Source organism: Phodopus roborovskii, unplaced genomic scaffold (assembly GCF_943737965.1).
Source record: "Phodopus roborovskii unplaced genomic scaffold, PHOROB, whole genome shotgun sequence".
NCBI lineage: Eukaryota > Metazoa > Chordata > Mammalia > Rodentia > Cricetidae > Phodopus > Phodopus roborovskii.
In genome coordinates this window covers 7,356,250-7,593,911 of record NW_026125295.1, presented here as the reverse complement: position 1 = coordinate 7,593,911, position 237,662 = coordinate 7,356,250, and the positions used below count along the sequence as shown (strand labels likewise).

General features: G+C 48.5%; 6 protein-coding genes across 6 annotated transcripts; 2 read left to right on the top strand and 4 right to left on the bottom strand.

Annotated features, from left to right (window-relative positions):
- Window positions 1-20,403: 20,403 nt before the first annotated feature.
- On the bottom strand, window positions 20,404-42,643 carry Exog (exo/endonuclease G). The gene is made up of 6 exons (XM_051202332.1): window positions 42,481-42,643; window positions 40,745-40,894; window positions 36,698-36,837; window positions 35,542-35,618; window positions 33,021-33,135; window positions 20,404-20,964 (listed from the first exon to the last, which is right to left on the bottom strand). Exons 1-6 carry the CDS (start codon window positions 42,641-42,643, stop codon window positions 20,500-20,502), a joined length of 1,110 nt encoding a protein of 369 aa, XP_051058289.1. The 3' UTR covers window positions 20,404-20,499.
- An 11,748-nt stretch (window positions 42,644-54,391) lies between these two features.
- Window positions 54,392-79,744, bottom strand: Acvr2b (activin A receptor type 2B). Its single transcript, XM_051202318.1, has 11 exons — window positions 79,437-79,744; window positions 61,157-61,364; window positions 60,702-60,811; window positions 60,426-60,577; window positions 60,205-60,348; window positions 58,837-58,980; window positions 58,412-58,560; window positions 56,702-56,816; window positions 55,470-55,608; window positions 55,249-55,379; window positions 54,392-54,744 (listed from the first exon to the last, which is right to left on the bottom strand). The coding sequence occupies exons 1-11, from the start codon at window positions 79,486-79,488 to the stop codon at window positions 54,550-54,552; spliced, it is 1,539 nt and encodes a 512-aa protein (XP_051058275.1). The 5' UTR covers window positions 79,489-79,744; the 3' UTR covers window positions 54,392-54,549.
- Window positions 79,745-94,315: 14,571 nt separating this feature from the next.
- Xylb (xylulokinase) lies at window positions 94,316-123,443 on the bottom strand. The gene is made up of 19 exons (XM_051202306.1): window positions 123,275-123,443; window positions 122,112-122,194; window positions 120,325-120,394; window positions 117,447-117,527; window positions 114,353-114,439; window positions 113,621-113,749; window positions 112,326-112,391; window positions 111,103-111,175; window positions 109,259-109,377; window positions 105,255-105,336; window positions 103,829-103,869; window positions 103,185-103,300; window positions 102,294-102,409; window positions 101,672-101,745; window positions 99,574-99,670; window positions 97,818-97,876; window positions 97,006-97,093; window positions 95,420-95,514; window positions 94,316-94,408 (listed from the first exon to the last, which is right to left on the bottom strand). Exons 1-19 carry the CDS (start codon window positions 123,329-123,331, stop codon window positions 94,331-94,333), a joined length of 1,611 nt encoding a protein of 536 aa, XP_051058263.1. The 5' UTR covers window positions 123,332-123,443; the 3' UTR covers window positions 94,316-94,330.
- Window positions 123,444-131,416: 7,973 nt separating this feature from the next.
- LOC127235114 (3-ketoacyl-CoA thiolase B, peroxisomal) lies at window positions 131,417-140,541 on the bottom strand. The gene is made up of 12 exons (XM_051202293.1): window positions 140,229-140,541; window positions 139,993-140,086; window positions 138,811-138,868; window positions 137,097-137,176; window positions 136,666-136,708; window positions 134,846-134,944; window positions 133,888-133,968; window positions 132,991-133,181; window positions 132,680-132,859; window positions 132,366-132,421; window positions 132,136-132,281; window positions 131,417-131,765 (listed from the first exon to the last, which is right to left on the bottom strand). Exons 1-12 carry the CDS (start codon window positions 140,397-140,399, stop codon window positions 131,690-131,692), a joined length of 1,275 nt encoding a protein of 424 aa, XP_051058250.1. The 5' UTR covers window positions 140,400-140,541; the 3' UTR covers window positions 131,417-131,689.
- A 1,161-nt stretch (window positions 140,542-141,702) lies between these two features.
- Window positions 141,703-145,807, top strand: Myd88 (MYD88 innate immune signal transduction adaptor). The gene is made up of 5 exons (XM_051202282.1): window positions 141,703-142,078; window positions 142,795-142,929; window positions 143,284-143,464; window positions 143,636-143,727; window positions 143,984-145,807. The coding sequence occupies exons 1-5, from the start codon at window positions 141,751-141,753 to the stop codon at window positions 144,136-144,138; spliced, it is 891 nt and encodes a 296-aa protein (XP_051058239.1). The 5' UTR covers window positions 141,703-141,750; the 3' UTR covers window positions 144,139-145,807.
- Window positions 145,808-158,101: 12,294 nt separating this feature from the next.
- Oxsr1 (oxidative stress responsive kinase 1) lies at window positions 158,102-235,839 on the top strand. The gene is made up of 18 exons (XM_051202271.1): window positions 158,102-158,217; window positions 181,460-181,572; window positions 189,306-189,414; window positions 200,249-200,390; window positions 207,443-207,498; window positions 210,260-210,369; window positions 211,098-211,199; window positions 212,725-212,858; window positions 217,272-217,320; window positions 218,099-218,164; window positions 219,509-219,631; window positions 225,812-225,847; window positions 226,688-226,834; window positions 228,144-228,208; window positions 230,414-230,466; window positions 231,738-231,806; window positions 232,751-232,815; window positions 233,187-235,839. Exons 1-18 carry the CDS (start codon window positions 158,148-158,150, stop codon window positions 233,259-233,261), a joined length of 1,584 nt encoding a protein of 527 aa, XP_051058228.1. The 5' UTR covers window positions 158,102-158,147; the 3' UTR covers window positions 233,262-235,839.
- The last annotated feature ends 1,823 nt before the right edge of the window (window positions 235,840-237,662 follow it).

Sequence of the window (237,662 nt, the reverse complement as noted above, 5' to 3'; positions counted from 1 at the left end):
GGGGGACAGGTTTTCCTTCCTGGCCCCAAACCCTGAGGCCTCTCCAGTGAAGCTCACCCTGCACCCCCATTGGCCCCGGAATTCCATTTCCCTTTTTATTCAGGCTTCACTGAGGTCAGTGCTGGGAAAGTTAGAAGCTTCCGGACAAGCGGCCTAGGTCTTAGACGGTCTCTGCTCCTCCCTCTCCTGTAAGAGTATTAATGTTGGAGCCTAAGGGCACGAGGGGGCAGCCCCACTCACACACACACAGCCAGGCGCTGAGCTTGCTCCAGGGCGGTGGCAGGCCCTGTCTACAAGCCAGGGGAAGAGAAGGCCCAGCCCATCTGACAAGGAAGTGGTCCCTGTTTCCCCCGGCTCCCCTGGGGTCTCTCTGCCTCTGACTGTGTGTGAAGAGGATTCCCACTGGGACTCCAACTCCTCTTCAGACGCTGTGGAGATGTGAAACCAGGAGAGCAGCCTGGCCCTGCCTAGAGAAAGGCCCTGGAGGGCCCCACCTGGTTCTGTGCCCTGAGAAGGGACAAGCCATTTATTTATGCCATTGGGGAAGAAGGTGGTGTGTCACCAGGGCTCAGACGCAGGATCCCTGAGGACTGGGATGTGAGCATCCCAAGAGTCTTCCAAGAAGGCTTTTTCAGGGAGAATGCTTTTACTAGCCCAATTACCCCTCCAGCTGTGGACAATCCTATTTAGCATATGCAAATCTTTTACCGTAGAGAAACCGCTGAGGTGACTCGATTGGCTGGTGGAGCCTGAGCTGGCAGGGGCTCGGCTGCCCAGGTCCTAGCTCTCCAGCAGAGCCACCTTCTTGCTGGGGACACCCACCTCACAGGCCACCTCAGCCTCACCTGCCCGCTGCACTGCGGGCTGGCTGCTCCTACCTACCTCGCCGAGCTGTCGGAGGGCTGGACGCTCGCGGCAGTGCTAAGGGGGCACTGCGGGGGGCGAGTCAAGTATTACCTTTCTTTTTGTCACCTCAGTCCCCCTGGTGGCAACCAGCCCCAACCCCACCCGCCCCTGGAGACTTATTGAGTGACCCCATTGAGGCCAGTGTGGGGAGCTTGGTTTTAACTGTCCTGGTGACGCTTCTCTGAGTGGAAATCTTATTTTTGTAGCTCTGTGCTTTGCTCTCAAGGCTTGGAGAGATGCGCGTCCCTCCCTGGCGCTCACATCGGGCCGCACAGGCAGGAATGTGGCCTGGGGCTGGCAGGGCTGCCGTCCCAGCTGGCCGGAAGGACGCTGTGGTTTCGAGTGTGCGCATAGCTTGGGAGCCTTAAGACAGGTGCCCGGGGTTGGCTGCAGACAGGACGACCAAGGGCAGGAACAAGCTAGCCCCAACTCCTTGGCTCAGCATGGTCTCTTTTTCTAGGACTGCACAGCGATGTGCAGAAGGAGAGAAGGAAGTAGACACAGCGGAGGGAGGGAGGGAGGGCGGGGGAGGGACGCGCAGGTGTGTCAGGAGTTGTCGGAAATGAATGACCACTTCTCACCAAGCTTCGTGTATAAATGAAATACGTTATTTTTCAAACAAACTAAATAAATGGCTTACAGGACCTGGTCTGTGCTCTCCGTTCTGGTGCTGAGGTGTAACATGGGCACCCATGGGCGGGCGGCAGAGGCTGGAGGAAGCTGTGAGGAGGCCTTGGCCTGAGCAGGTCTGGAGAATGTCGGTGGTGGGAGAGCGCTCTGGGTACAGGAGTAACTTCGGGGCGCCCACACTGGAGCCTGGCAGGGGCAGGGGTCCAACCAGCACAAGAAAGATGGGCCTGAGTGAAAAGGGCCTGAGCCGGGACCTCTCCACTGAGCCCCAGGCAGTGTGTCCAGACGCCCTACTCTGGCTGCTTCTAGACCTTCCAGCCAGATCTCCTATGCTGAACTCCACTCCTTTGTTTCTCCCCAGGCTTATTAATGCTGCCTTTAATTAATTAATGCCCACCCTGACACCAAGCCTTGGGGGTTGCACCTCCTCGGTGACCCTGAAATCCCACTGCTCAGTCCTAACTTGCCCCCTTGTTAGATTGGAGGGGCCCATCTTGCCTCTTGGAGAGCAGCAAGCACCTTCCTTTGCAAACTTCGTCCACTCTACCTACATCCTTCCCTCGGTGGTCAGGGGGACATTTCAGTCCAAGATAACTAATCCTGCATAACGTTGCTCAGTGGCTCCTGTCGCCTTTGGATCAAGGCCCCTGGCCCCGCTGACCTCTGTAACCACATCTCTCCAGCCCTGGGCTCTTCCCCTCCTGCCTCTCCCCCTACCCAGAACACCTCTTGCTCTCCTTCCCTGACATGCCCCAGCTCCCTACCATCACTGGCCCTGGTCCTGAAACTTCCTCTCATAGCTCTCCTCTCTACAAATGCCTACAGAGTGGTGAGCAAACAGGACCCCACCACACGCACACACACACACACACACACACACACACACGTGCTCGCGCGCACACGTGCACACACATGTACACACACACGCGTGCGCACACACGTGTAATAGAAACCAATCCCATTGCCCCTTAGTGCAGCTTGCTGTCTCACTCATGGGGAAGCCCCTCCCTGGGCCTGGGTGAGGACAAACAGCCTGTGGCATTTCTGCTTGGGGACCGGAACAGTAGCCTACCAACCTTGTGGCCTCAGCCTGGCATAAGCTTGTCCAGTGCTAGGGGCAGAGTGGCTGGGTGGCTTCTGCAGGCCAGGTGTACAGTTAGAGACAATTTCGTGGGCTGTTGTCTTCTTCCTGCTGTTTCCCAAGAGATGTCCTTTCTCAGGGTCCCTGCCGGTCTTCCGGTCTTCCGCCTTTCCTTAGGTACCCATGGGTCCACCCAGCCCCCTGCCACCCAAGAAGCCTCCTCCTCCCTTCCCCCAGGAAGCCTGAGCGTAGGAGGTGGCACACACCTGTCTCCCAGGCCCTTCCTCCACGGTCCTGGAAAGAGTATCAATACCATTCTCCAAAGGAACCTGCTCAGAAGCCCACAGCTCCCTTCCTCAGACTCTTCCCACCACCACAGACTAAGGGGTCTCAGTGGCATTCCCGTATCAGTGATCCCCACAATAATCTGACTCCTGACCCGTCGGTCACGGCCACCTCCCCAGCTAGGGCCTTTCAGAAGGCAGTCCACAGACAAGGACATCAGGCCCCCAAGCTTTTTAGTAAACATCAGCTCCCGGCACCATCTCGTGTGTGTGTGTGTGTGTGTGTGTGTGTGTGTGTGTGTGTGTGTGTGTGTGTGTACAGCTCAGTGGAGTGCCTGTGTGGTCCCTGCCAGGATATGGCAAATAAACGTCTCGTGAAAAAATTCCACAGGGTAGAATGTTTTAAAAATGCCAGAGGGGCTGAAGAGATGGCTGTGTGGTTAGGAGCACTGACTGCTCTCCCAAGGGCCTGGGTTTGATGATCAGAACCCACGTGGCAGCTCACAACTATCTGTAAGTGTAGTGTGGTTCCAGGGGGATCTTACACACTCTTCTGAACTCTGTGGGCACCAGGCATGCACGTACACATGCGTGCAGGCGAAGCACCCACATGCGTGGAAAAGAATGGAAACACCAGGAGCGGATCCACACTCTTCCTCTCCTCTGTCCTGGAGACTCAGAGGCTGGTGTGGAAGGGCTGCATCTACCATAAAGGGCAGGAGAAGACAAAGGGGCCTGAGGCTGCCGCACCCCCCCCACAGGGCACAGGGCTGTGCAGGACTTGGGTGCTCTCTCCCCCACACCCCAGGGGCACTAACTACCGCCTCAGGCTGGATCAGCATCTCTCCATCCTTGATGTCAGGGTTTCGAGTCTGGGGTTCTTGGTCTCCTCTATGCGATGCCCTCCCCAGCTGCCTGGGGTAAGCCTCCAAGTGTCTTACAGGGTGCTGTGACTGGGGCCAGGCTTGAGGCTATGAGAGGAGACCTGTGCCTACTAAAATGTCACAGCTGTCACCAGGCCAAATGGGGGTGAGGCTGGGGTCTGGGTAGTGGATGATTCTGAGCAGCAGGTGCCAGCTCCTGTGTCAAGGGGAAAGGCATGCCCGGGAATCTCAGCCCTTGGCAGGGAGAGAGATGCTCCTGGACAGACGTCAGCTCTCGCCCCAGGACCACAGCGTTGGCAGCCGCCCTGCCCCGTGCCGTCAGCCCTCCACTGTCAGCCCTGACAGCCACGAGACTCAGTGTCCAGGAGGTCGGGAGGGACAGGGAGGAATATTGCCTGGGCCCTCCTAGAGGCAGAGGCCATGAATGAGGGAGGAGACCAAGGGCAAGGGTGTGAGAAAGATCTTCAGTGGACTCAGGGGAGCCCCCCCCCCCCGTGCCTCTCAACCTTGGTTCTCAGGATCTGCGCTACTGGCCGCCACCGGGGTGCCCTCCCCGCCCTGCCCCCGGTGCTCTGAGCACACACCCTGTCTTTACCAGATTAAAGTCTGCAGCAGGCCCTGGCCAAGCTGTTTGCTCACAGCCTTGACTCCAGCTCTAGCCCTGGCGCCCATCGCAAATGAGGTGCAAGGATATCTGTAGAATCAGGAGACTGATCAGTCAACCAATCCACTGTGTGGCCTCTCCTGGACCACTCTATTTGAGCCCCCGCCCCGCCCCGCCCCCGGCGGTGCCACCCTCTACTCTGTGCTTTTCTGGAAGAAAGCCAGGTACAGGCTTATTTGGGATCTTCACCCGGATGGAATCAACTACATCCAAAATGCCAGCAGTGAATTTCAGGCTTCCTGTCTCAAACCCACTTAGGCCACGAGCCTCAGTATTTTCCCAGGGATGGAGGAAGGCAGAAAAGAAAGGCCAGGGAGACTTTGAGTAGATTGGGTGCTGAGGACTTTGCCCAGAAAGGGCAAAGGGTGACAGCTGTCGAGTTCTCTGAGGTGCAGGGTGTCTCATGGGGACCTTAAGGCCAAGCAGCAGCTGGCATTGCTCTTGGTGGGTATCCCGAGCCGCCTTGAGCAACGGCCTTGAGAGCTGAGCCAGCCTGAGCCCAGCATGAGTAATGGCCACTTTAACAAGCACCCCCTCCCATGACAGCTCACAGGGCTGGCATCCCGGGCAGCTGCCAGGCACCTGCTGCTGACAAGAAAAGACCCGCCATTGAAGCCTTTGCGGACAGACAGGCCGGCTCGGATTCCTGAGACGCATGTGAGGTCCCGGCAGAAGCCCGGATGTGGGATGACTGACCAGCGGCATGTCCTGTCCTCCTGTTTGGGCCAACCTATGCCCAGCTGTATGTGGGCCACAGCATAATGTAGCTGTGGGTGGAGCAGGGCTGAGTTTGCCTCCAGGATCTGTCTCGAAGGCCATCTCTCCTTGGAAAACATCTGTCCGCTACTCAGCCTGCCAGGGGAAGACCCCTCTTTGTGGACAGCCAGAGCCGGTCCTCCTTCTACGCGCAAGGCTGTGGAGACCGTGCAAGGCAGTAGAAGGAAGAAGGACTCAGCCGAGAGAAGAGGCGGGGTTAGCAGGGATAACTGGGCCTCCTACATCCTGAACCTCCATCACATTTACAGCCTCACTCCAGACAGGAGACAAGGAAACGACTAACCAATAAGGCCAAAATAAAGTGTGTTGGGATAACCGGGGTGCACAGCCCCCCCCCCAGCCCGGAGCAGGGCTGACCTGAGCCCCCCTCTGCCTTGACTTCACCCACAGGCCCCGGGAGACAATTAAAACCACTAAGCAGTGCCCCCAGCCGATTCCCAGTTTTCCAGGCCAAAAACCTTGGTGATATTCTTACCTCCTCTCCTTCGCTCACACCCCACCCATATCCAATCCGGCAGGAAATCCTGTTGGCTCTGCCTTCAGAACACATCCCGAGTCCAGTCGGCTCTCAACGCCTCTGCTGCTACAACAGTGCTCTGAGCACCTCCTCTCCTCCCGCGCAATGGCCTCCTAACTGGTCCTTGTTCCTGACTGTTAGCATAGCCATCAGTAGGGGACCCCGTCGGGGTCATCCATGACAGGCATGGTTCCCTACCACCTACCCCCTCAGCCCTTACTGCACTCAGCCACATACACGCCCCTTGTGGCTCCCGGATGCTCCGAGAGCACCGCTGGCTTAGGCCTCTGCACCGGCTGGTCCTCCGCAGAATGCTCTCCAAGGCAGTCAGGCTCACCTACAGCTACCTCCAAGTTATTTTATGGATTCCACCCTTGTAACGACACAGACAGCATCCTGTCTTCTACCCTTCTACAGCTTTTAAAGTGTACACTTATTTAATGAGATGCCATTTACACACAGTGAAGTTCGCCCTTTTAAACATTCCTGCCGTGTGTGTGTGTGTGTGTGTGTGTGTGTGTGTGTGTGTGTGTGTGTGTGTGTGTGTGTGTACCTGGAGGCAGACCCTTGTAGGGGTCAGCTGAACTCACATCATTAGGCTTGGTTACAGGCACCTCTTCCCCCAAGCCATCCCATGAGTCCTCATATCCCAGTTGTGTGGATCTTTGTATTCTGTTAGCATCCCCTGTTCGGGTGGATCCATCTCAGTAATTGTTTGCTTGCTTGTTTTGAAGATAGGGTCTTACTTTAGGGACCAGGCTGGTCTCAAATCTACCTGCCCCTGTCCCCCATCACACTAAGATGGTAAATGGTTTCGTTGTTTTTGTTTGTTTGCTCTGTTTTGTTTTGTTTTTTGGGGGGGGGGTGTTTTATATCTTGGAGATTTTAATTTGAATTTCCTTAATGCTAATGACTGCCTTTTTTTTTTTTTTCTTGTTTTTTCTGTAGTGACTGGCTGTTCTTTGGTGAAATTCTACCACTGTTTCTGAAACTTTCTATAGAGACATGGGTACTCTGAGCATCATTTGGAGACTCCCCAGCGTTCTGTGGCTGTGCTGGGGCTTGCTGTGTGGTCTGACTCTACCCCCTCATCTGTGAAATGGGACGTGTGTGACTCTGTGTGCTCAGACACAGAAGGAACCACTAACTCCTGGCTGGCTCTTCCTTCCTAAAATGGATGTGTCTCATGGACAAGGGTGGAGAAGTAGACAAGCACTTTCTCCCAACCACAGTGATACCAGCGAGTTCCGGAATTGTTTGGTGACAACTCCAACCCAGGCCCAGGGCCACCCCCAGCAGTCATGGAAGACTAGAGCCATGCACAAAAAGCAACAGGAAGTAATGGGCAGGGCTCAGTTCCTCAGTGAGTAATGGGAGAGGAGAAGGCATTGTGAGAAGTAGTCGAACGGCCTTTCAAGTTCTCATGTGCAACCTTGTAGGCTCCATGAGCTCGCCAGGCCACCACACACCACACATGCCCTCCACGCTCACTCTCGCCTCCTTGACTGTGGACAGCCCTGTTCAGCCTACTCCGCCACGGCTCCCTGGGACCCCACACCCCGACCTCCCCCAGCTGCCTCCTGAGCGCCACCCTCAGTACACACTGCCTCCAGGTTCTAAAAAAAACCATGTCCTAGCTGGGCAGTGGTGGCCCACTCCTTTAATCCCAGCCCTCAGGAGGCAGAGACGGGCAGATCTCTGTGAGTTCGAGGTCAGCCTGGTCTACAGAGGGAGTTCCAGGACAGGCTCCAAAGCAATACAGAGAAACCCTGTCTCAAAAAACACAACAAAACAAACAAACAAACAAACAAAAAATGCCTTCCCAGCTGGAGATCAAGCAGGTCAGGGCCACCCAACCACGTGTCTGCACTGCCTGCCTTGCCAGGCCAACAAAGCATCTTCTCCTCTACAGAGACCATGGCACATCAAGAGTGGGAATGTGCTGGGCCGCGGAGCTGAAGCCCAGCCATCCCGGCTGACGATAACCACCACCCCAGGGGTGGCAAGGGGCTCCAGAGCCGGAGAGGTCCCCTCCCTCCCTTCTGCATCATCACCAAATAAAGTCAGAGCCATGGGGCTGGCTGGGGAAACAGAGGCGCCTGTCCATTCTTCGTCTGGCAAACCGTCTGGAGCATCTCACAGTAATGAGCAAAGTTGGGCTTGTCTCTGCCCTTGCGTAGTTCAGGCAGTCAGGGAGATGAATTACTGTCCAGTAGCTAGCAGCTGCTGTCACCGAGGGGGTACAAGGGACAGGCGGTTAATGAAGACTCTGGGCGATGCTGAGGCACGCTTCGGCTGTGGCTGCGGGAGCTTCTAGAGCAGACTGAGGTATGAACACCTGACTGTAGCGGCATCATCCTATAGGCTGGGGTCCCTGCCCGAATAAAAGAAAAAGGGAAAAGCTCTGTGATGCGGGGTGTCCTTCTGTGTACTGTGAATATGTGTTGCTTTTATCGGCTGATGAACAAAGCTGTTTTGGCCTATGACAGTGTGGAATATAGCGAGGCGGGAAATCCAAACAGAGACCGAGAAAGAAAGAAGGCAGAGTCAAGCAGACGCCAGAGGGGAAACGATGTGAGGTGACAAGCCACGAGCCTCACGGTGAAATGTAGAATAATAGAGATGCGTTAGCTTAAATGTCAGTAATAAGCCTGAGCCATCGTCAGCCTAACAACGATAACAAACGTTAAGCCTCTGAGTGGTTATTCGGGAACTGGTGGGAGGAACAGCAAACATCCAACTGTAGCACTGAGCAAAACCTTCCCTTCTCGGCTCCCTGATCTGCCCGAGACTATTCTTACACACTTTCTTCTCCGGCAGAATGGACCGCACCTTCAAAAGAGAGCTCTGCCCTGCTCCTCACCCTGTTTCTTGCCGGGTACTTGGTATGCCGGGTACATACAATATTCAGGGATAGAGTCAGGGCTATGTGGCTTTGGAACTGACCTCACGAGGGCATTTTCAGGCAGAGGGGAGGGAAGGGGGAGATCCTGCGGTGGAGGAAACATGACCCATTCCAGCGTGGCCCATGTGGGTGGAGCCAGCAGATAAGAGGTGGCGCAGTCCCGGGAGAGGTCCAGGAGAGGAGCCTGGACATGACCCAAGGCATACGGAGCTGCTGAAGAGGTTCACTCCTGCGCATACTTTCGTTTACAGGGGTGAGGGGGGTGACTGCCCATGCGGCCCGTGCTTCGGCAAGGCCCTACCCTCCGTTCTGCGGAAGGAACTGTACAAGGCAAGAATGGTGGCTGGAGAATGGGCCGGTGGCCTCTACCGGGAGAGAGAATGGTGGCTGGGCCTAGGATAGATGGAAGGGTGCTACAGTGACCCCCTCACCACCTCCTACCCAGCCGCCCCCCTGAGACCGCAAGAGGGACTGACTGGTCAGCCACTCAGGACACACACTCCATCTAAGAACTGGTGTAAGGTCCCATCTGCCTGATCCTGCCTGTCACAGCAGCAGCTCCAGAGAGGGCAAGCTCCCCTTTGGAGGCAGCACCCCATCTTAAAATTCAGAAAACATGGGCCGGCAAGATGGCTGCTGGTAAAGCTGCCTGCTCTTAAGTCCAATCTCTAAAACCCACTTGGTGGAAAGGAGAGGCTCCTGCAAGGTGCCCTTTGACTTCAAGTGTTCCGTGGCGCAAATGTGCGTGTGTGCATGTGTGTGCATGTGTGTGCGCGCACGCGCACATTAGGGGGTGAGTGTAACCAGGGCTGTCATCTCCCTCGGGGTCCAGCACAGGCCAGAAGACGGTCAGGAAGAGCCCAGGGCCACTTCACTTCCGGGTTCCTGCGGATTGCTGAAGCACAACTTGAACACTGGGGAGATTTTATTGTGGGTGCCCGCCTTCACCTCAACAGCCCCAGGAGATGGCATTTCCCCCACGGGCTCTCGGATCCTTGTGGACTTGTTCCAGGGACCACAGCTTAGCATGCCAGGGACTTCAAGGAGAGGAAGCTTTGAGTCCAGTCTCAAGAGAGTTAACCAGGGTCGGAATCACAGCTCCCCGCCCACCCCACTGCTATATAATGGGAAAGGTCCCCGTGGGCTTCGTTGGGTTATCATTCCTGTTCTCCCCTGTCCCTGCTACCTGTGGGTTGGACGGTGACGCCACCGTGGGAACCCTCCTGGCTGCTTCTCGGAACCCTCAGGCGTCTGTGAACAGCGGACCTCCACAGGGGCGGAGAGGTCGGAGTGCTTCCATGCAGAAGAGAGGATCGCTTCCAGGTGGAACCCTTCCAAATGTGTCTTCCCAGTCACCTTGCCACCAGATTGTTGTAAGCACAAACTTTCTCAGGGATTATCTTTGCCTCTGGCTCTTCACACGGAAAGGGCACATAGTTGTCTGCTTCTGATAGCATACACGCAGCAGGAGAGATGGCTTCTTCGGGGGTTCCCACAACTGGAATACCCACAGGAAAGCTTGCTGGGGAAAGGAGAGATGAGGTCTCGATGAAGACAGGCGGGAAGGGAAGGGAAGCAGGGGAGGACGGAAGATCTCATTCCTTTGTCTTCCTCTCCTCCGCTACAGTTTCTTCAGGCGTCCCCCACCATCGCGTAGGAACATCAGCTCGAAGCAGGGACACGCACGCCAGTGTCAGCCAGCGTATCGACACCTAAATCTTGGTTTCTAGTATCACTGGCCGTTAGGAAGAAGCAGAACTCCTGGGTAAAATGGTTAATTCAGGGTTAGAACAGAGAAAACACCAAATGTGCCTGGAACATCATGTTGTGCTAGAGCACGAAGTACCTGAAGATGGATGCAGAGATGTCAGGAAGACGCAGGAGCCAGCAGATGGGCCAAGAAAGGGGGTGGGGGGGATGGTGGGTAAAGAACAGAGCATCAACACAGTTCCCCATAATTATGTGTTAAGAACAAAGGGAAAGGAGCTGTGTGAGGGACTATACAGTGAGGCCTGGCAGATTCCACTGAAACTAAGCAAACAATGGTAGAATTTCCAGTGGGTGGGAAAGGACACCGCGTGCTGCCTGACGTCACAAAGACCCAACGCCACCTCTACAATAACCCTGCCCAAAACACACAGCCTGAAACCACCAGTCAGTATCAGAGTCTGAGCAGCAGAATTCTACAAAATCGTTGTCCTCTACTGTTCACATTCAAGACACACAAAAAAACAGGTGATGGTCTCTTTACACACTGAAGGAGGCCAAAAGTCTGTGACAGTTAAATGTAATGGGTGACTCAGGGACAGAAAATAACAAACACTGAGGAGAAGAGACCTGATGAGGTGGGACACGGACCACGCACTAGATGACAGCGTTGGATCGACGCTAGAATTCCTGATTTTGGCAACTGCACTGTGGCGCTATAAGAGTAACCTTTAGGGCTGGGGAGATGGCTCAGCCATTAAAGGCTAGACTCACAACCAAAATGATAAGAGTACACCTTCCCCAACAGATAATGAATAATTTAGAGGGTGACAGAAACCACAATTATCCTCAACTTACTCTTAAATAATTCAGAAAAAAATGTGAACGCAGTAACATTATATGTTGTTTTATAGATGTGTAATGTAGAGCTTATGTACATACATGAGCACAGAATGATAACCTCAGTGAGTAAAACAGAGACAATGATGGCTGGCACATGGAAATTTGCTGCAATGTTTCTCCACGTTTGCCATGACATTGAAATAAAATTGACTAAGGTATTAGTAGCCAACAGTCACACGGTGCTTACTATGAGGGTGGGCTGAGTCCACATGGTGGTCACATGATGCCCTGGGTTATAAAGCACTATCTTTCATCAAAAATCAGGTGCTTCAGCCTACAGGGGACAGAGGCATGCAGTGACTAAGATGCCTGCCTGAGCTTCCCTATCTGCTAAAATGACAGAGCTAGGATGTGACACCAAGTCAGCCTGTCTGGCTTGAGTCTGTGCTCTTAGCCAGGACACTCCTCTGTCTCCTGAGTCATGCAGAAAGCTGAGCATGGAGCCACAGAGAGCACACAAGGAAAGTCTCACGCCCATATTCTCCCCGTTTCCTTCCCCCCACATCTCACATACACACACACGCACACTCACACACACTCAAACATACACACACACTGAGACACACACACACCATACTCGGAAACACACACACACAGACACACATACTCAGACACACACACACTCAGACACACAGACACACATACTCAGACACACACACACTCAGACACACACACTCAGACACACTCACACTCAGACACATACTCGGACACACACACACTCATGCACGAGTGCACACACATACACACACACAGCTGTCTGGTACACACTCACACACACACTCAGACACACTCACATCAGACACACACACATACAGACACACATACTCAGACACACACACACTCAGACACATACTCAGACACACATACTCAGACACACACTCATGCATGAGTGCACACACATACATGCACACAGCTGTCTGGTACACACTCACATACACACACACACACACACTCAGACACACATGGACACCATGCTCAAGTGCACACACAATGCACACAGCAGCACACAGCTGTCCGGCACAGAATGTCTGCAGTCTGAAAGATCAAGATCATCCCCAGACCTGAGGCTTTCAGAAGGTGAACACGCAGCTTGGAGCCCTGAGCCTTGAAGGCTGGGAGTGAGGGTTCAGGGACCTGGAGAGGCCTCGGGTCCTGAGGATCCCTGTGGCTGTGACTGCACACCATTTGTCTTCTCTAGAGCTCCACACCTGTTTCTTTCTCCAAGACTTCTCTGCCCATCCCATGCTCATGAACATACCAACAAAGGACTTTGACCTTTTCTGTATCATGTGTGCGCTCACGTGTGCACACATGTATGCACTCATGTCATCGCACAAGGGGGGGTCAGAGGACAACTTATCAGAGTTGGTTCTCTCCTCCCACCATACGGATCCTGGGGACTGAACTCAGGTCGTCCAGCTCCCTGGCCTGGGTAATGGCTTTCTGAGCAATAGCGAGGGCCTTAGAGGGAAATGTGGGCCCAGACAGAGTGGCTGGAAGTTGGCTGGCAGCTGAGGAGACAAGAGGACCGGTCATTGAGGTGATAAGAAACGCTGGATGTGCCAAGCCCAGCAACAGGGGTCACTGCAGGAACTGTCCCTGGGGGTGGGGGATGGGATGGTGTGCGCGCACACCACACACACACACACACACACACACACACACACACACACCCTTGGTACTCTGCCAAGGAGCACGGTGTACTCCTTGGCAAACCTCAGGCAGCCTTAGAGTCAAGGCTGAGGGATCAGGAATGATGCCATTTTGGGGGGGGGCTGTCTAGTCCTGCAGGGAAATGGTGGGGGGGGGGGAGATGCTGATGTCTGAGTTCCCAGTGGAATGGACCCCCCCCCCCCCCCCCCCCGCCATCACCCTCCCTGCCGAAGGGCCTGTCACAAGGCAGCCACGGCTCACACCTGCTTATCAGGGCTAGGGTGTGGAGAGGGTGTCTCGGACAGGAGATAAGGCAGGGACAGGGCTGTCCACACCAGCTCTAACCTGCCTCCCTCATTCACACCTCCTCAGAGGCCCTCAGCCACTCTGGCCCGGCAGCCTCCTCTGCAAACCACCCCCACAGATGCCCCCCCCCCCGCAGGATCTGCCCTGGGGACAAAGGACACAAAGCTGGGAGGAAACTGAGGAATAAGGTGCTGCCAACCTGAAATCAGATCACAGACATACCCAAAAGCCAGGGTCAGAAGCCAGGCCCTCACCCCAGAGCACACGTGCAAGGGTCCAGGCCACAGCCTACAGACCAAAGAAAGGCTTGGGGAAGGGAGAGAAGGGCACATTTGCTTATGTCAGTCTGGGGTTTAGACTCCCACAGGCAAAGAGGGCACAATGACATCGTGTGACCATGGCTCCGTTCACCTAGGACAAGATGACCAACGTTCCACCTGTCCGCGGACTGGATGGCAGTGGTTGGCTAGGGATCTAAGGTTCTCTCCAAGGTGTCGAGAGGAGACCCAGGGCAATGGGGAGCAGGGGTCTTCGATGGGTAGTGGGAGGGAACTAGAACATTGTCCTGCCCGGTGCCGTGTCTGAAATTCAGGCTACTGCCCCCACCCTAAAGTCCTAGAGGACACTTGGACAGAAGGGATCAGACAAGGGCTGGAGCAGGCCATTCCTTCTGGGGAAGGGAGCCTGTAGGGGGCTCAAGAACAGATACATGCTGAGACTCAGGCTGTGGGGAGAAGAGAGGGTGGGGCTTCACACCTGCATACAGCTGGAATATCTAACTGTGGCTCTGCTTCCTGCAGAAGCCACCCAGAAGGCCCTCTGCTCAGCACACTCTCCAACTTGCTCCTGTCTTCCCACCACAAAGGATCCTCAGAGATGGGACTCAGCAGAGCCTACAGCATGGGGACAAAGCCACAGGGTCAGCAATGCTCAAGTCTGGTCTCATAGCCCATTATTCCACTGTCCCCAGACTGTCTCCAGCCTTCCTGCTCCCCCGCCCCCCAGTGGACAACAGGGACACCAGTACTCATCAAGCTTCACTCAGTTTGTGTGACTTCGTGGGTAACTTGCAGAACTCAGTGGGGACCCCAGAAAGGAGTCGACTCCATTATGTGTTTGCCTCGAGCACATCAGCAGGGCTGAGTAGATGTGCGAGTGACTGAACTCGGCAACCTTGAGAGACGCAGGGTAGGCATCAGACCACTGGCTGGAAAATTCGAGTCCCTAGATTTGAGTTTCCTCACAGCACCTCCCAGTGGAGCCCTGATAAGATGTGCAGCAACAAACTATAGATCCAGGGGCTACAAGACGCAATGGCTTCTGCCCGGTCTGCAGGCTGGCATGGCAGGCTGCTCTGCATCTCCCCCACTGACCTTCACCAATCACCTGTAAGCCGATAATCAAGTAACGGGCTACCACTTCAGAATTCATCAACCTGCATACTGCCCATTCGGTCCTCTACCAGTCCTCCGAACCTGTCGGCATACGGGGCGTCACATTAGGAAAGACGTCAGCTGGCCGAGGCTGCCCTTCCGAAGCACAGGAAGATGTTACGGGTACCCCACCTGCTCCTACCTCCAACGCCTTGGCTCAGCCACACCCCGTGGATCTACAGATAGATGTGACAGGCCCTCTCGATGCCCTCCAGTGAATCACAGGCAAACTGTCAAGGACACTCGTTTCTGTACTGTGCGTCAATTATTGGTTTTGTTGTTGTTCTGAGACCGGGTCTTACTACGTAGCTGGCACTGGCTGGCTTGGAACTCACTACGTAAAACAGTCTGGCCCTGAACTCAAATAGAGATCCACCTATGAACTGGGATTACACCAGGCCCAGCCATTGTTTTCCTTTTAAAAAGGAACAAATACGAACTTAACAGAAATTACCATGTGTCACATGAAATGGGTGACAGTATGATATGGGATGCCATGGAAAATGGATTCTGTAGCAACAGGGTCTTCCCCTCTTCGTACCCATCAATGCATCAATGTTCTGTTTTTGTTTTTTGTTTTCCTTTTCTTTTAACAAACACACTGAAAGCCTGTTTATTCAATCTGCAGTGTCAAAGCTGAGAGGCACAGCTAACATGTCAGCTGGCTAAATAAGTCAGAACCGTCATGAACGTGAACCTGCCTGAGGTGGGGAGGAACTGTAACAAGGAAATCTGAACAGCTGGCTTACATAAGCTTCCCCTTTGTAGCTGGGCAGTGGCGATGCATGCTTCTAATCCCAGCACTCGGGAGCTGACAGTGGATCAGTTGTTAGAGCTGAGAGAGGGGTTTCACATGAACGAGAGAAACTGGGGTGTGCGTGCGTGCGTAGGGGTCAGTCACTCCCTGGACCCGGAGCGGCACATCCTGAGAGTTTTCCTGTCAAGTGCCCTGTACAGAGCATGTCCTACGGTCTGCTCTATTGACTGCCTACCTTGAAAGGACCCTCAGGCAAAAGCCAGCATCAGCGGGAAGGCTGGGCATAGGGGGAACAGCCTGGAGCCGGCCCTGGCTCGTCATCAGTCACCATTCTTTAAACAAACGACAAACAACCCAATTTTATTAAGCTTCACGGTTTCTCTGATACAAAGAGAAATATCAAAAGCAATCCTAGGAGACATGCAATGTTCCCTCCCTGCCCCCAAATCCGCAATAATAACCTCAGAGGGGGAAAAAAGACAAAAGTTCTCTTCAACAGAGATGATCATCTTCGCTTTTGGAAGATGTTTCCAGGAACCTTTCTACGACGTTTTAAATTACATATTCTAGGGCTGGGGAGACGTTCGTTGGCTAAGTCGTCAATTCCACAAGCGTGGAGACCCACATGCCAATTCCCCGACACACGTAGGGACACAGACGGCATCAAGTGTCTGTCATGACAACATTCCTAAGGAGAAACGGGGGGTGCAGAGACAGAACCCTCAGAAGCTTACAAGCCACCTGACCCAGTGCACACAGCAGTGAGCGCAAGAGTCTGCCTCGTACTGACAGCAGGCTATCTATCCTCTGCTCTCACACACACCATGAAACACGCATACCCTCACACCCATGTGCACGTGTGTGTTAGTGTGCGTATGTGCGCACGCACACACACACACCTTTTTAAAATTAAAACAATGAAAATTGGGGCTGGAGAGCTGACTCAGTGGCTAAGAGCACCTGCTCTTCCAAAGAACCTGAGCTGGATTTCCAGAGCTGTGAGATCTGCACTATCCTGGCCTCCCTGGGCACTAGGGATGCAAAGGATACACAGACATACGTGTAAGCAAAGCATTTGTACACATGAAATAATTTCTTAAAATGCAGATCCCAGCCTCACAACAGATCTCCTGAGTCACAATCTGAAGGGGGCAGTTGAGAAATCCATACATATATTTTTTAAATCAGACAACTGCTCTACATTTCAACCTTCCTAATGCTGCAACCCTTTAATACAGTTCCTCATGTGGGGTGACCTCCTCAACCACAAAATTATCTTCATTGCTACACCAGAACGGTAATTTTGCTGTTAGCCTGGTGGTGCACGCCTTTAATCCCAGCACTCAGCAGGCAGAGGTAGGCGGATCTCTGTGAGTTTGAGGCCAGCCTGGTCTACAGCCAATGGCTACACAGAGAAACCCTGTGTCAAAGAACCAAAAAAAAAATTTTTGCTACTGTTATGAATTGTAAACATCTGTGTTTTCTGATGGTCTTAGCAGACCCCTGTGAAAAGGTGGTTCGACCCCCAAAGGGTCATGACCCACATATTAAAATTAATTAATCTAGATTAACAAAATACAATAATATGAAGCTTAATTGAAGCCTATATATTTAAAAGTAGAAAAGGTATTTTTGGATGACTTGGCATAGGGACTATTAAAATGGATTCTGGGTAAATTTTCATTTTCACACAGGATCTTCTGTAGCCAGGCTCACATGGCCGGCTCTCTTGCCTCTGCTTCCTGATTGCTGGAGGCCAAACCTGGCAGAGATTTGGGCAATTTTCTTAGACTTAATAACATTTCAGAAATATAGGCTTAATCATAGGCTACGTTAAGTTCAAGTATTAAAACGTGACTTGTCGTGCCCCAACTTACTTTAGGGGGTGGGGGGACAAGTTAACTTTAAATGGCTCCAGGTGGAGAGGACTCACTGAGAAAAACCCTGGAGAAGGGACAGTATTGCTCTCTTCTACATTTCTGTAGGCTTAAAGTTTCTGCACTTCCTGCTGAGGGAAGGAAAGCCACACACAGCCTGCCAGCTGAGGTAACCCGGCTCTCCTGACAGGCGGCCTGGGGGCTGCAGCACTAAGGCAAGGCTTTCTGTGGGGCTTTAGGAGGCGGCTGCATGCTGTCCCTGGTGGAGAGGAGAGGAGGCACACTGTCCCCTAGAGGTACTCTCGCCAGTCCCACCGTCCTGGTGACACGCGGTTCAGGTCGAAGGGCAAAGCCCCCTGCCTGGCCTTTTCTGGAACTTGACAGAGGCTGAATGCAGGAGAGCCACCTGTGTGACGCCAGCCCCATCAGCTCCGCCCGGACAAACTAGAGCGAGGGAGGCTCTGGGGACTTTTAAGTCTGCAGACAGAGGCGTGTTGGAAGAGCTCACAAAAAAGAAGCAAGGAGGGCCGAGCAATCGGCAGTGTTCAGGGTTAGGGTAGGCCGTGTATTACTCCTCTCACTGCGACAAATCGCTGACAGAAGCCACTTCAGGAAGGGTCTCTTTTGAGTTTTACGACTTCCGGTATCTCAGTCCATATGGCCGGGAAGGCACGCAGCTGGAATGGCCCATCTGCTGAGGCAGGGTCAGAAGGCAGAGGGTGTGCACATGGTGGCAGATAGGAAGCCAAGTACCCAGGCCAGGGCCAAGGGGGCTATGCCCTTCACAGCCTGACTCTGCTGATCTACTCCAGCTAGGCCTCACCCCTGCAGGTCCGCAGCCTTCAAAGCTGCTGCACAGGTTGGGATGTGTTGATGGGTTACATGCGGGATACATCCCTGCCACAACAGGCTGTTAACAGAAGTCTGCGATAGAGGAGTGAGCTCAATGATACCCTCAGAGACCAGGCAGGGGACACGGGTGACACTCCAGCCTCAGGCGGCAAGCTGAGCACAGCTCTGCAGGGGACCACTCCCCCCCCCCACCCGGCTCAGACTGCCTCTCCTGCTGGCTCAATCAAAGGCCTAGGAGGGGGCCAGGTTACTGCACCAGCACAGGAGTAGCTGGGGGGGGGGGGCGGGGGCTGCAATCCCCTTCCCTAACCTTTGTGACTGTTTTAGTAAGGCCTTTGCTGTGTTCAACTCTGGCCAAACAGCCTCAATCCAGAGACCCGAGTTTGGCGCTGTCACTGGAAATTGGGAAAGATTAAGGGTTAAATCCCCTACCCACAGACAGGGGCTTCCCACAACAGAGCCCTCCCAGCCTGGTCATCCCTTCAGACCAGGGACTGGAAAGGTAAAGGCCACAGAGGGCGGTGGCCCAGGCTCAGCCCAAGAACCCCAGGGGACCCACTAAGGTAACAAGTGGACAGTGACCCATTGGGTTTGACCGGTCACCACGTTTATGCCTCAGACTCAAGTGAGGCCCAGGAATCTACTGCACTGGAGTCCAGAAAAATCGACAGCTCCAGTGAGGGGACCACAGTGACCTGGACCAGAGGGAAATTCTAAACCTTTGCTTTGGGCACTCTCGATGACAATGTTCCTACAACAATTGAAGCACCACTGATGCTCACCAATATAAGACGAGGTAGGTGCTTAAGAGCCCTGGCTGCTCCTCGCAGAGGACCCCGATTCAATCCGTGGTTCCATTTTCAGGGGATCCAGTGACCTCTTCTAACCACTGTGAGCAACAGACACTCATGCTGTGGGCACAGATGCATCCAGGCAAAACACTCATATGAAAATGCAAAAGGAAAAAAAAAAAAATGAGGTCTGGCATTCTGTGCTGTTATGTTCTTATCTCTATTTTTCATGATCACCAAGGAAATACTTCCTGGGAAATAAAATTCCAAGATATATTAACTGACTGAAATAGTCCAGAGCCCTCACCATGTATGAGCAGAGTCTGGAGTGCAGGAATGACCCCAAGACCACCAGCGAGTCAGGCCAGTGTAGCAGAATGGAGAGGGGCTCGACCGCAGGAACACGGGGAGGGACCCAGGCCACGCACCCCCAAGCCTCCTGGAGAAACACCCAGGCCCCACATCACCCCTTTTCTTAGGAGAGAAAGTAACAGATTTTTTGGTCACAGTGACATTCTGGCTTTCTATCCTTAGGACTGGCACAAGCCAACGAGGGACAGTAAGATAAAACAGGATGGCACTAATCAGCTGTTGTGCTCTACCCAACTTCCTCTTTTCACTCAAACGAAGGGGCAGAAAAGGGTCAACCACTGCCTCATGTTTATTGGAGAGCCATGGCATTTCTATCGGGGCAAACACAACGCCTCAAACATCGCCCTCATCCTGCTGCTTGGGAGACAGCAGCGGAGTAACGGATTCAGACAAGTCGTGCCTGGAAGCAACTGCACTGTCTACACTAAGGAAAGCTCAAGACTCTGTAAACCCCGGCCAGAGATCAGCGCAGGGAGACAGAAGGCAGAAGACTGGCCCGCGCTCTGCCCACCGCAGAGGGCAGAACCACAGATACCTGGTGACTCAGCACACACCCTCCGTGGGCTCCTTTAGCACGCCCCAACGGGAGGAAGAAACACACTTATCTGGCCCCGTGTGATCCCTGGAGGGAACGGCAGGCTCTGCTTAAGCCCACAGGGCACCTCCGTCTTTGCTCCATTCTTCCGGAATCAGGCATTCAAGTGTCTCTGCCTGAGGAGACAGCAAAGAGGCGGAGCCTTCTCAGAAAGCGGAGCCCAGGGCCAGGAATACATACACAGGGACGGACGGATATGCTCGAGTCAAACCCCATCCATCCTTGTCTTAGCTTCGGTGTCCTGGTGACTTCTGCAGGGAAGCGTGTAGAGTGCTCGCTGGGAACATGGACCTTTGCACAGAGGCTCGCTTCACTGTCTGGCCCTGCACACAGAGTGCACGAGGAAAAGCTTCAGCCAGGCGGATGGGAGGACATCAGGGTCATGAGAAGAGAAGCAGGGAGTAAACCGCCCAGTGTGTGTGGACAGGGTAAGAGAGAAGACATTCTACAAGCCATCCCCACCAGCTCAGATCCTAGCGAAAGGAAGCAACACTGGGCTCGAGCCGGTGAGTGTCTGGGGAGATTTGTAGTCAGGATTCCGTCATTACGATGCAGCTGCCTGGAGAGGGCATGCCTGTCCATTGCAGGTGCTCCGCACTCCCAGACTAGGACAGCTGTTCCAGCTGGGGGTCCGCCGCCTGCTCCTTGGCTTTCAGTTCTTCTAGCTTCTTCTCATAGCGACTCAGGAAGTAATCGTCAGGTTCCACCCCCGAGCTCTTCAGAGTTTCCAGGACCTTCTCCAGTCTGGCCACGGACCGGGCTCCGTCAATCTTCCTCGTGCTCAGGTACAGGGTGAACTCCTGGAAACCCAGGAGCTTACAGGTATCCACAGAGCAAATATTCCGGATGTTGCTGGTTCTGTCCAAACCGGGGAAAAACACCAGGCCTGACATCTTTTCTAGGTCCTGGAGGCTCACCTGGAACTCAGTTAACTGGGGCTGGAACCCAATGGCCGCATTTGGCACCACAAAGGCTCCCAATGCCAGCGGTTCAGTAGATTCCGGGCTCCTGCGGGCCAGAATCACCTTGTAAAGATGTGAGGGGACTGCCACATTGTCCTCACCGATCACCTAAAAACAAAGCAGCCCGGTTAGTGGCACAGATTTGTGCCAACGGTTTCCAGGGTTTTGTCCCCACAACATCTCAGATGCATTCCCAGAAAAGCTCTCGTGAACAGTCTCAGTGCACCCCAATGCATCATGGTCCAACTGCTAAGCATAGTGTAAGAGACTCAACAGGACGCGTACGAAGCAGGCCGGTTCTAACCGGTCTTTAGAACAATGCTACCCAGCGGAAGAGGACCGAGGAGGTGCCCAGAGCAAACACTGACCTTCCAGTGGGGGGGAAAATTGCCATTTCCTCTTCATCTCTTGACCAGAGCTTCTGATTTGATGCTCTACACAGAAGAGGTCAAAACTGCTGACCTCAGCATCCCCAGCTCTCACGATAAAAATGGCCCTGGGTTAGCAAACTTACCAAGAAACAATAGACAAACTCTGAAGAAGCAGCCGGCTACCATTATCGACAGAACTTTCCAGATGTTTTCAAGTTGAGTGCATTCACCTGCTTTTGCTTAGTTTCAAATGCTGCTGGACTACCAAACCCTGAACTTCTAGATTACACTGTCCAGTCAGACCCTTGGGAAAGGTAGGTACATAGTGAGCAAGGCAGGGTCAGAGAAAGCAAGCTGCCTGTGGAGGTTGGCCGTACTGCTGAAATAACATTATGAAGCCTCTTCAAACGTCCTTCCAACATGCGTAAAACCCTCATCTATTGCCTAAAAAAACAAAAGCGTCCACTTACTTAATGGTCCCCCACAAAATGGCAGAAGCCGGGTGAGCATGACTGCAGTGCGCCTTCCTCTGTGCCCTGCCTTCAGTCGGTAGGCCTCGCCCCGATCACACAGTTCTGCCCGCAGGTGCCCCGTCAGAAGCCCAAATGAGGCAGCGATCGGAGCCAAAAAGGACTCTTTTCTGGTTTTTACAAATCCGATCCACAACGCACACCGCCCAGAACTCCATAGCCACCTACTGTCTATCACACATGGCCACAAGCAACGACAGGACTTCAGGGAAGTCTTTGATCATACTGAAAGCAGCTGGCTGGGCTCAGTACAGAGCGAGGTTTATAAAACCGCGCTGTCCATAGGTTCAAAACTCTTATTCCTAAGAGTGGACTTGTGCAACAAGGACAAGCGAGCTCCACCAAGCAAAAGGGATGAGAAGGGAAGCTACTGTACGTTCACACCTGCTTCACGGATTCCCCAGAGATGCTAACCAACCATGCTCAAGGGTCCAGAACCTGGCACTGACCCTCCAGCACATAAACTGGGTGTGGTGGAGCAGCCTGTAGTCCTAGCATTCAGGTGAAGGCAAGAGGATCAGAAGTCCAAGGTCACCCTTGGCCGCACATGTAGGGAGCTCGAGGCCAGCCTGGACTATGTGTCTCATTTTAAAAGGAAAAGGGAGGGGCTAAAGGGGGAGCCAATGCCACAGCTTACCCTACAAGCAGAACCAGACTAAGTCTGGAACCAGAACTAAGGGTATGGCGACCATGGAGCCAGAATCACAAGGGGGGATACAAGTTGGAAAAGGCTTCAAAGGCTTCACAGTGGCTGGGGACCCGGTGGGTAAGCAGATTCTTGGTGCCACCTGGTGGGATTTCCGTGCCACTGCACCACAGCATGAGACCCTCCAAGGCCATATTGGAGTCTTCCACATTCACTTCAGTATTTCTACCTCAAAGACTCCTCGTCCACAAACAAATGGCTACTTTCAGAGACAGATATTTAACCAGCCACGTTCAGTGGCTGCCAACCACAACTTCTAACTGAGTTCCTTCAATTCCAGCAAAAGGATTAACGTCTGACATCTTCCTACATTTCACGGCTTCGCTTCATGGCGATGTTTGGATCTTTTAAACTCACACTAGCTAAAGGACCTCACTCAGTGCTGCTGTCATGAGGGCCTCGGACAAGCCCAGCAGCCCTCTACCTTCAGCTGCGACGCGGCCCAGCTCAGGACTGTAACATGGGACTCTTCGATCACAGCCTTCCCTACAGTAAGTAGAAAATGAAATCAACTTGTTATCTTGCCCAGAGTCCCTCTACTTTGCACTCAGCACATCTCAAAGATGCCTGCTTGGAAATTCCAAAGCCCACTGTCACACACCTTTGATCCCATCACGCAGGACGCAGAGGCAGGTGGATCTCTGAGTTCAAGGCCAGCCTGGTCTACAGAGCGAGTTCCAGGACAGCCAGGGCTACACAGAGAAAACCTATCTCAAGACCAACAAAGAGAGACACAAATAATCTTAAATAACGCAGGGTTCTCTTCCTTATAGGTAACTCAGCAATACACGTAAGTTTTCTTAGTTGGAGAAAATATTCCTAGGATGCACAAGGTTCAGTTGACATAAGCTGCAACTCACAACCAGTCTCCTTTCTTCCTGCACAAACAGCACCAGCAATCCACAAATGCCCTCACAGAACCGACTGTTGACAACAGTTAAGGAAGAAAAACAAAACAAAAGCACACACCTTTAATCCCAGCACATGAGCGGCAGAGGCAGGGGGATTACTGAGTGTGAGTTTGGGGTCATCTAGGGCTATATAGTGTATCCCGAGAGAGAGAGGAGGAAGAGGAGGGTATGATGGTATACATGTACAACCCCAGAAGCCTGAGAGGTACAGACAGGAGGACAGGGGTTCAAGGACAGCCTGGACTAACTAAACGGGACCCTGCTCAAAACAGTAACAAAAAAAGATTTCAAAATCCCCAAGACTGATTTAAAAAAAACAAAACAAAAAAAAAAAAAAACAAATTATTTTTTTATAGAGGATGTCATTCAAAAGACAGGTTTTGCAGAGGGATAGTGGGAAAACACGGGCTCCAGCAAGATTAGACAAGTTAGAGGCCACAGCGGGTTTCAGAAGGAGAAATCAAGTTGAACACAAATGACTGCGGACAAAGGGTTTCTATATGGCTTAACACAGACCAAGCTTTAATATCAGTACATCAGCAACAAACCTTTTCACACAAGATTTGGCATTTAAAAAAAAAAAAAAAAAAACACTTCACAGAGGAGATCTCCACTGCTATTAAAATGCTCAGGAACCCTGAACTCTTCTCAAGGCTAACAAAACCTGAATATCAACCATCTGGGAGTGACCGGAAATACAACACACACAACAGCTGTAAGATGGACTCACATCTAAGTCTGTTATTTCCGACATACTGCCCGGAGCTTGCTTGCTTGCTTCCTTCCTTCCTTCCTTCCTTCCTTCCTTCCTTCCTTCCAAGAGACAGAAACAACAACTTATCCCCACCATAGCCACAAAGTGCCCCCAGTTCCAGAAAAAGCTGGCAAGAAACAATACAGGCTCGGCCTGCTATTTGTTATGCCACAGACTTACTGCGTCGCAAAGTCCCTAAGATAAATGCATTTAATGACACCATTCCCAATAAGATAAGGAAGTCAAACCAAAAATAAAACTGCTGGGACACACAAGAGACAAAGCCCTTAAGATGTCAATCACATGAAAGAAACACACGTTGGCAGTTTGGAAAACGGGAAGTGAGGTCAACAGGAACGCTGGTGAGCTGGTGAGACCTGTGTCACCGGCAAAGCCAGCAGACACCTGCTAAGGCAGCTCAAACCGGACGACTGTTCCAGGCAGCGGCAGATGTATAGATGAACCAACTCCCTAGACTCCCAGATTCCCGGGACAGATTTCCGATTTTCTCCCTCCCTATGAGTAACTGGCAGAAATCCAAATTGCGGCTCCTCAGTGATGGGCAGGCTATTAGACACTGCTCGAATACCACCTCTCATCAGGTCCTTTACAACGGTCCAAGTCCAAATCTTCAGGTGCGTGTGTTTCACTTGTCTGGACTGGGTCTCTCTGGAACGGACACTCAGGGAAAGCACACGGACACTCAGCCTCAGTACATTAAGGGTGACTCTGATCCGAGCTGTCAGATGACTCACTTGCGATAACATCACTGCTACTGACCCTCCCTGGGGCTTACATGGACTCCACTTCTAGGGTGCCGTGATCCACTCCCCCAGATTCTAGTGGACATTTCTGCCTGGCTGTAAGGAACCCTCTTGGCCCATTTTCTGTAATTTCTGCATGCTAGCAGATGCTCCTGGCCTCCGCCCACAGCATCCTCCATTACTGGCGGCCTCATACCCTGTACCAGGCATTCAGTCATCCCTTTACCACTGACCTTTGAGAGCCACGAAGGACGAAGCTGCCTGAACATCAAGTGTGCGGACAGACAGACCCACGTCTGGATCTCCCTCCCGCTGTCGACCAGTCACGAGCTGTATGACCTGGGTTTGCCCCCTACCATCCAGTTTCCTTGTGTGGAAGAGGACAGCTACAGCTGGGTTAGGGCTGCAGTGAGGCAGGGTGACAGCGTGTTGCAAGGCGCTTCAACGATGCCTAGTACAACCAGGGCTCCCGCTAAGGCCAGCTCATTTGCCTCAGTCCCCAAAGTCTAAGCGCACGAGACGCACCCGCTGCAGCGCCTGCACAGCAGACCCATGGGTCCCCATGTTGCCTGTGCATGTGTGTTCTCCTGAGGCTGGAAACAAGCAGCAGATCTTAAACGGCTGTGTGTGTGACTCAGAGTCATCATGCCTAACTGCCAAGCACCCCCTTGGAGAGGAACTTGATGTGCACGCTGTTCCTTCGGCACAACGGGCTGCTCAATGTGTCCCCTTCCAAACAGCATCAAAGGACACCACTGGACACACAGACGCTTGACCTGTGCTTCTAAAAGGTCCCACATGCTGGCTGGACATTCGGGTGTCTGCCACCAGGCCCCAGCCCTTCATCCCTTCTGCGCAGATGCACGGGATGCCTCTTCCCACCACCCCGTACCCCCTCGAAGCCCCGCCCCCTTCCTCAAATGTGCTTTCCTTTGTGACATTCCAAGCCTACATATGCATCTGTGCGTGCACACAAACACACTTTTTGCCCAGTTAAATTATTTTTTGTTGTTATTTTCTCTGTGTAGTTTTATAGAACAGGCTGGCCTCAAAGTCACAGAGATCCTCCTGCCTGCCTGAGGAGGATCTCTATGAGTTTGAGACCAGCCTGGTTCACAGACAGCCAAGGCTATGCAGAGAAACCCTGTCTCCAAAACAAAAAGATAAGGGGGGGGGGGTTTCCTCACCTAACATATTCTGATTAGGGTTTCCTCTCTCTCCAGCTCCTCCCACCTCCCCTTACATTCAGATCTACCTCTTCTGACTCTCATTAGAAAACCAACAGGCAGGCTGGAGAGATGGCTCAGTAGTTAAGCGTACTGGCTGCTCTTCCAGAGGTCCTAAGTTCAATTCCCAGCAACCACATGGAGCCCTCTGCTGGCCTGCAGGGATACATGCAGACAGAACACTGTATACATAATAAATACAGAAATCTTAAAAAAAAAAAAAAAAAATAGGCTTCTAAAATAAAACAAAGCTAGCATGCTAAAAAAGGGATGCTGGAATAGGGATGCTGGAATAGGGCTGCTGGATAGGGATGCTGGAATAGGGATGCTGGAATAGGGATGCTGGAATAGGGCTGCCTTAGGGCTTCTATTGCTACGAAGAGATGCCAGGACAACTCTTATAAAGGAAAACATTTAACACACCTGGTTCCACAGACAGTAGAAAAAGAATGTGCCACACCCACCGGCCTAGCTCCAGCATCTCAGACCACTCCCAATGACACACTCCCTCCAATAACAACACACCTACTCCAGCAAGGCCACAGCTCCTAACAGTGCTACTCTCTGAGCCCAGGAGGCATCTTCTTTCAAACTACCACAAGGACAAAACAGAAGGAAAAGAGCCCAAGAAACAGATAAACCTCAGAGACCCACTCACTTGCACATTCAGGAATCCCATAAAAACCCAAAACAAGAAGACATATGCGCAAAGGACTTGTGGGGCTAAAGAGAGAGAGAAATACATAAATAAAATAATTTTTTTTTTGAAAAAAGATAATTTCTTTAAAAGCCCACACAGGTTCCACACAGGGAACCTTCAAACATTTCAGTAGACTTTTGTTATTGGTTGACCGTCTACTGCTGGGCGTGCGGCCTACCCTTAAGATTAGTTTGTTTTCCCAGTGAGACTCCCTTGCAGAAAACTAAATTTTCATTTGCATGTGGTTATCAGTTGGAGATATCTTTGGGTTAGGGATGGGGGCCAATTAAATTCTTAAAATAGCACAGTTTTTTGATCACTAACAGACGGTATCTTGCCCTCATGCTAACAGATATACTAAGGAGTTCTGGGTTTAAATTTTTAGTTGGAATCAAGTTTGATCTGAAAAATAACACCCAAACTAGCCAAGCCTACATCATTATACTAGTGAAAATCAGTACATTAAATTAGAAGTCACGAGACAGGTCTCTGAGGAAGATAAAGCTAAATGACCAGACGATCGAGTCTTGTCAACACTCAACTTCCGTACACATAGATGCCACAGACTAGTGCTGAGGGCTCACACATTCCCAGGCCTTCCAAACAATGAGCACTAAAGGCGGAGAGATTTGCTCTACTCTTTGGGGCTTTCTCCACCCTAAAGGGCTAAAAATAAATGTGATGGACACACATGACAAGCCAAACAGTAGAGCGAACACGCGTGCGTCAACTTACCGTGCAGACCTCAGAAGCAGGGCTCCTGTGGGTTAAAATCCACCTGCACAAGTACTGTGCCACCAAAGCAAGGGCCCTGTTCTGCCTGCAGAACAAAGCTATCAGTCTCTAAAGGAACGCTTCTCAAACCTTATGGTCCACGTAAAACTCCATGGAGAACTTGTCAGGTATGTAAATTCTGGAGCCACATCCCTAGAGTTTTAGGGTAAGCAAAAACTAGGACGTTTACCTACACTGTTATAGTGGCATCTTGTTTTGCCAGCAGTGGACTTGAGGTGGCGGCTGCATCCTAGGGGCATGGCTTATAAGGAAAAGGAGGGGCTGGCTCACTCTCTTGGGTTGTGGTTGGAGCATCCTGAAGGGCAGAGACTGCATCTTCAGGAGCAGGAAGACCTGAGCGGTTATTTAGCATCATTGTGCGAGTGCTCCCCAAATAAATACCTGTCATTCACTTTTCTGGGTCTTGTAGACTCCTTTAAACTCCTTCCAGAAACTGAGGCTGAACCCAACATAACACAATAGAGGCTATACGGAAAGGCGTCTGGGGAATTTAAGGTTAAGTGGACCTAAGCCAAGAGTACTAACCACATAATAACTAAGACTGCTTATTTGTTTGCTAATGGCCTGTCACCAAACTGCCATTCCCTTCAAATATGCTGTCAGCTTCGGGCCACCCGTCTCTCCTCCTACTTTCTGACTCTTGACCATATCCCTCAGACCGCTGAGGCCTGACCGTACCAGGGTACGGACCTCCAACGGCCCTCCCTGTACTCATCCTGGCTTTGAATGTGTGTGTGCTAACAACTTCCAAGCCAGTCTAGACACCAACCCTGTCCGGGGGTCTAAACTCACTCTCCTACTCAGCACCTGAGCGGCCATCACATCTCAAAACGACAAAGCTCAAGCCCCACGAGTCTCTGTTGCTGCTCTTCTCTGGCAGGCTATCCTCTCAGACTGGACGTGACTAGACTCCTCCCTCCGTCCCTGAGGGAACCCCAGTCACCCTCCGCCTCACCACCCTGTGTGCTGGAGTGATTTTCCCTCGGAGCTCCACTAGCTCCTGACTGTCAGCTCCTGTTCCCAACTGTTCCTCTCACACGCAGCTAGCCAAACTAGGTTTTGCAAATGTAAACCGGATTACACCGTTCTCCGGATCAAAACCCTGCACGAGCATCCTGTCTCCAGTGTCCAGGGTTCTCCTCGCCTTTCCCAACCCACCGGCTGCTATCGGTCACGCTGTTCCCGAACATGGAGCCCGCCTTCCCTCACTCTAATTAGGTCTCCGCAGTTGTTACCCACCCGAGTGAGGAGTCCTTCTTCCTCCCCCTACTCCCTCTTCCTCCATCCTTTACCATTCACTTTCCTATAGGGCCCTCTGCTGGGGGATGCTCTTTCTGTGTGCTGTGAATACGTACGTATTCCTCTCACTGGTTAAAAATAACAACTGTTTGACCAATAGCCAGGCAGGATGAGGTCAGGCAGGACGATCAAACTGAGAACTCAGATGAGGAGGGGAGATGTTGGGGAGATCCCAGCCAGCAACTGGAGGAGCAAGATGTACAGGTAAAGCCACGAGACGCGTGGCCAAACATAGATCAGTGGAAATGGGTTAATTTAAAGGTAAGAGCTAGTGAGCAATAAGCCTGAGCTGTTGGGCCAAGCATTTTGTAATTCATACTAAGCCCCTGAGTGATTATTTAAAAGAAGTTTGGGGATGGGCCAGGACAGAGAAACCTTTGTTTACAGCTCTTGATTGCCTTTTTTACTCTGAAGGAGAAGCAGCCAAGATCTATTCCGGGTATACTCTAGAAGCTTAATAAAAAATGTGGATAGCGGAGCTGGAGAGATATCTCTGTGGTTAAGAACACTAACTGGTCTTCCAGAGGTACTGAGTTCAATTCCCAGCAACCACCTGGTGGCTCACAGACATCTGCGGTGAGTTCTGGTGCCTTCCTCTGTCATGAAGGCAGAACACTATATAAATAAATAAATCTTTAGAGAAATAAACAATAAATCAATCTTTTTTAAAAAAAAAATCCTTTAAAAGATTTAAATAAGTCTTTTAAATAAATCTTTAAAAAAAAAGACAAAGCTTTAAGATAAAAACAAAAACCAAGACCATCACTCAAAATACACCCTTCAGGATGCTGCCCCTGCCTGAGCTCACAACTCTGGTCTCTGTGAAGAGCTGCCGGGTGTCTAGAAACTCCTCAGGCTACTGACCACCTTAAACACCATCCACTGACAAACAGCCAAGTCACGCCGCTGACAGCAACACATACATGTTCCAGTGTAATGAAAACTGAGACGGGAGACATGGCATTTTTATTCTTTATGTTTTTCAGTTCTGAATCCCAAACAGACTTTGTAAATGCCCAAGAACTCCATTGTTCACCTATGCCCATCCCCACCGACTGTTAACATTTTCCTTCATTTCTTCATCGTCCTCTTTTGTTACCCGCACACTTGCGTAAGTCACAGACCTACTCCGTGATCCTCCAGGACACACTGTCCTCTTACGGAGACATTCACTTATAGTCACAGACCAAGTACCAAAATCAGGAAATCCAGTACAACCCACTAGTCTCCAAACCTCAGACGCAGCCAGCTGTCCCCAAACATCCCCCAGCAGCCTCTAAGACCATGTTATGGGGTTTGTCTCAGTTATTCAAGGTCTGCAGCTCGTAGACGAAGTCCTGGTCCCGCCTGGCCCCACAGCCATTTAGTCACAAATAAACACACAGAGGCTTATGTTAATTACAAACTGTCGGGCCTGTGGCTCAGGATTCTTATCCGCTAGCTCTCTCTTAATTACTAACCCGTTTCTATTAATCTGCGGATCTTCACCTGGTCTCGGCTTACCGGTGAAGCCCAGTCCTCTTTCTCCCTGGCAGCTACATGGTGTCTCTCTGGAGACTCTCTCTGTGTTCCTCTTCCCAGCATTCTCCTGGTCTGGTAGCCCCGCCTACCTTCCTGCCTAGCTACTGGCCAATCAGCATTTATTCGGCAACCAATAAGAGAAACATATATTCTCAGCATACAGAAGGGCATGCCCCATCAATGTCTGGTTCCCCGACCCGTGATGGCAACAGGGTCCCTCTCTGTAAGAAAGGTCCTCCCCTGGGCTCTGCCCGCTATTTCCACACAATGGGACTGAACATTAGACATTTTTGCAGAAATGGGCAGAACGGTAGGTATTCTCTCCTCCATACATCACACTGCTAGAGACATAAACTTCGGTCATTTGTCTAGGAAGGTAAAGTCATCATGTCTCACCTCTGTGGTCATTAAATGACTTATGGGAAGGTTCCCCAAAGAACTGCTGCCCATACTCTGGCACCCACTGAGGATTTCTGCTTCCATCCCTTGGTACTGTGAAGGCTGCAAAATGCTCCGTACGGCTTCCATTGCTGACAATTCCCTGGCTGACATCAGTCAGGAATGTCCCCTGCAAACCTGTGCATTTACTCGCCCAACCCCGTAGGGTTACATACACTTAGCCAGATGTGGTAAGTGGGAGCCCTTCCGGCTCACCCCTCTGTCCTTCGCAGAGGTCCATTTATCTGAGGGCTCCCTTGCCTCGGGAACAAGATGTTCCATTTTTGTACTTTCCCTACGAGACTCTGGAGGGAACCAGCCTCTTTTCTAAAGTGCTGGTGCTATTTAGCAAGAGGTGGTTTTTAGAAAATATGATTTCCAGAAAAGCCTGTATAACTGCTACTGAGCCATCTCAGCACAAAGTAGGACACACATTTTTTTTATAAGCTGTCGTTTAGAAAATCATATCCAGTAAGAAAAGCAATACCTAAAATGTACATTTTTCACTATTGCATCTGAACAACCCAGGTAACACAAACAGCATGCATACATATGGGTTTGGTTTGGTTTTTTATCTTTTTTGGGTGCTGTCTCGGTTTTGGGGGAGGAGGGTTGTTGTATTAGGTTTTTTCTTGCTTGAGAACAAACTTAAAAGTCAGGTGGGTAGGAAGTGGGAGAGGATCTGGAAGAACTTGGGGGAGGAGAAGAATATGATTAAAACATATTTAAATTTAAAAATTGTTTTAAATAGTAAAAGATACAATAAAGAAAAAACTACATAAGACACTAAATGAAGAGTCAATTTTTCCTTTTACACTGAGTAAAATTTTATTACACAGCAAGTTATTTGTATTACTTTCTCAATCTCATAAGTCAAAGCACAAGTCAAACTGTAGCTCAAATTATTTCAGGCTTGTAAGTCACCGCACTTTTTGGTGATGAGAGTAAAGGATCTAGGCAAAGCCAAGAACAGTTATAGTTATACCAGAAACAAAAACAACAGGCATTCTGTTCTAAGCACTTTGGTTCTAAGGTTGTTGCTTTGTTTTGTTTGTTTGTTTGTTTGTTTTTTAATTTTCAAGACAGGCTTTCTCTGTGTATCCCTGGATGTCCTGTAACTCACAGACCTGCCTGCCTGTGCTTCCCGAATGCTGGGGTTAAAGGTGTGCGCCACCACCATCCGGCAAGTTCTAAGATTATCTTTAAAAATACTAAAGTTAAATTAGCAATTTGGTCAGAAGAGAAAGCTGAAATGAATTAGTCTACAGGACAAATTCTTCTGCCTTCCTTCACCGCCATTAAGAACGACCGGCCATTGTGACCAAAAGAAGCCGCAGTGTCTTTAAAGGAGGGTGAGGTGGGCTGCCCCGGGAACCCGGGTGAAAGCAGGAGGTGCTGACACTGCGCATGCGCGGCACATCTGGCCTCGACAGCGAGCACAGCCACGTGCAGGGCGCCCCAAGTCTGCTCATTTGCTCTCCGGCTGCTTCCAAAGCCCGAAGTCAGACTCTGAAGGTTTAAGCTGGCCGGCATTTACTAGATACCTGTGTTACCCCCAAAGCTAAGTGACCCTCCAAATACGTCTCCAGCTCTCTCCCTGCACTGCATGGAGCACACAGTGCCATCGTCCTGGCACTGTCCTCGGGGTGCCTCCCCATGGAGAGACCCAGTGACAGAGTGCTGGAAAAACACTCAGCCCCGGGGGCTGGAGAGATGCTCAGAGGTTAAGAGCACTGGCTGCTCTTCCAGAGGGCCTGAGTTCAATTCCCAGCAACCACATGGTGGCTCACAGCCATCTGTAATGAGATCTGGTGCCCTCTTCTGGCCTGCAGGGATACATGCAGACAGAACACTTTATACACAGTAAATAAATCTTTAAAAAAAAAAAAAAAAAAAAACACTCAGCCCCGCTAATGCACCGCTGTAAAATGCTCAAGACTTCCACTTCCACAGCGGAAGTTAGTCTTTTGTGCCTTTGAATGTCTCCCTTTAACTCTAAGCATCTTGAAGAGAAAGACTGTTTGTTATCCATCACTGTATCCTCTACTCCTGTGATCCTAACAGGTGCTGGATAAACAATGCTGAATAAAGGAAACTAAGAAGCAGAGCACTGAAGAACAACAAAAGCATAAACGTTACAAGTTCTTACCTGGTAACTAACTGCTTTCTTTCCATCACTTCCTGTCTGCGGTAAGGTTAAAGGTCCCGATACTATCCAAACATCTTCAAATCTCTCCGTCAGCTCACGACAATACATTTCTATTCTGAAAAACAAATCAAAATATGTTGCATGTTCGCAGGCACACATGTAAGAAAGAAGCAAGCCACCCAGTCCCTAGGAAAGACACCAAGATATAGCATGTAAGAAATTAACTTAGGGATACTCATAGTGGCGCACCTTTAGTCCCAGCACCAAGGAGGCAGAAGCAATTGGATCTCTATGAGTTCAAGGTTAATCTGGTCTACAGAGTTCCAGAACAGTTAAGGCTACACAGTGAGACCCTGTCTAAAAAATTTAAAGCCAGGAGGTGGTGGTACACATCGTTAATCCCATCACTTGTGAAGCAGAGGCAGGTGAATCTCTGAGTTCAAAGCCAGCAGGGTCTACAAAGTGAGTTCTAGGACAGCCAGAGCTACACAGAGAAACCCTGTCTGGAAAAACAAAACAACAAAAACAAAAATTAAAGCAGTCTTTTGAACTTCAAACTATTGTTAAAAATATATCAAAGCAGGCATGATGGTGCACGCCTTTAGTCCCAGCACCCAGGAGGCAGAGGCAGGAGGATCTGAATACCCAGGAGGCAGAGGCAGGAGGATCTGTATCCAGTCTTGTGGAGTTCCAGGCCAGCCAAGGCTACACAGTATCGAGACTGTAGCTATGTAAGCTCATCCCATCTGAAGCTGAAGGTAAGAGTTACACTTGCCAGTAAAAGTCAAAAGCTAACTGCAATTCCCCAAGTCTCGGCTATTTCTAGAACATGTTATTATGAAAGACTGCTGGAACCAAACAATCATTCTATTGACGCTAGTCACCAGAATGTATCCTTCCTAAAAGGCTAAAGATACTAGGGACAGGGACTCATTCCCTAACTAGCTTAACACAAGGAGCTCTTGGGTTCTGGCCGCCCCATGCGGCAGCTATCTATCTCCAGGGACAGAGATGGAGGTCCACAACGCAACCATCAACATGGCAGTGATGTGCACTTTTTATACTGCACTTGGACGCGAGGTCTGAAGGAGATGGCAACCCTTGTCATCATTCCTCTCGGTTTCTTTCGAAGTGCAGCTCTCCTCCCTACAAGATCTCCCTCGGGAAAAGGTGAAAGGCTCCCATAGGTGTGCAATCAGAAACGCAACATGGGAAGGGGTAAGAGAAACACCCCAGAGCTCTAACGGGTTGTAAGGAAAAGTTCTACAGGGGAGTGAAAGGATCCATGAGTTGAATTTCAACCTTAACTGGATCCCAACAGCAACAAGGCACTGGGGGGGGGGGGTTGAACCCCGTAAAGCCGCTACTAAAGAGTTACTGTTAATTTTTTTAAGTGCAATAACAGCATTGTAGGTTACATTTTTAAACAATTCTTTTCTCCTAAAAATATAATTTACCATCTGAGCAGGTGGTAGGGTTAGAGCACAGATGTACCGTGACTGGTAACTACAGGTGTCTTTACAGATTCCTTTCGTGGTTTTCATGTGTCTGTGTTTGCACAGGAGCGCATGGGTGCAGGTGTCACAGGGGCCAGGAGAGGTGTGAGAGGCCCCTGGAGGGGGCTGGCATGGCACACGGCTGCGGGCTAGCCGGTACGGAGGCTGAGAACCAGAGCAACAGCAGCCCCTAACCACTGAGCCGCCCCTATGGCCCCTGGGCTTTTAAGTGCAGGGAATAGTCTTAAGGTTTACTTTTTTTAAAACTTACTTCTGGTTTTATGTGTGCGTTACCTGCACGGATGTAAATGGGGAAGCCATCACCCCAGCTCTACTCCCTGCCTTTCCTTTATTTGCTTTCGGTTTCCTGGTAGTAGGGATGGAAGCCATGGTCCCAGCCCACCTGAAACAAGTAGTCCATCAATGAACTACACCCCTGGCCTTATTTGGAACCATAAAGTATTACATAGGACAAGCACACCTGCCTGAAACAACCTCAGCCAGTGCTGGTCCCAGACGCCTGGTGAGACGGCCTGACAAAACTTAGCAATGTCAGAAGGCAGCAGAAGGCTCAGATGCTTTGGTTTCTACCACTAAAATGGTTAATGGCCGTGCTGAGCTGTAACACACCAAAACTTTTCTCTTACAAAGCTCAAAAACAGGCAGGTGCGGTGGTGCACCTGTCAGCCCAGAGCTTTCAAGGTTGCGGAAGAAGAATCCCAAACTGGAGGGCAACTAACAGTGCCTCCCAAAGGAAGCTTAGAACAAACGAAGCGTCTTCCCTCGACACGCTGCTCAGTTACTATGAGGAGCATTATCTGGGGTAGTTTCTCTCCAAACCCGACTGGCGCAGGAGCAAACCACCGAAGAGGCAGGCTACGTTTTGAAATCTGTTCTCCCGTAGAGGGTTGTACTCCCAAATACAGCCAAAACTGGCCTTCCAGCCAGGAGGGCATCTGAAGAGCAAGAGAGACAGCACATAAAACGTCAACAATCTCGTCATACCACCCACCATCCACACCTACCTATTCCAATAGCCAGAATTATTATCAAAATTCTGAGGCACAATATTGGAGAGGTAAAAGGTTTCAGCCATGGCTTTCTGTGAAAGAAATTAAAAAAAAAAAAAAAACAGCGTATTATTCTAGCATGCTTTCCCTTCTACAGCTCCACAAGCAGATGCAGGCAGCCCCGTATTAACACCCTGGCTCTCTCTAACATCGGTGACTGCAGGACTACTCATCAGTAGTCCTCACATCAGCAAACCCATCTACCTCCCCGACCCACTGATACTTCCTTAGATTAACAAAGACAGACAAACCCGTCACTGTGCAAAAGAACCACCCCAGGGCCAGTGAGACTGCTCAGCAGGTGGAAGTGAGGGGTAGCAACCTCACAACCCTGTTACCCCGACTTCGTGCCCAGGGGTGACATAAAGACCAAAGGAGAGAGCTCTACAAGGTTGTGCTCTGGTTTCCACATACAACACACGCACACACACAATATAAGCAAAATAATTTTTAAAAAGACTAACTCTGTATCAAAAAAAAAAAATTTAATGAATTGATTCTTACAAAGACTATCAGCTGAGTACAGTGGCATATCCCTATCATCCCAGAGCTTCAGAGGTGAAAGCTGTCATATCCCTATCATCCCAGAGCTTCAGAGGTGAAAGCAGGGGACCAGAACTTGAGGTCATCCTAAGCAACATAAAACGGGCTCTAGGACAGCCTGTACCACAGAAGGAGGAGGAGGAGGGCCACAACGTAAGTAGTTCAGTGTGTCTGGCTTTTCTAACCATTTATAACATCCAAAAACATGTTTATAAGCTCCAAGGAATAAAAGCCTCCAAAGAAAGTTTGAGAGTAAATTCTGGCTTTAAGCCTCTGGAAGAAAGGTCAACTTTCAGGAATTTCATTTAAGAGGTGTGAAAAGCAAAACTAAACAAGAAGCTGGACGTTGGTGGCGTACGCCTTTAGTCCCCGCACTTGGGAGGCAGAGGCAGGCAGATCTCTGTGAGAGAAAACCGGTAGCTTGATCTCCTAGGGGCTTTTCAGCCCCCTTTACATTTAGAATTTAGTTTTCACAAGAGACAGACAGACAGACAGACATTCTCAAGCTTTATGGTTTGGTTCCTAGATCACCAGCCACACGCCTTCATCCTCTCAAAAGTATGCCTACACTGGAAAACTTGTTATTTCCCGCTGGGGCCATGTGTCCTCGTGACCAGCCACTTCCAACATAGTCCTCATTGAGGGCACTGAAGGTTGAAGGGACACTGGGATCAGGCTTGAATTTACAATGTTTTCTGTTCGCGTCACCTAAAGAAAAACACAACATGGTTACCAAAGGATCCTAGGGCAGGCAAATTGGCTACTGTGTGAAGTTATCACTTTGAGCGGCTGTTATCAGGGACCACGTGCATGTCTCAAGTTCCTAAAACAGTTCAGATATTTCACCTGAGTAAGGCTTGGTGTAGGACAGGATGCTTCTTATATAGTGAAGAATTTCTCACACTGAGGTCTAGGACAGGATGCTTCTCCTAGAGTGAGGCTATCTCACACTCTGACACTGGACTTCCCAGTTAAAAGAAAACCATACTGGACAGAACTCCAGTGAAAATAAGGAGGCAGTAAGGAGACAGAAAACTTCCCCACTAAATAAATGTGTAAAAGTACCATCGTGTAACTCACAGCGGTTTGGACAGCACGTACAAGACTTGCACAAGATCAAACCAGACAAAATCCCAATGGGGGGGAGGGGAGTCACAGAGTCCCTCTTTTCACTGAGGAGCATTGGCTACTGGGAGAGGGACTCAGTTTTCTTCAAGAATGCTGCCCCTGAGGGCTTACCCACACTCCAATAGATGATCCCACACCCAGGCACATACTGACAGCACAAAGTGAGTCTGGGAAAGGGAGCCATTAAAAAAGAAAGAAAGGAAGAAAGAAAGAAAGAAAGAAAGAAAGAAAGAAAGAAAGAAAGAAAGAAAGAAAGAAAGACCAACACCTGAATAGTGGTAAAAGAGACAGGGAAGAAACTGAAGGAGAGGGAATCAGGGATAGCCTTGATCCAAACCCATAATATGCATATATGAAATTCTCCAACAATGAAAACAAAGTAGACCCTTGTGTACTATGTTATACAAAATTATATCATGACAAGTTCATTTGTACTGAGGTAATGGATAAAAGGTAACTATAGACACAAAACAGTCTGTTCTGGGCAGGCTCAGCAGGGGTAAGGAAGATGTCTTATATCCTGTCTATTGCCTCTGAAGCCATGACAAAGTAAACATCTCAGGTAGGAGCTCCACCCAGAACGCCTAAAACAGATTCCGGAGTGGGACGAGTATTTGCAAATAGTGGTATTTTGAATGAGAGTGGCCGCCATAGGCTTCTATGTCCTGAGGAGGGTTAGAAGGATTGGAGGTGTGGCCTCTCGGAGTGGGCGTGGCCTCGTTGGGAGTGGGCTAAGCTCAGGCAGGTCAAAAGGTAGCTCTCAGCTACTTGTCCAGCACCATGCCTGCATGCTTGCAGCCGCACTCCCCAGGAAGACAGCACCCTCACCCTCTGACACTGTAAGCAAGCCCCAACTAAGAGCTTTCTTTTAGTAAGAGTTGCCTTGGCCATGGCGTTTCTCCACAGCACAGAAAAATGATTGGGACAGTGTTTATAAATCAATAGAGTTAGCTGTACTTTACCACCTCAAAACTACCCCACTCATGAGGTTTATAACGGGGAAGGCACTGATTTCCTTACACCTCTCAAAATAATCACAACAGCAGGATAAAGTGAGTAAAATTAAAATTATTCCATTATTTCACCTTATTACGCTCGAGTATAAATCGAATGAGCTTGTGGGATATAAATTTAGAGTTAGAGGGTACGGAGACAGCAGAGTAAAGATTTGATGCCAAGTACGAGGACCCGAGTTCAGATCCTGAGGAGCCATGTAAAGCCAGATGTGGGAACACACATCTGCAATCCCAGCTCCGACAACAGGAGCATCTCCCGAAGCTGGAGGCAAACTAGGCTGGAAACAGGGACAAACAAGAAACGATGTCTCAAACAAGGTGAAAACCAGGGAAACTAACTCTGAGGTTGTCCTCTACCCTGCACACACAGTGGGCCAGTGCGGTCCACTCTCAAGATCATGCACACACATGCACACGCTCACAGAAATTAGGATCAACTGTCAACGGCTGCAATGGTTTCCTCTAACAAGTACGTTCTGAGGTCCCTGCTACGCTACTAGGTTTTGTATGTCCTGGGGAGGCATACGTGAATCCTGATATTAGCATTTTAATCCTCACAGACAGCATGTGTTCTTAATCATTGTGTGCATGTGCACGCACGCGCCTGTGTGTGTGTGTGTTCCCATGCCACACAAAGCAAGAATGCTCAAGACAAAGGACAACTTTGTGGAGTTAGTTGTCTTCTGCTTTCATGTTGGCTCTGAGACTCAGGTCAGCCTTGTGCAACAACGCCTTTATAGTCTGAGCTGCCCGCCAGCCTCAAGGCACACATTTTAAAGAGAAATAATACACAGACCTTACATCCAATGGTAAATCACAAATAGGAATGAAACTATCATGGTAAGTGGGATGTGGTGGGGCACCCTTGTGATCCCAGTACTTAGAAGGCAGGAGTCCAAGGTTATCCTCAGCTAGATATAGATAGATTGATAACCTGAGGCTAGCCTGGCCTACATCATGCCTTAAAAAAAAAAAAAACTATAGCAAAATGTGTGTGTGTTTGTGTGTATAGTAAAGATAGTAAAGAGTTACTGTACCATCAATTTATTTTTGTTACTTATATTTTGAGGCAGGGTCTCATAGTGTAGTCCTAGCTGGCTGAGAACTCCTCCTTATAGAGACTAACCTTGAATTCCCAAACACACCTGCCTCTCCTAAAATTAAAGGTGTTCACCACCACACCCAGCAACACAGTTTTAAAGACTACCCCAAGCCAAGTGTGGTAGCATGCATCTTTAACCCTAGCATTCAGGAGGTGGAATGTAAGGTCTCTAAGAGTTTAAGGCCAGGCATGGATACATGAGGCCCTATCATGGAAAAATAAAAAATAAAAAAACAAACCCCACCACCACCTCAAGTTACAGAGAAAGAATAGTTCACAAAATACCACCTCTCACTGACAATAAAGTCAGCTATTAGACTCGGAAAGCTTAACAACACTCATTACAGGCGAAGGCTGGAACCGGACACTCGATAACAGCAGCATAAACTGAGATAAACCTACCTGGAAACCAATTTGACATTCATTATCAAGAGCTGGTGATGTTGACTAAAGACTCTTCCAAGCCACGGAGGACACGTGAACAGACGTCACACCCGGCAGCCTCCAGCCTCACTGTGCATGCTGCACCACTCTGGGCCTTCCGTAGGACAACCCCCCCCCCCCCCCCCAATGCACAAGGTCTTCTCCACAACTGCTTCTTCCTGCCAGAAAGGCTCTTCTCCAATCCCGCGGCCCACCCTACCCAAGCCTGAGTAACTCCCATCCATCGGATCCTCAGTCCGCTTTGTCAGAGAAACAAAACCATCTCCTGCGTCACCTCTAGCACATTCCGCAGTGTCCCTTAGTGACACTATCCTGACCTGCAATCCATTCTTCCAGAAAGGTAGCTAGTAATCTTTATCACAGGCTCATCATTATCTGACAGGCCAACCGGATTCCCTGGAAGGTGGTGGCCCACACTCTCAGGCAGGTCTGAGTTCGAGGCCAGCCTGGCCTGGCCTACAGAGTGAGTTCCAGGACAGCCAGGGCTGTTACACAGAGAAACCCCATCTCGGGAAAAAGACAAAATGAATAAATACATAAAAGAATTAGATAAATAAAATGCCATGGGACTACAGACCGCAGAGTAGAGTCGCGGCTACACCCCACAGCTTTGCAGCACCGAGCAATCACACTTAGCGGGTGTTTAAAACACACCTGCTGAGGGAAAGATGGCGCTCACTGCATCTCTTTACGACGGAGCCTAGAAACTCAAGTGTTGAAATACAGATGTTCTCAACCCTGGAACAGCTTTGAAGGGTCTTGGGCTCCTTGGATACTAAGCTTGATCCATTTAATCAGGGAGCAAAACAAGCACTATTTTCAGGGTGTGCCGTGAGGTGCAGAGGGCGAAAATATCACCAACAGGCCCCTTTCTCTAAACTTGGGGCCCTTCCATGGGCATCCGCACTCTGTTCCAACCACCTACCTACGATCTTGTCCTTGGATATGTGTTCAAGGACCCATCTGGGCACCCGTTTTGCCTGATCGTAGGACAAGGCATGATTAGTGTAACGTCTGGTCTCTGTTCCAGTTAAAGGAAATCCAAATTGTTCCAAGACAACTTTTTCTGCAGATTCTAAGAAAGAAAAAAAAAGAAAAGAAAAAAAAGGAGGGGGAGTGAATAGAAAAAAAAAAAACAAGTAGTGAACAAAGGATTACAAAGACAACAAGGATATCTAAAAGCATATGGCTCAAAGGTCTCACCAGGGAGCCATTGATTACCAGGGCTGAAGAGCCGAAGAAGGGTCTAATCAAACAGACCTCATTTTTGCAATTATTAAGTCAAAGAAAGTAGTGTTTAGTAAAATCCTCACCTGCCTACATTGTGTATTCACAATAAGCTTCAACTCCGTGGTGTGTATTTGGTTTTGAAGCTGGGGAATGAACTCAAGGTGTTGATCACAATAGACAAGAATTCCAGTAGGGCCACAGTCCCAGTCCTTTACTTCTGACTTTGAAACAGTTTCACTACATTGCTCAAGCTAACTGGGAACTCACTCGGTGGCCAGGAAGGCCTACCTCCACCTACCACACTCAGTGATAACTTTTAAATAAGGGCCTGGCAGGAGGTATGCAGGGCAGAGGCAGAGCATAGCTCAGTGACAGACCTGTGCATTACTAGAGGCCCTAGCTTCAATTCCTGGTACCAAAAAGAAACAAGGACCCGATCCTAGCAGTTTTCCAAATCTGTCTGCACCTCAAACTATAAGAAGACCTCAAAGGAAAAACTAGCTATTAGTCACTGGTAAAAAAAAAAAGTGTTCATAATGAAGGAGACAAAAATGGCCATAATTTTAGTTTTTCATCATCATGATATCTCATCTGCCAAGCTTATTCATTTTAGTTTTCCTAAAGACCATAGCTCCCTGAGTGGGAGCACACACCTACCTGTTACTCCAACAAGTTTGATGCCTGGCTGGGTCATCGTGAGACCTTGACTCAAAAAAAGAAAGAACCCAAACCATCCCTCACTCACTGACGCTTCCCCCAATGTCTTAATACAAGGATAGACTACAGCTGGGCTGCGGGGAGGTTGGGAAACTGGTACTTTCTCCTAATGGAAAACAACCGGTTACTCGGCATGCCTTGCCAGGCACCAGCCCCTGATACAACAGCAAGTGTCAAAGAAGCAGGTTGCTGGGAGTGAACTAGGATGGGCTGGGCCCGCGGGCGCCCCGGGAACACAGGATTTACATACTGAAGACTGGGTGGCAGTCACTCCTCACACAAACTTGCAGTGATGGTTAACGCTGTCAATGTGATAGAATCTAGAATCACCTGAGACACGCCTCTGGGTATGCCTATGGGGTGGGGAGGGGGCTGACCAAGGCTGTATTCGTTGATGTGGGGACCCCCAGCTTAACTGCGGGCGGGGCCGTCCCTGGCTGGGAATCCCACACAGGGGCCGAGCAGCGGCTCGCGTCCCTCCCCGCGCCCTGATCGTGGAAGCCATGTGGCCAGCTGCCTCGAGCCCGCCCCGAACTGGAGCTCAAACCAACCCCTCCCTCACGCTGCCTTCGTCGGGCACTGTGTGGCTGTGTGGCTGTTTGTGCCACTGCAACAGGAAGAGAAACTGAGACACTTACTGAAGGCCAGCTCTGTAGCAAGCACCGTGCTGCGAGTCTCAGCTCGGGGCGGTGACGCGTGAACCCGGAGACTTACCGTGCGGCTCCCGCTCCGGATCCGGCTCCGTGGCGTCCCGATGCCCGAGGAACTGCAGCGCCGTCAGCCCCGCTCCCGCGGCGCCCACCACCGCCCCGGCCAAGAAGCCGTTCAGAAACCGCCGCGAGGCCCCGAGCCGGGACGAGAAACTCTTTGCAGCCATCGCTCCGGGCACGCCAGCGCTTTGGCTCCGCCGCGCATGCGCACACGTTCCGGGTCCGAAGCCCGGGAGCGAGGCGCGCACGCGCGATCTGGAGCCGCCGTCCGCAGGCCTTCGCGGCTCGGGGCCTCGAGCGCCCCCTGCTGACCAGCTGGAGCAGGCGCGCCTGCCTCCATCCCTGGTCCGGGCCAGGTTGAAGGTGTCATGACTTGGAGTGAAACGCTCTACCACTGAGCTATACTCCCATGGATGGAACTTGAAGAAACCATCCTGAGTGAGGTAACCCAGTCACAAAAAGAGGAACATGGTACGTACTTGCTCATATATGGATTTTAGACACGGAGCCTATAATTCTCTCTGCCGCAGAAACTAGGATACAAGGAGGATTCTAAGAGATTCATATAAGGTACTTCACAGACGAGGAAAGGGACAAGATCTCCTGAGCATATTGGGGGGGGTTGGGGGCAGTGAGTGGAGAGGGAGTTAGGAGAAAGAGAATGGGAAGAGAGGAGAACACGTGGGACCAGGAAGATTGAGAGGGGGGAGTATTGACTAGAGCAAAAAAAAAAAAAAAAAAAAAAGAGAGAGAGAGAGAGATACCATAATAGAGGGAGCCATTGTAGGTTTGAAGAGAAAACTGACTCTAGAGAAATGTCCAGAGACCTACAAGGATGACTCCAACTAACAATCTGAGCAACAGTGGAGAGGCTACCTTAAATGCCCTTCCCTGATAACAAGATTGATACCTAACTTATATGCCATCCTAGAGCCCTCATCCAGTAGCTCATGGAAACAAGCAGAAATCCACAGCTAAACACTGAAATGAACTCCTGGAATCCAGTTGCAGAGGAGGAGGAATGATGAGCAAAGGGGTCAAGACCAGGCTACAGAAACCCACAGAAACAGCTGACCTGAACAAGGGGGAGGCCATGAACCCCCAGACTGATAGCTGGGAAACCAGCATTGGACCGACTCAAACCCCCTGAATGTGGGTGTCAGTTAGGAGAACTGGGCAGTCTAAGGGACCTCAGACAGTGAAACCAGGATGCATCCCTGGCGCAGGAAGGGACTTTAGGAGCACATTCCCCATGGAGGGAGACTCCCTTAGCCTAGAGGCAGGAGGGAGGGCCTAGTCCCTACTCCAAATGACTTGACAGATTTTGATGATCCCTCCAGGAAGGCCTCCCCCTCCCTGTGGAGTGGGAGAGGGGGGGTCAGGGGACATGGGAGGGAAGGAGGGTGGGAGGGAGAGGGAACTAGAATCCATATGTAAAATAATAAAAAATTAAAAAAAAAAGTGTCATGACTTGCGGGTTTAGCGGTGTGCGAGTACCTGTCCTCAGAAGAAAATGCCTTTAGTCCTCCTTTAGTAATGAGTAGATGCGCCCTCGTGATCCGGCTCGGTGTGATTCAAAACCTGCACCACATTGCAACACCTGACTTCGAGTCAAAATGCACACATAACTCCCTACAACTACACCTTTGCGCTTCCTTCTCTCGTGGTAACCAGAGACTCGGCTGAGCTCAGGAACTTAAATCCCTGCCAAAGTACCCAGGCGCCATTCCGTCATGTCTCCTCTTTTAGTCTGCGCCTGAGCAAGCAAAACTGCTTATCGGATAAAGGTGCTTGCCACCAAACTGACAGCTTGAGTTCACTCCCTGGAACCCACTGGGTGGAAGGTGAGAACTCCTGAAAGCTGTTCTCTGACCTGCACAGGTGTGCACTTCCCCGCACGCACGTCCACAGGTGTGGTGCGCACAGCCAGACGTAAACAAATAAACCTGGTAAGATTGCAGTCCAAGCACTGGCGAGGCTGAGGAAGGAAAGTCTGAGTTCAAGACCAGCCCAGGCTATACAGTGAGTTCCAAATGGACCTCAGCTGCGTAGCAAGACCTGTCTCAAAAGAGAAGTTAAAATCATGGTGTTCATCATCATCTTAGACAGCAGGCGTCCATCTCGGGACTGAGAAGGTTACCCGTAAGATGTGAACCGGCAAGTACACTGTTACGGTACACTCTACTTGCTCTTAGAATATGAAACTGATTGATGGAGCCTGGAGGGGTGGCTTGGCGATTAAGAGCACTGGCTCCTGAATGCTGGGATTAAAGGTGTGCACCACCCCTGCCCAACTAAAAGTGAGTCTTTTTTGTTTAGTTTTGTTTTTCCAGATAGGGTTTCTTTGTGTAACAGCCCTAGCTGTCCTGGAACTCACTCTGTAGACCAGGCTGGCTTCAAACTCAGAGATCCACTGGTGTCTGCTTCAGAGTTCTGGGATTAAAGGCATGAGCCACCCAGTTAAAAGTGAGTCTTAAGTCTTTACTTTTCTACACTCACTAATGAAACATTAACTTTCTATATCTAAGTATAGCCAAAGGTTATACTTAAAAAAAAAAACAAAACATTTAAGAGCCTTCCAGCAGTAGGGCTCAAAAACAATGTTTCTCCGCTTAAACAAATTAGTCATAGGCCCTAAAACCTCTTCTGCAGAGAGCAACAGGCTGATTTCTGAAGCTGTTCTCTATGAGGATTCCTGTTCTCTTGATATTGTGTTACTTTTCTCCGTTTCTCAGCCTCCCACCTTTATGCAGGTTCTAGGGATCAAACTCAGGTCCTCCAGCTCATGTAGTATCTTTAATCTGGCAGACATGGAGAAGCATGCTTAGCTCCAGCCCCACGACAGCCATCAGCAACTGCGTGTGTCAAGCAGGAACAAACAGACTGTAGAACCAGCCTGAAAGCAGGGAATGCTATCTTATTAACTTCTAATTCCCACAAAAAGAAATGTCAAACTCCTGCCACGTAATTAAGACAGACCGAGATGGGGCTGGTGACCCAAGAACCATTCCCTGTGCCCATGTTGGGCAGCCATAACCACCTGTACCTCCAGTCCCAGGAGATCTGACATCTCCTCACTTCCTTGGGAACAGAACTCACATGCAAATGCCCCCCCCCCAAAGTAAAAAATGAAGCCAGGCAGTAGTGGAACACACATAAATAATCCCAGGGCTCATGAGACAAAGGTAGGTGGATCTCTGAATTTGAGGCTAGCCTAATCTACAGAGTAAGTAGGATAGCCAGAGCTATACAGAGAACCCTGTCTTGGAAAAAAGGGGGGGGAGTAGTGGGGGACACTAGAGAGATGACACAGTGCTTAAGAGCAACTTGCTTCCCTTCCAGAGAATCCCAGTCCCCAGCAACCACAAGTCAGCTCACAACTGCCTCCCAGTATAACTCCAGCTGCAGGGAGCTGACCACCAACTCTGTCCCCAGGCATCCACACACAGACAGCATACACACACACACACACACACACACACACACAGATTCACAAATTTAAAAAAAGGAAAAAAAGACAGACAAGGTTACTTCATTTATTATTATTTATTTTCATATACAAAAAGATAAAACTTGAAATAGTTCTAGATTTTTCCTCCTATTCTGTTGGGGGTGAGGGTGTGTGGCTGCTCCTTCACACAGGGGGGAGAAACTACATTCACATCGGTTTGTTTGAGGGCCCAGTGCAGAATTCAAGCAGCAAAACCCCAACTTAGCAGATCTAACTTCAAACTCGACACTCTTCTCTAAAATTACCACAGGAAAACGGAGCCAAGACCACTGCAAATGAATGAACTGGGTTACAGGGTTCGCCCCGAAATGTTTACACTTCGAAACTGCAGTTACATGGATGTCTGCTTCAGGCCATGACAGGGGTGTGTGTGTGTGTGTGTGTGTGTGTGTGTGTGTGTGTGTGTGTGATATATATATATATATATACATATATATACATATATATATATATATATACATATATATATATATATATATAAATCAGCACACTTTTCAAATCCAGACAGGGTAACAGCAACAAGCTTAACTCTGTATATATATATATATATATATAGTTTTTTCTTTTTTAAGACATGATACTTTAGTATAACTTTTGTTAATTCAGTAGTACAAGCTATTTTCTGTTCTACAAAATGTTTGTTTTATAGCTACAAGGGTGAAAAGTGTCCTACTTACATTTACACCTCACATATTCCGGCTTACAAACAGTACTTAGTCGAATTTGAGCCTAAACCTAGAAGTTTTTAGTTTTAGCACTTGAGAGAGCTTCCTCACGTCTGCAGCCTGAAATCATAGACTAGTCACACCTCCAGACTTTGCAATGACTCGGCATTTTATACTTCGAGAAACAGATGAGTCCAAACTTTTAATTACAATTCATATATACAAGTTAGATAACACAGCTCAGTGAAACTTAGCTACCCATCCTAAGGGCAACACACACATTCTCCACTGTCAAGTCAGACAAGTCTTAAGGTTTTTCTTCCAAATAATGTACAAATTTAGAAATAGCTGGTAAAACTGATATATAAGATGGTAAATAAAAAGTGACATTTTCTGTTGGTTCTCAAAATTGTCCCTGCAAAATTCCATACTCTGCTGTGTTTCTTAACTCGCTGTCTGTCACGTGCCAAAGCTGCTTCTTCCCAGGAATCAAACTCGAAATGCAAGGTAAGTTTACCGTACTGCATAACACTAATCAGATTCAAGGACAAGCGTGGGAAAATAGTAACTGGTGAAAAACTTGGCCTTTAACATCACCGCTGAAATCATGTCAGGTTCATAAGCAGATTGTCTTGTACAGTTGAAAAATGGCATTATGTGGAGTTGTGTCATGGTACTGAAACCTGAAAGTATGTTTCTAATCTGCGGTAACCCTCGCCTTCAATTCTCAAGTACCACTCACTTTTCTTTGCATCTTTTAGAGAATTCTCGGGGTAAAAAAATGAGGGAATGCAAGCAGCCGGCATTTTAACAATTGCAATCTTGCTGGCGACCTCCTGCACACGTGACAGCTGCTGCTTGCTCCCAGGCGGCCTCTGACAACTAGTGTTTCCCACTAGGGTCTGTCCTGCCTTTCCCTTATGGGGGAACTATTTGGCTAATCTCACACACTTAACTCTGGCAGTGCTCTGGGAAAACCCCACTAGGGCTAAAGCACTTCAAGGGCTGCGGTCAACAGTCCGCTAAGCAGGACAGACACCAGACATCCAGAGGGCTGAGCTGAAACCCATCGGGAACACACTGACCCTGGTGCCCCATGGTCAGCAGCACACCGGGCAGTCCAGGGCAGGCAACTCATGCCTGAGTTACCACTTTTAATCCCAGCCCGCTGTCTATGCCCCAGAGACAAACACTCAGATGTGGTGACAGCTGGTTAATGAAGCTTTTTGAACTGGTAAAAAAGGCTCTTTAAAAATATATATATATATTTATTTAAAATACATCAAAATGACAAGCAGCCATATCCCACAAGGCCTAATTCCACAGCAACATGTACTACAGACACCTTCCCAGAACGCATTGCCGGGGTGGATGGGGTGGGGCTTCTACCCTGCTGTTTTGAAGGAATGTTCTATGTCTGATTCTAGCGACTGGAAATGTGCTACAAAGAGTTCATCTTTGGAGCTGATTTGTGTGCCAGCCAGTGAGGTTGCTTTGCCTATTCAGACATATGGGAATACTGAACACGGCAGGGCGCACAGGACAAGGGAAGCACCATCAGTATGACGCTCCCAACCAGCCCCACCATAGCGCCAGGACAGGCTTGCCAGAAGCCCCTGGGTCCACCAGGAAGAGTTTTGCTTTAAAACAGGTCAGTGCCCACCCTCGGCGCGCGTGGTTAAGAGTCGGCAGTATCAGGAGGGCCCAGGCGGTGACGCTCTGTTCAAGGTGAGGTCTGAGGTAACTGGTTCTTAGGACCCGGATCACACAAGTGCATCCAGAAATGAGGGCTGGAAAGGGGGAGACGGGGGGGGGGGGAGGGGGACAGGGCCTCAAAAAGACAAGCAGAGAAAGCTTACAGCAGTTGCTTTTTTTTTTGGGGGGGTGACAAATGACAAAAACAAAGGCACAGCAGAGTCACATTCCAAGACAGGCGGCTGGAGGGCACAGGGCGTCCTTTGTGGGGGACGGAAGGGGTGGGGGGGGGCTGGCTCCCAGAATGCAGCTGCATCTGGAACTGTGTGTCCCAGGACGCCAGGGCTAACATGTGGAAGGACCTTCTAACCCAGGATAAGCATGGAGCACGGGTGGTGTGGAGCAGCACACGGGGCGCCTTTCAGCAGGGTTGACTATGCCCTGCAGCCCTCTAAGCAGCAGGAGGCACCCAGCGGGCAGGATAGAGAGGAGGCCCTCCTTTGGCGGCAACGGCAACCTCAGAGCTGGCAGAGCTGGCCGGCAGGGCAAGAGGGTCTAACTGAATTATCCACCTCCCCCACCGCCATGCCAAGTCCCGCCCAAGCACCCACCCACTCTGTCCCCAAGATCAGAAGGTGAGATGAAGGCGGCCTAGGCCTTTGACAGAAACCCTCTGCGGGCATTGGAAAGATGCTGCACTCTGAGACTGGGGTACTGAACTTCCTCTGATGGCTCCAGGTTGAATCAACAGAGCAGAGAGCAGCCCTGATCTTAAGAAGGGCAAACCGTGCCCAGGAACTCTCCAGTTAGTTCCATTATTATATCCATGAGCCCCACAACTACCAAAGAATTCCTCAGTTTGGTCCCACATTTGGTGACTCAGGTCACCAAATCCCCATCTCAATATTTCCTGTAGCCCAAATCTTCCTCTAGACGTGTCCCACACGGCTCTGTCCTATCGCTCCCAAACCCACTCACACGACTACCTCCCATGGAAGCAAACAAACTTTCAACCTCAGAACCCTTTGCTCAGTAGAAATCAAACCCACCACAAGCTCCTCCCTTCGCCCAGTCACTGTCCTCTCCACAGGCAGGAAGCAGACAGATATCACTGCCCTGCGAGCAGAGCTTGGGCCAAGGACCCCGTTGAAAACAACTCCAGACTGCCAGTGCATGCAGGAACCCGCGCAAGCGCTAAGCTCCCACACTCGCGCTCCGATGTGTGCACGATCCTGAAAGTAATGCTCATTGGCTTGGGTTACAGAAGCATCCTCACTCCAGCTCACTAGTTTATAAAAATAATCTGTGGTACAAAACAGTCTCCATGCTGTGTGGAGGTCACTGTCCAGTGACAGAGCTAAGTATCTGTGTGTAGCTACAGACCGCAAAGTAAAATTCCCAGGGGCGTCTGCTGTACAATACTCTTATTTACAACACTATTCAACAATACTGATGCAAAACGGTCAAGGGTTAGGGAATGGACCGCCTGTGCAGCAACAGTGGGTGCTCTAGGACTTGGGGCAGGGTTTGTTCATTCACCAAAAAAAAAAAAAAAAAAAAAAAAAAAAAAAAACCACCTTTGCTTACCCAAGAAAGCCAACGTGGTCACACTTCTGTAAACTCAAATACAAAGTCTACAGATGAATGTAGAATCTCTCAGCCACAGGTGTCCTGACGACCCCACTTGGATGGTAGGCCACATGCTGCCTACACTATCTCAGCCTAGACAATCTGTGGACACTGGCCTGCAGGACACCAGGCTGTGCAGAGCCCATCACCCCACACTGGCATTTAGGAAACATGTGTTTTAATTCTCGAGGGAAACATCACCAGGTGCCTCGATGGATGGGGTTAGCGCCGCTGGCGTGGGCACCTCACCTGCAAAATCTTCCTTCCATCACACCTGGGAGACGCCAGCATGAAAAATGCTAACACCTGGCTTAGGTTAAAAAAAAAAAAAAAGTAGGTGTTCTCGATATCAATTCAAACTGTCAGCCCGACAGAAATTTATAGTAATCACAAATAGGTCCAAATAGCAATATCCCAATAGCCCACCAAAGTTTTATTAATAGTTTACGGGCCTTCTGAACTCATTTTTTAAAATGTGGTTGAATCAACTAATTAATTCCCATGGAAGTGTTTTAAACTTAATTTACTTTTCCTATTAAATCATCCCAAAATATTTCCCTAAACCTCCTGAAGGTCTGGGGTATATTCCCAGGAGGACTTTGGGCTACAGAGCTACCCAGATCCACACGTAAAAAACTGCACACCGAATTTTGAATGCATGGAAAGCTGAGCATCTGGACTGTGAAGAGCTCATCTGCTGAATTGCTTCTCTAAAACAATGCTAGCTGAGATTTAAACTTCTCATCGGGCCTCACAAGCCAGCCTCTGTGTTCTTCTCAAATTAGCCTTTACAAACAGCCAGTGATAAAGGGGAACTCGCGTCACCCGAGCTGGGAGGAAAGAGACACCTTGCCACCACACTTTCTGGCTGTGTCCCCAGTTAGCAGATGGACGGTTGGAGGGCACACTGCACTTTTGTGAAAGGTGTCATCCAGACTCCATCATCTCTCCAAACCTGTGCCACCCAAGAGCCGGGAAGGAGGAAACGGCCCGTGCTGAAGATGCAGCTGAATGAACCAGGAGATGCTCTCTGATTCCAGGATGCATCCAATGACCCAAGTTCGTGAGTAGAATGGCAGGGACTCAACTTATAGTGCAGCGAGCTTTTGCTGTATTATTTAACAAACGGGATAATCTCCTATCCTGGAGCATACCCCAGGAACTTCACACACTAAAAAGGTAAAATTCCGTGTGTGACTGAGAGAGCCATCCAGTCCTCTCTTTGCCTAAGTGCCTAAGCATAGGAACCACAGGACTGGCCTTCTGAGACAAAAGGTTTGTGGCGAACATTCAGTACATGTAAGCTGGCCACCAAGAAAACTCAGTCATAAAACCCAAGGCGCAGGTCAGAGTAGCAAGACAGGGCCAAGGGTGTGGTCACCTCCCCCAAGCAGGGAGGGGGGACAGAGCAGAGCAGTGTGGAAGGGCTAGAAGCTCAAGCCCTGTCAGGAAGGCTGGCCCGGCCCTCACCCGGCAAACCTGGTAGTTTGCTGTGGCTGTGTGAGCAGACGGCCAGCGCTTCCCCTTGTGTTTGGAGTCTGTGGTACCAGGCCAGCCCATGTTAGAGCAGGCGCTCTATGAGCAGACTGCTCATAGCCTCACTGGACACCCGTCAACGAGGGTCCTCTGCAGAGGCCCCGGCACAGCAGCGCCGTCTTTACTCGCTTTATCTTTCTCTGACATAGTCACAGAAACCTCTGGCAACAGATAAGTGCCTGTTACCACATTCCCTGCCAGAGCCATCGCCACAGGAGCCTGTTTGCACTACAACATGCAAAAGGGAGGAAGGCGTCTCTAGCTGTTTCTCTCCCCTGACTTTTGTCATCGCTTTCCACACATGGGAACTTCCTGTCTTCCAAAAAGCTTCAGGAAGTAGGGAATCGAAGGAGCGTGAGTTGAAATCTGTAAGGAAGTGCCAGGCAGAGAGGCCCCACGACCCAACTGGACACGGGAAGAAGAACAAGGCCCACCCAGGTTTCCAGGCCACGCCCTGGGAGATCCATTACCTAGCGTCCAGCCATGAGCAACTGCGTGTGTTACCTGAAGCCTGGGGGCAGTCTCCAGCCCCTAGTCACAGATGCCACCGCCCAGACTCAACCTTTTCCAGGACACACAGAGCAGGTGCCACCTCCTGACATTCCACTCTGACACAAAGGTCTGACACAGGGTGAGCAAAGGGGAAAGCCAGCCCCAGAAAAGGTGTTAGGCCTGCATGTATCACAAATGAGACGTCCCACCAAAGGTCAGCCAGGCCGGGATGCTTGTGACAACCAAGCCAGCACACAAGAGGAAAATCACCCAGGGTCACAGGGTCACAAGGAAGCTGGGTGCAGTGTTTGGCACAGCACGTGGCTGGTGACTTGGTCACTCCTGCAGCAGCAGCTGCATTTCTTAGTGGTTTGTTTGTTAAGGGTCAAAAGTAGAGGTTCCCACTGCCTGAGGAGAAAGCTAAAGAAAGCAGATATGGCACTTTTCAATAAATATTTAAAGCTTCTTAAAGAAATAAGCGGAAAAGAAAAGCAACTGCTGTAAGACCTGTTTGAGAAGGGGAAAAAAAAGTATTGGGAGAAGAGAAAATACCATAGTACAATAGGGAGGTCAGGGGGGACACACATAGCTTACAGAAACAAAGTTCATGTCCCCCTAACTACCCGGCCAGCCCGCAGTGATCCATGGAAACAAAGACCAAGGTCTGAGAGGGAAACCAGCTGGCCTGTGCACCAACACCCACAGAAAAGAACAAGCCCAGCCCCCCCCAGGGACCACACACTGAGGGGAGCGGCCTCCAGCTGTGAGCTGTGCCCTCCCAGACTTCCCCTGCAGTTACAGGTGATGCAGAGTCCACCTGCTACCAGGAGAATTAAATCAACCTTCCAGTGGCACCTGGATGGGGGCCAGGGCTTCGTGTCTGCCAAGGGACAGCACCCGGGCCTCTCCACAACCCGGAGGAAGCGGCCTGCCCTCAAGATAGAGATGTGCTGTTTGCATAATAGGGTCTAAACCAGAGTGATGAACGTCCGGACTCCGCCCACAGGGCCACCTACAGCTGATGACAATCATTTACAAACAGAAAGGTAGTACTGACTAGAAGACTCAGACGTTTTTCTTTTTCTCTATTTCTTTTAAACTTCCTTGTCATAAAAACCAACTTACATTAAAATATACTTCCTACAAGAAGACAACACGACTAACAAAATATATAATTAATAAAACGTACACAAGTAGAAAATTCTGAGGTATTTCTGGTTTGAGGTGGTCTGTGGTCTTGAAGTTACTTCTTTTACTTTTTAAAATTTAAACCTCGGAAGCCACACAGCAAAGGATGTGTGCACATGTGGATGTGTGTTCTGTCTGAAAAAAAAAATTAGCATGTTTCATAAATTAAAAAAAAATTCCAATGTCAAGACAGCAGCATTAGGAACATTCACGGCCTGGAGCAAGGTTATGGCGTAATAGAAAAACAGCTTTAGAATATGCACCACTTTGAAGGGTCTGGAGAAAGCCGTGTCCACGAGCCTCAGAAAGCAGCCAGGGATGCAGCTGTACAGGGCCAAGCCAGAGCTGCAGGCCGGCAGGGTCCCCACCCACGGATCCTCTGGGCTGCCCACACCGTGCAGGGGACGCCACCGGCATGTCCCCAAACTGCCAAGAGGAAACTGGAGTTCGGTATCTCCTCCATAAAAGAGATCTACAGCCTTATGTCTAAAGAAGGATGTCACTAAACTGCCACGCCCTCACCCAGTCCTAACACACAAGCAAGGTACCGCCCCCCCTCCGGCCACACCCACGTGAGTGGGAAGAACCTGGGTGGGTGGGGCAGCCTGGCCCTGCTCTTGGACTTTCTCCAGACCCTGTGCTTGCTATTATTACCGTTCGCCCCATAAGCTCCTCGCCCTCCGTCCCTTGTTACCTGAGAAAATAGCCTCCATAGCCAAGGGCGCTGCTCCAAATGTGCCCAAGTCCAGTGTAGCTCTGCTCCAAACCCGCCCCAGAACCATCTCCCTCCTAAACCATCCCCCCATTTCACGTTCCGGCTGTTGGGTCAGGGTGACGCCCATTAGCTCCATGAGGACGCATCTGCCCTTTCTTAAGCTCACTGCCTGAAAAGGGAGAAACACAAAATAAAGGGGCCCTCTTCCGAGGAAGGGTATGTTCATGTAACAGTCTTCAAAGGTTCCTCTAGTAGAGATTGCAGCATTGAGTTTCCTAAGACAGGAGATGGGTTTCTTTGTGTTACAGATTCTGAGACGGCAAAGAGATCGCTGGGGAAAGTCAATCCCGAAGGACAGCAGTGGCTGAGGCTCTTCAGCAAGGCGCTGGCTCTGCACCTCAGCGCCTGCTGACACGGCACGTCCGCTGTTTGCCATACAGTAGAACAATATGCTGGTAAAAACTGATCCAATCCAAAAATAATATTATTAATAATAATTATAATAATAATAAAAGTCAAGGTAAAATAGCAGCTGCATTTTATGTGTTTGTTGGTTTTATGGGATTTCCAAAACAAAACACAACTTTTTTCCTTTTTTTTCTTCAGATCCACTGAGTCTGGAGAGACACTCATATCCTAGGCTTAGATGCTGGACTCTTTAGGGGGCAGGTCCACATTGGTGACCGAGGTCACCAGAGAGACTAGACAGTCCGAGGTAGTGCCGTTGACCGACCTCCTGATCAGGGACACCCGCTCCTCCACGCAGCCTGCTGAGAGGCGAGCCTCTGCATCATGGTCCCAACACTCCTCAATGGTCACACAGAGCTGGGCCAGACCCTGCAGAGCAGTGGGAGGAAGAAGCCTTGTTAGGGCTAGCAGTGAAGACAGCAAGAGATGACGTCAGGGGACCAGGCAGAGCCTACGGCCCAATCACAGCCATTGCAGGTCAATTAGGAGACTGCAAACTGCAGGCTCTCAGACACCCCCCCACCCCCACCCTCCCCACCCCCCCACCCCTCCTGTCAGTCACCCCACTGAGTCTGGACCTCCCTTAGAGCCCCAGGGAAATGTTTGCTAAACTTTAACACAGGAAGAAGAGGAACACCCCACCCCTGCACCCCGACAGACACAACTGCTAGCCTTGGAGCACCGGAACTCACAAAGCAGAAACATAAAGTTGAGCACCAGAGAGGACAAGGAGGTCAGGGCCAACCTTACTCCCCACAACCTCAGAGATGCCGCCCTAGGGTCCAGGGAACCTTCCCATGCGCGTAGGCTCCTGCTGGACCAGGCAGGTCCCCCTCACACACCCACAGCGTGGTCTGAACCCAGCTCCCTCACCGGGTGCTTCAGCCAGTGATCCTTAATGGTGGGCCTCATCTTCTTGTGCACAACCACCTCCTGCAGCTCCTCCAGGGAAGGGTGTTGGCCAATCTCCTCCTCAAAGGGCAGCATGTACTCGTCCACAGGCCCTGAGAGGTGAGGAGAGAGGCTAGTGAGATCACTCGAGGCCTAGCTTGAGGTCCCCAACCCAGGATGCTCAGGGCTGCCAGCCCACTCACCATCTGCAGCCCTGCAACGAGAAACAAGCTCCCACAGCACCAGCCCCATGGCATACATGTCGATGCGCAGGAAGGCGTCTCTCTGGAAGTTGATGGCTCCCTCCAGCACCTCGGGGGCCATGTACCGTCTAGTGCCAACCTACACGAAGACAAGGGAGGACAGGGTCTCCAGAGACCAGCTACACGCAAATGCACACTCAGCTGTCGTGTGTAGAGAGCTGTAGCCTGTGCACAAGACTGGTTAAGACAGAGACGTTCAAAGCAGAGAGCCTGCCTGCGAGGCCAAGCCCGGCCCCACCAGAGTTAAGATTATATCTGATGACAACTGTAGACAGCACACAGGTCCTAGAATACACCAACCAGCTACTCCAAGGCTTTGGACTCTGCTGAGTTTAATACCCGAAGCAAAGCCACGCACTCAGAAGGCGAGGCAAGAGAGGCGAAGCTCCAGACCAGGCTGAACTATGCAGAGAGACCCTGTAGTAACCAAGGGAGATGAGACATGACACTTGTCACTCAAGCATGAAAATGGAAGTTTGGATATCTAGACCCCACATAAACGCAGCCTGCCTGCAACACCAGCATCCAGGAGACAGGCGGGGTCCTCACAGCAAGCTGGCTAGACTAACTGGCGAGATCTACGTTCAGGTGAAAGACCCAGACTTAATATACAAGGTGGCGGGCATCAAGGCGGGCATCAAGGAAGATGCCCAGTGTCTACCTCAGGGTTCCACATGGAAATGGGAATACACACACTACATAAACAACAAAGCAAAATTTTAAAAAGCCGAAACAAAATGGCAAGAACACATTTAGAAACACCAAGTGACTCTTCCAGAATGATGTGGCTGGCTTAACTTTCCATTGCTTTTTCTAGGCACAAGCGCACACACACACACACACACACACACACACACGCGCGCGCGCGTATACACACACAGGCACGCACGCACGCGCACACACAAAAACACAGGCATGCACACAATGTATTTTTGAAAAATAATAATTACAACATAAAGAGAGACTGAAATACAAGGAGGAGTGGCTGAAGCCCAAATGGGGAACACGGATTGGCCAGAGGAAGCTTCGCCAACCTCCAGGCCTTGGTTTCCCAGCTGGAGAGGCAAGAGCCCTGGTTCTCTGAGTTCCCAGGTAGCTCCGAAGGAGCACCAGCTGAGACTCAGAGCCTTAGCCCTGTGCTGGCCCTTACTCCTGCTACCCAGACTCCTTACCTGCCCATGGGTGTCCCCGGGAGGCTTCCCTGGCTCAAACCGAACGGCCAGGCCAAAGTCTGCCAGCACAGCAGTGAGGTCACTCTTCAGCAGAACATTCTTGCTTTTGAAGTCCCTGTGGAGGCCAAGTGCAGCCCAGCATCAAGACCCAGCCCGCCTTGAGACGATGAATCCGTGTGCCTCCCTGCACCGCCGCTCTCAAAGTACTAGAGCTTGGGCTTGTAGCTCCCAGCTTAAACCGTCCCCAACTCTCTGGGGCAGGAGGTAAAACTGCTTGGGAGTCCCTCACAGACAGCCTACTCCAGAAGGCAGAGCAGCTCCTCCCATGGTGGCTGGGCAGGCTCTGGACCACAGTTCTAAAAGCCAGCCCATAAATTCTCAGAGGCCATGGCACACGAGTCTCCCCAGAAGTTAACCAGCTTTGGAATGGAACAAGAACCTAAAGTCGGCTTGCCAAAGCCACACGGCAGGGCGCAGCAGGAGCGCGTGCAGGCTCCCAGCTCTGCCCCAAGTCCTTAGTGTCCCCAGCTTCCAGCTGAGCCTTGCTGTGAGGATAAACCGAGGTCTACACAGGTGTTTCAAGCACCCGACACTTACTGGGCACGGCTGTAAATCTCATCTACGTGCAGGAGTCAACCTCTGCCTCACATACAGCCTTCTGTGACACTACTGTCAACACCAGCGGGGGCCTTCGGCTTTGAAGCCAGCAGTCAATAGGAAGCTCCCCCGCACCCTCAAACCCCCTCCCCCACAGTCACAGAGCTGACTAAAGTCGCCCGTGGGGCTGCAGTCTCTGTACTATGCTCCACCCCCTGTAAGGTGGCGCTGACAGAGATAGCTTCACCTCACCAGACTGGAACAAGGCTCTTTGAGGAGGGAGGGGGCGAAAAGGATCTCACTGTGAGGCCTTGGCTAACCTGGCACTCGCTCTGTAGACCAGGCTGGCCTTGAACTCACAGAGATCTGCCTGCCTCTCTCCAGTGCTGGGATTAAAGGTGTGCGCCACCCCACCGTGCATGCCATTTAACAGTACACACCGGTGCGGTTCAAGGCTAGCCCGATGGCTCAGGTCTATCAGCCTAGAGTCTGGGAGGCTGTAGAAGTCCTGAACTCAAGGACAGCCTGAGCTACACAATAAAACTCAAAAAAGAAAAAAAAAAAAAAGAAGTATGTCCGGGCAGTGGTGGTGCATGCCCTTAATGTCGGCACTTGGGAGGCAGAGGCGGAGTTCAAGGTAAGCCTGGTGTACAGAGTGAGTTCTAGGACAGCCAGGGCTACACAGAGAAACCCTGTCATGAAAAAAAAGGGTGGGGTGGGGTGGGGAAAGGCTCAGAAGTCCTAAAAAATCCTAAGGCAATTGTAAGAGGCCTGTGAGGTCAAATCATTTTGTAATGATCTATCATTTGCCTTTTAATGCTCACCCCAGGAGTATGGTGTCATTGCCAGCAAACATAGCCTATAGGTCAGATACTAGAGTCCTTTTAAGGACTCAGAATGGCCTTGATGACCTGGAATAGTCACGTTGTCAGCACTTCCTCGTGTGCTCGGTAGGGGGCGCCAGAACCCTGGCCTGGAAAGCTAGCCATCGGCCAGGTTTGCAGTGAGTGACACACCACAGGCCGATCAGGAAGGGGAGGCACCTCTGGTTTCCAACACCACCCTGGCAGCAACTCCGGCACACATGCACGGAGGAATCCTTAACCCAGGTACCTGTGGGCAATAGAAGGCTTGTGGCCCTCGCCACGGCACCAGGGCACATCCTCGTGCAGGTACGAGAGGCCTCGTGACATCGTCTCTGCCACATGACACAGTTCGTTCCACGTGATGATGTTCCCCTTGAGGTAATCCGTGAGGGAGCCCTAAAAGAAGGCAGCACAGACTGTGGGCGAAGGCTCCAAATGCAGGAAAAGATGCAACCCCGCCCAGCCCCGGGAAGAACATCTCACTGCCAAAGTGCCGAGTGGGCGGAGTGGCAATTCTTGCCAAAGAAGGGACCCAGGGTGAGAGGCACACCGGATGTAGGCAGGGGTCATCCAGTCACAAAACCACCATTGAGACCTGTGTCTCAGCTGGGGCCTTCCTGGTGGGTGTGGCCTCAGCGGGGGGGGGGGGGCTTTCGGGTGGGTGTGGCTCACCTTGTCGTGGAAAGCTGTGATGAGCCACAGTTCCACCTCCAGGTTGGTGCCTCGCTTCTCGGCAGCAATGAATTGCAACAGGTTCTCATGCTTCATGCCCGGAGTGCTGAAGATTTCCCGCTCACTCTGCCACGACTGCTTGTCCTGAGTGAGGCAAGAAGACAGCTCAGTCCGGCCACTAGGAGCCTCACACACTAGGAGCCTCACAGCAGCACAGCCACCCGACACACCCATCTCCATGCCCACTCCCTGGATTCCCAGCCTCAGCGGCTACAAGATGCATCTGAAGAACCAGACAGACTGCAGACCTCTGCGGGGCTGATGCCAGCACCCGGATTGACAAATGGGACCGCAGACGCCGAGTGAACGCCCAGTATCAGCCAGCAAGTGCTTGATCTGCCAGGTGTCCTGGGCAGGAACTGCTTTGGGTTGCCTGGTGTCTGAAGCTTCTAAGGTCATAATGTCAAAAACCAAACTCGGGGACTGGGGAGATGACTCAGGAGTAAAGTGCCTGCTTGGCAAGCAAGAAGACCTGAGTTTGGATCCCCAGCAGCTAAGTAAAAAGTCTAGCGCAGTGTCCGCCTGTGACCCGGTGCTAGAAGCAGGAGGAACAGAGATGGAGGGTCCGGTGAGCTCCAGGCTCAGAGAGAGGCTGTCCCTAAGAAACTAAAAAGTCAGACACTGGAAGGGTGGTGCCGAGGTTAAGCACTGGCTGCTCTTCCTGAGGATCCAGGTTCAATTCCCAACACACACGACAGCTCACAGGCGTCTGTAACCCCAGTCTCAGGGACCCAGCCTCACAGGTGCCAGGCAAGCATGTGGTGCACATAGATACACACAGACAAAACACCTACTATACACACTTTAAAAATGTTTTTCTTAAAGATAAATAAAAATAAAATAAAAAAAAAAATAAAATAAAAATAAAAAAAAAATAAAAATTTGTAAAAAGCTAGGCATGCTGGTTTGCACCTTTAATCCCAGCACTTGGGAGGTAGAAACAGGTAGATCTCTGTGGGTTCCAGGCCAGCCAGGACTATACTCTGACACTCTGTCTCAAAAGAAAACAAAACAGGCGGAGTACAATAAAAGGAAAACCCTGAGTGTTAAACTCTGGCCTCCACACACACACCTGTGCGTACCCCACATACATATACAACACAGAAGTAACAGCAAAACCCAAAACCAACACGGGTTGAAGTTTAGCAGAGCCTGACACTGATGCCTGTCCTAATGGACCAAACACTCAAAGACTCAAAGACGGATGGCCTTGCTCTCCACACGGATCAGGGACTAGACGGCCCTGTCACAGAGACTCCAACTCAGACCACAGCCAGAGAAATGGCCTGGACAACCCCAAAAATTCACCTGGAGTGGGAAGATCTTGACGGCCACAAAGTCGTTCATGAGCTGAGCCTTCCAAACGCAGCCAAAGCGACCCCGAGCCTTGATCTCCAGCAGCTGCAGTGGCTTCAGGCCCACCAGAGGGGATGGGGGCGGGGGCCCGGGGTCCTGGGAAAGCAAGGGCTAAAAGGAGTCTGTCCAGCCATCCCTCCTCCCTGCCCCGCGCCACGCTGACAACGTCTCACCTCGTGGATGTCCACATGGCCATAGGGAGGCTTGCGATGTCGATACATCCAGAAGGCCAGCAGGACAATGAGGGAGAGGCCCCCAATGGGCAGCAGCGAGTAGGCCAGCACCGTGAGCAGGGTGGGGGCTGTCGGGGGTGGCTCGTACGTGACTGGGGGACACATGGAGCTCTGTGTCACACAGCCCGCCTGCTCCAACATTCCAAGAGGCCCTGCAACCACTCCCCACTGGCTCCAGAGTGTTCGCTTAGACCCCTCTTCCCACGGGCTCCTCACCTTCTGGGCCCCCGGGCTCCGGCAAGTGGGTGAAGCGCTCGTTGCAGAAGTTGCCTTCACAGCAGCAGAAGTACACCTGGGGATTCTCCTCAGTGGCCACACACTCCTGCCTGAAGAGGGCCCAGAGGCCGCGTTACAAACTCAGGGCAGAGAAGGCAAGGCTCTCCCAGACCCCTCCCCACAGACAGAGAGGGCGAGCCCACTTCCCCTGCAGTGACCCAAGCCTAGGAGGGCAGCCAGGCACGCACAGACCCGCACAGAAATGCTGCTGAGCTCAGGAGCGCAAAAAGCAGTAAAGGGGCCTGGGACCCCGGGCACTGCCTCAGAAGCCGTTTTCCAGCTCAGGCGCCCTGGGATCAGTGGGTGAGGACAGCGCAGGTGGGAGGGAGCTCGGGCGGCTTCTGCAGCGCCAACAGAACGGGAACGGGCACCCTGGCGCCCTGGCCAGGGCATACCTGTCGTAGCAGTTGAAGTCATCCAGCCAGCAACCCTTCTTCACTAGCTCGATCGTGCCCGAGCTGTTGCGCCAGGAGGCGTAGCAGTGCAGACGCTTGTCCTGCTCGCCCTCGCAGCGCTCCAGGCCGCTCTGGTTGGTGCGCTCTAGCTCCCAGTTGGCGTTGTAGTAGATGCACTCCCGAGTCTCGGCCTCCCCACGCCCAGAACCTGTGCCCCAGAGAGGAGAGAAGCTGAGCCAGTGACCTGTCACTGGGAAACGAGGCCGTGCTCAAGGCCCCTGGCGAAGACGCCAGCCCACCCCTCCACCCTGGACGCAGGGCCCCTTCCCATCCACACATCCAACACTATGAGGAAGACCAGGCCAGTATTTTCTCCTCATCCCCTGCCCACACCGGCCAGTAATTCTGCGCTCCTTCTTGCCTGGTACTGCAGAGCATCTAAGCTTATCTGAAAAGGGGTAAGCTCCCAGGGTCATCAAGGAGCATTTACTCAGACAAGAGGGCTAAGCTGCAGTCACAGATCAACTGTGCAGCTAGATTTGGTGAGCACAAACACAGGTACAACCTATCCACTCAGCATAAATTCCATCCAGATGGATGACCGCTCTGACTTATAATTCCCCAAACCCTCCATTCACCCAACCCATCTTTCTGATAAATCCCACCAACAAGCCACAGTCCCGCCATTAGCCCGCAATGGCCTCATGAACCTTTGGGTGTAGGATGTGAAAGTACACAAAAGCCAAAAAAGGAAGGCCCTGCCTTGATCCCTCACGGACCTCCCGACAAGAGTGTGATGTTTACTACCTTCCAGAACCCTACACAGAAACCCTAAAGGATGCAGAACAGGGCTCAAATGGATAAGCCAGAGAGCAACCAGGACCTCCCTCTCAGAGATGTGCAGGGGCACCACCCCCCCTCACCTCCTCACCCCTGCAACCTCCACCCCCACCCCACCCCCACCCGTCCCCTCCGCCCCCAGTCAGGACTTTATTTAAGCCTGTAGGCAAGACTCCGAGGGGAGAGTGCAGGCCTGAAAATGAAGGCCAGGCAAGTGCCAGGAGCCTGGGTGGCACGTTTATTGCTCACATGCCCCAGGCCACTTGTGGCACTAACTGGCAGTTGAGCTAGTGAAGTGCCCAGTTCATCGAGTACAGAGCTGCTCCTCTCCAACCTGGAGTCTCCATGAGCAGCAGCAGCCATGATAACAAGAGTCTCTGACAGGTCCACAGTGCATGCATAAAAAGCCCAAACAATCCCCAAGAGGAAGCGAAAGCCTTGGCACCATAAACACTTGTAGGACCCAAAGGCTCAGGACCTCACCTGAGCAACTGACCAGACTTTGTAACAGCGACCCCTCCAGAGCAGCTTTGAGGTGTCCAAGCCCTGCTGATACTCCCCAGCTGTGTGCCTGGGGTGAGTCACCTAGCCACGCCCTGGAGAGGTGACTGACATCACCTGCCTCCTAGGGCTGTGGTGACCCCTGCAATCCAGACTTCACATCAAGCCTGCCTGCAGGCTTTACATCCCTGTCACATTCCACACCCCTCCCACACCGCACCCAGGCTACTGGCAGCTGGAGACCCAGGGGCCTCCCGCTTGCTTCCTCTCTCCTCCTTGGCCCTGTTTCTTCACACTCTCACACTGGCTATTTATAGCCTATGGCAAAATTCCAAACACAAGGCCACCTAGACTTTTAATAGATGCCCACACCAACAGCCAGGTCAGGAGTCTCCCCAGGGGGCCCTGCCTGCTCACCCATCCCAACAAGAGAGAACCTACACACCTACACTTCCACCAGTCCCCAGGGCCACAGCCAAGGCAGCCAGAGATGGGGACCCTAAAGGTGAGCACGAGAAACACACACAGCACACGAACATGAACGTCGCAGCGGCAGAAGGAAAGCCAACAAGTACCTGGTTTATCTTCGAGTCCTCCACCCTGGGCTGGGGACATGGCTCTGTGGTGAAGAGCACTTGTTCTTGCAAAGGACTGGGTTTGGTTCCCAGCATCCATGTGGCTGCTCACAACCACCTGTAGCTCCAGTTCCGGGGAACCCAGTGCCCTCTTCTGGCCACCATGGGTACTACATACACATGGTACACATGCATGCAAAAAATAAATCTTAAAAAATCCGTCACTCACCTAGCGGTGGTGGCGCACACCTTTAAACACTGCGCTCGGGAGGCAGAGGCAGGAGGATCTCTGTGAGTTTGACCTGTACTTGTGTGCCATCCAGGCTGACACCCACTTGGCACTTAGCTAGTTCACGCCACACCCCAGGCACACAAAGCATGAGGACCCTGGGTGGGTCGCGTCACAGATGACAGAACGGAAGCCGACCACTCCCTGAAATTCCTGTGCTTCAGAGCCATAGCCAGTGTGCTCACAACAGCAGTGTATGCAAAGCAGCACTGGGAAGCCTCATGGCCTTCGAGGGCTCCTTTGTGTGTCTAAGCACCTTCGACTCAGTACACACTGCTAAGTTCTTCTCCAAAACAGCTGAACCAGTTTCCCAGCAGCCTCACCGAGCCACAACCCCACCCAAGCGCCCGACACAGGTGGCGCCTTCCCGATTACAAACATTCCTGGGGACTACTGCCATCACTCTTTCCATGTCCCTACATCGTGAAAAATCTATGTTCTTGGGAGCAACCTGCTTATAACAACCCCCTACCCCACCCCAACGCAGCCCACACCACTTGTCACTCATGCTGTCAAAAAAAGGATGTCTACCTGATGCTAACATGCCTAGGACATTTCTTGTAGTATTTTCCCAATTTATTTTCCTTCCAACTTTCATTTTAAAGCTCTCTGCCCACTTTTATTTTCTACAATTCTACAATCTCGTGCTTTCTTAAGACCAGACATTTGTCCTAACGAATTCATGGTTTACATTTGTTTTTTCTCCTGTTTTTCCCCTAACATGCTCTACCACTGGGCAACACGGATTACCTTTTAAAATATCCTGTGTTGCCACTTCTAGCCTAGAAGGTAAGGTTCACTTAAAAAATTGTTTATTTATTATGTATAGTGTTCTGTCTGCATATCCTGCAGGCCAGAAGAGGTCACCAGATCTCATTATAAATGGTTGTGAGCCACCATGTGGTTGCTAGGAAATGAACTCAGGACCTCTGGAAGAACAAACAGCCAGTGAGTGCTCTTAACCTCTGAGCCATCTCTACAGCCCAGTAAGGTTCACTCCTATGCTAGTATGAGCTAGGTAAGGTTCACTTACCTTAAGTGTGGCCTATCTTTGAAGTGTAGTACATAGGCTGTAAGCCTGAATTAATCAGCCTTCCAGCCGTCTCTCCCTGGGAGTGGTTTAACTCCAACAACTTTCAATTTTCATTAGTATTTGATCCTCATGGGAATAAAATTTTAATGTATTATATTCAGTATTTATTTAATATCTTGCTGCCTGTAACCATCTCTAAAACATTATTCGTAGGTTATACAGCCAAGATTGGGTTTTTGTTTTGTTTTGCAGCTAAAATGGGATTATGAAACTAAGTATATTAGCTACTTGTGTGATATTTTCGTGTTCTAACAAATAAAGCTTGCCTGGAGATCAGAGGGCAGAGCTAGCCACTAGTTAACCATAGAGGTCTGGAGGACCATACAGACAGGAAGTGATAAGGCTGGACGGAGACAGGAAAGGATAAGGTAGAAGGAGACGGAGAGGTAAGAGGTGACTGAGGCTGCTCCTTTGCTTCTCTGATTTTTCAACTCTTACCTCGATATCTGTCTCCGAGTTTTTATTGATAAGATTAATTAGGGTCACACTTCAGATACTTTTTTCAGGATTTATTCTGGTTCATCATTTGAGGGGAGGAAGTCTGCAGGCATGCTTTCATCCAGACAGGAGTGTGAGGGTGCCTGCATCCATCGGGGCAGGGGTGTGAGGATGCCTGCATCCATCAGGGCAGGGGGTGTGAGGATGAGTGCATCGGGGCAGGGGGTGTGAGGATGCCTGCATCCATCGGGGCAGGGGGTGTGAGGATGCCTGCATCCATCGGGGCAGGGGTGTGAGGATGCCTGCATCCATCAGGGCAGGGGGTGTGAGGATGCCTGCATCCATCGGGGCAGGGGTGTGAGGATGCCTGCATCCATCGGAGCAGGGGAGTGAGGCCCTTTGCTCACTGGGGTGGGTCAGGATGCAGTAACAAGGCTTGATCCACTTCTTCCAGCTAAGACTCCCAAAGGCTGCAGAACCTCTGTAAACAGAGCCACCGGTGGGAAACAGGGTTCCAACACATGCGCCTACAGGGGGCATCTCACACACCAAAATGTGGAGATGTCTTACTGTTTGGGGTTGAAGCTTGCTTCTGCTTCCTTTTCAGGGAAACCACCTCATTCTGTAACCCTGGCGAGCTCCACACCCGCGATCCTGTCTTAGCCTCCCTGGATTAGTAGTAACTCCACACACCTACACTTGTACTGGAAACTTAAAGGTGGGGGGGGGGGCTTTTAAGAGATGAATGGGTCACGAGGGCCCTTACTTCATGGATGGATTAACGTCATAGCACAGAGAAGGTCGTGGGGGGAAGCTGTAAGCAGCCCCACCCTCTCTCCCCACTAAGGCCCTCTAAATGCCAGTCACTATTGATTCCAGTCCCCTCCCACGGAAGACTTACAAACTGTCCAATGTGTGGCATTGTTACAGCAGTAGCAAGGGACTAAAGTACACATTTGCCACTTTTTCATTATTGTGACCAAATCCCTGACAAGTAACAGAAGGGAGGAAGGGATTATGTGGGCTCCGCCCATCACAGCAGCTTTCTCCTTGTCTCTTTTTAATTTAGTCCCAGGGTCCATCCTCTCTGGAAATACCCTCAGACACATCCAAGTATGTACCGCATTCACTAACGGCCTAGGTTGTTCCCTAACCCAGTGTAGACAGCGGAATTAGCCGTCACCTACCCCTTTTTCCTATTGTCCAAGATCCTGTCGGGTAATTTTTTAAGATCTCAACCCCAACTCACTGTTTCTTCCTTTCATTACATCTAATCTATCTCTTCTACTTAAATCATTTTATTTTTAATTATTTACTTTTATTTCATATCTGTGTGAGCTGCCATGTGGGTGCTGGGAATTGAATTCATGTCCTCTGGAAGATCAGCAATGCTCTTAACCACTGAGCCATCTCTCCAGTCCCCACCCCCCACCAGGCTGTCCTGGAACTTACTACGTTAGACCAGCCTGGCCTTGAACTCAGAAATTTGTCTGCCTATTCCTTCAAGAACAGAACCAGGCTTGCTAAGTATGCACAAAACCCAGGGTTTGATGCCCAGCACCTAGAAAAAGTAAAACAAGCCCCCCCCAAAAAAAAACCACACATGGGGGGAGGCTGTGCCAGGAACAGAACTCAGGTCCTCTGGGACAGCCAGAAATGCTGACCACCAGACCATCTCCACAGCCAAGATCATCCTGGGTCATTCTAACACTTCCAAATCCCCCTCCAATTTATTTTTTATTTACTCGTATTACTTGTAAACGTGTGTGTGAGAGCAGAGGAGTGTAGGTGACCCTTGAGGCCAGAGGCATTGGATCCCTTGGAGCTGGGTTATAGGTGGTGCTGGGAACTGACCTCAGAGCCTCTGGAAAGAGCAGCTTGTGCCCTTAGCCAGAGCTCTCTCCCGCACCCCCGTCTGATTTTAAAATGGACTGACTGACTGTTCATTTCTATGACTTTCACCTGTGGTAGATTTTTTTTTTTCTCAGATTTTGATATTGGATATTGAAACATTGCCTTCCAGAGGGAAATGCCAAACCCCTACCAATCTGAAACACCTTTAATTTCTTGTTTTAGAGTTTCCCAGAACAGGATGATATGAACTTCTAACTTCCAGTTCACGCTTAGAGTTATAAATTCTCAGAGGAAACTGCTCCTGCCTCCATGTGCTCCTCCTTCACCCTAGGCAGAGACAATACATTATCGAGTTGTTTGTCAGCCACAGGCTGGCTGCAAGCTTTCACTAAAGGGAGGACACCAAGGAAGCCTTAGGGCAGGAGGACCCCAACCTCGATTCCACATCTACCGAACCTGAATCTCTCAATTAAGGAAATGGGCAAGTCTGTAGGAATGAGCAATTTTAGCAAGGGGTGTGTGCGTGTGTCTGTCTGTCTGTCTATAAGAGTATATACCCTAAAGCCGGGTAGTGGTGGTGCACACCTTTAATCCCAGCACTGGGAGGCAGAGGCAGGTGGATCACTGCGAGTTCAAAGCCAGCCTGGTCTACAGAGACAGTTCCAGGACAGCCAGTGCTACACGGAGAAACCCTGTCTCAAAAATACAAAGTATATGCCCTGTGCATGCAAGCCCCGTGGAGGCCAGGCATGTAAAATCCCCGGGAGCTGGAGTTAAGTCTGAGAGACGCTGGACGTGAGTGTTAGGGACAGAACTCAGGTCCTCTGGAAGAGCCACAAGTGCTCCTAACCACTGGACATGTCTGCAACCCAGGGTAAGCACTGACTGGTGGAGGGGCATGACAGTGTCCGGTGTCTCCACTCTTTTGTCCCCCAACTGCCCATTCCTCACACACAAGCAGCTCAGTTCGCTTTCTTAGCGTGTCATGAGGCTTTGCAGTTCATGTGTCCACTATAAATGCCACAGAGAACCCAAGAGCATTTTCCAAAGTGACAGGACAAAGCCAGGGCGTCTCATGTCACCTCTAGACCAGACTTCATAAACAAGTCCCTGGCACCTCCGTTGCACAGAACAGGGTGTGGCCCAAGGCCTCCTGCCAGCCCTCTAATTCCCTGAAGATCGCTGGAGAGCGCCCGACCAGGTGGAAACCGTAAGCATGCGTCCTAACCCCACTGCGCAGAACTTTACCAAATGTCACTATAATAATGGAGGGAAAAGGAGTCCAAAGACAAGAGAGAGGGCCAGCCAGTGCAGGCAGGCCCTCGGACCCTCGGACCCCTGTGGCTGGGGCTGCCTGGCCCCAAACCCACAGAGACAAGTTGATTCCTGAGGCATGAGCACACTGGGCAGAAAGGGCAGGACACCTCGGGCCAGAGTCACACCAAAACAGAAGGAAAAGGGCATAGCACATTCAGGCACTCAGAACTATCTGAGGCTTCCAGAACCCAGCCCATCCCCCTCCATAGAGACCAGAAGACCCTCCTCAGCAGAATCTAACCAGCTCTCAACCGGAGTCCGAGCTCATCCTTAACCTAAAAGGCATATGCCAAGAGCCATGACGAAAAGTCAGCAGAGGAGACCAAGGGTAGACAACATTTTAACAACAGTTTACCCCTAGAGAAAAAGCAAAGGCCAATACACTTATGAAAAGTAGGATGGACAGCTCTGTGCTCGTACACACAGGTGTGAGTGTGCACGTGTGCATGCAAGTGTGTACAAACATCTAGTAAGAAAGGAATGCTGCCTACCGTGGATAAAGAAGCTGACTGGCTTTGACCTTCCAACAATCAGTATCTGCAAGCTACACTACAGTAGGACAATACTTCCCACTCACAAACCCATGCCCAGTTAACTGCAAATGATGCGCAAAGGCAGAAGAGGAAAAAAAAGCAAGATTACAAGAACCTACCTGCAGAGGCTGGAGAGATGGCCCGGTGGCTACAGCATGGGCTGCTCCTGCAGAGGACCCACATTCTATTCCTAGCATTCACATGGCTACTCACAACCATCAGTAACTCCAGCTCCAAGGGATAAAATGCCCTCTTCTGGTCTCTACTGGCACCAGGCATGTATATTTGCATGCAGGCAAAACACTCTTAAAAAACAAACAAAAAGAAAAAAAGAAAGAAAAAATCTGCCCTTTATCAGAATGTACTAGCACATAGCTTTGGTGGTGCATGCCTTTAACCCCAGCACTCGGGAGGCAGAGGCAGCCTGGTCTACAGAGCGAGTTCCAGGATGGCCAGCCAGGGCTCCCCTGTCTCTAAACAAACAATAACAGCACTGAAGAGCTGGAGAGAAGCCAAGATTGAGGGCATGCACGGCTCTTAGAAAGGACTTGAGCACAGTTCCATACATGCACACACACACATAATTAAAATTAAAATTCTTTTAGCTGGGCGGTGATGGCACATGCCTTCAATCCCAGCACTCGGGAGGAACAGACAGGTGGATCTCTGTGAAACCAGCCTGGTCTACAGAGCAAGTTCCAGGACAGGCTCCAAAGCTACAGAGAAACCCTGTCTCAAAAATCCAAAAACATAAGATGAGACAAAAAAAAAACCAATTAATGAAGGGTAAGTGCCACCGAAACCAGGGATAGAACAAGGAGGGAGACAGAAAACAAAACTTCAAGTTCTGAACACAGATGTAACTGATGGGTATGTCCTGGGTGGTGACCACAAAAAATTCAGGGTGACAAGCCGGATGAGAGCCAGCAAACTCCTGAGTCCTCTAACTGACCCCAGAACTACACAGGGATGGGTCAGGCTCCACACAAGCAAGCAAGCTCCAAGGAACGGGGTACGTATTTACTTCAGCAGCTGCCCACCCCAGAGGGACTCGGTCAGCAGTCACCTGTTGTGACAAACACAAACAGTGGCCGCAGCACCAGCAAAGCCAGCGTCTCTGAGAGGGGCATAGCAGAATCTAGATTCTCTGAGGCTGCCGTTCACAGCATGGATCCCGCCCCCATTTTCACAAGAAAACGCAATGACTGTAGGCCAGCGCTAAGACAACTGATGCTGGGGTTAGCCAAGAGGTTAGACTAACAAGAATTTCCGAGGCGTAGAGGGAAACGCATCTGGGACTGTGGTGTGACACAGCTCACGCAGGACAGCTGCCTGGGCCTGGCCTGGGAACCAGAACTCTAAGCTACGGGCCGATTCAACCAGGGACTGTGTCTTTTCCTTCTCTGGCCTTTTCCACGTCTTTCAGAAAGGGACTGGACTAGTTAGCAGAGGAGAAAGGCCTTGGTTTAATCTCCAGTACTTGGGCGGGGGGATGTGAAACTTAAACATCACATCTGAAATTTCAAATTCACCACAAGGAGCTAAAACTTTATCATAGTTTGTCTCTAAAGCTTCCCCTGCAAACGCTGGGAGGGGGCGGGGGGGGGTCCCCAGCTGGTGGCAATGCTTTGAGCTCAGCCCTGGGTACAGCTCAGTGGGCATGTCCCTTCCTGCCCCTCCCTCCTCCTTTCTCTTGTTCTTCTGCTGGCTCCAAGGTAAGCAGCTTCCTTCCACCATGTCACGCACTGCCCATCACTACAGACCTAAAGCATCAGAGCCCAACCACGCCAGAACCAGCAGCTTCACTGTTAAACAGTCTGGAGCACCCCCCAGGTCAGCTCCCGCTGGCTGTGCATTTAAGTCATCATCAGTCACTATAACTGGGCAACTGTAGACACAAACAGAAGCCTAGGATGAGGCGAGTCCTCCAGGAGGCACTCATAGGTGCTCCCGGCTGACGGTAAAGGCAGTCTTAACCTCAGAACATTGTAATTCAACGTTAGGATTTGTCTGGACCTTTGAGTGACAAACTAAGACGACCTGACTGCACCCACCCCTGGCTTAGTGCTGGACCTCTTGCCTTCCCAGTCTCACAAGGCTGTCACACACAACTCGGTCTCTCGACTGCCCCCACGGAATGACAGAAAACAGGCCCTGTGCTAAAGTTATCTACATCGCTGGTGCTCACCAAAATCCTGCCCTGCAAATCCTCACTTTTCTCAGCTTCATCCAGAGAAGCGGCCTTTATTTTCTGGTCATTGCCTTCAGCAAAGGGACTGCCCCCTGATTAGCAGGAGAGACTCTACCTAGCTTCTAGACATTTCTTCAGGACCATAGTGTGCCCCAATACACGGATTCCCAGCTTTTCCTTCTTCCTATCTCTCTGACACTGACTACACCTGGGTATGTGGGTACGCTTCCCCAACCCTGTAGGCCTTCTCGCTTGTTCCCTGAAGCTCTACCCCACCTCCCACCTTGCCTCTGCTCGCCACGCTGCACCGTGAACACGTGCTTTCTAGTTCCCCACATCTATCTCCTCAATAGTCCCAGCAACTGCTAAGACTCACTAGCATCCTCTCAAACCGTAGTTAAACTGCCTTGGGGCTTCAGAAAGTGAGGAGGGGAAGGTGCAGACAGGCTGACAGACAGACAGAACACTGAGTTCTCCAGCATATACAAAACCACCCACGCAAAGTGTTAAACAAGAACAACAGCCACAAGACCAAATCCAAAACCTTGTTAGCACTACAAGCATGGCCTTATAAAATACAACAAGCAAAACTAGTTTGCCCTGCTGCGGTCAAGAATGTGGCCACCCTTCGGAGATGGGTGTGACAATGGCAGTGTGACGAGAAGCTTCAGAGCACACTCCGTAGTCACCAGGCCCTGGCCACTACCCTGAGAACCGTGGAGAGGGCGGGAGTTGGGGGAGGCACAGACAACCTGTAAATGTCTAACTCTCACCTCAATGCCCGGTGCACTCGGGTTCCCGGAAACACACAAGTGCCGACTCATGACAATTACTCTTCTCTTCTTCAGAACGTGTTTAAATCGTTATTTTTATGTGTAGCTGTTTTGCTTGAATGTATGCCTGTGTACCAGGTGAAATGCCCGGTGCCCGTGGAGGTCAGGAGGGGGCGACAGTGGCAATTCCATTTGGGGTTTACAAAAGAAAGGCTGCTGATCCCACGAAGCGGAAGATGGAGACCAGCTCCTACAAGCTGCCCCCTGACCTCCACATGCATGCCAGGCACCTCCTACACATAGCACACATTTGAAAATGTAAATAAGTAATAAAACTCTACTTCTGTATTACCTCCAGTTGCACTATGGGGGAGGGAGGGGTACCTGAAAGGGTGTGTACCAACCACAAAACTTTCCCTGAGATAGGCGGTCACTCAGTTGGGAGGGCATTTGTCTAGCATTCTTGAAGGAAGCCCTAGGCTCCACTCCCCAGCACCCACACTGGGGGTGGTGAAGCACACCAGTAGCCAGGGCAGTCGGGAGCTGGAGGCTGGAGTTCAAGACTGCCGGCAGCAGCGGCACAGCCGGGTCCAGAGCAGACTGGACTACATGAGACCCTGTCTCTGAGAAGGAATGGGGGCGGGGAAGTGGCTCGGCAGGCAGAATGCTTGTGTTCTTGCAGAGGACCTGGGTTCCATTCCTAGCACCACATCATGGACCTCCCAACCACCTGTAACTGCAATTACAGGGGACCTGAAATCTTCTCTGGCCTCCATGGGCAATGCATGCACATGGTCGGTGCACAGATGCTTACATGGTATGTGCATGCACACACACATGCATAAAAGCAAGTAACTTTTTAAGGGGGAGAGCTTACTCAGGAGACACTAGGCTTTTGTTTTCTAATCTGTTTTTAAGACAGAGTCTCCATAGCCCAGGGACCCCAGAATGCCTCATCTTCCTGGCTCTCCCAAAGGCTGGAATTATAGGCAGGCACTACCACACCTAATTTGAGACCCTGGTTGTACCCACTAACAGCTAAATTTCTGCAACTGAACATACATGTGTTACTTGAACGGCTATACACTTAATACAAATTAAAGGGGGGGAATAAGGCTCATGGGACTTCTGCTCCCCACAGTGGTTAACCAAGAGACCCTGGGGTAAGGGAAGATCTGGGTACAAAGGTTTTCAGCGGAAAGGAAGCAAGCCCTGCCCCACCTTTGAGCAGGTGTCACTCCTTTGTCAACTAAGCCTATGTCCCTGAGCGGCTAAGCCACCTGGCAGATGAACCTTGACCCATGTGTTCTGTGCAGAGATGCTAGATCTCCGGGGGGTCTGAAGCACAGACAAGGGTCCCCTTGAACCCACCAAGTTTACATTCAAAGGGAGTCCCCCCCCCCAAATACATAGAAGAAATGTTTCCTAAGCCCTGGGCTGAGCTGGAGAACTCTGAAACCCTTTGCATCTATGGACAGGCAACAGTCAGGTTGCAGGTAGCAGGTGAGGAGAGTTGACAGTAACAGGGACACAGACGGCGCTGTCTCTATGCCCGGAAACTCTGTGCATCGCTGCACTGCACAAGACAAAAACATCCCGACACCAACACTCCAGCCAGCTCCTAAGTCAGCCTCCAGCTTTCCCTTATTGGCTCAGGTCTGGAGGGCAGTCAAGCATCCCTCCCTCTACTCAGACGGACAGACAACAGCTGGTCTGGTCACATCCTCCCAAACACCCAGCCACAACCATGGAGAAGCAGCCTCCTCCACCTTCCAGCCAAGAGCTTGGGTTTCCAACAGCCTTCCCTTTCCTGCCCGAAACTAAATTTAGCCTTCTTGATTCTCAGAGGTAGAACCCGAAATAGTCTGCTGGGGAACACAGCTACAAACAAGAGCATCGGCTTTGCCTCACAAACACCTCCGCTGTAGCCCAGAAAGTAGCCAGGGAGAAGCCCCATCGTCCAGCAGGCCAGGCGCCTCCAGGGAATGAGCACACCCCCCACCCCAAAACCTGCCCAGTGGGCGGGGCTTCCTCTCCAACACCAGCTCTTTGAGTAAATGAATGAAAACACCAGACTGGGCTATCCAGTCTCCAAGAGGATCAGAAAAAGGTATGTGTGTGCGTAGCAGGATGCCCAGAACAGGGCTGCCGGAGGCCAGCAGTCCCAGAAGCAGAGGGAAGATGCACCAGCAGGCCCGCAGGCAGCAGCCACCTCTGGGCCTAGGACTCATCTGTCAGTCGGGTCCACACTGAGACCAAAAACCAGAGCATAAGGAGCATCCGACCCGAGCAAGTCACTGGGGATGGCGTGACAGGAGGGGCCAGACCCAAGAATTCTAGGAAAGCAACCACACGGCCATGGGGAGATGGCCTAGTCTCACCTCAGCTCACACTTTCACAGGTGTGCAGCGCTCAAAATGCTTGCGCCCGTCCTGCTGCCTACCAGAAAGCTGCTCCTGCCTACCAGAAAGCTGCTCTGAGCACAGTAAGCTTACTGCATGGGGTCAGAAAGTTATGGCCCCGGCAACCCTCAGCAGAACTCTGCATGAAACATGGCCCAGCCCAGGCGCTGCACGCCCGCAGAGGCCACATACCGGCCTCGGGGCAGCCCCTGGGGGAGCCCACCGTGCCCTTCACAGCTTACAGCACTGCACGTTCTAGGCAAAGGCTCGCCCACCGCACGCACCTCCCAAGCCCGTGGGAAAAGACGAGACAAGCCGTACCTTTGGGGCGAGGCTGGCCTCCTGCGCTGGCGTCCTGGGTCTGGCCGGTCCAGGCCCACAGCCGCTGCGGCTCCGAGCGCCACAGGGCAGGCCCACTGGGGGGGAAGGGCATGCCAGGATCCTGCTATGACCCCTGGGCTCGGGGACAGGGGTAGCCTGGGTTCACCCAGCTCCCAGGTGAGCAGAGAGGGGGTATCGGGCAGGCGGAGCCCCAGCAACAGGCACTTCCTGACATTCTGCGCTTGCGGGAGGGAGAGGCCAGAGTGCCAGCCTCAAGGCAAAGGCCAGAGCAGGTGGGCGGGTGCGGGCGGGCAAGCTGCCCGGCCACCCACAACGGGCCGCCTCCCTGAAACCCGAACCACTTCTGGGAAAACTCAAGGACGCCAGGATTCTCCTTGGTGGCAGCCGGTCCGCTGGAACCATTGATTCTGAACCAAACGCATACTCAAAGATAGGCTCAGTAGAGCAGGAATCGTCTGGGAGAGAATCCAGCTCCCTACCTGACTCCAGAGGGAGAAAGACGAATGGGCACTGGTTAACCCTCACCCCATCTCCTACAACTCTCTACCCCAATAAAAAGCTCGACTACTAGACCACTGGTTCTCAACCTACCTACGGATGATTTTGCCCCTACCACTTATCCATGCCAGGAGGCAGTTTTCACTCACCATGGTTAGATATGAGATACTGGAATTGGGCAGCAGAGGCAACGTACAGGCCAGGCCCTTCACCACCACCATCACCACTCCTCCCCAGAAAAATGGAGAATCCCTGTTCTAGAGAGGCCGGTGCAGTCAGGACTGTCCACCCCACACTGTCTCCTAGGGGGCCTGCGAGTGTTTGCCATACAAGCTCAAGGCCCATCCACATATCCAGCACCCCGTTAAAAAAAAGGCAGGCAGTGTACAAGCATCTGCAGTCCTTGCTTTAAGGGTGAGTTCCGGGGACCAGTGAGGTGTCTCTGCAGTGAAGCCTGCCCACTGCCCAGCCCAGCGACTGGAGGGTGGCTCCTAGGAGCCACTGGAGAACCAGCTCCCACAAGTTGTCCTCTGACCTCCACATTCGCACTGACCTGTGGCACAGGCCCACAAACTAAAACAAAACGCTTTTAAAAGACATAAAAATCGGGGCTGGAGAGATGGCTCAGAGGTTAACAGCACTACAACACTGCCTGTTCTTCCAGAGGTCCTGAGTTCAATTCCCAGCAACCACATGGTGGCTCACAACCATCTTTAGTGAGATCTGGTGCCTTCTTCTGGTGCTCAGGCATATATGCGTGGCTGTATACACAATAAATTAATTAATCTTAAAAAAAAAATAAAAAATAAAAGACATAAAAATCGAGGTGGAGAGTAACTGTGGAAGACGGTTAATGGTGCCCTCCGGCCCTGCATGCACACGTGCACAGGTGTGCTCGCGGGCCCCAGTCCAGCATCAGCACCTGTGAGGGGCTCTGAACTCAGGCCCTGAAACCCTGTGGATCCATCCCACCCGCACTACTGACCTCCCAGGTAGAGAGGCTAAAAAACAGACACTCCGAGACAGATGACTTCCTGAATGGGGAGGAAACCATGGAAACTGAGTGTTAGGCAGAACCACTGAATAGCAGAAGTAAAGGCTAGGACATGTCCGCCGCAGACCAGGACGGGATAAGCAAGGGTACCAAGAGAAGTAACTGTACACAACTTTCTATGGACAGGCTGCCCTCGGGAGCGCTGTCTTCAGAGCAGTCAGGATTTTAGGGAGCCCAGAACAGCAGAACAGCGTGCACATACAATGTGTGCAAGACCCCAGGCGGGCAGGGATTCACGGTTTCTGATTCTCTGAGCAGCATGACAAAAGGCACGGGGGGGGGGGGGGGGTCATCCCCTGAGCTCCCAGCAAGACGGCCTTAGGTAACTGCCTGCCAGGGCCAGTTCAGGGGCTTGGAGGACTCTGGGTGCCAGGAAGAGTGGCAGAGGGCTACAAAGCCCACCTAAATAGGACACAGCCAAGGGTTCTAGATCTTCACGTGTCTGGGAGAGTGTCACAACTGCATGGAAAGTCTGACAGCTGGGGAGGGTACCTACTCCTTCCAAAGAGGCAGGCAGCCTGGAATGACCAGACAGGGCAGAGGGCAGGTGACAGGTGACATCCTCTCTGGGGTGGGACTTCCACGGCTCTGTAGTCCTTGTCCTCTCCCACTACAATGGACCAGAAGACTAAAGGTCACTCTCTCATAAGCACCTCCTCCCACGAGGGAATGGACAAGAAACATCTGAGTCAGTGGTCAGCCTGTGACCCTTCCAGGGCAGGGAGCAGAGAGGTGATAGGATCCTTCTTCCGATGCCCCAGCTCGCCTGCTCCGCCCCACCCTGAAGTCCTCTACTCTGAGTCCCAAGTACAGAAACAGACATCAGAGAATAGAATGTACAGATGTCCTCTGCAATGCACGAGTCAAATGTCGGCCTCCTGAGGACGAAAGGGGCCAGGCTGAGCTAGAAAGACTTCCAGACACGTCACTTCTGCCTTCCTTCTCAACCTGCGTGGTCCAATCTGGCATCGAGAAGCCAGAGAACTTGAACTACAGAGAGAGTCCAGAGCTAGAGAGACTACAGAGGACTTGAAGCTGGAACTGCATGTTTTAACAGTGACTATATGTTGAAATGACCAATCTTTACCTTAATTCCACTAACTATGAAAAAAGAGCAAGTCTCTACCCCCAAATTCATACGGCAAGGCCACAACCACCAATGATGTAATGGTCTTTGGAAGCGGCACCCCAGGAAGCGGTGAAGGTTGGATTAGACCAGGAGGGTGGAACCCCTCACGGCAGGGTTCTAGCTCTTAGGGCAGACATGACCATCCCAGCACCGTGGTCCGGCTTCCAGAACCAAGTGAAAATAAGCACCACTAATCTGTAATCTGTAAACAAACACACACACACACACACACACGGCTATTTTAACTTTATGAGTTATGGCTGCAGTTATGTCTATGGGCCATGAGTATGACTGGTGCTCTTAGAGGCCAGAGGGCATGGGACCCTCCTGGAAGTGGAGTTCCAGGTGATCCTGAGTCACCATCTAGGTGTCAGAACTAGAACCTAGGTCCTCTGCAAGAGCAGCAAGCACTCTTATCCACCCAGCTACCTCCCCGGCCCAAGTACCGCTCGCTACTTGAATCCCTCAGTCCTGTGGTATCGGGGCAGCCAGAACTCACTAAGACACAACTACTTCTTCTGTTTACTAACATGACTACCGGGAATTTTAAAGTTAAATACATCTGTCCACGTTTCTATGTTCCTGTTGGCAGCACCAGTATAGAACTCTTCTTTTTATCACAGGGTTGAGTAATTCTGACGACAGAGCCAGGAACATGAAGAAAAGACCATTTTGAAGCCAGAGGCACAGGAGGACCAGCTCTGCCCAAACCAGGACCTGGGGAATTCTCTAGTTCCACAAAAGACAGAGCAGTGGCCACTCCAATCGGGACAATTTACAAGAGGTGACTCCACTTCCCCGAGGAGAAGTACAGGCTCTGAGTCAGAGCAGATGAGTGTCAAGGCACTCTGCTATGCACTCCCCAAACAGAGCCCAGGGAACCACACTCGCCCCGTCCCAAGGGGGGAGGTAACTGGTGAAGTCAAACCGGGTCAAACCGGGGCCCTGATGCCCAAACTCCGAGTCTGAGGCACACTGCGCCAAGGGCGTACTTTCAACAGGTCTGGACTTGAAGGGGACAAGAAATCCAAGCGGTGAAGAGGCAGCAAGAGGAGCTGCTACGTACCCTTGGATCAGCCCACTGCTGCCCTCTCCACAGCAGGCCAATGCTTCCCATCACTTCCTATCCCTCATTCTTTGGGGAAACATCTCGAGCAATACTTGGGCGAACGGCAGAAAGAAACACAATGATCAACCCGAGCACAGCCTCGCTTCGCGACCATTCCAGGACAGCATCGGAAACCTATCCCCAACAGTGTGTGCTCGGGTAACAAGAATGCGGTCTCTGCCTTCTGGCTCCGCCGCACCCAGATTTGTGCAAAAACTCTCAGGGTCGGAATTGATTGCTAAGCCTCGCTACCTTGCAATAGAAGACAGCAGATTGATCCCAGTGAAGGGTGCAAGGGCCATCTGGGATACCCACCCCCGCAGCAGCAAGGGGGATCCCAGCCCCTCCCCTGCACTGCGGGCCCCGCCCCTCGCGGGTTTCCCAGACTCCGCGCTGCTGCCACCTCGGGCGGCAGGGGACCCGAGCTGCATGTGTAATGGGGGTTGGGAACAAAGACGCGCAGGACCCAGAGCCCCAGCCACCGGGCACCAGCCGTCCCAATCGCCACGATCTTTTCTCTGGAGTCTCAATGCCTGACTGTTCACGTTCTCCAGGACTGCCCCAAGCCCGTCGCGCAGCTCCTAGCAGAGTTGGACAAGCTTCAGCACCACTGGGACGGAGAAATCCGAGCCTGAGCTTTAGGGGAGAAAGCGCTTCCCCAGCACAACTTCGCGCGCACACACCCACACGTCCCAGTCCCCAAGCAGACGCGCACCAGTCACACAAATCTCGCAGCCGCCTGCGGGCTGAGCGCGGGTCACTCACGCCCGCCACGTGCAGGCCGGAGCGATCTGAGACCTGTTGGTTCGCCTCCTCAAGCTCCGGTCCACTCGCAGTATCCCAAAACAAAAGCGGTCCCAGGAGGGCGCATCTGTAGCCCGCTGCGAGGAAAGCCGGAGCAGAGGATCGCGACGCAGAGTGGCGGGACGGAGCGCAGAGGGCTCCGAACGGGCGGTGGGAAGCCGTCCGCTTTGCTCTGCGACACCTATGGCTCTCAGGGGCGCGCAGCCCCATCCCAGCCACCCGCGATTAGATGCCCGCCCAGCCCGACCGCCTTCCCCACGCTCAGGTTTTCCTCGCCCGGTTCCCGGGGTCCCCGAGCCCGAGGAACCTGAACCCCGGCCCTGACGCTCCCAGGTGCCCCCATCACCGAGCGCCTCTGCGAGCCAGAATCGCGCGGCGGATCCGCACCGGCGAGCTTGTCTTTACGATCGCGAGCAAAGCGCCGCGCGCAAGCCCGGTCCCAGGCAGGTGGCGCGGCGCCGAGGCCGCGGGGCCGCCCTTTGTTGGTAAACACCGCGCGCCCGGGGTCCCCGCACCCCCACGCCGCGCCGGGTCCTTACCGGCGCACAGCGATCCCCAGAGAAGGGCGAGGGCCGCCCAGGGCGCCGTCATGATCCGCGGCGCCGCCCCGCGGACACCCGGAGCCGGCGGGCAGGGCCGCGCTGCGCTCCCGGGGCGCGCAGGGCCCGGCGGCGGCTGCGCTCTGCTTCCCGCTCCTTCTCTGGGTCTCGCTTCCAGGCGCGCTCGCTTCTGCGCTTCGGGTCCCAGGCAGCGTGCGGGGACCGGGGCTCAGGGCCGCTGCGGGCGGCGCGCGGTGCGGCCCGGGCTATGGGGCGACGCGGGGGCCGGGGGGCGGCGGCGGGGCGCGGGCCGGGGCGCGCCCGAGGCGGGCATGGCGCAACGGGGCTGGGCCCGGGCCCCGAGCGCGGGGGCCGAGTCCGGAGGGGCCATGAACGGGGGGAGGGGGAGGGGAGCTGAACCGAGTCCAAAATGGCTCCTGAGCGGTGGCCGCGGAGCCGAGCCAGCGGGGAAACCCGGATGTTGGATACAAAGAGGCGGGCGGCTGGGGCGGGGAGGGGGAGGGGAGGCGGGCCCTCCGGCCGCGTGGTCCGCGCCCCCCTCGGGGGCGGGGCCGGACAGGAACAACAACACCGAGGCTCCGCCCCCAGCCCGCGCCCTCGGGAGGGGAGGCGGCGCGCGTGCTGCCCCGGCTCCGGGGCCAGGCTGGGCGAGCGCTCCGAGCTGGTGGCGTTGGACTGGGGCCCACTTGGCTGCGGACCCGGGGCGACCCGCAGCCATCCTACTCGATGCCTGCTCCCAGCTATGGAGCCCACGCTGGGGGATGCGTGCCCTTCTGAGACCCCGGAGTGAGTGGGCAGCCCCTCCGAACCCGGATTCCCATAGCCCGGACACCTCCATCCTCCAGCTCCTGCGCATCTGTTTTGGTGGACGAGTTAACTGGCAGAAAAAAAAATAAGCTGAAGTCTGAACTAACAGCAGTCCCCCCCCCCCCAGGACACACTGACAGCTTTTTCCAAGCAGAGGAGGACCCACGGAGCAGCTGCAGGTGGGGGAAGCTGGGCGACCCGCTTCCAGAAGGGCCCTCAGCAGCCCCACCTCCTTCATCTCCCCCTGGAGGGTTACCTGCTACGGTCCTCCCACACATTTAAAGATCTGTCCAGAACGAGCGTGTCTCTGCTCTTCACGCGCGCGCGCGCGCACACACACACACACATACACACACACACACACACACACACACACACACCACAGCAGGTTCCTCCGTTTCAGATCCCACATTCCTTATTACACAACCAGAGCTACTGAGAAGAACGCGGCTCCCAGGACTGGGAAGGCTAGGCACAGCTCAGGGCTGCCAGAGCAGGAGGACGAAGGTGGCACCCAAGAGCCGGGGTCATTTCAATTGTCTGAGCCTCAGATTCCCCATAGGCAGCGTTAGACTCCTCCGGGGTTTGTTTGTGAATCAGGAATTCCCAGCCTCCAAAGTGGTTGAGACCTCAGGCCTGCTCTGCCCACACCTGCCCACACACATCTGCCCTTTTGTCTTATCCTCTCCTTATGAAACCCCCAGATGACCTCAAGCTCTCCGTCCCTCTCTGATTTTCCTTCCTTATTTATTTTGTTTTGTGTGTTGGCCTGCATGTATGTATGTGTTCATGAATGTGTATGCCCAGTGCTCTAGTAGGTTAGAAGGGGTCAGTTTCCCTGGAACCCGAGTTAGGAGTGGTTGTGAGGTACCTTGTGGGTGGTAGGAACCGAACTTGAGTTCTCTAATAGAAACAGGTGCTCTCAACTGCTGAGTCATCTCTCCAGTCCCATGATTTATTATTATTATTACTATTACTAGTATTAGTGATGGTGCAATTTTGGGACAAGAGTCTCCTGGCTGTCCTGGAACTCGCTACACCAGCCTAACCTCGGACTCACAAAAGTCTGCCTGCCTCTGCCTCCCTAGTGCTGGGATTAAAAGTGTGTATTTATTTTATTTTTAATCATATGTATACATTCATGTGCCCGTGTGTGGGTTTGTCCCAGCAGGCCAGAAGACGGCATAGGATCCCCTGGAGCTGGGGCTAAATGTGCTTCTGAGCTGCCTCCCTCCCATGAGTGCTGGGAACTGAACTCAGGTCTTCTGAAAGAGCCATTAAACTCTGTTAGCAACTGAACAGTTTCTCCAGCCCCAACTTTGTATTTTTCTAAAGAATGGTAGAAACTTACTCAAACGAGCCCAAAATGATAGACTCACCATAGTAGGAAAAGCATTCCCTTTTCCATATTGGAAAAAACAATCATCCGTGTGCCAGAAATTAGACTTGTTAGCTCTATTCTTCTGGTGTGTGTGTGAGAGAGAGACAGAGTTGTTGTTGGGGAGGGGTACTGAACACAGAGTGTCTCATATTAGCCCAGGCTGGCCACCTGTTTAAAACACAGCCAAGACCTGGAACTTGTGACCGTCCTGCCTCTTCTCCACTCCACACGCTGGGGCCAGAGGTTAGCACCACCATGTGATGTGAGGCTCAAACCCAGGGTTTCCTACACTGTCAACTCAGCTGTATGCCAGCTTCTGTTCCACACCGGGTTATATGTCACACAATTCCAAGGGGTCCCAAATGCTGCCCTGGTACTGCCGGAGGATCCAAATCCCTATACTGAGCCAGTAGCCTTACAATTGCCAGTAGCTTCACAATTGCATTGTGACCTAGCCAAAAGAGAACTTTCCTCTATAAACCTGGCCTTCCCCATCCATCCCTGTCTGAACCAATGGTACAATCAGTTGCTCATATCAGAGCATCATTCTGAGTCACCCTTGAATGTCCCATGTCCAATCCGCCAGCCAGCCTTAAAGGTACATCCAACATCCAGCCTTTTTTTTTTTTCTTTCTTTTTCTTTTCTTTTTATTTAATGTTCCCTGCATCACACCGGCCTACATCTCACATTTGGATTTCTTCAACAGCGGTGGATGGAGAGGTGCCATAACTGGTCAGCTGCACCCTTCAAGATGCTACATGTATCTTCTACTTATTTTTAAAACTGTATTTCATTTTACTCCTTTATTTCTTTAGTGTGTGAATGAGAGAGGGAGGGAGGGAGCGAGGGGAGACAGAGAGAGAGAGACAGAGAGAGAGAGAGAGAGCAAGCATGCATTGAGGTCAGATGACAAACGCCGGTGATTCCCCCCTTCCACTGTGGGGGTCCTGGGATTCAAACTCAAATCCTCAGGACTGGCAGCAGGTCTCTGCACCCACTGAGCCGTGTCTCTGGCCTGAGTACACGTTCAAATAGTAACCGAAGTGACCCTTGAAGAGAGGGGACTCTGGGTCTGGAGAGGTGGCTCAGGTTAAAGTCCTTGCTGCTACTGCACAAGACCTGGATTTGGTTCCTGGGTCCCCGACTGGACAACTTATGAATGTCTATAACCCCAACTCCAAGGAATTTGACATCCTCTGCTGACCTTCACAGACACCTGTGTTCATGTGTGCACAAGCATGCACACACACACACACACACACCAGATGCATGCCCAATTAAAATTAATATAAATAAAAAGGTGCTTATAGCACATAGCAATTCCCCTTCATCCGTGATTTCTCTGCTCATTATATCAGCTACCAACAGCCATCCAAAGCCCAAAGTAATAAATATGAATTTTTATAAGTCAGAACTTTCAAACTGTGAACCAGCCTGGGTAGCATACTGACTTCTTGCCACCCTACTCTGACCTGCCCAGGACAGGATTCCTGTGTTTGTCCAGAGTTTCCCGTGTTGTATTTTCTACCCTCCCACTGGTCTCTCCTTTGTAAGATTTATTCTTGTTTATGTGTGCACATGTGTGTGCACACGCCTGCAGAGGCAGGGGAGGAAGGCCTAGAGATAGAGTTACAGGTAGTTGTGAGTCATCCACTGGGAGCACTGGGGAGTGAACTCTGATCTACTGCAAGAGCACCAACCACACAGGCTTTCTCTGTGTAGCCCTGGCTGGCAGTCCTGACACTCGATCTGTAGACCAGGCTGGCCTCAAACTCACAAAGATCCACCTGCCTCTGCCTCCTGAGTGCTGGGATGAAAGGCGAGAGCCACCAACGCCCGGTGCACTAAGCACTCTTAACCACCGTAATGGTGAACCTCCGGTCACCCATTGCTGTATTTATGGCCATCCTGGTTATCAGATCAGCTGTCATGGAATCATGGTGTTTGTTTTCAAAGAACCGGAGTTTCAGTAAGTAATGGTCCCTATTCAGAGAATAATGCTGGCGGGAATGCAAATATGCCAGAGAGAAGGCATGAAACATGCTTCCTTTTCCACACAGTGAACAGTCTCTCCCTTTGTGTTGTTGTTTTTCGATTTGTTTGTTTGTTTGTTTTCTGAGACAGGGTTTCTCTGTGTAGCTGTCCTGGCTGTCCTAGAACCAGGCTGGCCTCGAACTCAGAGATCTACCTGTTTCTGCTTTCAGAGTGCTGGGACTTTAAAAAAAAAAAAAAGTGCCACCTCTTTTAGTTAGGGTTTCTATTGCTGTGAAGAGACACCATGACCACGGCAACCCTCATAAGGAAAACATTTCATTGGGACGGCTCATTTACAATTTTAGAGGTTCAGTCCATTACCATCATGGTGGGATATGGCGTCTTGCAGGCAGACGGTGCTGGAGAAGTAGCTGAGTGTCCTACATCGTGCAGGCAACAGGAAGTGAACTGAGACACTGGGCGGTATCCTGAGCATATGAGACCGCAAAGCCCGCCCCCATAGTGACGCACTTCCTCCTTCCTCCCACAAGGCCACACCTCCTAACAGTACCAGTCCCTGCAAGGTTGTGAGGGCCAGTTACATTCAAAGCACCACATACCTGACCCATTTAATTTTACTCTTTCATTTTTAATCAGTGTTCCATACTACAAGCTATATTTTCACATATTGCTTTATGCCATAGATTTCACTGTTAACCACATTTGGAGGGTTATGGATTTTTTTATTTAAAGATTTATTTATTTGTGGCTGGAGAGATGGCTCAGAGATTAAGAGCACTGTCTGCTCTCCCAGAGGTGCTGTGTTCAGTTCCCAGCAACCACATGGTGGCTCACAACCATGTGTAATGAGGTCTGGTGCCCTCATCTGGCTTACAGGCATACATGCATGGTCAAACACTGTATAATAAATAAATAAATCTTAAAACAAACAAACAAACAAAAACCTCTAGTAATATATATATATATATATGTATGTATATATACATACACTACATACATACATATAATTTGTAGTGCAGTACATGCAGAAGCCAGGAGAGGGCACCAAATCTTCTGACTAGCCTTAGAGCCCATGCTTAGCTGCCCTTCGGTTGCTAGAAATCAAACCTGGGTCCTCTGGAAGAGTAACAAAGTGTTCTTAACTTCCAAGTGTTGTTTTTCTGTCTGCTCAGCAGCCACACCTGAATCTGTGATATTTTCACTACCATCTGCACCCTATGGCCCTACAGTCCATACCCAGATGCTCAGACCTCTGCCTGGCAGGATTTCCAGTCCCAAATCAGCCTCAGTCACAAAATGTAGGTTTTAAGTTAGTTTCTATCGTTCTATTTACTAATAAAGACTCTAGAGTCAGTTTTTGGAATGAAAGCCTTCTAGATTAGAGATGTCAAGAGGTAACCAACTGACCTTTCTTTTTGGCCAGAAACCAAACAAGAGAAGCATCTCTCCACTTGTCCCAAACCAAAAAAGACAGATCATCTCTAAATCCCTCCTTATCCCTTCCTGTGTGTCTCTCTATACATGTTACTGGCTCCTCCATCCTCCCGGTGGCTAAATCCTGTTTGATCCGAGATTGATTTTTATTAAGTCTCAAGGTTTAATAGTACTTTATTCATTAACCAATAAGAGAAACATATTTACAGAATGACATCTCCCATCATCTCCTCTTTTCTGTCTAAATAAAAAAGAAGGGTTTTAACCTTAACAAAGCAAAATATATGACACAACACTTATCAAATGAGACTCACAGTTAACAATATTTAGTCCGTTAACTTTTAGCAAGATTTGAAGAAAATATTCCATCATCTATCCTATATTTGTGAGTCTAAAGTCTAAGTAACTTATCTTTAATCCTAAATAAGGAAAACTATAACCATAACTATTTGTCTTCAACTCCCTCAAAGACCACAGAAGGATAATATATACTCTAGAAATGACAGAGACAACTCACTGCCTGGTTAGTTACCCTAAGTTCTTCTGTAATCTTCCATCTTTAGCCCATAGGCCATAGTGTGTCTTTCAGCAAAGCAGGAAACTTTAAGCTGTCCATCTGATTGGCAGTTTGTTAGTCACTTTTCTCTGTGTCCTGCAGAATATCAGGGATGAAGCAGGAACCCTACAGCAATGTCCATCTCACTTTCCTATGGGTCCTGCATGTCCAGTTTATACAGCATAAAGTCAAACAGTCCAGACAAGAGCAGTATCTTGCCCAAATGGCTAGTCTTGCCACATTGGAAGCAAACTCCATAGAATTTCTTTGATGTTCATCTTCCTTTCTGATGCAGGTGGTGTTGCCAAGAGCAGTTGTGCCTCATTGTCAAGAAAAATCCTAAACAATTTTAAATAACATATTCTGTAGGTCTTTGAAAGGTTTGAAGAATGCCTATCATCTCAAATACATCTTAAATACATCTTGAAAACCTAACTAACTTAACTCTAAGTTTTGACTATCATAGGTAATTATCTATAATCTGTACTAAATTATACATTTTTAATGAGCTATATAAACACAGTAAGACATATACATATCACAAAATTGACCTTAAATTGTATCAATAAATGAAAATCCATTCTAAAACAAAGTATTCATATTAATTCCATTTTTTACCTTTAAAAAGATTGGTTGTAGTCATTAACCATTTATAACCAACCCCATTTAAATGAAAACAAACATTTATAAACAATATTTGGGAATTTGGGCGTTTTTCTTTCCAAACTGCTTCCTGCTGGTAGGGGGCGCTGTCATGGGGAATCCTAAGAAGATGCAGAAATCCTGGCTGTAGTGGTCTGCAAGGATGCCTTGTCCCAACTGTTTTGAATGCTGGATCACCTGGGCCGCTGTTTCAGGGGGTCTTGCTTGATCAAACCACATTAGTCTGGAAGGAATCCACAGCTTTTCATTTTCTGTGGAAACAAAAACAGAAATCCTTTTCCCCAGTAACCTGTCCTTAGACTTAAATTTTGGAGTAAAAGCATTTTTAAAATATATAAATTGAATTAATCCAGCAGCATTTCTTTTAACAGTTATTTCCTCAGCAGTCAAATAATTTAAATATAACAGTGCAGCATACAGTATCCAAAGGTTCTCTGTGCTTTCCATCTTTACATGGCTTTTTTATTACTCCATTTCTTCTATTTTTTTCATTTTTTGAGACAGGGTTTCTCTCTGTGTAACTCTTATCTGTCCTGGAATTCACTCTGCATACCAGGTTTACTTTGCAATCACAGAGATCTGCTTGCCTCAGTCTCCGAGTGCCACCACACCCAGCTACTCCCTGTCTTTTAAAAACCATTTTATTCCTTTTCTCTCCCAAGCCTACGTATATTTTAGAACACACTGTAAACCTTTAGCTCTTTTTCTTAATGTGAATCTGTCTTTACTGTAAATCTTTATTTTTTTTTCTGGCCACCAGTCTTTTATCTGGTAAACAAAAACATTGCTAAAATGAAAGTCATAGCTGTATTAGCCGTGGTTTATCAAAGATGGCTGTGGGTACTTTTACCACCAGCACTGAGAGCTGTGCTCACTGCCTTGGTCTACGCTGCCATCCAGCAGCATGCTGCCGGCTTGGAGATATGGTCACTGCCACTGCCAGCTCTCGTAGACACCAATGAATTGTTTGACAAGCTTCTTAAAAGCCATGTGGTTTTTGGTTTTTTTGTTTTGTTTTGTTTTGTTTTGTTTTGTTGCCCCTTATGCTGAGTCAGGAAACCTCCCTTAAAGGAGCCGCGCAAGTCTCTGCTTGTCTCTAGCAAAACAGTCCAACTGAGAAAATGCTGCTACCAAGAAGCCTTGCTTGTCTTTGTTCTTTTGTTTCTAACCATTTATTTAGCTTTTCTTAGTCTTAAGACTACAACAACCAAACTATCTCTCCAATTCTGAATTTGTTATTTTGTTTTGTTCTGCTGTTTTGTTTTGTTTTGTTTTGTTTTGTTTGAGATAGGATCTCACTATGTAGCCCTGGCTGTCCTGGAACTAACTCTATAGACCAGGTTGGACTCGAACTCAGAGATACACCTACCTCTGCCTCCCAAGTGCTGGGGTTGAGAGCATGTGCCCCCATGCCTGGGACTTGATTTTTTTCAATCTATCTTGTCCTAAGAGTTTAATAGAAAGTTTTTCTCCAAATTGGACTTTTTAAAAGTTTTATTTAATGGGTAGGGTGCACGCCTTTAATCCCAGCATTCAGGAGGCAGAGGCAGGTAAATTTCTGTGAGTTCGGAGACCAGCCTGGTTTACAAGAGCTAGTTCCAGGACAGACTCCTCCAAAGCTACACAGGAACCCTGTCTTAAAAAACAAAAGTTTTATATTAGTCAGGCATGGTGGCCATTTTAAGTCTTCTTCATGGTGTGAAAAATGGTGATTTTTAAAACATTATTTGTGTCCCTGTGTGCACACACCCATGCCATCGTGCATGGTGACAGTCAAAAGACAACTTTTGGGAGTCAAATATCCTTCCTTCACGTGGGCTGGAGGTTACACTGGCGGCACGAACCTTTACTGTTCAGCTGTCTTGCCCATCTAAATGGTAACATTTTATGCATGAGAATAGACATATTTCTATTTTAGTAGGGGACATTTGTGCTGGGGGGGGTAACTTAGTTGGTAACATGCTTGCCTCACAAGCATAGAGACCTGAGTTTGATTCTCAGGACTCATAAGAAGCCAGGTCTGGAGTCAGCTGCTTTTGGTGTCAGTGACGGTGGTATTGGGGGTGGAGACCAGTGGATCCTTGGAAGCTTGACAGCCAGTCCCTGTCTCAAAGGAAAAATAAAGGCATCCATCTGAGAAATGTTATCCAAGCTAGTAATGACCCACACACAACACACACACACACACACACACACAGACACACTCATGCATGCACCCATCCATACACACATGCACCCATCCACACATACACTTGTACCCATACACACACACACACACACACACACACACACACACACACATGCACCTATCCATCCACCTACCCACATCCACACACACACATGCACCCATACACACATACACTTGTATCCATACACACACATAACAAACCCATCCATACACACATGCACCCATCCATGCACGCATACACACATGCACCCATCCACACACACACACACACACACACACTTGTGCACAGACACACTCATACATGCACACATCCATACACACACACACACACACACACACACACACACACACACAGAGTGGAGCATTCAATATACATTTAGGTCTACTTTGCAGAAACAGCCTCCATCTAGTTTTCTCTTTAGCCTTGAATAAGAGTGTGTCTTAAACTCTGCTTTCCCTGCTGCTGTTGCACAAGGCACAGCGATAGAGAAGGAAGAGAGCGCACAGGACCAGGGCACAGGCAGAGGATTCCGGAATGTCCTTACAAGCTGACAGTGCAGCTGAGCCTTGGCACTGGTGATTAGGATATTGCTGGTGTGGAGTGGGGTCTGCAGCACTATGGCGCCCCCTTTATGTTTCTTCGAGAACTCCACGCTCCTTGAGATGGACATTGAGATCAGGGCTTCCCGTGCTTCCTGTTTGGACTGTCGTTACCTCCTCTCTTCAGTCTACCCAAACCACTAATGTTATGTGTGTCTCTCCTATCATGACTGGAACACATCAGTTTGTAAGCTGTTTGGAAATTGTTTCTCTTTTAATAGGTGGACTAAGGGCTCTCACATTTAACTGGACCCATGCTAGAATGTCTGTTGATTCATGCGTTGCTTGTTATGTGATGTTTACCTTCTCTTTGAACATGGAGGGAAGATTTGCACTGTACATGTATTCATCCATCCATCCATCCATCCATTCATTCTGTATATGTAAGGGTCTCCATGTGACAGGGCACCTGTGTGAGTTAACCCCATGTGGGAGTCAGTGCTCCACTCCAGGGGTGTAATCGGGTGATAGAGCAGGGCAGCAAACACCTTTACCCACCGTCCCATCTCCCTGGTGCCAAGATTTGCATTTTTTTTATTGCTTTTAAGAATCTTTTATTATACTGATAGTATAGTTTTTAATACTAACGCCTTTGATATTACAAAGTAGTTTTATTGTCAGTTAGCCTTGTTTTATTATTTAAGCCTTTAGTATTTGGTCTGCATTTTTTGTTTGTTTATTTGTTTTGTTTTTTTGTTTCTCTGTGTAGCCTTGGCTGTCTTGAAGTTGGCTCTGTAGACCAGGCTGGCCTTGAACTCACAGTGATCTGTCTGCCTCTGCTGGGATTTAACACCCAGCTAATTTTAAGTATTTTTAACTCCTGGAAATTGCATGCCTCCTTTTCCAGCTCTTCTGTCCTCTGCTGTCCTGGTTGGCTACAGCTGTCAATCTGACACAGTCTAGAGTTATTTGAGGGACTCCCAACTGAAGGACTGTCCACATCAGATAGGGCATGTCTGTGAGAGACTGTTCTTGATTGACGGGTGTTATGGGCGGGACTGGACTACCGTGAGTGGCATCATTCCTAGGCCTGTGTGCCCCGGCTGTTTAAGAAACACAGCTGAACTATTTGTAATAGCAAGAACCTGGAAGCAACCTAGATGCCCCTCAATTGAAGAATGGTTAATGAAGATGTGGCACATCTACACAATGGAATACTACTCTGCAGAAAAAAATAATGGTATCTTGAAATTCGCAGGCAAGTGGATGGCACTTGAAGAAACCATCCTGAATGAGGTAACCCAGTCACAAAAAGAGGAACATAGTATGTACTCACTCATATATGGATTTTAGACCTAGAGCAAAGGATCTCTAGCCTATAATTCACATCACCAGAGGAACTAGGATACAAGGTGTATTCTAAGAGATTCATATAAAGTCCCTCACAGAACTGGGAAGGGACAAGTCCCCCAGAGCTCAGGGGAAGTGGGGGTGGGCAGCGAATGGAGAGAGAAGTAGGAGAAAATGAGGGGGAGGAAAGGAAAACATGTGCGACCAGGAAGACTGAGCCTGGTTAGGAATAGAAGACAGGAAAGAGAGAGACAGAGACAGAGAGAGAACATAAAAGAGGGAGACAATATTGGTTTGAAGATAAAATTGAACACAAAGAAAGGTCTAGAGAACTACAAGACTGCTCCCAACTAACAATCTGAGCTTCCGTGGAAAGGCTATCATAAATGCCCTTCCCGGAGAGTGAGATCAACAACTAACTTCTCCATGGAGCCCTCAACTAATGCCTGTTGAAAACAGGATCAAACACCCATACATAAACACTGAGTCGAACTAGAACCCAGATGCAGATGGAGAGGACAAGACCATGCGGCAGAAACACATACAGACAGCTGACCTGAACAAGGAGGAGCTAATGGCCACTACACTGATAGCTGGGAAGCCAGCATGGGACTGACTCAGACCCCCTGAATATGGGTCTCAGCCAGAAGGTCTGAGCAGTCTAAGAGACCTCAGACAGTGGAGCCAGCATGTATCCCTGGTGCACAAAAGGACCTGGCGAACACATCCCCCATGGAGGGATAACTGCCTTAATCTAGAGACAGGAGAGAAGCCCTAGTCCCTACTTCACATGACCTGTCAGACCTACATGACCCCAACTGGATGGCATTCCCCTACATATGGAATTGGGGTGGGGGGATGGGAGGGGAATGTGGTTAGGTTGCATGTGAGAGGGCAGAGAGGGTAAAAGGGAGGGAAGGAGGGAGAGAGGGATGGAGGGAGGGAGAGGGAACTGGGATCGACATGTAAAATAATAAATTAAATTTTAAAAAAATGCTTTGACTCCAAAATTTAAGTTGAAGGACAAGTTACTGGGGAAAAGGAGTTCTATTTTTGTTTCCACAGAAAATGAAAAGATGTGGATTCCTTCCAGACTAATGTGGTTTGATCAAGCCAGACCACCTGAAACAGAGTAAGAGGTGATCCTACATTCAAAACAGCTGGACAAAGCAGCCTGACAGACTACAGCCAGGATTTCTGAATCTTCTTAGAATCCCCCATGACAGTGCCCCTTACCAGCAAGAAGTAGTTTGGAAAGAACAACGTCCAAATTCCCAAATATTGTGTATAAATGTTTGTTTTCATTTAATTGGACTTTGTTATATAAAATAAAATAATAAATAAACAAACAAACACGGCTGACTGTGAGTCTGTGATGGAGCCAGAAGCAGCATTCCCCCATGGTTTCTTCCCCGACTTCCCTCAGGGATCACTGTGGTGTGGAACTGTGAAATGAAAGTAACCCTCTACTGCACCACATTGCCCTGGGTCAGGGCGCAACAGAAAGGACCTATGTAAGCAGCGCCATTTGACAGTGTCCCTGTCAGCACTCACGTGTCCTGCTCAGGTTCCCCCCGTCACCTGGCAGAGCCACAGCTGTGCTAAGAGGCTGTGAGTAAACCTCGGCGCAGCCGGCATGACTAAGACATTTTTCTACATCCTTGACACTTGGGTTATCTCAGCCAGGTGCAGACCTGAGCACACTCGTTTTCATGTGCTTACATGGTGCGGGGTGAGGGAGGCATGCACATTGCCGCAGCCTATGTGTGGAGGTCAAAGGACAACTTGCTGGAGAGTTGGTTTGCCCTTCCCATATGGGGTCTGGGGATTGAACTCAGATCACCAGTCTTGGCAGCAAGCCCCTTTACCCACTGAGTCATCCCACGTTCTTATATTTGTCTTAGTTCTTTGAAAATGTTGTTCCAGGGCATGTGCATGCTCAGTGACCTTTCCTAGCCTTGTTGTGGAGTCTGGTATGGCCTGTGGCGCTGGCCCTGCCAACATGCTACAAAGCCTAAATGTCACCATGAAACCCTTCTATAACCAGGTTAACTAGGAAATTTGGGTAAGAATGGAACTAATGACCTTCATCCTTTATAAAACCAGGTAGTAAAGTGTTGAAAGATTCCGGTCCTTCACCTGCCCATGGCCATCACTAATCTCCAGCATCTTCGAGGTCACAGATCCAAGCCCCACCACCGCTAAAAGGGGTGGAGGGGGGTAGGAGAGGGGGAGGGAAGGAAGGAGGGAGGAGCACACGTTGATTTGGGATGCTTTCAAAATTTGTTTTTATTTTTGGTAGCTTCAATTAGCAACAGGGCTCTAGTCTCTTGGATGCTACCTGTGTTTTCTCTTCTCTTCTTTCCTGGCACCTCCCTGAGTTCCGCCACAGCTGCCCCCTCTCTGATGACTGTGTTGTGAGACAGTCCTGTCACCAAGCTGTTCTGTTTAGTCACTCTTCCCCAAAAGCTTGCTGTGTTTCCATTGGAACTTGTTTTGTAGTTTGTCACCCATGGTGTCCTTTTCTTCTTCTACAACAACCATCTGATTTATTGTAAGGAAGATCTATGTTGGACTGTCATCTTAGTTTACTGTTTTGTGGTCCCGGATGCTGTTGCTCGGTGTTTGTAAACTCTAACAAAAAGGCGGCCCAGCAGCGTCTCCTTCCCATCTTGGGTTTGCTGTGGTGCAGATGGTTGCCGGCAGCTTCTTTGCCCATCACACATGGAGCCTTCCCTTCCGGGCGGAAGATGCATGTCTATGCTCTGTCCTCTGGACCTCCCAGTGGCCACGGCTCTGATCCCCATGATCTTGCCACTGTACCAGGTCAGTGGTCTAGTTTAAAACAAGTCCTGAGTTTGGTACAGCCTTCGGCAGAGGAAAACCCTGGTGGGAGTCGGGGGAGGGTGAGTGAGCTTATCTGAGCCAGGGGCAGAGGAGTCAAAAGTAAAAAGGCCTGAAGAGGAGGAAGACTCAGCCTCTGTGAAAGTGTAATAGGATGCTTGCACGTGAGAACAATAAAAAGGAAATCCAGGCTGGAGGTGCGGCTCAGCTGGTAGGGTGTTGGCCCAGTAGGCACTCACGCACCAGGATCCCCTACTCTCCCTGCATAAACCTGGTGTGGTGGCACATGCCTTTAATCCCAGCACTCGGCAGATGGTGGCAGGAAAATCATACGTTTAAGGTCACCTTCAGCTGCAAAGAAAGTTTGAGGGCAGCCGGGCTACGGGAGACCTTGCCTCAAAAAAAAAAAAAAAAAAAAAAAAAAAAAACACAAAAACCCAAACAAACAGAGTTCCTCAAAGAGAAACACAATTTTGCCATCATGTTAACTACAATGACAGTGTTTAGCCTGGGCGATGGCCCAGCCAGGTAGCCTGGTCAGCCCCAGTCAGGTATCGACAGAGCTGGGCACAGGAAGGATCTTCACCAGGCCAAGGTCACCTTGAGTGGGAAGCTATACCAGGTAGGTAAGGGAAGGATGAAGAAGAAGATGGGCACCAGGAGAGGACCCTGGGAACGCACCTAAAGAAGCAGGAAGGTGGAAACAGCTGGGCGGGTGGGGTGGGGCAAAGTCTGGGGGAAGGATGGGGTGGTCCCAGCGTGGGGTGAGGACCAGTGAGGAGGGGTCAGGCAGGGAGAAGGCTGTCCCCTATTCTGCTGAGTTTGGTCCTGAAAGAGCTTTCTTTTTGCCTTTGAAAGCGGGGGGAATGTGATCGATCATCTCCGGTGGCCATACCCTACACTGTGTTTTCCTGCCTCACGGAATGGAAGACAGGAGAGTTTCTGTCCCACCCTGGGACATGGGCAGCCCACATGTCTCCAGGGAGTCAAGGCCAGCTTCAGGATGGTCCAGGACAGGAGCACTCCGCTGAGTCCACACAGCCGGGGAGCTGCTCCGAACAAGCAAGAGGAGTCTGGGCCAGCAGCAGACAGCAGCTGGCAGGGGCCTGAGATGTCATTGCAGAGGCCTCTGGGCCTGAGACAAGATTCTCTGTTCAAGCTCAGCATACCGAGGGAGAAGGGCCTCATAGACCTGGAGGGGTAGAAAGGGCAGTTGATAATGAAGGGGAATCACCTCTTACATTTGCAAGTGTAAATTCTGAGTCAGCCACAGTGGGACATGCCCTTAATTCCAGCACTCAGGAGGCAGAGGCAAGTGGGTCTGAGTTCAAGGCCAACTTGGTCAACAGAGCGAGTTCCAGGACAGCCAGGGCTGTTACACAGAGAAACCCTGTCTCAAAAAACCAAAAAAGAAAAGAAGTAAATTCTGAGTCTGGAGCTATGCCCCCAGTGGTTGAGAGCACTAGCTAACCTCCCAAAGGACCCAGGTTTGAGTCCCAGCACCCACAAGGTGACACTATGGTCTGTAACTTCAGTTCCAGGGGATCTGACACTTCTCAGGTACCAAGAATGCACACTACGGATAAATATACATGTAGACAAAACACTCATACACATAAGATGAACAAAAAATTTAAATGAAACATGCTTACAAAACTCCAAATTTCCAAAACATCAGTAATTTCTTTTTGGTTTTTCGAGACAGGGCTTCTATGGCTTTGGAAGCTGTCCTGGAACTAGCTCTTGTAGACCAGGCTGGCCTCGAACTCACAGAGATCAGCCTGCCTCTGCTTCCTGAGTGCTGGGACTAAAGGCGTGTGCCACCAACGCCTGGTGACATCAGTAGTTTCTTACCTTAGCTAAGATAATGATAATTTGGACACATTAGATTAAGGGAAATATTTTATTAAAATTAACTTTGTTTTATTTTTACTTTTGAAACCAGGAGTTGGAGAGATGGTGTCGTGATCAAGACCACGATTGTCCTTGCAGCAGACCAGTTTCCATTCTACAACCAAGTGCATGCTTCCCACCCCACTGGGGAAAACCCTAGGACCAATCCCCAAGTACTTGGGAGTAGGGGAGGGGTAAGATTTCCCTCTAGTTGCATTTAGCAGGTTTAATGCAGATGAGAAAGAAAAGCTTAGCTTTTAAAGAAAAGAAAGGAGACCCAAGCCGGACTGAGAAGGCAAATGCTTCTTACATGGGAAGCTCCAGGGTTGGGGGTGGCAGCCAGGCTGGGATGTGGGGCTGATTTCACAACTTCTGAAAAGGCCACACCTGCCGCTCCTGCAAGACCTAAAGGGAAAGGTCATCTCACACCCATGTGTATCACAAGCTAACTGGCTGGCATGACAGACACTGCTCTGGTGATAAACACTGTCAGACCAGGAGGGCCTGGCAGTGTGGCTCAGTGGCAGGGGCCGCCTCGGCACACAAAGGCCCTGGCTTCTGCCCAGAACCAGAACAAGGTTAAGCTGGGTTAGCCCTTCTCGGAAGTTGTTAAAAGTCATTCACAGCAAAACCGCTTAAAATGGGTGAGTTTTTGTTACACCTACTGGAAAATGGCAAGTTCAAAGCCCACCTGGAATCCAGAGCGAACCTGCACTATTCTGAGACCTCATCTCAAAACAAAAATTACAAGGACAGAGAGATACAGAGAGGGGCGCTTGTGCTTTAGTTTACCAAGCCCACAATCACGAGGCCCTGGGTTCATACCCAGTATGGGGTAAGAAGTAAAAATCTGGAAGTTCCCCAATGATCTTGCTACATGAAGTTGCATGGGTGATGGAGAGAGAAGAATGAAGATAAAAGGGTTCATTATTAAGAGAACAGCACTTCGTTCACTTGCAATGTTGAAAGCAATACCAAGTTGACGTAGGTGTGCTGAGGAGTGAGAAGCAGACAGGGAAGGGAGGGGCTTCTGGTGAACCTGACCCCAGGAGTTCCCTAGCAGAGGGGTCGAACCTTAACCCAACTCTCTTCCAGAAATGTCTCAGAAAAGTTTCAGGCAGACGGCCATCAGAGCCGGGGCCTCCCGGGAGCTGTCCGAGGTTCTGGACTTCTTGGCTCGGAGGCCTTCACCATTGTTTCAGTTTCTTGCTGTTCTGGACTCCTCCTCAGCCACTGCCTTCCTCTCCACGAGCCGTACAGACCTAAGTGCATGCCCTATGATCCCCTGCTGTCTCTCTGCGGAGCCTGACTCTGATCAGGACTCATCCTGCTTCAATCCCACCTCACTGCCCCCACCATAACTAGAGACTACAAAGACACAGGGTTGGATTCATCCTTGCCTGCTGGGAGGGACAGAAACGAGGCTAACGCTCCCGAGACTCCAGTGCTCAAACTGGGAATATCATCTGCGGTGGTTTGAAAGAAAATGGACCCCAGAGGGAGTGACACTATTAGGAGGTGTGGCTTTGTCGGAGTAGGCGTGGTCTTCTTGGAGGAAGTACCACTATGGAGGCAGGCTTTGAAGGCTCTTATATGCTCAAGATGCCGCCCACTGTTGTGTCTCAGACCACTTCCTGTTGCCTGAAAGATGTAGGACTCTCAGCTACCTCTCCAGCACCGCGTCTGCCGGCACACTGCCATACCCCACCATGATGGTAATGGACTGAACCTCTGAAACTGTAAATGAGCCGCCCCGATGAAATGTTTTCCTTATGAGGGTTGCCGTGGTCACGGTGCCTCTTCACAGCAATAGAAACCCTGACTAAGGCTAAGTCTCCTCCCATCCCCACTCTTCTCACACTCCCAGAGACAGCCATGCCCCCTTCATCCACCTACCATGAAAAGCTCGGTATGCAGAGCCCACGCAGGCTGAGCTGGTGGTGTCCATGACGTACACGGGGGCCCCAAAAACATCTGCAAGCACCTGGGAGGGACACAGAGGTTACAAGGGGCAATTGGTCACTCAGAGAGGTGATTTAGAACCTTCTAGGCTCTCCTTCCTAGAGCATTCAGCCACAGCTGCCTTAAGTATGCTTAGCGGTGGAGGCGGGGATGAGATGGGGTGACCTAGAGGAAGACCCTGGAGGAAGAACCAATCTCCAGGCTGTCCCTATAGCTTTTAAAAGACAAGATCCCACCACACAGCTCCAGCCAGCCTGAAATGTACTGTGTAACCCAAGCTAATCTCAAGTGCATCATCTTCCTGCTTCAGCTGCTTTTTTCTCATGCTGTTTTATCACAGCAATGGAAACCCTAAGTTCACTTGCTTGGTTATTTATTTGTTTGTTTAGTTTCAGTGCTGGGAATCTAACCCAGAACCTCAAGTGTCATAAGACAAATGGATGGATAGCTGAACAGATGATTCATCCAGTAAAGAGCTTACCATATATGCACGAGGACCTGACTTTAAGCCCCCAGAGACCCATGTAAAAGGAAAAACGAAAGGCTGAAAGTGTAGTGCGTGCCTGTAATCCCAGCCCCAGGAAAGCAAACCATTGCTAGCCAGCCATTCTGGTCAGATCTGTGAGCTCCAGATTCCGTGAGTCTTTGTTCCCCAAAGTCAGGCGAAGAGTGAGTAAGGAAGACATCTAGCTCCCACATGCAATGACGAGGGAGGCGTTGCGGTATAGGGTCACCACCACACGTACCTGTAAAATGTCTTTATTGTGAGATGCTCCTCCTGTGGCCAGAATTTTTGTCTTGGGCACTATAAAACAAAAGATGAAATAGAACAGAATAGTTGTAGCAATTCTTCCAAGGCAAAAAGGACAGTCCTTCGGCGTTGGATGGCTTGTGGCCCCTGCTGACCTCCCAGGGCTGTGGAGAGACCCACAGTCTGGCTTGTCCACTCAGGGCTCCTCATATGCAGTCTACAGTCCATCTGCCTTTATTGTCTTTACCAGATAAAAGGCAAATGAGGAATGTGGGGTTGGGGATGTAGCACTCGTTTGACAGAGCACTAACCTAGCACACACGAGGCCCTGAGTTTGAACACAAGCTCCCCACTGTGCTCTACCACCCCCCAAAAAACTAGAAAAACGGGGGAAAAAAATCTCCCAATAGGTCAATAATAGAACGGAATTTTCTTCAATTGATAAGGGCCTCGTAGTCAAGCCCTACAAAAAAGCTTTGGTGGGTCTCTTCTTTTGCTCTTTAAAGAGGGTTTTACTTTATTTTATTCGTATGTGCCTGTGGATGCGGATGTACTTGTGGGAGCGTGTAGAGGTCAGAAGAGGGTACTGGGTCCCCTGGATCTGGATACACTGACAAGGGATGCTGGGGACTGAACTCAGGTCTTAATAAGTGCAGCAGGCAATCTTAACCACTGAGTCCTCTCTCCTCCACCTCCCCCCCCCCCTTGCAAGGATCTGAGGCAGGGTATCATCTAGTCCAGGCTGGCCCCAAACTCTCTATGTAGCAGAAGATGACCTAGAACTCCTGATCTACTGGAATTCACCTCCCAAGTTCTAGGGCTACAAGTATGTGCCACCATGCCCAGCCCAGCCCAACAAACAACCTTTTTAACATTTATTTGTTTACTTACTTATGTGTGTCCATTCTTAAAATGCCCTTTTTATTTTTAGACACTATTAAAACTAAATGTGATGATGACTGACCAGGAACAAAACCTGAGCTGGCCAATATACCCAGTAAGTACACCCATGCATGCATGTTTATGTTTGCAAGCAGACCTTTTGTTTGTTTGTTTTATTTCAAGACAGTGTTTCTCTGTGGCTTTGGAGCCTATCCTGGAACTCGCTCTGTAGACCTGGCTGGCCTGGAACTCAGAGATCAGCCTGCCTCTGCCTCCTGAGTGCTGGGATTAAAGGCGTGCACCACCAATGCTCAGTTCAGACCATTTGTTTGTTTTTAAGACAGGGTTTCTTGGTGTAGCTTTGTAGACCAGGTTGGCCTTGAACTCACAGAGACCTGCTTGCCTCTGCCTCCCGAGTGCTGGGATTAAAGGTGTGTATCACCACCACCGGGCACAAACAGATTTTGTTTGGGAGCTGGAGACATGGCTCAGCTGTAGAGTGCTCACCTGGCAGGCATAAGGTCCTGGGTTCCATTCCCAAAAATTTAAAGAAAGAAAATAAGAGGGGCTGGAGAGATGGTTCAGTGGTTAAGGCACTGGCTGCTCTTCCAGAAGACCCTTGTTTGATTCCCTGCACCCATGTGGCAGCTCACAATTGTCTGGACCTCCAGTTCCAGAGGCATCAATGCCCTTTTCTGGTCTCTGCAGACACCAGGCATGCTAGTTAGTGGTACACAGACATCTATACATCCTGCTCACACGTGCCTAGACCACTTCCTCACCTCACCCAGGACCGAGGCCACCCTGTCCTGTAATGAGCCTCTGCCCCTCCCCAACCCCAGACTACATCCAGCTGGCCGCTCACTTACTGACTCTGTAGCCTAGGCCTTCTGCATGAATCCTCTTGGCCATGAACTGTCCTTCAATCAGGGCTCGGATCTCTACATCCCCAGGGAATGCTGAGACCTGTTTACAGAAAGTTGGCACGGTGTGAGGGATTCTGCGTGTGTGTCTGGGTGTGTGATGGTACTTTAACCGCCCATTTCAAGTGTCACACCTTCACACAGACACCACTCTCGAACGCACAGCTCATACCTCACCTGTGTGCCGCTGAGGGGTCAGCAACATCACAGCGATCAGTCTCAGGCAGCCAAGGGTTCAAGTTCTGACTCCCACGTTTCCCCTCTGATCATGTGGGTTCCCCTGTTTTCCCTTTCCTAACCTAGGGCTGCACAGGTGGAACCTGATTTTCAAGGTCACATGACCAAATTAGGTTGGCAAGGCTTAGGCTGCGGAGTTGATGTTTGACAGCCATGGTTTTATCCTGAGTATCCACAGTGACCTGTGACACCCCAGGTGTCACCCCAGGCTGAGGCCCTGCTTCTCCAGCCCCTCGATGCTCTTGCAGAGGACCTGGGTTTGGGTCCCAGGACCCACATGGCAGCTCACAACCATATGTAATCCCGGTTCCAGGGGATCCAGTGTCCTGTTTTGGCCACTGATGTCACCAGGCACACACAAGATGGGCACACATCCATGCAAACAAACGCTTATAAGCAAATCTGGAAAAAAAAAAAAAAACCCTATCTACCAAGTGAATGAATGAATATGAATGAATGAATGAACCTACTTCCTCCTTGATAAGCTTAGGACTGGTGTACACAAGAGCAGGCAGCCTCTTTTCTCTGTAAACAGAGACTGAACTTAACCTCCAACCTGAGGACCAGGGTGTATTTTCTACGTCTGTCTGTCTGTCTGTCTGAAACAGGTTCTCTCTACATATCCTTGGCTGTCCTGGAACTCACTCTTGCAGACCGGACTGGCCTTGAATTCACAGAGATATGCCTGACTCTGCCTCCCAAGTGCTGGGATCAAAGGCTTGCATCACCATGCCCAGAAAACTTTCTACATTGTATCCAAAATAAATTCTACTGAGAGTGTAACACTTAATCTGCAACACCTAACCCATGTCACCTGACTATGACAGGAACTAGAGTGTCTCCCCAAGGCTCCCAGCATCTACTAGGTTCACAAGCACCCTCCAGCTCCAACCCCCCAAACATGGTAACTACCAGAAAGCCCATTCCAAACAAGGACTCTTCTGGAAGGGGCCCCATGGAAATGAAAGATATGTGGCTTCTGAGCCCAGAAGGCCTGGGCTTCCTCCACCACCTGTGACCTTGTGACTTTGGGCAGGCCACTGAGGCCTCAGCTTCCCCGTCGTAAAAAGGGTTTGTCGTGCCTACTTCAGAGTTGCTTAGAGAAAGAAGACCATACTAAAATCACGTGCCTGATGCTGGGAGCCCAGTGGTGTCCAGCGAGTGTGGCTGTCTCTCCCAACAGGTTCTTCCCACTAGGAAGAAACTCCTGACCTCAGGGCCCAAGGGCTGCTGGGAGGTGGAGGGTAAAGTACAGCCACCAAGGAAATGTCCAGTGATACCAATGGGAGCAGACAGTAGTTCACAGAACACTCCAGTCCCCTGCCTTCCCCCTTGGAGGGGAGGATCAGGGTCTGTCAGGCCCTGCTGAGACCACAGCCTCTAGAATGCCCGGAGCCCATCTGTAGAGAAGCCGATGAATGAACAGCATGATCTGACGGCCAGCTGTTAACACAGCACCTGACCGACACCAGAGTGCATAGAAACCACAGCATATGTGTCTGGGGCGGGTAGACAGCTCAGCGCGGTTGGAGTGCTTGCTGGGTGAGCAGGACCACCTGAGTTTGGAGCCTAAGAGTCCACAGAAACACTGGCTGGGCACGGCGGCTTGCCGGTGGCTCCGGCCTAGCCAAACTGTGAATGGAAGGGCCCTGGGTTTGATGGAGAGAACCCGACTCAATGCATCAGGTGCAAGATTCCCGGTGTCAACCCTGAGCTGCCACATGCATGTACACCAGCAACACACATGCAAGCGTTCACACCACACACACACACACATACACAAAGAGGGGAAAAAATACCTAAGTACCTCAATGTTCTCGGCGTTAAACCTATGACGCCCAATAATTTCAGGGGTGATCTCCATTACATCGAAATAAAAACCTGAAGCAAAACCAGGAAGGGATTAAGCTGTAAGCGACCCAGAACAAAGAACACTCTCTCAAAAGACTTCAAAAAGGGTAAAGCAAAGTCACTGCATCTGTGCCTCATCCTGAGGCGAGAAAGGGGACTGACTGGGGAGGCCTGGGCTGTTCTGAGGTAACTCTGCTCACTTCCCCTTGGCAGCTCGCTAATGTGAGCACCAAGGGAGCTGTGCTCAGGAGACAGGCTTTCCTTTCTCAGACGTGCCCTGGGTGCTGCCTTCCTCCTCCTCCTAACACAGCCTTGTGTCTGGGCAGGAAGTGAGCTGCATACTGACAAGCTCCTGGGGCTGCCATCTCATCCACCGGGGGCTTTGAAGGGTGGAAGACATAGCTAGAGTCTGACCTTTCACAGCCAAGCGTAGCCTCATGACCCCACCCTGAGAACCTGGGGGCTCACACCAGCTCGGGAGGCTACAAGGGTGGACAGAAAGGACCCCCTCAAACTTCTCCATGCCCCCAAGTCATGGTGCTCCAAGCCTTCCCAACCCTGTCCCGGGCCCGGCCTACCCAAGTTTCCATGGTTCCCCATCTCCGTGGACTGCAGGGCCTTAGAGAACTTGTTCCAGGAACCGGAAGCGGTCTCATCCCGGATCTTCTCTCTCATAAGGGAGCCGTTTTTAAAGCTGCAGAGACGCACACAGTATGGGTCTGGGGCTCCCAGGTTTTGTGGTGTGGTTTGGAAACCACTTGTTTCACATGCTTACGCACCAATTCTACTACTAAACTTCACACTCAGACTGGACCCAGGGGTTTTAGAAGTGTCCTAGGCATCCAGGTCAGGCTAGACCACCCCTGGGTCAGGCTTAACAGGCAGCAGGTATCCTCGGCTCTCGTGGGGCTCCGTGGACACCCTGGGAGATGGCTCACTCACGCTTACCCTAGGCTCTGTTTATGCTGGAAGCTGCCACAGTGGAGCCCAGACGGGGCTTCCTATAGTTTGTATCAGCTCTCCAATGGGGCAGCTACTAGCACATCTAGACCTGAATATTCTCCAGAGTTTCTCAGTGCTAACAGCCCAGAAACCTTCTAAGCCAAGTAGCTTTCAACAGTGCCGAAGGCCTGTGGTCGGGACTTGGAACACACACCTACTGTTGAAACTCTCAGGAAGCAAGCTGTCCCACAGACCAAGTTAGACATGTCAGAGCACCATGAAGTAGACGTCCTACTCACAAAGCCAGTGTCACACAGGACACTGCGCCACAGGGAGAGTTTGAACCCAGGCACGGGGGCTACGGGTCTTGGGCTCTTTCCCACCCCAAATGGTCGGCTGTCAAGCAGGAGCTGTGTCTCCAGGGTCTTGGCCACCCAGGAGGCAATTCAGTAGGAATGCCTTGGGCTGTTTAATTGAGCGGGACTTGTCTGCATCTCCCTCCCCCGACCCAGAGGTCCCAGGATTACCACAGAAGGGCCATGTAGTGCTGCGCATCTACCGGGTTGCAGAAGATGTGGCCTTCCAGGGCAGGCATGGGCTCTTGGAGCCAGAGAAACAGGGTGTCACTGGTGCCCAGGCTGACCTGAGAACAGAGTAGAGGGTAAGGGTGACATCCTAGGGCTTGCCTACAAAAGCTCCCTTTCTGCCAGGGATGCATTATACACACAGGCATGCACACACACACACCACATACACACACAATCTCCCCACCCTTCAATCACATCATTCCTCATACTACAGGTGACAACTGCCACCTCCTCAGAGACACTTTCTTTGTGACTCTCCCCATACCAGACCAGTTAAATATCTGCTACCCAGATCCAGGATCTCATGGTCACTGTTCCTGACTTTCTGGAATTTAATACAAAATCATCTAAACAACAGTTTCCCAAATGGCTTCCCCGCTAGATGTAGAAAGCCATAGATTAAATCTTCCCATGTCCCCAGGAGTTCACATAGCCAGCAGACTAGTCACTGTCAAGCAGACAGGGGTCAAGCTCCACAATCATGGAAGGGCTCCTTAGAGGCAGCAGACCATCTGGTATGTAGCAAACACAGAGCACCCCGGTGCCCAGGACAGAAAGTCTGTAGGTGTGAAGAGCCGACTTACCGCAATATCACCTTCCTCCAGCCTCATGCCTGCCAGCGAAGCTGAGAACAGGAGACCTCAGGTTAGCGGGAGTCACATGATCCAAAAAGCAAACTACGGGTAACCACCCACCCGGACAGCAGCACAGACAGACACCACCTTCTACCTTAACCCACAGGTCAGCAGGATGAAAGTTCAAGGAGACCAAATGGTGGGAGGAGCCAAAGGGTTGGCTGCTCCAGCCAAGGCCACCGATTTGGGCTGAAAAGTCTGTCCCCACCACTGCCAGGTTCTCCAAGGAGACCAGGCAGTCATGACGGGAAGATGCGTTTCCTCAACCAGGACAAAGGAAGCGCTGAGGTCACGGGGATTGCTCCCACACCCCCAGACACAGGGTCCCCAGCAGAAATCCTTCTCTGCCCTCTTTGCTGATGTACCCCAGCTCTGAATAAGACGCGGCATCAGAGCTGGCGCTCATTAAATGTTGAGTGAATGGTCTGAGTGAGGGAGAAACAGGACAGGGAGAGACTCCCTTGAGCTCAGCTGCAGGGCTGTGCTCCGAGGCTGAGTGCAGGACAGCAATACAGAGCTCCTCCACAGGAAGGACAGGCCAGCTGCAGCCTGGACACCAGCACAGCGACTTGACCAACAAGGATGAAGGCACACATGAGCACGGAAGGACGTCCACAAGGAGACCCCTGCAGTTTTAACCACCCTCGAAGGGCTGGGGAAGGGTGGCTTTCCCTGTGGAGCTGGAGCGCAGCAAGCACACAGCATCCTCCTCAGTGTGGCCCGTCTGGTCATCAGAGACCAGAGGCCTAGAGAGTCCCTGAAGGAGAAGAGGCAAGGAGGGGTTGCTACAAGAAGCATACCTAACGACCTCAAAACCGTGTCCTGAAGGAAGGGATGGTAGCTGGAACAGGGAGGAGGTAGGGGAGAGAGAGAATCACCTCTCTTACATCCACCAACCTTTCACTGAACAGCACAGACCTGAGAGCCGCCTTTGAGCGTCAGGGCCAGGCTGGGGTGGAGCCAGAGCCAGATTTCAGATGGGAGAGAACAGCACAGAAGGGCTTCCTGCAGCAGGGTGGTGGCATGCACTCACAGCCCCAATGCTGGGGACCCAGGCCTGGGGAGGTGGGCACCTAATAGATCCCCGAGGTTCTACAACAGCCTAGACTCCCTGGGAGTTCCAGGTTAGTGAGAAAGGTTAGCAGTGCAGACAGCTGAGGTTGTCTTCTGGTCTACGCATGCACATAAAGAGAGTTCAGTAAGACCCAGGTGTGCTGGCTCACATCTGGATTTCCCATACCCAGGGAGAGAGGACTGATGGGCATCTAAGGGTAGCCTGGGCTACATAATAAGATCCGGGCCTTCAGAGGGAGACCCCATCTCAGTTATGGAAAAGGAAGGCGGGCAACCCATAGACACTTGGAATGCAACTTACCTGGGTTGTCCCCAGTGAAGGCCACCACTTTGCATGTGGGAGGGAATCCATAGCGCTGGACATAGTAGTCAGAGATGGCTCCCTATGGAGAAAGAACTCCTGTGTTCTGCTGACATGACCACCGTCTGCCCAGCACAGCCATGCACACCACAACCCAGGAGAGTCTTGGCTCCAGGCAACTGGAGCTGAAGAATCTTCCACACCTCAGGCCATGGGGCCGCTGCAGGCGTCTGCAATCCATCCCTGAGCTCCACCATCCTTCCTAGCCACACACAGAAGGAGCCCAGTACAGGTTTGGAAGCACAGGCCTGCACTCGCCTCCAGGATCATATGAGTCTAAGATTTGAGCGTAGTTAGAACATAGCAAGCTCTAACTTCTGCCTGCTTTGTGAACACCAAATTCTGGATACAATACCGAAGAAAAGAAAAGTAACAGGACCTTGGTAAGCAAGCTCACTGATGATGACACAGCAAATGCCTTACTTGTTGGTGTACCATGCCAGCAACCAGACCAAGAACAATGAGATAGGCAAGTGCGTAGAAGAATGTTCTAATGAAAGAAAACTAACCTCAGGGTCAGCCTGGGCTAAAAAGCAAGTTCAAGGCAAGCCTGAAGCAGACAGCAAGCTCAAGGCCAACCGGGGCCACAGGAGACTCTCAAGTAAAAGGGCGTAGATTAGGGGTGTGGCTCATTTGTCACAATGCTCAACCAGCACGCACAAAACACTGGTTTTGGCCCCCAGCACTGTGTGAAACCAGGCATGGAGAGGGAGCTGGAGAGATGGTTCAGCGGTTAAAAGCACTTAGCATCACAGCAGAGGACTGGGTTTGGTTCCCAGCACCCACATGGTGCCTCACAACCACCTGCGACTCCAGTTCCAGGGGATCTTTTAACTCTGCGGGTAATGCATGCACACGCTGCTCACACATACAAGCAGACAACCAAATACATAATGTTTAAAGATATTAAAACCAAGCGTGGCGGTATACATGTAATCTTAGCACGCAGGAGATTGAGGCAGTGGAACCAGAAGTTCTGAGCCAGCCTGGGACCCCAGAGACCCTGTCTCAAAAATCAATAATAATAGAACTAAAGAAAATGAACCAAAATGGCAGGTCAGGCCAGGGAACCCCAGAAAACAAGAGCAGAGGTCACCACTCCACCTCTCCCCAAACAGATAAATGCCATTTAGTTAGAAAAGGCAGGGCATGGTGGTTGATGCCTATAATTCCAACACCCAGGAAGCTGAGACAGGAGGATGGCCAGCTACACAATAAGACTGCCTCAAAGAAACACTTTTTTGTTTTTTTATCCAGGCAGTGGTGGCGTGTGCCTTTAATCCCAGTGCTCAGGAGGCAGAAACAGGAGGATCTCTGTGAGTTCAAGGACAGCCTGGTCTACAGAGCTACACAGAGAAAACCTGTCTCAAAAAGCCAAAAACAAAAAACAAACAAAAAAAAATTTTTTTTTTTTTAGCCTTGGCTGTCCTAAAACTCACTCTGTAGACCAGACCAGTCTCCGCCTGCCAGTGCTGGCAATAAATACATTTTTAAAAGGTTTCTCCCCCACCCCCAGTATATTGGAAGAAAATTTTGTTCTAGCCAGCAATGTTTTAGGTTTCCATCAGAATAAGCCATCTGCCCTGGGAAAATAAATGTCTTGATCTAGGTCACCTCAGAAGCTGGGCTTGGGTAGGGCATGCATGCATGCACGTTAACTTGGATGGAGTGACCTAGGGGACTAGAGAAAACCAGAGGACATGAAGCCCAAGAGTCCACCACCCCACTGGGCACCCCAAAGGCAACTGAGTCTGAAGCCACGGAGGAAGCTCTATGGGCTGGGATTGATGGTCCTGAGGACTGTCTCCCTGGGGACAAGCAAGAGGTGTCATTCACGCACAGGCTCCCATGTCTGTTTGATGACGGCTGTCCTACACTCTCACAGGACACGTGTCAGGGAAGCCCAATATAGAAAGCATGGTTCCAGCAAGGGTGACACCGTCAAGAAGCCACAGTGGCTTCTCATTACCATCGGATGCATGGTCAGCAAGTTAAAATGCATTTGTCAGAACCGGTTGTTTCCAGTTCCTCCAATACTCGACTCTGAAAAGCCTCCCTTAGGATGCATTCTTGGCACAGGACAAGCAAAGCCTTAGACAAAGAAATGATCTCCATTTCACATGAAACAAAAGGCCACGGATGGCAATAACATTCCAGGGGCTCAGCATAACGACAAAAAAAAAAAAAGCAAAAGCAGAATTTCCGTATTTTCACACTTCAACATCAGGCCACCTCCACTTTCTTGGGGCTTGACCCCTAGTGACCCATGATATCATTCATATATATATATATATATATATATATATATATATATATATATATATATTTGTTTTTTTGAGGCAGGGTCTCACTGTATGACTCTGGCTGTTCTGGAACTTGCTATGTAGATCTGGCTGGCCTGGAACTCACAGAGATCCACCTGCTTCTACCCTTCCACCGTTCCATGCTTGAAGCCTAATTCTTTGTTTGTTTTTGAGACAGGTTTGTCCATGTAACCCTGGCTGCCTTGGAACTAGTTCTATAGACCATGCTGGCCACGAACACGGCATGTTACAAATGCCCTAGTCTCAAGTAAAACAATGTATGCTGTAACATTTGCTATGCAGCAAGGCAACTTGGTATCCACCCTGATGTGGCCCCCATACAATGGGACAGCAGCTAAGATGGATTAACTCCTCCTGCTGTATATGAACTCTCATCTTTCAGCAGCGTGAGCCTCTCTGGACACTGAGTTTTAATTAACTCCCTTTGTTCATGCCTTGGTGAGTTCTCATAAGGCCCGCACCACCATCAGGCCTTCTATGCTGTCTCATCCAGAAGCTGTCAGTTCCCTGTTTGCCTTTTCTGCCTCTCTGGCTTGTGGCGTGCATGCACTTGTGTCTTGCACCGCAGGCTTCTCTGGACACCACTGCTTTCCCTACAGCTCTGCACACCGGCTTCACGGCACACCTTGGCTAACAGTGGTTTGGCATTTTGCCCATGGCAACGTGTCAGTGAGAATCTTATGGGAAAACCTCAGCTATGCCCGAGCGTCACAACAGCCCATTTCCTGGTGGCCCTGTCTCCCTCCTTCACATTCGGCTGTCTGCCCCACATGGGGTTCTTTCTGACTGTTCTGGCTTCACACGTGTGGTATGTGTGACACCATGGACCCTCTTTTCTCCCATGACTCCTCAGTATAGTCAAGAACAGGGCCGGCCAACCAGGCCACACTTGGGTGTTCAGTTCATATCCATTACACCCTTAACTTACTAGTGTGTCCAACCACCACCCGAAATCCTGTCAACACACTCCATCTCATCCCACTTGCCCAGGACCCTGGCAAGACAGACAGTATTACCTCCAGATGAGGAAACTGGAACCCTGATTAAACAGAGGCAGCCCAAGCTAGGTGTGGTGGCGCACGCCTTCGACCCCAGCACTGCCTGGCAGAGGCAGGTGGATCTCGGCATGTTCTAGGCAGCCTGGTCTACATAACAACTTCCAGGCCATCTAGGGCTACCTGCCTCAGAACAAAACAAAGCACAATCAACAATAAACCGTAAACAGACCTTGGGCAAAAGCCACTGTTTAATCTCAGTCAATGAGATGCCAAGGCCTATGGTCTGCCAGCTCCTTTGTGTTTCTGTTTTCAAGAGCCTGCCTGCTTCTAGCCTCCATGCTAGTGCCCAAAATCTCGGCACCCTGTGCACTTTTACCCTTAGATGTGCAAATACCCAGAAATCCATCGGAGAGTTGGGAATCTAGCTCTGCCATGTACAAGCCCCTCATCCAGATTATCAGATGTTCTATTGTCAAAAGCTGAGTTTAGGCGTTCAGTGGAAATGCGTGTGTGTGTGTGTGTGTGTGTGTGTGTGTGTGTGTGTGCATGCATGTGGATGTGTGCACACTCCTAGGCTCCACCAGCAGTGCCAGCACCCACAGAAGTCGCTGAGATGACTTACCACAACGGAGCACGAAGGGACTGGCGAGCCGAGCTTCTCCTCCAAATTGGGGGCGCAGGCACCAAGGCAAGCCTGGGACCAGACTTTTTCCTGGATCTGCAACAAATTCATTCCAGACCCTAAGGAAGGAAGGAAACAAAAGCAAAAACATCAGAGGGGTGAAGCTTGGGTGGAAATTGGTGTGAAATTAGCAAGAAGGTCACTTCTATAGTGTAAATAAATGTAGGGCTGGGTCTCTTTGTTGTTTTGTTTGCTTTTTGTTTTTTAAGATTTATTTATTTGTATTTTATGTGTATGGATGTTTGCCTGCATGCATGTCTGTGCACACATGTTTGCACAATGCCAATGGAAGCCAGAAAAAAATGTCATATGTTTCTGGAACTGGAGTTACAGATAGTTGTGAGCTGCCATGTGGGTGGGGGGAATGGAAGCTGGGTCCTCTGGAAGAACAATCAGTGCTCTTAACCACTGAGCCATCTCTCCCAAGACGTATTATTCTTAATACTGTGCTTATGTGTCTGTGGTTATGAGCACATGACAGCAATCTCCCACAGAACACAGAAGAAGCTGTTGGATCTCCTGAGGCTGGAGGTCCCAGCGGTTGTGAGCCACTTGACATGGGTGCTGGGAAGCAGTGCATGCTCTTAACCACTGAGCCATCTCTCCAAGAGGCCTGAGCTGCATGCACACTTGCTGGGTACCTCATGATACAAGAAGGCCTCACTAGCTGCCAAACTTGTTCAAGTGCCTGAAATAAAAAAAATCATTTTTTTCTCTTTCTTCTTAAGGCAGGGTCTCATATCCCAGGCTGATCCCAAACTTACTATGTAGCTGAGCAGGACTGGAACTTCTGATAACAGGCATACACCAATACACCCAATTTTACATGGCGCTAGGGATTGCCCATGGCTTCATGCATTCTAGGCAAGCTCTCTACCAGCTGAACCGTACCACCAGCCCCTACATCAGAGTCCATTCTTTCTCTATTGCCTGGCCTCTGGCATCTCTATTATCCAAGAAAACGGACTGAAATCCTCTTCCACCAGCTCCTCCTAATGCTCCTCCCCACTGAGATCACTTCTGTTTTATCAGTTTTGATACTAACAGGAACAGGGCATGGTGGCATACGTTTGTAATCAAAGCACCCCAGGAAGCAGAGAGGCAGGAGGATTGCTATCAGTTTGAAGCCAGCCTGGGCTACATATTGAGTTTGAGGCTAGCCTGAGACACATAGCAAAATAAAAACAAAAACTGTTTCATAAAAACTAAAACCAGAGGCTAGAGAGATGGCTCAGCGATTAAGAGCTTTTACTACTCTTGTAGAGGACCCAGCTTTGGTTTCCAGTGCCCACATCAAGTGCTTTACTGCATGCAGGCCTCTCCTCTGACTGCCCCCTCCATCCCTCCCTCCCTGCAGGCCCCTCCTCTGACTGTTGCAACCTTACAGAGGGACTTTGGAAAACTCCTGCAAAGTTCATGTGCAAGATTCAGGAGTAGATCTCCATCTCCAGTGGAGCCTTCAGATGCCTGCGGTTCTGGCTGCCCGTTTGCTACCTTGTGAGTGATCTTGAGCCAGGACCAACCACCCCGGCCAGCTACTGGTACATTCCAGACTAAGGGGTCCTCAGGTACTAAGTGAGAACTTAAACATCTGTCGTCTTAAGCCAATAAAGTGACGGGGACACTTGTTATACAACAGAACATCACTAACAGTCCTTCCTTCTCGGGAAAGGATGAGCTAGCTACCCGACTGGCACCCACCCGGGCTGGATGAGGCGCTTGGGGTCCCCATGGCCACCCCGCACGTGAACAAGTGTCTGTCTCTACATGTTCTGAATGCTTACCGTCACTGTAGTCGATGGGCGCGTGCCTACCCAGGAACAGCGAGGCAGCAAAGCTACTGACCAAGGAAATCCTCTGGAAAAGAAGGGAGAGGGTGAGAGAGGACTCGCTTTCACACATCCCAAGCTACAAACGCTTCGAGCTTGCCTGTGAGCGCACGCGCACACACACACACACACACACACACTCACACACGTATTCACGGGAACAGGAGAAACTTCAGCAGGTAGTGAAAGACACAGAACACCCATTCGGAAGCAGCCAGAGTTCTTCTGAGTGGCTCTGCTTTAGGCCACAAAACCGTCACGATTGGTGACTGTGAAAGCCAAGGCCTGGTGAACATGCAGCACTTAGGGCGGCTGGTTTCCATCTGGAACCCATTCACACACCCTCAGCCCCTCACTCCAATTCTATGTCTCTATATTTGTGTTCAGGGAAGCGGCTGTGGCCACGGAACACAAGACTCTCAAGGCTTACCACAAGTTTAAGGAGAAACCGACCCCCCCTCTCCCCGCAGGAGGTACAACACCCAGTCATGTCCCCAAGAGAATCACTGGTGAGAAGAGAGTTACCACCTCTAGTCCCTGCGGGGACCTAACGCCTTGATTCCACACATACACTTCAAGGAGGGTTTTCACTCCTCAGTTGCTAATGCTGCCCAGTAGGCTGAAACCTGGAACCACCAAGTAATAATAATGGCAGCCAGGTACAGAGGCAGAGCCCTGCCATCTTAGTGCCTGAGGCAGAGGCAGGGGTTTGAAGCCAACCCGGTCTTTGTGGTGAGTTCAGAGCGAGACTCAGTACATAGCAAAACCCTGTCTCCGAAGCCATAGTCAAAGCAAAGCACAAGACACCTGACGTGGTGGAACATGCCTGTAATTCTAGCACTCAGGAGGTGGAGGAGGGAGCTTCAGGGGTTCAAGGTCATCCTCTGCTTCATAGGGACTTTGAGAACAACCTGGGCCCCATGAGACCCAGGCTCAAAAAGAAGCAAAGTAGAAAGAATAAATGTTTATAACTCTTAAGGACTTGTGGGTCATGAGGATCTAACTCAGGTGGTCCGGCTTGGAGGCAAGCCCCTGAACCCTCCGAGCCATATCAACACCCCTCTCTGAATCGTTTTTAGCACTCAATCAGCAAAGGCTTTAGCCAATGCATACAAGGTGTGTTTATGTTGAGGTGAGTGTGACACAAAGGATTTGACAGATCTCGAAGTCTCACCAACCTCAGAGTTTGAGTAGGCCTCCGGGTTCTGCTGGAAAAGCTTTGCTATCTGGTTCCCAGTAAATCGCTGGGGAGAAAAAGAACACAGATTCTTAGACACTCAGACCCTACACAGAATAACCTTAAAGTGAGGTTAGCATAGCATGGCCTGGATATGCTGTAGAATAGCAATAGCTTTGAAAAACTCCCCAATCTAGAAACATTTGTTACCAGCTGAACACGGAAGATGGTGTATTTTGGCCTTTGAGTCCTGCAAATGTTCTTGGTAAGGAGCTCTTAGGCAGTCAGCAATCCCTCTGCACCCACAGACAAGGCAGTGACCTCGGCTTCCAGGGAGGGTCAATCAGCTCTGTGACTTGCCCTTATTATAGTCGTCCTTAAAATATATCTATTTATGTAGTTAATGTGTACGGGCCTGTGCCTGAATATGTGTCTGTGTGTCACATGTGTGCAGGAACCCACAGAGATCAAAGGAGGGCGTCAGATCACCCTGGAGCTGGAGCTACAGGTAGTTACAAGCTGTCGTGTAGGAGTTGGGAACTGAACCCATGTCCTCTGTTTAGAGCAGCCAGTGCTGTTAACCACAGAAAGCCTTTCCCAGCCCCATGATACCAGAAGCAGGGGCTCAGGACTTCTCCTTGTGGAGACTATATTCCTAATGTTCTAACTGGGTCTAAAAACATTTTGCCTTTGTTCTTACATTATTTATGAGGGAGGTATATGTGTGCCTTCCTCACATAAATAAAGTGTGTATGTGTCCATGCAGGCCCAAGGAGGCCAGAAGTAGGTGTTCAATTCCCTGAGCTGGGGTTACATGCAGGTGCTAGTCACCTGATGTCCTGGAAACCGAGCTATCTCCAGACCTCCATCCCCTACTTAAGCCACAGTAACTTGACCCAGGATAGCCAATCACAACAAACTCTGGGACAGTAGCCAAAGCCCTTGGGGCCCCTAGAGTTAGGTCTCCTGGACTACCTCAAATAGATTCTGCCCCACGGTTACAGACCATGAGTCTGGGACAGGACACCCCTTCCCCGACCACAGTAGCTTCAGTGAGGGATGCGGCCATGCTCATACCCCAGCCCTGATCTGGGACAACATGCAAGGACCTTGCCGTTGCCTGCTAAATGAGATGGGATAGCCTGGATCAGAACCCAGGGCCGGCATGTTCCAACCCGGCTTCAGGGACGCACACTAGCATTGGTTCTCATGATCCCTGCCCCCCCCCCCAGAGGCTGGGTGGCCACTACGTCCTCCCAGAGCCTTACTCCCCATCCTGGCGTGGGTGTTACCTACCTCATAGGCCCGGGACCCTGTGAGGCAGCTAAGAGCCCGGGCCCCGCCCACGGCAGCCTCCAGCTGGCGGCACTGGGCTGTGGTGCTGGAGTCCATCCATATCGGGCAGTCCCTGACGGAGAAGCAGGCCTAGAAAGAACAACAGAGGCTCGGCTTCTCTTCTACCACCACAGACAACCCTGCGGCTGGTATTCACACTGCCCATCATAGCAGGAAGACCCAGTGGACAAGCCCTGTGTGGGGCCAGTGAGGTCTCTCCAGAAAGCCTGAGGCCAGATGAGCTCTGTTGAAGACACCTGGGTTAAGTCAGGTGGCAGTGGCGCACACCTTTAGTCCCAGCACTCGGGAAGCAGAGATAAGCAGATCTCCGTGAGTTCCAGGACAGCCAGAACCACACAGAGAAACCCTGTCTCCAAAAACAAAGACCCCTGGGTGAGTCAGGCTGCAGGAGACAGTTAAGAGCAATACCAAAGAGACGTTTAGCTGACGCTTTGGAAACGGGAGGAAAAAGGAACTAGGGACCCCACCTCGCAGCATCACCAAGGGGCCCACAGCTGTTCTACGAAGGAAGGGACTCATTAATGAGGGGTCATCTGCACCCCTGGGCAACCGCAAGGAGACCAGCCTGAGCTGGGGCAGACCTAGTGCCAACTTCTCACACTCAGGACAATGTGGGTTCCCTGGACACAGGCTTTGCAGCGGTTGATTAGAGTCACAAGCATCTTCATTCACCTGCAGCTGCTGATGTAATGGGAGAGTTGGCGACAAGCTTGACAGCACCAGGCTGGCTCCAGTCTTCCAGTAAACGCTTCCATGCTGCTGTTGAGGGGAACGAAAGCACATGCTCATGTAACATGCCTGAAGTTACAACCTCCTGCAGACACAGAGCCACATCACAAGCCAAGTCCCAAGATTATCTCTACCACCTCTTTACCACACAGCTCGGTGCCTCTATGATGCATAGCGTTCGCTTTCATAAAATGAGAAGGTCCTTCCCATCACCTCAAAACTAGCAGGAAGGGTTCTAGAATCATTCATTAGTCTGTATTGTGATACCTTTCATCAAATATCACTTACAGTAGTGCCTGAAGTTGGCTCATACCATGTATTCTCGTAACAAACATACCGGGTAGCAAGATCATGCCAGACACGAGTGAACAGGTCATTACTTACTCTGACATCCAGGACGTACATGTAGACAGAACACTCACACATAGAAAGTAAATAATAAACTTCAAAAAAAAAAAAAAAAAATCTGGCCGGCCTTTAATTCCAGCATTCGGGAGGCAGAGGCAGGCGGATCTCTTGTGAGTCCCAGGCCAGCCTGGTCTACAAGAGCTAGTTCCAGAACATGCTCCAAAGCCACAGAGAAACCCTGTCTTGAAAAAACAAAACAACCAAACAAAAAAATCTAGAGGTCTGGAAAGATGGCTCAGTGGCTAAGAGATCTGGCTGATCTTCCAGAAGGCTGGGATTCAATTCCCAGAATGCACACAGAGGCTCAAAACCATTTAACATACATGTAGACAAGATACCCATACATATAAAATAATAAAATGATTTTTAAGAAAAATAACTATAGGGCTGGAAAGATGGCTCCGTGATTAACAGCACTGACTGCTTTTCCAGAGGACCTGGGTTCAGTTCCCAGCACCCACACGGCAGCTCACAACTGTCTATGACTCCAAGATCAGACACCCTCACCTCACATAGGCACACACGCAGGCAAAACACCAACACTTAGAAAATAAAAATAGATGTTTCAAAGGAAATAACAATAATCTGGGCATGGCTGTGTATGCTTATGGTCCAGCCCTGGGGGACGGGGCCAGGCAGACTCCTGGGGCTCACTGACCAGCCAATCAGCTGGTGTGTCTGACTAGCCGTATGTGCAGACATATGTATCTGCACCCTCACACACACAAGCCGCGGAGCCGCAGTGATGAAAGTATAGAGAAAGCAGTCGGAGTGTACACAGATCGGGAACAGTGCCGGAACGGAGCTCCGGGCTGAGAGGAAAGAAAGGCTGGAGAGGCAGCGGGGTGCCTGCTGCCACGCCTGGTGTCACAGTTTGATCCCTAGTGTCCCCAGGGTAGAAGAACAGAACCAACTCCCAGGAGCTGTCCTGAGACCTCCGCACACTTGCCCCGGCATACTGTCACAATTATACAATGCACTAGCTTTTTGTTTTTTAAAGAGTAGATAAACTTTAAGGGAGTGTATTATGTTCCAGGCACTGTCCTATGTATCTAACAGTCACAGTGACCCTATTGAGATAAGGATATGGTGTGGTGTGACTTGGGTCAGGCTTCTATGTGGTAGCACTGGGCAAGCCCAGAGCATCCCTTCTGGTAGGCGGTGGCACCACCTGCTCAGAGTCTCCAATGGGACTAGAAAAGTCGGGACCTCAGCACAGTGCCTGGAACACACTCTGTCCTGAAAATACCCTCAGGGCTGAAGAGATGCCTCAGCAGTTCAGGGGGGGCTTCCTGCTTTGGCAAAGCACCCAAGTTTGGTTCTCAACATGGGGGCTCACAATTGCCTGAGCTCGGGGGAACCCACATCATCTTCTGGCCTCCTAGGGCACCTGCCTTTATGCGAACAAACTTACACACACACACTCATACACACTCACACCACACAAACACACATACACACACTCATACCACGCACGCACTCACACACACCACACAAACACTCACACCACAAACGCACACACACACTTGCACACACCACAAACACACTCACACACATACCACAAACACTCACTTACACATGCACTCACACATACTTGTACACACACCACACACACCACAAACACACTCACTTACACACACACACACTTGTACATACACCAGAAACACACACACCAAACACTCCACTCACACACGCACTCACACCACACAAACACACACCACAAACACTCACACACACTTGTGTACACACCACACACTCACTTACACATGCACTCTCACACACACACACACACAAGTAAACACATGGAACTGCTCTCACTGTTAGTATCACTTCTTACTGTTTTTCCTTCCAAAAACTAGGAAAAAATTTTAGTGCCACCAAACAGCCATAATAAACCCACATCTAATGTTCCCTCCACCTCTTCATGGGACCTAGACACAGTTCCCCTGTCAACTGTCCTACTTTTCTATTGTTTAAGTACTGAAGAGTGAACGTTGGGCCTCACACGTGGTAGGAAAGGGCTCTACCACTGAATTTTATCCATAGCCCTCAGTTAAATTTATTTTGAGACAGGGTCTAATTAACTTGCCCAGGCTAGCTTCAAACTCACCCTGTAGCCCAGGCAGGCCTTGAACTTGCAATCCTCTTGCCTCAGCCTTAGAATTAGCTGGGATTACAGGCCTACACCACCAAGCCCAGCTGAATGTCCTATTTATAGACTGCTTTATCATAGAAGCAGCTCCGATACGTTTAAGGAGACCAGCCATCCAGCGCCTAAGGAGAAAGAGCTGAAGGTACTGCCTCTACCAAATGCATGCTTACTCACATTCCAGGCCAGCCTGGTCTACAGAGCGAGCTCCAGGACAGTCAGCGCTACACACAGAAACCCTGTCTGGAAAATCTAAAAGAAAAAGAAAAAGAAAGAGAGAGAGAGGGAGCAAGGGAGGGAGGGATGGGTGGAGGGAACGAGGGAGGAAGGAAGGAAGGAAGGAAGGAAGGAAGGAAGGAAGGAAGGGAGGGAGGAAGGGAGGGAGGGAAAGAAAGAAATGCACACTCTACAGGAAGTCAGCACCCATCCACTGTTGAAATAGTCAAGTTCCCAGGGTAGACGGGGCTGCTGTTGACAAACCTGGCCTGCCCCAGATAAGGCAAGAACTTGAGAGAAGTCAAAGCCGGAAGCCTTCATCTTCTCCAGGATCAGGTCCAGAGCCTGAGAAGAACAGAATTCAGGATGACTCAGCAGAATCCACCATGACTCAGCAGAACCAGCGTCTAAGCCACAAACCTCAGCATAGAAATGCCAAGGGCTCTGTGGAGAGGAGGGTTGTCACTATAGGATCTGTGTCAGGACAGTGAAACAAGCTGGCATCAGTCAAATAAAAGGGTCAACTTGGTTAAACACATATTTTGTTTGTTTGTCTGTTTTAAACATTTATCTTCCCCAGATGTGGTGGCTCACACCTGTAATCCCAGCACTCAGGAAGAGGTGGGTCTCTGTGAGTTTGAGGCCAGCCCGGTCTACACAAAGCTCCAGGACAGCCAGGGTTGTTACACAGAGAATTCCTGTCTTGAAAATCCAGCAAAACAAAACAAACTTAAAAAGCAACATGCATTTGTTCGTATTGGTGTGTATGTATAGGTGTCCACGTGAGTGAGTCCCAGGTATGCAGGTGCCTGAGGAGCCAAAAGAGGTCATCAGATCCCCTAAGGCTAGAATTAGATGACTGAGCAATCTGACATGGTCCTCTTGAAGAGTAGCAAGCACTCTAACCACTGAGTTGTTTCTCCAGCCCGTTTCTGTGCTTTTTTGAAAGAGGGTCTCATGCAGCCTAGGCTGTCCCCAACTCACTATGTGGCCAAGCAGTGCAGGTATCCAGGCAGAGAAGCAAACCACTCAAAGGGATAATGAAAACCATAGCCAGGTGGTGATGGCACACACCTTTAATCCCTGCACTTGGGAGGCAGAGGCAGGCGGATCCCTGAGTCCCAGGCCAGCCTGATCTACAGAGTAACAGCCAGAGCCACAGAGAAACCCTGTCGAGAAAAGCCAAAAAGAGAAAACCAGTGCAGACTGATTTTATCAACCTGGACCAGACTTCCGGAAGTCTAGTAACAGGCAGTGTATTCCCAATGCATTTAAGCATAGTATAATTTGGGGGGGGGGGGGAGAAGTTTCCTGGTGTAATACAATCCCTGGTGCACAGGAAGCATAATTACTGAGACTCAACTCAGGGTACATGTCATTTCTTCCAAGAAGATGGGTTCTGGAGATAGGCTACCTGTGCTGGCTTAATTGAGGTCATCGACGACTAGCCACTTCCTGGCCCAACAGATACCACCAATCATTCCTACTTCTTAGCGTTCTGAGGGGAAGGACAGGTTTCAAATCTCCCCCATGGGAAAGACGGTTCACTGTGCTTAGCATCCCTGGTTTCTCTGGAGGTCTATGTGCACCTCCCTGTTATGCCCCCACTATTAGCTCAGGGTGATCTTGAACTCCTGATCTTCCTGCCTCCACCCCTGAAGTTACAGGTGTGTACCATGCCTACTCTGGCAAAACAAATGTTTTTTTTTTTTTTTTTTTAAAAAATGAAATCATACACCACTAATCCTCAGGATTTCCGCCTCTACTTGGCATCCTCCCAGCACTCAACAGCTCAAATTTGTGTTTTCTTTTACTTGTCTGTCTACTTCACCAACGGCCTGAACGACCCGGGTACAACAGAGAAGGTCAAGCCAGGCAGATGTTGCCATTAGAGGGTGCCAGGTCCACACTCTGCACACAGAGCACGAGCACAGGGGAAAGGAGCAGAGCCAGAGGTTGTGCTGTCAAGAGCCCGGAATCTTCTTCGAGGAGTGGGTGGGACACATGGTGGTGTCCAGGACAGTGTGACATTACTGCCTAGGACCTCATGGACAGATGGCCTGGGACGCACTTAAGTGGTAGAGTGCTTGCCTGTCATACATGAAGCCCTGGGTTCCATCCCCAAAGCACATAAAACCAAGCATGGTTATCTAAGTGCTCAGTAAGTAGATAAGAGGCAGGGGGATCAGAAGTTCAAGGTCACCCTCGGCTACGCTGTATTTGAGGCCAATCTGGAATACACGAGAACCTGCCTCAATATGTATATATTTCATAGAAGGTGACACAGACAGACATATGAACATTTCATGGCAGGAATATGAAACTCATCCCAGCCTGTATCTTCTAAGAGCAAAAAAAAAAAAATCAGTCCGACTTTTGTCTAACCCTGACAACGCTGCCCCTCACCTCGGACAGGAAGGCAGGGACTGGCCAAGTCCAAAATAAGTCCAGTTCCAGAGGCTACCACAGTTCAGTGGCCACCTTGGCTGTCTCTCCTCCCGACTCCCCTGACACAGTAACGCCTGAGGCCTCCCTCTCCCACCTGTATTCTAGCAAAGTCTTCGGAAATGCCCTCTCAGCCAGCCTGTCTGGGTAGAATCCATCCTTCACTCCACTTTGCACTGTCCGACACACCAGTTTATTATTCGGGGGATGTGGTTAAACGGGCACCGGAGGGTGCAGAGCAGCTTTTGGCAGACACATGCAGTGCAGGCTTCGGCTTCCAGGAGGCATAGGCTGGGGATACAGCTCAGTAGAAGCTCCGAGACTATGCTGGGCATGACCCTACACACCCATAACCCCAACACTCAGTGCTAAAGTCAGAAGGCTCAGAAGTTCAAGGTCATCCTTGGCCACATAGTGAGTTTGAGACCACCTTGGGCTATGAGGTCCTGCCTTTAAAACCATGAACAATAAATAAATCTTCAAAGGTAGGATTTGCCAACTTTTGTGGCTGTCATACCTAGAAGTCCCTTATGAGTCTTAACAGACAAGTACAGGCACCAGCTAAGGCTGGCCTCCCCCAGGGACCCCTGTTAGAGGGTTAAACGGTATCAATGGATGCCCCCATGAGTTGCCACCTTGGGGACACCAGTGACCCAGGCTGGATACAGGAGAAGGAAGGGAGCCTTCCTCTGCTTACCTGGACCCACATCAGGACTGGAGAGGTGACCGTCAGCCTGTCCTTGTGTACATGGACACCGCCCTGAGTTCTGCAGGGAGAATAGGTATGTGGGATGAAGCCCAGGGCAGGCTGAACTGTGAGAAGCTGCCCCATGGTAGTAAGAGACCTCCAGTTAGAGGACAATGTCCCCTGAGTGCCAAGCAGAAATTCTGTACTGACCAGGGAGAGGTGTAAACCACGGGATCTTTCTTTCATATAAAACAGGACAGCTCATTTTTCAGTTTTCACGGTATTTATTTATATGCATTCTTTTTCTACATGTATGTCTGTGAACTACATGTGTGCCTGGTGCACTGAGAGGTTAGAACAGGCTATAAGATCCCCTAGACCTGGAGTTAAAGATAGTTGTGGGTCACTATGTAAGTGCTGGGAATTGAACCCGGGTCCTCTGGAGGAGCAGTCAGTGCTCTTAACTGCTGAGCAATCTCTCCAGTCCCGGGGAAGCATTTCTCAGAAGAGCAAACCTTGCTAGAAGACAGGGTTGGGCCTCAAGCTGGCCTGGAACTCAGTTCTGATTGCTGAGATTATAAGAGTGTGCCACCACCACACCCAGATGAACAGGTAACTTCATCTAAGAGAGACAGAGGGTGTAGCCATGCTGCAGCACGGGCTCATGTGTACAAAGCCCTCTGTGTTTGATCCCCAGGACAAAAAGGAAAGCAAGCTTTTTTTTTTTTTAAGGAAAAGCCAAGTGTGGGGGCACACTCCTGTAATCCCCGCTCTCAGGAGACTGAGGCGGGAGAACTGTGACGTGGGACCAGCCTAGGCCGCAAAGGGAGCCTTTGTCTCCACAGCAACAAACCCAGATGCGGCGGCTGTAGCCTCAGCCTCTGGGAAGGAAGGCAGGAGGGTTTAAGGTTATCTTCAGTTACACAGTGAGGTACACGAGACCCTGTTTCGAAACGGGGAGAGGAGGCAGAGAAGACAAACTCAGGTGGAACACACCTGTGCACACACATATTTTTCCTCTGTTGCCATGTGCCAAAAGTTCTCCAAGAAGAGGGCCGACAGTAGACGCGGCCGCTGGACTCTGGCCAGAAGCATGAGCAGATGCGAAGTTGTTTTGTTTTTTATTTTATTTTATTTTTTTTAAATAGGGTTTCTCTGTGTAGCCCTGGCTGTCCTTGAACTCACAGAGATCTGCCCGCTTCTGCCTCTGAGCGCTGGGATTAAATGCGTGTGCTGCCACCGCCGGGCTTTGGGAACATTTGTCTTTACCACTTCACCAGTCTGTGGTACTCTTTGGTTAGCAACAGAAGTTAGCCAAGTACAACCATCGAATTTTAGCGCCCAGCACAGTGACTAGTGAAAGCAGATCTCAAATGTATGAGTGAATGAATGACTTGAATTGGGAAAGAATAGGGGAGGAATCACTCCCTGTATGGGAAGAAAAGATTCTCAGGGACGGTCGAGATAGCTCAGGGGTTTAGGGACCTCGGTTTTATTCCCAGCACCCTATGGTGGCTCACAACCACCTGTAAGTCCAGTTACAGGGGATCTGATGTTGTCGTCTGGCCTCTGTGGGCTCCAGACATACATGTAAGCAAATACCCATACACATATAATAATAATAATAATAATAATAATAATAATAATAATAATAATAATAAGTGATCAATTTCTACGCAGATGACCTCTCCAGCATCTGGGTTAAGTCAGAACAGTAGAGCTGATGGGTGGAAATGGTTTAGGGAAGGTCTCAAACCACCCACCCACCCATCCACGCATGCACACCAGGTACATACCCAAATTCAGGAAGGTCTCGGTCAAAATGCACACTGTCCTCATAGAAGACATTTAATTCTGCATCAACAGCAACAATTTTAACCTGTAAGACATGTATGAAAAAGGACGTCTAGGGTTTTCTGAGCCTCTACTTATGGCCCAGGGGGCTTCTAATGTCAGTCCAGGTTCAGCAGCACTGTAACCATAGCAACACAAACTTCATGGCGCACACGGTCAGAGATTTAGTTAAAAAGAAAGAGAAAAATTAAAGAATGGAAAAAGCCAGCTAAAACTCCCTCTGTCTACAAGAACCTGTCCCCCAAACTGGAGATCAGGGTCCTACACCTGGCAAGGAGGCGTATCTCCAGGGATCGTCCCCAGAGCCAGGACCAGGGTCAAGCCATCCTAATGAAGGCATTCCAAGCTCAGGGGAGATGGGGAAACCCGCCTAATGCGGCAAGGAGACTCCGAGTCCTGTGGGATACCCCCCCCAAGGCCCCCGAAAGTTCTGCCTCTCTTCACCCACCTGAGGCGAGGGGTTTCACAGACACCGCACTTATTCCCCAAGAATGCAGGTCGAACTCCCCACCCGCACCCTGGCTTCCTACTTGGAAGCCAAGTTTTAACTCTACTCAGCTATCTGCTGGGAACACCAACCTTTAAAGTAGTGCTGAGATCACAGCCCCCAGCATGCTGCTGCCAACCAAAAGAGGCCACCAGGGCAGGGGGCGGGCGGGGGGGGGGGCAGGCAAAGTCCGTTTGGCGGCTATGCCATTTCACTAATCCTGCCGCGGTTGTGGCACACTCCTTTAAAGTGAGTTCAAGGCCAGCCTGGTCTACACAGTGAGTCCAGACGCATCCAGAACTACATAGTGAGGCCTTGACTCGAAATAAAAAACAAAATAATTATAAAAATAAAGCAAAGGTGCGTGGCTTCATCCGAATCTAGGTTATGCATGCGCGCGCGCACGCCTCTGCCAGCCTGTTGGCTCTGCTGTTTTCGCTGGGTGTCCTTGGTCCCCGCCATCCGCACCCCTGACTCGGCGTGGACCCCTCGAGTCTCTCCCGAGCCCCATGCATGTTCACGGGGTTCCGCGGGGAGGCACCCGCGGTTTCCGGGAGAACGCGCGCGGCTGGCGGGGCATCGCCAGGCTCGCGCTTCGCGCACCCAGCCCGCACGTACCTGCTGCGTGCTGAAGTCCCAGCCCAGGCAGCAGCGGCGACCCGCGCGCTCCGTCATGGACCCGGCTCCCGCTGCCCGTCTGCGCGTCGATCCGTTCGCGTGTCCCGCGACAGTGACTCTGTCGCCGCGCTCCGACACCCAGGGACGCCAGGGCCTGCCCCTCGCCACGCCCCGCAGGACTCTGGCCTGGAGTCACGGGGCGGGTCTACACTCTGGCGCCACCGGGAGGACGCTAATGGCACTGCGTCTGCCTGGGACGCATGATGGTCCCTAGCAGTGCAGGTCCCCACCCTGCTTCCCTCTAGGTTCACGCCTGCCTTAAGGAGTGGCTCTCTTTGGAGACACGTGGGACACAGGTGGGAACTCCGGGGTGGCCAGTTCCTGCAGGTCCCTCAGGTGGCTCTAGGTCAGGGAATCCTTTGGAGCTGTCTCTTGGGTAGCTGTCCACCTCACGGTAGTGATTCGAAGTCACAAGGAAATGGGTCCTGAGGTTGGAGGACCTGGGCCATCTGTTTGTTCCCCAAATGTGTCACATCTCACCTCCGGATTTCAAATCAGTGTTCTTGGGTCTGTAAGACGGATCAGAGGGTTAAAGGCATTTGCAGCCGAGTCTAAGTGCCTTACTTTCATCCCCAGGATCCGTGTGGTAGAAAGATCCTACACATCTTACAAGTTACCCTCTGACCTGCCATGCACAGCATAGCACGTGTGCCAACAGACACCATAAACAATAAACAAATAAATAATAACAACATTTGAAAAAAAAACCCAGAGGCTGCCCCGTCCCTCACCCCCACCCCCACCCCCATGGATGGGACACATTCATCCGCATTGTCAGACAATGAATCCGTGATCTAATGTGTCACACATGGCAAAGCCAGAACCCAAGGCAGACTTTTCTCCTGGCGATGTCTTTCTGGAAATGTCCACGACATCCACCTAACTCTAGGAAGCGTAGGTGACGTGCAGGCCTTGGATCATCAGACTCCTCCCTTGCTGAATGCCAGCAGCTTGGCGCTCAGCCTGAACAAGAAGCACTTAAACTAAGTACCTGTCTTTCAGGACATTCACCGCTCACTGGGGACACAGGCCCTCAGCCATCACCACTCAGGATGCCAATGTTCAGACATGGGGACTGCTCAAGAGCAAGTATGACCCGCTGAGCACGCTTAGCCCCCTCAGTGATGGCGGGAGGTAGATTTGACCAACTCCATCCTGTCTTTCCTTTGTCTGGGCCTTGTATTTTATTTGTAATATTTTATTTGTATCTGTTTAAAGGAAGGAGGGAAGGGAGGGAGGGATGAAGGAAGGACACATTTCTCCCGTCATGGTGGCCTATACCTGTAATCTCAGCCCTTGGGAGGCTGAAACAGTAAGATCTCAAATTCAAGACCATCCTGGGTTTAAGAAAAAAAAAAAAATTCCAGACAGGGTTTCTCTGTGGCTTTGGAGGCTGTCCTGGAACTAGTTCTTGTAGACCAGGCTGGTTTCAGATTAACAGAGATCCTCCTGCCTCTGCCTTCTGAGTGCTGCTGGGATTAAAGGTGTGCACCACCACCACCGGGCCCTGGGTAAATTATTAAAACCCTGACTCAAAATAAAATTAAAAGTAAACTAAAGAAGACAGTTCCCCTTAATCCCAGTACTCAAGAGGCAGAGACAGGTGGATCCTTAAATTCAAGGTCAGCCTGGTCTACAAAGAGAGTTCCAGGACAGCCAGGGCCACATAAGAAAGAGACTGTGTCAAAATAAAAGGTGGTGTGGGGTGAGGTGCTGAAGGCCAAGCTGGGTGTGTTGGTGCATACCTTTAATTCCAGCACTAGGGAGGCTGGGAAGATGCATGTTTATGCATTTGGGGCCAGCCTGATCTACATAGCAAGTTCCAGGTCAGCCAAGGATACACCGTGAGACACCCTCCAAAAACTGAAAGAAAAAAAAAAGCGTGGGCCTAACCTGTGTCCTAGAGTCAACCCTTTGTAACTACAAAAATCAAAATAAATCTTAATTAAATGTGGAGTCGTATTTACACTGTAATCCAACACCTTGGGGAAGTGAGATGGGAGGGGTTGTGGTCAGCCTGCGATACATAGCAAGATCTGTGTGTGTGTGTGTGTGTGTGTGTGTGTCTGTCTGGGCCCAAAGGATGCCTCTGCCCAGGCTGCCCTTGGATTTACCATCCTCCTGCCAGAACCTCCCCAGCAGCTGAGATTACAGGCAAGTAGCAGCAGGTCTGGCGTGATATAATTTTTTTATTTTATATTTTTTTAAGACAAGATCTCATGTGTCCCAGGCTGGCCTCGAACTCCTGATCCTCCTGCCTCACCCTTCCCAAGTGCTGTAACTGCAGGTCTATGCCACCATACCCACTTTGAAATTATCTTTTGCTGTCGCGCACGGGTCGACAGATTACCCGGAAGTGGGCACATTAAGCCTAGCTCAGTCAGGGTGGCCCTGTCCCACACTCTTGCCTTCACCCTGAGCCCAGTGTGCTGACCGTGCCCCTGTCTGAGAACACTGGAAAAGAGCTTGGCAGCCCAAAGTCAGGGGTGGATGAGGCCAGGAAAGCTGTGGATTCAGTGAGATAAACAGGGGGCTGGAGGGATGGCTCAGAGGTTAAGAGCGCTGACTGCTCCTCCAGCGGTTCCTACAATGAAGTCTGGCGCCCTCTTCTGGCGTGCAGGCATAGGTGCAGGCAGAACGCGGTATACATGATAAATACGAGGCCAATCAGGCCTTTGCATTCTGGAGGCAGAGGCAGGCCGATCTCTGTGAGGCAGGGATAACCTAGTCTACGTAGAAAGTTCTAGGACAGCTAGGCCTACTCAGTCTCAAATTTTAATTAATTAATTAAGCCAATGATGAAATCCACAAGAGGCCAGTGCCACCTGGAGAGGGGTTTCATACTCTTAGTTGGAGACAAGAAAAGAGACTCAGGCTGGCATTTAGCTAGAAAGCTGTCGAGGGGTACAGAGAAAATGGCGTAAGTAACTCCACCCGGGGAACACACAGGAGTTTGAGGAGTTCCCCCAATCTTTTAGTCACTCAACTGAGGCCAGGCTGAATTAATTGCCCGGGAGAACCTCAGGGCTAGCCAACATAAAGCAGAGTCAGATTTTTGTTTTTACATTTATTATGTAGGGTTCACGATGGCGTGTGCATAACAGTCACGGGTCAGTGTGTAGAAACAGGTTCTACCCGGTGGATTCCGGGGTGAAAGTAGGGGCCTCAGGCTTGCCGTCGAGGGCCCTAACCACTGAGCCATCTTGATGGCTCAAGCTATTTTAATATTTGACTTGAAGCACAAAGGCTGAGAGGCTCTGAGAGAGATGGGCTGGAGAGATGACTCCATGGCTAAGAGCACAAACTGCTCTTGCAGAGGATCTCAGTTTGAGTCCCAGCACCCACATCTAGCCTGGTCTGCAGAGTGAGTTCAAGACCAGCCTAAGCAACTTGGCCATCTCTGTCTGAAAATTAAAATGAGTGTTGGGCAGGGTAGGGTGGGGAACACCTTTAGTCCCAACACTTGGGAGGCAGAGGCAGGCGGATCCCTACGTTCCAGGATAGCCTGGTCTACAGAGTGAGTTCCAGGACAGCCAGGGTTGCACAGAAAAATCCTGGCTCAAACAACAACAATAAAAAATAATAAAAAACAAGATGCCTGGGGGTGTGGCTCGGCAATAGAATACTGGCCTAGCAGGTGCAACCTCCAACATTGTGAAAGAAAAATCAAAACCCACCCACCAGGAATTAGGGACTGAATTAGATACGTCAACAATTCAGATTCAATCATTTATTTTATGTATCTGTAATTTTTTATTATATCTATATATGCAGGAGACTTCATCCTGTGGTATATCAGAAATCAAATCTATCTCCAGTCTATTGTGACTCAGAAGAAATAAAATCAGTTTTAAATCAGTGGGAGGCTGTTATGAGTGAAAAGAATATTTTGAACAACCATTTCCATCCGGGCAAGCATTGCACAAGTCCTGGTCCGAGGTGGAGGAGGGTGATGCTGCACCTCCTGTTAAATGAGTAGCTTGTGCAGCTGACGCTGATTTTTAAAAAGCTGAGTTAGTGTTTGCAGCTGGAGAAATGCATGGTGGACTTTGATGCTTAAGCAAACAGAACTCTGAGGGGAGACGTGCCTATTTTTTTTTTCCCCAAACAGGGGTGTGCCTGTTGTTTGTACTCTCTTTAAAAGCAAATTTGGTTTAGGAAAACCAAACGTTAATCTTCTTTCTGAGTTTACGTGTTTATCCCCTGGGGTTTGTGTGCCTTGTTTTCTTTACTCTGTGAACATTCAATGCCAGTACATCTACACACATGAAAGAAAAGTCTGTATTATCCGTGAAAATTACCCGAGAACGAGACTCAGAAACTGGTGGCAGGGGTGACTTTTACACTGTCGTTTTCTTGTAATTTTTAATTTATGGACTGAAGTGGTACAGAAAAGGAAAACATACAGAGAAGAATAAAATAGCACATTATCATCCCCTGAGCCACCTCTCAGCCTACCCCACCTCTTTTGGAGCGACATAATGTCTCATGCTTCAGACCACGCTGCCTTAGAACTATATGGACCTCAAACTCACAGCGACCTTCCTGCCTCAGCCTCCCGAGTGCTGAGATTACAGTCTGATTGATTGGAACTTTTAAAAGAAACATTTATTTTTTTTAATTATTTAAAAAGGATGTGTATGCGCATCCATGCACGGGCATATCCTGTGTGCGGATGCCCAGGGTCCATGGAGGGTGGAGTGACGGAGTGACGGGCTGCGGTGAGTGATGGAAGTGACATGCGCCTCCTAGGAATAGGACAAAACAAATGAACAGAAGGAAAAGAGCCCAAGAAAAGGCATAAGAAATAGATACAGACTCAGATGCGCTCACTCGCACAATGGGGAGTCCAAACGGGGAGCCATGATATATACGAAAAGAGCCTGCAGGGTAAAAAAGATGTATAATTTTTCATATGTACGTAATTTTTATGACATGACGCCATGAGTCAAGGAACCCCTAAAGATGCTGTTAATTTCCTGTTGGTCATCTACTGCTGGGCTCGCAGCCCTACCCCTAATGGTTTGTCAGTGGTGACCATGCCTTTAATTCTAGCTTGGGAGACAGAAGCAGGTAGGCTTGAGGCCAGCCTGGTCTACAGAGATTCCAGGACAGCCTGAGCTACACAGAGAAGGCCTGTGTTGAAAAACAAACCAAAACAAAAGGTAGTTTGCTTCCCAGCGAGACTCCCTTGGAGAAAACTAAACTCTTTTGCAGAGGTTATCAGTTGAAGATTGCTTCTGGGTTAGGTGGGGCCTGTACTCAATCCTCCTCTAAGCTCTAGGACCCCATCTAGCAGGCCCGCGCAGGCCCTGTGCATACTGCCACGGCCACTGAGTTCATGTGTGTGTTGACCATATGGTGTCCTTTATCTCCAATGACAGGACTTCCTTAGGCTTGCCTCAAACTCACAGGTAGTCTAGAACCTTCAGCGAACTCGTGACTCCCAGCCCCCACCTCACAGCAAGTGCTGGATTTATGGGCACACATTACTCTGCTAGCTTAGGTCTTTCCTCTTAACAACTGGTGGTTCAGCCGGGTGTGGAGACACAACCCTGTAATCCCAGCTCTTGAGAGGGAAACGCAGCTCAGTGTCGTCTTTGACCTATGTCTTACCCTGTTTGGCCCGAGTTCCAGTTTCTGATCAGCAGATCAGCCCACTCATGTTCCATAGCCCAACTCCCCACAGCTACCAGAAGCACTGTGGGAGAAAATACAGCCTTGGATGGCTCCTTTCTGAGTCCTAGCAGGCCCCTCATGTCCTCAGAATAAAACCAGTCTCTCCTCAGCCCAGGTCACCCTAAGTGAGAAGGGCAGTTTCCTTACTCTGTCCCATCAAGCCTCCAACTCCTGAGGGCAGGGACAGCCAGCTGTCTTCTATGCAGACCAGGTGGGGGCGCTGCGGAGTCTGCCCCATGGAGGTGTTGAGCAGGAAATCCTTGGACCTGCAGTAGCCAGCCACCAGCAAGAAATCAGGAGACAGCTTCAGCCGGAGCAGCCCACGTGACCTCAACAACCTGGGCTGACATCCCCATCTACTGTCCTACCAGAAGCTCTGGGCTTATCAGATTCTGCCGGAGTGAACACTCAGCAGAGCGAGAGATGGTGTTTGCTCAGGGGTCTGCTCCTGGGGTGGCCCCTAGGGACAGCGCTTGGCTGGGCTGTTTCCAGGCCTGCCTTGCCCTGAGAGTGAGGGGTGGGTGGGTGAAAATCAACCATTCTCCCTTGAAATTGAAGATGAAGCCTGAGTCTAGTACACTGAAGGGAAAAGGCCTGATGGGTGGGGACAGTGAGCTCCCAAGACAGCTGGGAGCTATGCACTGCTCCAGGGAGAAAGGTCACGGGTCAGTACGGAGCCACAGAGCGCCTGGCTTGGACCCTGCAGCCTCGAGCCTGGGCAGCAGCTGAGGCCAAGGGGAGAGCAGAACCAGGGTGACCTGGGGACTGTTGAGGTGCCTGAGATTGGAGATACTAATGAGCCAAGGGCCAAGCCTGGAGCAGCTGCTGTGGAACCCACCTTCCTGGCTGTTGGGTTCCTGAGCACTCACTCAGCAGCCCTGGTTCAAGAGAGCCATACGAGCTGGATCCACTAACATTGCATCCTACAGGGGAGAGGACTCAGGACATGCCCCCCACACCCCCGGGGACATGAAAGGGTCAGTTAACCATTTCTAGGGAGGGGAGGAGTACATTTGTTCCAGCGGCATGACCTACAACAAGCTGCCCCTGCCCCTGGGGGGAAACCTTGGTAAAACTCTTCGGTTCATTAAGCTGAGCTTGAGGTGGAGTCAGCCTTGACCTGTTGCTGGCTCTCTATCTGAAGAGTCATTTGTTCATGTCTCCTTAGGAAAAGGTCATATGACAGCTCCACAGGAGGGAGATGGCCCAGGGTGAAGGTCCGATGGCTGACTGACCGGCCGACCCTGGAGCAGAGCACTGACCCTTCCCCGGAGGCTGACAGCATGTGCCCTCTGACCCTCTGTCCTCTGTGGAACCCTACCTGCACCTCTGGCTTTTGTGGCAATGCCAGCTCCCTGCCATCTGCTCTCCTTGGCTCTGTTCAGAAGCATCAGTGTCCCAGGGACCCCAGCTTACAAGTCCACCCCAGGGAGGGGACTTCTCCCCCGAGTCATAGGCTTGGGCTCCAAGGCATGCCCCTGCGGGTTGCTGTGTGTGTTAGGGTTGCAGCTCTCCATCAGCTGGGTAGACTTCAGAACCTGCCTTGCCAACTAGCAGCAAGCCTGCACGCCCAGGAGGTCTACCTGACGAGCCTCGGTGACTGCTGGAACCTCAACTGGCCCGTGTGGGTGGCTGTGTGGCGCCTTCACACCTGTCCACTGCTCCTCAGTGGGACCGGAAAAGACACCTAGCAAGGTTGTTGGGCCCTGGCTATGCAGACAGGCTTCTCAAGATCGGTGGCACCGGTCACTCCTGGGGTCCACCAGTCCCCGGTCACCTTGCTGGCAAGACCACAGGTGACATCTGTGAGTCAGGACTAGACTGAGGGCAGATGAAGTCCTGGGGGACAACACATGGAGGGCCCCGTGGTGTGCTCTTCTCTCTGTGCAGGGCATGGAAGCTAAGGCCTGGGGGTTAGCATCTCCCGCCTGTTGCAGGGTTCCTTCACAGACAGGTGAAAGCTGCCACTGGCTTCTGGGGCACTGCCCACAGGGCCTGGGCACCGGCTGGGGCTGGAACTGCCTGATCTCACCTATCACCACTGCCTACCCCCAGGAGTGCCGGGCCATCCTGAATCCAGGCGGTGGAAGGCTGCCGGATGCAGCTGTGGGACACCGGATGTTGGGATGGGGTGGCCCCTCCTATTCACGGCGCCTTAACCGATCAAAGGTATCGAGCCCCGGCCTCAGCGCTAGCTAAAGAACTCAACACGGCCAAGACTGGAGAGCAGGGCAGTGGCTGAGGGCTGCATGGTCCCTGGGATGAGGGTAACGGTATCAGCTGGGGTCCCGCCATGACAGGTCTCCAAAGCTTGCACTCTGCTAGATCACTAGGGAGACCACGGCTCTTAGACACTATGCAGATCACACAGAATGAACCCTGAAGGAAATGACAGCCACCAAATCGAGACAACACACATTTACTACATCTATCCCACCATAAAGGAGGCACAGCCCCTCAAGGGACGCAATGACGTTGCAACCAGGGTGTCCCATCCTCACTAACACAGATTGGGGCACTTGTCGGGGGGGGGTCCCACCTCTTTGTGCCACCAGTGATTGCGTTTTAAATGAAAGTGCTGTGACACACCCCTCCAGGGCTGGGTGTCCCCCAATTCCGTAGAGTCCCTCTCTGGCCACCACTGTAGGACTCTGGGCAGCGCCTGCAGCCAGGGCCTCAGTTCCCAGGGTATTCAAAGACAGCAGCGGCTCCCATCCCCGTCCCGATGCACATGGACACCACTCCATAGGCCCTGGGGAAAAGAACCTGCGTTGGCTGGGCAGAGCCTGGCCCCACCCCATGCCCTCACCAGGCAGAGCTGCAGCTACAAGGACTCATGGACAGATGAACACAGCAGATCTGTGGGAACTGAGCCCCAGACAGACAGACAGACACATGCACGCACGCACGCACACGTACACACGCACACGTGCACACACACGCCCAGGCGGCAGATACCGTCCACAGGTTGTGCTGCCTTTTAAGCAGGTCACCGGGAAGGCGGGTCTCACCACCCCGACTTCCCTAGTTCGGAATGCCTGTGTGTTCTCACCTCCCCAAGCCCCAGCGACCAGACACCCCAGCCCAAACACCGCACAACACTCCACAGGGAGCAGCCTCACCGTCGCCCACGTCGCTTCAGTTCATTGAGCAGCGTGACCACCTGCCTTGCCCCGGTGCAGCCCAGGGGGTGGCCCAGGGCGATGGCACCCCCCAGGGGGTTCACCTTCTCTGCAGGAATCCCCAGCTTCTCCACACAGTAGAGGGCCTGGAAGGAGCAGGGCGGGAGCTGAAGCCTCCATCCGCTCTGAGCCACTGGCCCGAGGGATCCCACCAGCACACCCGGGCTCACCTGACTTGCAAAGGCCTCATTGATCTCAAAGATGTCTATGTCATTCACAGTCAGCCCTGCAGGCAAGATTCAGACCAGAGATCACAGGCATGGGCAGGACTCTGATTTCCTCTGGGCTCCACCCCACGTATGGCTCCGGTGGTCCACGGTGTGCCAGGCCAGTGGGCCCCAGTGGTAGGTTAGGGAGGCCGTGGACTTGGGATGCTAGCCCGACCCACCTTCCTTCCAGAGCACCCACAGGGTCAAACCCAGCAACCCCAGTCCAGACACAGGTACGGAGAGTCCAGGTACAGGGTGACAGGGAGGCGCCTCACCTGCTTTCTGCAAGGCTGCAGGGATGGCATAGGCAGGACCGATGCCCATGATGTCAGGAGGGACGCCGACCACTGCATAGGACCTCAGGACCCCGAGGACGGGAAGGCCCAATTCTTCAGCCTTGGACCTCCGGGCCAGCAGGACGGCAGCTGCCCCATCGCTCACCTGACTGGAGTTTCCTAGGGGAGGAGCGGGGGAGGCGTCAGGCGGAGCTGAGGAGAGCCAGCTCCTTGCCAAGGGGCCCGGTCAGCCCCAGGTCTCAGAGCAGAGCAGGCCACCTCCACCTGCCCTATTCCTGGCCCACACGCACCAGCTGTGGTAGAGCCTCCATCCTTGAAGGCAGGCTTCAGCTTGGCCAGGCCCTCCATGGTGGTGCTGGGGCGGACACCCTCATCCTGGGACACAGTGACGGTTTTCTTGTTGCCCTTGTCATCAAGGATGGTGGCTGTCACAGGCACGATCTCAGCTTGGAAACAGCCCCTGCTCTGGGCTCTCGCTGCCCTGCCAGCACCATGGACAGTGAGAGGCAGGCAAGTGTGGGCTCCATCCTGCCTGTCCCTAGCCTACAGGAACTGAAGGGTGTGAAGTCTGGGAATGTACTTGGCCCTTGGAGAGCTCTGATTGGAAGGAATTCCTCAGGACCCTCACCTCCTTTCTGGCAGTGACAGCATGCCTGAGGCCACCCAGGTCCCTTTCTTCATCTGCCCCACAGCTCTAGATCATGTCTAATTCCCACCTCAAAGGGGAGGAGGGAGTTAACATTAAATTTCGTGTGTGTGTGTGTGTGTGTGTGTGTGTGTGTGTGTGCATGAGCCCATGTGCATGCATGTGTGTGTGTGCACACGCATGCGTGCTTGAATACACACACATACCACAGCATGCATGTAGGGGTCAGAGGTCAACTCTGAGAGCCACCTCTCCCCTGCCTTGTGAGAGGCAGGGTCTCATTTCTGTTTTGGGGTCCAGGGAGCTGGACCACAGACTTCTAGCTGCTTCTCCTCGCTGTCTCCTCTTCATACAGCTAGGCTGGCCACCCTCGCCTGCCCAGAGATCTGAGGCTCTGTATTTCTCTGATGGCAGCTCAGTTTGCCTGGGGTCACCTCCCCACACTCAGACCTATTCTGTAATCCGGGAAGACAGTGCCCTAGCCCATCTCCCTGATACTCTGCTGGCCCCGTGACCCAGCCTCCACCCGAGCCCCACTCACTTCTGCTGGGAGGCCAGAGCGAAGGCATCCTGCTTCTGCCGAGAAATGCCGAAACGCTCAGCCACGTTCTCCGAGGTTATCCTAGACACGAACAAGCAAAGCGGGCGGCTGTGGGTCTGCTCGCCTCAGGGTGGGGCCATACTGAAGGCCTGTGCCTGCACCTCTGGACACCCAGGTCAGAGACAGCTTCCAGTCCATGCTGCAGGGACTCCTGGCTCATCATGGATATCAAGCACCCATGTCAACAGATGCTCACACATTCACACTTCAAAGTCACCCTCTTAAAGGGTAGAGCAGCCTGAATGAGGGGCCTACAAAAGGAACTGTCCCCTGCATGAGCTGCCTCAGCCCTAAGACAAGGGCTGGAGGGAGGCTGGGGGTACTACTGGCCTCAGTTTCTCCTACGTACTCGTGGAAACACAGGATGTGGACACAGCCAGGTCAGTCTGGAGTCCTCACATGAGCAGCCTCCCCAGAGTCCCTTGACCTTGAACACTCACTGCGCAGAGCTCACAGTCATGGCTGTAGAACTAAGGCACTGCAGAGAGGGCACAGACTCCCACACTGCATCTCACAGGCTGAGTCCCTCCCCTGCATGTAAGGAATCCAAGCGTCCACGTTCTCAACTCTTGAGGCCTCCAAGGCTTTGGGGACTGCTACCATAGCACCTCAGACAGGGTGATGCAGGATGAGCCACATTTGGAAACTTGTGGAATCACAGAGGACTGTGTGTGAGTGTGGGGGGGGGGGTTGGGGTTGAGTGGGGGCGGGGCTTAGGAAAGGAAAGCCAAGGGCAGCATTAGTCCCATATCCACGTCCTACAGAGCATATGACACCTAGAGGAAGAAGACAAGGCTAGTCCTGCCAGCCACAGAGGAGAAAACTCTCCGGTGTCTGGTCGAGGACAGGCAGATCAGTGGCTGGGCACACGCAGGCACACCTTCCTGTGGGCACTCACCCCATAGGAATCAGGCAATCTCTGGCCTTCTCATTCTCCAGCAGGCGAGAAGAAACATTCCCAGGGTTCCCTCTGTCAGACAGAGACATGGACTCCACCCTAAGGAGGAGGAGTGACTTCAGTACTAGGGAGGAAGCCCCAGGGGTGGCCAGCTGAATTCTGAGCAGTTTTAGACAGCCCTCGAGGAATGTGGCAAGCTGTCTAGGAAGCCTGCGAAAGGCAGATGCCCATGAGGCAGATGGAGGTTACAGGGCAGCTGAGCCCTCCCTCCCTCAAGCCTGGTCAGACACACTCCCAGGGCCAAGGCAGGAAATTGGCTGCTCCTCCCACCCCTCCCGGGGCAGCCTCCTGGTTCCCGACCCCCTAGCACAAGGCACATGCCCTGAGTTAGGCCAAGTGCTCAGTAACTTCAAAGTCAAGAGGAGAAGGCAGAGAGTTCTTCCAAACAAGCACAAGGTTAATGTCAATCAAAGGGAGAACTGACTGGACAGACAGCCAGGATGGACAGAGAGTGGTGTAGAGGACTCAGAAAGGGTGTGTGTGTGTGCAGGGGGGGGGGTGTGAAGCTTTATGATGATGGTGATGACCTTAACTGAGTTTTCCTTCCTTTAGCTCAAACCCTTTCAAGTGTAAGAGCCCTTTAAACAGCGCCACCACACGACACAGACCACTGTGTTAGCTGAGTAAGTGTCCCCCTTATACAGATGGGGACAGTGAGGTCTCATTGGTGAGGGGCTGGCCCATAGCTGTCCAACCTGGACCATAACTAGACAGTCTGGCCCCAGAGATAACGCTCAGCCAACAGGCCCCGGGCAAGCTGCACTCTCAAAGACTAGGGCGCGGTCAGGATGCGATGTGAGCATCCTCCAGACCCAAAACTGGGTCCTCAAGCTGACTGGGACTTGAATCCCCCAAGGAACCCATGTCACCCATCTGCTGTCCTTGTTATGACAAAGGCGAGGACCAGCAAAAGGCAGGCTGGCTGTGACCTTTGCCCGGCACGGTTTCCATGTATGGATGTTGCCTGTTATCCTACTGACACAGTTGAGGACAGCTCAGTGAAGGGCAGCTAAGATCTGGTCACAGACCAGCAATGCTCCCTGACAAGGAACACTGCAGAGAGGACATGGAAGGCGCTGGCCCCTGCAGCTCTGCCTCGGCCTCCCTTAGATCTTTCCAGCTGCAGACACCCCAGGTCTAGGCCCAACACCCTGTCCTCCCTTGGAGTCACTTCCAAGTTAATTTCTGCAGGCAGAAGTAAGACTAATCTAGGTGGGGACAGTCTGTCCCTCAGAGTCCAGCAGCAACCAGAGTGCCAGGTTGGTGGCAAGTGCATGGACCGTCTAGTAAGACAGTTAGTCAAAGCGGTCCCTGGCTTCAGGCAGGCTGCCTTCTAGCCTCAGATCCTGCCATCTCTGTCTTCCCACTGGCTGGGATGGACAGGCAGGAGCCACTACGCTTTGCTCTGTGCGTCCCTGGGTTTAGGGGACCAAAACTGATACTCTTGTCTCAACATGAACAGAGCACACGAGAGCCATGGAAGGCATTCTCCAGTGCAGTGCTGGCTCTGCGTGCTCAGCCACGTCTCCCCTCTGGCAGATTCCCAGGCAACCTTAAGACCAACTCTCTCCACTGCTGGTGCTGAGACCAGACCATCCCTGAGCAGCCCACAGCTTGGGCAGCTCCTGACACATTTCTGGGAGCCCAGCCAGCCAGCTGCTGTGGTGGGCAGGGAGAATCATGGCCCCTCAGAACCGAGGAGAGGAAAATTAGTTTGATCAGTTTTTGGTTAATGAGTTCCGGCAGGAAGACAGTCTTACCCACAGGCCATGCCAATGTCATAAGACCCATTTCTGATGCCACCTGCAACAAAAGCACTTCATGACCATCCGTGGCCAGAGTGGGCCTGCCCCGGAGCAGCACAGCCCGTTCCCCTGCTCTTGGGGTACCTTCACCAAGCCTCACAGAAGACCCAGGAGCACCCACAAGAGTTGGGGTGTGACAGTGGGTGCTCCCCACTCCTCTCTGCCTAGGGTCAAGAACCAAAGTCAGAGCCAGTGGTGGTGGCGCTCACCTTTAACCCAGCTCTCAGGAAGAGGCAGGCGGATCTCTGAGTTCCAGGACAGCCTGGTCTACAGAGCAAGTTCCAGGACAGACAGAGCTACACAGAGAAACTGTTTCAAACAAAACAAAACAAACACAAGAAAGGAACAAGGTGTCCGGGCCTACGGGCACCTCAGTCACAACTTACCAGCGATGTTGGCCACTGCCTGCAGCCCTGACGAACACTGTCTGTTGACGGTGGACAAAGGGACAGTCTCTGGAATGTCACTGGGAGAGAAGGGGAGATGGAAGTCAGTCCTGGAGAGCATCCATCCCGGAACGAACATGCCACAGCCTCTTAGGAAGCAGGCCCCGAGAGGCTCCCGGGCCCCTTCATGGCCCATTGCAGTGTGTACAGACCAGAGGGATAACAGGCGGCCTTATCCGTAAAGGAGGGGACAATGACTGGCAAGCCTTGTCACTTACAGACACTTGCAACCCGGGTCCCCAAACACATGCCCTGCTCTACCTTGTGATTCTAAACTCAGGCAGGGAAAGCTTGTTAGGGCCACAGGCATTCTTCCTCATCTTCTGACAACTTGACAAAGAAAAGTAGACATCTCTGTGGCCCACAGACACCGGGCACCGGTCTAAGAGCTATCTCACAGATGAGGCCTCCAACCATCTCTGTCACCTGGCCATACCTGTGTACCTGTTCTCGGTCTCTGAGAGGAAAAGTGTTTCTGGCATGTTCTTAGTACTGGGTACTCCTTGGACTTCGACACTGGCTGGGCTCAGCTCTGAGAGCTACCTCAGCTGCCCCTCTGGGTAGATACCTCATCTTGGCCAACAGTACAAAACTTCATTTATAGTGCCTCCTTAGGCAAGCCCAGAAACTTCCTTGAGAATTTTGCTAACTCTGCTGTATGGTCAGGCTTGGAAACTCTCAGTGCGGACTCTCGGTAACGGCTTTTCAGGCTTAATACACCCTTCGTTACAAGCCCTTACGCCCAAGGCACCAAGTTGCCATCCAATGAGAGGTACTGCGTTAAGGAGGCCAAGAGACCAACAGTCCTGAGCCCCAGAGGGTGCCCAACCAATACACAGAAAATCAGTTCGTTGTCAGAGATGGAAATAACAGGACAGATGGCAAAGCCACAGCACTGGGAGACACAGCAACCCTTAGCAACCACTGGACAAGAATGCCACTCTTGTGACACTTGAGAGCCAGTCTCCAAAGACGTTTGGGCAGGGGCGTTGGTAAAGCAAGGCGAGGAGGGGACAGATTGGGCAGAGTAGCGCGAATGGAAGGCAGACAGGTTAGATGAACGGGGAAAGTCATAGTGAGGAAGCCGGCAGGAGATGAGGATGGAAAGTTGCAAGAGGGATGGGGAGGCGTTCCATCCCAGGCCAAGTCTGAGCCCCTTCTAACCTCTACGTATTCTGCTCTTTGCCCTGTTCTGACTCTGGCCAGTGCTGCTATCACGTCTCATCTACCCGAGGGAGGAAGGCCTTCAATCTGCACGTGGAAGTAACTGAACCGAAAGATGGCCAGGGCTCCCCCCTGGCTCCCTCCCCACCCCACCCCACCCTCAGGCTGAGCCCAGAGTTGTCCGGCTGCTCAGGAAGGAATGGGGACAAAGTCACGGACCAACACGGTTATGCGATTATTTGCCTGAAACAAGAGGACAGAGTCCACACGTCCAAAGGGTAAGCAGCAAGTTGGCTTTGGGAAAAACCAGGCTCTAGTTCTCAAAGCCCTAGGTGTCCTGGCTCTGTGCCAGGTAACACACCCTTCAAAGTAGGAGAAAAGTTCGATCCAAGGATTTTGGTTGATTTCATATGTAGAGTCCAACCTGCTTAGCCTGTCACCGACAGACTGGTCAATGGTTCTAGAACCCCAGTAGAGGTAGAAGGGTTACCTCAGAAACTGGGCAATGCGTGCCATGACGGCCCCAGCTCCTGGCTGAAGTACATTGCCTGTGGACAGAAATCTTAGTCAGTAATGTTTTGCGTAATAATGTTAAGTTGTGAGTTCCAAATATATGTTCCAGATATTTCTTCAGATCACTTTAGAATTTCCCCAGGCTCACTTAAAACTGTAGAAGTGCAGAGTTTGAGGAGTAGGGAGCCAGCTACCAACGCCTGTCATCCACCAGCCCAGCGCTGGAGGGACACCAGCATGCTTCCCAAGGCGTGTGCCTCCAAATCAGCACAGCGGCCGCTGGCCTGCTTGCCTGGCAACAGGCGAGCATCTAGGGTAAGAGGCACACGGTGCAAAGCCTGGGAACTGTGGGTGAGGGAAGGGAGTCTGCACGGCTCACCTCCCCAAGTGTCCTCCTCCGCGCCCCGTGTCACAGCGGGAGGGGGGAACTGGCCGGCACCCCCCAGACAGAGCCCTGTCCTACAATGTTGTTTTAGTTCAGGAAGAGCAGGGGTTAGCACAGGGTTGGGGAACGTCTCAGCCTGTAGCCCAACTAGACTGGACTAATGGTTCTGACAGACAGGATGTCAATGTTGGTGGAGAACCGTGGCCTCCCACCTCCTGGGGTCTCCAGGAACATCAGGGCTTTTGTTTTGTTTTTCGAGACAGGGTTTCTCTGTATTGTTTTGGAGCCTGTCCTGGAACTCGATCAGGCTGGCCTCGAACTCACAGAGATCCACCTGCCTCTGCTCCCCAGTGCTGGGATTAAAGGCATGCGCCACCAACTAAACATCAGGGCTTTAGAACAGTGCTTCTCAACCTTCCTAAGGCTATGAGACTCTCCAATACACTTCCTCATGTTGCGCTGACCCCCAACCATAACATTATTTTGTTGCTACTCCATAACTGTAATTTTGCTACTGTTATGAAGCCTAATGTAAATATCTGTGTCTAGAAGGGGTCGCGACCCACAGACTGAGAACCAATGTTTTAAAGCTTCTAGTACAGGATGTTCCTGCTTTTCCCACGTCCAGTGACCTGGTGTGGGACACAGGCCATCCCAGGTCGTCCCCCTGAAATTAGTGGCGTCCTTCAAGTCTTGCTCAGTGAAACCCAGGTTCGCGGACAAAAGGGGAGGCCCCGGGAGGGAGGGCGGAGAGGGCCCGGCAGGTGAGCTCACCCACGGAGATGTCACCCAGCACCTCAGGCTTTAGCTTCACATCCTGGAGAACCGCGGTCAACACAGCCGACAGAAGCTCGTCCGGGGTGGTGTCCTGCAGGGCGAAGCGCGGCGACGGCTGTGAGCCCCGCTCCTGCATCCCCACCGGGGACTCTGCGGTCACCCCACCCCAGGGGGGCAGGGTCCCACCCGCACTGGCCGCCTTCTGCACCCCTCGCCCGCCCGAGGGGCCTCACCTTGAAGCCGCCGCGGCCAGCACGGCCGATCGGGGTGCGCCGTCCGTGCACCACCACCACGTCGTTGGCCGAGGCCTGCAGGAAGCCCGCGGAGCAGGGCGCGGCTTGCATCGCGGAGCTCGACTCGGGCCGGCCGGCCAGGTGGCCCAGCACTACCTGCAGCCGATGCATCGCGGAGGTGGGTCCCGAGGATTGGCCTGGGCGCTGGGTGCGGAGCTGGACGAACAAAAGACAGGCGCAGGGACCTGCCTCTTGAGGCCTAAAAGTTGCTCACAACCGGGTATAACACAGCGAGTGGCGGGGTGGGGTTTCTATGGGACCCTCCCACTCCCAGACACAACCAATTAGATTAAGGGGAGTCTGCTTGAGGGCACGCCCCCTCGACCCAGAGCCCCGCCCAAGGATCTTTCCACTGAAAGCCCCGCCCTCCAGTCCTACGGGGTCCAATCAGAACGTGCGCCCTTAAGTCTCGCCCAGAAACGCAGACTGGAAACTTAAGTTTGCGCAACCGGTTGCGGACTCACGGGAAGGAGGCACTCCAAATTTCTGGGTTCCTAAGATGAACTCTGCCTCAAGGAAGCCCTTCCTCCAAAGCCCTGAGCCCAGCGCGCAGCAGCAGAAAGGCGGAGCCCGGCACAAGGCTGCTTCTCCCTTTGCTGGGAGAGCTGGCGAAAACGCTCTGCTCTGCTCCGTCCCGGGTCCCAAAACTCAGGGCCGCGAACGTTGTTAATGTTGCGGCGCCTGGTTCGGCCCAAGGCGTTGAACTGTTACAGAAGCCCCCTCAGAAAGCAGAGCAATATTTGTTTCCCTGCTGGTATGGAGAACCGATTTTTACCAATGTGCTGAATGGCAGCCAGGTTCTAACTGTAGCGCGTCCCACGCGTCTTAAGCCTCTTTAAAGTCTGTTTGGGATGGTGTTATTAATGACCACATCCCCGCAGGAATTCTGCAAAGGTGGGGAGGGGTGGAGACCCTGCGTCCGAGACTGACACCTAAATAGACTGAGTAAATTAACGGTGGTAGGTCCGCGTGTTTTTTGCAGATCCCGAAAGGGTAGAACTGGGGTTTGCCTCAGATACCAAAGGACAGGATGCCCTAAAAGCCGACTTGCGGGTAGGGTTGTGGCCTTCTCCTTTAAACTGCAGTTACCACTTGCTCCAGATGGCCGGGTGCAGATTGAGGCTTCACGTTACCACTTCCGAAGCCACGGTCTGTCTCTTTCCACCCCATTACTAGAATACAGGTTACTGCACGTAAGGGCTGTGACTCCTTCACGTCCCACACAAGGCTGATTCGCCTCCCCATGCTTTGCCCCGTGTTCAGGTGCATACGCAAACACACTCCGTGGGCAGTGGCAGGGCGCCCCAACTGCGCTCAAGAGCTGGGGACTCCAGATTCTAGCACAGGGCGGAGCTTCTCGGAAAGCGAGAGGAGGCGGGGCTGAAAGGAACCCTAGGGGAAGTAGGAAGGAAGCTCGGCGGGAGAGCGGGCTGGACCTCAGCGAAGCTCAGGGTGGCTCGCCATGTCTGCGGGAGGCCCCTGCGTGGGATCGGTGTCCCTGGACTCCTCCATGTCCTCCCTACCCTTGGCCGCGCTCAACGTGCGAGTGCGGCGCCGTCTCTCGCTGTTCTTGAACGTGCGGACGCCGGTGGCGGCCGACTGGACTGTGCTGGCGGAGGAGATGGGCTTCGAGTACTTAGAGATCCGACAGCTGGAGACGCGCCCTGACCCCACCCGCAGTTTGTTGGATGCCTGGCAGGGGCGCCCTGGCGCGACGGTCGGCAGGCTGTTAGAGATGCTGGCCGCGCTGGGCCGTGAGGACATACTGCTGGAGCTGGGACCCAGCATCGGTGAGGACTCGTGCTTTCTGGCTTGGTGCCAATGGTCGAGGAAGCTGGCCTTGGCCTATCAGTCTTGTTTCATTTTTCTGAGGTGTGCTGGGGAGGGAGGGAAATTTGCTGTCTATATGCAGGACAGCCTAGGATTTGGGAGAGGGTTCAGAACCCCTGATATAGGGAAAGGGTGTGGAATGAGTCGTCTAATTGGGCCAGGAATCAAGGTCTGCTTCTCTGGGGGTACCTCAGCTGCGCCAGGAGCAACAGGACAGGTGAAGGACTAAAGCCCTTTCTGTCACCCGGTGGCACTCAACACAGCACCCCTGCCTACAGTTAGGTACACCTTGCGAGGTGGGGGCCACCACCCTCACTGAGCACTAACCGGGTACCGAGCCCTACTGGCATTCCTTTCTACCCTGCATCCTGCAAGATGCCCAACTTAGAGCCATCCTCAAGAGCATTAGGGAGGGATGCAGGATGCAGGGTGAGAGGCGGGTGCCAGCAGGACTTTGGTGGCCTCCTGGATGCACACTTTTTTTTTTTTCTTTTTTGGGGTGGAGGAGTCAGAAAGGGAGCAATGGTTAGTCAGAGCTGTCCGTGGCACTAGTGGCTACCTGAGAAGGCCCAGAGCACAAACAGGCCAGTGGAACAAAGACAGGATGTAGATGCTGAGTGTGTACAGCAGCCTGGGGCATCTGGGAAGGCGCGAAGACCCTGTCTCTTCTCCACAGTGGAAGACTGCAAGAAATACATACGGAATCAGGACAAGCAGGAATCTGAGAAACCCTTACAGGTGGCCAGAGTGGAGAGCAGTGTCCCACAAACAAAGGAGCTGGAGGGCATCACCACTCTGGACGACCCCCTGGGTAAGCGCCCAGTGTTGTTCCCCGGGGTAGGACAGGTGGGCCACAGCCCCAGGGTGAGTGGTGTGCAGAACATAGATATTGGAACACAGATGGACGGACCTGGACCAGAGATTCTTTCTGAGTCTTGGCTTCCCTATCCAAGAAATGGGAATAGCAGCAGCCCTATCTCTGAGTGCTTCTGAGACTGTAATGGCAGGTCTCCACGATAGTTAGCCAGATTTCATCTGGGAGGGAGTTATCTTTTCACTGGTGGGAAGGGCACGTGTAAGACATCTCTTTGGGATGACTCCAGGCTGGGCTCCTTCCAGACCTTCCTGCAGACGGCTGACCGTTACCCTTGTCCCCTGTCCTCAGGACAAACACCAGAGCTTTTCGACGCCTTCATCTGCTACTGCCCTAGTGATATTGAGTTTGTGCAGGAGATGATCAGACAACTAGAGCAGACAGACTATCGGCTGAAGTTGTGTGTGTCCGACCGTGATGTCCTGCCAGGCACCTGTGTCTGGTCCATTGCCAGTGAACTCATCGAGAAAAGGTTGGTTATGCATCCAAGAGGGGGCAGGTACCTAAAACCTAGAGGGCCAGATGCTTGCCTCTTCTGCCAGCTGGGCTCTCTACCGGGTACGGTGGTCGTCCCCAAGGCTGTCCTCTAAAGGTAAGCTGAGGAAAGTCACCACAATGCCTGCCCACTGCTACTGTCCCTCAGGTGTCGCCGGATGGTGGTGGTTGTGTCTGACGATTACCTACAGAGCAAGGAATGTGACTTCCAGACCAAGTTTGCTCTCAGCCTATCTCCAGGTAAGCTTAGACTGGCTTTGCTCAGAGGGGGGGGGGGAATAGCCTTAAGATTCCAGACCAAGAATGCAGGACCAATCTCTGAGTGGTCCTGCATGCCAGATCTCTGAGGGGCTGTATCTGTGAACTCTTTATGTTCTGGATATGAACCATGGGTACCTAGCTGGTGGAGTGCTGCTGTTACCCCTTGCTTTGGAGACTGGGTCTGTCCACCATAGGGCAGGAACCAGGTCCCAATACCTCACCCTTTGGCCTCTAGGTGTCCAACAGAAGCGACTGATTCCCATCAAATACAAGGCAATGAAGAAGGACTTCCCCAGCATCCTGCGGTTCATCACTATCTGTGACTATACCAATCCTTGCACCAAGTCCTGGTTCTGGACCCGCCTTGCCAAGGCTTTGTCCCTGCCCTGAAGATGGCCCTGGCGGCCCTAGGTCTGTCAGTCTGTCCTTACTCTTCTGCTCGCCTCCTCTGGCATTGTAGGAGGAAATTTGTGGTCTGCCCATCGCTGGAGGTTCTACCCCTGCAGATGCTTCTGCAGCAGCCAAACCTCATCTGGACACCATCTTTCAAGTCTTGAATGGTGTGAGTGATGCTTGCTGGGTTGTCAGCCAGCACAGCGATCACCAGGGTTGGTTGAGCCTAAGTAGGGGACCGGCTGAGCTACGTCTGAGCCATCTTTGGCCTCAGTTTCTCCACCTGAGAAACGGGATGTGGCGATGAGGCAGGAACATGGGGAGGCATGGCCCTTGCTGAAGGAGAGCTGATTATGGGACCACATCCTTGCCAGGATGATTGCGTCCATGTCGGCCTCATCTTCCTGTTCCTCCTTTCACAGGGCTATGGGGAGGTGAGCTGACTTTGGCCCGGATTCTCTGAAACTGGCCTATCGGCATCTTTGACCCGCCCCCCCCCAGCCTCAGCCCCGTGTCCAGTGGTCACTGGGAACTGGGACTGCTTTTCCTTTCCGTGTGGCTGCGTCTCTGCACATGTCTCCGTTTGCCTCGCTTGAAGTGGGGTCCTGTCCTCTGACATGCCTATCACTTACAGTGCCTCCAGCAAGGCCACCAGGATGATGTATGTCATCAGGGAACCTTCCTCCCTGGCCCAGCAGCACTGAGACTTTCTAACAGTTTTCTGCACCTCCATCCCCTACTTTGTTAACAAGTAGCACACACACAAGACATCCTTTCCCCAGGGCTTGGAGGCGTGTGGTCCCATATAGTCTTGTTCATGTAGATACATGTAAACGCTCTCTCACACACACAGGCATCTGCGTATGTGTGTTTACTTTGGGGCAACTCCCAAGAATGGCTGAGTGGAAGAGTTCTGCCGTCAAGGGGGCTTGGCCATCTCCCTGGACAGAAATGGGGCACCCTTGCTACATGCCTATAATTCCAGCATTGGTGAGGTAGAGGCAGGAGACTCAGGAGTTGAAGGCTCTCCTCGGCTACACATCAAGTTTAAGGCCAGCCCGGACCACATGAGAGCCCATCATCTCCCCACGCCCAAAAGAAGGAAAAGATGGGGGCATTGTTAATTTCTTCTCTCCTTTCTGTAATCGTTGAAAGTAAAGTCTCGAAAGGCCCCAAATGTGAGAGCCACTTGTGCCCCCAGCAAAATGAGGTTGAAAAAGGAGAAGTCTCCTTAGACCACAACTCAGCAGGCTTGGCTGTTTACTCCATAGCAAAATGGTTTCCAAACTCCTCTCAAGTTCCTGTCACGGAGGAGGCAGTGTCACAGTCTCTGGTCTCTGTGCTCAGGGGACATCCCGGGGTCCAGAATCCAAAAAGAAAACAGGCCTCCCTCCCCTCAGGACCGGGGCTGGAATGGAGGCCCCTTTGTATCACCTCATGAAACACGTCTGTGTTTGCTAGTAGGCATTTTTTTTTTTTTTTAAAGCAATGTGGAGAAAGATTCTTCTGTACTTGTTTTAAGGTTTAAGAACGTCAGTGAGATGAATGGGGTGAAGGTTCATGTTTGCCATTTTATACTTCTATATTTATAGAAGTATGCATTTATACTTATAAAAAGTGTTTGTAATACAATTCTATTCGAGAAAGCAAACTTGTGGCTGTGTCTGTTAAAGTGTTTGGAAGTAGACAGCTAGACTGTGACTTTCTGTGTAAGAGAAGCTGCCCTGTGGTGTGATGTGGTATCCCCTGAGGCTTAAAGATGGCTGAGCCCTGGGCTTCAGGGGACCAAGTGGGCATAAGGGTATCCATTGCCTCCAGAAACCTGCTCCCTCCCAGTAGCCTGAGGCTTTCCTAGGCTGTGCCATGTTCTAAGTCCTGCACCTGCTGGTTGTATACAACGCTAAGGATTGAACCCAGGGTCCATGATAAGCATATTTCCTATCAAGCTGAATTATTCTCAGGCCACTTTCTAGACCTTGATTGTGGTGTTACGCACATCCATGTAAGCGACTGGCTCGCTAAGTACTACACACACAATACTGATGTTACACCTCAGGTCTTCAGATTGCCCTGCTGTTATATGCCATATCCCATGGCGCACTGGGGAGACCTTGTGAAAAGTGTAAGAATACTGATTACCAAGTTCCTGAAGGTCTGAAATTATCAAGGTAGGAAGTTTTAGAGCTAGTTGAGATGGTGCAGGAGCAGTAGGGGACAGATCTAAGTGGATGATTCGATCCGAGTGAGAGGATGGAGGATGGCATGGTCGGGTAAGACCTCTGAGGCTCAGCAGGGATGACTGGGGGCCATGGGACTCAGACGGCAGCAGTGCCCTGGCTTGTCCGGGCAGGAAGGAGTGCTGGCCTCCAGTATGTTGGGAGGAGCAGGGTAGAGCCTACCCGTGAGGTGGGGCAGGCAAGTGGAGAAGAGGGTTGCAGTGTCTGCTTCAGGGATTTGCTTGAGGGAAGATGAGAAAGGATGCGGTGGTGAGCTAGCAAGGAGTGGCTCCGAGGTGTCCGTCCTTCCTCTTCCCCAGCCCCAAACCCCACAGTGCTCACTACTGTAGTCCGCGTCACAGCACACCTCAGTGCTGAGGGCCACGCTTCAAGTGCTCAATCGCCACGGGACGCTGGTTACCACTAGAATGGCGTCCCCTGGAGCCCTGCTACTGAGGCTCATGATTCCTGAGCCAGCAGCACCAACATCACCTCTCCCCCCTCCCTACTCCCCCCACGTTGGACACAAGGCCCCTCTTTGAGAGCGGGAGGCGTTGGAAATAAGACTTGTCACAATTCAGGTGCTTTTTGACTGTCTTCCATTTTTATGTCTATAAGCATTTTGCCTGCAAGTATGCCTGTGCACCACGGAGGCCAGGAGAGAGTGGTGAAAACCTTGGGACTGGAGTTTTAAAAGTTGTGAGACACCACGTGGGCTCTAGGAACTGAACGTGGGTCCTCTCCAAGAGCAACAGGTGCTCTTAACCAGTGAGCCAACTTCCCAGCCCAGAATCCCAGTACCTGAAGATATATACCAAAGAGTGGTAGAACTGGGCCATCTGGTAGCTCTGTTTTTAGGTGCTTGTTTGATTTAAAGACTCTCCATAGCCGGGTGGTAGTGGTGCTCGCCTTTAGTCCCAGCACCCAGGAGGCAGAGGCAGGCGGATCTCTGTGAGTTCGAGGCCAGCCTGGTCTACAAGAGCTACTTCCAGGACAGCTTCCAAAGCCTCAGAGAAACCCTGTCTCAAAAAAAAAAAAAAAAAAAAAACAAAAAAAACAAAAAAAACAAAAAACAAAAACCTCTCCATATACGTTTCCATAGAGGCTACACCAGTTTACATGGGTTCTCTTTCTCCACAGAAACTGTTGGTGTGTGTGTGTGTGTGTGAGAGAGAGAGAGACCTGCATGTATGTCTGTGTACCATATACATGCATCTCTCATGGAGGTGAGGAGAGGTCATCACATCTCCTGGAACTGGAGTTAACAGGTGAACCGCCCTGTGGGTGCTGGGAATTGAGCGCCTGAGTCCTCTGGAAGTACAGCCAGTGTTCTAGCTGCTGAGCTGTCTCCCCAGCCCCAGATTCTTTTTTATTCAATGGAGGACCCCAAACTATGCAATGGTGCTGCCCTGCAACTTCTGTTAAACTTCTCTGGAAATGCCCTCACAGGCATACCCCGAGGGGTTTCTTCTAGGTGAGTCTAAGTCCCACCAAGGTGCCACTCAAGACTAACCATTGCGCCTGCTGAAGAGTTGGGGCCTGGTGAGGTAGTTCCAGAGTGGGCCCCGGGAGGTCGCAGGCCTTTTGATTTGTTTTAGTGTGTGTGTGTGTGTGTGTGTGTGTGTGTGTGTGTGTGTGTGTGATGGTTTGAGTGGAAACGACTCCCACAGGCTTGCAGATTTGAATGCTTGGTTGGTGGAGCTGTTTGGGAAGGATTAGGAGATGGGGCCTTGTTGGAGGAGGTGTGTCACTGGGGGGAGCAGACTTTGAGGATTCAAAGGCCCAGTGTGTAGTGGGTTATTCACTTTGTCTCCTTCTGTGGCACTGAGCACACCCATTGGGGGTGGAGCCAGGGGCGGAAGTGACCTGGGGAACTAGGTCAGAGGAGGCGCAGGAGAGCCCTCTCTTGCAAGCCGCTCAGGGACAGGAGGACTTCCAGAGGAATTCTTGGAAGCAGGAACCTGTTGGTGTTCACCTGTCTATGTTGTGAGTTATTTCTCCCTGAATAAACATCTGTTCGGCCTAATTGTTTAACCTGATCCTTATTAAACCACGATGCCCGTGCCCTTCCCAGTTAGCCCTCTCTTTCTGCCTCCTGCTTGCAGATAAGGATGCAATATCTTAGCTTCTGCTCCAGCCCCATGTCTGCCTGTCCATTGCCATGCTTGCTGCCACGATGGTCATGGACTCGCTGTGCGAGACTGTAAGCGACTCCCCAACAAACTCTGTCTTCCCTAAGCTGTGTTGGTTACTGGTGTTCCTCACAGCAAGAGAAAGGTGACTGAGATAGTTTGTGATTGTGTGTTCATGTGTGCACACGTGTGTGCACACGTGTGTGCACGGGAACACTCGCATGTGGAGGTCAGAGTTCAGTGTCAGGTGATTTCTTCGGTAGTGTGCCACCTTATTCTCACTGAAGCTGGAGCTCACCGATCTGGCTAGACTGGCTGGCCACAAGCCCCACAGCACCCACCTGCAATTCAGGTCCCAGGGGATCCAATACTCACATCTGGCCTTTGTGTGTACCAGGCACACAGGTGATGCACAGAAATATCATGCCACCAAAACACACACACACACACACACACATTTTTAAAGCATTTGAAAATTACTTTAGAAAACAAAAAACCAATGATTTCATGTGTCTCTGCTTCCTGACTGTGAACTTAATATTAGCAGCTACTTCCCCATCATAAGAGACTCCTGCTCAGGGAATGAGCCTAAATCAGCCCTTCCTGCCGGGGATGTAGTCCAGTGGCAGAGTGTTTGACGGGCCAGCATGCATGAGGTCCTAGGTCCATTCTTTGATATCAGTATGGGGATGAACAGAGAGGGGATTTCCTTTTCCAATTGCTGTCTTCAGGGATTTTATCACAGCACTGAAAAAAAATGAGCAATGCCGTAGGCCACTCAGTGATCCAAGGTTGAGAAGCTCTGACCCGTACACCAGAGCCAACACTCTGCCTTCTTCAGCCTGTGTGCTATGGTATCACTCAACGCTAGCTCCTGCCTTCTGAGACCATGGCTCAGCCAAGTCATATGCCCTAAGCAGAGTCTTTGAGAGACCCCGCTGTGCTGAGTGGAGAAAGGTCGAGTTCGGGGGCCATGTTGGGGCACGGGAGAGTCCTGCAACAAGTCTTGCTGCTACCTGCTACCTGCAGATGATCTGCTTGTTTAAACTGGTCTGGGCGGTGTGCAAACCATCTCACATTTTCTCTGTATCTCTCCCCCTCGTCCTCCACCAGGTTCTGTGCCTCGAGATACTGACCTTGGAGGACTGCTTCAGGCAGCTTCCCTGGTTCTCTGATCTGCTGATGGCCAGCACCAACAGTCAAAGTAAGAGGAGAATGCAGGGGTATTTACATAACCCATGCTCTCCAATCTAGGGGCTCTGGTGACTGGTCTTGACCTTCAGGCAGCCTTCCCTGCCCCTGCCCTTCTACTTCTGGTCATTCTCATCCCATGATCCTTTGGGGCTCCTCCAGAGTAGCCAGCTTAGAGGGACTACACTGGTCCCTTGGTCATCCCTTCATTCTGCTTGTGCCTCAGCAAACAGCTCCCCCTGCCAAACTATTCTCAAGCTGTCCACGTTGATGGCTGTACCAGGCTTTTCCTTTTCCAACAGCCAGCTCCCAAATCATGACATGGAGACTTATTAGCTATGAATGGCCAGCCTTAGCTTAGCTTAGGCTCATTTCTTGCTAGCTCTTATAACTTTTTCCTCTTCATCTACATTTTGCCTAGGGGCTTTTTATTTTCTTTCCTTCTGTGTATCTAACTTTCACTACTTCTTGGCGTCTGGCTGGTGGCTGCCTGGCTTCTGGCCCTGTGTGTGTCATGTGTGTCACTCTCTTTCTCCCTGGCTCTCTTTCTTCCTCTCCAGCCCAGATTTCTCCTCCTACTTATTCTCTCTGCCCGCCAGCCTTGCGGATCTCTCTCCTGCCTAACTACTGGCCACTCCTCTTTTTTAATCAGACCAATCAGGAGCCTTAGGCAGGCAAGGTGAAACAAATGTAACACATCTTTATGTTGTTAAACAAATGCAGGATAAACAAGTGCGACGTATCTTTACACAGTTAAAGTAATATTCCATAGCATAAACAAATGTAACACATCTTCACACAGTTAAAATAATATTCCACAACAGGTGGTATCGTTTTATTCTCACTAACTCAGTAATTATTGGGAATGACCTTAAGATGAGAGTCTAGAACTGAGTTGATCACATATGCTCTGTTGGGAAGGACAACCTGGCAATCCACTGCAAGCAGTGTCATCAAACAAACAAACAAACAAACAAACAAACAAAAAAGATCACTGCAGCTACAGGTGGTGTGAAAGTCAGCCAATCCGAGCGCCAGTCCTGGGTGTTACCAGGCACACTGACCCATCAAGCTGGACTGGCACCTCAAGCTTCTCTTGTGCAATGGGTGCCGTCTATGCTGAGTTTATTTGAAGGCATGAACTCTTGTACCCACAATCACCCCACCTATTTCTCCACCCATGCCTTTAAAGGGACACACTTTGTCCGTTAATAGTGGAAAAGAAAGCACAGGTTTCATTTAATCTGTCTGGTGCCCCAAAGTGACAGCCTTTGTACCCAGGCTACTATGGAGGGGCTTCAGAAGCCAATGTGGAGGGGTGACTCCTGCGGATCTGGGTAGTGATAAATGGGTGGGTGCCTCAGCTGATCAGGAATTTGGAAAGGACAGATTAAAGACCGACCCAAGGAGGGCAAGGGGAAGAGGTCTGTAGGTGGATTGTTCAGGGTCCCACAGAAACGCTCATCTAATGGCATTTCTTGTGGAAGATTCAGTCATCAGGAGAGTTAAGATGGATGGCGCTACGTGGAGACATCGGTTGGCCTCATCCTCAGATGTGCTTGTGTTTGCTGGTAAGTCCATTTACAAAGAAGACATAATGCCAGGGAAAGGCACAGATCTCTCTCTGGTCAAGGAGGAAGACATTAGGTAATCAGAAGCAATGAAAAGAAGGGGGGGGGGCTGGAGAAAAGGCTCCGTGGTTTAGAGCACCTAATGTTCTTGTGGAGGATGCAGGTTTGATTTCCAGAACCCACACGGTGGCCCAGCCATCCATAACTCCAGTTCCAGGGAATCTGAAGCCCTCTCATGGCTCCTTGGGCATCAGGCATGCACATGGTACACACATACTTTAAGGCTTTAAGGCACACATTCATATTAAATAGCTACATCTCTAAAAAGAAAAGGAATAAAAATAGATTAAGTTCTGGTAAGGAATAATTTGGAAGAATTAGTGTTATCTCAAGGACAATGTTTTTATGAGATGAAGTCATAGGAGTTGAGGCCTGGAGTGAATCTGGAGAGTCTAGGAAACTTCCCTCACCACCCCTTCCAAAGGATGAGGAAATGGGAGGGGTCTCAGAGGAGAAGGATCTGGAGAAGGACCAGAAGGAAGTCTCCCATGGATCTCAGGGGCCTTCCCTTTTTGAGACGGACTTCCTTTGTGTAGCCCTGGCTGTCCTGATCTTGCTCTGTGGACCAGGCTGGCCTTGAACAGAGATCCACCCGCCTCTGCCTGAGTGCTGGGACTGAAGGTGTGTGCCACTATGCCTGGCTGCATTTCGTTTGAGACAGAGTCTTAGCCTTGAACTTGCCATGTAACCAAGAACTTTGGACTTCTGATTTGCCCTGCCTCTGCCTCTCCAGTGCAGGGATCAGAGGGCTTGCCACCATGCCTAGGTTCCTCTGCTTGCTTGTTTATTTTGTGGCACTGGGATTTTAAGCATCTCATTCTGCTACTGAATGACACCCCGATCCTGCTACTTTGTGCCCTCATGGAGAGTCATTTAAGCTGGTTTCATATGGCTGCAGGATATTTCCGCTGTTATACAATACCTACTATCTTAAAATTTTCACATTGTACTTGTGCGGTTTCCTTTACTTCTGCATTCTTTAAAATGCTGCTATGTTGCTTAAAATAAATGAGAGTTTGTCTTGGCTATAGACTGTACGGAAGAAGCATGGTTTTTACTTTGCCAAGTCATGTCAAAGTGTGTCCAAAGATCTTCCATCAACTCACATTCCAATCAGCTGAGGATGAGAGTTTATGATGTCCTTCCCTTTGGGCAGCATTTAGTAGTTTCTCACAATTGTTTATCTGGAGAAAGGTGAAATTTTGTCTATTTTACTCACACACTTGTATGTTTAAAGCCAGTGTCTCATGCATCCCAGGCTGTCCTGGAACCTAGTATATGCTGTTATGATAAAAAAAAAATTAGAAAGCAACTTGGGGAGGATATGGTTTGTTTGTCTTACAGAGCACAGTCTATTTGCGAAGGGAAGCTAAGTCAGGAACTCAAGACAGGAATCTAGAGGCAGGAACAGAAGCCGAGGCTATGGGAATGATGCCACAATTAGCATCGTCAGGAGGATTGTTTTACTGCCTATCTGTCTGTCTATTGATGGAGATGCCTCGTGCAGCCCAGGTGGAGCATGAAGTGACTTATATAGCTGGGGGTGGCCTTGTACTCTAGCCTCCATTTCCCAAGTTATTGGATTACAAGCATCTGTCACCATGCCCAGCTGGGAAGTAGGCTTTTATGTTTGTTTGTTTTGGGGCAGAATGAATATATGTTGAGGAAAATGAGATGAATGTCTGAGAGTGGGGGGGGCCCAAGGGAGAGTAAACTCGGTACAGAATAAACTGTAACAGACAGACGGTGTTTGAAATGTAACCTGCCACTCACTTGGAGCTCAGCTGGCCTGAACTCGTTAAGCTGATGTGGCGCAAGCGTGGAAGAACCCAATGCTCCTCTGTGGGCAGAGCCCGGTTCCCTGTTGGTTCCATGCTGACACTCCACTTTGGGCATGGACTGATTATTTCTCTCCTATAATCAATCACCTTTACGCCTACCTTGTGTGCCCTAAGTGTCTGTCTCTGTGGACATGCATGATCTGGATTCACCAAGATGGCAGTTTCTCACTGTGCTCCAGATTCCTAGCTTAAGTACATTCCTCTACACTCACAGTTGATGCAGTCAAACAAAACCCTGACCTCACACGCACCTCCGCAGGATATTATGCCAAACATAAAGCAGAAAACATACCTATGTGTTATATGGTTGTTGGGAACAGGCAAAAGCACCTTGTCCTAAGTACTGCCATTTTGATTCATACCCTATTTTACCTGTTGGGTGAAAGAAGTTCTAGTTCCCAGGCCCTTCGAGAGCTGGGGCCTTTCCAGTAGCTGACAGTAGAAATAGTGCTCTATGCATCTTTAGTTCTCTAAAACATTACGGCTGTTCCCAGTGACAGAACAAATCAATCTGTATGGAAGGACAGAAAAGCTTACATTGTGTGTCCGTTGACCACAATGGAATACATCAGGAAAGCTCCTAACCTTTGAATTCTGATTGGTGGGAAGATGTTGCTGTGACTCAGCTCGGGGGTTTGTGGGTTTGTGCTGAAATACTTGCTGATCAGAACATCTGGGAGTGCAGTCAGCTCCCGAGCTTCTACTGTTGTCCCTGATGTAAGGCTCAGTTTCTGCTGGGATGCCAGTAAGAAATCTTCGTTTGTGTGTCCTCCTGTGTCTGCTTGGGTTGTTTCAGAGCCTCAGATCCTCAACATGGTTATTGTCCCTTCTTGTAAGGGGGGATGGCATCACATTTCGCATGACATGTAATAAGGACTCCATGGGAGGGATAGATTCTAGCAGTCTATAATTAGCCCTGGTCCTGATATGAAACTGATAAAAACAGCTCATGACAAAAACATAAAATGTGCTCTTAAAAATATATTCAGGGCTGGGTAGGGGTGGCTCATGCCTTTAATCCCAGCATTTAGGAGGAATAGACAGATGGTTCTCTGTGAGTTCATGGCCAGCCTGGTTTACAGAGCGGGTTCCAGGACAGGTTCTCAAACTACAGAGAAACCCTGTCTCGAAAAACAAACAAACAAACAAAAATTCGGAGGGGTTGGATTGTATATATAACAAGCTTTTTTGGACCATCAGCAGACAAATAATGACATGGAGACTTATTAATTATGAAACTTGGCCTTAGCTTAGGCTGTTCCTAACTTGTTCTTATTTTCTTTTTTATGTATACAAGTGTTCTGTCTGCACGTACAACTTTATGCCCGAAGTGGGCATCAATCCCACAATGGATGGTTGTGAGCCATCACGTGGTTGCTGGGAACTGAACTCAGGGGCCTCTGCAAGAGTAGCCAGTGCTCATAAATGCACAGCCATCTCTCCAGTCCCCTAACTTCTTATAGCAAGGTTTCTCTATATAACAATCCTGGTTGTCCTGGAACTAGCTCTGTAGACCAGGCTGGCCTTGAATTCACAGAGACCCGCCTGCCTCTCTCTCCCTAGTGCTGGGATTAAAAGTGTGTGCCACCATCGCCTGGCAAATTAACCTGCGTTTTTAAATCTATGTTCTTCTGCAAGGCTTGGTTACCTTTGCTCTGCACTATCAATCTCTGTCTGGGTGTTGATTCCCCCTTTCCTCCCAGAGCTCTCTCTGCCTATAGCTCATGCCTAGCTGGCTATTGGCTGTTTAGTTCTTTATTAAACCAATCACAGGGGCACATCTTCACACGGAATAAAGGAATTTCCCACGACAGGGCTGGAGTTCAGTGGCTCAGCCCTTGCTCAGGATGTGTGAAGTTGTAGGTTCGATCTCTTTTGTACTGCCAAGGAAGAAAGAGAAAAAATTTCAGGTTCCTCACAGGGGGGTACCCACTAATTTCTAGACTTCAAAAGCAGTTTCCTTTATTTAAATAAGCCTATAAAAACTTGAATTATTATAACTACATAATTACCTGCTCATGATTACCCAAGACAGCACTGGCCTTGAAGTACGTCTTTTCCTTTCTATCCTAAAGGTGCTAATGGTAACACTCACTCAGGCGGCTGCTTAAGTGAGAAAGCATGAATACACTCTCACATCCGGTTTCTCAGTCCAGTGATACACGGTGCTAGAGGCTTTGTAAACATTGGTCATATTCTTTGGGTCTGTTGCACAATTTTGTCTTGAGAGTCTCGGTACATGAAATACATCTGTGACTGTGTTCTCTGTCTATTCAAGCACGCTCTTCCAGGCTCTGAGCTGGGGGAGCGAACGGGAAAGCTAACACTGCAAAGACTGAGAAGTTCCTGGTTAATATCTAACCTTTCTTTTCCTCTCCTCCCTTATGCTCCCCAGGACTGGCCTTCATGAAAGCTAGGCTACTAAGAACTCTATCAATGAGTCACATTCTTAGCCCTTGTCTCTGGTCTCCTAATAGAACAACTCTGAGATGTGTTCTGTAGTTTGTTTCTTTTCTTCTTTATTTTTTCCCCCTCAAGACAGAGTTTCTCTGTGCAGCCCTGGCTGTCCTGAAACCAGACTGGCCTCAAACTCAGAGATCACCTGTCTCTGCATCCCACGTACTGGGTTAAAGGAGTGCACCACCACTGACTGCCTGTGCTCTGTAGTTTCTTAGGTTGCAGAATTAAGCCCATCACCCACACACAAACCCCTCTTTGATGCCCCGTTCCATGATACCTTCCCTTCCTCAACTCTTCATCCTTTAGGGTGCCTATCGAGGGCACCCCCTAAGTAAACTTTGCACTCAAATCCCATCTCAGAGCCTGATTTGGGAGGAAGGGATCTAAACTAACACAGGGATGGCTTTGAGAATGTGGGAAAAAACAAGATTCTCCTCCCAAGGGAAATATGCCATATTGTCAAGAAACAAGGATGGGATCTGGTGATAGAAGGGTCAGGGTCCCAGAACCATTCTCTGTTTCCTTATCAAGGGAGCCATAAGCACAAGTGGGATAAAACCATAATTTCATCAGGAGTTTAAAGAAATACTTAAAACTACCTCATTTAAAGTACATCTTATGTAGCGGGGCTCCCTAACTATTTGCTATCATAGTACACCTTTCCTGTATGACACTTTATAACTTATAAAACTTATAATTGCCTATTTGTTAATTTATGTAAGCTGTCAACATTACGAAAACTGCATACTCCACCAAACAAACAAAGCTAAGTGTACCCTTGTTAAGTCAGTACTCAGATGGAAGATACTCTAGAGGTTGGAGCTTGGACTTGTGGCCTCAAAACCTCAGTTCCTTGCTCACTAAAACTATAGCATTGAAACCTCCATCAGGCCACAGAGAGTAAGTCAGGGACAGTGGAAATAAAGTGACCTATAGAGCAGGTTCTGGCTCTACGAATCCGCTAAGGCAAATGTATGAGGAGGCGAATGCATCAATGAACGTACAGTGATAACATCTAACGATGACTTTGACCCAATTTCTTGAAATTCCACCACGAGACTGGTAGCTCCTCTTCTTGGTGGAAAGGGAAGAAGAGGAGGCAGCCATGCATGAACTATAATTTCAAGGTAATGAAATAAAAATGTAAAGTTGTTGACACAGCCCAAAAGTTCCAGATTATTTTTGGATTACTGATTTATTTTAAGTTTTCGAAACAGGGTTTCTCTGTAGACCAGGCCTTTCTATCGTGAGAAACCTAATCCTGCCCATTTCCTCTTCTCCTTCCAGTAAGAACAAGTCATCACACGCAGCAACTGTGCCACCCGTAATGCCTGAGACGAACTCCACAGCCAGCCAGGCCTTGCACCTTGGCTGGAATATGCATTCTGTCCTTTCCTTTCCTGCTTGTGGGCTCCCTTCTGGAGAGCCGGGCAGCGTCTGCGCCGTCTGCACCGAGCAGGGACGCCCCTGAGACCGAGGAGACGCAGCTCGCTCCCGCCCGGCCCCTGGAGGCGGCGCTCACAACTTCCGCCTCGGAAGAAAAAAAAAAAGTCATCCCGGGCCGCGCTTCCGGCCCCACACCGGAGCCGCAAGGCCTTTTATCCTAGTTGGCTGTGGCCCGCCAACCCCGCCCAGCTTCTCCACACCCCGGGCTTCTCCGCTCACGCCCTGGGGAGCGGCTTGCACGTTGCGAGGGTGTGGCGGTGACGCCGTGACGTCGCCCCAGAGAACGGCGTCCCGAACGGCTTTAGCTCTCCGGCGGAACAGCGGGCAAAGCGCCTGGAGGCGGGACTCAGGGATGACTGATGTCCACTCCCGCCAGTGGCCCTCCCCATGCTTCCTCAAACCAACCAATAAGGGAGACGTGAAGACCGCAACGTCCCTCCGCCACGGGAAGCTCCGCCCCCTCCGTTTGGCACTCCGTGGCCGCCATGCTTAGCGTGGCTCCTCGTCCTGCGGCAGGCAGTGCGCTCCAAGCTGGCTCCCAGACGCCCTCGGTGGACTCCTTCACGAGCATTCCCTCCCTCCGACCGTCGACTCCCACGTCTCCGGCTCCTCCCTCGCTCGCCGCCTGTCCCGCCACACCTAAGATGGCGGCTCGGGGGCGGGGCGGGGCCTCCCCGGCGTGCTGACGTCAGCGCGTAGCGTGTCGGCAGGTGGAGGGAGAAGGGAAAGTTTGGCCCGTGCTTGGGGTTCGGGTGGAGGGCGGGACGGAGGGGCAGGGCCGAGGAGAAGCTCGCGTCGCGGTGCGGCGGAGGCCGAGGCCGGCTCGTGGGCCGGGCTAGGGACTGCGGGACGCGGAGCCGCGGGAGGCCAGGTCGGCCGCAGCCGCAGCCGCAGCCGCGCGTCCCCGCCCCGGGGCCGCGTTTGACCCGCGCGCCCCGGCGTCGAGCGCCCCGAGGCTGGGCCGGGCGGCGGCCGGTGGGGGGCGGCGGCCGGGCGTGGGGAGGCGGCGGCGGCGGCGGCGGCGGCGAGTTGACCCGAGAGCCGCGTGCGTGAGGGAGCGGGCGCGCGGAGCCCGGCGCTGCGGCCGTCATGTCGGAGGACTCGAGCGCCCTGCCCTGGTCCATCAACAGGGACGACTACGAGCTGCAGGAGGTGATCGGTGAGAGCCGGGGGTGCGGTGCGGTGCGGTGGTGGGGGGGGCGACTCTGCGGGCCCGGGCTGTGCGGGGCACGGGTGGGGCCCCCTCGGCAGGGCAGGCAGGCGTGCCCCGGGCAGAAAGGCGTGTGCATGGATGGGCGGCAGGCCCGGTCCAGGCGGCCCTGGGGGCCGTGGCCAGAGCCGTGTGTCCCCGGGCTTGTGCGCGTTGTGCGCGCTGGAAAGTCCATCCCTGCATCCTGCATCCGCGCGCCGACTCCTTCGAGCGTGCAGCAAGTACGAGTTTCCAGGGGTGGGGTGACGGGGGCTGCAGGTAGGTTCCCCGGTGCTGGGCTCCCTCCTCACCACTGAACTCAACTTCTCCACGCCGACCGACTAGAGAGTACGAGAAGGCTGCGACGGGTCCTGGTGGGTGGCCGGAGGGAGGGAGTGAGATTAGTTACAACGAGGGGTGATTCGGACGAGTTGCGGGAAGAGCTGTTACGTTGAGCCCTGAAGTGAGTTGTGAGTGGAGGGGACCCCCCCCCCCCCCCGCTCCCAGGGGTTGAGGATATGTGAAGACCCGGAGGAGAGGGGAAGTGCTTGCTAAGTTTTAGGACCAGAAAGAGGGCACCATGGCAGACACCATGCCTCTTCAGAGGAGCTTAGTGCTTGAGGAGATGTTTAGGGGCAGGGTTTGTAGCACACACAGAGATAAAGAGGGGATGGGTTTGGTTAAACAAAGGCTTACTCATCTGACATGAGCAGCCTCCCGAGTGTTCGAAGCTCGTCTACACTGCCAGCCTCTTGTCTTAAAAGTAGTTTTGTAAGAGGGAACACCAGCCGAAGATCCCGTGGTGCCGTGTTCATTGGACTGCTTGTGTTCAAAAAAAAAAAAGCAAATTTCTGTGTAGGTGTGTCTGTGTGCCCGAGTGTGTACCCCCCCCCCCGTGTGTGTCTGTGTGTGTGTGTGCGTGTGCTTGTGTGCCTACTTTCCACCTTATGTTTTGATCAGCCTTATTAGTTGACCTGATACTCGCTCACCATTGGCTGGCTGGTTAGTCAGACTCCAGAGTCCCCCTGCCTGTGCCTCCAGCTCGGTATTACTGGGCCTAAGGCTTTCCATGGGTGCTGGGGATCCATACTCAGCTTGTTAGGCCTGCACATCGAGTAGTTCTTAGGTAGGGAGGGCAGCCTGGTGGAAGATCTGCTGTGTAGCTGAGGCTGGTCTTGAACTCCTTATCCTCCTGCCTCCATGTCTCTAAATTTCATTTTTATACTTGGTCCATATTCCAAAAACATGGACCAAGTTTTATATAAAAGACATCAGCTGCCCAGTAAGATGGCTCAATAGGTAGAGGAGCCCACTGCCAAGCTTTTTTATCTGGCAACCCCTGCCTGCCCCCATAGAAGTGTAATAAATGTGAAGAATGTTTGGTCTTTAAGTCATCTCATAGGTCTGCCCTTGCTGCATGCTGGATCTTTAATGTGTCCTGGTTGAGCTAGCTACACCTCTCCTACTTGGGACCTTAAATTTCATACTGACAGAACGCCGTCAGAACAGTAACAGAGCCCCTGTTGTTGTTGTGGGAGAATAACGTTGCTTTTCTTTGTGGTGGGGTGTACATCCTTCCTAGTCTCCACTTTCTCCATAGCCTAATGGCAGGAGTGGGTGGGGTCATTCTTGATGCTTTTGCTGTTGAACTAGGAGCTTTGAGAGTTGCAAGGGCTATAGAGATTAGTAACATCCGTTTGTATACTCAGATGTATAGAAAGAATGTCTGAGTGGGCAGTAGGAAGGGCTCTTGTTAGGTTTCTGAGAGTGGGTTCTCGCTCTGGTCACAGAGTGGTCCAGGGTTCACCAAAGGTTACGAATGCCAGTGTGACCTGGTCTGCTGATGGCTGGAGAGGCGGACAGTGTGGTTAGGAGCACTCACTGCTCTCCAGAGGACCTGGCTTTGGACCCTGGCACCTGTGGCAGGTGCTCACAGCTGTCTGTAAGAGAGGCTCCAGGAGGCCTGGCGACCCCTTCTGGCCTCAGGCACCCACATATGTAAGACATTCAAACACACAGATACACACATGTATACATAGATAAAAATAAAATCTTAAACTGTATGAAGTATGACTTAATGTCATGAATTTCGGTCATTAGAACTTTTGGTGGCTTGGGGTAAGGTCACTATTCCCGCCACCCTTGTGAGAGTCCTGTGGACTTCATGCCTCCAGTCCCAGCAACCACACATTATCTTTGCTATAGGTTTGTCTTTTGTGGATGTCACTGAAATAGGACCATATAATAATGTGACCTTTGCTGTTTGTCTTTGTCACACAGCACATTAGTTTTCCTTTCCTAAAAAAGGTTCTGGAAGTATAAGTTCATTCCGTAAAATTTACCTGATTAAAGCGTCCAGCTCAATAATATTTCAGTGGATTTGCAGAGTTGTGCAGTCTTCACCACAATCCAGTTTTAGAACATTTCTCTCATTCCAAAATGATGTCTCACATTCATTTGCAGTAACTGCCTGTCCCACCCCAGCCCTGGGCAAGCAAAGCTCTGCTTTCAGTTTATATGGATTTGCCCTCTGGACATTTCATATGAGAGTAATCATAGACCTGTATTCCTTGGTGCTTGTCACCTCTGGCTCTGCATACTTGCTGAGGTTTACCCAGGTCCCATTGCATGAAGTAATGCTTATGCATAGTTCCTGCTTACTGGACACCAACCAGTTGATGAGTATTGGATTGTTTCTGCTCCTTGGCTGTTTGGAACGGAGCCATTAGCATTCACATCAAGTCTTCTTGGAAAATGTTTTATTTTCCTTGTACAAACTCAGGAGTAGAATTGCAAGGTCATTATAGTAAGTTCAACTTCTCTCTGTAAACTGCCAAATTGGCTTTTCAGAGTACCCATAACATTTTACGTTCTTCTGCATTGTGTGAGGATTCCCATTTCTCCACAACTTAGCAATTTGTCTTTTTCTGTATGTGTGAATATATTTGTGTGTTCAAGGGAGCAAGCCCAGGACCTCACATGTGCTAAACGTGTGCTTGCTGCTCAACTACATAGCTAGGTCTCTGGCTATGGCCATTCTAGTGGCTATGAAGTGGCATCTCGGTGCTTTTCTCTAAGGACTAAGGCTGCGAAGATCTTTTTACTGCTTGCTTATTAGATTTCACACACCCACACCTTTAATTTTCTTACTTGGGTTGTACTTTGGTACTTTTTTGAGGCAAGGCTCCCCTTAGGAGAGCTGGTCTGGTCTTGAATTGGTGGCAGTTTTCTTTATTTTTTCCCCGAGATGAGGCATCACTGTATAGCTCTGGCTTTTTGATATATATATACATATATATATATATATATATATACACGTATGTATATATATATGTATATATATATATATTATTATTATTATTAATTGTTTTGAGACAGGGTCTAGCTAAGTAGGTGTGGCTGGCCTGGAACTTGAAGAAATCCTTCTACTTCTGTCTTGGAGGGTTGAGATTATAGGCCTGAGCAACCACACTTGGCTAAAAGATTTACATTTCAGTGAAGTTTCTTTTTATGTTGATTTTGCTTTTGCTTTATAGTACCTAAGATATCTTTGCCTAACATCATAGAGAGTTTTTTGCTATTTGCTTTAAGCATTGTAACTGTAGCTGCTCCATCTCAGTGTGTGTGGTACACTTTGAGGCCTTTGTGTGGTGAGAGATAAGGTGTACTGCCTTGTTTTGTTTAAAGACATTGAGATGTAGAAGGTGAGAGAGCAGCTTTCAGGTCTCTCCCTCTGCCGGGTTGGCTCTGGGGCTAGCTAGGCTCAGGTCATCAGGTACCTTTACCCTTTGAGCATCTCACTGCCGCCGCCTCCTCATGGGTGGTAAAACAACAAAAAGCCTGCCCTGGGAACATGCTACACATGCTGGGATTCAAAAGACTTCCTTTCAAAGAATTTTATCTTAAAGATGCTTTTGCAGGCGTTAATGCTTCCTATACGACCATTTGTAGAAGGAATTAGTACCTCACAGCTAATCATCCATCAGTTTAGTAACAAATGTTGAGATTTTGCATTGGGAATTCTTGCATTAGGAATTTTCAGCATATTATGGCTGGAGAGATGGCTTGTTAGTTCAGAGAGCATTTGCTGTTGTTCCTGAGGACCTGGGTTCAATTCCCAGAACCCATGTTTGTTTAGTAGCTCACAACTGCCTGTAACTCCAGCTACAGGGATCTGACACCTTTTTCTGGTCTCTGTGAGTGTGTGAACACATATAAAAATAGAATGTTTTCAAAAAGAATTTCAGCATGGATATACTATATTTGATATGTGTGAAGACAGGTTTTTTTTTTTTTTTTTGTTTTGAGGCAGGGTTTCTCTTGTAGCACAGGCTGTTCTGGCACTTGCTCTGTAGACCCGGCTCGCTCACATAGATCCGCCTGCCTCTGCCTCCCAAGTGCTGGGATTAAAGGCGTTTGTCACCACTGCCTACTTGTGGAGAGAGTTTTAAAAATAAGGAATTTGGGATTAGACTGACTAATCTTGTCTTTAACACTTAATAGCTTTTTTATTGTGGGCATATTTTGTGCAGTTGGATTTTGTTTTGATTTTTTAATATGTATTAGTGTTTTGTCTGCATGTATGTCTGTATGAGGATGTTGGATCCTCTGGATCTGGAGTTACAGACAGTTATGAGCTGCCTCATGGGGTTGGGAATGGAACCAGGGTCCTTTTGAAGAGCAGTCAGTGTTCTTAACTACTGAGCCATCTCTCTGGCCCCTATTCAGCTTGTATTAATAATGCTGTCTAAAGTAGTTGTTTTTTTTTTTTTTTTTGTGACAGGCTCTCTACATAGCCTTGGCTATCCTGGAACTCACTAGAGCACGCTAGCCTCAAACTCATAGACATCCACCTGCCTCTGCCTCCCAGTACTGTGTGTTAAAAGATTTGCACTACCATGCCTGGCCCCTTTGTCTTATAGTTCTCAGACTCTTATTTGCTAAGAAACATGAAATTCTATGTGATGGGTGTTGTCTCTCCACCCTATGCGGCCTTACAGACGGGCCTCAGCTTTTACATGGGGCTAGTGTCTGAATTCAGGTCTTCAGGCTTGCATATCAGACACCTTGCCCACGGAGCCTTTTCTCCACGATTTGAATTGAAATCTTGTAATAAGTATTTTGAATCTGTTTATAACTTACTGGAACATCTCTGCACGCCTCCTCTCCTTTTCAGGGTTCACTCAAGTTTTGGTGCACCAGAGATTTATGGTAGACATGGTAATATACCTGTATAAGGCCTGACACTGTTATTGTTAACACTCACTGTGGTGACAGAAACCACCTAGGGACTGTGCTTTTATTGTCATCTGAAAGTCTCAGCAATGATTGGTTACCGCAGTCTGTGTCTAAACATTGGAAAGTTAGACTGGCTTTGAGGTACGACTTTTGTTGATATATTCATCCAGCTTTGACAAAGCCAACTCAGTAGCTTTATTCTTTATTTTCTCCTCATCATTTTAATGTCTGAGTTTTTCACTGGCTACACTTTGAATCTTTAAAATGGTTTCCAAATGTCTCCAGAACTGTGAAAGACCTAGGTTTTGTGTGTAGTGATGTGTCTTCCCCTTAGTTGGGAGAGCCAAGGGACATTTTCTTTCTTTTTTTAATTTAAATTTGAAACAAGGTTGCGTAAACGTCAATCCCAGTTCCCTCACCCTCCATCCTCCCCTATCACCCCCACCAACCCCAGCCCACCTCCTTTCTGCTCCCCAGGGAGGGTGAGGCCTTCCATGAGGAGTCCTGAAAGTCTGTCATATCATTTGTGGGGGGCATTTTCAGTGAGGCCAGAAATTGCATTTGTCTGCATGTAACGATACTACAGCACTCCCTCCTCTGTATAAGAAGGCCGAGGTGGCTAGCCATCCAGACAGCGTATCAGAGGCCTTTGGTTTCCGTACCATCACTGATCAGCCTGTGACTCTCTTATTCATGATTCTGTCGTATTGTATCCAGTCCAGAAAAGAATGATGAGGTAGAAAGACAGAGACATGGCAGCTAAGTTAGCACTCTTTCAAGGAGTCCTTCCTGCATGCCTTAGTCATTGACTTCTATTTTATTTGAACTGTGTAATTTGGTCATTGCAAGGGAGACTGGGGAATAAAGCTTTTTAACTGGGTAATACATTATTACTTCAATAAAATAGAAAGTTGTGAATAAAGTTAATGCTTTGTTTTTGTCAAAACTAAGTGAACCATACCCAGGCTTCTCTTGATAAAGAATTAAATAGTTAATTAAATTTAAAAAATACTGCTTTTATTTTATGTATATCAGTGTTTTGCCTACATGTATGTGTATGCGAGGTAAGGGTGTCAGATCTTGGAGTTTTAGACAGTTGTGAGCTGCCGTGTGGGTGCTGAGAATTGAACCTGAGTCCTCTGGAAGAGCAATCAAGTGCTCTTAACCATTGAGCCATCGCCAGCCCCTAGTTAATTAAACAGTTAAAATTAAAATAGTTAAACAAGACATTGCAAGTAAATCATTAACCTAATACATAGTGATTAATAAATGTTAATTTTAACAGGTAATTACCAGTTAAGAGCATAGTATTAGCCCCGTGTTGGTGGTGCATACCTTTAATCGCAGCACTCGGGAGACAGAGACAGGCAGATCTCTTGTGAGTTCGAAGCCAGCCTGGTCTACAGAGCCAGTTCCAGGAATGCTCTAAAGCATACAAAGAAACCCTGTCTGGAAAAACCAAAAAAAAAAAAAAACAAAAAAAAAACAAAAACAAAAAACCCATAATATTGAATACCATGTAGTTTCAGTCTCTAAATCCTGCTGTATCTTGCACTAGCTGGATGACCTGAGTCTTTAAAAATAATGTATTTATTATTATTTTATGTGTATGTGTTTTGTCTGTGTGTATGTCTGTGGGCATGTGTGTGCCTGGTGACCAAGGAGGCCGTAAGAGTTTGTCAGATCCCTTGGAACTGGAGTTAGAGATACTTGTGTGCTTTTAACCCCTAAATCATCTTTCTAGCCCATGACCTAAGTCTTAACTTAAAACAATGAATACATTGTTTTATTTGCATTATTTTGTGAGACCAGTAATAGCTAATTGATGGGATTATTGTAATGATGAGATTTTAGAAAGTTAATTAAGAATTGCTCAGCACACTGAGTTGTTACCGTCAGCCAGTGTCCACGATAAAGTCATGCAGTAGCAAGGGAAAGACTGCGTTATTTTCGTGTTCTGTCTTAAGCAAAAAGCTTGTCTGTCCTTGAAGAATATTCCACTGTTTATTACACACCTGCTGTATACCAGGCACTGGTCTGGGTTCAGAGGTAAAGCAGGGAAGCAAACTCAGAAATCCTTCCTCTGCTGGATTAATGACTCCTGTGGTGAACGGGGGGAGGTTGGGTTGGTAGAGATGGGAGTGGGGGTGCAGTTTTAAATGGGGGACATTTGATGAAGCAGTGATTGGTGTGGTTATCATGGGTTGTTCCAAGGGTTACTAGTCAGGACTTGGAAGTAAGTGTGGCGAGAGAGGAGCAAGCCTGAGCGGAGTAACACATGGTGAAGAGGCTCAAACGATGGCGCGGCAGGGATGCAAGGCCTTGGCCGGCAGAGTCTAATTAATTGTAGGGACTTTGCCGCGTGTGCGTGCGTGCATGCATACACGTGTGCGTACGCATGCTCGTGCGTATGTGAAGAGTGAGGACAGGCTGTATAAATTGGTTCTCTTACTCCACTGTGAGGTTTGGATGAGAATGACCACATATTCATATATTTGAATACTTGACCCTAGTTGGTGGATCTGTTTGGCAAGGAGTAAGTGTGGCCTTGCTGGAGGGGTTGTGACACTGGGGGCATGCTCTGAGGGTTCAAAAGACTCCTAAGACCACAGTTCTCCCTCCCTCCCTCTCCCTCCCTCCCTCTCCCTCCCTCCCTCCCTCCCTCCCTCTCCCCTCCCCTCTCCCTCCTCCCTCCCTGTCTCCCTCTTGGCTGTGGGTCAAGATGTGAGCTCTTGGCTGTTCTTCATTTAATCTGCCATTATGATTCTGTTTAACCCTCTGTAACCCTGCAAACCAAATTAAATGCTTTCTTTTATAAGTCGTCTTAGCCATGGTGTTTTATCACAGCAATAGAAAAGTAACTGAGAACTCTGCTTTGTTCTGGAAATTGAACTCAAGTTGTCAGACTTAGTGGCAAGGTGCCCTACCTATTGAGCTGTCTTGTAAGTTTGAGCTTGGCTTTGCTTTGAGAAAAATCAAAAGTTATCTCAAGACTTTGAACATTGTTTTAACTTGAACTGCCTTGCATTTTTGAACTTAGGCTACTGTATAAAGTTTTTGTTGTTAGTACAGATCTCTTTTTTTGATTGTGTGTTTTTTTTTTTTTTTTTTTTCTGAGGGAGGGCTTCTGTGTGTAACAGCCCTGGCTATCCTAGAATTCTCTCTGTAGACCAGGCTGGCCTTGAATTTACAGAGATCCTCCTGTCTCTGCCTCTGCCTCCTGAGTGCATGAGTAAGGCATGCACCACCCCGCTCAGCTTTGTATGAAGTTTTTGTAAGGATGCAAGCCTGGAAAGAAAAGTTGCTGAGGTAGGGAATAATCACTGGAGGTGATAGTTGCGGTCAGTTTCTGGATCTGACACCCTCTGAAGCTAGCTGGAGCATTGGATACATGAGAAAGGGGAGACAAAGTGACTCCTCGATTTCCGTCTGGAACATGGGAAAGATGAGTTGCCATCCCTGAAATGGAAGATCACCAGAATGAGAAGGAAAACAGTGATGACTCATTTATTGGAAAGCCAGGGGCTATTTGAATAATGACTCAATGCATATGGCAGGACGTCTATTTTTATCTTGTGTGCAGAGATTAGCTTGATTTGTTGATGATACTATTCTTACAGCCATTTCATTGGTTCTTTTTTTTTCATCTTTTATTTATTTATTTTATATAACCAAGTCCATTTAAATGAAAACAAACATTTATAGACCATTTCATTGGTTCTTAGGGCCATGATTTTCAACAAGACTGTGACAGCAGGCCTTAATTTTAGGCAGTGTACATTTCAAGCCGACTGTGCTTCTGTCATTTCATTTTTGAGACAGGGTTTCTCTGTGTAGCCTGGGCTGTTCTGGAACTCACTCTGTAGACCAGGCTGGCCTCGAACTCATAGAGATCTGCCTGCCTCTGCCTCCCGAGTGCTGGGATCAAAGGTGTGCACACCACCTTCTGGAGCCTTTGTCATTGTGGTGGCTTTAACAGAAGCACTCACAGGTGAACAGGGCCGGCACTGTTAGGGGTGTGGCCTTGTTGGAGGGGGTGTGTCACTAGGGGGTGGACTTTGAGGCCTTAAAATGTTCAGACCTGACCATGTCAGTCTTTCTGCTCCCTGCGGGTCTAGCTGGGACTCTTAGCTACCCCTCAGCACCACGTCTGCCTGTATGACGCAACGCTCCCCACCATGATGATAATGGACCGAACCTCTGAGGTCTGAGGCCAGCCTGTCTACAGAGAGAGTTCCGGGACAGGCTCCAGAGCTACAGATAAACCCTGTGGAGGTTAGGGGGGACAAAACAAGAGTTGCTGTGGTCATGGTGTCTCTTCACAGCAATAAAACCCTAACCAAGAGATAGTAATCTTATAGTAATGGCCTGGCTCTGCCTCTACATCCTGAATGGTAGGATTAAAGGCATGTGCCACCACAACCCAGTTGACCATGTATCTCTTAATAGTGATGACAAATTCTGATAAGAAAATAAAACTTTATCATTGCGTGTGTGTGTGTGTGTGTGTGTGTGTGTGTGTTGGAGGTCAGAGAACTGAAGTATTAATCTCAATAAAAAAATTGCTTCCTACCTCTCGGTTTTCTGTCCAAAAGGGCCCAAGATCCTCTTTCTGCCTAACCTTATCAGTTCCTGTCTCTGTCTACAACTTCCACACCTCTATGGCTAACTGGTGGCAGGCTCTGCCCTCTGACTCCAAGTAAGCTTTGTTTGTCAGAACAAAGAAAATATCACACAACAGAGAACTTCCAGAAGTTGGTTCTCTCCTGTCACGTGGTGTCTAGGGATTGAACTCAGGTTATTGGGTGTGGTGATAAATACCTTTGCCCACTGAGCCAACTTAGTGTTCCTTCTCTGTTTATTTTTAAACTAATTTTTAACTTAGTATTCAAAGTGACCAGTTTTTTTGTTTTGTTTTTTAAGTTTTTTTTTTTTTTTTTTTTTGAGACAGGGTTTTTCTGTAACTATGGAGCCTGTCCTGTAACTATCTCTTTAGAGCTGGCCTCAAATTCACAGAGATCTACCTGCCTCTGCCTCCTGTGTGCTGGGATTAAAGGTGTGCACCACCACTGCCTAGTGTGGCCAGGTTTTTGTGTGTGGCATTTTTCATACATATAAAATTATACTTTGCTTTTATTCAACAACTTTTACTTCTGCTGTAGTTACTTATCTATTGCTGTGATAAAACACCATGACCAAGGCGATTTATAAAAGATAGCATTTAAGCCGGGCAGAGTCAGGTAGATCTGTGAGTTCGAGGCCAGCCTGGTCTACAAAAGAGAGTTCCAGGACTGTTACAGATAGAGAAACCCTGTCTTCAAAAACAAAACAAAGGCATTTAATTTGGGCACTCAGTTCCAGAGGGTTAGAGACCGTCACCACCACGGCAGAGTGTGGCGGCAGACAGGCAGTCACATCTTGAGACAACCACCACCAAGCTGAGATGCCCACACCCAGTGACACACCTCTAACACCCTTCCCGAACAGTCCCACCAACTGGGCCCCGAGTAGTCCAGTATGTGAGCCTGTGGGGCCATTCCCATTCGGCTTCATCTGCCCCTCCTCTTTGCTGGTGCCTATCCATCCTCTCAGTAGTCTCCCCTCCCCCCTCCCCTCCCCTCCCCTCCCCTCCCCTCCCCTCCCTCTCCCCTTCCTTCCCTTCCCTCCCCCTCCCCCTCCCCTCCCCCTCCACTTGCACAGAGACTGCGATCTTGCGCCTTCACAACACATGTACACACACTCACACACACAAAATGAATGTAATAAAAAAGATAATTATGGGTGAAGTTGTGACTGGTATGCTTCAGTTTGCTATTTCATTGTTAATTCATTCACAGTTAATGAACACACAGTTAATGAACTTGTGTGTTAAGGATGAGAACTAAGTTAAAGCCATTCCATTTTCTGTATAGTCGTCCCCTATCTATGCCTTTTTTTTTCAGGCTTTAGTTACCTACTATCACCTGATACCTGAAAATTGATTGATTGATTGATTGATTGATTGATTGACTGACTGACTGACTGACTGACTGACTGACTGACTGACTGTCACAGGCTTTCTCTGTGTTGCTCTGGCTGTCCTGGGACTGACTCTGTAGACCAGGCTGGCCTTGAACTCACAGAGGTCAGCCTGCCTCTGCCTCCTGAGTGTTGCGATCGAGTGCCAACACACCTGTCTGGGATCTGAAAATTTTAAATGGAAAATTCCAGAAGTAACTCATGAGCTTTACATTGTGCACTCTTGTGAGTAGCAGAGACTGGCTGCAGTCATAGTTGTCCAGAGTGTCCATGCTGCCTTCTCTGTCAGCAGGTGAGCCGTAGTAGCAGCTCACACACATGCCAAAGGGGAGCCATAGAGGGTTTCCCTGACAACACACATGCACACGGGCACACACACACAGAGGTTGACCTTGAATTCGAGATTCTTCTGCCTCTCTAGGCTATAATTAGAAGTATTGCATACCCACTCAGCTCCAGGGTGAAAGGTCTTAATATTAGAAAGAAACATTAGGGCTGAGGATAATGACTTCTGTCTGTGAGCATACAGTACTGGAGAGGTAGAGGCAGAGGATTAACAGTTCATGTTTATCCTTTGTTACACAGAGTTCAAAGGAAGCCCAGGCTGTAAGGGACTGTTTCAGACAAAACAGCAATAATAAAGTCATATCATAATTGGGGTTGCTAAGGTATACAGTGAGAAAAGACCTTGCATCTGTAAAATTATAAATCAGGAAATTTTATATTGTTGCAATTGCTGTTTACATTTATTTTTGCATCTTATTGTGCTTTATTGTGAGATTAAACTTTATCATGTGTAAAACAAAAACATCATTGTAGAGTTCAGTATTATCCCCCAGTTGCAGTCATCCTCTGGGAGGTTGGAAGGCATACGCTGTGAGTGTCAGCTACAGTTTCAACCCCGTTTTTGCTAATGTAGACATAAGTGTTAATATAGTTCAGGCTGGCATTTCAGGGTTTCTTAACAGTCAGTTTAAATTACCCAGAGATAGGTTAGAATACCATTAGAGAATACACTTGGAAAATTTAACTTGATCACTAGTAGCACATAATATTGGTATGAGATTGTTTAATTAAACAGACTGTAAGCCAGGCATTGGTGGCGTATGCCTTTAATCCCAGTGCTCAGGAGGCAGAGTCAGGTGGATCTCTTTGAGTTTGAGGCCAGCGTGATCTACAGAGCAAGTTCCACATCAGGTTCCAAAACAATACAGAGAAACCTTGTCTTGAAAAGCCCCCCCCCCCAAAAAAAAAAAAAGACTATGTAGAAGCATCATTGTGCATTCCTTGATTTGAAAATTCATCCCCCCCACAATCAGCTTCCTTCAATTACGTGTTTCCAAGATTCACACAGTGGCTTCTCACTGATAGCAAGAGAGGGTTATGTTTTCTTTTTAGTTTGTATATAGAAATGAGTCTAAATCACTGTCACTTTGCTTAACCCTGTTGTAGTCAAGGACCCTTATAAAAGATGTTCAGTCTTTTAAAAAGTTAATTGCAGAGCACTTCGGTGGTAGTCTGTGGGGATAGTTTTATTAGACAGACGGGCAGATAAAGGTAAACTACTAAAGAGAAGGCAACTCAAATGCATCTGGTAATCTTTCCCGCTAAGTAAACACAAAGCATCTATAATTTCCACCGAAGAAGGCATGGAAATCAGGTGTGCCCCATTGGCTTCAGATAGTTGAACATGGCAGCTGATTCTTCTGAATTGTAAAGTAAATCTTGTTTGTTGGGATGGGAGGTTGTAAGGAAACTAACATTTTGAGATTGACAGACTTTCTGAAGTGGCTGTGCCTTTTTATAATCCTACTAACAGTGCAGTAGCATTCCAGTATTTTCTTCATGTTTTCCTATTGGCACTTTATATTCTTTGTTTTCTAAGGTAGAGTCATTTGATGCATCCCAGGCTGGCCTTGAACTCATGATTTTTCCATCTTAGTCTTTACAGCAACTACTCTTAGCTATTGTCTGTGTTGTGCTGAGGATGGAATCTAGGGCCATTCTATGTCATTCTATGTCATTCTATGTCATTCTATGCCATTCTATGTCATTCTATGCCATTCTATGTCATTCTATGTCATTCTATGTCATTCTATGTCATTCTATGCCATTCTATGCCATTCTATGCCATTCTATGCCATTCTATGCCATTCTATGCCATTCTATGCCATTCTATGCCATTCTATGCCATTCTATGCCATTCTATGCCATTCTATGCCATTCTATGTCATTCTGTCATTCTATGCCATTCTATGCCATTCTATGCCATTCTATGTCATTCTATGTCATTCATTCTATGTCAGATCCCCCCCCCCCCCAACCAGGGCTTGTACTTGCTAGGTAAGTTCTTTATTTAGGATTTATTTATTTAGGATTTAATCCCCACTCCCCCTCCTTTTCTTTCCCCCTTTCGATTTAGCTATCTTAATAGGTGCTGAAGTTGTATCTGGTAGGTTTTGTCATTCTGTTCCTGTACCTTACTTAGCCCTTTAGGGTTCCATGTTCTGCAAGTGCTCTGTCAAGAGCTGTGAGCTGTAGTACTTGTCAGATCAGGCATCTGCACTGGCCTGCCCTTGGGGTCCTTGACAGGACACGCCCTCAGCTGCAGCCACTGAGAGCACCACCTGTGCACATTCCCTTTTAAAAGGGTCCCGCCCACCTCCCACCCTTCTCTCTCCCTCCCTCCCTCCCCATCCCCCCCATCGCTCCTGTCCCTGGAGGCTGGTCTCCTCCCTCCCCTTTTATGATCCCTCTGCTTGAACTCTGTCACATGGTGTCTTTCTCTCTTGCTCATAGCATCTTATCTTTCTCTCTCAAGCTGCTTTTTTTTTTTTTTTTTTTTTTTTTTTTAAATTACAACAGTACTGGCCCTTCTGTACTTTGAGAAGGACGTTTTAGTTTGTTTTTAAGACTGAGTCTCATGTCCCACAAACTGGCTTTGAACTTTAGGGAACCTTCCTGTCTGTGCCTCCCAAATAGAATTTACAAGTCTGAACCACTATGCTTGGCTTGTGAAGGACGTTTTAAAATTGAGACTATCCTTAGAAGCTGTTTTATGCTGTATATTATATATTAACTTAAAAAAAAAAGTATGTGTACAGTGTTCTGCCTGCGTGTCTGCTGGCAGGCCAGAAGAGGGCACCAGATCTCACGATAGATGGTTGTGAGCCACCATGTGGTTTCTGGGACTTGAACTCAGGACCTCTGGAAGAGCAGCCAGTGCTCTTCACCTCTGAGGCATCTCTCCAGCTCCATGGATCCTTTTTCTTCAGATTATTGTATTCAGGGCCTGGAGAGATGGCTCAACAGTTAAGAGGATGTAGTATTCTTCTAGTTCCAGGCTGGTTCCAAAGCTAGAGAAACCCTGCCCAAAGGCCTTGAATCCACCCATCCATCCGCCCTCCATTTTTGACAAGGTTTCTCTGCGTAGCCCTGACTGTTCTGGAAGCAGCGATGTAGCCTGGACTGGATAGGGAGCTCACAGAAACGTGCCTGCTTCTGCCTTCTGAGTGCTGAGATCAAAGGAATCAAAGGCTTGTACTACTATGCCCAACTATTTTTGTTTGTTTTGTTTTAAAGGCAGGTGCTTACTATGTAGCCTTTGCTCTCTATGTAGAACAAGCTGGCCTGGAACTCAGATTCTCTTGCTTCTGTTTTCTCAGTGCTGGGATTAAAGGCACGTGTTACCACTACCCGGAACAATTTTACTTTATAACCTCCTTGGTTGGCCTGGAACTCATGGCCCTCCTGTCTTCTCCTTATGCACACTTGAGATTGTAGAAGGGATTCACTGAGGCAGTTATTGACAACCATGCTGATTAATCCATTTTGTCTATTAATGCCCAGACCATTTTTAAAGGCAACCCACAAAGAGCATAACTTACTTTGAAGTTAATTTAGTGTGAAATTAGCTTTGAAACGTTTATTCCTGGCAGAGCATAGTAATTATTTCAACTATAACATCACTTTTAAAAAAAGTTTTTCAAGATAGTTTCTCTGTAGCCCTGGCTGTCCTGGACCAGCTTTGTAGACCAGGCTGTCCTTGAACTCACACTTAACAATTATTTTTTTACTTATATATTTTTAAGTTATTGCTTTAGTTTTGTTAATACCTTGGTCAAGGTCATGGAACTTTCAGATGTATTGCCAAGGCAGATTTGACTGTTGGGAGAGTGTAGGGGGCTGAGAGCTGTCTAAACAAACACAAAATAGAGTTAACACAGGGTGTAGCTACCTTGCTCATTTCTGTATCCGTGCACTTGCCTCATCTTAAATTGTTGTATACTTTTCTTAGGTTTATTGTTGTTGTTGTTATTACTATTTTGGGAGGGCTGAGAAAATGGTTCTGTGATTAAGAACATTGGTTGCTCTTCTAGAGGAACCAGGTTTGATTCCCAGCACCCACATGGCAGCCCACAACTGTCTGTAACTCTAGACGCACGGGATCTCATACCTTCTTCTGGCCTGTGCGCCACTAGCCACACACATGGTACACTGCATAAATGGACTTTTAACAGTTTCCTTGTGGTATGTGTGTGCATGTTCATGTGTAGCACACACGTGAAGGGTAGATTGTACATGTAGGGTGACTTCTTCACTTGCTCTTGGATTTGAGACCTGGTTACTTACTGAACCTGGCGCTCACTGATCCAACCAGACTAGCTGGCCAGTGGCTTCCAGAGATTCCCCTGTCCCTTGTCCATGTGCTGCCCTGCTCAGCTTTCGCATGGGCTCTGGGCTTCTGATCCCAGGGTCTCATGCCTGCGTGGCAAACACTCTGGATGGAGCTGTCTCTACAAGCCATTTTACAAGCTGATTTGGAATCTTATTAAAGTCAAACTCTACCGAAAGTCGTGCTTGTTATGAGGGAGTCCGGGTAACTTTGCCCCAGAATAGTGGAAACATTTTGAGTTTTGAGTCCAGCAGTCTGCTGAGGACTGTTGTTATTTGTGAAGTTACTATGCAATGCATGAAGAAAGCCTTTTTTGTTCTCATTCCCCAGCATCTTCCTGAAATTGCTCTATATTTAGGAAGATGAGAGACTAGGGAAGGAGGACAGGAATTAATGAGCACTTTGCCTGTTTAATGTTTTTCCATCTGGGGCTTGCTGTACAAGAGAATGTTTAGTGTATGGTCATACAAGTGATTAAAGGGCTGTGGAGGTGGAGCCCGGGTGACTTCAGTGGGATCTGTAAAGGATGGAGAGCTGGCAGGGGTAATTTGCTCGTCTGTGGTTTGGTAAAGGTTCAAGTACTTTTGAGCCTGAATAAGCTCACCCTCGACCAGATGATCACTTGAGACACATGTGTTTGCAGTTTAAGAAACTGAACTGATGTAATGAGGAAATAGGTGAGTATTAGCACATGGCTTGAACATTTCTCTGTCGGGCACACAGTTGGGAAATGGAAATTTGTCCTGTCACTAGTAGTGGAGCCATAGTGTGAATTTCAGTTCATTCAGTAGTAGTTCTTGGAAATAGATGACTGTTGAGTCAGGCTTTGAAAGGACATCATGTGGTTTAATACATACACATGTTACTTGCATGAAGGTAGTGCTAAATTAATTCAGGACATGAATGAGTTAATATGTCAGTTATCAGATATTTGTGCAGTGTCGTAGGTGCTGTAATTCAGAGGTCTGAGGAGTGACTTACAAATGCACTCTCCATTTTAGCAGAGGGAGGATCCCACCAAGATAAGATGTAAGAATAATCCCTGTCAGGAAGGCAGCCATGGGCCAGAGAGGGGAGGAGAGGGAAGGCAGGCAGAGAGGGCAGGTGAGGGTCCGAGTGAAAGAGAAGGCTTGGCAATGCCCTGAACTTTGTGTGTGGGTGTGTGTGTGGGGAGGAAGGGGAAACCTACCAACAAAGTCTTTTAAGATTACCCATTCGCTTTCTGCATGGGGCTGAGTTGTGGTTGTTTTTGAAGCATTGTTCCATGCTCTTATCAAAACTCTTGGATTAGGAGGTTTAGGCTGTAGTATTCTTGTTTTGTTTTGGTTTGTAACCCTGACTGTCCTGGAACTCTCTTTATAGAGCAGGCTGGCCTCAAACTCACCAGGATCTGCCTGCTTCTGCCTCCTGAGTGCAGGGACTAAAGGTGTGCACCACCACTGCCTGGTTTATGGTTGTAGTATTCTAAAAAAAATAAGATAAAGGCTATTTATTTTTTGAGACAGGGTCTCTGTGTAGTCCTGGCTGTTCTGGACTGGCTCTGCAGACCAGGCTGGCCTCTCAGAGATGTCCCTGCCTTTGCCTCCTGTGTGCCACTCCACCAGGCTAAAAGTTACCATTTAAAATGTCTAGTTGATTAGCATTTTTGCATTTAGGATATTTTGTAGTCATCAGTAAGAGGAAGAATGAACCTGCCCTATGGTGCAGTCACTACCTCTCCGCGTTCTCAAGTTGCCCCATGGTTTTGTGTCTGGGTTTGTGTGTTCTATCATTTTATAAAAGGGGAATCTGGTAATATGGGTCTCAGATAGATGCTGGACCTCGCTGGCTAGCTCACTTAGCCTGTCCCTGTTTTAGGTTTACCCATGCTTTAGTGTGTGTCAGTGTCTCACGGCTCAGGGTCCCATCACCAGCCTGACTGAGGAGCTGCTGACTCCCTCTTTGACTTACATGGGTCCTTTTCGTTACTGAGCTCATCCAGCTCATTCACAGTGATACTCCCAGCTTAAGGTGTGTACTTTCCTTCCTTTTTAGTTTTGGGACTGGGTGTCCTGAGGTGAGACCTGGAGCTGGAACTGTCTGGGGCCCAGGGAAGCCTCACACCCCTAGGTTTTGCTGCTGCTTTTGGGTGCTGGGTCACAGTTGTGTGCCACCATGCTCGGCTTTAGGTCTGCGACTTGTAATATCTAACAGACATTAAAAAAAACAAAATTAATTTTTATTTGCCTGCCTGTGTGTTCATGATTGGTACCCAGGGAGGCCAGAAGGAGGTCTGGATCCCTGGGAACTGGAGTTAGAGGTGGTGTGTACCAACTACTAAGTGTGTGCTGGAGACTGAGTTCTGCAAGTGCTTTTAACCACTGAGCCATCTCTCCAGCTCCCTGAGGCTTTTTCCTCAGGGTTTTATTTGTGTTTAGTAAACTATCTTATCTCCAAGCTCACAGGTTTTCACCCTGGGAAGTCTATATAACATTTTTCTCAGGCGCTGTGTGTGCACTGAGGATGTGTGTGCACTGAGAATGTGTGTGCACTGAGGGTGTGTGCACTGAGGGTGTGTGTGCACTGAGGGTGTGTGTGCACTGAGGGTGTGTGTGCACTGAGGGTGTGTGTGCACTGAGGGTGTGTGTGCACTGAGGATGTGTGTGCACTGAGGGTGTGTGTGCACTGAGGGTGTGTGTGCACTGAGGGTGTGTGTGCACTGAGGATGTGTGCACTGAGGATGTGTGTGCACTGAGGGTGTGTGTGCACTGAGGGTGTGTGTGCACTGAGGATGTATGTGCACTGAGGATGTGTGTGCACTGAGGATGTGTGCACTGAGGATGTGTGTGCACTGAGGGTGTGTGCACTGAGGGTGTGTGTGCACTGAGGATGTGTGTGCACTGAGGATGTGTGTGCACTGAGGATGTGTGTGCACTGAGGGTGTGTGTGCACTGAGGGTGTGTGCACTGAGGATGTGTGCACTGAGGGTGTGTGTGCACTGAGGATGTGTGTGCACTGAGGATGTGTGCACTGAGGATGTGTGCACTGAGGGTGTGTGTGCACTGAGGGTGTGTGTGCACTGAGGATGTGTGTGCACTGAGGGTGTGTGTGCACTGAGGATGTGTGTGCACTGAGGATGTGTGTGCACTGAGGGTGTGTGCACTGAGGGTGTGTGTGCACTGAGGATGTGTGCACTGAGGATGTGTGCACTGAGGATGTGTGTGCACTGAGGGTGTGTGTGCACTGAGGGTGTGTGCACTGAGGGTGTGTGTGCACTGAGGGTGTGTGTGCACTGAGGGTGTGTGTGCACTGAGGATGTGTGCACTGAGGATGTGTGTGCACTGAGGGTGTGTGTGCACTGAGGATGTGTGCACTGAGGATGTGTGTGCACTGAGGATGTGTGTGCACTGAGGATGTGTGCACTGAGGATGTGTGTGCACTGAGGGTGTGTGCACTGAGGGTGTGTGTGCACTGAGGATGTGTGTGCACTGAGGATGTGTGTGCACTGAGGGTGTGTGTGCACTGAGGTTGTGTGCACTGAGGATGTGTGCACTGAGGGTGTGTGTGCACTGAGGATGTGTGTGCACTGAGGGTGTGTGCACTGAGGATGTGTGCACTGAGGGTGTGTGTGCACTGAGGGTGTGTGTGCACTGAGGGTGTGTGTGCACTGAGGGTGTGTGTGCACTGAGGGTGTGTGCACTGAGGGTGTGTGTGCACTGAGGGTGTGTGTGCACTGAGGATGTGTGCACTGAGGATGTGTGTGCACTGAGGATGTGTGTGCACTGAGGGTGTGTGTGCACTGAGGATGTGTGTGCATTGAGGATGTGTGCACTGAGGGTGTGTGTGCACTGAGGGTGTGTGTGCACTGAGGATGTGTGTGCACTGAGGGTGTGTGTGTACTGAGGGTGTGTGTGCACTGAGGGTGTGTGTGCACTGAGGATGTGTGCACTGAGGGTGTGTGTGCACTGAGGATGTGTGTGCACTGAGGGTGTGTGCACTGAGGGTGTGTGTGCACTGAGGATGTGTGTGCACTGAGGGTGTGTGTGCACTGAGGGTGTGTGTGCACTGAGGATGTGTGCACTGAGGATGTGTGTGCACTGAGGGTGTGTGTGCACTGAGGTTGTGTGCACTGAGGATGTGTGCACTGAGGGTGTGTGTGCACTGAGGATGTGTGTGCACTGAGGGTGTGTGTGTACTGAGGGTGTGTGTGCACTGAGGGTGTGTGTGCACTGAGGATGTGTGTGCACTGAGGATGTGTGTGCACTGAGGGTGTGTGCACTGAGGTTGTGTGCACTGAGGGTGTGTGTGCACTGAGGATGTGTGTGCACTGAGGGTGTGTGTGCACTGAGGTTGTGTGCACTGAGGATGTGTGCACTGAGGGTGTGTGTGCACTGAGGATGTGTGTGCACTGAGGGTGTGTGCACTGAGGATGTGTGCACTGAGGATGTGTGCACTGAGGGTGTGTGTGCACTGAGGGTGTGTGTGCACTGAGGGTGTGTGTGCACTGAGGGTGTGTGTGCACTGAGGGTGTGTGTGCACTGAGGGTGTGTGTGCACTGAGGGTGTGTGCACTGAGGATGTGTGTGCACTGAGGGTGTGTGTGCACTGAGGGTGTGTGTGCACTGAGGGTGTGTGCACTGAGGGTGTGTGTGCACTGAGGATGTGTGTGCATTGAGGATGTGTGCACTGAGGGTGTGTGTGCACTGAGGGTGTGTGTGCACTGAGGATGTGTGTGCACTGAGGGTGTGTGTGCACTGAGGGTGTGTGTGCACTGAGGGTGTGTGTGCACTGAGGATGTGTGCACTGAGGGTGTGTGTGCACTGAGGATGTGTGTGCACTGAGGGTGTGTGCACTGAGGGTGTGTGTGCACTGAGGATGTGTGCACTGAGGATGTGTGTGCACTGAGGGTGTGTGTGCACTGAGGGTGTGTGTGCACTGAGGATGTGTGTGCACTGAGGATGTGTGTGCACTGAGGATGTGTGTGCACTGAGGGTGTGTGCACTGAGGGTGTGTGTGCACTGAGGATGTGTGCACTGAGGATGTGTGCACTGAGGATGTGTGTGCACTGAGGGTGTGTGTGCACTGAGGGTGTGTGTGCACTGAGGGTGTGTGTGCACTGAGGACGTGTGTGCACTGAGGGTGTGTGTGCACTGAGGGTGTGTGTGCACTGAGGGTGTGTGTGCACTGAGGGTGTGTGCACTGAGGGTGTGTGCACTGAGGATGTGTGTGCACTGAGGATGTGTGCACTGAGGGTGTGTGCACTGAGGGTGTGTGTGCACTGAGGATGTGTGCACTGAGGGTGTGTGCACTGAGGGTGTGTGCACTGAGGGTGTGTGTGCACTGAGGATGTGTGCACTGAGGGTGTGTGTGCACTGAGGGTGTGTGTGCACTGAGGATGTGTGCACTGAGGATGTGTGCGCACTGAGGGTGTGTGTGCACTGAGGGTGTGTGTGCACTGAGGGTGTGTGTGCACTGAGGGTGTGTGTGCACTGAGGGTGTGTGTGCACTGAGGGTGTGTGTGCACTGAGGGTGTGTGTGCACTGAGGGTGTGTGCACTGACGATGTGTGCACTGAGGGTGTGTGCACTGAGGATGTGTGCACTGAGGATGTGTGCACTGAGGGTGTGTGTGCACTGAGGGTGTGTGTGCACTGAGGGTGTGTGCACTGAGGGTGTGTGTGCACTGAGGGTGTGTGTGCACTGAGGGTGTGTGTGCACTGAGGGTGTGTGTGCACTGAGGGTGTGTGTGCACTGAGGGTGTGTGTGCACTGAGGGTGTGTGCACTGACGATGTGTGCACTGAGGGTGTGTGTGCACTGAGGGTGTGTGCACTGACGATGTGTGCACTGAGGGTGTGTGGTTCCAGCTTGTACTTCAGGTGCTCATTTCATTGTCTTTTCCTTCACATCAAGAGGAAAGATGGCCGGGCAGTGGCAGTGGTGGTGCACACCTTCTACCCTGGCGCTCTCTCTCTCTGTCTCTGTCTCTCTCTCCCTCTCCCTTTCTCTCTCTCCCTCCCTCTTCTTTCCCCCCCTCTTCTTTGCTCCCCAGGACCGCCAGGGCTGTTACAGAGAAAATCAAAAAGCAGCAAGCATTTTTACCAGCTGACCCCCTCCATAGTTTCTTCATCAAGACTTTTTTTTTTTTAATTTTTATTTTATTTATTTTTTCATTCTCTTGTAGCCCAGGCTGATCTCCAGCTTGTCGTGTAGTCAGAGATGATTTTGAACTGACCCTCCCGCCTCCATTTCCTAAGAGCTGGCGTCACAGGTGCACACTGCGCCACATCCAGGGTCGTGCCATTTTGATTGCATCCTGGGCATTTGGGTTATTACTATGTCAGCACACTCTTGATCCTCGTTTACTCTTGTATTTTGGCCAAACTCTAGTTTGGTTTAGCGAGTAGCTTTCTGTCTAACCCTTGGTCACTAGTTCTCAGGGCTCCAGTGACCCTGCTCTGGCACCTCCGCAGCTCCATGCAGGACCTGCCCTGGCCCTATGTGTTGCTAAAGGCTGGTTGGCTTGGCATTGCCGTAGCGCAGGCCGGGCTGAACTGCCTGCCACTGTTGAAGGTGTGAAGAGGAGGACCGTGTTTATGCTAGTGTTGGTCATTCGGGACAGTCCTTGCTGTGCTGAGGGCTGGGGAGCTGCCTTATTCACAGGTCTCTCCCCAGAGGGCAGGCCCTTCTAGTTCGTGCGTCCTTGGTAGCTCTGGGGTGCAGACATGGGAGGGGGAGGGAAGTGCTCACCGTGGGCCTTCCTACTTCTGGGTCTCTAAGTGCGCTGTCTCCTTCCTATACCTTCGCTATTTACTTGTATTTGGAGAACAGGGTATGGGCCTATGTTATCATACTTTAGGACTGGAATCCTAACAGTTTTCAATTGTTTTGTACTGTTATTTATTGGCTATACACATGAAACAGCTGAGGGTGGTTTTTGTTTTTAATTCTAAACTGCATTTTGTGTGTGTGTGTGTGTGTGTGTGTGTGTGTGTGTGTGTGTGTGTCTAAGTGCCATGGTGTGAGTGTGGAGGTCAGAGGACATCTTTTTGGGATCAGTTCCCTCGACCATGTGGGCCTTGGGTTTGAACTCAGGCTGTCAGGTGAAACCTTTACCTACTGAGCCACCTTGTTGGTCCTGAGGTTCTTAAGGTTGTGTTCACCAGCTCTCTAGGGTGTGTCTCCTCTGTTGTCACTGTGGGGCAAGGTGGGCTTAATTTAATCTTCACTGTTTAAATTTTGGTGATTCAAAATGCCCTGCTTTATTTGTTTGTTTAATTAATTATTGCTTATGTATTTGTTTTCAGGGAGTGGAGCAACTGCTGTGGTCCAGGCAGCTTATTGTGCCCCCAAAAAGGAGAGAGTGGCAATCAAACGGATAAACCTGGAGAAGTGCCAGACTAGCATGGATGAACTCCTGGTATGCACAGCTCATGTCTCCTTCCTCCTTCCTTCCTGCCTGTCTTCCTTCTTCCTTCCTCCTTCCTTCCTGCCTGCCTTCCTTCTTCCTTCCTCCTTCCTTCCTGCCTTCCTTCTTCCTTCCTCCTTCCTTCCTGCCTGCCTTCCTTCTTCCTTCCTCCTTCCTTCCTGCCTGCCTTCCTTCCTTCTTCCTTCCTTTTTTTTTTTTTTTAAATAATTGTTTATTTTTATATGCATTGGTATTTGGCCTACATGTATGAAGCATGTCTGTGTTACTGTGTTACTGTGAACTGGAGTTACAGACAGCTGTGAGCTTCCATGTGGGTGCTGGGAATTGAACCCAGTCCTCTGGAAGAGCAATTAGTGCTCTGAACTGCTGAGCCTTCTCTGTAGTCCCCATAGCTCATATTCCTGAAATGGAGAGATGTACTCTGTAGTTATGTTAGTTACTTTTGAAAAGATGACTCATTTTCATTAATAAGTGATTATTAAAAATTATAAAATCAAAGGACGTTGGAAGAAGTTACAGTCTTATTACTCAGGTTAACATCTGATGCATACTGTCTTAGACTGAATATTTAATTTCTTTTTGGTTTTTCAAGACAGGGCTTCTCTGTATTGCTTTGGAGCCTGTCCTAGCAGGCTGGCCTCGAACTCACAGAAACTGCCTGCCTCTGCTTCCCGAGTGCTAGGACTAAAGTTGTGCACCACCAACACCAAGCTTGAATATTTAAATTTATTAGCATTTTTTGTGATTTGATCTGTACATTGAATGGCTTATTGTACTGCTCTATTTGTGTTTGTTCATGTAGATTTAGTAAATACATGTGTAGTATCCACTGAATATGGATAGTTTATTGAACATGTGTTCTAGTATTATATGATTGCACTTTGTGATTATTAATACAGTGGTGGTTATTTAGTTCTCATTTCTCTAAGTAATACATGGATTGTGATTCCTGGGTCAAGAATCTTTTAAAAGCTACTGGCTTTAGAGAAACATCGGTTTGTGCTATGCTCACTGATGTAAGATACGAGGTAGATGGGCCCTCTGCCTCTTTGTATTTATTTTAGAAACTTTTATTTTTTGAGATAGGGTCTCACTGTGTGGCCCTGGTTGCCCTGGAACTCTGCATAGATCAGGCTGGCCTCAGACTCCCAGACTCAGAGATCACCTGCTCCTGCCACTTGAGCGATAGGATTAAAGACATGTACCGCCATGCAGGCTTTTAATTTATTTTGAGAGTTTATTTTGCTGTGTGTGTACTTGTTTTGCAAGTACACATGTAGGCCAGAGTCCAGTGTTGGGTGTCCTCCTCAGTTGCTTTCTACTGTGTTTTTGAGGTGAGCCCGGTGCTTGCTAATTTGACTTGACTGGCAGATGTCAAGCTTCAGAGAACCTCCCGTCTCTGTCTCCTCAGTACTGGGACTGTAAGCATGTGCCGTGTCAGGCTGCAGGTTCTGGGGAGGGAACTAAGATAGGACCAAGTGGTGATAAAAGATGTTCTGTTTAAAAATAAAAAAGTAGCCTCACAGGGGTTGTTTTGTACTTCTGTTGTATTCTTGGATTAGCAGTATAGTTTAAGAATATAACCTTGTGTAGGACTTATATAGTGAGTTACACGATAGCCAAGGTTATGTAGAGAAACCTTGTCTCAAAATATATAAGCACCCAAAGAAGTTATGTAGTAAGTGCTTAGCAAGGAAAATTAGACAGCTTCAAAAGTCTTATCTTTGTCTACTTTTTTGGTTTTTGAGACAAGGTGTCTCTATATAGCTCTGACTGTCCTGGAACTTGTTATGTAAACCAGACAGGCCTTGAATTTACAGAGATCCACCTGCCTATATGTTCTGAGTACTGGGATTAAAGGCATGTGCCACCATGCCTGGCTCATTAAATATTTTTTATTTTTTGTTAGTTTTGTAAAGTTAGCAATCAAGTCTAGATATATCTATTGTATGTGTGCTAGGTAAATGCTGCTCTATTGAGTGACATTTCTAGTTCATTTAATTAATCCTGGTGAGTTTTTTGTTTGGTTTGGGTTTTTGTTTTTTGTTTTGCTTAAGGAGAAAATATAATAGCCCCTTAGATGCTTTCCTAAATAATACAGTATTTGAAAGCTGTAATCTACCATAGTACATGTCTTGATATTTTTATTTTATGAGTTTTTTTCTAAGGGTATTTGCAATGGAACTGGAGAGTTGGCTCAATGGTTAAGAGTAATTGTTGCTCTTACAGAGAACCCACCCTGTACCCACACAGCAGCTTACAACAATATGTAACTCCAACAGTAGGGGATTTGGTGACGTCTGATCTCCATCAGACAAAGCGTGCACGTCGCATGGTTCTCTCCTGCCTGTCTCCTAAGCGCTGGATTAAAACACATTTATTGGTTATGTTTCTCTTCAAAATTTTTAGACAAGTAGCTTCTCTTTTGTAAACATGTTTTCAAAACTTGATTACGTTTCCATATGGCTTTTTCATACTCTGTTTAATTAACCTTTCCACACACTATACCTATTTCTCCAGTATCCCATACATCAGCGCCCCACCCCCACCCCCAGCCTGTGTTCTGCATTGATTGGTAGAATGCTTACCTATGGGTAAGCATGCAGTGCATGAAGACCTGGGTGTGGTCTGAGTGTGAAATCTGCATGTAAATTGATAGAGCTAAAATAATTAAGTAGGTGAGGCCAACCAGGTACAGAAAAGCATGAGGACATGGTTTATTCTGTGTGGATGAAAAACTAACTGAATTGTGTGAATGGAAGAAACATGCCTTTTGAATAATTAAAAGCTGTCAGTTAAATGGTAGAAATCAAGGTGAGTTTCAAAAGCAAAGAAAAATTATCATTGAAAAAAAAATGGAGCTGAAGTGGTGGTATTTGGCTTTGACCCTGCCCACTTGGGAGGCAGAGGCAGGCAGGTCTGTGAGTTCGAGGCCAGCCTGGTCTACAGAGAGAGTTGTTCTAGGACAGCCAGAGCCACACAGAGAAACCCTGTCTTGAAAAACCAAGGGGGGGGGAGTGGAAAAACAATTTTAAAAGCTAGAGATACAGCACAGTTTTACGGTATCTGTCTAGTATGTTGGCTCTAGGTTTAACATTAGCCAAGAAATAAATGAGAAAATTGTGCCAGGGGTGGTGGTGCATGCCTTTGATCTCAGTACTTAGAGGTAAAGGTAGGTGGATCTCACTGAGTTCCAGGCCAGCCTGGTCTACCTTATCTTAAAAAAAAAAAAAAAAAAAAGGAGGGAGGGAGGATAAAGGCATTAACTAATTGTAAAGAACTTTGAAGAAGCAGTTTCATTAGCAAGGATAGGCTTCATAGGTGGCAAGGGAAATTTGAGTCAGAGTGAATATGCCAGGCTTGTTAGTGTTTGTGTGTTCTTTAGGAAGGGAAGCAAAACTGAACAGGTGTTACTGGGGATTCTCTCCCCCTGTGGAGGAGGAGGGTTGTCTCAGGAGGCTTTTCTACTTTGTTGTCCTTTCAGTTTCCTGCTAGAAAACTCTAGAAAATACAGTTTCTCGGGCTAAAGCTCAGAGGTTTAGCTTAACCTGTAAGACCTACAGTCGTTCCCAGGCCTTTACGGCAGCTGCCACCCTGATGTGCAGTTTGTTCTCTCTTGCCCTCCCTTGCCAGCTGCCAGGTCCTACTGTGTGTGCCTCCTCTTTCTCCCGGCCCCTCCCTTTTCATCTGTATTGTCTTTACGATTTTTAAAGCTGGAATGAGCTTTGGCCTGACACTTGCTTAGCAAGTGCTCTGCCACTCAGCTGTGTTTCGGCGATACTTTAACCCTTCAGAGACAACTAAGCGTGCAGACTGTCAGAGTTCTGCTCCTCTCAGCTCTCTCTAATAGGAATGCAACCATGGTGCAGTTACCTTACCCAACAATGAGCTTCTCATCATTTTTCCGTCGTCTCTTATTCAGATGGCAGCAGCAGTCTAGAGTAGTTGCCTCAGGTCTTCATTTGTTAGGATAGAGGCTGGATTTGTAGGAATCTCAGAAGGTTCCAGGTGTTTAAACAGTTGAGCTTACTTCACTGTCTGCATAGACCTTGAAAGACCTTGTTGATTGTGACTTGAGTTTGTGTGTCTCTCTGGGGCACTCGTTGGTGTCTGCTAACTTCCTTATTAAACTGTTTATTATTCTGTGTTGTCAGGGCATTTGTTGAACTTCTTCACCAGACTCCGTTTTAGGAGGGTTTGTCAATGGTCTGCAGTTGGGCCTGACACAGTTGGTATAATAGACATTAATAAATGCCTGGACTGAGTATGAACTACTCAACCAAGCAGTTCTGTTCACTCTGCTGCCATTTGCTTGTTTACCTTTCAGCCAGGGATCCACTGTTTATCCCTGGCTGGCCTGAGCCTCTTTTTGTGTAGACTAAGCTGGCCTACCTTCTGAGTGCTGTGATTAAAGGTATGTGCCATCTCAAACCAGGGCTGACACCAATTTCTAAAAACGACTTACTGTTTTTAAATGATGTGTGCATTGGGTATGTGCACATGCATGCGGGCACCTGCAGAGGCCAGAACTAGAACTAAAGTTACAGCAGATGTGAGCTGCCCAGTGTGGATACTGGGAACAGAACTCAGGTCTTCTGCATGATGAGCCATTTTTCCAGCCCTCAGGCTACCAGTGTTTATCCCTAACTGTGCTCCAGGACCTTGAGAAGACCCTTTGCTGACAGCTCCAGCTGTTGGGGGCCGGGAGCGTGTTCCTAGATGTTAAATACATAGAAGAAGGTTGGGCTAAGAACAAGGAGAAGTCTTAACTGAGGAGATGGAGATTCTCTAGGGAAGTTCTTTCTCCTGCTCCTTCTTAGTCGTTGTCACTGAGGTGGGTTGTGGCTGCCATTTAGCATTCAGATGGGATTGTACTGAAGTTAGGGGTTATCTGATAGCCACCTGAGATCCAGCCAGCTTTGATAAGCCCTTACTGGTGTCCCATCCTCAGAAATAAAAGAGTATTTGGCAGAATAGGAATTGAGCAAGGCCATTGAGGTAGTACATGATTAAGTCAGGGTAACAATTATTATGCCTTAAACATATCTCACATATTTTATCATATTTAAATGTTACTCTGGGGCTGGGGATGAGACTCAGTAGTCGTGGTTTAATATTTTAGTACTGAGGCGGGAGAGCACTTGCCTTTTTCATCTCTTACTGCTTCTGTTTCCCGCAGCCTGTAAAGCTAAACTGAGGCACATCTCTTCTGACAAGGCCTCTTTGACCATACTTGCCTCAGCTAGTTTTTCCTGTTGATTCTTTTGTATTACCCTTACGAATTTGTCCTGTTACGTTTAACATCCTCACTAATTGTCCTGTACACGCTGCCCTACCTGCTCCTTTTTATATGCAACTGTATAACGGTTAATAGGCAGGGGCCTACTCAGTTCTTCTCCCTGTTCTTTCCTGAGGTCTAGACATTAAGGGGCCTTGAAAAGTCCCTGCTGGTGACTTGAGGGCTTGCAAAATATGTTCAGCAAGGCCTTTGCTAGAAATAAATTTGTATTTAAGTAGATAAAAAAATAACATTTGAGTACTTCATTTATCATTTTTGAAGAATTTAAAAATCTTTCTATACCAAAGATATAAAGTATGTACATGAAAACATTAAAAGCTGTGTAAATCACTGTAGGATTTCATTCATTCCACAGACATTATTTATTAGAGTTGTATGTGTGCCAGACACAATGATAAATGCAAAAAATACTCTTAGTTTTCATTGAGCTTACAGTTTTGTGTATGTGTGTGTTGTGGCGTGGTGCAGAAAATAACTAGGCAGTAAGTTCAGGAGCTGGAGAGATGACAGTGGTTCTGAACTTTTGCTGCCCTTCCAGAGGACCTCAGTTAAGGCCTTAGGATCCAAGTCAGGTGGCTCTCAACTGCCTGTAACTAATAGCTCCAAGTCATCCATGCCATCTTCTGACCTTTATGGGTGCACAGGTGCACACATACCCCAAATAAGAATGAAGAAAGCAGTGAAGTTCTATTTTAAGCTTGTGTGTGTGTGTGTGTATGTATGAATGTATGTATGTATGTATGTACGTACTAGAGATTGAACTAAGGACCTAGCACATGAGCACATGCTAGGCAGCTCCATGATGGCTGGGAACATTTTATGAGATAGAATCTTTATGTAGCCCCGGGTGGCCTTAAAAACTAAGAAGGGGGCAGGAGAGATAGTTCAGTGCTTAAAAGCTCTGGCTGCTCTTTGAGAGGACCCAGGTTTATCTTGCTCAGTCCACATGGTGCTCACAACCCCAGTTCCAGGTGGTCTGACACCCTCCTCTGACCTCCATAGGCACCCGGCATGAATATGGTTCACAGACATTCACTCAGACAAAACACTCATACACAAAAATAAAATAAATAAATATACATTAACAACCCTCTGTGTAGCTGAATCTGTCCTTAGACTCTCTTATCCCTCTCACCTTCCCCTCCCAGGGGACACTGCGTGCATGTGTCATCACATGTGGGGATCCGGTTCTAAGCCCTGGCCTTCATGTAGCCTCAGTCTAGCAGAGCCAGACAAGTAAGCTCATATGTACTGTGTAGTATTTACATGCTGTAACGGGAGAAGGTGTACAAGGTTCTTTGAAGTTAAGGGGCTCTTGGACTTCCAGTCTAAGGCCTCTCCCATCTGGAAAAATAAAGTTGTTTTTCTGCCTTTTTAATTAAAAAAGAAGAAGAAGAGAAGAAGAAAGAGAAGAAAGAAAAAGGAGGAGAAGCAGTAGCAGCCTCTGACGAATCTGGATGCTTTGGGAAAATGTTAAAAATGCCTCCACTGAAATCAGATTGCTCAGTTAAGGTGCTGTGGTATTGTGTGATACAGAGGAAACGGTAGAATCATTAAGTTGATTTGTGTGGCTACGTCATAAGAGTGAGGTCAGAAGGGACAGGGATAAGACCTGAGGGCCCCAAGTTATTCAGGGTTCTCTAAAATTTTTATAAACTGAGATAGAGTTAGACTCTAGCACAGGGGTCATTACTCTGGATTTAGTTTATAACATTGCACAATTTCACTTCTAAGTGTGAGAATTGACAATCATTTCACAAAAATTAGTTGAATAGGTATTTTTACTAGGACAAAACAACCCTCCTCCACAGACAGACAAAAAAAAAAAAAAAAAAAGTCACCTTCTGTTCCTTCTGTTTATTAGTAATTATTCTCTGTGGGCCAGATTTCCCAAGATAGCCAACCATTCAAGGATGCTTTGAAGTAAAAGTACGTGCCCTAATGGAGAGGCTTCCTGAGGTTCTGTGCCAGGGTGTGATAAACAATGCATACTTTCTGCTTCAGACATTGCTAATACTGCATCTACCTCAGAACTGACTGAGGGAAACTACATGATTTCCTGGTTTAGCCTTTGTTTTTTGTTTTGGTTTCTCTGTGTAGCCCTGGCTGTCCTGGAATTCACTCTGTGGATCAGGCTGGCCTCAAACTCACAGAGATCTCCCTGCCTCTGCCTCCTGAGTGCTGGGATTAAAGGCCTGCTGTAGTCTTTTTAGATGAGATCTCAGCTGTGTGTCCCGGTCAGACTGTGCCAGGGTTAGAGGTGTATGTAGCCTGGCCTGTAACCATTCGTGAAGAGATTAGTACCTTGGAAACCGCAGGGGAGTCTATGACATAATCCTGGAACAACCAAATCTGGATTTGCTAATTGATAAGGGATGCTTTAAGATGGGATTTAATGAGTGACCATGTATTTTCTTCTTTGTAGAAAGAAATTCAAGCCATGAGTCAATGCCATCACCCTAATATTGTGTCTTACTACACGTCTTTTGTGGTAAAGGATGAGCTGTGGCTAGTCATGAAGCTGCTGAGTGGAGGTGAGTATATCACAGTGGTGCGCTGTGTTCCATGGGCTGAAAGTCTACTGAAAATTTCCCAGCACTCAGGGCAGAGGCAGGCAGATCTCTGTGAGTTCAAGGCCAGCCTCACCTGCAACCAGAGTTACAAAGTGAGATCTCGCCTAAAAATTAACAAACAAACAAACAAATAAATAAATAAATAAATAAATAAATGTCTTCTTATCCTGATAAGGTTTTGTTGACTTTTTATATTTGAGCTAGCGTCTAGCTTCTATAGCTTTCACACATTCTGTTTGGCTGTTAACCTCCATCACCTCTCTTAACTTAGTATAGTTTCCTTCCCCTTCTTTAGTCTGTACTGTAGCCCCATTAAAAAGGCAGACTAGCAAGACTGAGGCCAGGTGAGATGGCTGGTCTGTTTGGCTCTGGGACTGCGTAAAGGGATGTGAGCGTCACAAGGCTGTCTTCAGAGGAGGCGTGCCGAAGCATCAATCCCGCCCCAGTAACAAACATTTAAATGTATCGTAAGAGTTGATTGGTGGCCTGGAGAGAGATGACTTAGTAGTTGAGAAAACTTGTTTTTGCCAAGGACTGATCTCCATTTCCAGCACCCACATGGTGGCTTACAACCATCCCTAACTCCCAGTCCCCTGGGATCCCATAGTTTTGACTTTTGGGTATAGGTGGAAGTTTTCCATTGCGGCAGCCACTCCCAAATAGCTACCCTGAGGCTTAATATTAATTGTAAACACTTCGCCATTAGCTCAGGCTTGTTACTAGCTAACTCTTGCATTTAAATTAATCTATATTTTTTTAATCCATGCTTTGCCACGTGGCTCATGATTTATTACCTTATTTTCTACATGTCCTGCTTTCTTGGTGGCTGGCAGGCATCTCCTCTCGTCTGGGGGTACTGGGCACACATATATATCAGTGCATATATATTTATGTTCAAAACACTCATACTGTAAAATAATTTTAAAGATTGATTGTTGAGCTGAATATGATGGCTCCTGCCTGTAATCCCAGCACATAGGAGGCTAAAGCGGGAAGATTTCAAGTTTGAGGCCAGCTTAGACCATATATAACTGGTTTCTTGACTTTTGATTCTGGATAATTTTTTTTTCTGTGTGAGCGAGCATGGGTGCGTATTTGCATGTTCATTGAAATATGCACAGGCATGTTTATGTTTTTGTGTGTTTGTGTTCATATGTGTACATGTGTAGGCAAGAAAACAACTTTAAATTTTATTCCTTAAATGCCTTCCCCCTTCCTTGGTTTGAGACGGGGTCTTTCACTGCCCTGGTCTTTGCCAAGTGGTCTAAGCTGGCTGGCCAGCAAACCCCAGGGGTCTGCCTATATCCAAAAGAAGTGATGCCAGCCAGGGCTACACAGAGAAACCCTGTCTCGAACAACAACAAGCAAGCAAAAAAAAAAAAAAAAAGAAACTTTTCATGAATTAACTGATTTTAAACAGGCATTGAATGCCAAGATATATAAAATACAAAACTGTGAGGCCGTACGTAGATAGTAGTGGCAGAGTTCATCTTAAAATCCTTGTCAGACCTGGGTTGTCACAACCTTGAACAAACAAAACAAACATGACTATTAAACATTACTATTAAAGATACCTTCAGATAGGAAGCCTTCCTGATGTGGTGCAGTACGTCACAGACCTAAAAATATCTAGCCTAAATTTCATCAAATTGAATTTTCAGTCTAATGCTCAGTATGCTAGAAATAGACATAGAGATTAGGTGTGAGATTAAAAAGGAAGAATTAAATCTAGATAGAACCTTTCAATCAGTTTGAACATAATATAAATTTATAAAACTATTTTACTATTATGCTGAAATCTGTTCTCCTTTGCACAGAAAATCTTGATTTCCCCTAATATTAGAATAATTATGTATGTTTTTCTTGTAACGTATATGTAATATATACAAATACATGGGCATTTGGCATGTGTAGATTGAACTTTTTTTGTTTTTCGAGACAGGGTTTGTTGTCTGGCCCCAGATGTCCTGGAACTTGCTTTGTAGACAGGCTGGGTTTGAACTCCGTCTACCTCAGCCTCTCAAGTGTTGGGATTAAAGACATACACCACCATTGCCTGGCTGATTAAACATTATTTTATGGTTAACTGAAGACACGCTATATATAGCGATAGGTCCGTCTCCCTCTTTTGGTGAGGCTTCCGCTTGAATGTGTAGCAAGATTGGTAGAGCTCTCAAGTGACGGGGCCACTCAGCCTTCCCATGCCGTCTTGCTTGGTTTCTGTGTTTCTTGCTTTTTGTAAGGAGTGTGACTTTCCATTTTATAGAGTATAGTTGCAGAAGAAAGAATCCACATTTATTTAGTTTTGAGTTTGGGTGTGGTATTTCTCTTCATACTTCTTCAGAGAGACATAGGCCTTAGAATACAATATGCATGTCACTAGAAAAATTGCAGCTCTCAACTTCACCTTTTTGCTGAATGAGAATGCCTTTCTCACTCAGGGTGCGGATAAGCTGATATGAGGATGCAGAAGTAAGCATCTGCCACCATGCTTTCATGTAGGAGGTGTCCAGAATGTTTAGTCATGGCTGCCGCAAGCTCTCAGCGTAGCCAGAATCCCTCCTTTGTTTTAATCCATTAGTGACACACTGGAGACAGTGGATTGCTTTGTTAAAGGCCCACTTCATGTGTGGTTGCTAACACCAACTCCCTTTCAAGTTGGTGGTCGGGTGTGGTTCTTTTCAGTACAGATAGACATGGGAACATTAGGTAACAGTGTATCTTTCTTTTGATCACCTATAGCATAACTTCTTCCTTGTGATTTACAATAATGTGTAATACAGAGTTTTTCATGTTTTGAAAAGATTTGATGGGTGGGAATGTGTACCTACTTCTCCCATTGCTTTCTTGTGTGCTTGCCCACCCTTTCCCAACCCCAGGCACATGAACTGTCCTGTGAAAGGGTCCTGACCCCTCTGTGACCCTTGATCACAGACAGGCGGGGCCTCAACCCCACGCACATTAATTGTCCTGTGAAAGGGTCCTGTCCCCTCTGAGGCCCTGATCACAGACAGGCGGGGCACTTGCTCTTTGTCTCTCCTGGTCTTAGGTTTCCTGAGTCAGGGTCTGCGTTATCCAGCCCAGTGCTAGGATACTTTAAAACATGTCTTGATCATAATTCTTTATATAATTATGTAGATTTTTACAAGTCAGCATATTTGTTTGTTTTTTCAAGACAGGGTTTCTCTGTGTAACAGCTGTAGCTGTCCTGGAATAGACTGTCCTGGAATAGACCAGGCTGGCCTCAAATTCGCAGAGATCCACCACCTTTGCCTCCCGAGTGCTGGGACTACAGGCGTGTGCCACCACCACCCATCTTTAATTTTTAAAGTTTTGAAATTTAATAAAACTAAAATGAAATCCACCATATGTATATATATTTATATACACATATATAAATATATTTATTGACATTAAGAAATCTTATTCTGATATTTCCAGCAGTAAGAATAACAGCTTCCATTTTGAATTTTAATTCTTTTAACTTGTTTTGCGTTTTAGATAGAGTCTGTGTAATCCTGGCTGTCCTGGAGCTCACTGTGTAGACCTGGTCTTTAACTCACATTGAAATTTATTTTTATGGATCTGAGTGCTCTATCTGCATGTATGCCTTTGTGCCAGAAGAGGGCACCAGATCTCATTATAGATGTGAAGCCTGTAATAAAGGGTTGTGAAGCCCTTCCTGGCCAAATATCTGTTTCTGCAATTTGTTAGCACCACATTGTAGTGTCAGATCTTCAAAATCAGGTAGTTGGGGCCAGCAAGTTTGACCTCAGTCTATGTGTGTGCACCGTGTTCATATATGCACACACAGATGAGGAAGTATATCAGATGATCCAAGTGATAAAGAAAACTCTGAGAGGAAGGGAAGCAAGTACTTATCATCATTAAAGGACAATTATAGGATTATAAAAATCTAATTTCAATATGTTTTCTTAGTAAGGTATTTTGTTATTTAGAACAGTTCTCATTTTTGTCATACTCCGAGAGAAATGTGGATAATCCCTTGGTCTAAGAAGAATATCTGATTTAATAGTGATGAGATTTTCATGCTTAATCAGTAATAGTGAGTTTATAGCTTTTTTGACATCTATTGGCTTATAATGGAATACTGAAATAAATTTTGGGCCCTGTGAAACCTCAAAGGCTCAGAAACACTGTAGTAGTGGTTGTAGCTGTTAAGGGTTGGGGTTGTAGTTCAATGGTAGGATGCTTGTCTAGCATGGGCAAGGTCCTGGCTCAGTCCCCATTCCTGTAAGAAAAAGGGAGAGAATAACGTGAGTTTACTTTTGTTTTTAAAAGGATATTTTCACAAGAGCAAAGAGATGTAAGTGACATTAATTCATTTGATTAATTGACAGATTTGACAGGAATCTGAAGTCAGCAGCTGACATGTAATTAATTAATTTGAGTAATTGACAGATTTGACAGGAACCTGAAGTCAGCAGTTGCTTTACTTTGTTCCCGTTACTTTTTTTTTTTTTAAATATCTTTACAAATGCTAACCTTTATTAGATGTATTTATGTGAATGTGGTATAGCATGTGTGTGCAGTGCCCACAGAAGTCAGAAGAGAGCACTGGATCCCTTGGGACTGGAGTGACAGACAGTTAGGAACCAGCATGTGGGTGCGGGGAGCTGAAGCTAGAGTCTCTGTGAGAGCAACAAGTGCTCTTGACCCCTGATCCCTGCCAACACTGTCCTCATAATTCGCAGATTGCCTCGGATGATTAGGGTTTTGCATTGCTATCGTTGGTCTTTTTACTCTTTGCTCTTTGGGGGCCACCACCCAGCTCCCAAATACATACACTGAGACTCACTTATCCTTATTTATGAGTGCTGGTCTTAGCGTGGGTTGTTTCTAGCCAGCTTTTCTTAAATTATCCCGTCTACCTTTTGCCTATGGGCTTTTTACTCCGTGACTGGTCCCTGCCATCTTCTCCTCCTCTAGGTTTCTCCTCCTGTTAGTCTCTCTGCATGCCAGCCCCTTAATAGACTAGTCAGGTGTTTGAGTCATGCAGAGTAACCCAGCTTTACAGAGTTAAATAAATGCAGCATCTTTGCATCATTTAAACAAATGTTCCACAGCATAAACAAATGTAACATATCTTAAACTAATATTCCACAACACATTGCTGTTTGACACATATCATTCAAGCTGTGATGGCACATAGGGTTATTTTGGGAATAAGATATATTTTTAACTTTCTGCTTTGTTATAAAATTTGTACTAAATCTCATTTTTCAGGATTTTGTTTGCTTTATTCTGAAAATGCTTGAGTTTTATTTATTTTTCCTTATTTTTTATTTTAAAATTTTTGAGACAGGGTTTCTCTGTGTAATAGTCCTAGCTGTCCTAGAAATCACTCTGTAGACAAGGCTGGCTTTGAACTCACTATAGCGATAGCAGGAGATCCTTCCCATCCTGGTCTCTGTAGAATAGTTTTTAACAAAGTAACGCAAGTGAAATTTTGTTAAATGGAGGAGTGAAACGAGCCTTGTGCAATTTGCTGGGACCGTAGGTGTCGTCGACTCCACTAGTATTGGGAACAGCTGTCGCTGTGGGCAGGAGCACACAAGCAGGGCAGGGCAGGGCACAGGGCAGGGCACAGGGCTAGGCGAGCCAGGTAAAGGAGCTGCAGCTCAGATGCAAACATCCCACTAGCTGCAGTGTATCCTGCTGTTGGCGGCGGGCACAAGCTGGACCGCAGGGGAGCAGGGAAACGACAAGCCAGTGCCAAATAGCTGGGGTGGATGCCCGGCCGCCTGGGTGAAACCTAATGCCCCAGGTCCTGTGAAAATCCCTATCCAACTTCTGACACCAGATAAAGTGTGGTAAGTAAGCATCTGGGAAACGATAGGGGAGGAATCACTTACACCAGAGACAGATGGCCGCAGGTTCCTGTCCCAAGGATGCCCCCATGCTCTCTGTCTCCGACCAGGAAGTAAGAGAGGGAGACGGCCCCCACACCTAGTCCCCCAGGTCACTCACCTGTCCCATGCCTCCAGTGGGCGTGGTCAGTGCAACAGGTGCCAGCAGGGTGGACATCTCACTACAGATAGGCCTGTCTCTGCCTCTCAGGACCTGGGATTAAAGGCGGACCACTACCACCCAGCCTTAGTTTCCTTTTAAATTTTCTTTTTGAGACAGGTTTTCATATAATATAAGGCTGGCCTCTTGTCACTTTGTGTGTATTGAGGGTGACCTTGAACCTCCAGAATGCTGGGGTTGGAGGGACCACTGTACTTGGTTTATGCAGTGCTGGAGGTCAAAGCCAGCCTCATGTCTGCTAGAGTAGCTAGCCTCCAGTGCCTGTGGTTTAATGGTTGCTGTACTCAAAGTAGTAGGTTGTTAAAAGCCTTTTAAAACGACAGTTTATAGGGACTGGGGACCCACCTTTGTTTTCATTTACTAGTTTGCATGTTAAAGTTTAAAAACTGAGTTTTCCTGTTGAGTATTTCTTGCAGATTGTGGTTAATGACATAGTACAGTACACACTCCTACAACCGTCTCCAGAATTGCTCATTTTCTTTAGTGCTTGGGTTAATTGGGCTGCCCAGTGATAATCATTAGTCTCTTTTTGTTAGCATGTTTTACCTTCACCTTTCTTTTAGTTAACCTGAATACTTTTGGGTAACTTTAATGTTTGGGAAGCACTATGCACCTGTGAATTAAATGCTACAGAGTGTTGAGTAATGAAGCGGCTGAGCTCAGTGTTGTATTTGCGCTTGTGGATGTCATCTGGAAAGAGGAATCTTAATCCAGGAAGTGCTGCCAGAGGACCGGCCTGTAGGCAAGCCTGTCTGCATTTTCTTCATTGGTGATTGTTGGGAGGGCCCTGCTCGCTGTGGGTCCTGTAAGGAAGCAGCTTCATGGCCTCTATCAGCTCCTGCCTCCAGCTTTCTGACCTGTTTGAGTTGTGCACTGGCTGCCCTCAGCAGTGGAGTTGACTTGAAAGTTGTGAGCGGAAACAAATCCTTTCCTCCCTAAATTGTCACTGTGTCTTATCACAGCAATAGAAACCCTAACTCAGACAGTATTTGAGAAGCCAGACAAGTAGTTCCTTGAAGTCAGCAAACTCTCTCTCTCTCTCCTCTCTCTCTCTCTCTCTCTCTCTCTCTCTCTCTCTCTCTCTCTCTCTCTCTCCCTCTCTCCCTCTCTCTCTCTCTCTCTCTCTCTCTCTCTCTCCTCTCTCTCCTCTCTCTCCTCTCTCTCCTCTCGTGTGTGTGGTGTGTGTGTGTGGTGTCTGTAGCCTGTAACCCTGGCTGTGTTGGAGCTCATGTAGATCAAGCTGGTGTTGAACTTAAGGAGACCTGCCAGCCTGCCTGCTTTTGCCTCCCGAATGCTGGGATTAAAGGTGTGTGCCAGCATGATTGATACACACACACATTATTTTCTAACACGTTCTAGATAATACAATAGAATTTAATTGTAGTTTTCATTTAATTTATCTTTTCTTGTTTCGTGTTTGAGACTGGATCTCATTGGTCAGGCTGAGCTGGAACTCAGTGTATAGAGCGGGCTGGCCCTGAATAGTCCTGCCTGAGCCCTTGAGTGCTAGAAATTCCAGTCTTTTAAAAATTAAAAAATTCTTAAAGTTTTAAACATGGAATTTTGTTTTCTCACTAAATAGTTCTTGTGGCCTAACCATTTCAGAAGAGCGAACATGTGGGCTCATTGGGTCGGTCACTCTGCTACAGGGCTTATTGTGTGTCTGATAAGCTCAGCAGAACAGAACTTCTCCCTAGGTCTTCTGGAACACAAGTTTGTAAATCCCAGTATTGAGGAGGGGACGCTGTCCTCTCATGTGCAGGGAAGTATTGTGTGGAGTTTGGAATCTCTCTGGCTCCTTAACTCCAGAGAGAATAAAATGCCTGCCTCCTTCTGGAAGTCCTGGGTGGCTTCAGAGGGGAGAGTGAAGAGGTAAAGGAGAGCTTCAAGCGTTCTCCTGTCCTCAGCCCTCTCTTCTCTCCCCTCCCCTCTCTCCATGTGGTATTGGTGCTGGAACTCCAGGTGGGCATTGCTTTCTGTTTTATTTCTCTTTCAAGGCTGGATCACACTGTGTCACTCTGGCTGGCCTGAACTCATTATTGTAGACCTGGAGCTCAGTGGTTCATCTGTCTCTGCCTCTGAAGACAGGTGGGGAATTACTTTTCTGTATCTGTTCCGAGACACTGAAGTTTAGATTTCTGAAGTGTGTTTCTTTCCAGGAATATCATTACCCTCTTCTGATCCCTCTGTGTTCTTTCCTTATTTAGGCTTAAGGTGCCCTGTTTAGTCAGTGGCCACTGTTGGACCAAGCTTGATTCTGCACTGAATTGTTCTATCATGGATGTCTTCTGTGAATTGTTCTTGAGGCTTTAAAGTGTTCTAGAAGGCTCATAACAACAGTTTGGCTATCAGTTCTTTCCTTAGGCACTTGGGCTCTATTGCTGTTATTAATATCTCAAATCAGGCTTATTGAGTCATTGGATTATTTTGTTTGTGAGGAAGTGTTTGAGACTATATTTTATGGCAGTTGAGGCTGGCCCTGAGTGCCCTATGCAACTGAGAATCCTTCAACTCCCAATCTTCCTCCTGCATTTTTAAAGTTCTAGTGTAACTGTAGATAGAGATTCCTGTTCTGCTTGGTCCCACAGCCATTTAGCCCCAAATAAACACACAGAGAATTATATTAATTATAAGCTGTTTGGATGATTGTTGGGAGATGTCATTCTGTAAATATGTTTCTTTTATTGGGTGAATAAAGCACTGTTGGCCAATACAAAAGCAAGATAGGCAGGACTAGGAGACAAGGAAGATTCAGGAAGGAGTAGGGAGGAGTTTCAAGATGTAGTACCAACAGGGTAGAACTCCGGCCCTCTCTCCGGTAAGATAAGACCACGTGGAAACACTTAGATTAATAGAAATGGGTTAATATTTAAGACAGAGCTAGCCAATAAGAAATGCTAGTAACAGGCCAACAGCTTTGTATTTAATGCAGTGTCTCTGTGTGTCATTTGGGGCTGGCGCAGCTGTGGAACCAGGCTGGTGGGGAAAAACTGCTCCTAACAGATGATGGCTTAGGCGTCTTACTGGCTAGCTCTCTGTTAATTTTTAACCCATAATTATTAATCTGTGTGTTTATACATGGCTTTATCTTACTGGGAATGCTGGTGTCCTATCTTCCTGTAGCTACGTGGCATCTCCCTGGCGGCCTCTGAGTCTCCCAGAATCCTCCTAGTCTAGTAGCCCTGCCTATACTTCAAACCTGGCTACTGGCCAATCAGTGTCTTATTCATCAACCAATAAGAGAAACACATACAGAAGAACACCCCATCATATTACGTTATAGCATCACACCTGCTTTAAGTCACTGGGTCTTCAGTGGGACCTAAAAGAAGCTTGTGTCGAGTAGAGCAGCATTTTGTTTTGTGTTTGGGAGTTGAGGGTGGGATCCCGTGCCACTGAGCTGCACCGCCAACCTGCTAGAGGACCGTTTCCTGTGTATTTGGAATCAACTTCTTTAAGTGAGTCAAGTATGCAGTACAGTACATTTTCAGTGGCACTGAGTGGTTTTGTTTTCTTAATTGAAAAAAGTTAGAGAGTGTAAATGGTGAGTAGTGCATTGTAGAGCACAGTGGAGTCGTTTCTGTGCATTTTAATGAGTCTCTGTCAATTTGAGTGTAAGTAGCTTTGATTGTCAGTGTTGTATATAGGAGTTTGTTCCTCTTGCTCCCTTGTTTAGTAGGAGCAGCATCTTCCATCCTGAGAGGAATTGGATTGATGAGACATCTGGGCATTACTTAAGGGAGAAGTGAAATTGCTGCCCTTCCTGTTTGCCTTTGCCTTATCTGTTTCATTTATGTATTTGTTATACTAGAGTTTTAGCCTTTAAGTTAACTTGACTACTCTATTAGGCGGGGTTCTTTAGAGCCACAGAACTTACAGAATGAAGTATCTCTCTATAGAAAGGGGATTTAGTAGAATGATTTACAGGCTGTGGCCCAGCTAATCCAAGCTGGTTGCCTACAAACAGGTCCTAGAATCCTGTAGTTGTTCAGTCCACAAAGCTGGTTGTCTTAGCTGGTCTTCAGTGTATGCCAGAATCCCAAAGTGTACTCCGCTGCCTAGGAAGGAATGGGTTTGCTGGCAATGGCAAGGGCCAGCAGATAGAGAGAAACCTCCTTCCTTATTCTTACATAGGCTTCCAGCAGACGGTGGGGCCCACATGAGAGGTGTGTCTTCAGCCTGAAGAGCTGGATTAGAAGTAGCTCTTCCTACTTCAAATTCAGCAAAGATTCCTTACAGTGTGCACCTCCATTTTGGGGTGTTAGTTAATTCCAGATGTAGTCAAGTTGACAACCAAGAATAGCTATCATAATTACAAATGTGATTTTTACTTTTCATGTATTTCTTCATTTATTTCACATGTATTTCAATTGTATTTTTATATTCTTTGTTATAAAATACTGCACAGTCTAGTCTAGGTTAAAAATTACTTTGACTTGTGATTTCTTAGAATGTTATTGATTGGTGTGGTTTACCCAGGTCTTCAGAGATGATTAAAATCCTATACTAATCCTTCTGAGTTCCCAGTAGAGGGCTAAAGGACATGCTGGCATAACATACCACTTGCGTATTAATTACTTTCTGATTTAGGTTGGAATTTAGAATTTTAAGCATCTGTATTTCTTCATATTTGTGACTTTTTCTTCCTTTTTAAAATAATTTATGTAAATGTTCTTTAATTCCAAACTAGATCTGAATAGTTGAATGAGATAGCATTTTTATTGGGTGTGTCTCCTGTTTTCAGGCTCTGTTCTGGATATTATTAAGCATATTGTGGCAAAGGGGGAACACAAAAGCGGGGTCTTGGATGAGCCGACCATCGCTACAATCCTCCGAGAAGTCCTCGATGGCTTGGAATACCTGCACAAGAACGGGCAGATTCACAGGTTTGTGAAGGCTACACCTTTCTCCTTCATAGGAGATAACTTTGTAATCGTAAGTGCCATGTGTTTCCTGGTTTGTATCAGACAATATCCCACCTTCTGGAATTCAGATCCCAAAGAAAAGTACCAGGAACAGTCAAAAAGATGTTTCATATTGTCAGATCCTTAGGGACAGTTGAGATCGTTTGGGAAAGTCAGTCTTTAGTTTTTATTTTGCTTAATTTGTTCTTTCTTAGTTTCCTGCACGTGTGCAATACTGCGTAGATACTATTCCCGCCCGCTGTCCTTGTGCCCTCCACCAGGCTGCTTTCCCCCAACAGCCCCTCCTGCTCCACGCCTGCTTTGAGTGTGGGAATTGAGTGGGGCTTGCTGGCTTGAGCAGTTACAGAGTTACAGAGCACAGTTACAGTTACCAGGGCTATACCGTAGGAGTGCGACTCCCTCCGTCTCCCTGGGATCATTAATTGCTTAGAGCCCACCAGGGAAGAGTGAGGCCTTATCGGGGCTGGGGCGGCCGGATAGGACCTTGGCTTTACAGATAGCCACTTCTGTTGTGAATTCATGGGTGCAGCAGCCATGGCCTGACCAGAGCACAATGTTTGGCAGCACTCTGGCTCTTAGGTTCTTTCTGCCTCCTTCCTGACTCCTCCCTGAGTTTTGGAGAGGGTGACAAGGATATCCTCTTTTGACCATTTAGGGGTTTCTGTATTAACAGTAATCCATCACAACCAGAAGCTTCTGTGACCAAGCAGCACAGATCTGAGTATAAACACAAATATGTAGAAGGCAGTTTTGATAGTGTGTCCATTTAAGAAAGTACGGTTCCAGTTTAGGGCCTGACTGAACCATGGGATTTTTTGACTAGGTGTATAGTACCAGGCATGAATTCCTCCTGTAGAGAGGATTTTAAATAGTTGTTGGCTATTTCCAAAGTAGTCATGTCATTATTGTATCAGTTGACATATCTTTCCTGGCAGATTGGTATTGAAGCTGAGAGAGGTCATAGCTGAGTGACTGTTGATTTTTTTTTTTCCCCCTGTGTTTTAGTTTGCTTTCTGTGGATGTGATAAATACCATGGCCAAAAGCAGCTTGGAGTGTGGTGGGGTTTATTTGACTTACAGTCAGTGCAGGAACTTTAAGCAGTAGCTATGAGAGAATGCTGTGTACTGGCATGCTCAGCCTAGGGAATGGCACTGCCCACAGTTGTCTGGGCTGGCAGTCCCTGGGTTGAGATTCCTTTTTCAGTTGACTTTAGTTTGTGTCAGATTGGCATCTGAAGCTGACATGGTGTTCTCTAGCAGCCTGCAAAAATACTCTGTCATGGTGAAAGCTGTCTGTCAGAGAGGAGGCTTCCCTCAGTTCCAGCTTGATCTGTGTCTTGCAACCACAGTGCGTGGCATCTTCAACAGTGGGGTGTTTTAAATGTTTATTTTTACGCTGTGTGTGTGTGTGTGTGTGTGTGTGTGTGTGTGTGTCTGTGTCTGTCTGTCTGTCTGCGCACGTTTTGTGCACTGTGAACATGCCTGGTATATGCAGAGTGAGTTGTACTCCCTGGAATGGAGTTGCAGGTACTTGTGAACCACGTGACTGGCACTGGTGGCCAAGCTCGGGTCTTCTGCCAAGACTAAAGTAGGGGGCCCTCCCCGTTGCCCTCTCTCCAGCCCTTTGTCCTCCCTGAGGGAACACTGAGGAATTCTTGGCTCACAGTGTTCTGTTCTTTCCCTTTTTAAGTTAGTGCTTTCGCTGCACCTCACTAACTTGAGGCCATGTTGTGCTAACAGCAAGGCAGTGTTAACTGTGATTCCCCTGCTCCTGACGAGTTATTTTCTCTTGCTGTTCTGAGCCTGTTTCCCCTTTGGGTTTGGGTTTTAACAGTTTTTACTCTATTGCTGTTGGATATACACATTGTTTTGTATGTGTGATTTCCATTTTTGTTTTGAATTTGTAATTTTTTCCTTTTCTATTTCCTTTTGTTGGCTGTTATTTCATGTTGACATGCGTTTTTCTCAGATTTCTGAAGACACTGCTGATTTTTCTTGTCTAGACTGATAATTCTGTCTTGAAATTTAAAGATTGTTCTGACGTCATTAATCTGCTTCTAGTAAAATGGAACCCTTCTAGAAGACTATCCAGTAACCCTTCCATCTTCTCTCCCTTTATCCCTCCTTTCTCCTTTCCCCTTAGCCGTCACCTTACACCCAGCCTCTCCCCCTTCTCCCCCTTAGCCTCCTCCTGGTGTGGAGCTGCTGTTGCTTCTCTCTGCTTTGTTTACGTTCTCTTTATTTTGCAGTCTGATGAGTGGGTAGAGGTCACACTCACACAGCAGCCTCCAGGATGCCTATGCTTCCCTGCATGTTAGAAGAGACTTTTCAGAGGCCTGGGGTGGGGGTGCAGGCCAGCACTGTTTGACTGGGCTCTTGTGAAGGAAGTCTCCTTTGCTCTTTGTGTACATCCTTCTAGTTGGCAGACGTGTGGCACTGGAAAGGCCTAGGCTTTGTGTCCATTAAGCAAGTGTGTGTCTTGAGTGTCTTTGTTTGTAGCTGGGTTGCAAGCACAGATGGTGCAGTTGGGGTTTACCCTTTTCTTCCTGTGGGCCAGCTCTCAGAAGGTGGCTTCTGTTAGGTATCACTGTGTATCGGTGCTCCCCACCGCTTCTGACCACATGAGTCTGAATATCTCTGGCTGGAGATGTGCTGGCTAGCATGATGTAGACCACACAAAAATAGCTCTTGCCTCAAAGGAGATAAGAAACTGTTTATTCTAGAGCTAACTTAATGTAAGTGCCCCTGACCCCACAACACAGAATCAGGTTGCCCCAAGTTCCATGTTGCAATGCGACAATAATTTAATAGAAACAGAGAAGGGCATCAGTCAAGACACTTTTCCAGTGCATCGGTGGGAGCTGCAGGTAGGTGACTACAGCAAAGGCAGAAACCTCTGGTCTTAGGTGCTGTCTGGTGGACTCTTAGGCTTGGCTGATGGGAGCTAGTGGTCTCATTTGATAGTCACAGAATGTTAGAGCAAGTAGAGGTGGGTGGGGCGGGGCAGGCTAACAAGGGGGCCCAAGGTAAATTTCAGTTTGGCTCTGGACTTACAACATTCTGACCTCTGCACAGTCTTTGCAATTGCAATCAGATAATCAGTCCTGTGGAAATGAGTACAAGGTGTAGCTTCTTTCTGGAAATGTCACCCACAGAGGTCTGTGTGCCCTGGTAGAGCCTCCACGCAGAGCTGGGACTACTCCTGCACCACAGCACTGAGGGCTCCACTTTGCCTGTCTGCTATGATGCAGTTTTCCAATCATGCCCCTAAGGTTAATTTCCAGAGTGCTGAAATGTTTGTTTCATCAAGTATGTCCAGCAATGATGGTGATGTCAAGGTTTACCAAATAAACCTGCTCTTAGATTTTGTGTATTTCTTCTATGAGATTATCCTAAGAACAGTAGCGCCCCCCCCCCCATCCCCTAGAGAGATTCCTAAGGAAATTCTCTGAGGGAATGAGGTGTATGCTTTTTCTCTCTTTCCTCCTTTCCCCCTTATTCATCCCCCCCCCACACACACTTTTTTTTCCCAGTTCTGGGAATCATACTTAGGGCCTACATCTGTGGTACCAAACGCTCTACCACTGAGCTATATCCTCAGGCTTACGTTTTATATTTTTAAACTAGTTCCTAAATAATGCACTAAGTAATATTATTACATGCGTAAGTGCTATATTGTTCTTACTAATCTTTGCAAGTGAAGAAAATGAGGCTTCTTAAGTTAAAGCATTTGTTTAAACTTACAAAGTAGGTCCACAAAGAAGTTCTCAGTGGCCTGTGGGTTAACTGAGTATAGTTCTGAGAAATTTCACATGACTTTAATGAGTAGTAACCTTTGTTTTTTTCTGGTTCTGAGACTGAACCTAGCTAGCACTCTACAGGTTGGCACAGGTGTCCTGCTGGGAGGTATATGCCCACCTGCCTTCAGGCTCTTAACTGTTAGAGGAACGATGCATGAAACAGACTAGATGTCAGTCATACAGAGTGGATAAAGTTCTGTGTGGGTGAACTCAGTGTGGGCACTCTTCACTCTTTCTTAATGTAGGCTTGAGCTTGTGACATAACCTTTTTCTCTGTGAAGAACATACTTTAAAAGTGTGTGTGTGTGCATTTGTGTATGTTCTGGCACCTCTCTGTGGGGTTCGTGGACATCCTGGGAGTCACTCCTTGCCTGCTACCATGTTTTAAACATGCTCTCTTTCTTATTGCTGGTATGTGAGCCTCTAGGGTTTTCTTTTACTTCAGTAATGTACTGACTACAGATTTTCTTAAATTTCTTTTTGTCAAAAATTTTATTTTTTGCCTTTACCTTTGAAGGATAATCTCAACATATAGAGATTAAATTCATCCCAGAAATTTTTGTCTCTCTTTTTCTTTGTGTTTGTTTGTCTTTCTGTCTCTTCCTTTCCCTGTGTCTATATGCTTATGTGCCCTAGAGTATTAGGGAAGGCTGTCTTTGAGACAAGACCTTTCTGTTAAACTGACAAATGTGCCTGTCTTGTATGGATATCTTTCTTTTCTTTTTTTTCCACATATGCTAGAAATCATAGGCTATGAATTTTTTCTTTTCTCTTTATTGATGGTGTTTTAGGCTGTGTGAGGTCAGAGCCCACCCACCCCATGTGACCTCACCTGTGTCACGCCTGCTCTGCAAAGCCAAACCCGTGACCGGCGCTGGCTTCAGAGAAGGTTACAGTGGGCTGCCGCTGACCTATCTTCTCTCAATACACCTCAGGGTTTCTCCCTGCAAGGAGGTTAGCTTAATGAAGTCAACGCTGGCTGTCTTGAAGATGCCCAATGTAGTGTATTCCTAGCTTTGCTTGTGATTCATTAATAGAAATTAATCCCTTTCAAGTTTCCCAGAAACCTGGCTTCTTCACTGTGGAGAAAGCCAAGTGTGTCTATTGCATTGTATTCCTTTTAGTTTTAGGAGGAACTTGTAACTTTGGGTAACAGTGGTGTGTGAGAAATGACAGAAAGCAATGAATTCCTGCCATGCCAGAGTAAATAAGAGGGTTAGTCCCCAGGGCTGTTGAGTTGCTTGTGATAGTTTGAGATAGAGTAAAGCAAGTTCTTTAGCCTAGTGGTGGCTCTCGCCTTTAGTACCAGCACTCAGGAAGTAGAGGCAAGTGGATTTTTGAGTTCTAGGCCAGCTTAATCTACAGAGTGAGTTTCAGGACAACAGCCAGGGCTACACAGAGAAATCTGTCTTGAAAAGCAGTAACAAAGTTTGCTTTTAAGCCTGAGAACTGTATTGGTGTCTGAACTCCTGGTTGCAGATCTTCTCCCTGACAGGCCCCTTGTCTTGTTGCATGTCAGGACCCTGAAGCCTGTCCTACAGGTGTAGTTTTAGTTTGAAAGGGAAACAAAGTTTGACTCTTTGGCATATTAATCAAAAAAAAAAAAAAAAAAAAAAAAAGTCACTTAACATAAGGCTCTGCTGGAAGATGGATTAGTGCCTCATGAAATACTAAAGCTTGATAGCATTATCTAAATGATACCTATATATCACTTCTACATTGAAACAGCTCAAAATGGTAGATAGAAAAAAGTGATCTTCTCAATTCCATCAGACTAAATTATGTTGACATTGTGTGCTTAACATTTGATACGGCTTTTCAATGACATGAGAAGTGTCACATACAGTTCATTAGAAATGTGTCATAGAAAACACTTGACCATTGTCCCTCAAAACTGCCAAGGTCACCAAAAGCAAGGATAGTTAGAAACTGTCACCGTGGAGAGCCTAAGGTGACCTGGCAGCTAAATGTAATTAATTTGCTCACCAGGTGGGACCCTGGGATAGAAAGGAGCCTTGTATAATCCTAAGAGAATCTTTGACGAGGCTGTGCGTAGGTGAGGGATGCAGTAAAGAAACCCTCATGGCCAGGCCACTTCATGACTTGGGGCAGGTTATTGTTGGAAGAATCCAGAGCAGAGAGAAAAAGAAGCGATTGGACATGGCCAGGACAATCTTTAAGAGAAGAGACAATAGCAGTTTTTGGTGAGGTGGACAGACGTGGAAGTGCAGCCATCTAGTAAACCCTGCAAGTACCATGGGACATGTAGTAGAAGGAGTAGGCGTTGTAAGAAACTCGTGAAGGTTGTTTTCTACCAGAGGTAGGTAGCCCTGCAAGGAACCTTCTTTCCCTTGCACCGATTAGGCAGCCAAGTTAGATGGTGAAGTTCAGTTCCCACTGCTGGGGTGAGACAGTCATCACTTACATCAGGAATAAAAGATGGAAGCCTTCTTGGCTCAATGCACTTGCTAGCCGGGTTTGAGTTCTGGTGCATTGTTTTTACAAAAAGAATTGCCTTGCTGAGGTGCTCTGTCTCTGTTTGTGTGTTCCTATGTGCAACATCAAGGGTTTGTTTTGGGTTTTGACACAGGGTCTGGCTGGTGTGGACTGTGCCCGTCTTAGGCTTGCCTCTGCGTCCAGAAGGCTGGGACTCAATGTGTTCCACTGTACTTGGCATTGCTTAGGTTTAGATACCACATACGTACCCTGTTTATTAGAGTTGTTACATGTGGTTAGCAGTGGAAATATACCCCATTCTGAGTAATGTTGCTTAGTTTTGTAAGTGTACAGTAGAATCTGGTTATTATTATTTGATCAGTTAGAAAGTGAGAATGGAGGGTTGAGGGACTTGGAAGAGAATGACCCACTGCTCTTTAGCATGGGGTTTGTATAGAGAACATTTTATGTTTCGGCAGTAAGAATGAGGTGAGAACAGAAGAGGGTCACTCTGTGGCCATTATCATCCCAGTCAAGAATATCTAATGAGCTTAAGTTTTCTAGATAGTATAAAAAGTTATGTTCCTTATTATAGTATTCTTCTTAATGTTTGCATTATAGTATAAATGGCTGAAACTTTAAAAAATTACTGTTGGCTCTAACACACTTCAATGTAAAACAAAATATTTAAATTTACTTATGTTTTATAAATAAATAGTTGCTTAAACTTTACTATTTTAAAAAATAAATGTTTGATTTTTTTTTTTTTCCTTGAAGAGATGTGAAAGCGGGAAACATTCTTCTAGGAGAAGATGGCTCTGTACAGATCGCAGGTAACGATTACCATGACCTGGTTTCCTTTCATTGCAGTGTGTGTGTGTGTGTGTGTGTGTGTGTGCGCGCGCGCGCGCGCGCGCCATGCATAAATGCGTGCATGTGTGTGTTTTCACATTTGTTGCTGCTTGCCTCAGAGACCTTTTGTCCCTGCATCCTGAGCAGTCATACAAGCAGCTGCTGTGCCTGCCTAGCATTTGTGTGGGCGCTGGGGATCCAGACTTCGGTCTTCATGCCTGTGTGCAAGGGACTTTACCCTCGGAACCACCTTACGGTTCACAGAATTTCTTTTTAATTTGGTGTAATAGCCAGCAGGACCACCTTGTTTGTCTTTTATGTTTTCTTGGTATTTGATCCTATTCCAAGGACATGTTTCTGTTTAAGCACCCTCTCCAGGTGGCTTCTGCTACACATAGACCTTTTCCTGGCCATTACTCCTTCTTTCTATTTCCCCACTCCTCGCCTTCTGTTAGGGATTCTCATAGCATTCTGTACTTTTCATTTAAAGGAGAAGCAGCTAGGAATCTGCAGCGTTCAGGAAGAAGTACTCTGTTGCTTTTGTCCAGGGTTGTGATGGTTTTAATTGTCAACTTGACTCAGTGTAGAGCCTGGGAAGGGTTCGCAGTGTGCAGTTGTGTAGATTAGGCTTGGCCTATGGATGTGTGTGAGAGGGATTGTCTTAACTAGGTTAACTGAAGTGAGCTGGCTCACCCTGTTCATGGTGGCACTGTTTCATGTGCTTGCCACCAAGCTGAATGGAAGGAGAGCCAGCGGAGTACCAGCATGCTTGACTGAGAGTACCATAGCGGCTTCATTTACTGCCACCTTGACTTCTTCGAAATATGAAGGAACCATAACCTAGGATTGTGAGATGCTTTCTTCAAAAAGCATCCCAGCGACAGTACAGAACTAACACAAGGATGGCGGAGTCACTACCATTTAGGAAGCCGTATGTTTGAAGTGGGAGCAAGTTTTAGAGCCAAAAAAGCTGGAGTCCCTGTCCTCCTGGAAGTGGCTGTCTCCTCCTGCTTGCTTTCACACTGCTCTAACAGTCAAGTGAATCAAGTCAGCATCTTCAGTTCTAAGAGAGAATGTAGGCAAGTACCTTTATATCCTAAAGTTAGGGCAGGACCAATTGTTGGCTGTAAAGCAAGAAGTCTTATACTCTGATGGTGGGAGCGTGAATCTGTGTGGTGATTTTATTACAGTTGAGGCTGTGCATAGGCAGACCTTAAGCAGTCGCTTCTGCTGTGTAGACTAGAGAAACATCCTTCTGTGGTCGTCATCCATCTAAATCATTATGAGTTTCAGACATTCCTAATGCCCTTCCCTAAAACACAGGGTAAATCACTTGTGGTTGCTTTATAAACCAGCATACCCCATGATGGAACTCAATACAGCCATAGTCACCTACAAAATCATTAAGAAGTCATGGAATTATGAAATCGAGTGATAGGCTGGATGTGAGTGCCTTTGTCCAGCCATCTGTCGAGTGAGAAGCTCTGTTACCTCTCTACCCTGTCCCGTACTCACCCCACCTCCACACGTTACCAACAGTGTTTCTCTGGCTAGCTTAAAACGATTTTATTTTAGTTCTTTATTGTTGTGAAGTAGAAAAGTTACCATTGTTAACTGTCCTTAAGCGAAGGGTTCTGTGCCTAAAAATACAGCCCCCAGGTTCACAAGTACATTGCTCACTGTCAGTGTACATCAAATGATGTCTGCCTTACTGTCCAGTCTGAACAATGTTGCTATCCTTGCTTTTCTTCTTGCTTTATGTAGCCCAGGCTAGCTTCAGTTCCTGCCCAACTGGTGTGGGAACTGTAGCCCTGTGTTACCACGTCCAGCTTCTTCCTTTTGGGCTTAGGCTTAGAAGTAGAATTGTGGTTCATACAGTGATTTCACATCACCTTTTTTTCTTGAAAGGGATAAGATGGATTTCCATATTTTGCATGGTAATTTTGCCCCTTTTTATTCCTGTCTGCAGTTCATAAAGGTTTCAGTTTCTCAACATCCATAACAACACTCATTTTCTCATTTTATTTTTTGATTTTTGTAGACAGGCTAGTCTTAGTCCTGGCTAGCCTGGAACTCACTGTGTAGACCAGGTTGGCCTGGAACCCACAGAGATCAGCTTGCTCTAATGGGGTTGAAGGTGTGTACCACCATGCCTAGGTTTTTTTGTTTGTTTTTTGTTTTTCCCCCATCTAATTTAATGTTTAACTCGTGGGTTTTGATTATACTTGCCTAGTGATCACGTATGCTGAGCACCTTCTCATGTTCATGTTCTCCGTTTGCTTTTCTTAGGTGAACCCCTTTGTCTGACTTTTATTACTGTTTTGTTTATGTGATTTTTGTTGTTGCTGAATTGTAGATACTTTTACAGCTGTGGTTTCAAATATTTTCCCTGAATCTGTGGATTTATTTGAATTTCATGGTTTTATGGGTTTCAGCCCAGGGCTAACTAGACCCATTGATTGGGGTCCTAACAAGGCAGAATAATAGCATGGTGAGAGCATGTGGGAGGGAAAAGCTGTTTATGAGAGCAAGGGATCTTTCCAGAGCATTGACCCATTTTCTCCTGTAGGGCTGACCTTCAAGCCATCTTGTGACTCCACAGGGATCAATTCATTGATTATATAGAACTCTCAGGAGCCACCACATCACTTCTCAAAGCATCAGCTGGCAACTAGCCCAACCCCATGAGCCTGTGGGGTTACTTCCTCTTCAGACCATAACAAACCATCTCTTCTGTTCCAGATTTTGGTGTTAGTGCTTTTTTAGCGACTGGTGGTGACATTACCAGAAATAAAGTGAGGAAGACGTTTGTTGGCACCCCTTGCTGGATGGCACCTGAAGTTATGGAGCAGGTATTGTGACTTTGTCCCGTGGAGGGTTCAGGGTTTGTCAGGAGGGCTCAGTGGCGGTTATGTCTGTGCAATACACAAGGGTGGCTGCGTGAACACAACCAACTCCAGAGTAGATCTTTACATAGGACACAAGAGATTCAAGACTACACTAAGACAATCCAAGTAATAAGAAAGTTTTAAAAAAATCAGTATAGATTGAATGGCTGGGCTCTTACCATTTCCAAGGAGCATGTCGGACGCCCGCGCGCCGCAGTCATTGTCTGTCACTTGTCTCATCATACCACGGTGAACCCTGAATCCGGTGCTTGTTTCCCGCTGCTCCCCTTTTCCTGCTGGTATGTGAGACTGTTCATGCCTCCGCTCCACTCACTCAGTTTGCTCCTGCTCCTCAGGCTGCTCTCTGGCCTCTAGGCCATCTAGTCCTTTGTTTGTTTGTTTGCTTCTTTCTTCTTCGAGACAGGATTTCTCTGTGCAGCCCTGGCTGTCCTGGAACTTATGAACACGTTGAGGTAGCGCACGTTTACAATCCCAGTACTGAGGCTGAGGCAGGAGAATCAAAAATTCAAGACTAGCCTGGGCTGCACAGGGAGACCTCTCAACCCCCGTCACCCAAATGCCAAAGCTTATGAATGGTTTAATTTTTCATAACATAACTAGAAATTTGTACAAGTGTTTAGCCTGGTGAAAGTAATCGTGCATGGTTCTCCATCCCCCCCCCCCCCCTTTAGGTTCGAGGTTATGATTTTAAAGCTGATATCTGGAGTTTTGGAATCACAGCAATTGAACTGGCCACAGGGGCAGCTCCTTATCATAAATATCCACCAATGAAGGTAAGGCTCATATTCAAAGTGTTATTCTAGCTCAAGTCCCAATTACTTTTCAGAACTGTTGTGTTTTGTTGTGGTTGCAGCTTTTTAAATGTGCTTTGTTACTTTGCTTGTATGCCTGCCTGTGAGAAGGCTTTGGGTCCCCTGGAACTGAAGTTACAGACAGTTGTGAGCTGCCATGTGGGTTCTGGGAATTGAATCCGGGTCCCCTGGAAGAGCAGCCAGTGTTCCTGACTGCCCAGCCAGCTCTCTATCCCCTATTTCTGAGCCTTTTACATTTGCCAGTCATACCCATAGTTATTTATTTTCTTAGATTTTTGTGTGTGTGTGTGTTGTAGCAAAATACAATCTTTCCAGTAAAACTACCAACATAGCCATTTTTATTTGGTGTTATATAGGGACCATTTTTGGATATGCAGTTAAGTTATAGACATGTTCATGATGTTGCCATCCCCACTCTCTCTCCTTTGTGCTTAGTCTTTGAACTCTTTATGTGGTTCTCCATGAATACACACTGAACTGGTGAACTACAGTCATGTTGCGGTGCCGTGAACACCGCCACCATTCCTCCAGTCCAGCTGCATTTTGGTGTCTGTTATCCCGTCTCCTTCCTTTCTCTGCTCATCTGCCTTTCATAGCCTCTGGTGACAGAATGACTGTCAGTGGCTGCAGGGAGGCAGGGAGAGTGTGAACTAGTCTGTAGCTTTGTTACTGAAGTACAGTTGCTGATTTCTGTACTAGAAATTTCTGGGAGAAAAGGATCCACACTACGTAAAGTCGAGGAGGAACAGTTGATAACCCATAAGGCCACACTTGCATTTTGCTGTGGCTTTAATGCTTCTGTGTTCACAGTTGGCTGACAGTAGAAGGATTAGGCCTGGGGACATGAAGAATAAAGGATTTTAACTGCCGGATATAACAGCGGTGTTGACAGTGGGCACTTGCAGGCAGGTTGTCTGGGAATCCATCCACCTATAGCTCTTAACTGATGTCCAGTCCACATGAAAACTCTGGGTTCTGGACAACCAATCTATTTCTTGTGGTACTTGGTGTTGAGCTCAGGGTCTCACACATGCCAGACAAGTACATATATCCTCTGAGCTATATTCCCAACCCTGGATGTTAACTTGTATGTGTGCATGCATGCCCGTGTGGGCACTTTTAGAGACCAGAGGTCATTGTCAAGTGTGCTCCTCAGTCACTCTTGAATTTATATTTTGAGACAGGGTTTCTCTCTGAACCTGAGCTCAACAGTATGACGGGACAGCTGACCAGCAAGCCCCAAGGAGTGCGTGCCCCTCTCCCCAGCTGGGATTGTAGGCATGGACCAGCGCACCCAGCCTTTTTATGTGAATTCTGAAGGGTGAACTTAGGTCCTTATGTTTGTACAGCAAGCACTCAACCAGTTGAGCTGTCTTTCCAGCCCCTAGAGTCAGCGTGTAGAAAGTAAATTCTGCTTGTATGGTGGGAAGATTTATCCATATTGAAAACATCTCAGAAATTTATAGTGTATTGAAAATTCTCACAGGTTTTAATGCTGACACTCCAGAACGATCCTCCTTCTTTGGAAACTGGTGTTCAAGATAAAGAAATGCTGAAAAAGTATGGGAAATCATTTAGAAAAATGATTTCACTGTGCCTTCAAAAGGATCCAGAAAAAAGGTAAACTACTAAATAAATGTGATGTGACTCTCTTGACCCATAAACTGTGAGTTGCCCTAAATTTTACATGCATATATACACAGGGTTATGTGTGTATTCTTAAAATAAGGAGATACTAGGACTAGGTTAATTTTTGTGTTCTTTTAAGTATATGGTATATCTAAATTGCCCAGATATTTCTTGATTAATTTCTCAAAACTATGAAATCCCATATATATATATATACATATATATATATATACATACACACACACACACATATATATATATACACACACACATATATATATACACACACACACACACATATATATATATATATGATCTGTATTAGTAAAATGCCATGTTAGTAAGAAAGTTTTTCTTTTTTTAACTTGCATTTAAAATATAACTGCCATTTACAATTTAATAGCAAAAGAACTATAATATAACACATTTATATTTCATGTCAAACAATTATACTTTCCATGTTGGAAAGATTTTAGTAAACAAAGTTTCAAATAATTTCCTTGTCAGCTTTAGACACATTCCATGGTAAGCAGTAAGTAAGCAGCAGGTTCTTAAATAAAGGTATTTGTTTAGTGTATGTTGCTCTTGAACAGCATTTGTGGGTAGGATCGCTGAGTGGAACTTTCTGTTTATAAGGTCACTCAGATCCCTAGTCTTAGAGATAGAACTTGAATCTAAAGGTCATCATTTGTAACTTGGGGCAGCATCCCCACTGTATCTTAGTGTCCTGTTTCTGTGTATACATCAGCTTCCTGTGGGTCCAAGGACCCTGATCAGATTATAGCAGTACTCAGTACTCAGCACCTTTGTTCTCGTTGCCTGAGCGGTGCAGTGCCATAGCTGTTGACACACAATTGTGACAGCAGCTAGTCCAGTTAAGCTGGAGGTGGTATAGAGCGTGTGTGGGAGGGTTGTGTGGGTTCTACGCAGATACTGTTGCAGTAAACACGGGTTGAGCATCAGAATTTTGATATTGACAAAGGGATATAATTTTTTGGAACCAATTCTCCTGTGATACCATGGGACAACTGTATATTCCACTAAGTTTCTTAGTACTAAAAGTTGTTTAATTTTGTTTTCTCTAAAGGTCGACAAAAGTAAACGACTTTGACACCCTTGATCATTTGTCTAGTATATGTAATGGGCTTCAGAGTTTACTGTTGGAAATATTGGAAAGGGTAAGAAAAACAGGCAGAAAAGTTCATGTGTATGTTTTTAGAAGTTTTTGTGTTTCTCAACAGTGCCCAAAATTGATAGGAAATACCGTTGTTTCTGACAAGTTAAAGAACAAATCCTTTGTTACAAATACCTAGAAGTAACAGATAAAACCCATCAAGCCTAAAGATCCTTAGGTGCCAGAAGTAGTGGAAAATCCATAAATTACAGAGGAATTGTAAACTACTCCCGTGGCCTAGTGTTCCTAGTGGAACACTGCTTAATCCCACTAGTTTGGATTTCTCACTCCAGTACGGTGACTTTTGGAATTGGGACCTTGGGTCCACCTGGAGGAGATTTCCAGCTGAGTTCCTATTTAGAGATAGGACCATCAGAAAACATCTTCCTCCTCATTTTTAATAAACTGTTTATTTTTCGTTTGTACAGATGAGTGTTTGCCTCTATGTATATATGTACACCACATACATACAAGAAGCCTCCCTCTCTTCTCAGTGAAACGATAACAGAAAAAAGCTATTGTCATTGCCAAGAGGTGGCATCTCTCCTCATGGTTTTGACGTTACTTTCTACAGGTTGAGTGAATTTGTACTCGCTGCACCTCCCGGGGTTTAACTACTGCCAGCCATGTAAGCTGCAGCTCACATAGTGACCCTGTCCCATGCACTAGAATTGGCAGACACGATAGCATTACTTCTTCAGGATGTTTTGATAATGCAGTATAGTAGCTGAAAAGATTGCAAATCTTTAAATTTATTAAAACCATAAATCAACCGTAGGAAAAGTCTAATTATGACCACAAAGAATCAAGCAAGATTTTAGAATAGAAAGGTCAGTTGAAATGTAAAACATGGATTCCCCTTGTATGGGCTGGGCTGTAATTTCCTCTGATTGAAGAAAAAAAGAGCCACCAAATGATGAAGGTCACAGCATGATGAACCCCCTCCCGAAGTGATGAACATTGCCTGTGAACGCACACCCTCTTTACCCTTTCCATAATTTCCATCTATAATGAGAAAGTGAGAATTGAGGAATATGCTGTAGAATATCTGACCGGTATTTGTCAAAAGTACCGAGCTAAGAAGAAATGGAAAAACATGACTGATGAGAAGAGATTGGCTGCACATGGAGAATAGATTTAACGGCGTGCTGCAGAAGGGGCACCGAGGGAAACAAGAAATCCAAATAAAATCTGTAGTTTCTAATTAGAAAGATTGTACTAGTGTTAAAGATTTGGTCATTTCTTGATAATTATAATTTGATCATGCTAACTTCATGGAACTAGTAAAGGATATGAAAGAGTAGTGTCCCATCTTTTCAGCTCTTTTATAAGTTAATTTTGTTTGTTTGTTTTTTGTTTTTCGAGACAGGGTTTCTCTGTGGCTTTGGAACCTGTCCTGGAACTAGCTTTGTAGACCAGGCTGGCCTCGATCTCACAGAGATCTGCCTGCCTCTGCCTCCAAGTGCTGGGATTAAGGGCGTGTGCCACCAACACTCAGCTCAAAAATATATTTTAAATCTAGGAAGTATAGAAAATGCAATCCAGTTTGAAAATTAGAATTGCATGTTGTTTAAGGTCAAATAACACAAAATGCAACCCTTAGTAAGCCCATTAAATAGAAGAAATGAAAGAAAACAACAGAAACTGTTGACTGTCATAAACATTGAAAGCACTTACACCATCTCACTAATTTTCATAGAAGCCTTACCAGGATGATACTTTTCATTAAGAGATAGGTGCAGAGTCACACCTGTAAGAAATGGGATGTTCACTCTGTGTATGCACAGTCAAACAGATGTGTGTGCACATGTGTAGACTTACAAGGAGAGACCGGTGAGAATGGAGAAGTGACATTCACACGACAGCTGGAATAAACCCATGCTGGCACAGGCCTGTCAGCCTCATACTTGGGCATGACTAGGAGGATCAGAAGTTTAGCGCTCATCTGTGGCTATTCAGTCAAGTGTAAGGGCAGCCTTGGATACATGGCACATCATCATCGTTGTCGTCGTCATCATCCTCATGGGAAGGCAGGACTGCAGACTTTCTAGCTCTGAAGCCTTGAACCCCTGTTCCAAATCCCAGTGTACGGCTCTCCACTGGTGCTCCTTGTGTGCGACCGTATTAACTCTCTGCTAAGAGCGGCACCTGCCAGTTTTCCAGTCACTTAAGTTGTTCAAGAGTGAACGTGAAATTAAGGTGTTTTGGTTTTTGTAATAAATGAGTTTTGTAATCACATTCTTTGTAATTTAGAAAAAAGGAAATAACATAGAAGACAGAAATGAGTATAAGATCTTTACCACATGAAGAATGCCACTGTTTGATTTCCATTTGCATAGCATTTGTCCCTAATCTGCACTGACCTTTTGAGGCATTGGTCTCAAGATTAAAGTTGACTTGGAACTACCTGTGAGGGTTTCAGAACTATCTTGCTTCCAGATATTATGCTTTGTGTGGTGAGATAAAGCCTAGTGTAAGGATTTGATGTTTCAGTACATAGTAGTGTTGAAGAGCCACTGTTCAGAGTGAGGTTTTCAGAGGCAAACTTAGCAGGCTTGTCCAAGGTCCTGGACAAGCTCCCATCCTCACAGTAGGGTAACCAAGATAAAACAAAAGCTGTTCTTGGCACTTGGGTAGATATCTCTGAGAAAGGCATTCATTGTATAGCATTGCATGGTAAGTATGAAGAATTTACTCCAAACAAGATCATGTATAACTGAACTCAACTGAATTTGGATTAAATTTGGAAAATAGAATTTTTGTTTTTAATAGAGGGAAATTAGCAATCTCTAAGAATCTATTGTTGCCTTAAATTGGAACCCATTGGGCTGTTATATAGCAGGAACCAAGAATCAGAATGTTTGACTTCTCTTTTTTCAGTTTAAATGCATTTTTATGCTTTGCTAAAACTTTTAGGTAGTTATTGTCTAACTCCCTGAAAATAATATTGCTAAGTAGCAAACATTGAAAGTTCTTTAGAATTGCCTTCTAGAAACAGTATTTTACTAAGAAAAATTTCAAGGATTCTGCACTTGTCACGAGCATATTTCTGTTGGAGTTTTTGTTCTACTCAGTGTCCCATACCACATTTATCTAGATTTTGTTTTTTAGCAGTGAAGGAAAGTATCCGGAGGAGTGTTTAGTTTGCTGCTCAGGAAATAGTTTCTCGTTTTTGAAGATGGAAATTCATATTGTGCCTGAAAACTAAAAACTCTCCTTTCTGCTTTTAGGCCAACAGCAGCAGAACTGTTGAGGCACAAGTTCTTCCAGAAAGCGAAGGTGGGCGTCCCAGCTTTTGAGTGTATGCATTTATAGAGTGTTTCTAGGGCTCATGCTGTGTTCACTGTTTTAACTTGCATTTCTTAAGATGATTGATTACATTTGGAGAAATGATCAATAAAATAATTACTGAAGGCATTGTATATGCAGTCTTTGGTATGTTAGGTAACTTGCCCTGGGGGTTGGGGTAAAGTGCTTTCCACATAAGCGTGAAAATCTAAATTTGGTCCCCAGAAGCCGTAAGAAAGTGAGGTATAGAGACTTGGCTTATAATTCCCCCCATTGGGGAAGTGGAGACACAGACCTAGAGCTAGTAATTGGTGAGCCTTCGTCTCAGTGAAAAATCTCACCTTAAAAACAAGGTGGATGCTGTGTGTAATACACATGTTCATACATCTACAAACACATGAACAGTTCTTTTTTTCTTACTCTACAAGCAATGTGTGAGCAGTTGAGCTCCCTTCAGGGTTTAGTGCCTGAACTAATAAATGCCCCAGTGCCAATCACAATGAATGAGTATGTTTGGAAATGTAGGGCCAAAAAAGAACATACATAGTAAAGGGAGCTTTTCATAGAAAATGGCTCCTAGTACATACCAAGGTTTGTCTACAGTTGAAAAATGATGCACACACTGTATAAAAGCTTTCAGTGTGAAAAGATGAACACTTACCCCATCTTTTCACAAAACAGTTTCTTATGACATGTTAATTATGATTGACATGATTGTGTCAGTGCTTGGTTCAAGAAAAAGTTTTTATAGGTGACTTTTATTTTCCAGAATAAAGAATTTCTTCAAGAAAAAATATTACAGAGAGCTCCTACCATTTCTGAGAGATCTAAAAAGGTAACTGAGGAGTGTGCAGGTTTAATTTAATTTTCTTACATTGCTTAGAATAGATTGCAGGGTGGTTTTTTTTTTTTGTTTTTGTTTTTTTTTTGTTTTTTGTTTTTTTTTTTTTGTATTTTTAAAGTGGGTGCTATTGTGTTAATAGAAATGAGTATATTCATTCCTAGCCATGTTAGAGCGCTTCTATGTAACCAGTCCACAAGTCCCTGTGAGCTATGTGCTTAGATATCACCCTGCTGTCTCCAGTGTGCCAACTGGGTTGGATGGCAGCTGCTGAGTCAGCCCTGACCCCTGTGGATGACCGTTCCCAGCTTTCCACAGTGAGGTGGTGATTTTGCATAGCTCTTTCAACTTGGGGTGGAAGTCATACTACCACCTAGCTCTAGGCATTTTATAACAGAGCGCTTTGTTTTGTATATGGTATTCATAAGAACTCTGGTCATAATTTGAACACAATACATTGAAGTCCATTTTGGGCAAAATTGATTTTGCTATTCAGCACATAGACAATCCCCACTTCCTCCCTCTTCCGCCCTTGAAAGAGTAGCACATGTGAAGGAAATGCTGTCCCATGGGTCTCTGTTGCTGACAGACTAGAGGGAGAGGTCCAGGGTCCTTGTTCCATATGGTGTAGTAGAAGGCCTGCCTGAGAAGGTAGGGTCATTCTGGTAGAAGCTTATTGTCAGTACATGTCACTACTTGCGATGCCTGTCGCTATTCAGAAGGTTTTACTTAATAAAGAACAGTGGTATGGTAAATACTCTGAGTTTATACTCTGAGTAACAATCACTATATGCACGTTAGTTTGCATTCACTTCAGAGCTCTGTCATTCTGCAAGTCAGAATGCTGAAGTCTGGTTATTAAGAGGTCTCCATTTTTGCTGGCCAGTGGTGGCTCATGCCTCTAGTCCCAGCGCTTGGATTAAAAAGTTGAAGCTAGGTATGGTGGTGCATGCCTCTAATCCCAACCCTGAGGGGACAGTTCCAGGCCAGCCAGAGCTACACAGTGAGACCCTGACCCAAAAGAGGAAAAAATGGTTGAAAAAAAAAGTTGTATTCTTTACCTTGGGTTTGTTTATGATATATGTGAAACACCCTTTCCTCTCCTTTTAATGGTAGCCCCCCACCCCCACCCCCGTGCCTTAACATAAGAATACCCCTGGGGTTGAGAGTAGAAGAGGGTGGTGGTTAAAGTAGTAGATAAAGCAGCTTGAGGGCTGTGGGGTGAGTCTGTATGCAGGGTTACTGTTTTATGTAGGCGACAGAAGGAATGGGAACTAGAATTGAGGTTCATGGTCCATGTATACAAAACCAGCATTCACATGCCTTTCTTTTGCTCAGGTTCGGAGAGTACCAGGCTCCAGTGGCCGTCTCCACAAGACAGAGGATGGAGGCTGGGAGTGGAGTGATGATGAATTTGATGAGGAAAGTGAGGAAGGCAGAGCAGCAATTTCACAACTCAGGGTAAGTTTTAGTTAACTGGTTAGATTCTTAGCTCCAGTTGTCGGTGGTTCTTGTTGCAGCTTAATGAGCTAAACAGGAAGAAGACAAGAGCTACTGATGGGTTTCCCAGTTCTGTGTAGCAAATCAGACAGGCACGGTCCCTCAGTATGATGACATTTAGGACATATGAAAATGCCCTGTGTCTAGATGTGGACATGGAGAATAACTGGATAGTACGGCAGAAGAATTGTAAACTAGAAGACCTTGCAGCATAAAACCGCGTCCCTGCGGCATGTTACCCTTTGTGTGGAGAGGAGCAGTGGACACGTTTAGTTGGTATATGTTGGATTTCTTGTGTGTTTGCCACTGTTTGTGTGAGTGCGTTGGGGCCTTCCTTTTGCTGTGTTTCACCATTCTTACCCCAGTTACGTATAGATAGATGTCTGTAGATGCTAAGTGTCCCTTGCCTGCTCAGTACCTTTTTACATTTATTTTATTTATTTATTTTTGGGGTGCATTTAATTATTAGTGAGCATGTTTATATCTTTGTTTAGTGGGATCTACTCTCGTGGGAGTTCTTAGGACTCTTTTTTTTTTTTTTTTTTTTTTTTTTTTTTTAATGAGACTTCTCTGTAGATCTGGCTGTCCTGGAGCTTTCTATAATGGTGGCCTTTCGCGTGCACAATTACAGGTGGGCACCACCATACCTGCACCCTTATGATTCTCACCCAGTAGATTTTTAGTATAATTCTTTTGTATAACTAAGTTTTTAAGGCCTTGTGAAACATGAGCTCACAAAGGGTTAAAAGGGTAATAAGGGTTGCAATGAAAAGGACAAACTTCCCGATACAAAGTAAGGCTGAAGCTGCCACTGACCCTATGCCGCCTCTTCCCCTCTTAGGGTTCCCACCGTGCCAGGCACGAGGCAGAGCAAGAGAAGAGTGCCTTTCTCCTCCAGCTTTCATCCTTCCTGTAGCATCCCAGGCCACGCCCTAAAGCCGGTACCCTACAGCTATTAGCAGAAAGAATTCCCACAACCCTTCCCAGTACAAAACTATACACAGTAAGAACAAATATGAGAAATAGTTCAGGAGAAAGAAAGGGCTATAACGTGCAAAAATAGACCTACAACCTACAGGAACAACATCAAGCAAGAAATACATACTAAATGTCCAGGCTGTAGGTCTTTGACAAATAACAGAGATCATTCCAGCAGCTGTCTTATCCTAAGAAATCGTAAGTTTTGTACCTAAAATGTTTTTACTAAGATATGAGAGGATAATAACTGTGACCCGAGTAAGCAGGAAGTGCAAGCCAGTGACCTCCAAAAGGCCCAGGAAATGACAGAAACGGCTGGCTGCCTGGAGAGTCACCTATGAAGTCTCTCTGCAGTATTGGGGCAACCAACTTTGGCTATAGGCCTAGTGTGTCTGACAGAACATTTTCAAAAGCAGGAAAATTCTAATGACTGCCCTACCCTGTCTTTTGGCAAGGCTCAGCAGTCTCTTTTCCTCGTATCCCGCTTGTCCAAATTGGACAGCATGCTTACTGTCAGCCAACGAGGCAAGGGCAGTTCTTTGCTCAGTAGGCCAGTTTGCCAAGAAGAAAATAAGCTCCACATGGAGTGTCTTTGTTGTCCATACTTCTTGGGAATAGATCAGTGATGCCAGGAGCAGTTGTATCTCACTTAGCACAATTCTAATTACTGAAACACTTAAATTCCATATTCATATTCTGTAGGTATTTGAAGATTATCTATGTTGAGTACTTATGTGCATCTAGAGAACCTAACTAGCATAAGTATGACAAACATGTCTGACTATTAATGTGTAATTCTTAATAAACTATTAGCTCCCATCTCTGTGAGTTTGAAGCTAGCCTGGTCTACAAGAGCTAGTTCCAGGACAAGGTTCCAAAGCCACAGAGAAACCCTGTCTCGGGGGGGGGGGGGGGGGGGGGGGGAGCCTATTAGCTTAAAGACTAAAGCTTCACACTATAAAAATAATCTGTGAACAGATATGCAGCATGAGGACAATGACCTCGAAATTGTAATAATATATTAAGTATCCTGATTACAGTTACTTTAGTATAGTTCAATGTGAGAAAAATATCTTTAATTAGTATCAGTATACAAAATATCTTAAGCAGAAGTAGAAACATGCAGTATGACAAAAGTAATTTACATTTGTGTACAAAAATATTATAAACAGAAATAGGAACATAATTTAACCTCTGATGTTCAAGGGCCTTAGCCTCCTTCCTTCAGTAGTGCACAGGGAGCCGGGAGTGTCAGGGAATGGCCAAGACAAAAGCTGGAAGCAGGTAGCTTGAGGATGTCCGCAGGCTCTGGGTCCCTGCTGCAGGGCCTGTGGAACTCTCAGAGGCTGTGTAGGCAGTTAGAAGTGGCCAGTGGATTTCAAAGGGGATCTGAGCTCCTGCTCAGAAGGGTGTGGGAAGCACCAGTAGCCACAGAAGTTGGAGGCGGATGCCATGCTGCTGGCTGTGGGCCATGGGGATCAGCTCCGTATTGGGCACCAGATGAAGCATAGACTCACAAAGGTGTAAAAACAGATTTACTAGGGGTGCAATGGAAAGGACAGACTGACAGGCACAGAGAGAGGCTGAAGCTGCTGCTGATCCCGTTACCACCTTTCTGGTGCTTGGTTCTTCCACCATGCCAAACACAAGCCAGAACAAGAGAAGAGTACACTTTCTCCTCCAGCTTTCCATTCCTCGAGTAGCATCCTGGGGTCACTCCTTATGGCTGGTAGCCCCAAATTATTGGCAGAAAGAATTCCCACAACAGCTTTGCCAATGAAGATTGGCAAATATTTTTTAAGCATCAAGCTTAGAAACATTCTGCAAAAGACACAAATAGTAAACATTTTTCTTCATCAGTTTTAAGTAGTTTCTGTGCTGTCCTTCAAGCGTACTATGATGGTTTATATAGTTATGGCCCCATACACTCATGTGTGCAAATGCTTGGCCATAGAGAGTGGCTGTGTTAATGGAGGTGGCCTTGTTGGAGGAAGTGCGTGACTGTGGAGGAGGGTTTTCAGATCACACATGATAAAGCCATGCCCAGGGGGGAAGTTGCTTCTGCTGCTTTCAGATCAAGATGTAGAATTCTCAGCTCCTTCTGCAGTACCATGACTGCCTGTTTGCCACCATGAAGGTAATGGATTAAACTTTGGAACTGTAAGCCAGTCCCAATTAATACTTACCTTAAGTGTTGCCATGATCTGGTTATGTTTTCTCTTCACAGCAATAGAAACCCTAACTAAGGCAGAAGTTGCTTCCAGGAGTGGGGTGTTACTGGGATGGTCCTGATCATGCTTTTGTTTGGAGAAATTTGGACTTTGGGAGTTTGGATTAGGCAAGCAGTGGGATTCTGTAAATGCTGCTTGATGGGCCATGCTGGTGGAGCATGGGAGACGTGGTGCTCAGAATGGTTTGAGCAGTGGGAGCCTGACTCACTGTGCTTCAGAGGAGGATTTTGCTATGTTGCCTAGAGATCTTTCCTGTGATATTTTGGTGAAGAATGTGTCTGCGTTTCGCTCTTGTGTGAAAAGTTTGCCTGAGGCTAAAGTGAAGAGATTTGGATTAATTCTGTTGGCAGAAGAAATCTCAAAATACCCTAGAATAGACTCTGTCATGTGGCTATTAGTCTTAACTCTAATGAAGATTTATAATGAAAGGGGCAAACTGAGCAAGTAAAAATACAAAATGTACAGTTTGAGGAGAAAAGGTGCACTGTGAAGTAGGTCGAAGCTAAGTCCTATGTTCAGGAAATAAACAGATTAAGAAATGGAATAAAGGGAGTGTTGACCTCAGGACAAGATCCCACCCAACTACATTTCCAACTTGTGAAAGGAATTAAAGAAAATCTTAGAGCTAGGTGTGGTGGTATACACCTTTAATCCCAGCACTCAGAAGGCAGAGGCTGCTGGATATCTTGAGTTTGAGACCAGCCTGGTCTACAGATCCAGTTAGAGCTCTAAGCTCCTTCTCCAGCACCGTATCTGCCTGCATGCCACTGTGCTTCCCAACAGGACAATAATGGACTAAATGTTTGAACCTGTAAGCCATCCCCTATGAATTGTTTTCTTTATAAGAGTTATCATGGTCATGGTGTCTCTTCACAGCAACAGAGACCCTGACTAAGACATTCACTCACCATTTCTTTCTCATACCTGCTGCATGTCCTGTACAGACTGTCTCATGTCAGGCATTGCAGTAGTGGAGAAGTTTATCCCTTTGTTCTTCTTGTCTCCCCATAGCTGTCTGTGTTTAATATCAGACATGTATGTGTTGTTTCCTTCTTTGTTAGTATTTTGTGTATGTGCTTGCTACTTAGTTTTTAAAATATATGCAGCCACAAGACACCATTTGTAATGTCCCTTTGGTAACTCTGGTGTGCCTGTCGGTTCTGATTGCTTCCGTGTCTGTTCACACTGTCACCCAGAGTGCCTTTCCTCCTCATTCACCAGGTGCTAGACACTGTGAATGTCACTTAATGCTTACTAATAACTGTGTGATCTCATAGTTAGAAAAATTTAGTTAACTGGGAAGGTAATAGGTTTCATTGTGGTATTTTCAAATGTATATGCCATATTTTGTTCTTCCCTACTGTCATCATCTACTTCCTTCCTTCATATCCTCTTCCAGAAGTCTCTCTTCTGCTTCCATATCACACTTAATGCATTTCTCTCATCTGCTTACGGGCTTGGGTACCATTGTGTGTATGTCCTTTTTCTAGTTCTCTCTCCCTCTGCCTTCTCTCCCCGCTTTCAACCTTCATACAGCAGAAACTGTGATTATGTAATATCGGTCTGAGTCGTGCTATTAACATTATCTGCAGTTTTACCCATCTCTGGAAAATGAGCTGGTTCTGTGTCTTGGCTGTTGTAATAGCTTTAACCCTAGAAGCATACACATCCCTGTGTGCTCCGGCTTAAATTCCATCATGCGTATAGACGGGACTATATGATAGCTCTAGTTTTTAGTCTGTATGTTTGTTTGAGAACTCTTTAAAATTAATTTAAAAATTAGCATACAAAGTGAGTACTGTTTGTACGCCGTTCTTGCTGCTTTGGCCATGTTCTTGCCCCTCCTCCTTTCCCATTCCCTTTCCTGGCTTCCAGGCCATGTCTTGCTGGTTCCCTTCCGCCCTTCAAAATTCCCTGCTCAATTTCCATGCCACATGCATTCCACTATCCTCTCCCCTCCCCCTTAAGACACCTCCAACTCTTAGGTTCTCTTTCTAGTCTCACTGACCAGACAGACAGAAATGAAAATTTAAATCTACACACTTATATATTATATATTTGCCTTTCTAGGGGTGTCTGGTTTCACAATGATTCCCAGTTTGCCTTTTTTTTCCTGAAAAGCCACATTTTTTTTCTTTATGCCCGCATAAAATTCCATTGTAAACTTAACCGCATTTACTTTATGCAGTTTACTATTAATGGGCATGTAACTTGATAACACAGCTGCAAAAACATGGCTGTGCAAGAAAGCTTATAATGGCACTTTGAAAATATGTTGAATAACTAGCTTAAAGGCTTAGATTTGGCCTAATATCTCGGGTATATAATGTTTATGGTGATGTTTATTAACATACCATTAATCACATGTTTATGGTTAATGGAAAGGAATTTGCTTTTACGTATGACCTCTTCTACCTGAGAACTCATGCAGTATGGATATTTGCTTATAAAAATGACTTTGTTAATTTTGTTTCATTTTGTTTTGTTTTGCTCTGTTGTGTTCTATTTTGTTTGAGACCAGGGCAGGGGTGGTGTGTTCAGGGCAGGGGGTGGGGGAGCCGTGTCAATTGTGTTGCCCAGGCTGTCCTGGAACTCAATTTGTAGACTAAGCTGGCCTTGAAGTCAAAGAGATGCACCTTCCTCTCTGAATGCTGGGATTATATGTATGAGCCACCATGCCTGGGTGAAACTGTTAACTTGTAATACAGTAAGTGTATTGATGCTCATTGTGGACTACTGGAACAAAACCAATAATATCACAGCAGCTTTCTTCTTCTCAGAAAACTCAGACTTGAGTTAATTTATGGGCCAGAATGGAATAGAATAGCCTGAAATCAGTATTATTTTTGCAGTTTCTTGGAATGTGCTACTTGAAACTGACTACAAATACTCTTATATTTGGAGCTAACAGAATCTTTTGTTGTGTCTTTAGTCTCCCCGAGTGAAAGACTTGCTGTCTAATTCTGAGGTGAGTAACTGCAGACTGTCATGTCCTCATTAATGTCAGCTTCATTCACTCTGTCTATCTTCCTCTCTGTGTGTCACTGTGTGTGATTAAATGTTAATGAGGTGTTATAGCATCCATGCCTGAAGGCGTCTCAAAGCTTAGACTGTTCCTTGCTTGCTGAGCTGTTTTTTAGGCTTGGGCTGTTGACGTGGAAAGTGATTGTTTACCCTGGTCTGTCTAGGAACTTGTCATATTGTTGTCCTTGCATTTGATTTTCTTTTTCCTTTTTTGAGGGGGTTTGAGACAGGGTTTCTCTGTATTGCTGTGGCGCCTGTACTGGAACTAGCTCTGTAGACCAGGCTGGCCTTGAATTCACAGAGATCTGCCTGCCTCTGCCTCCCGAGTGCTGGGATTAAAGGCGTGTGCCACAAACGCCCAACTCAGACTACTCTCACATGCACTAATCTGCTTACCCCCTTCCAGAGGTCAGGCGATGACAGCCCACTCACCTATTGGGGTCATCTTTTAAAGGTTTTACAATTATATCTCAAAACATTGCTAGACCAGGTATGATGGCTCACATTTATAATCCCAACAGGAGATTATATTATAGCCTAGACTCCATAGCAAGAGCCAGATTGGCCTGTGTAATAAAACAACAAAACACCCTCCTTTCTCTAAAAACCAAAACCAAAAAGAATTTAGACTGCTTAGAAATAATGACTTGTATATAGTACAGATACGTGCAAAGAAGGGGTAGTAATTCATTATGAGACAGGACATTGTGAGATTGTTGCCCTGTGAGCCCGCTCAGATGCTGTAGACCTCTCTCCCTACTTACATGGCATGCATTTGCTGCAGCTCTTCTCAACAGGTGATCCCATGGGTACTTTGCTCCAAGTTCCCGAACAGATTTCTGCTCATCTACCTCAGCCAGCTGGCCAGATGCCTACACAGCCCACTCAAGTCTCTCTCCTGCCTCCTGCAGATCCAGCAAAAACAGCACAGGTAAAGTGTGTTATGCTTTCATGGTCCTTCCCCTTGTGGGCAGATGAGAATCAGTGCAGCCTGTGAACTCTCAAGTTAGGACCAAGTGAGGAATTCTGTGTTCACAGTTTTACAGCTATAGATAAACAAGTTCTATAAGGATCACACAGGTTTTTAAGCAGCAAGGTGAGTTAATTATGAAACGTACCAACCAGGAAATTTGATTTCTGTATTGTCAGCTCTTCATTAGGTCTTTGTTAAGTTTAATAAAACTAAGTGCATTTCTTTTGAGACTGTGGAGCTTCCCACCTTTCCTTTTTGCTCATTTACACTCATTGATACTTCTCTTTCAGGCCCTATGTTTTCAGGGTTATTCTGTTTAAGGTATTTACCCATGTTGGGCATTGATTGTACACCACCTTTAATCCCAGCACTCAGGAGGCAGAGAGAGGGGATCTCTGTGGGTTCAAGGCCAGCCTGGTCTACAGAACAAGTTCCAGGACAGGCTCCAAAGCTACAGAGAAACCCTGTCTCGAAAAACAAGCAAAAAAAAAAAAAAAAAGTTTTTTGTGCATTTTGTAAGAGAGCTGATTTTTGTTAAAGCTAGGTAATACCTAATTAAGTATGCACGATTGTCATTAAATTGCAGCGTAGTGGAAGTGTTTGGGAGATAACAGCTTCACTATGAATCCTGGTGCACTGTGTAACTCTTGCTCCATTCTGAAAACCTTTGATGCTCTGTGTCGTCTAATCTTAGGTCACTTGGCTGAAGTAAGAGTGTGTCAGTTCATTTATTAATTATTAGTAGTGCCTTCCGCCTCTATCTTGCTAGGTGAGAAAAGACATGAAAGTTCTGATGTTTCCTTTTGAATAAATCATCATCTCACGTCCAGCCTCCGGAGACCATTACTCTAAGAACTTCCATTTAGTCATAGTGGTAACTTCATTTTGCCCTTCCTTCATCTGTCACATGGGGGAAAAGTACAGGTGGTGTCTTAGAAAAATTGACAGAAAGATTGGGTTTATTTCATAGACAGAGTGTGTGTCCTCCAGCAAGCAAAGGGTAGCTTTATAGTTTTCAGAAATGTTTACTTCAGCTGCAAAAGAGCCTGGATCTTGGGTTGAATAGAGTCCTGGAGACAGCTAGTTTAGGTCTTAGGAATTAACTTTTTGATTGTGTTTGGCGTGGCTTTTGTTGCTCCTTTGGCGTCTGAGGAACTGGAAGGACTTGGGCTGGATTAAAAGGAAACTGCTGCCACGTGTCCTTCATAGAGGAGCGACCATCTTTGCCAGTGTTCCCAACAGTGACTTACATTGTCATGCGTTTCAGGCTCAGTCTTCAGCAGACCGCTCCTCAGAGACCAAGGTCCCTATCAGTCTAGTGCTGAGATTAAGGTAAGTGGGCAGGCACATGCTTTTTCTTAATCCTCTGTAGATGTTGTAACAGTTGGGCAAAGAGTGACTACATAGGATTGTGTTTTGTTTCCACAGAGATGTGTCATGTATACTGATAGACATTATGTTCTGATTTCCCTACCTTAACTAAAACTTCCAAGCTTAGCACATTGAAGTTTATCCTAGCTGTACCTCACCAGTCATGTTTGAGTTTCTGGAGCCACGTATTAACTGCTTCCAGGATGGTTCCAATTCCCTTTCCTGCCTGACTATTCAAACCCTGCCCATCTTAAGTTACATTAAAAAACTACCTTTGTGCTGAGCAGTGGTGATGCATACCTTTGGTCCCAGCACTTGGGAGGCAGAGGCAGGCGGATCTCTTTGAGTTTGAGGCCAGCCTGGTCTTCAGAGGGAGTGCCAGGACTGTTTGAGAAACCCTGTCTCAAAAAAAACAAAAACCCAAAGGCTTATATTTGGAAGCCGAAGAGAAGGTTCAGTGGGCAAGAGCACTGGCTTGGCAGCTCTTGCAGAGGACCTGGGTTTGGTTCCCAGCACCCAGATAAGGCTTTTGACAACCATCTGTAACTCCAGGCCCAAGATATCTGACACCCTCTTCTGGGCTCTGAGGGCACCGGGAATGCACATGCTGCATAGTCATAATGCAAGAAAAACAGCCTTCACATAAAGGCATAAATAAGCCCAGCCTCTAAAGCTTTCTACTCCATCCCAATCCCATGTGTTCTCTGGGCTGTTGTGGAATTTGAAGAAAGAAAGTGCACTTAATTTTGTGAGTAGTCTGTCGTAGTGGATGAGTGGGCGTAAGAATGAAAAGGGATTCCTCTACCATTTGAGTCACTCCTTCCTGTGTTCACACGGGTTTTTCTCTTGGTTTTATTTTATTATATGTCCTAGTTCATTTTGTTGTTGTTGTTGTTGCAAAAACAGAATACCACAGATTGGGTAATTTATATTGGGTAATTTATAAATAATAGAGGTTTAAGCAAGTATGACTTGACCTGTAATCCCAGGCCTAGGGCAGGAGAATGGCTGAGAGTCTAAAGTAATCCAGGCTATAGAGTAAGATTTTGTCTTAACAACAACAAAATCCAGAGGTTTATTACTTAACAATGAAGGCCAGAAGCCCAGAGCTATATGTCTTCATTTACACCTAACAGAGGCCTTTATGTTGCTTTATCTTGTGGCAGAGAAGGTTCGAGAGTTCAGAAGGAAACAGGAGAGACGCAGTTCACGTAACAAACCCACACCCTGCGTTAGCCCCAGCCTCTTGATGCTACACTAGGGGTAAATTTTTCATCCCAGTAGCTTTATGGGTTTCACTCAGACCCTATCTGAATGAATAAGGGAATAAGGCTGGGATTGAGCACAAGTACCCTCAGATAAGAGAGTCTGCTATTCTTCAGTAGGAGGGTGGTAAAAACTCACAGACTTTTAAAGCATTTTGATGATAATGGTAAAAGTGTTAGCTCCGAGCCCGGTAGAGAGAGCACACAGGACAGAGTATATGATCTGTGGGAACAGAATAATCTCCCTGATGTACATATACATGAATGCATATATAGGCATGTACTGCTAATCTCACGGGGCAAGAATCAGACCACTGCCATAGTTTAGAATCCAATTTTCAGCAAGCTTTAATTAAATACAGCCCAGGTTGATGGACTCTCTGGGCAGGCCCATCTTTTGTTTCCCAGAAAATGACCCTAAGTCACATTTTGCAGGGAGTTAAAAAGGCAAAACCCATAATTCCCCTCATTTCCTAGGCATGCAAACACACATCATGACATATTTCATGCCTGCATCCCTCCCGCTTACATCCAATCAGGGGCAAGGGAGCATCCTGATATAGTTCCTGCCCACGCACCTCGCGCCCACATGTGAGGAAGCACAGCGGGTGCAGATGGTCAAACAGACTTGTTTAGGGAGGGAAAACGTGGTTTGTTAGCTCCATAAACAGTAACCTCCAGCATATCAGGAACTGTCTGACCTTGGCCAAGGGACTTGCAGATCAGAGGCATCTTTGTTTCAGGGATCTCTTAGGCACAGTAATTAAACTTAAAATGTAACTGTGGCTCTCACAGTATGTACATATATACACATACATATGCATACACATTTTGGCAGACCATAATAAATTCTGCATAAATCCAGAGATTTTTATTTTCCTTATTTTGTTTTCTTTTATAGGAATTCCAAAAAAGAACTAAATGATATTCGATTTGAATTTACTCCTGGGAGAGGTAAGTGTTTAAAAAAATGATCAGAAACACAATCACCAATAATTTGCTAATTAGGTATAAGGTTTTTGTCATGTCTTGCTTTTAAATGATGGTAAAGGTTTTGGGAAATATTCATGAAGAAAAACTCAATGGATTCACTCGTTCTTTCATTTGTAGTCCGGACTTTAGTAAGATGTGTAGTAATGAACAGAAGCCTACTAGTAAATACCACTATTGGTTGTGCACTTTCCTAAACATCCCATTCATTTCTTAAGACAGCCACCTCCAGAAAGATGATTCCCATTTAGTAGGGGAAGAGCTAGATAGATATAGAAACTCAGTGTTAGTTCTTCCAGAGTCCAGAGTCCTTGTTACCATCGCTTCTCTGTTAGTAAACGCGAGGCGCACTCCAGGCTTCCTCCTCCTGCGGGAGGAAGCTGAGCCTTATCGTGGCACTGTTCTGATTGTGAACTTCACCCTGCAGTAGGCTTCAGAGTTGAGGAGTGGCCAGCAAGTGTATGTTGCTAAGTTCCACAGTTGATTTTCCTTCTTTTAAGGAGAATGAGTAGGAGCATACAGGGATTTAATTGCTAGTCACCTGTATGAGTGTGCGCACACACCTCTGCATTGGCTCATCAGTTACAGATGAAAGTGGTAGCTTTGTTTGCTTATTTGAGATGGAGCTTCATTGTTTAGTGTTGACTGCCCTTGAACTCAGATCTGCCTCCCTCTGCTCCCAGGGTGCGGGCGTTAAAGGTTCTTGCCCAGCCTACAGATGAAACTAGATTGAGATAGCTTGCTTCATCTGTTTGGCTTCTGGTTATATCCATCACCTAGCATGAGTGGGTAAGAAAACAAACTGCCAGAAAATGGTAATAATTCTAGTAAACTTTTATGATTCTTAGAAAAGATGGTATTTTCCTAACTTTTGAGAATAAATTTCCCTATTGCTGGTACTGAATTTCATTTCTCAAAACTGAGAGAGCTCAAGTTCAGAGTTATATTCAACCCAGGAGTGCTTTGTCACCACTGTAGGGCATACTTCTGAGTTGGTTGTGAACTCTACATTATATAATTTAGAAATGTATCTCTTACTTTGAGTTGATATTTACCATGGAGTTCCTATAGATTCTGCTCCCTAGCCAACCTGTGAAAATTCTTCACTTGAGGGTCAGGGACAACCCTCTCCCCTACCCCTTCTTTGTTCTGGGAAGTTACTAGGTAGCGTGATTCTGGCAGGGTTGCTGGCTGTGTACATGGGAAATATAGTGCTGTGTTCTTTGTCCTTGCAGATACAGCCGAGGGTGTCTCTCAGGAGCTCATTTCTGCTGGCTTGGTGGATGGAAGGGATTTAGTGATAGGTGAGCATTCCTCCTCTGGCCCTCACCCTCATGTCATCTTGTGTACATGGTACCCAGAGACCCAGTTTCCTGTGGGCAGCTCTGATGCTTCTCTGTGCAACAGTCTGGCTGCACAGACCAGGCTGACCTCAAACTCACTGAGACCTGCCTGCCTCTATGTCGCTGAGTGCTGGGATCAAAGGCATTTGCACTGCCCGGCTTCTGAAGCTTCTTGAAATAATCTTGGCTTCACTAAAATTACAGTTCAAGGACAGTTCCACACCAGAGCAAACAAGCAAAACCGTGTCCTACCTCAGACCCTTGACAGTGTAGATAGGTGTCTTTGGGACACTTGTAGAAATGATAGGAACTCAGAGGTTAGTAAGTTAATGGCGTTCCATTTCTGATGTCACAACTAATCCGTGTAGAACACAGAATGAGTAGGACAGTGTTAAATCTAGAAAATCAAAGTAAAGGTAGGCCACAGTTGCTAATCCAGTCGGCGGCCTCTGAAACACTGACTCTGATAGGTAGTTTAGGCTTTGTGGGCCTTGTATAGCCTGTCTTTCTCATTGTTTTTCAGGATAACAGTCTTGCTCTGTAGCCCAGGAAGAGCTGGAACTTACTGCCATCTCCCACCTCAGCCTCCGTGGTGCCAGTTTCTCACACTTGCTTGGCTCCTAGTTACAGGCTTTCTAATGTATTAACATAATGCATACCTTTAACTAAACTGTCTAAAAAAAAAAAGGATAGCTAATATATTTTAAAGACAGTTAATTTAACAATGATTCAGGATTTATTTATTTAGTCTGGAGATTGACAATAGCTTTGATTTGGAAAATGGTGCTATTTTCTTTCATTTTTGAGTGTACATCAAAGATTTTCAACCACCATTTTAAGATTTTGAAATATTGTTGATAATGTATTTATGTAGCTGTTCATTAATTTTCTTTGTATGATTACAGTGGCAGCTAATTTGCAGAAAATTGTGGAAGAACCTCAATCAAATCGATCTGTCACTTTCAAACTGGTATTCACCCCTCTTATCCACCTGCAAACTAGCCTTTCTAGTCCCCAAATGCCAAGACTGTTAGAATATGCCGAGCTCTGTTACTCTTCCTGAGACTCATGGCTGAACTCTCAATTTGAGTGGCCTCACTTTCTCCCAGAAACCTACAATCCAGATCTCTAACTTGTCTCAAGAAAAATTATAAAGCTATTTGATTCTAGTTGTACCAACAGCCCCCATCATTTCTGGAAGAAACAAAGTAGTTAGTGTTTGTTTATATCCCAGAGACCTTTCACCTACTACCTTCCTTTCTGTAGTCCTTATCAATTTTTATTGCTACCTGAAAATTTATTTACAAATTGCCACACCTTGTCATTTTGTTTGATTCTTAGGCATCTGGTGTTGAAGGTTCAGATATTCCCGATGATGGCAAACTAATAGGATTTGCCCAGCTCAGCATCAGCTAAACCACAGTCCTGGAAGAGTCAGCCTAAGGAGGTGCCACACATGCATATCAGTTGCTTCTGTTGGCCTGAACCTACAACTGCCAAAGAACCTGGCAACAAACGTCCTGGCGTGGAGCTTTGGAGTCCTTTATTTATGTTCTTCTTGCCATCTCCCCCCACCCTTTTCCACAAGGAAAGAGCAGTTGGCTTACCAGTGCCGGCATCCTCTCAGAGAGTTCCGTTAGTAGATACACTGCTCGTGTCCCCCTCTCCCTCCATCTGAGAAGCAGCCCGTGTGCCTCAAGGCCAGGGTGGAAATCTCAGCTTATTCTTGCCTTACTACAGCGATGGCCCAAGTGGATAGTAGCAGCTGCATTGGGCACCCTCATCTGCCTAATTCTCCCATACCTGCCAGGGTGTGGGCATCTTGGGATGTCTCTTTAACATTGAAGTAGCAATTAAAAGTTGATTGTTCAGCTGGAGCCCAGAGAATTTAATCCGTGTTTTTTCTTTGTACCTGATGCGAATTCTAGCAACCTTTGTTAGGAAAAGCACAGCCTCGGTGGAGGCAGCCCAAGCTCCTGTCTGTTGTGTTCATGGCGTCTCTACGTGTTCTGCTGGAGCTGTTCTCAGGCACCCTTCTTTGCCTCCTCCAGAAAGGGTCGCTAGCCTTAACTTCAGCTGGTGCAAACGTCTGGCGGTAGTCAGACTTGAGCCATCTGCTCCTTCAAAGTTGAGCTGTGGATTGTTTTTTACAGGAAACATCAAGCAATGGCTTATAACTCTTATCTTGCCAGAGGTAGTTTTTGAACAAGAAAAGGAACTCGTAAGTCATATCATTGGGAAAGTATTTCAGTTTTTAAAAAATTAAACTGAGGAAAAATCGATTCTTGATCCTCCTATGAAGACGGATCTGCCTCTATTCATGAGGAAATAAATGGTGTACACTCTGAGACACAGCAGTAAAGGAGATTCCGGCTGGGCTAGAGGCCTGCCTTCTGCTCCTCTCCTGCACTGACTCCTCGGAGGGGGCTCTTCATTCATTGAAAACGACCCAAGATGGAACATGAAACCACACGTGCCGTGACCTTTAGGTTTTATGAGTAGACAGTGTCAATTTGATTTTCTACAGAAATTATGTAAATTATTCTTTAGGTTTTAAAAAAGAGCACTCAATGCAATATGTGAATATCAGTGGGGTTGGTTTTTCTTTTTTCCTACTGTTTAATAACATTTGTCTAATTGCTCATAAGCCTACCAAGTTACCAAATTTTATATAACAGTGGAATAGTCAGTGTGGCCTTAAAGAGACACACAGAGATGGGCTGTCGGCCCCTAGGAAGGGACTAGTTAGTTGCCTTTTCTAGAATCTTTGCACCTGCCATTGTTGTTGTGATGTGTTCCCCCCTCACCCTGACCCCACATAGTCCTGAAGATCAAGCGGTAGTATTGCTCATGCAAGCAGCTCTATGAAATTTTCTCTTGGAACACACCTGAACGCTCTTCCCGTGTCTGACTTGTGTCACCTAATGTTTCATTCATTGTGAGCCTGCAGATTCAGTTGTGTAGTTTCTTAACCTGTTACGAGTGCAGAGGCATGTTGGGAAAGGGATATTGGAGAACAAGAGAAGATGGGTTTGAGAAGGGGATTAGAAGGAGAATAGATTAGATACCAGAGTCCAAGGTCCCAGCAGGGTTGGTAAAAGGAACTTGCTGACCCAGGAGGGAGAATGAAGATTGGCCAGCTATTAAATCTTTAGTAGAGGTAGGGTTATGAGGAATCAAGGACAGAGAGATGGGGTTGAGGTATAGAAAGCTGGCATAGGACTAGTGGCTTGTTGTAGAATCTGTTTTGGTTCCAACAGCCTGTCTGAAGTCCCTTAAGAGTTGAAAAAGGAGTGTGCAGCATCACTGTTGTAGCTTTTGACTTGGAGGTGGTCCGGGCTGGAAGTGAGCAGCAGCCCCTCTCCTTCCTATTCACAGTCTCCCTGTAGACCATCTTCACCTTTGCCCTGTTGTGGGGAACAGGCAGGCAGTAAAAATGGCCTGGGCTCTCTTTACTTCAGTTCATCGTTCGCTTTTCTGGGAATTGGAAGGTAGGCACCAAGACCCAGGGCAGTGTTACCTCATGTGCATGATGGGCTTGCACAGGGGTGTGAGTTAACAAGTCAATGGGAACTGCTGGGTGGGACAGAGTGGGCCCTGGGAGCAGGCCTCTCTTCTCAGGAGCAGTGAGTGCTTCAGGATGTCCCTCTGTCATTAGGGCCCCGAGACACCCTTGTCCCTAGAGTAGGGACTGACTATAGCACAAGACAATACGTGCCAATGTCATTTGTGAAATGTATGGTCTTTCCAGATGACTAAAGGAAGTGTTTTGCTTTTCTTTTTTCTTTCTTCCAAACCAAATTGTAGAGCCAGCTGAGACTGTTAAGTAATTTGGAGGATAGAATGATGATGTACCAGTAAATGTAAGTTCCTCCTTATGACATGCTAGATGATGAAAGATGTAAACTATTACCTTCTCCCTCTTCTCTTGACTTTGTATTTTACTGCATGTTTTCTTCATTTTTGATCAATAAAGATAAAGAATAAATTGTCATTAGTGATGTATGCCTTTTTTTTTTTTTTGACCGTTGGCAATGAGCTCTGAAGAGTAGGGCATGAAATCACTACTTTGAATTTTCATGTGAATAGAGTGAAGCCAGAGTACATATAAACAATAAAATGAACATGCTGACATACAAATTTTTTAGTCTGCTTAAAACTGTTGTGCTAAAGTTGGGGAAACATGCCCCAAGTAGAAAGAATAAAGAGTGCCCCAGGAAACTGGACATGGTGGGTTATGAACCCATCTCCATTATGCTCCATTATATGTAGATTTTTTTTCCCCTGAATCTTTGATTTTGCTTATGGCTTTAGATACTGGGTTACCTTCAGAAAGTGTGCAGCAGGCCTGAGCTTGTCCCTACAGTACTTAGCTACTGCAATGACGTGGCTTTGTGGGAGGTTCTAGGCTCTCAAAGTCCTGCCATTCTTTCTTTGACTGCAGCCCTGATCATAACCCTTCCTGATGCAAGTAGTCAGACTCTATGGCAGGGCTGCTGTGGGTTCTGGCTTTTCTTAGTGAGCTGTGGAGCTGGGCTTGAGATTGCCTGGAGCCTGAAGCTGATGAAAGCTTACTTCCAAGATCAGCAAATTACAGAAGTGAAATGTTCTAACTGATGGGCATGTCCCAGCTTGGACAGTTAGTTTTACTTCATCCTTTAGGGCAGGCCATCTATCCCATGCTGGTTTTTAAAGTAAATTTCAATTTTTAGGATGGTAGGATAGTTTCACAGCAAAGTTGAGTGGAATGTGTTTTCTACACTTGAACAACCTTTCTCTGGCTTACTCTGCCTTTCCCTGGCATAATGCTTTCATTATAGTTAATAAACTAAATCTGTGTTATCACCCTAACTCATAATTTACAGTACGATTTATTCTTGCTGTTGTATGGTCTATGGTTTTGACAAATGTATAGTGGTATATAGAAGAGTCTCCTGGCCCTAAAAATTCTGCCTAGCGTATTCATCTTTTTCCCCACTGAGCATTGGAAATGAATGTTTTGTTGTTGGTGGATTGTTTTTGTTCTGTCCCTGCCACTAATGAACCCAGGACCTCCTGCATGCTGGACTGCCACAGACTACTCCAGTCAGCTATGGGGTTCCCTGGGATGAGGGTCCTTGAACACAAGGTAAGGAGTCAGCGGTGACAAACAGAAACAAACACAGAAGCAGTGTGAATCTGGGTGTATTTTGCAGTTCTCAAGCAAGGATTTTTATACAGATTTTTTTCCTTAGGGGATGTTTTTGTTAAACAAACCCAAACACATGACATTATTGTTATAGGGCACAATGACATAGAAATCCAAAACATGAAATCCCACAAAGGTATCCTGGGTTAATCAAAACATTGAAAGTCCTTGGCTAACATGGAATCATCCAAGGCTAACTGCATGTTCCTTGAATCAAATTAAAACATTTTTACGATCAGTTATTGTCTAATATCTATTGCCTAGTTCTTATGAGTTTTTTTTTAAATTCTGAGCTATTTTAACTATTTCAACTCTTTCTTATTAAAAGCTTTTGTTACCAGACACTTAAGCCCACTCTTGATGACACGTGTACAGCCATATGAAATTTTATGGGGAAAGATTTTACTATTTGTACTTATGAATGACATGAATGATTTGGAAAGTGCTGGTTTTTCTGAGATGAGGTCATGGCTAGTGACCCCACCTCAGGGGATGGTTTCTTATCTTTATCTCTCGCTTGAAATGTCAGCGTAGGCTTTCAGGAACATTTCCTTAATATGAACAAAAAGGAATAGAACAAACAGAAATTGCCACGAGAATCACAGCCCAATATTTTTCTCTGGCCAAGA

What these genes read in the sequence shown, in the direction of transcription:
- Myd88 (XM_051202282.1), top strand. Translation starts at nt 141,751, where the DNA reads ATGTCTGCGGGAGGCCCCTGCGTGGGATCGGTGTCCCTGGACTCCTCC. An exon ending in CACTCTGGACGACCCCCTGG is followed by an intron (nt 142,930 to 143,283) that starts GTAAGCGCCCAG and finishes CCCTGTCCTCAG; the next exon opens with GACAAACACCAGAGCTTTTC. An exon ending in TGCTCTCAGCCTATCTCCAG is followed by an intron (nt 143,728 to 143,983) that starts GTAAGCTTAGAC and finishes TTTGGCCTCTAG; the next exon opens with GTGTCCAACAGAAGCGACTG.
- Xylb (XM_051202306.1), bottom strand. Translation starts at nt 123,331, where the DNA reads ATGACGGAGCGCGCGGGTCGCCGCTGCTGCCTGGGCTGGGACTTCAGC. An exon ending in CACTACATGGCCCTTCTGTG is followed by an intron (nt 102,410 to 103,184) that starts GTAATCCTGGGA and finishes GCGTCTCTGCAG; the next exon opens with CTTTAAAAACGGCTCCCTTA. An exon ending in TGCATACCGAGCTTTTCATG is followed by an intron (nt 95,515 to 97,005) that starts GTAGGTGGATGA and finishes CTTTCCCTTTAG; the next exon opens with GTCTTGCAGGAGCGGCAGGT.
- Acvr2b (XM_051202318.1), bottom strand. Translation starts at nt 79,488, where the DNA reads ATGACGGCGCCCTGGGCGGCCCTCGCCCTTCTCTGGGGATCGCTGTGC. An exon ending in GCCATGTGGACATCCACGAG is followed by an intron (nt 60,349 to 60,425) that starts GTGAGACGTTGT and finishes TTGCTTTCCCAG; the next exon opens with GACCCCGGGCCCCCGCCCCC. An exon ending in TCACAGCTTTCCACGACAAG is followed by an intron (nt 58,561 to 58,836) that starts GTGAGCCACACC and finishes GCCTTCTTTTAG; the next exon opens with GGCTCCCTCACGGATTACCT.
- Exog (XM_051202332.1), bottom strand. Translation starts at nt 42,643, where the DNA reads ATGGCTGCAAAGAGTTTCTCGTCCCGGCTCGGGGCCTCGCGGCGGTTT. An exon ending in TCCGGAGCGGGAGCCGCACG is followed by an intron (nt 40,895 to 42,480) that starts GTAAGTCTCCGG and finishes TTTCTTTCTTAG; the next exon opens with AATCTGCAGAAAAAGTTGTC. An exon ending in GAAATAACAAGTTTTCCAGT is followed by an intron (nt 35,619 to 36,697) that starts GTAGGCATACTT and finishes TTTCTTTCACAG; the next exon opens with AAAGCCATGGCTGAAACCTT.
- Oxsr1 (XM_051202271.1), top strand. Translation starts at nt 158,148, where the DNA reads ATGTCGGAGGACTCGAGCGCCCTGCCCTGGTCCATCAACAGGGACGAC. An exon ending in CATGAAGCTGCTGAGTGGAG is followed by an intron (nt 189,415 to 200,248) that starts GTGAGTATATCA and finishes TCCTGTTTTCAG; the next exon opens with GCTCTGTTCTGGATATTATT. An exon ending in TGGCTCTGTACAGATCGCAG is followed by an intron (nt 207,499 to 210,259) that starts GTAACGATTACC and finishes CTTCTGTTCCAG; the next exon opens with ATTTTGGTGTTAGTGCTTTT.
- LOC127235114 (XM_051202293.1), bottom strand. Translation starts at nt 140,399, where the DNA reads ATGCATCGGCTGCAGGTAGTGCTGGGCCACCTGGCCGGCCGGCCCGAG. An exon ending in GACATTGGCATGGCCTGTGG is followed by an intron (nt 134,945 to 136,665) that starts GTAAGACTGTCT and finishes CCTCCTCCTTAG; the next exon opens with GGTGGAGTCCATGTCTCTGT. An exon ending in CTGAAGCGACGTGGGCGACG is followed by an intron (nt 131,766 to 132,135) that starts GTGAGGCTGCTC and finishes TCTTTTCCCCAG; the next exon opens with GGCCTATGGAGTGGTGTCCA.